General features: G+C 42.4%; 2 protein-coding genes and 2 pseudogenes across 3 annotated transcripts in view; 2 read left to right on the forward strand and 2 right to left on the reverse strand.

The window, feature by feature from the left end:
• The first annotated feature begins 212 nt into the window (after positions 1–212).
• washc4 (WASH complex subunit 4) lies at positions 213–136,678 on the forward strand. Of its 2 annotated transcripts, none has more exons than XM_041203248.1 (33): positions 213–296; positions 3,002–3,141; positions 14,616–14,669; positions 15,450–15,515; positions 15,697–15,742; positions 21,887–21,954; positions 30,779–30,861; positions 31,593–31,635; positions 33,142–33,245; positions 35,945–36,065; positions 36,266–36,389; positions 53,019–53,146; positions 53,233–53,393; positions 61,223–61,349; positions 63,759–63,884; positions 88,022–88,129; positions 88,817–88,963; positions 89,179–89,258; positions 89,343–89,448; positions 90,942–91,058; positions 93,615–93,783; positions 93,897–94,051; positions 94,346–94,420; positions 94,511–94,615; positions 104,436–104,570; positions 105,477–105,585; positions 115,732–115,798; positions 115,884–115,970; positions 116,592–116,739; positions 120,966–121,095; positions 125,463–125,659; positions 131,762–131,861; positions 135,416–136,678. In XM_041203248.1, exons 1-33 carry the CDS (start codon positions 236–238, stop codon positions 135,448–135,450), a joined length of 3,522 nt encoding a protein of 1,173 aa, XP_041059182.1. In that variant the 5' UTR covers positions 213–235; the 3' UTR covers positions 135,451–136,678. The 2 variants fall into 2 exon arrangements, with proteins under 2 accessions (XP_041059182.1, XP_041059183.1); XM_041203249.1 differs by having other exon boundaries at positions 215–296; positions 120,999–121,095.
• Positions 38,387–38,484, reverse strand: LOC121286572 (annotated as a pseudogene).
• On the forward strand, positions 134,460–134,636 carry LOC121286601 (annotated as a pseudogene).
• Positions 136,679–150,616: 13,938 nt separating the features above from the next.
• appl2 (adaptor protein, phosphotyrosine interaction, PH domain and leucine zipper containing 2) overlaps positions 150,617–288,358 on the reverse strand; it is a 719,236-nt gene continuing 581,494 nt past the window's right edge. The window contains exons 2-21 of the mRNA XM_041202616.1: positions 278,929–279,027; positions 269,263–269,322; positions 260,790–260,861; positions 241,620–241,707; positions 238,345–238,386; positions 219,485–219,543; positions 204,449–204,595; positions 192,696–192,778; positions 192,289–192,450; positions 182,476–182,664; positions 174,757–174,799; positions 174,603–174,659; positions 174,413–174,504; positions 173,204–173,356; positions 173,048–173,100; positions 165,929–166,103; positions 157,130–157,166; positions 156,574–156,720; positions 155,909–155,956; positions 150,617–150,877 (exon numbers count right to left, since the gene is read on the reverse strand). Of these exons, the coding sequence (XP_041058550.1) occupies positions 150,755–150,877; positions 155,909–155,956; positions 156,574–156,720; positions 157,130–157,166; positions 165,929–166,103; positions 173,048–173,100; positions 173,204–173,356; positions 174,413–174,504; positions 174,603–174,659; positions 174,757–174,799; positions 182,476–182,664; positions 192,289–192,450; positions 192,696–192,778; positions 204,449–204,595; positions 219,485–219,543; positions 238,345–238,386; positions 241,620–241,707; positions 260,790–260,861; positions 269,263–269,322; positions 278,929–279,027 (1,929 nt within the window). The 3' untranslated portion in view covers positions 150,617–150,754. The remainder of the gene's footprint in view (positions 150,878–155,908; positions 155,957–156,573; positions 156,721–157,129; positions 157,167–165,928; positions 166,104–173,047; positions 173,101–173,203; positions 173,357–174,412; positions 174,505–174,602; positions 174,660–174,756; positions 174,800–182,475; positions 182,665–192,288; positions 192,451–192,695; positions 192,779–204,448; positions 204,596–219,484; positions 219,544–238,344; positions 238,387–241,619; positions 241,708–260,789; positions 260,862–269,262; positions 269,323–278,928; positions 279,028–288,358) is intronic.

Genomic DNA, 288,358 nt, shown 5'->3' on the forward strand with positions numbered 1-288,358 from the left:
GTAATTCTTTTTGTTAACGTCTTAGGTCAGTTCTGATGAAGGGTCATAGACCTGAAACGCTAACTCTGTTTCTTCTCTCTCTACAGATGCTGTCTGACCTGCTGAATATTTCCAGCACTTTGCAAATTGAATTCAGATTTCCATCTTTTCCAAATTGACCTTTCACCCGAAAACTACATCTCCCAGAGAGCATAGTGCCCGCGCGCTTGCGCGGCAAGTGCACGTGATCCCGAAGATGGCGCTGGATCCGCAGTCACCGCACTGGCGGTTTGATCGCTTCGATGACGGCTCCCAGAGTGAGTGAGGTCGGCACCGGCACCAGACCGGGGAGGCCGCGCGTCTTTCGCGAAGTCAAGCCCGGGTTTTGCTGCTCCGCAAGTTCGTTAGGGAAAGAAACTCAATGGCATCAACCACCCCCGCCCCAACTCCCCAGCCCCGGGGAGGGGCGGTGCCTCTCCCATCCTTTCCATCTAATGGACGCGGGTGCCTCTTCCCCCCACCCCACAACCCCCCCCGCCCTCTGATTTGGGGATGCTTCTCCCCCTCCCGCCCTGTGGGGTGGGAAGGGGATGGGGATGGGAGGGCGGCTCTCACACTGTGCTTGGGGGGTCCACAGAGCAGTCCAGTATTCATTTTAACAAATTTTGGTGCAATGTTTTGATTTGCCTTCTAATGTCTGATTAATGATTTGCAAGTACTCTTCCATTGCACAGTGTACTACAGTGGCACTAACCTTAATGCCTTGTTTAGTAGGTAAATCTGTTCAGGTCCTATTGGCATCTATTAGTTAATGGTTGCTTTGACAAAGATTTTGTAACATTAAAGTATAGAGAATTACCCACTTTTGTACATCTTGCTTTATTTAGCACCATATAAGTTTAAAGTGAAACTCTTGAATCTCAATGGACACGTGAATGAAGGTGAGATGTGTAACTGAGACCTTGTGTTAATGATCCACCTGGACCATACAGATTTCCAGGAGAACACTTCATCTGTTCAATATCCCCCCTAAATCGTCATCACCTAATGATTTTAATCATGTGTCCAATTCTGCACAATGAACAATGGCTACAGCATTTCCCTAATGCTGGAATGTAAGCTGTTGAATGTGAATTGTGTATTGATGCCACAGTACAGTGTTAATGAACGGGAGCAGGTGTGTTGCCATTACGCCACAGAAGGAGGTCACTATCAAGTCCTTGCCAGCTCTTTGTTAAACAATTTGGTTAGTCCCGTTACCTTGTTCTGTCCCTATAGCCCTTCAAGTTTATTTCTCTTAGGTGTTTATCCAATTTCCTCTTGAGATCACTGATCAACTCTGCTTCCACCTCCCTCCTAGACATTAAGTTCCAGTCACCTTTATTTCTTGTCCAAAACGTTAAATCCTTGTACAATCAGCTCATGGGAACCGCTTTTCTTTGTATCTCAGTCTGTCATTTTCTTAGACATCCCTGTCAAATCCTCCCCTCAGTCTCTTTTGCTCCAAAGAGAACAAGCCCAGCTTCTACAACAGATGTCTGTGACATCTTTTGATGATCTGCTTCTATCACTGCTTGTTTGTCCCTACAACCACACCACCCCCCTCCACTTCTCTCCCCCCACCCAAACAACCCCCCCCACACACCCCTTAAACCAGCTTATATATCTCCCCTTCCTTGGATTCACCTAGTTCTGTTGAAGGGTCATGAGGACTTGAAACGTCAACTCTTTTTTTCTCCGCCGATGCAGCTAGACCTGCTGAGTTTTTCCACGTAATTCTGTTTTTGTCCCAGCTTCTACAACCTAACCTTGTAGCTAAAATCCCTCATCCCTGGCACCATTCAGGGAAATCTCTGCACCCTCTCAAGGACCCTCACATCCTTCCTAAAGTGTGATGACCAGAGCTGCACACAATACACTAGTTGTGGCCTAACTAGAGTTTTATAACTTCCCTACTTTTGTGTACAATACCTCTATTTATGAAGCCCAAGATCCCATATGCTTTGCTAATTAGTCTCAATATGTCATGTCACTTTCAAAAATCTATACACATGAACCCTTATGTATCTCTATCCCTGTATAATCTATACTACTGTGCCATTAAACCCATATTACTTCTCCCCATCTCTTCTGCCAAGATACACTACCTCTCACTTCACGATATTAAATTCAACCACTTGCCTGCCTATTCTACTAACCTGTGTTCTGTTTCATAGATTAACATTATCCTCATTTTTTTTACCACCCCTCCAAGCTTGGTGGTATTGGCATATTTTACTCTATACCAATATTTAAGTCATATATATGTTCTGCCCTTAAGCCATATTTTAATCCAATTTGATATTGATCCTCCTATTCCATGAGTCTCAATTTCTTGACCAGCCTTTTCTGTCATTAAATCCATATAGACAACATTCTTTCCATTCACTTCATAAACCTTGTTATTTCATCAAAAAATTCAATTCTATTAATCAAGCCTGATCTGCCTTTTACAAATCTGTGATGGCTCTTCTCAATGAACTCAAACCTCTCCAAGTGCCTTTTGATTCTTTTCCCTCATTATTCCCCACCCCAGTGTTAAACTGAGCAGTCCGAAGTTAATCAGAATGACCTTACACCATTTCTTTAGCAGGGATGTCACATCTGCCACTCTGCAATCTTCAGGCTTTTGCCTGATTGTCCTTTGGAGGCTGAATTTTTAAAAATATGTTAAGCGAAGGCTGAACTTGCCTCTGTGAAGCTAAAATGGCAATTGGTATGCAAATCCTGCTGCTTTTCTCTTTAATATTGACAAGCTGGCGATGAAAGGATGAGGTTATCTGTCCACACTCAGTTGGGAAATGTTGTTAGCATGAGAGTTTGCATAGGGCTAAAACATGCAGTTTCCCGAGGGGAGAGGATAGTGAAAGCTTTCTGGCTTTGGTTTGACTTGGAAAGGGTTAATGAGCCCTAGCTGGATTTTTTAAGCTGGGGTATCAAACTACAGGCAGCAAATTACTGTACTCCTTCTGCCTCTATTTAGGAATCCATGCTGAAGTGCAACTAAAGAATTATGGAAGATTTCTTGAAGAGTACACCAACCAGTTGAAAGGAGTTGAAGATGCGTTGGATGACTCTGTTGGGGATGTTTGGGATTTTACTCTGGATCCAATAGCTCTTAAGGTATGTCTTGGGAAACTTTAATTTTAATGGCCTGGATTTTGAGCTGAATAGAGTTTTTGTGAGCTTTTGAGTGTTGACTTGCTATTATTGGAGATGTGAACCAGTGCAGTGCCCTCTACTTGGGATTTGTAGGCACCCCTTCCACAAATATTCATTCCCTCCACCACCGTTGCACAGTGGCAGCAGTGTGTACCATCCGCAAGATACACTGCAGAAACTCGCCAAGTCTCCTTAGGCAGCACTTTCCAAACCCACAGCTGCTACCATCTAGAGGGACAAGGGCAGCAAACACATGGGACAACACCACCTGGAAGCTTTCCTCCATGCCGCTCACCATCCTGACTTGGAAATATATCGCCGTTCCATCACTGCTGCTGGAACAAAATCCTGGATCTCCCTTCCTAACAGCACTTTGGGTGTACCTACACCACAGGGACTGCAGCGGTTCAAGAAGGCAGCTCACCACCAAGGGCAAGTAAGGATGGGCAATAAATGCTGGCCTAGCCAGCGACACCCACATCCCGTAAATGAATTAAAAAGTGAACAGGGCAAGAAACAACAAGGCTTTTCAATCGCTGAAGAATCATCGCTGAGCCCCACAGAATCGCAACCAGGAAGTATAAATTCAATTTAAATAATATACAGAAAGCACAATAAAAATTGGAGCAGAAAGATGGGATTAAAAGAGGGAGCTAAAAGAGACAACGAAAAAGTAAAAAGATATCCAAATTTCCCTTTCATTGCGTGTGCATGGGTGCTGCAAATGCTGTGCAATTTACTTTGTGCTTATGGTGAGTACTGCTCACTGTTGTATTATAATCAATGCAAAATTAAGCTGTTGTTTGTGAACTATTTTCCACACTTAAACATCTTTTTAAAGTTTTCACAGGATGCTTGTTAATTGTACATGATATTAAAAGGTAACGTGCTTGCTACTTGTTTTTCCTTAGATGATTAATCCCTCTCATCAGATTGATGTACACAGTTAGTTCTGTTTTGCATGCTACTGAATTCACAGAGTTTGCTTAACCTTCTCTGCTCTGAGGAGAACAATCTTAGCCTCTTCAGTCTCTTCACATAACTGAAGTCCTGCATTCCTTGTACATTCTAGTTAGTCACCCCTGCACCCCCACAAAGACTTTGACATCCTTCTTAAAGTTTGCCCTGAATTGACTACAATACTCCAGTTGCGTTCTAACCAATGTTCTATGAAGGTTCAGCATAATTTTTTTTGCTTTTGGAATGAAGGATTTCATAAACCCATTTAAGACCCATCTCAGTTTGTCCTGACAAACCTTCAAAGATTAGTATAAGTCCTTAACTCTCTTCAAAACTATTGCCTCTCCTCAGCATCCTCCCCTACAGTGGTGAGACCTGGGCAACACGTGCTAGGGGAGGAGAAAAGGCTGAACAGTTTCTTCCTTCGCTGTTTCAGAAGTGTCCTTGGCATGTTTTGGCACGACAAGGTCACCAATTCAGATGTCCTGAAGTGTGCTAATTCCATCAGTCTACACATTGCTATGCCAACAATGTCTGTGTTGCCTCAGCCATGTTCATTGGATGAAGGTTGTATACCCAAAGACCTTCTGGTGCACATGCAAACAGGGAATCTGGAAGAGCCTTAGTTTTTTTTCAGCCTCTGCTTAATACTGTTCCTTGAAGGCAGAGTTAAAAAAAAAATCAGCCAGAAGTCTGCACCTTGCAGAGTGGCAAATGTGACATCCCTATTGAAGAAATGATGGAAGGTCATTCCGAGTAACTACAGGCTGGTGAGTTTAACATTGGGGTTGGGGAATAATGAGGGAAAAGAACAGGCACTTGGAGAGGTTTGGGTTCATTGAGGAGAGCCAGCTCAGATTTGTAAAAGGCAGATAAGGCTTGATTAATCGAATTGAATTTTTTAATGAAATAACAGGTTTATGAAGGGAATGCAAAGGATGTTGTCTGTATGTATTTAAAGTCAGAAAAGGCTGGTTAACAAAATTGAGACTCATGGGATAGGAGGGTCGGTGTCCGATTGGATTTTTAAAACAAGGCTTAAGAAAACAAAGAGCTGTGGTTAATGGTTATTTTTCAGACTGGAGGATGGAAAGTCATTGGAAGGGGGGAGCGGAAATTGAAAGCTCCTCTGGCGGAGAAGAGGGTCCAGAGTAAGCTGGCCAGCAAATCCTGCATCTTCTCAGCCCTCTGTCTTCTTGCGCAACAAATGCGGTAGAGGCTGCCATGCCATAGTGGGGCTCTGAGACACCAAGCAACACCTAATACAGTTGACCAGCAGGGTGCAAACCATTGTCTTACAAGAGGAAGGCTGCCACAAACTCTCCTCGTTCTTTCTGCCAAAATGCATCACTTCACACTGTTAAATTTCATCTGTCAGATGTCTGTCCATTTCACCAGCCTGTTTCCTCCTGAAGTCTGTTATTATCCTCCTAACTGTTTACAGCATTTGAGTTTCATGTCATCATCAAACTTGTGAATTATGCCCCATATATGCAAGTGTAGGTCATATATCAAAATTGGTAGTGGTCTCAATACCTATTCCTGGGAATGCATACTTACCTCCAGTCTGTTCACTGTTCTTTGCTTTCTGTCCCTTAGCCAATTTCATATCCACAGTGCCACTGCCCTTTTAATCCCATTTAACTAAAAAAGTTGTGCTTTATTTAACACCCTTTGCTCTGAATAATGCTCAAATTACTTTATCAAAAAACTCAATCAAGTTTGTCAAACGCAATTTGACAAATCAGTGCCAGCTTTCACTTATTAACCCATATTTTACTAAGTGGAAATTAATTTTGCCCCGGGTTATTGTCCTAGTGACTTCACCACACCGTCAGGCTGATTGCCTGTACTTGTTGGATTTATCCCTTTTTTAGAATAGGGATGTAAAATTATTATTCTGGCTTGCAAGGTGGCTCACTTCTGCTTGTTAGAAGCTACATATATTTATGTGCAGGGATCTGATCTCTGCAGGCAAAAAGAACATTTCCAGGCATTGTGCCTTTTATGAATTAAACGACTGGTGGGGAGGACAATAGTTCCCAGCGCATCTTTTGGTCCTTAATCATCCTTTTTTTTTTGATTCCTTTTTACTTTTCATATGTTTACAAGAGACTTTTGGATTCTTTTTATGTTGTGTGCTAGTCTCTGCTCAATAAGTGGACAGAATCCACCACACCAGGCAGGCAAGCAAACAAAAAAAGAAGATGCCACCTCTTTGGCAAGCTGGAATATGTGCACAGGATTGACAAACAACTTACAGCTGGTTGATAATGTGTGTAAAACTGCTGTGATCGACATAGAACTTGAATGGCTGAACATTGACTTGGCTCCCATATGAGAGGCAGGCTCGCCGAGACTGGATCAATGAAAGAAAAACATTACACGTTCATCTGGCAAGGAAGAGTTCAGATGAAATGCGTGTAGGCTTCGCTATAAGGAACTCGCTACTCTTGATGATAGAACCACCCATAAATGGTTTGGCACATGTTCTCACCATCTGCCTCTCAACTTAAACATGGCAAGGTAATCAATGCTCCTCCATTACTGAGGAGCCTGACACTGTTATCAGCAGAAACCCTAAGTCAGAACATCTTTGCTGACTGGGGGATTTCAGCTCGAGTGGGCACACACCATGAGGCATGACCCTCCTGCCTCAGATATCATTGTTTGGGAACTATAAATGAGAATGGACGTAGACTACTTGAACTTTGCTGTTGCCATGAGCTTTCAGTAACTAACAACTTTCCAAATAAAGTATGCCACAAGGTGTCCTGGAGACATCCAAAATCAGGACATTGGCACCAGCTGGATTCAGATCATTACCAGATGTGACACTCTGAACAGCATTCTCGACACATGCTACCACAGCACTGACTGATATAGATCACTCCCTGGTATGCACCAGGGTTAGGATGGAACTGTTTTCATTCAAAGCAGAAATGGCATCCTTGTATCATCGTCCACCATTCTGTCCATCCAGATTAAAAACAACAGTTCCTGGAGTCGATTGAACAGGCGCTTTCCAGTATTCCCACACAGTGTGCAGAAGCAAAAAGGAACATACTTTGAGACACCATCCACAACACCATGCACTCAACATTTGGGAAGCCAGAGCTAAATAATGCTGACTGATTTGAAGCTAACCCACAGTGGAGTCTGTCTTTGAAGCCAAGAGGTCACTGTCATCAATTACAAGAAAGTTCAAACAAGAAGACTCTGCATTCTGAGCTGCTCAAAGTGAAGTCCAAAAGACTGCTAGGCAGTGTGCCAATTACTATTGGTTGCAGGTTGCCAGAATATCCAGATGTCCTTCAACACCAGGCATGCTAGGAGCATGTATGATGCAATCAAAAAGGCAAAAGGTCAATCAGCAAAGAAAACAGCTCCATTGAGAACAAAGTTGAAGGAGGTCATCAAGGACTGCAATTACCAGTTGTAGTTAGGGCACTACTTTGAGTTGTACTCCATGGAGAACACTGTCACTGAGGAAGCTCTAGACACTAGAAAGTCTGCCTGTCATGAATATTGTACTCTTAGTGGAGGAGCTTAGTAAAGCTATTGATTCGCATGGACAACACTCCAGGTGTTGATGCCTTGCTGCTTGAACTCAAGTATGGGAAATTGACACTCCTACAGCATCTACTCAAACTTCTCTACCTCTGCTGGTGGGGTAGTGCCCCAGGCTATGTGTGATGCAAACATTGTGCCCCTGTACAAGGACAAGGGGTATGGCAGCGATTGCCGATTGCAACTACCGAGGCATCTCCCTGCTGAGTGTCGGGTATTTGCCCATGTTGCCCTTGGATGAACTGCAGATCCTGGTTGAATACATCCACCCTGAATCCCAGCGTTGTTTCAGAACTGAAATATCTACAGTTGATGTGAACATACATAAAACTTGAGAATTAAGAGCAGGAATAGGTCATTTGGCCCTTTGAGCCTCTCTGCCATTTAATAAGATGATGGCTGATCTGACTATGGCCTCAACTCCATATTCCCACCTACCTGAGGTAATCTTTGACCCCCTTGTTAGTCAAGAATCTATCTATCTCTGCCTTAAGTATATTCAAGGACCCTGCCTCCCCTGCTCTCTGGTGAAGAGAGTTCCAAAGACACTGAGAAAAAATTCTTCCTCACCTCCATCTTAAATAGGAAACCCCTTATTTTTAAACTGTGTCCCCTAGTTCTAGTTTCTTCCACAAGGGGAAACATCCTTTTAGCATCCACTTAAAGTTCTTATATATTTCAGTAAGATTGCCCCTCGATCTTGTGAACTCCAATGGATACAGACCCAGCATGTCCAATCTTTCCTCATAAGATAACCACCCCCATCCTATGTATCAGTCAGGTGAACTTCTGAACTGCTGCTAATGCGTTTATATCCTTTCTTAAGTAAGAAACCAATACTGTACACAGTACTCTAGATGTGGTCTCACGGACGCCCTGTACATCTGTAGCAAAACATCCCTTCTTTTATTCTTCCGTTCTGTTGAAGGGTCATGAGGACTCGAAACGTCAACTTTTTTCTTCTCCGCCGATGCTGCCAGATCTGCTGAGTTTTTCCAGGTAATTCTGTTTTTGTTTTGGATTTCCAGCATCTGCAGTTTTTTGTTTTTATCCCTTCTTTTATATTCCATTCCCTTTGCAAAAAACAACAACATTCCATTTGTCATCCTAAACACTTGTGTCCCTACATGCAGACTTTTTCTGATGCATGTACCAGGGCACCTGGAACCCTCTGTACTGCAGAGTTCTGCAATCCCTCTCCATTTAAATAATATGCTGTTTTTGTGCTCTTCCTACAAAGTGGACAAGTTTACATTTTCCCACATTATCATATTGGCAGATGGAATATAATAGTATGAATTGTAAATAGTTGAGATGCCAGCACGGATCCCTGTGGTAGTCCAATTGTCATATCTTGCCAACCCAGAAAAATCCCATTTATGTCTACCCTTTCCTGTTAGCTAACCAATCCTCTACCCATGCTTAATATGTTACCTGTACACTATGATCTCTTATTTTGCGCAGTAACCTTTGTGGCACATTGTCAAAAGCCTTTTGGAAATCTGTGCAGCACATCCTCAGTGAAGGTGCCACTAGGAGCAGTAATCATAATATGGTTGAATTTCACATTCAGCTTGAGGGGGAGATGAGCGGACCTAAGATTAGTGTATTAAACTTAATTAAGGGCAATTATGAGGGCATGAAGACAGAGCTGGCTAAAGTGAACTGAGAAATTAGGTTAAGGGATAGGTCAATAGAGATGCAGTGGCAGACATTCAAGGAGATATTTCAGAATACTCAGAAAAGATACATTCTAGTGAGAAAGACGGACTAAGGAAAGGAAAACCATCCATGGCTAACTAAGGAAGTTAAAAATAGTATCAAATTGAAAGAAAAAGGATATAATTTTGCAAAGAGTGGCAGGCCAGAAGATTGGACAGAATATGAAGAACAAAGAATGATTAGAAGTTTGATAAGGAGAAAGAAATTACAGTACGAGAGAAAACTAGCTAGAAACATGAAAAGAGACAGTAAGAGTTTTTACAGGTATTTAAAAAATAAAAGAGTAAGTAAACTGAGCGATGGTCCTCCAGACAGTCAGTCTGGGGAAGTAATAATGGAAAATAAGGAAATGGTGGATGAATTGGACAATGTTTTGTGTCTAGCTTCACCGTAGACGATACAAATACCATCCCAGGAATAATTATAAATTAGGTGGTGAGAAGGAGGGAGGCACTTCAAATAATTACAATCAACAGGGAAAAGGTACTGAGAAAATTATGAGAACCATAAGCTGATAAGCCCCCAGGACCTGATGACTTTATCCTAGGGCCTTAAAGGAACTGGCTGCTGAGATGGTAGATGGCATTCGTTTTAAATTTTCTAAAATTCCCTAGATTCTGGAAAGGTCCCACCAGATTGAAAAATAATGAACGCGACTCCTCTATTCAAGAAAGGAAAGAGACACAAAGCAGGAAACTTCAGGCCAGTTAGCTTAACACCTGTAATAGGGAAAATGCTGGAATCTATTATTAAGGAGGTTATAGCAGGGCACTTAGAAAATCTCAATGCAATCAAGCAGAATCAACATGGTTTTGTGAAAGAGCAATCATGTTTGACTAATTTATTGGAGTTCTTTGAGGAAATAACAAATAACAGGGATTTATTTCATCAATAAATCCTGTCTCATTGCACATTACCAGATCTAGTATAGCCTGCTCTCTGGTTGGCTCTGGAAAGTGCTGCTCGAAGAAACTGTCCAGAAATCACTCTGAACTCCTCATCCAGGTTACCTTTGCCTATCTGATTTGTCCAATCTATACGTAGATTAAAATGATCCATGGTTATCACTACTTATCCACAATCTCCAATTATCTCTTGCTTTATACCCTCTCTTGCAGTGTGGTTCCTGTTAGTAGACCTACATACACTCCCACAAGTGACTTCTCACCTTAACTATTTCTCAACTTCTCAGTCTGTGAGCTGCAAGAGAAATGCTAGGAGCACAGGAGACGACAGTATATATTCCTTCAAGCCTGGATATTGTCCAGGTCTTGCTGCACATGGGCAAGGACTGCTGCAGTATCTGAGAAGTCCTAAATGGTGTTTAACCAGCGAAAATCCCCATTTTCGACTTTATGATGGAAGGAAGGTCACTGATGAAGCAGCTGAAGATGGTTGGGCCTAGGACACTACCCTGAGGAACTCCTGCAGTGATGCCCTGGAACTGAGATGATTGACTTCCAACAACCACAACCAATTTCCTTTGTGCTAAGTATGACTCCAAACTGTGGTGTTTTTCCCTGATTCCCATTGACTCCAGTTTTGCTACGTTGACGCTACGCACGGTCAAATGCTACCTTGAGGTCAAGGGCTGACACACTCACCCACCCCTGGAGTTCAGCTCTTTTGTCCATGTTTGAAGCAAGGCTGTAATGAGATCAGGAGCTGAGTGACCCTGGCAGAACCCAAACTGAGTGCCAGTGAGTAGGTTATTGCTAAGCAAGTGCCTCTTGATAGCACTGTTGATGACCCCTTCCATTACTTTACTGATGATGGAGAGTAGACTAATGGGGCGGTAATTGGCCGGGCTAGATTTGTCTTGCTTTTTTGTACAGGATGCATCTGGGCAGTTTTCCACATTGCCGGGTCGATGCCAGTGTTTTATCTGTACTGGAATAGCTTGGCTAGGGGTGTGGCAAGTTCTGGAGCACAAGTCTTCAGTACTATTGCCACAATGTTGTCAGGGCCCATAATCTTTGCTGAATCCTGTACCTTGAGCTGTTTCTTGATATCACGTGGAATTAATTGAATTGGCTGAAGACTGGCATCTGTGACGCTGGGGACCTCTGGAGGAGGCTGATATGGCTCATCCACTCGGCACCTCTGGCTGAAGATTGTTGTGAATGCTTCAGCCTCATCTTTTGCACTGATGTGCTGGGCTTATTTGAGGATGGGGATATTTGTGGAGCCATCTCCTCCAGTGAGTTGTTTGATTGTCCACCATCATTCATGACTGGATGTGGCAGGACTGCAGAGCTTAGATCTGATCTGTTGATTGTGGGATTGCTTAGCTCTGTTTATGCTGTTTATGCTGTTTGGCATGTAAGTAGTCCTGTGTTGTAGCTTCATCAGGTTGTCACCTCATTTTTAGGTGTGCCTGGTGCTGCTCCTGCCATGCCCTCCACTCTTCATTGAACCAGGGTTGATCCCCTGGATTGGTGTTAATGATAGAGTTGGGGAATATGCTGGGCCATGAGGTTACAGATTGTGGTTGAGTGCAATGCTGCTGTTGATAGTCTACAATGCCTCATAGTTGCTAGATCTGTTTGAAATCTATTCCATTTAGTACTGCCACACAATATGATGGAGGGTATCCTCGATGTGAAGACAGCACTGTGCGGTGGTCTCTCCTACCGATAATGTTACAGACAGATGCATTGGTGAGGATGAAGTCATGTATGTTTTTCCCTCTTATTGGTTCCCTCACCACCTGCCGCAGACCCAGTCTAGCAGTTATGTGCTTTAGGAGTTGGTCAGTAGTGGTGCTACCAAGCCACTCTTGGTTATAGACATTGAAGCCCTGTGCCCTTAGCACCTTCAGTGCTTCCTCCAAGTGAAGTTCAACATGGAGGAGTACTGATTCATCAGCTGAGGGGGGGCGTTGCACGTGGTAATCAGCAGGAAGTTTCCTTGCCCATGTTTGATCTGATGCCATGAGACCTCATAGGATCGGAGTCAAAGCTGAGGTCTCCCAGGGCAACTCCCTCCTGACTGTATACCACGCTGCCGTCACTGTGCCGGTGGGACAGGGCATACCCAGCAATGGAGATGGTGGAGTCTGGGACATTGTCTGTCAGGTATGTTTTTGTACCTGACTAGTCTGTGTCCCAATTTTGGCAAAAGCCCCCAGATGTTCGTAAGATGGCCAACATTGTATCCGGTGCCTAGGTCGATTCCATTTAGACTTTTTGGCAGTTTGATACAACTGAGTGGTCATTTCAGAGGGCAGTTAAGTGTCAGCCGCATTGCTGTCACTTTATTTCCTGATTTTTATTGAATTCAAATTCATCATCTGCCATGATGGGATTCAAACCCAGGTCCCAGAGCGTAATGCTGGGTTTCTGAATTACTAGTTGGTGACAACACCACTGTACCGCTGCCTTCCTTTTTGATTACAGTCCACCTGATAGGCCTGGTCTTTTTTCAGCTCACTGAAATTAGTGATCCTCTAGTTGTGCATTTAATCGTTCTTTGCTTTTTCTCATAACAGTCTTAAACTAGCACACTTGCAAAGCACTGGCAGAGGCAAAGAACAGAGCTGGGATAATTGCAACGGTTTTTAAGTAAACGTTATTGATCAACTTGATTTCAGTCTCTTTTTAAGCTTTTTTGTGGTTGAGTTTTATATTATAGTAACATGAAGCTGGGGTTGTTTGAGTCATTTTGGAAGCACTTGACCTGACCTCAAGGTATGAGAGTTTGGAGCATTTTCAGGTATCTATTTGGAAACATGGTACCAAAGTAAGTTTCTAAACCATTGGAGAACTGAGATGATGAATGAGCCAATTGGTTACACCAAAGCAAAGGGACCTGTGCGACTGATGCTTTGTTTATTTGGAATCTAAGCAGCCCTCTCAATTGTTCTGGTTAAAGAAGTCTACTTTCAGCCAGGATTTGCAGCCACTTTTTCAGAGAGCTGATCATGGCATTAAAACTTTTGTTCTAGATAAGCGCAGGAAAGCCTGTGATAATTTGCGTCAGCACTGATTTTGTTTCCTATTGGTTGTATCAGGATAATTACACAACATTGCGATATCACTTGCAGCCTGAGAGAAGATTGTTGGATGTGGAACAGACAGGGCTGCTTTCTTATCTGGAATGCTGACTGTGCTGAAGGTGGGCCAATCTTTGAGCAAAGTGGTGCAATGTGAGATGCCCAAGATTGGTGCATGATGGACCAGCACAGACAGAACGTCAATTAAAAGTTGGTTTGAGATATTTACTTTCAAAGGGAAGTTGTATCCCACGAATGTAATGCTCCACAACCAATGGGTAACGAGGTTGTGACTTGGTGAACTATTAAACGGAACCAGATCATTGTTTAACACATACTTCACGCAGTATGTAAAATGCTAACTATCTACTGCGGTTGCAGCCCCCTCCTAGGTATTTGTTCAGGACCATTCTTCATTGTAAGTGGAGTTGTCAACTGGCTGAAATCCAAAGAAAGCCTGGCAATTAACAATCAAAATTGAATTTGATTTAAAAAAAAGCAAAATAGAAAACTACTATTGGTAAGAGTGACATTGAGACTGTGGGATTGTCATAAAAACTGACTTGGTTCACTAATGACTTATAAGGAAGGAAACCTGTCTTTACTCAGTCTGGATTTTTTGCAACTTCTGTCCAATACCAACATGGTTGACTCTGAACTGTCCCTAGAAATGGCTGGCAAGCCATCCAGACTGTCCTTGTACTGGAGGCACCTTCACCATGCACTGTAATGATAGCCGCCCACTGTCCCCTGTATATATAGATATTGGGTAAAGACATAAGGTAAAGATTCGCTGTGATCTTTGTGACCAACTGCTGTTGGTGTGTTCTTGGAAATAACTGCTACTGGTCCATGGAGCAGTAGGTGACTGGCACCATGTAAGTGTATGCCAACAAGGGAGTTGCTACAAAAATAATAGCTGGAAAAACTCAGCAGGTCTGACAGCATCTGCGGAGACGAATATAGTTAATGTTTCGAGTCCTTATGACTCTTCATCAGAGGGAGTTGCTAACTTGACAGGAAGAGAGAAAGTGACCAGATGGAAAATAGAATGTTAGCATTGTGCAATGTTGAGTATTACAGCATGACCAAATTATCTGTGTCAATTCAGGACCTACATAGAATAAACAAGTTAACCTGTTCTAGTTTTAAAAAAAAACTTTAAAATTGTGTTTCTTTTTTCATTTAGCTTTTGCCGTATGAACAATCCTCATTACTGGAACTTATTAAAACTGAAAACAAAGTGAGTTGACACCAGTCTGTAAACTAGTCAATTTCAGCATTAAATAAGATTACATCAGTTCTATTTCTATACTATCATTAAAGTCTTAAGGATCTATAATAATACACAACTTGTATCTGTCCGCATTTTTGGTGGGTGGAGCTTGGTGCACACGCTATGGTTTCTGGCACTGGCTTGCTGTATGGCCGACGTAGAGGAAAGCTGAAAGGGTGAATGTGGCATGGGGGGAGGGGTGGGGGGGAGAGACACAGCATGAGGTTGGGGGGGCTATAGGGATTTCATGGGAGGGGAATTTAAAAGAAGTACTTTTGCAAGAAGGGTACTGATTTTATAGCAAATGTTTTATGGGTCTCTGCTAGTTTTATATAGTTATGGATTAAAGATTTGACAAGGTAATATTTATAATCTCATTGAGGTATGGCAGTGATTGCTATTGGAGCTTGGAGAGCATCTGTTATAGGCATTCAGCAAGCGTCTAACTAGCTGATGCAACATGCAAACAGATTGAAATTTTTAAGCATGTGGTTATAAATAGCTCAGTTTAGCTCGGCTAATGTGTCATTGAGCAGTACATTTGTGCAAAGGATTTTTGTGAAAAGTTTTGGCAAAACCAAATTTAAGATGTTTTTGTGTTGGATTTTAATGTGCAGATTACAAATTTAAACATTCAGGTATCAAAATGGATTACTTTAAAATATTGAACATGTGGAGTTAGATGCTGCATCTGGATAATGGTCATGATTTGAATGTTTTCACTTCATTAGAAACAATCTTTTGTAGGTCCTGAATAAAGTGATTACGGTTTATGCAGCTCTTTGTTGTGAAGTAAAAAAGTTGAAATATGAGGTAAGCAAACTTATCACTTTTTTGTTTCTTGCAACACAAGGTGGACTCTAGTAACGCAGCATTGTTTAAAATTATTGTAAAATTACCTTGTAATGTTACTGTTTCATGCAGAGATACATTTTCTAGCAAAATCCACTATATTGGATATTTTTAAAGCATATGAATGATTTGTGTCTTTCAGGCTGAAACAACATTTTACAATGGGCTTCTCTTCTATGGAGAAGGAGGTTAGTTATGTCCTTCTACTTGAAATATGTGCATTTACGTCCTCACAGGGAGGGTACAGAATCTACTGCAGGAGGAAAGGAGTGATCAGATGTTGTGGTACACATGATACCACATTTCTGGGTAGGTACTCTGAAGTAGGGCTTCTAAATTGGAAGAGGGCTAACTTCAAAGGATCCAGCCAGGAGTTACCTGGGAGAGAGCAGGCAACTGGAAGGAACACGCTGGAGAGAGAGAAGATATAAGGAGCGAGGCTCGGGCCTGCAACAGTTGCTAGGGAACACTGGGTTCAAAAAAAATCAGTCCCTTTGTACATCAACATTTCCCAATCTATCACCATTTAAACAATATTCTGCCATTCTGTTTTCCTACCAAAGTGGATAATTTCACACTTATCCATGTTATACTGCATCTGCCATGTATTTGTCTCTTCACACAATCTGTCTAAATCGCTTTGAAGCCTCAACACCCTCCTCACTTCTCACATTCCCACCAAGTTTTGTGTTATCAGTAAACTTGGAAATATTACATTTGGTTCCCTCACCAAATTATTGATACATATTGAGAATAGCTCGGGCCTAAGCACTGATCCCTAAGGTACCCCACTAGTCACCATCTACTACTCTGAAAAAGACCCATTTATTCCTATTCTCTGGTTCCTGTCTGCTAACCAATTCTCAATACATTCCAATATATTACCCCCAATTCCATGTGCTTTAATCTTACACACTCACCTCTTATGTGGGACTTTATCAAAAGCTTTCTGAAAATCCAAATACACATCCACTGGTTCTCCCTTATCTATTCTGCTAGTTACATCCTCAAAAAAACTCCAGTAGGTTTGTCAAACATGATTTCCCTTTCATAAGCCCTTGTTGACTTTGTCTAATCCTGTTGGTATTTTCTCAGTGCCTTTTATCACATCCTTTATAATAGACTCTAGCATTTTCCCTACTGCTGATGTTAGGCTAACCGGTCTGTTATTCGCTGTTTTCTCCATCCCTCCTTTTTTACATAGTGGGGTTACATTTGCCACCTGCCAATCTGGTTGGTTGTGGAATCACTTAGCTCTGTCTATCGCTTGTTGCTTATGCTGTTTGGCACACAATTAGTCCTATGTCATAGCTTCACCAGGTTGACACCTCATTTTTAGGCATGTCCTCCTGCACTCTTCATTGAACCAGGGTTGATCCCCTGGCTTGATGGTAACGATAGAGTGGCCGTAAGGTTGCAAATTGCGATTGAGTACAGTTCTACTGCTGCTGATGGCTCACAGTGCCTCATGATTGCCCAGTCTTGAGTTGCTGGGTCTGTTCAAAATCTATCCCATGTAGTACGGTGGTATTGCCACACAACATGATGGAGGGTATCTTCAGTGTGAAGGCGGGACTTTGTCTCCATAGCGACTGTATGGTGGTCACTCCTACCGATACTGTCATGTGCAGATGCATCTGCGGCAGGCAGGTTGGTGAGGATGAGGTCAAATTTTTCCCGCTTGTTGGTTCCCTCACCACCTGCCGCAGAGCCAGTCCAGCAGCTATGCCCTTTAGGACTTGGCCATCTCGGTCTGTGGTGGTACTACCGAACCACTTCTGGCGATGGCCATTGAAGTTCCCCAACCAGAGTACACTCTGTGCCCAGGCCACCCTCAGTGCTCCCTCCAAATGGTGTTCAACATGAGGAGCACTGATTCATCAGATGAGGTGGGGGGGTGCGTGGCACATGGTAATCAGTGGGAGGTCTTCTTGCCCATGTTTGACCTGATGCTATGAGACTTTATGGTGACCAGAGTTAAAGTTGAGAACTCCTAGGGCAACTCCCTCCTGACTGTATACCACTGTGCCACCACTTCTGTTGGGTATGTGTGGATGGTGATGGTGGTGTCTGGGACATTACCTGCAAGGCATGATTTCGTGAGCGTGACTATGTCAGGCTGTTGCTTGACTAGTCTGTGAGACAGCTCTCCCAACTTTGGCACAAGCCCCCAGATGGTAGTGAGGAGGACTTTGCAGGGCCAACAGAGCGGGGTTTGCTGTTGTCTTCCCGGTGCCTAGGTTGATGCCGGATGATTCATCTGGTTTCATTCCTTTCTGGAGACTTTGTAACAGTTTTGATACAACTGAGTGGTTTGCTAGGTAATTTCAGAAGGCATTTTAGAGTCAACCACATTGTTGTGGCTCTGGAGTCACATGTAGGTCGGACCAGGAACGAACAGATTTCGTTCCCTAAAGAACATTAGTGAACTAGAAGGGTTTTTACGATAGTCGGCAATGGTTTCATTGTCACTAATACCAAGACCAGATTTAAGAAAAAAAACATTTCAGCTTTATTAACTGAATTTAAATTCCACCGGCTGCCATTGTGGAATTTGAACCCATGTTCCCCAGAGCATTAGCCTGGGCCTCGGATTAGCCTGGCAACATTACCACTACATCAACCCCTCCCCCTCAGCTGTAAAGCTTATTGGGAGTAATGGAGGCCTATTAATTAAGAAAAGTAAATTAACACGTGATAAATAGGGCAGGGCAAGTGATGTGTTGCAACTGCAGAATGTGGGCACCCCTGGAAACCAGTGTGATCCAGGGCAATAAGTTTCTGCAGCTTGAGGAGCTTCAGCTCAGAGCCATTGAGCCTGAGGCTAAGCTACAGACACTGCAATGTATCAGGAAAGGAAAAAGGTACCTGGACACTTTGTTCTGGGAAGCGGTCACATCCCTTAGGCGAGGCATGATTTGAGGTGGTCAGGGACTGTGAGTGAGGCAAGAATGGGGAACCAGCATGTAGTGATGGAGGAGCCTCAGCCCACGACTTTGTCCAACAGCTATGTGATTGCTACCTATGTAGATGAGAAGGACATTCAAATGGGAGTCGTGAAGAGGAATAGGCTAGTGATAGGAGACAGTATAATCAGAGAGATAGATACTATTCTCTGTAGCTTTGACAGGGAGCTCCGAAGGTTGTGTTGCTTATTCATTGCCAGGGTTAAGGACATCTCGCTGCTGGAGAGGAACTTGGGGAGGCACGGAAGATTCAGTTGTCGTGGTCCTCAAGGGAACCAAGGACATAAGTAGAGCTAGGAATGATGTTCTGCTAAGAGGATTTGAGAAGTTAGGGTCCAAATTAAAATGCAGAATATCCCAAAGGTAATCCTCTCCGGATTGTTTAGTGAATTAAGCACTTGGCTCAGAGAGTGGTGTGGAGAGAAAGAATTTTGATTCCGGGGCGCTGGCATCAGTACTCAGGGAGGGGTGAACTATTCCACTGGCATGGGCTTTACTTGAATTGGCTGGTACCAGTGTCCTGGCCAATTGTATAAGTAGGGCTGCGGACAGGGCTTTAAACTAATGAGGGCAGTGCTGGGGAGGTTCAGGTGAAGGGAGATGTAGAAATCCCAAGACAGAGGTCGAGGCATTGCAACAGTATAGCAATGTGGGTAAAGGCAAACAGAGTGGGACAGGAAGGGAGAGAGAGTTTAACAAAAATTGTGCATCAGCGAATAAGGTCATTGCAGGGAATAGAAGTTAAAAAAATTGAAATTAAATGTCCTTTATCTGAATGCATGAAGCATCTGCAACAAGATAGCTGAACCAGTGATGCAAATAGAGGTAAATGTTTAGATCTAATTGTCTCTACAGAGACATGGTGGCAAAGTGATCAAAGTTGGGAAATAAATATTCCAGAGGACACTATCTCGGAAAGGCAGACCGAATGGCAAATGTGGAAGGGTAGCCCTGATGGTAAAGAATATCATAAGATATCAATGAGGAATGAAAACAAAATGCTAGAAAAACTCAGGCCTGATAGCATCAGTGGAGAGAAAGACAGAGTTAATGTTTTGAGTCCGTATGACTCTCTGCAGTTGCTGTCAGACCTGTTGAGTTTTTCCAGCATTTTTGTTTTTGTTTCAGATATCCAGCATCTGCAGCATTTTGCCTTTATCAATGAGGAATGATCTAGCTTCAGAAGATCATGAAGTAGAATCCGGATGGGTGAAATTTAGGAATAGCAATAGTCAGAAAACAGTGGGAGTAGTTTATGGGCCCCTTAACAGTAGTTACACCATTGGACAGTGCATTAAGCAAGTAATTATTGAAGCTTGTAACAAAGGAAATGTAGTAATTGTGGGGACTGTAATTTCCATGTAGACTTGGACAAGAACATTGGCAAGAATGGTCTAGAAGATGAGTTTGTAGAATGTTTTTGTGACATTTTCTTCAAGCAATACCTTCTGGAACTGCCTAGGGATAAAGCCATGTTAAATCTAGTATTCTGTAATGAAGCAGGGATAATTAATGTCACTGTAAACAATCCAGTAAATGGACAGTAGGAAACATTTAAAGAAACAGTTCAAAGTGTTCAATGAAAACACATTCTATGGAAAAATGAAAACAGCCAGAAAGACCCATCTGTGGCTCATTCAAGAAGTACAATAAAGTCCCACCTTTCATGACTTCGTTGTTCGCATTTTCACTTGCCATGTTTTGCATATCGTACACTCTGCATCACCCATTGCGTGAGCAAGTTCTCTCATCCGTGTTTTCTCTAGACATTCTGTAGTAAGTCCAAAATTTGAGCCCCCATTTAGTACAGTTTGTAAGAACATAAGAAGTAGGTGCAGGAGAAACCATTTGACCCATCAACTGTTCTACCATTCAACAGTTCAATCGTGGCTGATCATCTAGCTCACCTCCATTTTCCTGCTCATTCTGCATAGCCCTTGATTCCCTGAGAGACCCCAAATCTATCAATCTGTCTTGAATATGCTCAACAGAGCAGCACCTACAATTCTCTGGGATCGACGATTCCGAAAAATTCTCAACCCTCTGAGCGAAAAAATATTTGCTTGATTCAGCACTAAATGATCAAACTCCTATTGTGAAACTCTGTTCATGTTCTGGATTCTCTAGCCGGGGAAAAAATCTCTGTGTTTACCCTGTCAAGCCCTTTCAGAATCTTGCATATTTCAATGAGATCACCTCTCATTCTTCCAAACTAAGAGTGCATAAGTCCAATTTACCCAGTATTTCATCAAAGGATCACCCTCTCATCCCAGGAACCAATCTAGTGAACCTTCGCTGTGCCACCTCCAAGGCAAAACAACTTCCTTAATATGGAGATCCAAACTGTGCACAGTGTTCCAGGTGTGGTCTCACCAAAGTCTTTTAACAATTGTCACAAGACCTGCTTATCCTTTACTCCAATACCCTTGTAATAAAGGCCAAGGTACTATTTGTTTGCTGCACCTGCATGTTAACTTTGTGTTTCTTGTATGAATATACACACGCCTCTCTGAACAACAGGTTTCATGTATTAAAAAATATTGCTTTTCTTTTCTAAATACCAAAGTGAATAACCTCACACATCTGTTCTATTCTGTCACCTTGTTCACCCACTTAACCTGTCCATATCTCAACCTACATGCTGAGTCCACCTCAGCATGTATTTCCACCTAGCTTTGTATCATTAGAAAACGTGTTTATAAATGCCCATTGCAACACGTATTACAGTATAATTATGTACATACAGCCCTTTCAAATAATGTTCAGTATATTTTTGATAAATTTCTCTTACGCAAAAATAAAAGACAATTTATCTCTGGAGTGGTATTTTATTACTGTAGTACTCCAGTTAACAAGCTTATCTGAAGAGTAAGTGCTTTCTGCAAAAATCTTTCCTTTTTTTAAATGCCTAAAATTCACCCGCTCTCCTTTTTTCTGTCTCTCTCATTATTCCTTGTCCCTGCCCGTCTGTCTGTTTTTTTTCTCTATTCTAATTCAGATAGCTAGCTGGTGAAGGATAATATCTAGAGCCAAGTATTTATACACTTACAAGCTTTTATTTGCAGAGGCTCAAATTGCATACAGTATTGTGCACCTGTAGATCCATTCAGCACAGTCTCAGCTTGCTCCTGTTTAACAGTTTTGCATGAAACCGGTAAATGGTCATTCCCTGATTGGGAATGGAACCCGGGCCATGGCAGTGAAAGCACTGAATCCTAAACACTAGGCCAGCAGGGAAACCTTGCCCCCGTACATATGAACTTGGGTCATCCCCAATTAACGCTCACCACCTGCATTCAGTTAACTTCTGTCTCTCTCCCTGCCCTACAATCTGGAATGGTCCAGTAATCTTGTTTCCTATTCTAGTTACAGATTCGAGTATTGTGGAAGGAGAGTCTCAGATCCAGATGGGCAGGTTTATTTCTTTTTTACAGGTATGCTTCCTGTTTTTGGTTCACAGTTGTTTGTCAATGCATGTGATAAGGATATGAAAATCCTCGATCTCAATGTGTTTATGAGCTGCTTTAGAGTTCTTTGAGACACCCCTCTTGGGAAGAAAACTTTTTTTGATTTATATTGAAACTGTTTCCATAAGTTTAGCTTTATTATCTTTGCTTGGCTCAAATCTGGGGGAGACAGACCAATATTTGTAGTGCCTTCTGTCATGTTTTTTATCTCTAATTGCTGAGCTGTGTCTAGATCTTAAACTGTTCAAGGTTCTAGTGCTCCTTCAGAAAGTATATTCCTACGATCTGTTCCTGTTTGATCTCAGCCACTTAAATTATTTGTGTATTTTCATTGTACTCGACAAAGTATTTAACCTCCTTTCGCTTTGCTTTCAAAATCTCCATTCTCAGATTGTGGTGAGGTTGTGTTACTCTGGCTCCACTGTGTGGTATAACTTAGCGGAATCCCAGATGTCATTGGTACCTGTGTAACTCAGCCACCTGAAGGATCTGATGAATTGGCCTTGTTCCTGCTTACCTTTTCTGTGCTCAATGTGTGCTTTAGTTATCCTCAAAACAAAACATATCTGCCCCAGGAAGCTGCATTAACACATCCCGAGGAGCTCTGGCTGAACCCTAATTATAGAGTATGATCACCCTATAACTGAACAAAAAACAAAAAAAAACCTGACCCACCAAATTTCCCATCATATTATTGATTCTTATGTATTGGAAAAATTGCAAGTTGTATGTATAATGCTGATTTGGAACTGAGTAGGTTGAGGATTACTCTAATGAGAGGCAGTAAATATGTATTTAAGCTGTTAGGTGACATCTGGTTGTTCTTTGGACTAAAACTGAAAATTGCCATGAATTCAGCATTAAACCTAGAGCTAAATAAAATTAAATTTTATTGAGACAATGACCATTGGTTCTGCATTAACACTGTAGAATGAAGTCTTGTCACAATCCTTGGCCAGACCCCCAAGTTGTCGGTAATATCCAGTTAGGATAACGTTTTGCTTAAAGTAAACAAATGTTTTGAGATTCAAGACACTTACTAAGCGAATAAAACTACAAGGTACCATGGGTTTTGGACAAACAAAAATAAACTTTACTATATAAAGGTAAGAAAGATAAAATAAATTTATAATATTTATCCGATATTCTAACATTCAGGGTTAATATGTAATTAACAAGCAAACTGTGGTCGAATACACAGCACTGCATAGTAAAGAGAGATGTGACTGAGACAGAGTTCATGGATTTCTCAACAACCCACCCAGATGCCAGTAAACAGTGTGTCAAACAATTTCATTGAAACTCTGTCTCACAAAGTCTTAGGATGTGCAAGTGGGTATAGAAGTAGGAGAATTAAGTGATTGAACATGTGGCTGGAAAGTTGGCTTGGAAGGGATGGTATCAGATTTCTGGGGGAGGTGGGACAGAGACAAGTCAGCTTGTCTATACCTGAACAGGACTGGAATGAATATCCTCGCAAGGAAATTTGCTAGTGCTGTTGGGGAGGATGGGGGGGTTGTTAAACTAGGTTGGCAGGGGGCTAGGAACCAGAGAGCAAATTCACAACAGGGAACGGGACATGGAGAATTAGTGAGTGACTCTGAAAAGACAGAAGAAGCACAGGTTAAAAAGCGTACACCACAGGAGTTTGGCAGTGTTAAAAGGTATATATGGAAATGCAAGGAGTATAGCAAATAAAGCCAATAAGCTGAGAACTCAGATAGATGGCAGCACAATATCATTGCTATAACAGAAATTGGGCTTAAAGAGGGGCAAAAATGGCAGCTCAAAATCCCTGGATATAGTTTTCAGACTGGATTGTGGGGTGGGGTGGGTTGGGCAGGAAGCTGGGGGGTGTTATTGGTTAAAGAAACAATTACAGCTGCGAGGAGGGATGATATACTAAACGAAGCATCAAATGAGGCCATATGGGTTGAGCTCAGAAATAAAGGGGTGGCCATACTGCTAGGAGTGTACTACAGACCCCAAATAGTGGAAGGAAGTTAGAAGAGCAAATATGTAGGCAAACCTGAGTGCAAAAAAAATAGGGCAGTAATAGTTGGAGATTTCAACTAGCCTAATATCAATTAGGATACGAACAGAGTGAAGGGCACAGAGGGCACAAAATTCTTGAACTTGTATTCAAGAGAACCCTTTCAGCCAGCACGTAACAAGCCCAACGAAAAGGGGGGGGGGGGGGGGGGTGGAATTCTAGATTTAGCCTTAGGAAATTAAGCTGGGCAAGTGAATGAAGTGGGGGACCATTTTGGAGATAGTGACCTTAGTACAGTTAGATTTATCATTATGGAAAAGAATAAAGATAGAACAGGAGTAAAAGTTCTAAATTGGGAGAAGACAAATTTTAAAAAGCTGAGAGGTGATTTGGCAAAAGTGGACTGGATACAGCTACTAGAAGGGAAAACTATCAAATCAGTGGGAGGTGTTAAAAAGTGAGATTGTACTGGCACTGGTGTAGACAAAGAAAAAAGGGGGGTACTGCCAAATCTAGAGCTGCCTGGAGCACACAAGGTAAGATAAAACAGAAAAAAAAAGGTATGGCAGTTGTCACGACTCACTGGGGACAGTGCGCTGTTATATCAAGCCCCACTGTTCCCCAGGCCGCAACAAATGTGAAAAGTTTGACCAAACCACCAGATTGTCCCAATTCTACCTGACTGGGAATTTAGGTTAACAGAATCCAAGCACCAGGTTTGTAAACTTAATAATAACTTTATTGAACAAACTCATTAACTAGCGGCAAAAGAAAGAAATATGAACTAATTTCTAACGCTATAACTTAAATCCCTATACACACACGTACAAGACACATAATACACAAAAACATTGATTTTAAGGGTGGGATAAAACAGTCCAATAGCACCAATTCCAGAGTCCAGGACTCGATGGGTTGATTTTGATCAATGTCTTCAGAATTCCTTTCAGTTCTTGTTCATGACAAGAGGTGGCCTTCCAGCACTTTCACTTTTTGGCTCACTGGTTGAGCACTTGCCTTTCAATGTCTCTGACAGTGATTTTGCCTTTTGCCCCTTGAGAGAGATTTCCTCAGAGAGAGAGTATGTTATAGAGATATGAGGAAAAGAGATTTTAGATATTTTCTCTTTGCAGGCCAGGCGCTTTATGCTCTGCTCCCTCACAAAACCCTGGTCACCTGGTCAGGAATCAGTTAAAATGCTGTTGTCAGGCAGCTCTCTTAGTTCAGGACTCCTTTCTGGAACCATCCTGTCTTTTATGGCACACCCTGTTCCAGGACTGCAACATTATATATACCTCTCATCCTGTTCCAGTGGACATGTCCTTTAAACTGCAGCCATTGTAATTCTAATCCATAGTCCAACAGAAAATAAAAAGACATGTTCTTTACAACAGTCACAAAAAGCTTAAAAGTGTAAAAAGCCTAGAGGAGCATAGAAAGTACAGGGGTGAAGTGAAAAAGGAAATGAGGAAAGCAAAGAGATGATACGAAAGATTATTGGCAGGTAAACTCAAAGAAAACCCAAAGATGTTTTACCAGTTTATTAAGAGCAAGAGAATTATTAAGGAAAGGGTAGGATCTATCAGAGATGTGCATGGCAACTTGTGTGTTGATGCTGAAGATGTGGACAGGGCTTTTGGGGAGTACTTTGTCTCTGTGAACATTGTATCATTATTTAAGAAGGGTACGAGGGATAAACCAAATAATTATCGGCTGGTCAGTCTGACTTCAGTGGCAGGCAAATTATTGGAATCAATTCTGAGACAAAAGATAAACTGTCACTTAGATTGATCAGGGGTAGTCAGCATGGTTTTGTTAGGGGAAGATCTTGCCTTACTAACCTAATATTTTTTAAGGAAGTAACAAGGAGGATTGATTGAGGGCAATGCAGTGAATGTTGTCTACATGGATGTTTGTAAGGCATTTTACAAGGGCCCACATGGCAGACTGGTCAGAAAGGTGAGATCCCGTAGGATACAGGGGAAGGTGGTGAATTGGATCTATAATTGGCTCAGCAACAGGAATCAAAGGGTAATGGTCAATGGAATGTGTTTGCGATTGGAAAGTGGTTTTCAGTGATTTGGTTGAGTGGGTGGAAAAGTGGCAAATGGAATTCAATCCAGAAAAATGTGAGGTAATGCGTTTGGGGAGGGCAAAAAAGCAAGGAATGCTCAATAAATGGGAGGATATTGAGAGGGGTTGAGGAAGTGAGAGATCTTGGAGTGCATGTTCACAGGTCCCTGAAGGTGGCAGGACAGGTGGATTAGGCGGTAAAGAAGGTGTTTAGGATGCTTTCCTTTATTGAAAAAGGCATAGAATACAAAAGCAGGGATGTAATGCTAGAACTGTATGAAATGCCTGTTAGGGCACAGCTGGAATTGTGTACAGTTCTGCTCACCACATTGCAGGAAGGACATATACGCTCTGGAGAGAGTACAGACGAGATTTACAAGAATGTTGCCAAGGCTGGAAAATTGCAGCGATGAGGAGAGATTGGATAGGCTAGGGTTGTTTTCCTTAGAACAGAGGAGGCAGAGGGATAACCTAATTGTGTACAGAATTATACAAGGCCTAGATAGGGTAGACAGGAAGGACCTGTTTCCCCTAGCTGAGGGGTCAATTACCAGGGGGCATAGATTTAAGGTGATTGGTAGAAGGATTAAAGAGGCTTGAGGAAAAACTTATTCCACCCAGAGGGTGGTGGGTGTCTGGAATTCACCGCCTAAATTGGTGGTTGAGGCTGAAACACTCCACTCATTTAAAAAAGGTACCTGGATCTGCATCTGAAATGCTGTAACCTGCAAGGCTACAGACCAGGGGCTGGAAAGTGGGATTAAAAATGAAGCGGCTAGTTTCTTTTTTTCACTTCTGGCTGATGCAGACACGATGGGCTGAATGGCTTCTTTCCGCGCTGTAACTTCTCTATGGTTTTTGACCTCCTTTGAAGACCTCACCTGGGAATTCTCTTCAGAAGTTGCTCCAATCAGACAGCATCAACAATGGTTCACCTCTCAGTTTGTCTCTCTCCCGAGATTCCATTCCCCTGGATTCCTGAGTATGCATTCAAACACCAACTCACAAGCACAGCATCAGCTCTTTGGCTGTGCCAGGCAGAATGCCACTGCTCAAAGGGACACCTTTGCCCCAAAGGCCGGCAGCACAGAGTCACCAACTTTCGGCTGCCTTCTTGGATCTCCAGAACTCCTTCTGAACCCTTTTCGATTAAAGTCTGCTACCTGCAGCCCTTTTCCTGTTTGGAGCCTGTTTCTCTGTTCCTTTTAACTGAACTGGGACCTCTTCCTGTCCCTGTCTCCTCCCTGGGACACTTGTCTTCCATGGCGCTCTGCTCCTGGTCACTGCTGTTTTTCTTCTTGCATAGGCATGCTGAGCCAAAAGAACATAAAATGCCAGTCTGTGCATGCGCACCCTGCACCCAGTTTGCACATACACAAAAGCTCCAATGTCCGTCGGGAGTTGAAGTTCCCACCCTCAGCCCTCGGAGTTAACATAAGTTTGACTTTCATAACAGTCTAAATAAGCTTCAGTTCATCAAATGGTTTAAAAGTAAAATCAAGGAGTTGGAAGAAAACCTGCCATATGCATCTCACTTTTGAGTTGCTGCAGTGCTGAGAATTAAAGTATAAAAATTAATGTCCATTTTATTGTGTGTGGAAAGCTATGGTAAACAATTAATTGATGTCGTACGTCTAACCATCTTCAGCTGCTTCATCAATGACCTTTCTTCCATCATAAGATCAGAAGTGGGGGTGTTCGCTGATGATTGGACAGTGTTCAGCACCATTTGCGGCTCCGCGCATACTGAAGCAGTCCTTGTCCAAATGCAGCAAGAACTGTACAATACCCAGGCTTGGGCTGCCAAGTGGCAAGTAACGCTCGTACCACATAAGTACCAGGCAATGACCATCTCCAACAAGAGAGATTCTAATCATCGCCCTTTGACGTTAAATGGCATTACCATCACTGAATCCCCCACTGTCAACATCCAGGGGATTACCATTTACCAGAAACTGAACTGGACTAGCCATATAAATACTGTGGCGACAAGAGCAGGTCAGAGGCTAAGAATCCTGCGGTGAGTCACTCAGCACCTGACTCCCCAAAGCCTGTCCACCATCTACAAGGCACAAGTCAGGAGTGTGATGGAATATTCTCTACTTGTCTGGATGACTGCTGCTCCAACAACACTCAAGAAGCTTAACACCATCCAGGACAAAGCAGCCCGTTTGGCACCCCATCCACAAACATTTGCTCTCTTCACCACCGATGCACGGTGGCAGCAGTGTGTACCATCTACAAGGTGCACTGCAGCAACCCAACAAGGCTCCTTATATAGCATCTTCCAAACCCATGACCACTACCATCTAGAAGGACAAGGACAGCAGACACATGGGAACACCACCACCTGGAAGTGTCCCTCCAAACCACTCACCATCCTGATTTCGTGATATATCGTCTTTCCTTCACTGTTACTGGGTCAAAATCCTGCAATTCCCTCCCTAACAGCACATGGACTGCAGCGGTTCAAGAAGGCAGTTCACCACCACCTTAAGGGCAGTTAGGGATGGGCAATAAATGCTGGCCCAGCCAGCAACACCCACATCCCATGAATAAATAAAAAAATGAAGGAACTAATGGAGCCATGTCTTAACATTTCTATTTACTGGTGGAGTTTCAGTGACTGGACTAACACACAAACATTTAGCCATCTGTCTCTACTGTTTCTTTGTATGTGAAATCTCGAATAAGATTTCTGATTGGTTTAATGCAGGCTGGTGTTCCAAATTTTCTGATTTTTCTATGGTTTAAAAAAATGTAACCAATCAGAAAGGTGATTTAAAAGTAAATTCAGCTCTCTGTCAGCTGCCTTCACAGTTTCAGCTTACAGCCCATCAAACAGAAAAATAAATCACTAAATTATAATTTAACTATGCATTATTTACCTGCAAATTCCTGACTGCACTCCTTCAGGCCTCATATGGACATTTCCTATTGACTGGCGAAGGTTTATGTCCCTGCCCTGGACACCTTGCTGCTGATTTGTTCCTTGGTTTGCATTGCCCTGATTTCTGATGATAGCACTTGCCTAACATTCAATGCAGCGGTTCAAGAAGGCAGCTCACCACCACCACCTCATAAGAACTAGGAGCAAGAGTAGGCAATTCAGCCCCTCGAATCTGCCCCGCCATTCAATACAATCATGGCTGATCTCATTTAGGCCTCGACTCCAATTTCCCGCCCTCTCCCCATAAACCTTCAGCCCGTTACTAATTAAAAATCTGTCACCCTCCTCCTCAAATTTATTCAGCGTCCCGGCATCCACTGCACTTTGAGGTAGTGAATTCCACAGATTCATGACCCTTTGAGAAAAGTAATTTCTCCTCATCTCTGATTTAAATCTACCACCCCTTAGCCTAAAACTATGGCCTCTCATTCTAGAATGCCCCACAAGGAAACATCCTCTCCACGTCTACTTTGTCTATCCCCTTTAGCATCTTCTATACCTCAATTAGATCTCCTCTCATCTTCTAAACTCTAGTGAATATAGGCCTACACTGCTCAATCTCTCCTCATAAGACAAGCCCCGCATCTCTGGATCAATCTAGTGAACCTCCCCTGAACCGCCTCCAATGCAACTACATCCTTCCTCAAGTAAGGGGACCAAAACTATGCACAGTACTCCAGGTGCAGTCTCACCAATGCCTTGTACAGTTGCAACAACACTTCCCTATTTTTATACTCTATTCCTTTAGCCATAAATGCCAAAATTCCATTTGCCGCCTTTATTACCTGCTGTACCTTTATACCAGCTTTCAGCTATTCATGCACGAGGACACCCAGATCCCTCTGCACTGATGCATTCTGAAGTTTCTCTCTATTTAAGTAATAAATCACCTTTTTATTCTTCCAACCAAAATGGATAACTTCACACTTATCCACATTAAACTCCATCTGCCAAGTTTTGGTCCATTCACCTAACCTGTCCATATCAAGGCAATTAGGGATGGGCAATAAATGCTGCCCTAGCCAGCAACACCCACATCCCATGAATGAATGAATGAATGAATGAATGAATGATAAAAACTTCCTTGCACACACCCTCCTGTTTACCTCCATTCTTCTGTCTGTGAACAGCAGTGCAAGAGATGTGCTGGAGTTAAGGGGCTTTTATTGAATAAGAGTTCTTACAGGTGTGTGGGTCAGTCATTAGATAATTGGCAAAAGAGCTAGAGGGGGATAGATCTATGCAGTGAGTTATGATGATCTGAATTGCAGGGATGGTGGAGGAGACTTGATTGTCCCTTTCGAAAGGGAATTGGATAAGCACTTAAAAAGGGAAGATTTGCAGGACTATGGTGAAAGAGTAGGAGTGAGAGTAATTAGCTAGCTCTTTCAAAGAGCTGGCACAGGCATGATGGGCTGAATGGAATGTTAAATGATTCTAAATAGCCTCTGCAGCAATTTTTATCACTCACTTGCTTTTTTCAGTTGTAACATTGCTGAGGAGAGTGTGAAGTGTCACTGCACCACCCCACCCCCACCTCCCACCCCAAACAAGCATAAATGCCAATTGAGAGGATAATTGCTGTTGTTTCTTGCACTGGTGAGGTCGCAGCAGGAGGACTCTCCTGGCTTGGGTGCTCTTATATAGGGGGGGGATGTGAGAGCTCAAAGAAGTTGTCAAGAAATGGTCCTCAGATGATCGCTTTCTTGAAATTATCACAAGCTTTGAACAGGAGAGTTGATAGAATGACTGAACGTGATTGTTTCCACTTTTAGGAGTTATCTTGCTTTATCACAAGATGTTACGAAGTGGTGATGAATATTGTTCAACAGCTGGCTTCACTCTACACTAGCAATAAGTAAGTGAACTCTCCATTGTATCTTAGTACACTAGGTAATTGCAATGAGTGAAGAAAGAGTGAAATACTTTATTGTGTTTTAAAAATGTTGCCTGCACTTTGTGATCGAGGTGAGGGATGTTGGTGCTGGTGAATGGAATACTTTTCCACATTAACACCTAAGGTCTCCCTCGAAAGTTCAGGAGTTGCATTCTGCCTCTACAATGTATTTTAATCTCATTTTTTACACACAAATGTTACATTCTATTTCCCACATCAGCCGCCCTGAGGCCTCTGAGCAGAAATATTTGTGCTAGTATCAAATTAGCTACAACTTGTATGCTGTGGATTTAAAAGATTATCAAGAGTTGTATGCTGTGGACTCAAACCAGAAATAACAAGATCAGAATTGCCTTCAACAAATTTAGTGTGTTTCTGTAAATACACAGCACCTGGAAAGAAACAAGGCAGGGGGTAGCATTTCAACAGCAAGTGTTGTATTTCCAGTGTTTGATGTTTGTATTTGATTTTCAGTATCTGCCATTCCTTTTAATTGCACAAATCCTGAAAAATGTTTTTCATAGGATTCTTACAGAAGCAATGAGGACTCTTTCATCCAATGTAGGAATAAGTTAAGTCAGTTATAATCTGCTGCAAATGTCACTTAATTGTGCATAATAGCCTCTTGTGAGAAATTAACTATTTGTCTTAATTTTGAACTTCGGTGTTACCAAAGTTTTTCTTCTCCTTAGAACTGCATCGAAAGTCATAGAAACGACTGGGGTTCATTTCCAGGTGAGGAGTTAAAATAAAAATAGTCTAGATTAGCATTTCCTTTGATTACAGTTTAACAACAACTCATTTTTAAATAAGTCACTTGATTTTTTTTTTATTCATTCATGGGATATGAATGTCATAGGCAAAGCCAGCATTTGTTGGCCATCCCTAATTGCCATTGAGTAGTCAATGGTGAGCGCTTTCTTGAACCGCTGCAGTGTTGGTGCACTGAGTATTGTTAGGAAGGGAGTTCCAGGCTTTGATCCAGAGACAGCGATATCATTCCAAGTCCGGATGGTGTGTGACTTGGCAAGGGAACTTGCAGGCGATGGTGGTCTCTTGTATTTGCTGCCCTTGCCCTTGGAAGAAGTCAGAGGTTTGGAAGGTGCGGTTGAAGGAGGCTTGGCAATTTACTGCAGTCCATCTTGTAGATGATGCACACTGCAATGGTGGTGGACTGAGTGAATGTTTAAGGTGGCATTGGGGTGCTGATCAAGTAGGTTGCTTTGTCCTGGACGGTCTCAAGCCTCTTGAGTGCCGTTGGAGCCACACTCATCCAGGCAAGCAGAGAGAGTATTCCATCCCACTCCTGACTTGTGCCATGTAAATAGTAGACAGGCTTTGGGGAGTTACATGGTGCAATTCCCAGCCTCTGACCTCTTGTAGCCACAGTATTTAAGTGACTCATCCAGTTATGTTTCTGGTCCATGGTAACATCCACCCCACCCCCAGCTGGAGAGGGATTCAATGATGGCAATGTTGTTGAATGTCAAAGGGAGATGGTTAGATTCTCTCGTTGGAGATAGTCATTGTCTGCACTTGTGTGGCCATTCGTTATTTGCTTCTTATCAGCCTAAGCCTGAATATTTTTCTAGTCTTGCTAGAACAACTGCATTAATACCTGAGGAGTTGCAAATGGCACTGTGCAGTCATCAGCAAATGTCCCCACTTATGCTGGAGGAAGGTCACTGATAAAGCAGCTGAAGATGGCTGGGTCTAGCTTACCACCCTGAGGAATGCTAAAATGATGACCTCCAACAGCCACAACAACCTTTGTACTTGGTATGAAACCTACCAATGGAGAGTTTCCCCTTAATTGCTATTAAGTTCAATTTAACTAGGGCTCTTTGATGCTATATTTGGTCAGATGCTGCCTTGATGTCAAGGGCAGTCACTCCCTTCCTCTGGAATTCAGTTCTTTTGTCTGTGTTTGAATCAAGGCGAGATCTGGAGCATAGCCCTGTTGAAGTCCAATTTGGTGAGTAAGTGCCACTTGACAGCGCTGTCAACTATGCCTTCCATCACTTTCCTAATGACTGAGAGTAGACTGATGGGGTGGTAATTGGCTGGTTTGAATTTATCCTGCTTTCTGTGGGCAAGACATTGCTGGGCACTTTTCCATATTGTTGTTTGGAGGCTGGTGTTGTAGTTGTACTGGAACAAGTTGGTTGCCTTCTGTTTGAATGTGGAGATAGTATCTTTGTGCAGTAATGTTGTAATTGTGTATAAATGCATACTTTGCAGACTGTATATGAACACCTAGGAGAGCTGCTGGCAGTTCTCCTCACTTTGGATGAAATAATCGTGAATCATGTTACCTTGAAGGACCACTGGATCATGTACAAAAGGTTAGAATGTGAAGTATAAAATAAGAAGCAAATTATATCACTAACTTAAATCATTTAGTACACAGGCAGATCACGTTTGTCTACTAATTTGCCATGTCTTAATGTTAGGGCATGGTCTGGATCTGATTCAGTGCATGGTTTAATTCTCATCTTGAATAGCCTTTTGAGGAGGGCATGTAGATCAATCTAGAGGTTTCTACACAACCAAAAAATGTGAGAACAGGTCAGCCAGGCCATTTTCTCTAACAGTTAGCTGTCCTGTAGCATGGTGTTGGGCTGTCTTTCCCTTGTCATAGCTGGGACCAGTGTCCTTTCTTAAGCTGCATGGCAGTGTAATGATCCATCGAGTGCCGCACATTTAATTATTAGAGCTGCACACATGCTGCTGGTTAAATTAAGTTTACTGCTACTCTAATCCATGAGCAAAGAACTGGTAGATACCCTCATGACATGAAATTAATATATGAAAGCCGAGGCTGACATGATTACTTAAGTGAAATTAACAGCCAAAATTCATTTGTGTCAGTTCTTGGAGCTCAAAGCTTTCACTCAGCACTTGTCTTTCCTGCTCGCTGCTTCTCCCCCCGACCCCCCACCCTCCTGCTTGCAGTGCCTCTTGCTCACTTCCTTACTTTCACTGTCCCACTCACGAGTCCATAATTATAGCAATGGGTCAGGAGAGGGAAGAGGCGAGAGGAAGAAGCAGCAACAGAGAAGCAGTGAACAAGTGGGAGGGAGAGGCAGTGGCAAATGGAAGGTTCGGGGGAGGGAGGTGGCTAGTCAGGAGGGAGGCAGTGAGCGGGAGGGTCAGGGAGAGAAATGGCAAGTGGATGAGGGTCAGAGACAGAAGTGGTGAGCAGGTGGGGAGGGAGGCCAGGAGGGGCAGTGGGCAGGAGGTAAGTTGAAAGAGTTATTTAGATTTCTTAAATTATTAAGAGTTAGTAAGAGGACTTTTGGGCCAGATAATATCACTGATCTATTCATCCTGTTGCAGCTGGTTTTGTAGAATGATTAAGGGAAGATTGATCCTCAAGCATTCAACATATTAAAAGCACTAGGGCATTTCTAGGGAGTTTAAGAGTTTGAATTCCTAGCCCTGATTTGCCAAAGAACACCACACAGTTTCATGTGTTATTTCATGGCACATTTTAAACTATGCATACTTCCAAATACTGCCTCCCCCAATTCACTTTTGTATGCATTGTGAGAGAGACGGTTTACATTTCAAAACGATGAACCCAGTTTATTACTTCACAATTCATAGATTTTTAATCTAAAAAACTGTAGATGGAATAAATGCCACTATTTCCCCAAAAACAGTCTCACTCCTTTCTGGAATTCTATTCTGTCTTCGCAACCTCTCTTTCTCAGTTCCCAGATGTAGTTTCCCCCTTCAATATTCACTTAATTTACAGGGCAATGTGTCTCTCTGATCTTGACCCTCCAGTTTGCTAGTGTCAACCTCTCCAAATTCAGACACTTTACCTCTGCCTGATTGTTTGCTGATGTGAAGAAATGACTGAGCTATTTTCCTCACTATTCATAAGAGTTTTAAGTAAACACTCAAGCTGAAAAATAAGAGTTGCCTTTTCCACATACCTGTCAATTCAAAAGGCAAGCCTCCTTAGCTATTTCTATTTTGAGCTTGTTAAATTGAAATAGAAGATCCTTGTCTTGAACCAATGCTACCAATTCAACTCACTTTCTATCAAATGACTAAAATACTAGCTACAGTTTGAAAACTAACAAATACCTCTCATGTATGGTTATTGTACTGAACTTAAAACCCAGAGGTGGTAAGTTCAAATGCCACCATGGTAAATTTAAAATTGAATTCAGTAAGCCTGGTAATTTGTAGACTAGCATGTTACCATGTCAAAGGCAGGGGTGGTATTTTTTTCTTCCATACCTATGGCAACTTTAAAAAAAAAAAATGCATATTTTTGTTGTGTCTACTTGTGGCGCACATCCACACATTACCTTGACATTGATGCACGTAACAAAATTCATTCCACATGTAGATGGAAAAGGTTGGAGGGAATGTTTCTAGGGAGAGTTTTATAATATAGGGGAACTGAAGAGGAACATATGATCGGAATTGTTTGATGTAAAAAGACCAAGGTCCATCTATTTTTTGATTTCTATCCTGGCGGTCTTGCTAATGGAGTTATTGACTAATCATATTAATTAATCTCTATCAATTAGTCTACAACAGAGCCAGATATGAGGTAAGGAAACAAACCCCATGAACTGTGGGAACCATAGGTCCAAATTAACTGTTCCTCCCAAGCCATGCTACACTTGCCACATATGTCTCATGTTGCATCTCAAAATATTCTTAGAGGAAGAAAAGTAAAACTGCAGAGTGAATATCTCCATCTCTAAGTAACTCTTCACTTTTGTAACCATTCAACCAATTACTCTTCTGAATAGCTAACTTCTTTAAACTTGTGCTGTTGAGTGTGGTTATAGTACTGTAAAGTGGTGCTGCTGAGCTGTGGCTCCAAGGAAGCAATCAGTGTACAAGCTAACCTAGATAGATATGTTCATTGTTCTTTAGTTTGCATTCCTGAAATTTGTTCGGAATTCAAGACATAGTCATATCTCATAGTCATACTTATTCCTCAGTTGGGCAAGTAGGTTACTTGCAAGGTTTCATATTTGCGAATATTTACAGCTGCGTTTTTGATGATTTTTAGGTTGCTGAAATCGGTCCACCATAATCCATCGAAATTTGGAATTGCTGAGGAAAAGCTGAAACCATTTGAGAAATTGCTGTTGAAGTTGGAGGGTCAGTTGTTGGATGGCATGATTTTTCAGGTCAGGGGATATTTGATTATAATTGATCACCAATACAAAATAATTGAAGTACATTACAAACAAAAATAAATTTGATTAGATGTAAACAAAGTGCAGTATTAGCCCCTAACTTAATATTCTGAAGCAGCTTGTCATAGCTCACATATATGGGATGACATGTTCTCACAATCACTTTGGTATTGAATGTGTTCATTCTGTAGGCCTGTGTTGAACAGCAATTTGATACGAGGAATGAACCAACCTCAGTCTCAAAAAATAGCACGTTTGCAGAAGAGTTTGCCCATAATATTCGCACTATTTTCACCAGTGCAGAATCCAAGCTTGGTAAGATCTTGTTGCACTTCAAAGTATAAGGGCTGGTTTTCTTGAATGTGTAATTGAGCCACCACTCCATCTCTTTCCCTGGCCACTCTGAGGCTGAACCAGACCATTTGTAATCATGGTGTTTGTTTTGACCCTGAACTCACCTTCCAATCTGACATCCTCCACCAGTAAGACCGCCTACTTCCACCTCCAAAACACCACTGGCCTAAACTCAATCCATCTGGTGAAATCCTCAGTCGGTCATTATGGCACAGAAAGAGGTCGTTGAGCCCGTGCTGGCTCTCTGTATAGCAATTTAGTAAGTTGCATTTCCTGTCTGTCCCCATAGCCCTGCATTTATTTCCTTCAAGTGCCCATCCAGTTTCCTTTTGAAATCATTAATCATCTCTGCTTTCACCACCCTCGTAAACAGAGTTCCAGATCATTACCATTGCTGCGTAAAATAAGTTGTTCCTCACAACCCCCTGTATTTCTTGCTCAAAATCTTAAATTTCTGTCCGTTAGCTCTTATAGCATTAGCTGATGGGAATAGTTTCTTTGTCTGCCTATTTAAACCTGTCATAACCTTGTATACCTTGATCACATCTCTCCTCTTCAATTGCCATTGCTCCAACTGCATCTTTTCCAACATAATCTTGTAACTAAATTCATTAGTTCCTGTAACCATTCTGATAAATCTTTTCTGCACACGCTCAAGCACCCTTATGTCCTTCCAAATGTGCGGTGAACAGAACTGGAAACAATTCTCTAGCTGTGGCCTAACCAGGGTTTTTTCTAAAAGATTCAACATAACTGCTTTTGTACTCTATGGATCCCAAAATCCCATATACTTTGCCAACTACTTTCTCAATATGCTCTACCACCTTCAAAGATCTATGCACATGCACACCCAGATCCCTCTGTCTCTGCACACTCTTTAGAACTGTGCAATTAAATTTATATTGTCTTTCCCTTTTCCCTGTGCCAAAATGCATCACCTTTCACTTCTCTATTAAATTCCATCTGCCACTTAGTCACCCATTTTGCCAGCCTATCCATATCCTGTTACAGTTGATTGGTATTATCCACAATGTAGGCCACTCTTCAAAATTTAGCTCATTGACAAGGTTTTAACTTTTATTCTGTATTCCAATATCTTAGTCATTATTTCATTATTGTATCTATACATTTATAAAATATATCGAAAAAATCCCTTGTCGATCAAAAATATGTCCAACTCAGCCGTGAATAAATTCAATCACCCAGCCTCCACTGCTCTCTGGGGAAGAGAATTCCACATATTAATAACCCTCAGAAAAAATATTTCTCCTCACCTCCATCTTAAAAGGGAGATCTCTTATTCTTAAACTGTGTCCCCTAGTTCTGGTCTCCCCCATGAATGGAAGCATCCTCCTGGTAACCACCCTGTCAAGTCCCCTCAGGATCTTATATGTTTCGATAAGATCACCTCTCGTTCTTCTCAACTGCAATGGGGATAGGCTCAAACAGCTCAACCTTTCTTCATAGGAAAAGCCCTTCATCCCAAGAATGAGTTAAGTAAACCTTCTCTGAACTGCTAACACAATTATATCTTTTTTTCAAATAAGGAGACCAAAACTGTACACAATATTCCAAATGTGTTCTCCCCAATGGCCCGTACAGCTGTAGTAAAACTTTCCCACTTTTATATTCCATTGCCTTCCTAATCATTGCTGTACCTGCATACTAACTTTTTGTGTCTCATGTATCAAGACACCCAGCTCCCTCTGTGCCACTGAGTTCTGCAATCTCTCTCTATTTAAATAGTATACTGCTTTTATTTTCTTCCTGCCAAGGTGGACAAGTTCACATTTTCCCACATTATACTCCATCTGCCACATTTTTGCCCACTCAATATCTATCTATGTCTGTTTACAGACTCTACTGTGAAACTGCGGTGGCTAGTTGGTAAGAAAGAAAGAAACCAAGCCTTTAATATTCCAGAGCTTTATTCCAACTGACATAAAACTCCATCTGATCATCACCTGTTTCCTCTCTTTATTTTTTCTTGCGCAGGGGCCATGCTAATCTTCTCTGTATCGTTCCAATTTTAGTATATGTGCTCCCAGTGGTGTGCTTAACCAATGAATCTCTCATTACTAACTTAATCACTTGTTGACTATTGACTATTTCCTATCCTAACAGATTCCCCTTTTTTTCTTAAAATGAAAGTAATCCTTAAGTGGAACAAAGAAATGAAAGTGAAAATGAAATGAAAATTAACCTTCCCTGTTCCTCCTTTTTTAAAAAAAAAGTACAAAAATGTCTCAATCTTTTTTCCTTTCTAGTTCCTCATATCAACAGATTCTCTTTGAGAATCCCCAATAATTTCTTAGAGATTGCACCTCTAAGATTGTTTCAGTCAGACAATTGATGGCTAGTTTCAACCCATTTGAGCTTCGAGATTTCCTTGTTCTCTAACATTTGTTTTAAACTTGCAATATCAATTGGTAATTTTTTCATTAACGCACTTTGTAGAATGCACATTATCACAAAGTGACCTAATGTCAATGCATTCAATAGGTTTTGTACCTGAATCTTTTTTTTTTAGAATTTCTTCCAGTACCTTTGATTCACAAAATGCCACATTTACCACCTCAACAGGAGTGAGTGTTTCTGCTGCCAAAGTATTCTTTACTACCCTCCGTATCTTTTTAGCCTCCCATGCCAAAGGGCAACATTTACCTCTCTTGCCCCATAAGAAATGTTATAAATCCTCCTGTGCTTGAAAACCCATCAGAGGTTTGCATAAGAAGTATCACTAAAAACAATTAGTTTCATGTTCCTAGCGTCACCCAAAGTTGGGAATTTCAGCAATTCTTCATTTTTAACTTTTTCAATGTTTGCCCAAATATTGTCTTCAGCCTTATGATTGTTCTTTATAGTGCTCAATTCTAAAACATCAAAACTGACACCTGGCCTTGTTTGTATCTCCATCCAAATCAGTTGCCTGATTAGACTTCTCAGTTCCTCCACTTCAGTTTTGGAAGCCGCTGTATATTTTTGTGAGGCCCTATCATGACTAACTGCGATGGGATTAACTTACTCCAAATAGGATTGCTGATGAAAAGTGTCTGTGCCTGATTTCCAGCCGGATATATTTAAAGGCCCAAGAGGCCTGACTTCCAATCTTGAACTCTGTTCTAAGCCCACTAATGACACTCTTTTCAAATTCATTACTCCCGCCCGCCCCACAAAAAGTCATCTACATGCATTGTGAAAATGCTGAAAAGTCTCCCCCATCATGCCAACAAAATATTGCCGGATCTGCTTTCAACCGAAAACAGCCCAATATTAGTAAAACAGACCTCACAGAGAAATACCAAACTCTGGAAGCATCATTTAAACAATTTACACATATATTTAACTTCCAGAGTGCCCCATCTGCATTTGGCGCATCCTTTGGAGGGTGGAGAACAACTTCTCTTTGAAGCTGGTTTTCCTGCAAAAAGGCAGCTTTAGTATCAATTGATTTGCTTTCCCAAGAATGTGTTGCTAACCGAGCCAAGAGGATCTTTGAAATTACCTTTCCTGCTGTAGGTGAATCCACTCATATCTTGGTCATCTAATTTTTCTTCAAAACGTCATGCCACAAGTCGGGACTTAGCCTTAAGTCCCATCGGGGAGCACCTTTGCCATGCATATCCAGTGTGATAGGGCTGGCTGTTCCATAAAGGCACCTCTGTGTACACCTTAAATTTTCTCCAGCAGTGTAATTCTTGCTGTTTGGCATCTTTTATTAACTTGTCTTCTAATTTGCTCGAAGCCACTAAGACTTCTCGATCACATGGGCTTCTGCTCCTTGTAGCATTCCTGATCTGTGCCATATTCCTTGATAAATTATGCCTTCTGTTTCGTTCTGGACTGCTACTGTTTGATGATCTCCTAATGTTAACAGATTTTCTTTCAACAGTTCATGACCCCTTCCTAGGGGCATGTTCACCCCCACTACCCAAACTCTCACTGTTTTCTTGCCTTCCATTTCTGCACTTCACGTCCCCAATCCATGGGCCTAACCCCTGCCCCTTACCTCGTACATTTAACCAGTTTTTGTATTTTCCAGTGGCTTTCCCTGCTCTACCTAAAATCTTTGCATCCCTCCATTAACTGGCCCCTTCTGGCAATTATGTAACTCTAGTGCCAGCTTTTGGCAGTTGTCTTCTGGGACAAATCGCCTCACCTTGTTCGTCAAAATTACTATGTCCATCTTCAGACACCCTGTCGATTGCAGCAATCTGGTCCTCACAATTATTCAACGTATGGGTATGAAAAGTACATGGTTCTTCATCACTTTCTGGATGTGCAAGCTTGTAATCTGTGCTAACTAACCTCGATGAGTGTACCCGAATAGTCTGCCTCCCATGCTGTAAAATGACTGTTTTACCATCTTTATCAATAACCTTTCCTGGGCCTTTCCACTCTTCCAGCCCTTCTGTTTTATAATACATCATGTCTCCCTGATTGAAAATTATTTCTGATGGCAGTACATTTTTTCTTAAGTCTTGCCGAACTCTTTCTGAAACTTTGGCATTCAAATTCTTTTTTCAATTAATTTGCGGGATGTGGGATTCACTGGCTGTGCCAGCATTTCTTGCCCATCCCGAGTTGCCTTTGAGAAGGTGGTGGTGAGCTGCCTTGAACCGCTGCAGTCCATGTAGTGTAGGTACACCCACAGTGCTGTTAGGAAGGGAGTTCCAGGATTTTGACCCAGCCACAGTGAAGGAGCGATGATATATTTCCAAGTCAGGATGGTGAGTGACTTGGACTTCCAAAGATGGTGGTGTTCCCATGTATCTACTGCCCTTGTCCTTCCAGATGGTAGCAGTCATGGGTTTGAAAGGTGCTGTCTAATGAACCTTGGTGAATTCCTGCAGTGCATCTTGTACATGGTACACACTGCTGCTACTGTGCCTCGTTGGTGGAGGGAGTGGATGTTTGTGGATATGGTGCCAATCGAGCAGGCTGCTTTGCCCTGGACAGTGTCAAGCTTCTTGTGTGTTGTGGGAGTAGCACTCATCCAGGCAAGTGAGGAGTGTTCCATCACACTCCTGACTTGTGCCTTGTAGATGGTGGATAGACTTTGGGGAGTCAGGAGGTGAGTTACTTTACCTAAGATTCCTAGCCTCTGACCTGCTCTTGTAGCCACAGTGTTTATATGGCTGGTTCAGTTCAGTTTCTGGTCAATGGTAACTCCCAGGATATTGATTGGGGATTCAGTGATGCTCAGAAAAAATGGAGCTAATTGTAGTTCCTTCCTAAACTGGGAGACGATCACTCATAACTGAAGGAATTTTTACCACCAAAAATCAACCTTAATGAACTGTAGCCTCCGACCATCTGCAGTGAATTCTTAACATGCACGACCCATGCTAGGGCACATGTTAATTTATAGCTTGGTCAATCCGCCAAAATTTTACAAAGCACCTCATCTATCGCCGCGTGATTCCTTTCGCACACCCCATTGCTAAAAGGGCTTTATTCGTTACTATTATATTCATATTTTTACACACATCCCTAAACTCATCAATAGCAAATTACCACCCTTTTCTCCCCATTATCAGTGAGGAATTTTGTCAGTGGCCCCAGTCCGGCCCCTATCCACTTTTCCATTACCTTTATCCACAATTATTTTCTTTTCTTTACTATATTTTTGTTGACTGGCTAAACCTAGTTGCCAAATCTGTGAAATGTAAAATCAGAATTTTTCTTCTTTATCCCACACCTTTTAAGTTCATAGCCATGACTTCATTGTAATCCCTTGCTAAGGGTAGACTCACTATGGGCCGCGATAGTGTTCTTCTGTACTTAGATCACATTTATCGTTTATCTGCTCTGTAAGTTTAGTGTACTGTCCATCCCTTATTCCTGCATTATTTAGCATCATTTTTAAACTTTGGGAAGAGGGATGAGCAAACTGCTGATGCAACTTTAACACAATTAATGTTTTTTTCCTCTAAATTCCTATCCCTTGATGCTAATGGCACTTAGGTTTCATTAAAGGAATGCAATAGCGTCCAGGTTGTGTAAATTATAAATCCACAGGTTTTCCAAATACAGGTTTGTCCCAATATAGGCAAAGAATTAGACAAGTTGCAAAAAAATGTTTTGGATTTGGGGAGAGCGGATTTTAGTAAAATAAGGCAGGATCTGGCCAAGGTAGACTGGGAACAGCTGTTTGTGGGGAGATCTACAGAAGAGCATAGGGAACCTTGGTTTTCAAGGGATATTGGTGACCTAGTTAAGAAAAAGAGAGAGGTGTATAGCAGGTATAGGCAACAAGGAACAAATGAGGTACTTGTATAGAAAATGTAAGAAAATACTAAAAAAGGAAATCAGGAAGGCAAAAAGAAGACATGAGATTGCTTTGGCAGATAATGTGAAAGTAAACTCGAAGGGTTTCGACAAGTATATTAAGAGTAAAAGGATGGTAAGGGACATAATTGGTCCCCTTGAAGATCAGAGCGGTCATCTATGTGTGGAGCCTCACGAGATGGGGAAGATCTTAAACAGTTTGCATCAGTATTTACTTAGGAAACTGGCATATTGTATAAGGAAGGAAGGGAAACAAGCAGTAGTGTCATGGAACATATAGAGATTAAAGAGGAGGAGGTGCTCGCTGCCTTGCAGCGAATAAAGGTAGATAAATCCCCCGGGCCTGACATGATATTCCCTCGGACCTTGAGGGAGACTAGTGTAGAAATGTCAGGGGCCCTGGCAGAAATATTTAAAATGTCCTTAGCCACGGGTGAGGTGCCGGAGGATTGGAGGGCAGCTCATGTTGTTCCGTTGTTTAAAAAAGGCTTCAAAAGTAAACCAGGTAATTACAGGCCAGTGAGCCTGATGTCAGTAGTAGGTAAATTATTGGAAGGTGTTCTGAGAGATCGGATATATAATTATTTGGGCAGCCAAGGGCTGATGAAGGATAGTCAGCATGGCTTTGTGCGTGGTAGGTCATGTTTAACGAACTTTGTAGAGTTTTTCGAGGAGGTTACCAAGAAAGTAGATGAAGGAAAGGCTGTGGATGTTGTCTACATGGACTTTAGTAAGAACTTTGACAAGGTACCACATGGGAGGTTAGTTCAGAAGGTTCAGACACTTGGTATCCATGGAGAGGTTGTAAACTGGATTCGAAATTGGCTGTGTGGGAGAAGACAGAGTGGTAGAAGACAGAGAGTGGTAGTGGATGATTGCTTCTCAGACTGGAGGTCTGTGACTAGTGGTGTGCCTCAGGGATCTGTGCTGGGACCATTGTTTGTTGTCTATATCAATGATTTGGATGATAATGTGGTGAATTGGATCAGCAAGTTTGCTGATGACGCTAAGATTGGAGGCGTTGTGGACAGCGAGGAAGGCTTTCAAAGCTTGCAGAGAGATCTGGACCAACTGGAAGAATGGGCCAGAAAATGGCAGCTGGAATTTAATGCTGAAAAGTGTGAGGTGTTGCATTTTGGAAGGACAAACCAACATAGGACACACACAGTAAATGGTAGGGCACTGAAGAGTGCAGAGGAACAAAGGGATCTGGGAATTCAGATACATAATTCCCTGAAAGTGGCATCACAGGTAGACAAGGTTGTAAAGAAAGCTTTTGGCATACTGGCCTTCATAAATCAAAGTATTGAGTATAGGAGTTGGGATGTTATGGTGAGGTTGTATAAGACATTGGTGAGGCCAACGTTGGAGTATTGTGTGCAGTTCTGATTGCCTAACTACAGGAAGGATATCAGTCAGATTGAGAGAGTGCAGAGAAGATTTACTAGGATGTTGCCGGGTCTTAAGGAGTTGAGTTACAGGGAAAGATTAAACAGGTTAGCACTTTATTCCTTGGAGCGTAGAAAAATGAGGGGAGATATGATAGAAGTTTACAAAATTATGAGGGGTATAGACAGAGTAAATGCGAGTAGGCTCTTTCCACTTAGATTAGGAGAGATAAACACGAGAGGACATGGCTTTAGGGTGAAAGGGGAAAGGTTTAGGGAGAACATCAGAGGGAACTTCTTCCCTCAGAGTGGTGAGGGTGTGGAACGAGCTGGTAAATGTGGGCTCACTCTTGAGTTTTAGAATTAAATTGGATAGATAAATGGATGGAAGAGGTGTGGAGGGTTATGGACTAGATGCAGGTCAATGGGACTAGCGGAATAATATTTCGGCACAGACTAGAAGGGCCAAATGGCCTGTTTTCTGTGCTGTAGTGTTCTATGGTTCCAAGAGCAGTGGGGGGCATTCAAAAAGGAAATGGGGAGGGTACAGGCTCAACATATTCCCTCTAGGGTGATAGGAAGGACTAACAAACCCAGAGAACAATGGATGACCAGAGATATTCAGGATACGATGAGAAGGCAAAGAAAAGCTTTTAGCAGGTACAAGGGGAGCAAATCAGTGGAGGCATGAGTGGAGTACAGAAAGTGCAGGGTGGAGCTTAAGAAAGCAATTAGGAGAGCAACAAGGGGATATGAGAAAGGTCTGGTTGGTAAAAGTAGGGAAAATCCCAAGATATTCTATAAGTATATCAATGGGAAGAGGAAGTACCAGGGAAGATGTAGGGCCCATTAGGGCAACCTATGGGTAGAGCCAGAGGACCAGTAAAGTGTTGAACAAATACTTCACATCTGTCTTCACCCAAGAGAATGAGGATGAGGGTATGGAACTCGGGGAGAGAGACAGTGAGGTTCTTAAGCAAATTGATATTGGGAGTGACAAGGTATTGGCAGGCTTAAAAGTGGACAAATCTCCAGGCCTAGATGATTTGTGTCCCAGACTGCTGAGGGAGGCAAGGGAGGAGATCGCAGGGGTTCTGACCCAAACTTTTAATTCCTCTCTGGCCATGGGGGAAGTGCCAGAGGACCGGAGAACAGCTAATGTGGTCCTGCTATTTAAGAAGGGTTGTAGAGATAAACCAGGGGACTACAGACCAGTGAGCCTCACATCAGTGGTAGGGAAACTATTGGAGAAAATTCTGAAGGAGAGAATTTATCTCCACTTGGAGAGGCAAGGTTTGATCGGGGTAGTCAACATAGCTTTGTCAGAGGGAGGTCATGCCTAACAAATTTGATTGAATTTTTTGAGGAGGTCACCAGGTGTGTAGATGAGGGTAGTGCAATTGATGTAGTTTATATGGATTTCAGCAAAGCCTTTGACAAGGTCCCACATGGGAGACTTATAAAGAAGGCAAATGGGTACAGGGTAATTTGACAGGGTGGATTCAAAATTGATGTAGTAGGAGACAGAGGGTGATGACAGAAGGCTGCTTTAGTGACTGGAAGCCAGTGTCCAGTGGTGTACCACAGGGATCAATGCTGGGTCCCCTACTATTTGTCATTTATATAAACGACATAGATGACTATGTGGGGGGTAGGATTAGTAAGTTTGTGTATGACACAAAGATTGGCTGGGTGGTTAACAGTGCGGTTGAGTATCTTGGGCTACAGGAAGATAAAGATGGGATGGTCAAATGGGCAGAGAAGTGGCAGATGTAATTTAACCATGAAAAGTGAGAGCTGACACACTTTGGAAGGAGTAATTTGACAAGCAAGTGTTCAATGAACAGCATGACACTAGGAAGTTCTGAGGAACAAAGGGACCTTGGTGTGTGTGTCCATAGATCTTAGAAGGCAGAGGGGCATGTTAGTGAGGTGGTGAAAAAGGCATATGGGACACTTGCCTTTATCAACCGAGGCATAGATTACAAAAGTAGGGAGGTCATGTTGGAGTTGTATAGACCCTTGGTGAGGCCACAGCTGGAGTACTATGTGCAGTTCTGGTCGCCACATTATAGGAAGGATGTGATTGCACTGGAGGGGGTGCAGAGGAGATTCACCAGGATGTTGCCTGGGATGAAACATTTAAGTTATGAAGAGAGGTTGGATAGACTTGGGTGTGTTTTTGTTGGAGCAGAGAGAACTGAGGGGCAACCTGATTAGGCTGTACAAGATTAAGAGCGGCATGGACAGGTTAGATAGGGAGCAGCTGTTCCCCTTAGTTGAAGGGTCAGTTACGAGGTGACATAAGTTCACGGTGAGGGGTAGGAGGTTTAGAGGGGATGTGAGGAAAAACTTTTTTACCCAGAGGATGGTGATGGTCTGGCATGCACTGCCAGAGAGGGTGGTGGAGGCGGGTTGCCTCACATCATTTTAAAAAGTACCTCGATGAGCACTTCGCATGTCATAACATTCAGTGCCATCGGTAAAGTGGGCCAAGTGCTGGTAAATAGAATTAGGTAGATAGGTCAGGTGTTTCTCACGTGTCGGTGCAGATTTGATGGGCCAAAGGGCCTTTTCCGCACTCAGATTCTGTGAATAGCCTTGTCGTTTTCTGTGTCCAGCCTCATTTGTGCTTTTTTCATCGGTGGCCTAATCAATAGTAATGGTATTTCGATGGACACTAAGTCCGTGCTGATAAAATGATTGACCCTGGCTATCTTAGAGGGAATCGCTGCTCTTCTTAAAGATTTCAGTATGTTATCATCCCTAAATCTGAAACTGGTGGAACTCTCAAATTTCTTAACTTTCTTTATTACTTAAGGAGTCTGGGTAGCATTTTAGCCAGTCTATTCCACAGACTGTAGATGTGGATCCACTGTCTAACACTGTACAATTGAAGGACTCTGCAACCAAGACATTCATCACCGGGCTGAAACTTCTTGTAACTAATACAATGCCCTCTCTTTGGGTGATATTCCATCTCCTGCTGAGTCTTATGTCTCACATTTAATTTTGAACATCTTATACAGTTTAGGACAGTTCATTGCGTAATGGTATTTTGAATCGTACCTAAAACATCAATTGATTGTACCCTGGGCATTTCTGGGATTTATTCTTTTATTGCAAGTCCCAATTCTGTTTGCCTATCATAATTGCCAAAGATGTTTCTGTCTTTTTTTTAGTTACAATTCTCCTTTTGTACTGACATGCGTCCTGTATCTAGATGGTCTCACCACCCCATTAACATTGTAACTTCCATTTTCTGTCTTACTGCCAAATGGCCCATTTGTGGCATGAACACTGCTGGGAAGGAATGTTTTCCAAGGAATTTTTTTTTTTTTTCAGAGCTTCTGACATCTGTCCAGCAATATGTGCCTTTCCGCAAATTTTAATTCCTGTCAAAACAAGAAGTCTGTCCATATTCTTTAGCGCTGTCTAATAACTTAAATGGCAGCACTGATTGGGGAATTTCTGGAATGAATTTTAACAGCCTTGCATGTAGTTTACTGAATTCCATTATGTAATCTTCTATGGAACTATCCTCCAATTTTCTAAATGTCAAAATCTGGCCATGCCTTGTAAGCATAAGTCATCCTTCTGATAAATTTTATCCATAAAATTTAATAATACCTCCAAACCTTTATCCGTGTCCAAATGCTCAGGCTCCAACTTCAAAAATACTTTGCATCTTATTTTGCTCTCATGCAGTAGCGAAAGTTCCAAGGTCATCCCTTGTTTTTTCTTTGGCAAGGATGTGACCTGTGTCCACATGGTTACTTAATTCTTCCATGCTAATAAGGTTGATACTCAGAAAACATCAGTGGGTAATCATATCCCGATGTTACATTTTGATTCAGCCATTTTCAAAGTCCTCCAAAGCACTCTTCTCTTAACGTTAACTTGAGGCTGTGGCATAGTGGTATTGTCACTGGACTAGTATCCCAGAGACCCAGGGTAATGCTCTGAGGACCTGGGTTCGAACCCCACCATGGCAGATCGTGGAATTTGAATCCAATAAAAATTTGGTATTTAAAAAGTCTGATGCCAATTGTCATAAAAATCCAACTGGTTCACTAATGTCCTTTAGGGAAGGAAATCTGTGGTCCTTATCTGTCCTATGTGACTCCAGATCCACAGCAATGCAGTTGACCCCCTGGACAGGGGCAGTAAATGCCAGCCTAGCCAGTGAAGCCCACATCCTACGAACAAACAAATTTAAAAAAAAAAGCCGTTTTTTGCTGATTTACTTAAAAACTGTACCCTGTGAGTGGGAGCAGTTTGTCCCTATTTTGTGTTCTGACCCGTCATGATTTTGAATACCTCTAACAAATCTCCCCTCAGCCTTCTCTTCCTGAAGGAAAACAGTCCTAACTTCTCCAAAGTATCTTCATCACTGAAGCCCCTCATCCCAGGAGCCATTCTCATGAATCTTTTCTGAACTCTCTTGAATGCCTTCACATCTTCCCTAAAGTGGCGCCCAGAACTGGATGCAATATTCCAGCTGAGGCCAACTAGTGTCTTACACTAGTTCATCATAAATTCCTTGCTCTTGTACTCTATGCCCATATTAATAAAATATTGTATGCCTTAGTAATTGCTTTCTCAACTTGTCACCTTCAATGACTTACGCATATACCCAGGTCCCTCTGCTCCAGTACTCCTTTCAGAGTTGTACCCCTCATTCTATATTGTCCTTCCATGTTCTTCCAACCAAAATGAATCACTTTATATTTCTCTGCATTGAACTTCATCTGCTACCTGTCCAGACATTCCACCATGTCTCTTTGAAGTTCTACACTATTTGCCTGTCAGTTCACAATGCTTCCAAGCTTCATATCATCTGCAAATTTTAAAATCATGCTCTGTACATCAAGGCCTAGGTCATTAATATATATCAGGAAAAGCAGGGGTCCCAATACTTGACCTCTGGGGAACTCCACTAAAAGCCTTCCCCCAGTCCAAAAATCATCTATTAAGCAATACTCTCTGATTTCATTCGGCTAATTTTGTTTCCATGTTGTCACTGTCCCTTTTATTTCATCAGTTATAACTTTTCTCACAAGTCTGTTGTGTTAAAGGCCTTTTCGAAGTCCATGCGCACAACGTCAACAACATTAACCTCATCAGCCCCCTCTGTTAACTACAGCACATTGGTTAAACATGATTTTCCATTAAGAAATCCGTGCTGGCTTTCCTTAAGTAACCCGCATTTGTCCATGTGACTATTACTCTTGTCGCGAATATTAGTTTCTAGAAGTTTCCCCACCACCGAAGTTAAACTGACTGGCTGTAGTTGCTGGGCTTATCCTTGCACCCTTTTTTTGAACAAGGGTGTAATGTTTGCAATTCTCCAGTCTACCCCTGGTCATCATCCCTGAGTTTAAGGAAGACTGAAAAATTATGGTCAGTGCCCCTGCAATTTCCACTCTCACTTCCCTCAGTATCCTTGGATGCATCTCATCTGGTCCCAGTGCATTATCAACTTTAAGTACAGATAACCTATTCAATAACACCACCTTAGCAATTTTAAACCCATCTTGTATCTGAATTAGCTCATCTTTCACTCTGTCCTGGGTAGCATCCTCTTCATTGGTAAATACCAATGCAAAGAATTGATATAATACCTCAGCTGTGCCCTCTGCCCCCATGAATCCCCTTTTTGGCCCCTAATCGGCTCTACTCCTCCTTGTCCCACCCTTTTTTACTATTTATATGCCTGTAGAAGACTTTGGGATTCCCTTTTATGTTTGCTGACAGTCTCTTTTTATACCCCCTTTTTGCTTTTTTTTTACCTGTCCTCTGAATCTTCTATATTCAGCTTAGTTTTCAATTGTATTTTCTACCTGACATCTATCGTAAGCACATTTTTTTCTTCTTTATCCTAATTTCTATCTCCTTTGTCATCTAGGGAGCTCTGGATTTATTTGTCCAACCTTTCCCTCCTGAGGGACTATACCTTGACTGGTAGCCCACACTAGTGAATCTCCCCATGAAGACATTGATCCCAGTCCTATTGCCCTGCAACTCACTCCTTTTGAATAGGTACCTCCTTCCCCAGAATTGGTTCCAATGCTTTAGGAACCTGAAGTCTTCCCTCCTGCACCATGCATCAAGACAGGCATTGAACAAGAACAAAGAAAAGTACAGCACAGGAACAGGCCCTTCGGCCCTCCAAGCCTGTGCTGATCATATTGCCTGTCAAACTAAAACATTTTTGCACTTCTGGGGTCCGTATCCCTCTGTTCCCATCCTATTCATGTATTTGTCAAGCTGCCTCTTAAACACCACTATCGTACCTGCTTCCACCACCTCCTCTGGCAGCAGATTCCAGACGCTTACTACCCTCTACGTAAAAAAACTTGCCCCGCACATCTCCTCTAAAGTTTTCTCCTCTCACCTTAAGTCTATGTCCCCTAGTAATTGACTCTTCTATCTTGGGGGAAAAAGCTTCTGACTATCTGTTCTGTCCATGCCACTCATAATTTTGTAAACTTCTATCAAGTCGCCCCTCAATCTCCGTCGCTCTAGTGAGAACAATCCGAGTTTCTCCAATCTCTCCTCATAGCTAATAACCTCCAGACCAGGCAGCATCCTGGTAAACCACCTTTGCACCCTCTTCAAAGCCTCCATATCCTTCTGGTAATGTGGCGACCAGAATTGCACGCAGTATTCCAAATGTGGCCTAACCAAGTTTCTATACAGCTGCAGCTTGACTTCCCAGCTTTTATACTCAATACCTCTGCTGATGAAGGCAAGCATGCCATATGCCTTCCTGACTACCTTATCCGCCTGCATTGCCACTTTCAGTAACCTGTGGACCTGTATACCCGGATCCCTCTGCCCATCAATGCACTTAAGGGTTCTGCCATTTACTGTATAATTCCTGCCTGTATTAGACTTTCCAAAATGCATTACCTCGCATTTGTCCAGATTAAACTCCATCGCCATTTCTCCGCCCAAGTCTCCAACCGATCTATATACCATTGTATCCTTTGACAATCCTCTTCACTATCTGCAACTCCTCCAACCTTAGTGTCGTCTGCAAACTTACTAATTAGCCCAGTTACATTTTCCTCCACATCATTTACATATACTACAAACAGCAAAGGTCCCAGCACTGATCCCTGCGGAACTCCACTAGTCACAGCTCTCCATTCAGAAAAGCACCTTTCCACTGCTACCCTCTGTCTTCTATGACCAAGCCAATTCTGTATCCACCTTGCCAGCTCTGATCCCGTGCGACTTTACCTGCTGTACCAGTCTGCCATGAGGTACCTTGTCAAAGGTCTTACTGAAATCCATGTAGACAACATCCACTGCCCTTCTATCATCGATTGTCTTTGTCACTTCCTTGAAAAACTCGATCAAGTTAGTGAAACACGACCTCCCCTTCAGAAAACCATGCTGCCTCTCACTAATACGACCTTTGCTTCCAAATGGTGGTAAATCCTGTCACGAAGAATCTTCTCCAATAATTTCCCTACCACTGACTTAAGGCTCACTGGCCTGTAATTTCCTGGATTATCCCTGCTACCCTTCTTAAACAATGGAACGACATTGGCCATTCTCCAGTCCTCTGGGACCTCACCTGCAGCCAGTGAGTATACAAAGATTTCTGTCAAGGCCCCAGCAATCTCCTCCCGTGCCTTCCTCAGTACTCTGAGGTAGATCCCATCTGGCCTTGGGGACTTATCCACCTTAATATTCTTCTAGACGCCTAACACCTCTTTTTTGATCTCAACATGATCCAGGCTATCTACACACTCTTCCCTAGACAAATGACTGCTAAGTTCTTCCCTTTGGGGAATACTGATGAGAAGTACTCATTTAGTATCTCTCCCATTTCTTCTGGCTCCACACACAGATTCAGACCTCTGTCCCTATTGATCCGCCCTTTTTTCCTATTTGTGCTCTTGTCAACATATTCCAGGTAAATATTCCATTTACTATGCTGAGCTCGGCCTGCCTGTGGGGTGGCCACCTCCTGGTCATACGATTCCAGAAACTCCCTGATGCAACACAGTGACTCCAGCTGTGTCTCATACATTTAATTCCTAATCATTCTGAAGCCATCTTAGTCAGGCTACCACCTTGCAGCATCTATAAACTTGACAATCCAAAACTCTCCTAAGTCCTGTTCTCCCATCATCCCTGTGCTTGCTGACCTATATTGGTTGCTGGTCAAACAACACCTAAGTTTTAAAATTCCTATCATGTTTTCAACTACCCCCATGGCTTCACTACATCTTATCTCTGAAACCTACCAGATCTCTGTATGCTTCTAGTTTTAGCCTTTTGACAAATCCCAGATTCTAATCATTCTACCAGCTGGCTAGGCCCTAAGCATTCCCTAAACCTCTCCACCTCCCAACCCCTCTATCCTTTAAAATGCTGCTTAAAATATGTCCCTTTGAACATGCTTTTGGTCACCTGTTCTAATATCTCCTCATATAGCTGTATCCTTGATAATGTTCCTTTTGAAGTGTCTTGGGGCATCTTGATACATATGAGGCACTGTTTCATTGTTATTTCTATTTTGGATACCTGAAGTGGATAAATTTAACTTTTTAAAAAACAATCACCTATGCAAATAGTCACAAGTACAGTGGGAAAGATATGGTGCGCCTAAATGTTTATTCCTGTCACTGTGATGTGCAGCCGATTAGTCAAGGTAATTGTATGACATTGCATTAATTGAATCATGTTTTGCTACAGAGCTTAATTGTCATTCTTGGCATGGACCCCTTGTTTCGACTTCCACAATATTGTTTGTTAGAAGAAATTTGTTCAGTTCGAGAATGACATTTAGTGTCTGTTTGGTTTTATGTGTAGCTGAAAGTTCTCCATGGTTTAATCTTGTGACTATTGTACCATTGCTTGATCTTTTTAATTACCCTTCATATTTACACAGGAGAGCCTTCAGAAATTGACCAGAGAGATAAGTACGTCGGAATTTGTGCGCTCTTTGTGTTGCACTTCCAGATTTTCAGAACATTAGATAAAAAGCTGTACAAATCCTTGCTAGATGTTTGCAAGAAGGTGAGTAATCTTGGAATGTTTCACTCAACTTTTTCAACCCAGTAGTTACTTTCTGGGCATTGATTGATGTATTTGGCTTATTGTAGGTACCTGCCATCACACTCACTGCCAATATTATCTGGTTTGCTGATCAGTTCCTGCTACGTAAAATGGCATCAGCTGCCAAGGTTGCAGAAAAAAAGAATCTACAGTCTATTAAAATTCAAAGAGAAACCTTTCTACAACAGAAGTCCCAGACTCTGTCCAAGTAGGTTTCTGTTTGTAGATTTTTGCTACTGTATGTTTGTTTCTGATACTCCACATTGTTGAGAGTGTACTGCGCAGATTCACCAGGATAATACCAAGGGTGGGAAATGTGGTTATGAAAGGAGAACAGGCCTATTTCCACTGCAGCTGAGAGGGCAAGAGATTTAATAAGAGGTTTTAAAATTCTATAAATGGTGCTGAGAGGGCAAGAGATTTAATAAGAGGTTTTAAAATTCTATAAATGGTGCTGAGAGGGCAAGAGATTTAATAAGAGGTTTTAAAATACCATAAATGGTTCTGATGGAATAAATAGGGAAAGCCTATTTCCTCTGGCTGGCAAGATATTGACAAGGGGCTTCCTGTGGAGAAAAATTCTTTAGTATGTGAGACTGATTGTGATTTGCAGATTCCAGATAATGTGTGATTTGCAGATTCCAGATAATGTGTATTTTCTCTATCCCTCCCTCACCCCGCCTACTTCCTAGAAGGCAAAAAATGTAGGTGAGACACAATGTGATTTTGTCTTCTGTGTTTGCTACCAAGTGAATTCTAATCAAAAGTCTCTCAGCACCATGTTGGTTCTTCATTATCCTGTAGCTAATCAAATACAATTTACAACAAAGGCACTTTGAAAATTTGCCAGTTCCAAGAACAAATTACAGAACTCCCCTATTTCTCAAGGCCGAAAGTTGTCTCATTGCACTTTGCACAGCTAGTATTTCTTGCCTGAACTTTGGGGCTTGCTATTTTTAGGCTTTGTTGCAAACATATGAATTAGGAGCAGGCCATTCGGCCCATCCAGGTTGCTCTGCCATTCAGCAAGATCATGGCTGATCTGATTGTGGCCTCAACTCCACGTTTGGCCTATCACTGACTCCCTTGTTAGTCAAGAATCTATCTACCTTTGCCTTAACAATGTTTATTGACCCTGCCATCACCGCTCACTATGGAAGAGTTCCAAAGATTCATGACCCTTAGAGAGCAAAAATTTCTTCTCATCTCCACCTTGAATGGGAAATCCCTTATTTTTAAACTATGTCCCCTAGCTCTAGTCTGTCCCACAAGGGAAAATATCCTTTTAGCATCCACCCTATCAAGTTCCCTGAGGATCCTATACATTTCAATAAGATCACCTCACAATCTTCTAAACTCCAATGAATAATGGCCCAGCCTGTCCAACTTTTGCTTGTAAAATAAACCGCCATCTCATGTATCAATTGAGTGAACCTTCTCTGAACTGCTTCGAATGCAATTATATCCTTTTCTTAAATAAGGAGACCAATACTGTACACAGTACTCCAGATGTAGCCTCAGCAACGCGCTGTACAACTGTAGCAAAACCTCCCTACTTTTATATTCCATTCCCCTTGCGATAAACAACAACATTCCATTTGCCTTCCTAATCACTTGCTCTGTCTGCACACTAACTACTTATGATTCATGTACCAGGACACCCAGATCCCTCTGTGCTGCAGCACCCTGCAATCTCTTTCCATTTAAGTAAGGTTGTGTTTGCTGCCAATGCCATGCATGTGCAACTGTAAGCGCTGCTGTTAATTTTATGGGGGGGATGTGCAGCAGGGCACATGTGCAGCCATCACAACTTGGAACTGCATATATAACTGCCAGCATCAAGTTAGTATCTTCTACTAAAGGGAAGCAATCTCATTATAAAGTTTGCAGTTGCGGCGTCTCTGCAGTTTCTGAATCTCTTACTCCGGATCCTCTCCCCCTTAATCCGGGTCTGTCACTGGGTACAAGCCACAGAGCTGCAAATTGAATTGTGGCCATCACCGGGTGGTCAGAAACCTTCCTCCCACCCGATCCCTAGAAACTGCGAGAAGGCCACACCCGAACTGCCCGGCTGCTGGGGGCCTTAGAAACCAGGTGAATAACTTCAGGATCTGAATAAGATCCAACTGGCACACTGTCTCTCGCAAAGATGTGATTGGCTTCTGTGCAAGCGTGGGCAAGTGTGTATGTGCAGATGGGTATTGGCAGCAAACTTGGCACAGCCATCTTGCGTTGGCAGGAGACAGTGCTTATATAATATTCTCCTTTTCTATTACTCCTGCCAAAGTGAACTAGTTCACACTTTTTTCCCATTAATACTCCATTTGCCAATTTTTTGCCCACTCACTTAACCTATCCATTTCCCTTTACAGACTCCTTATGTCCTCTTCATAACATAGGTAGGAAAGTAAGTTATCAGCAAATTCAGCAACCACACTTTTGGTGCCCCATCCAAATCATTGGTATAAACTGATCCCTGTCGTAGTCCGCTCATCACGTCTTGCCAACCTGAAAAAGACCCATTTATTCCCACTCTCTGCTTTCTGTTAGCTAACCAAACCTCTATCCATGCTGATATGCTATCTCCTACATCATGAGCTCTTATTTTATGTAGCAACCTTTGATGTGGCACCTTGTCAAATGCCTTCCGGAAATCTAAGTGCAGTACAACCACAGGTTCTCCTTTATCCACATTGCATGTTGCTTCCTCAGTGAACTCTAATAAAATAGTCAAACATGATTTCCCTTTCACAAAACTATATTGACTCTGCTAGATTGCATTGAGATGTTCTAAGTGCCCTGCTATAACCTCTAATAATAGATTTCAATTTCCAATGATAAGCTAACTGGCTTTTAGTTTATTGCTTTCTATCTTCCTCCTTTCTTGAATAGAGGAGTCATATTCATTATTTTCCAATCTGATGGAACCTTGCCAGAATCTAGGGAACTTTCGCAAATTAAAACCAATGCATCTATTATCTTAGCAGCCGCTTCTTTACGACTCTAGGATGAAATCCATCAGGACCTGGGGACTTGTCAACTTTTAGTTCTAATAATTTTCTCACTCTTTCCCTGGTGATTGTAATTGTTTTAAGTTCCTCCCTCCCTTTCACCTCCTGATTCACAATTATTTCTGGGATTTTATTTGTATCTTCCAGAGTGGAGACAGATACAAAATATCTGTTTATTTCATCCATCTGTTTATTTCATCCACCATTTCCTTATTTTCCTTATTAATTCCCAATTCTCACTTTCTAGAGGACCAATGCTCAATTTACTCTTTTTTCCTTTTTAAATACCTGTAGGAACTCTTACTTTCTGTTTTTATATTTCTAGCTAGCTTTCTCACGTACTCTAATTTCTCCCTCCTTGTTAATATTTTAGACACTCCTTGCTGTTCTTTATTTTCTTCTGACCTGCTACTCATCTTTGCAGAATTATATGCTTTTATTTCAATTTGCTACTAACTTTAACTTCTTTCGTTAGCCACAAATGGCATGTCTTCCCCTTAGAGACTTTCTTCCTCACTGGAATGTATCTTTACCGAGTATTCTGAAATATTTCCTTAAATATCTGCTACTACATCTGCACTGACCTTAACCTAAATCCCCAGTTCACTTTAGCCAGCTCTGAAACCATGGCCTCATAATTGCCCATATTTAAGTTTAAAACACTGGTCATAGATTCCCTTCTCTCTGCCTCAAACTGAATGTAAAATTCAATCATATTATGATCACTGCTACCTAGCAGCGCCTTTACTTTGAGGTCATTAATTAATCCTGTCTCATTGCACATAACCAGATTTAGGACAGTTATAGCCTGCTCTCTGGCTGTTGCTAAGATGTGCTGTTCTAGGAAACTGTCCCAAAAACACTCTGAACTGAATTTCCAGGCTACCTTTGCCAATCTGATTTGTCCAATCTATTTGTAGGTTAAAATCACCCATGATAATCATCCATGATTATCACCATACCTTTCTCACAAGCCCCAATTATTTCTCCCTGTATGTCCTGTTCAATAGTGTGATTACTGTTAGGGGGCCTATAAACCACTCCCACAGGTGACTTCTTACCTTTTATTATTTCTCATTTTTATGAACTGATTTTACATCTTGATCTTCAAGACTAAAGTCGTCTCTCTCTATTGTACCAATGTAGCCCTTAATAACACAGCTACCTCTCCACCTTTTCCTAACTTCGTTTCCTTCTTAAATGTCATGTACCCTTGAATATTCAGGTCCCATTCTTTATCATCTTGCAGCCATGTCTCTGTAATGGCCATCAGATCATACATATATGTTTCTATTTGTGCTGTCAATTCATTTATTTTGTTATGAATGCTATATGCATTCAGATACAGTCTTTAGTTCTGTCTTTACCTCTAGCCTTATGTGCTAGTGCACTCTCCCTTCCTGCCGTGCTCTGATCATCATTTCCCTTATACCTTGCTCTTTGTCCTGTCTTCTCTACTTAATTTATCACATGTACCCAAACTCAATTCCTTGCCACCACTATTAGTTTAAAGCTTTCTCTACCACCCTAGTTTTACGGCTCATCAGAACGCTGACCCCGGCACAGTCCAACATCCCAGTGGTACAGCTCCATGAATCAAAATCCTTTCTCCTGCACCAATCTTTGAGCCAAACATTTAACTTTCTAATCTGATTTACCCTATGCCAATTTGCTCATGGCGCAGGTAGTAATCCAGAGATTATTATCCTTGAGGTTTTACTTTTTACTTTAGCCTCTATCTGTTCATACTCAGCAGAGCCTCTTTACTAGTTCTGCCTATGTCTTTGGTATCTATGTGCATTATGACGACTGGATGTGATAACAGGACACTTAGAAAATATCAATAGGATTAGACAAAGCCAACATTGATTTATAAAAGGGAAATCACGTTTGACAAACCTACTGGAGTTTTTTGAGGACGTAACTAGCAGAGTAGATAAGGGAGAGCCATTGGATATGGTGTATTTGGATTTTCAGAAAGCTTTTGATAAAGTCCCACACAAGAGGTTAGTGTGTAAAATTAAAGATATGGGATTAGGGATAATATATTGGCATGGATTGAGGATTGGTTAGCAGACTGGAATCAGAGAGTAGGAATAAATGGATCTTTTTCAGAGTGGCAAGAGGTGATTAGTGGGGTATCTTAGGGATCAGTGCTTAGGGTTATAACTCAATGATTTGGATGAGGGAACCAAATGTAGTATTTTCAAGTTTGCTAACAACATGAAACTTGGTGGGCATGTGAGCAATGAAGAGGGTGTTAAGAGGCTTCAAGGCGATTTAGACAGGTTGAGTGTTTGAACAAATACATGGCAGATGCAGTACAATGTGGATAGGTGTGAAGTTATCCACTTTGGTAGGAAAAACAGAATGGCAGGGTATTATTTAAATTGTGATAGATTGGGAAATGTTGATTTACAAAGGGACCTTGGGTGCCTTTGTACACCAATCACTGAAAGCAAGCAGTTAAGAAGGCAAATGGTATGTTGGCCTTCATTGTGAGAGGACTTGAGCACAGGAGCAAGGATGCCTTATTGCAGCTGTACAGGACCTAGGTGAGACCACACCTGGAGTATTGAATGCAGTTTTGCTCTCCTTACCTAAGAGAGGATATGCTGAGGGAGTACAGCGAAGGTTTACCTGACTGATTTCTGAGATGGTAGGATTGTTGTTTGAGGAGAGCTTGGGCCAATCTCAATGAAACATATAAAATTCTGACAGGGATGGACAGACTGGATGCAGGCATGATATTTCCTCTGGCTGGGGGGTCTAGAACAAGGGGCCACAGTCTCAGGATACCGGGTAGAGCATTTAGGACTGAGAAGAGGAGAAAGAGGTGATGAGCCTATGGAATTCTCTACCAAAAAAGGCTGTGGAGGCCAAGTCACTGAATATATTTAAGGAGGAAATAGATTTCTGGACATCTATAGGCGTCAAGGGGAATGAGGAGAGCGGGAGTCTAGCGTTGAGATACAGGAGCAGCCATGAGCATATTGAATGGTGCAGCAGGTTCGAAGGGCTGAATGACCTACTCTTATTTTCGATGTTTCACCCTCCCACTGTAAGTTCCCCTCCGGCCCTCTGACTTTCGCTGTCCTAACAGCAGCTTTCAAGCCTTGTGCAACGAAACAACACTGGTCAACAAAGGAAAAGAGGTAATATAGAATTAAAAGACTGGGCTTATGCAAAGGCAAAGAACAGTCGTCCTCCTGTGGACTGGCATGGAGATAAAGAACAGAAAAGGAGTGCAAAGAAAGTGTTAGGAACTGTAAAAAGGAATATAAGAAAAATCTTGCGTGGGATATCTGGGACAATACTAAAAAGTTTTACAAATATATTGAGATACAGAGAGGTGAAGAGTAATGTGAGCCTCTTAATGGCACAGCTGACATTGCAATTGGAAATCAGAAAATGGCAGCCTTGCTCAATAGTTATGCTGTATGGATCTCCAGCACAAACAATGAGGATAAAGTACCTGAGATACAAGGAAAAGTGAAAATCAATCAAGGGCAGGAGCTAACTGGATTAAATACAAAAACAGTAATAGTAACAGCAAAAATAATATTAAAGATAGACAATTCTTCAGGATCAGTTAGATACAGGGTATTAAAAGCAATCAGTAAGAAAATTGTTGCTGCTTTAAATCATCTTATCAAACATGCTTGATTCAGAATTTTTTAACTTTATTCTTCCATGGGATGTGGAGAAAGGGGTGATCTAATTGACATTTTAGATTATCACAGAGGCTGATAGGGTGGATAGAGAGAAACTATTTCCTCTGAGGGAGGCCAGAACTTAAAATTAGAGCTAGGCTAAACAGGGTGCTGTCAAATAGCACTTCTTTACACAAAAGATAGTAGAAATCTATCCCAAAAAGCTGTTAAGATTGGAGGTCAATAGAAAATGTCAAAACTGAAATTGTTAGATTTTTCTTAGTTAACGATCTTAAGGGATATGGAACCACTACAAATGAATTCAGTAAAGACACAGGTCAGTTGAAGCCTGTGGTAAAATACCCCATATTAACGATTTGGACATGAACGTGGGGGGCACGATTGGGAAATTTGCAAAGATTGGCCGAGTAGTGGATAGTGTGGAGGATAGCCATAATCTCCAAAACGATATAGATGGGTTGGTGGAGTGGGCGGTAAAATGGCAGATGGATTTTAACATAGAGAAATGTGTGGTCATACATTTAGGGAGGTCAAACAGTTACAGGGATTACACAATAAATGGGAATATACTAAGAGGGGTAGATGAAGTGAGAGATCTTGGCGTACAAGTACACAGGCCCCTGAAAGCAGCAGTTCAAGTAGACAAAGTTGTAAAGAAGACATGGAATGCTCTTCTTCATTGGCAGAGGTATAGAATTTAAAAGTAAGGATATAATGTTGGAATTGTATAAAACACTGGTGAGGCCACAACTGGAGTATTGTGTGCAATTCTGGTCACCACATTACAGGAAGGATGTAATAGCTCTGGAGAGAGTGCAGAGGAGGTTTACAAGAATGTTGCCACAGTTAGAAAAGTGTAGCTACGAGGAGAGATTGGATAGGTTGGGGTTATTTTCCTCAGAACAAAGAAGGCTAAGAGCTGACTTGATTGAGGTGTACAAAATTATGAGGGGAATAGGTAGAGTGGACAGGATAAAATTATTTCCCTTGGTGGAGAATTCTAGAACCAGGGGACATAGATTTAAGATAAGCGGCAGAAGGTGTAGGGGGGATGTGAAGAATATTTTTACGCAGAGGGTAGTGGGTGTCTGGAATTTGCTGCCCTAGTTGGTGGCAGAGGCAGCAACTTTAAACTCTTTTTAAAAAGTACCTGGACCTGCACCTAAAGTGCCATAAGCTGCAGGGCTATGGGCTGGGTGCAGGAAGGTGGGATTAGAAAGGGCACCTGGGTGTCCTTGGGCTGGCATGGACAAGATGGGCCGAATGGCCGCCTCCTGTGCTGTAACTTTTCTATGGTTCTTGTAGGTTTAATGTTCACACATTTCTAATTGAAGCAAAACATTATTTTGTAGAGAGGTGCAGTCATATTACTTATTTGTAAGCTCATGGATGATGAAAATGGAATCCATCGTGTCCAAGGTGCAGAATGTGGACAAGTTTGCTGAGGACCTATCCAACAGATGCAGCATTTTTATACAGGTAATAGTTTAAAATCTGACTTCTTTACTGCTCAAGATAAAGGCAGATAATGAATTTTGCTGGTTTAGAAAATAGCTAGGATTTTCAAACTTTTATACATTCTCATAAGTGTTCAGGACCTAGATTTTGTACAAGGATAGAAAGTTGCTGGTAGGTCTCTTAGATCATACCTCACCAAGGCTCCTTTGACAGCACCTTCCAAACCCATGACCACTCCCATCTAGAAGGACAAGGGCAGCAGATATAAAAACAAAAAAACTGCAGATGGTGGAAATCCAAAACAAAAACAGAATTACCTGGAAAAACTCAGCAGGTCTAGCAGCATCGGTGGAGAAGAAAAGAGTTGACGTTTCGAGTCCTCATGACCCGTCAGCAGAACTGATTGAATATTAGAAGAGGGGTGAAATATAAGCTGGTTTAGGGTTTGGCGGGGGGGGCGGTGGTTGTAGGGACAAGCAAACAGTGATAAGATCTGATCACACACACACACACACACACACCCCCCCTCCCCACCTTAAACCAGCTTATATTTCACCCCTCTTCTAATATTCGCTCAGTTCTGCTGAAGGGTCATGAGGACTCGAAACGTCAACTCTCTTCTTCTCCGCTGATGCTGCCAGACCTGCTGAGTTTTTCAAGGGCAGCAGATAGATGGGAATACCACCACCTGCAAGTTCCCCTCTAAGCCACTCACCATCCTGACTTTGGAAATATATTGCTGTTCCTTCACTGTCATTGGGTCAAAATCCTGGAACAACAACTCCTCTTCGCTCTCTTGCTCTCGCGCTCTCTCTCCACTCCCAATAGGTGGTTCAAGAAGGCATCTCACCACCACCACTTTCTCAAGGGCAATTAGGGATGGGGCAATAAATGCTGGCCTAGCCAGTGATGTCCACATCCCATGAACAAATTTAAAAAAAAAAAAATGGCCCAGAGTTTGCTGAAATGATAATTGTGTATTAATGACGCACACCATTTTTAATGTGCAAATTGTCCAGCAACTTATGACAGGGAAGGGATACCCCATAAGTTTCCAGTAGCCGCAAGTTGCTGGGCGATTTATGCTGTTCCACCACTTTTTTTTCTTTCATGGGATATGGAAGTTGCTGGCTAGGTCAGCAATTGTTGCCCATTCTTAATTGAAAATATGGTAATGAATTACTATCTTGAACCACTGCAGTCCATATGGTGTCAATACACTCTCTGCTGTTAGGAAGGCAATTTCAGGATTTTGACCCAGTGACCCTGAAGGAATGGTGATATAGTTCCAAGTCAGGATGGTGAGTGGCTTGGAGGGGAACTTGCAGGTGGAACCTTGGTGAGTTGCTGCAGTGCATTTTATGTATAGTACACACTCTTACCCTTGTGTGTCAGTGATGGAAAGAGTGAATGTTTAGCTTGGTGGATGGGTGCCAATCAAGCGGGCTGCTTTGCCCTGGATGGTGTTGAGCTTGAGTGTTGTGGGAGCTGCACTCATCCAGGCAAGTGGAGAGTGTTCCATCACACTCCTGGCTTGTGTCTTGTAGATGGTGCACAGATTTTTGGGAGTCGGCAGATGAGGTACTCGTCTTGGAATTCCCAGTCTTTGATCTACTCTTGTAGCCATAGTATTTTTACAGCTGATGCAGTTCAGCTTCTGGACAATGAAACCTCAGGAACTTGATAGTGAGAGATTCAGCAATGGTAATACTGTTGAATGTCAAGGGGAGATGATAAGATTCTCTCTTGTTGGAGATGGTCATTGCCTGACTCTTGTCAGCACTGTAGTAATGGCTGCTTGCCCTCAGCCGTCCTGGAAGTTTCATGAAGTTGCTACATTTGCACATCATTGTCCCTCAAACTCAACAAAGGAAATTGTGAATTAACAGCACCGATAATTGATAATTGCCAATCAACTTACCTGGCCCTGGAAGTGAATATTAAAAGGGTGGAGTCACATTCCTTCAGGTGGTGAATTATTAGAGGTTTTAAAAATGTCAAATTTTACATTTTTAATTTTACATTTGTCATTTCCTCTTTTAATCTTTCTTTCCCTGTCTATTTCTGTCCCTGTGCCTGATTTGACGTTGAATTCACCCACACTCAGATCTTTCTCTGTTTATTCTTCAATCCTTAAATCTCAAAGGTTAAGGAAATGTCCAATTAGTCCTGTTATTTACCAAGATTTCAGATGTCTCCTTGTTGTTATTAGTTTGTACTTCTACCAATTTGTAGAGCAAAACATTTTCAGCTAAAGATTGCAGGAAAATGTCGAACTAACTGGGTACATTGAGATGCTCCACTCCAGATTTTGGATCCATTATGCGTATGGATTTGAATTGACATGGTTGGTAATCAAATATAAATGAATGCACTGTGGTATGTTTTGTAGAAGACCAACTCTAATTAAACTTTCTTTTTAATCTTTAGGGTATTCTTTATGCAAACAGCCTCAGTAACATTGTCCGAACCACAATGAATCTGTACATGTCAATGCAAAAACCCATGACCAAGACATCCGTGAAAGCTTTATGCAGACTTGTGGAACTTTTAAAGGTAAGCTGTTGGAAATATGGATCACTTAATAATCCAGTTCATTTATCCATTAGTGTCATGAAAATTGAGTTCAGATTTGATTTTTATTCTGTCATATTAGCAAAAATTGATTTTTAATTTTCTGTATGACGACTGCAGAGCTGATTTTCCAAAGATGACCATTTCTACTGTACGTTACGGATATTTTCCTCCAGATTCTTTTGATATTAGGGCAGACAGTTCATTAATTTCCCACTTGCTGTTTAATTTCCACAAATAAAAAATCTTTATCTACATACTTCACATCTTATAATGGAGCAGCTGATACTGAGGGACAATGGTTAAGAAAAGCAACTTGCATTTATAAAACAAAAATAGAATTACCTGGAAAAACTCAGCAAGTCTGGCAGCATCGGCGGAGAAGAAAAGAGTTGACGTTTCGAGTCCTCATGACCCTTCAACAGAACTGATCTTTCTTTACAAGGAGAGGGAAATATAAGCTGGTTTAAGGTGGGGGGGGGCGGTGGGTGCAAGAAGAGAGAAGGGGGGTGGTTGTTAGGATAGGAGCAGATCATCAAAAGATGTCACAGACAAAAGAACACAGAAGTGTTGAAGTTGGTGATATTATCTAAGCGAATGTGCTAATTAAGAATGGATTATTTCCCTCTCTTGTAAAGAAAGATCAGTTCTGTCGAAGGGTCATGAGGACTCGAAACGTCAACTCTTCTTCTCCGCCGATGCTGCCAGACCTGCTGAGTTTTTCCAGGTAATTCTGTTTTTGTTTTGGATTTCCAGCATCCACAGTTTTTTTGTTTTTATCTTTGCATTTATAAAACACCTGTTTAGTGTGAAAAAATGAACCATTCAGCCTTGTTTCATCTAACTATCTGTCTCTTGGATTCATAGGATTGCACAGGATGTATGGCACAGAAACATGCCATTTGGCCCAGCCAGTCCATGTTGGTGTTAATGCTCCATATGAGCCGCCTCCCACCTTTTCTTACTAAATCTACATCTATTCCCTTCTGCCCCATGTGCTGACCTAGTTTCCCTTTAAATGCATCTGTATCATTCACTTCAACCACTCCCTGTGGCAGCGAGTTCCACATTCTTAGCGTCTTTTAGGTGGAGACGTTTCTTCTGAATTCCCTATTGGATTTTTTGGTGACTGTGATTGACTCTTATATGCCTTCTGAAATAGCCTAGTAAGCCACTCAGGTCAAGGGCAATTATGCTCCTTGAAGAGTGAAATGGCTACACGGCAGGCAGTATCAGCGGGGATGTATTTGCTGCTGACTCAGATAGTGGGAAAGGAAATTCCGCCATCTGAAATAGCCTGGCTATAGCTGTTTTTAGGTATTGGCACCTAGGGCAAACCTCCTGCTCTTCTTCATATAATGGCATGAAGTTTTCACATCCACCTGAGTGGGCAGATAGAAAAGCAACTTGCTTTAATGTCTCATCCAAAAGATGGTACATGCAACCAGCACTGCACAGGAGTGTCAACCCAGATTTGTGTTTCAAGTGTCTGGTGTGTAACTCAAACTCATAACTATCTGACTTAGAGGAATGAGTGCAATTGCTGAGCCAAGGCCAACCTCAAAAGGGCTAGAATAGGCCACTTGGCTAACTTGAAACTAACAATCACATTTGAAAGATGCCTGGGTGTGCACCTGAAGTGCCATTATCTGCAGTTCTATGGACTAAATGTTGGAAATTGGGGTTAGGCTGGACAGCCAGCACACATGCAGTGGGCCAAGTGGCCTCTTTCTGTGTGGTAAACATCCTATGATTCCTATGAAATGCTGGCCTTACCAGCAATGCCCATATCCCATCATAGAATAAAAAAGAGACATACTAGCGAAGCTTTTCATTTTGCACTCATCAGGACAACTACACAAGATAAACCAACAGTAAAGGGAAGAAGAATTTATACTGCATGAGAAGAGTTAACTGCCAAATTTTTGTTTCAAATTCAAACCAGGCAGGTCACTCTGGCCAAGGCATTGCCATAAGGAATGAACCAGGGAATGTCTGTCCTCTAAGCTTTTGTTTAGTTGAAAAGGTGTAAAGCATGGACAGGCTTCTCCTGTTTGCAAAGGACAAGGCCATGTATGTGAGTATATGTGGCTTCTAACATGCATAAGTGAGCCACACTGTGAGACTGATAATTTATAAATTGGTTTTCAGTGTAATTCTTAGGATAATCAGTATTCTTTAGCAGTGTTGTCCAATTGCGGAATTGCATCTAATGTTGGGCACTATGTTTTGAATTTTGAAAGCATCGGCCGGTTCGGTACAATTTGTATTTTGCCTGTCACGAACAGCCGAAAGGATGTGCTGTTTGAAACGATCCGCCAGTCATTGGGATGTATGGCTTATGTACCTGGCATCACACCATCATTGAAATTCATATACCACATTACTCATTTGTGTGGTAGGCCGAATGTCTTTTTGGCTTGACGGCAACACCCTGTTAGTGGAGAATGACACTCATGTTGCCATCGCATAGTAACAGCAGGCAACGGTGAATGGGCAATGGCACCTGTTGCTCAAATATTTGAGACACTTACCTTCCAGGTTAACGTGAGGTTGACTTGGCACTTTTACGCAAAGGGTTGGGGAATTTGCTACTTGCTTCTGAGCAAGTTTTCCACATACACCTTTGTAAAGACCATACAGGATTTGTATATTGATAGCAGTGCTGTGTCCATGTGCTCATTCAGCATTGCTAGCCTATTCGTCAACATACCATTCAGGAAGTCGCAGACATTTTCCCTGTGTCACTATGTGATGGTGATCTAGACAGTGTTCCAGCCCAACTCCTGAGATTTGAGCTCAATGCGGATGACACTTCTATATGGTGCTGAGGGAGCGGAGCACTGTAAGACATGCCATCTTTCGGTCAAGATGTTAAACCAAGGCCCTACCTGCCAATATTGTGGAGCTAAGAGATTTCATGGCACTTTTTAAAGAACAGTATCACTTTTTATTTATTCGTTCACAGGATGTAGCTGTTGCTGCCTAGGCCAGCTTTTATTGCCCATCCCTAATTAGGAGATGGTGGCCCTTGAGAAGATGGTGGTGAGCTGCCTTCATAAATGGCTGAAGTCATGTGGTGTAGGTACATCCACAGTGCTGTTAGGAAGGGAGTTCCAGGTTTTTTATCCAGTGACAATGAAGGAATGGTGATGTACAGTAAAATTTCTGTTATCCGACAGTCTATCAACCAGAATTCTCTATTAACCGGGTTTCTGGGGTCGGGTCTGTCAGATCCTCCGCCTTCCACTGCTCTGCAGCACCATCTCCCCTTGTCGCCACTCACTCAATTCCCATGCTCCTGCAAACCTTGTGAGATGTCAATATCCACATGGTCATCCTGGAGCTTTCTCATTTGATGAAAACATGGAATTCGCCTTGCATCTCAGTTAACCGGTACCCCCCAGTCTGGGAGCATGCCGCAAAACAGAGATATTCTTGTTGTTCCAAGTCAGGATAGTGTGTGGCGTGGAGGGGAACTTCCAGGTGGTGGTGTTCCCATCTGCTTCCCTAGTTCTTCTAGGTGGTAGAGGTTGAGAGTTTGGAAGGTGCTCTTGAAGGAGCCTTGGTGAGTTGCAGCAGTGCATCTTGTTGATGGTACACACTGCTGCTACTTCATGTCATGTTTTCGCTGTATATAATTGTTGCTAATAATAAATTTCAGATACTTGTGTTTGAGTAGAACCCCTGTCATTCTCAATATCTTAATTAGCATGGAGACTGATCCCTTGTGGTCTATATCGAGATCCTCAAAGTAGATGGTGGCAGCAGACTGCAATGTACCACATCAGATGGGGTGCCAGTCAAGTGGTTTGCTTTGCCCTGGATGGTATTGAGCTAAGTGTTGTTGGAGCTGCACTCATCCAGGCAAGTGGAGAGTATTCCATCACGCTTCTGCCTTGTAAATGGTGGATAGGCTTTGGGGAGTCAGGAGGTGAATTACTCATCACACGATTCCTAGCATCTGACCTGTTCTTGTAGCCACAGTGTTTATACAGCTTGTCCAGTTCAGTTTCTGGTCAATGGTAACCCCCAGGATGTTGATAGTGGGGGATTCAGCGATGGTCATGCCATTGAAAGTCAAGTTAAACACTCAAGTTGGAAATGGACATTGCCTGGCACTTGTGTGGCATGAATGTTACTTGCCATTTGTCTGCCCCAGGCTGAATCTTGTGCGGGTCTTACTGCATATGGACATGGACTGCTTCAGTACCTGAGGAGTCGCAAATGGTGCTGAACATTGTGCAATCATCAGCGAACATCCCCACTTCTGACATGATGGAAGGAAGATCATTGATGAAGCAGCTGAAGATGGTTGGGCCTAGAACTGCACCCTAAGGAACTCTTGCAGTGATGTCCTGGGACTGAGATGATTGACCTCCAACAACCACAACCATCTTCCTTTGTGCTAGATATGACTCCAATTAGTGGAGAGGTTTGCCCTTGATTTCCATTGATTTCAGCTTTGCTACAGCTTCTTGATACCACACTTGGTCAAATGCTGCCTTGATGTCAAGGACAGTCCCTCTCACCTCACCTTTGGAGTTCAGCTCTTCTGCCCATGTTTATACCAAGGCTGTAATGAAGTCAGGAGCTGAGTGGCTTTGATGGAACCCAAACTGAGTGTCTGAGCAGGTTTGCTATGTAAGTGTCACTTGATGGCACTGACGCTAATCCCTTACATCACTTTACTGATGATCAAGAGTAGACTGATGTGGTGATAATTGGTTGGTTTGGATTTATCCTGCCTTTTGCAGACAGGATATACCTGTGCCATCTCGCACGTTGGGTAGATGCCATTGTTGTGGCTGTACTGGAACAGCTTGACTATGGGCAAGGCTAGTTCTGCAGCACAAGTCTTCAGTACTATTGCCGGAATGTTGACAGGGCCCAAAGCCTTTGCAGAATCCAGTGCCTGCAGCCGTTTCTTGATATCACATGGAATGACTCAAACTGGATGAAGACCGGCATATGTGATGCTGGGCGCCTCAGGAGGAGGCCAAGATGGATCATCCACTTGGCACTTCTGACTGAAGATTGTTGCAAATGCTTCAGCCTTGTATTTTGCACGGATGTGCTGGGTTTTGGGGATATTTGTGCATCTGCCTGCTCTAGTTAGTTGTTTAATTGTCCAACACCGTTCACCTCCAGTTGTAGGTTCTCTTAGCACTGCTTATCACATGCTGCTTATGCTGTTTGGCTGCAAGTAGCCTTGTGTTGTAGCTACACCAGGTTGATACCTCATTTTTAAGCATGTCTGCTCCTAGCATGCCCTCCGTTCTTCATTGAATCAGGGTTAGTCCTGAGGCTTGATGGTAATTGTAGGGTGGGGAATATGCTGGGTCACGAGGTTGCAGATTGTGGTTGATTACTATTCTGCTGCTGCTGGTGGCCCAGAGCGCCTCATGCATTCCCAGTCTCGAGTTGCTGAATCTGTTCGAAATCTTTTCCATTTAGCACGGTGATAGTGCCACACAACAAATTGGAGGGTATCCTCAATATGAAGACAAGACTTCATCTCCAATGTGTGGTGGTCACTCCAACCAATACTATCAAGGGCAGATGCATCTCCGGCAGGTAGATTGGTGAGGATGAGGTCCAGTAGTTTTAACCCTCTTGATTCCCTCACCAACTGCCAAAGACCCAGAATAGCAGCTATGTCCTTTTGGATTCAGCGAGCTCAGTCAGAAGCAGTTCTACCAAGCCGCTCTTTGATAATGGACATTGAAGCCCCCCATTCAGAGCATCTTCTGTGTGTTTGCCACTCCAGTTGGTATTGAACATGGAGTACTGATTCATCGGTTGGGAGGGGTGGATGGGTGTGGTGTTAGTAGGTAATCAGGAGGTTTCTTTGCCCATGTTAGATGATTTGAGGAGTCATTGTTGAAGACTCCCAGAGCAACTCCCTCCTGATTGTAAATCACTGTGTTGCCAATGAAAACAGCAGAGAGGAGAGGTAGTTGCGAGATTGAAAATGGTGCGAATGGAGAGGCAATCGGGAGGTTGAAAACAGCACGAGAGGAGAAGCAGTCAGGAGTCTGAAAACAGTGCAAGTGGGGAGGCAGTTGGGAGATTGAAATCGGCATGAGTGGGGGAGTAAATTGGGAGATTGCCTTTCCACTCACGCTGTTTTCAGTCAGGAGATTGAAATCGGCGCGAGTGGAGTAAGTTGGGAGATTGAAAACAGTGCGAGTGGAGAAGCAGTCGGGAGTTTGAAATCGGCGCAAGTGGGGAGGCAGTCGGGAGTCTGAAAATGGCACGAGTGGAGAGTAAGTTGGGAGTCTTAAAACAGCACAAGAAAAGAAATAGTGACATCACAGCAAAGAAGCAATTTGGTTGGTGAAGAAGCTAGCTGTTTGGTGAGTATCTAGGTTTATGCTGTTTATAAGATTTAAAATATTATAGACACTACTTTTGTAAGTTGATAGGTTGCTTGGCCGGTAAGAGCTTAAGTGTTATGGATAGTGTGTTAATAGCCAGCATAGGACACAGGAGTTAAAGTAGATCTAAAAATAGAATTAAAACTTTAAAATTCAAATAAACTAATTAAAATAAACACTGAAAACGCATACCTGTGTAGTTAAGAAACGTATAACATTTAACATGCACGGTAAATTGTAGTATACATAGGAATTACTCTAAGAAATTAAATTAACTAAATAACATAAATAACAATAGCAGGACAGGTGTTATGTTGCCACTGTGGAACGTGGGAGATTTTGAATGCCAAGGCAATCCTTGACAAAGACGTCTACGGAAAGTGTATGCAGATAGAGGAATTCTGGATCAGGATTATTGATCTGGAAGCCAAACTGTGGACACTGCACAACATAAGGGAGGGTGAGAAATACCTGGAAATCTTGTTCCAGAATATGGTCGTACCTCTTAGAATAGGGTTATTCATTTTGGTCAGCAGGAGGATGTGACCGTAAGTGAGGCAGATAGAAGGACTGAGCAGAGAGCAGTGGAGGAGCCTCAGACTTTGCAATTGTCAAATAGGCTTGAAGTATTCACAACCTGTGTGGACGTAAGCAAGGTCTGCAAGGTGGACAAGAAGGCTGGTCATGGCACAGGAAGCTGTTTTAAATGAGGAGGAATGTAGTGGTAGTAGGGGACTACCTCAGTGTAGTGAGACACTTCCCTGCAGCAAAGAACGAGACTTCAGAAGGCTGTGTTGCCTGTCCGGTGTCAGGATTTGGGACATCTGCTCAGGGCTGAAGAGGAACTTACACTGGGAGGGGATGATCCAGTCATTGTGGTCCATGTAGGCACCAACGACATAGATAGGACAAGGAAAGAGTTCTACATAGTATGAGGAGCTAAGTACCAAATTAAGATGCCAAACCTCAAAGGTGCAAATTGGCATAGGGCAAATAAGATTAAAGAGATGAATGTGTGGCTCAAAGACTAGTGTGGTAGAAGTGGATTCTGGTTTGTGGTGCACTGGCACCAGTACTGGGGAAAGTGGGGGCTGTACCATTGGGACGGTCTACACCTGAACCATGCTGGGATGAGTGTTCTTGCGAATGGCATAACTAGGGAAGTAGAAAGGTTTTGAAGCTAAATTGTGAGGGCAAGGTATCGAATGTGGGTAGATGTGGTGTATCAAAGAGTAGAGGCAAGGTAAGAGAGGAAGGTATTAATTTGGGAAACAATGAACAGACCCGTGACAGGAATGGACGGAGAGTAAAAGTCTAAGAGTAAACCAATAAATAAGACTAGAGGTTACAAAAATAACAAAAGGATGAAACTTAAGCCTCTTAATCTGAAAGCACAAAGCATTCAAAACAAAACAGATGAATTATTAGTACAAATAGAGAGAAATAAATATGATCTAATAGCCGTTACAGAGACATGGCTACAGGATGGGATAGATTGGGACCTGAACACTGAAGTGTATCAGACCTTTAGGACGGAAATGAAGTTAGGAAAAAGTGGAGGGGTGGCTCTGTTAATTAAAGATGACATTAACACAATAAAGATGGATGGCCTAAGTGCAGGAAACCAGGATATGGAAGCAGTTTAGATAGAGAGGAGGAATGATAATGGCAAGAAGTTGCTTGTGGGAGTAGTATACAGCCTCCTAACAGTAATCACACAAGAGGATGGGATATCAAAGAAGAAATAGTGGGAGCTTGTCAAAGGTACAGTAATTATCATGGGGGATTTTAATCTACATATAGATTGGAACAGCCAAATGGACAGAAATAGCATAGGTGAAGAATTCATAGAATGTTTTCAGGATAATTTATTAGATCAACATGTTTTAGAGCCAACCAGGGAGTAGGTTATACTAGGATAAAAGCAAAAAACTGCAGATGCTGGAAATCCAAAACAAAAACAAAAATACCTGGAAAAACTCAGCAGGTCTGGCAGCATCCGCAGAGAGGAGCACAGTTAACGTTTCAAGTCTGAATGACCCTTCAACAGAACCAAGTAAAAATAGAGAGGTGAAATATAAACTGGTTTAAGGGGGGCAGGGGGACAAGTAGAGCTGGATAGAGGGTCAGTGATAGGTGGAGATTGCCAAAAGATGTCACAGACAAAAGGACAAAGAGGTGTTGAAGGTGGTGATATTATCTAAGGAATGTGCTAATTAAGGGATGTATTTCCATCCATTGTTTTATCTCTACCTTTTAGCCTTTTTTGATTCCTTCACCCCACCCCACCCCCACTAGGGCTATCTGTACCTTGCTTGTCCTGCTTTCTACCCTTAATTAACACATTTCTTAGATAATATCACCACCTTTAACACCACTTTGTCCTTTTGTCTGTGACATCTTTTGGTTATCTCCACCTATCACTGGCCCTCTATCCAGCTCTACTTGTCCCACCACCCCTTAAACCAGTTTATATTTCACCTCTCTTCTATTTTTACTTAATTCTGTTGAAGGGTCATGCAGACTCAAAATGTTAACTGTGCTCCTCTCCACAGATGCTGCCAGACCTGCTGAGTTTTTCCAGGCATTTTTGTTTTTGTAGTAGGCTATACTAGTTCTGGTATTGTGCAATAAGATCAGATTAACTGATGACCTCATAGTGAAGGCACCCCTAGGTAGCAGTGATCATAATGTGATTGAATTTTACATTCAGTTTGAGGGAGAGAAGACTGGGTCTGACACTAGTATTTTAAATTTAAATAAGAGCAATTATGAGGGCATGAAAGCAGAGCTAGGGACAGTGAACTGGCAACTTAGGTTAAGGAATAGGTCAATAGAGATGCAGTGGCAGACATATAAGGAGGTATTCCAGAATAGATACATTCCAGTGTGAGAGAAAAATTCCAAGGGGAGGATCCGCCATCCATGGTTAACTTAAAAAGCTGACTTAAAAAAAAAACATATAATTGTGCAAAGGTGGGTGGCAGGTCAGAAGATTGAACAGAATATAAAAACAGCAAAGAATGACAAAGATTAATAAGGAGGGAAAAATTGGAGTATGGAGAAATGTAATTAGAAATATAAAGACATAGTAAGAGTTTCTATAGATATTTAAAAAAGAAAAATGTTAAAGTGAGCATTGGTTGTATAGAAAGTGAGTCTGGGGAAGCAATAATGGAAAATAAGGAAATGTCATGTGAATAGGTATTTTGCTTTGGTCTTCACTGTAGAGGATATAAGTAATCTCCCAGAAATAGCTGTAACTCTTTCGAGTACAAACCCGTTTCCATCTGTTTCAGATGAAGTTACATTGTTTCATAGTTTGCCATTGTGAGATTTGATCTCTTGATGAAGTTACATTGTTTCATAGTTTACCATTGTGAGATTTGAACTCTTGATCTTAGGGTTACAAACCCAGTACCATAACCACTTGGCTATTTAGGCCAAGCAATAGTTTATTGTAACTCTTTCGAGTACAAACCCGTTTCCATCTGTTCCTATTCAGATGAAGTGACATTGTTTCATAGTTTGCCATTGTGAGATTTGAACTCTTGATAGTTTTGCCATTGTGAGATTTGAACTCTTGATCTCTTGATTTTCTCCTTCCTAATCCATGGCATTTGTAGTAACTCTTTCGAGTACAAACCTGTTTCCATCTGTTTCAGATGAAGTTACATTGTTTCATAGTTTGCCATTGTGAGATTTGAACTCTTGATCTTGGGATTACAAACCCAGTACCATAACCACTTGGCTATTTAGGCCAAGCAGAAATAGCTGTAAATTGAAAGGGAGTGAGGACCTCAAAATTACAATCACCTGGTAAGTGGTACTTAGCAACTCACAGTTCTAACAATTTGCTAAGTCCCTGGGTCCTGATGGACTTCATCCTTGGTTCTTAAAAGAATTGGCTAGTGAGATAGTTAATGCCTTGGTTTTAATTTTCCAAAATTCACTAGATTCCATCAGAAAGGTTCCATTAGATTGGAAAATAGCTAATGTAACTCCTTTATTTAAAAAGGTAGGAAGACGGAAAGCAGGAAATTATAGACCAGTTAGCTTAATATCTGTCTTAGGGAAGATGTTAGAAGCTATTATTAAGGACGTTATAACAGGGCACTTAGATAAATTCAGGGTAACCAGATAGAGTCAACATGGCTTTGTGAAAGGGAAATCACGTTTAAACAATTTATTGGAGTATGTTGAAGAAGTGCAAGGACAGAGCAAGAGTTTCAGCGAGAGCTGGGGATTTAAAAAAATAACCGATGCAAAGACACAGTTAATTAACGTTCTATTGTGTTTATTTAAATTCCAATTTTGGTGCAGTAAATAAAAAATTCGAAGCATGGCAGGTCTGCTCATACCCATTGAGTGCACACCCTGTACCATGTGGGGACTCCAGGAAGCTACTCATGTCCTGGGCAACTACGTGTGCAGAAAGTGCCACCAAATGGAAAAACTTGAGCACCGTATCTTGGAACTCAAGGAGCATCTGGTGTCACTGAGGAGCATTTGCGAGAATGGGATCTACATGGATAGCACGTCGCAGAAGGTGGTCACCCTGCAACCTATGAAAGAGCAGGCAGAGGGGGATTGGGTGGTCGCCAGACAGACAAGAAAGGCAAGGCAAGTGGTGCAGTCAGACCACTGAGAACGTCCCACTTTCTAACAGGTACTCAGTTCTGAGTACCAATGGGGTGGAGGGTTCCTCTGGAAAGAGCAATGAGAATCATGACCAGAGCAGCATGGGTGGCTCAGCTGTGTAGGGAGGGAGGAGGATAAAGAGGAGAGCAATCATGGTACGGGATTCTATGGTTAGGGGAACAGACAGGCACTTCTGTAGTTGCAGATGTGACTCCAGGATGGAATGTTGCTTCCCTGGTGCAAGGGTTTTGGATATCACTGAGTAGCTACGGAGCATTCTGGAGGGGAACGGTGCACAGCCAGAGGTCATGGTTCACGTTGGTACTAATGATATAAGTAGAAAAAGGAATGAGGCTCTGCAAGCTGCGTTCAGAGAGTTAGGGAAGAGATTAGTAAGCAGGATCTCAAAGGCAGTAATCTCCAGATGACTTCCAAGCCCATGTGCTAGTGAGTATGGAAGTAGGAGAATACACCAGATGAATATGTGGCTGGAGAGATGGTGCAGGAGGGAGAGCTTCAGATTTCTGGGGCATTGGGACTGGTTCTGGGGAAGGTGGGATCTGTACTAGCCGGACGGTCTACAGTTGAATAGGACTGGGGCGAACACCTTTGCAGGGAGATTTGCTGGTGGTGTTGGGGAGGGTTTTAACTAGAATGGCAGGGGGAGGGAACCTGGGGGCAGATTCAGGACAAATTCAGAGCAGGGAGCAGGAGACAGAAAATTAGAGAGTGACTCAAAGACAGAAGAAGCAAAGGTTAAAAGGTTTATAGCACAGGACTATGGCAATGTTAAAAGGTATTTATTTAAATGCAAGGAACATAAACAAAGTCGATGAGCTGAGGGCATAGGCACATGGCAGCATGATATCATTACTATAACGGAAACTTGGCTTAAAGAGGGGCAAAAATGGCTGCTCAGCATCCCTGGATATAGTTTTCGGGCAGGATAGAAAAGGTGGGGCTGTAGCATTTTTGGTTGAAGAATCAATTACAATTGTAAGGAGGGATGATATACTAAACGAATCATCAAATGAGGCCAAATGGGTTGAGCTCGGGGATATAAAGGGGGCAGCCGCACTACCAGGAGTGTACTATAGACCTGCAAATAGTGAGAGGAGGATAGAAGAGCAAATATGTAAGCAAATTTCTGAGTGCAGAAACAATAAGGGAATAATAGTTGTGGACTTCAACTACCCTAATATCAACTGGGATACGAATAGTAATAGGTACAGAGGGCTCAAAATTCTTGAACGGCATTCAAGAGAACATTTTTAGCCAGCACGTAACAAGCTCAACGCAAGGGGGTGCAATTCTAGATTTAATCTTAGGAAATGAAGCCTGACAAGTGGATGAAGAAGCAGTGAGTGACCATTTTGGGGATAGTGACCATAATACAGTTAGATTTAATATAAATATGGAAAAGGATAAAGATAGAACAGGAATATGAGCCCTAAATTGAGGAAAGACAAATTTTACAAAGCTGAGAGGTGATTTGGTGAAAGTGGACTGGTTATAGCTACTTGAAGGGAAATCAGTGACAGACCAGTGGGAGGCATTCAACAACGAAATTCTACGGGCACAGTGTATGCATGTCCCCTCAAAGAAAAAGGGCAGTACTGCCAAATATAGAGGCCCTGGTTATCTAGAAGTATACAAGGTAAGATGAAGCGAAAAAAGAAAGCTTATCACAGTGACAAAAAGTTTAATACTGCAGAAAGCCTAGAGAGTGTAGAAAATACAGGAGTGAAGTAAAAAAGATAATTAGGAAAGCAAAGAGCGGATTTGAAAAATATATTGGCAGGTAAAGTCAAAGAAAACCCAAAGATGTTTTACCAGTACATGAAGAGCAAGAGGATAACTAAGGAAAGGGTAGGGCCTATCAGAGGTGTACATGGTAACTTGTGCTCTGAGGCAGATGTGGGCAGGGTTCTCAATGAGCACTTTGTCTCTGTCTTCACTAAGGAGAGGGATGAAGCAGATATCCTAGTTAAAGAGGAGGAGTATGAAACATTAGATACAATAAGCATAGCATTATAATCCTAGCTGAGGTTCCCCTGGACAAGCCTGATCCTAGAGTGGAACCCAGCTTGGAAAAATTCTAACTTTTTAATTTGTTTGCTTAGATACATGGAGAGGGGCTACAGAACAGTCACCAGAGCCAGCTAATGAACTTCTAACAAAAGCATAAAATGTTTATTAAACAAAAGAACTATATTACAATACTACATCACCCACAACAATACCTTTACAGATATATACAGATTTGTAAGGATAACAAATTAAAAATAGCATTCTAATACTCTAATGTTCACAGTAACTACAGTCCATGTAAACCAGTTGGCAACCTGTGGTCGTTTCGAGTCCTCATGACCCTTCGACAGAACATTCAATACAGAATGGTTCCATCATATGGAGATTTTCTTTCACAGAAATTTCCTTTGCTTGTCTCACAAGGCATCACTGACAGATGTGTAAACTCAATAATTAAATCATACCAACAAGGAAATCTCAATTATGAAAAAGAAAATTCCAGTTCCCTCACACTGTCACTCAGTAACCCCTCTCCCTCCAGCACCCTGTGTTACTGACTGTATCTCTACTGGTGTTAATCCAGCTCCCTCACACTGTCACTCAGTGAAACCAAGTGACAGATGCTATGGATTTCCTTAACTCCCCCTGACACATGCCACACTGTGAGCCAACCGGTCTCACTGAACTGTCTTTCACACAAGGGTTTCCAATCTCCATACTCCAAGAACTCGCTTTAGAATCTTCTACCAAACTGACGCTTTCTCTCAGATGCCTTCTGCAAGGATTCACCTCCAGGTTTTTGAACTCTCTTTCCGATATTCTTCCCCCCGGGTCATCACATGCATTCAAGCTATCTTCCACGCTCGCTCTCTCTCACCGACTCAACAGTACACCACTGCGTCACGTGCCCGTAGCAAAGAGTTACAGACCTTCACCTGTCTCTTTGGACCTTCTTGCAAGCTGTTCTGGCTTTAAATCTGCTTTCTGCAGCTTTTGTCTCTTTTTAAATCTGAAACTTGGAGCCTTTCTCTCTGCCCCTCGGTCTTACCTTCACTTAGCAAGACCTTTTCCAGGTTTGAGTCCTTCCTTTGACTAGAAGGTCTGCATGGGACTTTCTCCTGTTCTACTCCCCTGGATTTTTGGGTCTTTTCTATAGCTTGGGGACTGGCTACCTGTCCACTTTGCTACAGTCTCTTCTGGCAGCTTCTTTTAAAACCAACTGAATTCAAACAGCTTCCAAATCAAACTGCTGTTTCTAGTTTCTTGTGTGTGTGTCTGTGGGAGGGACCTGCCCTTATGGACCCCTGTTGCTAGGCAACAACCCAATTTCTCTACTCTTGTTTGTTTAACTTAGCTGCAAAAGTCATAAAGTTCTCATTAGAAATGCAGACACCTTATAAAGTGAAACTAAAACTCAGTTTGTCCTTTTCTTACCACACAGATACAGAAATACAAATCTAGCTTAAACATTAAAGGTAAAATTCATTCCTAATACCCACAAATACAAATATAGCTTAGTTAAACTATCTTTATTTCCTAACAACAGTGAGAGAGGATGTACTGGTGAGACTGGCATCCTTAAAGGTGGATTAGTCACCAGCGCTGGATGGATTGAATCCCAGGTTGTTAAAGGAAGCCAGGGAGGAAATAGCAGATTCTCTGAGGATCATTTTCCAATTCTCACTTGATACTGGTGAGGTATCAGAGGTTTGGTGATGTGTGAACATTATATCATTCTTTTAAAAGGGTACGAGGGATAGACCAAATAATTAAAGGCTGGTCATTCTGAATTCAGTGATGGACAAGTTTTTGGAATCGATTCTGAGAGTCAGGATAAACTATCACTTAGAAAGGCATGGAGTAATCAAGGACAGTCAGCATGGGCTTGTTAGGGGAAGGTCGTGCCTTACTAATTTAATCAAATTCTTTGAGGAAGTAACGAGAAGGATTGATAAGGGTAGTGCAGTGGATGTTGTCTACATAGATTTTAGTAAGATTTGACAAGATCCCACATGGTAGACTGGTCAGAAAGGTGAGATCCCATGGGATACAGGGGGATGTGATGAGTTGGATTGAGGCTCATTGTTGAGTCCCTTGCTGGTTTTTATTCATTTACAGGATTTGGGCATTGCTGGCTAGGCTAGCATTTATTGCCTTTCCTGATGGCCCTTGAGAAGGTGGTGGTGAGATGCCTTTTTGAACTGCTGCAGTCCCAATGCTTCCCACAGTGCTGATTGGGAGGGAGTTCTAGGATTTTGTTGTATATATTAATGATTTGGACTTAATTGTGGGTGGCATGATTGGGAAATTTGCAGATGACACAAAAATTGGCCATGTAGTTGATGGTGAAAAGGGTAACTGTTGTCTCCAGAACATCATCAGTGGTTTGGTTGTGTGGGCAGAATTCAAGTCAGAGAAGTGTGAGGTAATGCATTTGGGGAGGGCAAACAAAGTTAGGGAATACGCAATAAAAGGGAGGATATTGGGAGGGGTAGAGGAAGTAAGAGACCTTGGTGTGATGTCCACAGGTCCCTGAAGGTGGCAGGAGAGGTGGATAAGTTGGTTTTAAAAAAAAACAAATGGAATGCTTTCCTTTATTGGGCAGGGTATAGAATACAAAAGCAGGGATGTAATGATGGAATTGTACAAAACGCTGAAGTTTTGTGTACAGTTCTGGTCACGTTACAGGACATAATTGCTCTGGAGAGAGTGCAGAGGAGATTTACAGGAATGTTGCCAAGGCTTGAAAATTGCAGCTATGAAGAAAGTTTGGATAAGCTGGGGTTGTTTTCCTTGGAGCTGAGTAGGCTGAGGGGTGACCTGTGTGAGGTCATAAGCTTATGAGGGGCCTAGATAGAGGAGACAGGGATGCCCTGTTTCCCTAGCAGAGAGGTCAGTTACTAGGGGACACAGGTTTAAGGTGATTGGTGGAAGAATTAGAGGGGAGATGAGGAAAAACCTCTTCACCCAGAGGGTGATGGGTATTTGGAATTCACTGCCTGGCTAGGTGGGGGAGGCAGAAACCCTCAACTTATTTAAAAGGCATCTGGACCTGCATCTAAATTTCTGTGACCTGCAAGGCTACAGACCAGGTGCTGAAAGGTGGGATTAAAATGGGTAGCTAGTTTTTTTTATTTTTTCTGTTTGGCTGGTGGAGATATGATGAGCTTGAATGGCCTTTTTCTATACTATAATTTTTCTATGGTTCTAAGTAACAGGTGCTGTGGAAAAAGAGGAACCTGTGGATGCACTGTACTTAGATTTTCAGAAGTCATTTGATAAGGTGCCTCATCAAAGGTTACTATGGAAAATAAAAGCTCTTGTAGGGGATAACACATTGACATGGATAGAAGATTGGCTAACCAGCGGGAAACAGGCATAAATGGCCCATTTTCTGGTTGGCAGGATGTGATGAGTGGTATGCCACCGGGATCAGTGCTGGGGCCTCAACTCTTTACAAATTATATAAATGATTTAGATGAAGGGACCCATGGTATAGTTGCTAAATTTGCTGATGAAAGATAGGTAGGAAGTAAGTTGTGAAGAAGACATAAGGAGGCTACAAAAGGATATAGAAAGGTTAGGTGAGTGGGCGAACGTTTGGCGAATGGAGGACAATGTAGGAAAATGTGAGGTTGTCCATTTTGGCAGGACGAATAAAAAAAGGCATATTACCTAGACGATGAGCGATTACAGAGCTCCAAGATGCAGAGGGATCTGGGTGTCCGAGTGCATGAACCTCGAAAGGTTAGTATGCAGATGCTGCAAGCACTGAGCAAAACTAATGGAGTGTTATTGTTTATTGTAAGGGAAATTGAATACAAAAATAGGGAGGTTATGTTTCAGTTATACAGGACATTGGTGAGACTATATCTGGAGTACTGTGTACAGAATTGGTCTCTTTATTTAAGGAAAGATCTGAATCCATTAGAAGCAGTGCAGAGAAGGTTTACTAGATTAATACCTGCATTCGGCAGGTTATCTTATAAGGAAAGGCTGGACAGGCTAGGCTTGTATCAGCTGGCGTTTAGAAGAATAAGAGGTGACTTGATTGACACACAAGATCCTGAAGGGACTTGACAGGGCGGATGTAGAACGGATGTCTCCTCTTGTGGGAGAATCTAGAACTAGGGGTCACTGTTTCAAAATAAGGGGTTGCCCATTAGGACAGAGATGAGGAAATTTTTTTTCTGAGGGTTGAGAGATTTTAGGACTCTCTTCTTCAGAAGGTGGCTGAGGCAGAGCCCTTGAATATCTTTAAGGCAGAGATAGACAGATTCTTGATAAACAAAGGGGTGAAAGATTATTGTGGGTAGGCAAGAATATGAGGTTAAAATTAGATCAGCCATGATCTTATTGAATGTCGGAGCATGCTTGAGGGACTGAGTGGCCTACTCCTAATTTGTATGTACGTATGTTCATACCTAGTAATATTGTTCTGCTGGTAGGATAGGACATAATTAGGGATGGTGGTGCCTGGGGCACTGTCTCCAAGGTATGGTTTGGTGAGCATGACTCTGTTAGCCTGTTGTTTGACTAGTCTGTGGGACAGCTCTACCAGTTGTGGCACAAGGCCCAGATGTTCGTAAGGAGGACTTTGGAGAGTTGACTGGGCTGGGTTTGCCAGTGTTGCTTCTGGTGTTTAGGTTGATGCTGGGTGGTTCATCTGGTTTCATTCCTTTTTGTAAGCTTTGTAGCAGTTTGATACAACTGAGTGGCTTACTGAGCCATTTCAGAGGGCATTTAGGAGCCAATCACATTGCTAGAGTCACATAGGCCAAACATTAATTTTCTTTTACGATAATCAGTATTATTACTGAGTCCAGCTTTTAATTCCAGATTTATTGATTGAACTTAAATTTCACCAGCTCCCACCAGTTGCATAGGTGGGATTTGAACTCAGAGCATTAGCCTTGGCCACTGGATTACTATCCAGTGACATTCCCACTATGCCACCGCCTCCCCCTGGCCTATGTTTGCTTCTTAACAGTGCCTCCTCCTCCTCCCTCAGCTACCATGCCCTAAGAGGGTGTTGGTGACCGTGAACTTCCATTGGATTGCTCCATGATTATGCATGACAAAGTACAGCAGTGGCTTGCCCTTGCCTTCTGCAGTATGGCTGACCAGGAATCTCTCCCACTCTTTACCACCTACCATCAGGCAAATTGGAAGGATTTACAGGCTGATAATCGACCTGTTTGGCCACATTATGAATGCACCTTCGATGGCCCTCAAGTGCTGAAGTAGGTCTTGGAGGTAGAGCTCTGGTCCCAAGGCAGGGACACTAACCACTGCGCCATAACACCACCACCAGGAAGTAAGCAGCACCACCCAAGCAAATTACAGTTTCATTGCTGTTTGTGGAATCTTGTTGTCAAGATTGAATTGGCTGTCATATTTCCCTACTTTACAGCCATGATTGCACTGCCTTCTCTTCCATTCTGACTTAACTGGTTGTAAAACGCTTTGGGATATCCAGAGGTCATGACAGATCCTATATAAGTGTAAGTCTTTCATTCTCCTTTCTTTCCAACCCGTGGTAGTCAGAGCATTTCCTGTGATGGCTTCTCTTCTTTACCACACTCCTATGCAGCTGACACCAATGTCCCCCAAAGATTAATCTGTGCTGATTGTTGCTTTAAGGCCAGCCTCACTGACTAAGGGTCACGTGATCAGAAGAGCCAATCAACACCGAGCATGGGGGAGCTTAAAACCGGTGGAGTTTTCCTAGTCTAGGGAGTGTATTGTAGCCTTGCTGGAGGCCTGCAGCTAATCCAGCAGCTCTGTAAATAAAGTTTGTTGTTCAACTAAAGCCTCTCATTGGTACATTTCTACATCTATCTATGAAGATAAATGATCCTAGCGCTGCCTCTCACCCTACAACTGTGAATATCTCATTTTAAAAAAAGGCAAAAAAATATAGTCACCTGGTTGCCTCTTTGTGAGGGTCGACTCAAATGAGTCCTCCACGGAGGACTGGACTCAATTAATCCAGTGCCTCAGGTTTTATTTCCAGGCCAATGAAATAGGGGAGGAGGCAAAATGCAAAGTAATTCTCTTGAGCATCTGTGGGAGTCAAACATACAGCCTTATTCGCAGACTCGCAGCCCCAAGCGCGCCCGACTCCAAATCGTTCAGTGAGCTCATGGATTTAATGAAGGACCATTTTCAGCCCAAACCATCGGTTAGTTTCTAGCGTGCGTAATGATGCCATTCAGCCTCAATTGCTGGCGGAAGTTGATATAATTTCTAAACGAGCAATGGAGAGCTGGCCATGGAAAGCACTGAAAAAGATTTGCAGGAGCTACTCTGTTTACCAGTTAGGACAGGAACCTGCAGTTGGGTGTGATGCCAAAACTGCAGAAGCAGCCGTGAAGCAGGAATCATTCCCAATCACCCAGAAATCAGTGATCCTGAAGTTGAAATGGGGGTAATACCAATGTGGGGATAATCACACTCCTGAAATGTGTAGATTTAAGGAGGCCGAGTGCTATTACTGCAACAGAATGCAGCAACAAAAGAAGACATTTGACAAAGCAGTGCAGAGTTAAGTCTAGACTGCCAAGTGACCAGCCAGCAAACATGTTTGAAGTACATAATGTGAAAGAGCCTGAAATAACTGATGATGACATTCACACTCTTTTAAGTCTGAAAGCAGTCAAGGTAAACCCCATTACTGTCACACTCCACGTAAACAGGAAGCCTCTCCTTATGGAGGTGGTTACAGGGGCATCAGCCCCAGTGATGGGTGAGTGCACATTTCAGCACCTGAGAGAAGGTACCCAACCCTTGAGCTTGGAGAGAACTTCTGCCCGGTTGAAGCCTGACACGGGAGAAGCCATAAAAGTAAAAGGCACCACCATGGTAATTGTGAGCCAAGGGCAGCAGTCAGCTCAGCTCCCAGTAATAATAATGACCAAACCTTCTGGGCCATGATTGGCTGAAAGAAGTCAGGTTAAATTGGTCTGAGATTTTTCAAGTGCAGGCAGGAGAACTGCTAGAATTGTTAAAAAAACAATGACAGTATCTTTCAACAAACTAGGAAAACTAGGACAACAAATTAGGAAAAATCAAAGGCTTGCAATCCAAGATTTATGATGATCCAGGGGCAACTCCCAATTTTTTAAGGCAAGACCGGTACCACATGCCTTAAGAGAAAAAGTGGATGCTGAGTTAAACAGGTTGGAGGAGCTAGGCATCATACAGCCGGTTCAGTTTTCAGAGTGGGCAGCACCTATCGTCTCCACACTGAAACTGGATAAGACCATCTGCATTTATGGTGGTTATAAGCTAACAGTTAATCGGGCAGCCAAGTTGCATAAATATCCAATTCCAAGAAGCAAAGCTGGCAGGAGGTCAATCCTACACTAAGTTGGATACGAGCCACGCATATCAGCAACTCAAGTTAGATAACACATCCAGGGAGTATTTCACAATAAACGCACAAAGGCCTATCCCAGTATATATGCCTACTTTTGGCATGTCCTTGGCATGTGCAATGTTTCAAAGGATGATGGAGAGTTTGCTACAGGGATTACCACGAAGTGTAGTTTACCTTGACAATGCCCTCGTAAATGGTTTGACAGAGGACTGAGCATTTAACAAACTTAGAGGAGGTATTAAAAAGATTTCTGGAAACTGGAGTGTACTTCAAAAATGAGAAATACCCTTTCTAAGCCGACAAGTTTACCTATTTGGGGCACCGTGAAAAAAAACATTCAGGCGATAAAAGAGGCACCTTCCCCTACAAATATCACCGAATTCAAATTGTTTTTAGGGATGGTAAACCACTACGGGTGATTTTTTATGCAACCTATCGACTGTACTGGCCCCCTTGCACATACTAAAGAAACACCATCAGGAGGCAGCTTTCAACAGAGTAAAACAACCGCTGCACTCCTCAACCTTGTTGGTGCACTTTGACCGTTCTAAAGGATTGAAGTTGACCTGTGACGAGGCGTTGGTGCAGTATCGTCCCATGAAATGAACGATGGCTGTGGGAGATTACATATGGTACGGTTACATATCAAGAACCCTCTGGCAGAGAAAGGTTACTCGCAGATAGAGAAGGGAGGACTGTCAATATCCTTTGGAGTTAAAATATTCTACCAGTACTTATGTGGCAGGCACCTTCCTATCATCTCCAATCATAAACCGCTTTTGGGCCTTTTCAAAGAAGACCAGGCTATCCCGCCGATAGCCTTGGCAAGTATTCAGCAATGAGAAGGAATTCTGTCCGCCTATGAATACACTTTCAAGCACTGACCTGGGATGCACACAGTGAACGCGGACACCCTTAGATGCAAGAAAGCATCTAATGTACTCCTGTATTGTAAGAAATCACCCTTGAATTGAACTTTTTAAACACATTGCCCATCTGTGCAAAGCAGATCAGGGACTGGACCAATTGAGGTCTGCTTCTGTCCAAAGTGAGAGACCAGATACTTATCGGATGGTTAAATGAGTCAGTCTCCAAGGAAATAAAACCATTTTTTACCCGCAAATATGAATTGAGTTGTCAGGATGGATTATACCCTGGGGAGCAAGAGTAGTCGTTCCTGTACCAAGCAGGGAACTGCTCCTAACCAAATTACACAGACCTCATTCTGGTATTTCTAAAATGAAAATGTTCGCCAGGAGTTATGTGTGGCGGCCTGGTATAAATGCAGATATTGAGAAGTTGGTCAAGCACTGTCAACAGTGCCAACTGCAACATAAGTTGCCTGCCGCAGCCCCACTACACCCTTGGGAATGCCCTGGCCGACCATGAGTGCTGATCTTGGGCCCATTCTTAGGCGCAGTGTTTTTGTTCATAATCAACACACACTCAAAATGGATGGAAATTTTTGAGATGAAATCACCAGTGTCGCATGCTACCTTCGAAAGGCTACACCAGTGCTTTTCGACTGATGGATTGCACGAAATCGTTGTATCAGACAGTGGAGCTGTATTTACAAGTGCTGAATTTCAGAACTTCACCAATCTAAATGGCATTAAACACATCTGAACTGCGCTTTACCACCCAGCATCAAATGAACTAGCTGAGAGAGCTGTCCAAACTTTCAAGTCAGGACTAAAATAATTGTCGGGAAGAACCTTGGAAACCAGAATCTCATGCTTCCTTCTGAGCTATGACTGACTCTGCGTGCAACAACAGGAGTTCCACTAGCAGAACCGTTTAGGAAGCGTCATCTCAGGACGAGACTGAGCCTTGTATTTTCAAATTTGCCAAGGAGGATAGAGAAGAACCAAAGTAATCCGAAAACAAGCCACAATTTGCATAGTAGAGCCTGGAAATTTATAGTAGATGAAGCAGTAAATGTAAGAAACTTTGGTAGTGGTCCAAGTCGGATCCCAGGAGTTATTGTCTGAGAGACTGGACCCCTTTCATACCAGGTAGACATGGAAGGCCAGATCGTGTGTAAACACGTGGATCACCTGAGGAGCAGGGAGACGCTTCCAGTCAGTGTTGCCACCAAGGAATATTATCGAACCCATAAGCACCAAAGTACCTGATCGACCAGTCCTAGACATAACTGATGTCTCCATTGGATCAAATAGTGCTGAACTGCCTGTGCCAAAAGAGGTGTCCACTACTGTGGTACCTGTTAGTGTCGACCCTGTAGGAGAGCCTCAAGCTATACAGTTACGCTGCTCTACCCGGAACAGAAAACTCCCTGAATGACTTGATTTGTAATTACTGGACCTGTGTGTATAAGTGTATAATCTGAATTCATGACAAAGTGCCAGTGCGATTATTTCTAAGAATTTTGATATTTTCTATTCCCTGTGAATGAAGTAATTTGTGAAAATGTATGTAAAACAAGGAATTCAAGGAGGAGGGATGTGGTGATTGTTGCTTTAAGGCCTGCCTTACTAAGTAAGGGTCACGTGGTCAGAACAGTCAATTGACACCAGGGAAGTTTAAAAGGGGTGGAGTTTTCCTAGTCTAGGGAGTGTTATAGCCTTGTGAGAGGCCTGCAGATAATCCAGCAACTCTGTAAATAAAATTTGTTGTTCAGCTAAAGAAGCCTCTCGGTAGTACATCTCTACATAATCCATGGCTCTCTCCTCTTCCTCACCTGACTACTGCAGTCCTCATCTTTGGACATGGGGTCAGCTTCCATATGCACCAATTCTCTTGACGTCTGAATCAGATTGCTTGTTGACACCCTGTTGTGAATGAGCCGCAATTTTCTCCAGTTAAACGTTGGGAAAACCAGAGCAATTTTTCTTGGCCCTTGCCAGAAACTCTATCCATGGATTGCAAACCCCTCCCGGCTACTGTCAAGGGTTGAATCAAACTGTTCACAAGTCTGTGTGTTCTGAACTTTTGACCCAATTTCCTCTCAATCACAATAAATACCACCTTCCAGAACATTGCTTGCCTCACCCCCTACTTCAACCCAATCTGCCGCTGAAATTCTTGTTGATTTTTGTCAGCTCCAGATTCAACAAATCCAATGGCCAACCTTCCACTATCTACCTACTGTAAACTTCAGCTCAACCAAAACTCTGCTACCTATATTCAAGTTGCAAACCCATCCCCCATCCTTGTTGACCTACATGTTCCTGATCCCACTGACCATTCTTTTATTTGTCTTGGCCTCACTGGAGCTCCTTCTCAAAACCTTTCCTTGTTTAAAATTCCACTAAACCTCCCCCTGTCAGCTCTCATTATATCTATGCTTTTGGTTTGACATCTATTTTTGTTCTGATTGCCTCTGAAGCGCTTTGGGATGTTTTCAAATGTCAAAGGTGCTGCATAAATGCAAGTTGTGTAAAGTATTCATCAAGAGAGGTGCTTTGGTGATTCTTCTAGTATCTGTTAGAAGTTTGGGAGGTTGCAGTTTATGGTGCACCAAGATCCAGTTGGTTGGGATTGGTAGTACATGATCAGAAAACTTTTCCGTGAAACTGGAATGTTTTATGAAATGCTTTCAAGGTCAATTTGTTTTTTAAGGTAGTACACCATTTCTTTACTAGTTAAAGCATGTAAGATGTTATGTTTTTGAATGGATTTATAACTTAACAGAAATCATTTAGAATTCTCATTTTTTTTTCTAGGCTATTGAACACACTGTCCATAGGAGGACAATGGTTATAGCAGATTCTGTATATCATATTGCTCACACCCTTCAGTATCAGGCCCTTAATTCAATATCTATTGCTAAGGTTTGTACAATCAATTTTCTATATATGCTGTTTGTGTGGGGTTGGTGGTTACTGTTAGTCTGACCATACCTGGAGATCAGCACTATTTCCTGATTTGTATCGGTTTTCTTCGACAGCTCAGGTGACTTAGTAACATCTCATACTTTTTGAATTAAATTGTAGTTTCTATTGGTGCTGATGCGTTAAAAAAACATTTTTGTTAAAATGCTAACTTCTGACCTCTGGGATAGTCATTTGCAAAAACTCAGGGAACCCCTGGGTTCCACTGTAGTTGGAAGGAGGAACTTAAAGGAACCTTCAGTTGTAACTACCCAGCATGGAGCTTTAATTTAAGAACCATGGTGATAGATACACTGGGTAAAACACAATAGCTACAACTTTGTCTTAAGCCTATATTTAAATTGTCCTATAAATAGGATCACTATAACCATTTTAGTGGAAACAAATGATTGCAGCGATGAACTTAACAATGATTCTGTTACGTTTGAGCATTTGGTGTGCATGTTTGGTGTGCATGTGTGTGTATTTGGTGTGGGAACTAATCCCAAATTAAATAGTTTTCCTTATATATTAAAGGGACATTTTGTTGCCTATGCTAGCTTTGTATCAATGTAGTGTTGCAGATTTGGATTTCGGAAATAACAAGATTGATCATTTGGAAAATAGTTGATCATTTTGTTTCTTCAGAAAAGAGTAATATCTGACAAGAAATACAGCGAACGACGCCTGGATGTGCTGTCAGCTCTCGTGTTGGCTGAAAATGCTCTCAATGGACCCAGTACCAAAGAGCGTCGACTAGTAGTTGCACTAGCGTTAAGTGTAGGAACCCAGATGGTAAGCATAATATCTTTTATCTTTATTTCTTAAGATAGATACTTATTTTTCTGTAATGCAAGTATCAAATTACATTCTGAATATTATTACAGTTAAATTGATAAGATACTTCAATAACAAAGTTCTGGCGCACTTGTAACCTTCAAAGTCCTGCTAAGGGTAGATGCTCACTCCTTATCTGACAAGTGCTGTTTTGTTCATTTTGTCTCCTGAAGAAAACTTTTCGAGATGAAGAGTTGCTGGTATTACAAGTAGTGCTGAAGAAGTTGGATCTGATCAGTGAGCTGAGAGAGAGGTGAGTAAAACAGAGAGAAAGCATTCACATTACAAGCCATTCTGGGCCAAGCAGCAAGGTCTAACCTTTTGATCGGTTTTGCAGGATTCAAGTTCTGTGCAACTGCAACTTCTTATACTGGCATCGAACCATTTTCCCCATCTACTTGGATGATGTTTATGACAATGCTGTGGATTCTGCAAGAGTACATGTAAGAGCTACAAATTATATTAATAATTACATAACTGGGCAGCTTGGACTAATGAGAATTGCCAGATTCATATCTGCAGGAGTTTTGTTAGTATGCATACATCATCCCATATACAGATATGTGAGACAGTTATGCATACTAACAAAATGGATATCATCCAGAAGTAAAGCCCATGGCGTAGTAGTGTTAGTGGTAATATTACTGGACTAGTAGCCCAGAGAATAAGAGTTCAAATCTTACCTTCAAATTTGACCTTTTAAAATAACTTTATAATTTAAAAAAAAGAGTATCAGCAACCGTGGCCATCAAACTTCAACAGAGGAAATCTGCTGTTCTCTTTCTGCCTGGCCTGTATGTGTTTTCAGTCTCATGTGAATGTTGTTGACTCTTGACTGCCCTCTGAATTGATCTAGCAAGCCACTCAGTTGTATCAAACTGCAACAAAGAATAAGAAGGCACAAAAACAGCTTGTCAGGACAGCTTGGAATGGGCAATATATGCTGGCCTTGGTGCAATGCCCACTTCCCAAAAATGAATAAATAAAGAAGTGTTGAAAGTTGTATGAATTGTTACATATGGTGCATTTTTAAAAGGGGATGCATATTCCAATAACTTCTCCCGCCTTTTTATAGTATTATGTGCAATCATGTTGAAACACAAGGCACTGTTGCATCAATGTGATCTTATATGGAACTATTCTTAAAGATATTTATACAACCCAAATGTTAAAACAATCCATTTAAAAGCACAAAGTGTTTCAAAACTGGTATCCTCGGTATCGGGTCCATGCTGGTTTCCGGATCCTGCTAGTTTTCAGGTTGGGTGGGTTGGGTTGGGTCAAGGGTTGCTCGGACCATTCGGAATATGAGAAAAGACAGCTGCACAAAGCTGGTAACTAGTCATCATGCCACTGCACCAATGCAGCACCTAGCCCAACAAGTTGTAAGTTACTTTACTCATTTGAGAATAATAATAAAACTCACGCATGGCAGCTTTGAAAAATGTATGGTTTTCGGACATGGGCGGTTTTTGGATAGCCGGATTTAAGACGCTGCACCTGTATTTGTGTAGAAACCTCATAGTATTGATGTAGAGCAGTTGTTCTTTTGACTTTTGCATTAAACTTCTGATCCTAGAAATGATGCACTAGGAGGCGATCATGGGCCTAATCTGATTTAACTCATGAAATTGATTAGCTGGCCTTCTCTCCCACCCTCACCTCTCCCTAAATTGACCTTAAGTTTAAGAAGCTATTTCCTGTATTTTCATAGAATGGTAGACTCCATAAATTAGTATTTCTTAGTCATTTCCTTCAAGATTAAATTGAGTGGAGGCTAATGATTTAAAAATGTGCTTTTTCAATGAAGTAGATTCATCTATCACCAGGATTAGATGTACAACATGTTAGAGAAGTATTTGGGGACACTTGAAAGTATACTTAGCCGTAAAATGTTAATGTTTGTTTTGTTCAGTCTGATATTTTACTTTTTTAGTACATGTTCAGTGCTTTGAGGGATTGCGTTCCACCCATGATGCATGCAAGACATCTAGAATCCACTCGAGTGTTGCTGGAATGCTTTGATAAAGAAATCATGGATGTGCTAAATGAGGTAACTGTTATCAAAGCAGAAACATCATTGTTGTTTGAAGTGTTAAATGGATGTACTTAAAATGAAATACCCTTGTTTAGAATTTTAGCTAATCCAGATTCTTACCTGTATTTAAATACAAAACTCAGGACTTGCCTTAAGAAATTATGAATTGAAGAGCTTTTAAGTTTTTGTCCAATAAAGCTTTAATGCTGTAAAATGACCTTAAGCAGTCTGTGCTCATCTAAGAATGTGACCATCCTCCTATTTTTTAGGAACTTGGATTGAGTTTGAGGTGTCATTGGTGAAGTATAAATGTGTTATTAAGTTATTAAGCTAATCATTCATACACGGAAGGCTAATTAGATTTATACCAGCTCTCCGTAGAGCCATTCCCCCTGTACATCATAGCCCTGCAAGTTTATTTGGGCAAGCGTTTATCCAGTTTCCGTTTTGAAATCATTCATCATCTCTGCTTCCACCACCCTTGTAGGCAATGTGTTCCAGGACATTACCTCTATATAAAAAAAAATAGCTCTTCCTCACATTTGCTCTGCATCTCTTGCCCAAAATCTTAAATTTGTGTCCCGTAGCCCTTGTACCACCAGCCAATGGGAACAGTGTCTCTTTGCTTACCTTATCCAAACCTATCATCATCTTCTACAACTCCATCAATATCCACTGAATCTCCTTTGCTCCAAAGTGAACAACACCAGCTTCTCCAGTCTAACCTTGTAGCTAAAATCCCTCATTGCTGGAACCATTCTGGTGCATCTCCTCCGCCGCTCTCAAGGCCCCTAACTTCTGTCCTAAAGTGTGGTCATCAGAACTGGACACAGTATTCTAGTTGGTGCCTAAGCAGAGCTTTATCAAGCTTCAGTATAACTTGCCTGCTTTTGTATTCCATGTCTCTATCTATGAAGTCCATATGTTTTGGTCTCAGTATGTCCTGCCACCTTTAAGGATCTGTGCACATGAATCCCCAAGCAACCCTGTCCCTGCAGACATTTAGGGCAGCATTTTGCCGTCGGCAAGCAGGGGGCAGGGCCCGCTCGCCGACGTGCAACATGAAGCGGGATGATGTCGGGCGGAACCCCAGACATCATCCCGCTCCATTTAAATTTTCAGGAAGGCAAGGGCACAGCAAAATCAACTGCGCGTCTGCCGACCTGTAATGGCCAATTGAGGCCATTGACAGGATCATTTAAATAATTAAAGGACCTGCCCGTCCAACCTTAAGGTTGGTGGGCAGGCCAGGAGCCCCAGAGGGCAATAGAAAAAACATGAAACCTCATCCACCGGCAGGATGAGGTTTTGTGCAGTGTTCTAAAAAGTTTAATAAAGATTTACTGTAATTTATGAACATGTCCCATCTCATGTGACATTGTCACATGAGGAGGACATGTTAAGGAATTTTTTTTTCTATTTTTAACCTTTTTAAAGGTGTAAGCGACCTTCCTGAGGCAGCACTAATCTCAGGGAGATGTGCAGTCTTTCGTGTGCATGCGTGGAAGACTGCGCACTTGCTTTTGGGGAATCCCCCTCCGCCCGCACAGGAAGCGCATAGCGTGATGCTGGGCGGGCCTTAATTGGCTCGCCCACGTAAAATGGTAGTGGGGCCCGCTTCTCCGGTGGGGATCAGCTCCCCGCTCACTGGAGATTGGGTCGGGCCCACCCGACAGGCAGAAAATTCTGCCCTTAGAATTGTGCTGTTAAAACTGTATTACCTCTCCTTATGCCAAATGCATCACACTTCCCTGTATTAAATTCCATTTGCCACTTGTTTGTCCATTCTGCTAGCCTATCTGTGACCTGCCACAGTCGATTGGTGTCATCCCGCTGCTTGCCACACCTCCAAATTTGGTGGTATTGGCAAAATTTGAAATTTTACTCTGTATTCCAATATCTAAGTCATTTATTGTGTTTTATAGATCTCTCTTAATGTAAAATATGAGCATGCTCCTGCTGAAGATAGGCTGTGATTTTCATGATGGTCAGCTGAAGGAAATGTAGCTTCATTTCCACTCAATTACGTGCTGATATTCCATGACAGTGGGTGGCCCAAGGGCAGACCCATCATGCCTGTCATTGTACTGGAGTTAGAAGGATCTTTTGAGGTGGGTGATAGACAGTTTGAGGTTCTAGTTCTACAATCTAGTTTTATAGTTGAAAAAGCTCTCTAGTAGGGAGGGTTGCAATCTGAAGAAGAGTCATACGGACTCGAAACTTAAACTCTGTATCTCCCTCCTCAGATGCTGCCAGACCTAAGCTCTTCCAGCATTTACTGTTTTTATTTAAGGTTACAATTTCATTTGTTTTTACCTTATTATAGATACCTTTCTTAAAGGAGCTATAATAATGATACTCAGTTTTTGTCTGTCTGAACTATTTTGATTGGTCAGTTTAAGGGCACTTCAAAGGATCTGTGGTAGTGGCTGATGCTGCCTGAATCAAACTCTTCAAGAAAAGCTTTAATCATCAACAGGTTTAGAGACACATAAAACTGTTAAAGAATTTTTGTTTCCTTTATTGCATCCCCCCCCCGGGTCCCTCATTATTTCTTCTCTTCTCCAACAGCACCTTTTGGATAAGCTGTGTAAGGAGATCGAGAAGGACCTGAGACTGTCTGTGCACACACATTTAAAATTGGATGATCGAAATCCGTTCAGGGTTGGCATCAAAGACTTGACGGATTTCTTCTCTATCAAACCAATCCGTTTCTTTAACCGATTCATTGACGTCAAAGGTTAGATTCTGTTCAGACTGCAGCTTGTTCAATGACTGTTCATCAAACATCACATTGTATGGTTGGCAACCGATAACATCAAATTAAAAATAATTTTCACAAATATTTAACAGCATATGTAACTCACTATCTGGACAAGACTTTCTACAACCTGACAACAGTGGCTATTCATGACTGGGCCACCTACAGTGAAATGAGAAACCTAGCAGCCCAGCGCTACAGTCTCTCGATGACCGAAGCACACCTTCCAAGTCAGACCTTGGAACAGGTAAGTGCTGAGCTGTTTCTTAATGTCTGACGTTAGCCAGGACTGCTTTGTAATGGTGAATGGGAATGCATATGGCTCATTGATGTTTGGTACATAGTGACTCCTGGTAATGGTTTGTAGCAGTGCTACTCAAAGGGAATCAAGGTCTAAATTTTTAAATTAGTTCATTATCAGTGATTAATTTTGCATTCTGATAGCTTGATTAAAGCTACGCTATAACTGTTTACCAGTAAATTAATGCTGGTGAAAAGCAATGATATCATTCTTCCTAACATAATATCATATTATTTTCAGGGATTAGATGTTCTTGAAATAATGCGAAACATTCACGTGTTTGTTTCGAGGTATCTCTACAATCTCAATAACCAGGTACATTTTAAGGAATTGATTGCACAGATTTTTGAGATGTATTGTTTAATTGGAGTTAAGTTTGAAATTTTGTTTCATTGCTTGTTACAGATCTTCATAGAACGCACAAGCAACAATAAACATCTGAATACAATCAACATTAGGCATGTTGCAAACTCGATCCGTACACACGGGACAGGCATTATGAACACAACAGTAAGTGTCCTTCATATGTAGTTGGATAATTGTTAAAGACATTTACTAGAAGAACAAGTACAATTTGGTCTTACTGAAGGCTTATATGGGTTCATCATTGCCTTTTGGCTTTTATATTCTACACCTCTGATGATAAAACCTAGAATTCCAGTAGCATTTTATTAGTTTAAGGTGCTGCTTTTAATTTCCTGTAAACCTGTATCTCTAAATGTCCCTGCTCTTCTACAGTACCACGCCTACTTTCACTCGGTACAATTATTGCTGGTATTTTTTTTACTGGAATATATCACCTCACACTAGCTGACACTGCTTTCCATTATTTAACCCATTTTCCAATCTTATTAATTTACCTTTGGGGGTTTTGTTTGACCTTGTATAGCAATAGCTATCCCTCTTATTTGGTATCATCTGGACATGACACCCTCTAGGCTAGGTTCCCAGGGGTCTTTGGGCAGTAGATTACCAGAATGGGTAATTGGGCTGTTAAGTGTTGCTGCTGGTAACGCATGAGAAGTGGTACATTCTATGTCAGCTGCGGTGGCTTGCAGACAGTTCACGTTGTCTGGGCCTTTTTAGTCTCCTCATTCCTCGGAAACACTGCTTCATTGTTGGCTCTGAGCATGATGGCGTTGGGACCAATAAAAATTGCTGGGAAACAGTGTGTCCTGCGAGCAACAGAGAGACTGGGGGAAGGGAGAGGGAGAAGGACCTAAACTGGAGGGAAAGAGAGAGAAAGTGTAAACTTGGGAGCAGGGGAAAAGAGCGAAATGTTAAGTGGGTGAGGTAGAGAGAGAGCAAACCTAATCTTATGGGGATAACAAAAGAACGAGTAAGAAACCCAAACTTGGGGAAGGGTGGGGGAGAAGAGAGAGAGAAAAACACAAAACTGGAAGTGGTGGGGGTGGGGGGGAAACGGGGTGGTGTGGTTTGGGAAGGGGGAAGAGTGAGAGAAGCGTATAAACTAGGAGAGAGAGGGCAAAGGAAAAACATGAATCGGAGTGAAGAAGAGTTCAATCCATTTTGTGATGTGTGCAGTTGTATAATTGTTTTATTCAGGTAGCTTTGGTGCTGGTCCCTGAGGCCTGAGCCTCATCTCACTGATGCCGGTCTTCAGAGTCAGGCTGTGGGTGACACTGAATTGAATTAGGTTTGGTTTTGGTTTTATTATTTTTATAATTTGGCGTGTATTGCAAACAATCAAAATTTTGTACAAAATCTTTAGTTGGAATTTATTTAAGTTTTCATTAAAACGCTGTACTTGGTGCTTATTGCAGCTGATCGCAGGTTGAGTTTTTTGAACATTACTTTTTAACCTTTTTAAATTTATTTGTTCATGGGATGTAGGCATTGCTGGCTAGGCCAGCATTTATTGCCCACCCCTTATTGCTCTTGAGAATGTTGTGGTGAGCCGCCATGTTGAATTGCTGCAGTCCTGTGGTGTAGATACACCCACAGTGCTGTTAGGGAGGGAGTTCCAGGATTTTGACCCTGTGATAGTGAAGGAGCGATGATATAGTTCCAAATCAGGTTGGTGTGTACCTAGGAGGAGAACTTGTAGGTGGTGGTGTTCCTATGCATCTGCTGCACCTTATCCTGCTAGGTGAGCTGGTGGCATAGTGGTAATGTCACTGGACTATTAATCCAGAGACCCAGGCTAATGCTCTGGGGACAACAGAGGGCGCTGGTGAAAAGTGACTGAAGCATTCTGGGAGAAGTCAGCGCAGTCACCACGACTCAGGAGGGAATCGAGGAGAAGGACTCTTGCACTCAACAGGAGGAAGGGCATCTAACAGAGGGCGCTGGTGAAAAGTGACTGAAGCATTCTGGGAGAAGTCAGCGCAGTCACCACGACTCAGGAGGGAATCGAGGAGAAGGACTCTTGCACTCAACATCTGAAAAAGAGCGCGGATCTTGAAGGCAGGTCAGTTGCAAAAGAGCGCAGAGATTGAAAATAAAAGGAGGGGAAGCTGAAGAGGAGCGGTCAGCCTGTGAGCGGCCAGCGTGTGAGTGGCCCAGTGAAGGAGTGGAGCTTTGAGACTTTGGCGAGCAGAGGCTGAGGACGAGCTTGCTCCCAGTGGGGTAGGGCCGGGTAAAGTCCTTTAAGTAAATTAGGAGTAGGTAATGAGGCAGCAGTTGGGGCAGTCGAGTGCTCCGAATGCAGCATGTGGGAAGTCATGGACAGCACAGTTGTCTCTGATGACTACACCTGCAAAAGGTGCATCCAGCTGCAGCTCCTGAGAAGCCGAGTTAGGGAAATGGAGCTGGATGAACTTCGGATCATACAGGAGACAGAGGCAGTAATAGACAGGAGTTTCAGGGAGACAGTCACCCCTAAAAGTCAGGAGGCAGGCAGCTGGGTGAATGTCAGGAAAGGGAAGGGGAATAGACAGAAAGAGCAGAGCACCCCTGTGGCCGTTCCCATCAACAATAAGTATACCGTTTTGGATACTGTTGGTGGGGATGACCTACCAGGGACAAGTTGTAGTGGTCGCATCTCTGGCACCGAGGCTGGACCCTCAGCTCAGAAAGGAGGGAGGGAAAAGAGGAGAGCAGTAGTGATAGGGGATTCGATAGTTAGGGGGACAGATAGGAGTTTCTGTGGGAGAGATCGAGAATCCCGGATGGTCTGTTGCCTCCCTGGTGCCAGGGTCCGCGATACCTCAGATCGAGTTCTCAGTATTCTCAGGAGGGAGGGTGAGCAGCCAGATGTTGTGGTCCATGTAGGGACCAATGACGTGGATAGGAAGGAGGAGGAGGTCCTGCAAAGCGAGTTTAGGGAGTTAGGTGCTAAGTTGAAGGACAGGACCTCCAGGGTTACAATCTCAGGAGTGCTACCCATGCCACATGCTAGTGAGGCTAGAAATAGGAAGATAATACGTGGCTAAGGAGATGGTGCAGGAGGGAGGGCTTCATGGTTTCTTGACAATTGGGCTCTGTTCCAGGGAAGGTGGGACCTGTTCCGACGGGACAGTTTGCACCTGAACTGGAGGGGGACTAATTTCCTTGCGGGTAGGTTTGCTAGTGCTGCTCTGGGGTGTTTAAGCTAGATTTGCAGGGGGAGGGAAACCAGAGTGTTAGAGCAGGTAGTGAGCTGGAGGAGGATAAAGGTCAAGCGAGGAATGCATGTATAGGCAGAAATCAAGGGTCCGTAAGTGATAGAAATGTTCTCAGGTGTATCTATTTCAATGCAAGGAGTATTGTCGGAAAGGCAGATGAGCTTAGGACGAGGATTGGCACGTGGGATTATTGCTATTAGTGAGACTTGGTTGCAGGTGCGGCAGGACTGGCAGCTCAATGTTCCGGGGTTCCGTTGTTTCAGACGTGATAGAGGGGGAGGGATGAAAGGGGGAGGAGTGGCATTACTAGTCAGGGAAAATATCACAGCTGTGCATAAGCAGGACAGCCCAGAGGGCTCGTCTACAGAGGCCATATGGGTGGAGCTGAGGAATGGGAAAGGTGTGACCACACTAACAGGGTTGTATTATAGACCACCCAATAGTCAGAGAGAATTGGAGGAGCAAATCTGTAGAGAGATAGCAGACCGATGTAAGAAACAGAAATAAAAACAAAAATACTGCGGATGCTGGAAATCCAAAACAAAAACAGAATTACCTGGAAAAACTCAGCAGGTCTGGCAGCATCGGCGGAGAAGAAAAGAGTTGACGTTTCGAGTCCTCATGACTCGAAACGTCAACTCTTTTCTTCTCCGCTGATGCTGCCAGACCTGCTGAGTTTTTCCAGGTAATTCTGTTTTTGTTTTGTAAGAAACAGAAAGTTGTGATAGTAAGAGATTTTAACTTTCCACATATTGACTGGGATTCCCATACTGTAAAAGGGCTGGATGGCTTGGAGTTTTGTGTTCAGGAGTCAAATGTGTTCAGGAAAGTTTTCTAAATCAATATTTAGAGGTACCAATGAGAGAGGATGCAGTACTTGATCTCCTATTAGGGAACCAGACAGGTCAGGTGACAGAAGTATGTGTAGGCGAACATTTTGGGTCCAGTGACCACAATGTAATTAGTTTTAAGCTAATTATGGATAAGGATGGGTCTGGTCCTTGAGTTGAGATTCTAACTTGGAGAAAGACAAATTTTGTGTAAATGAGAAAGGAACTAGGAAGAGTGGATTGGCATAAGTTGTTTTCTGGCAAGGATGTGTTCAGTAAGTGGAAGGCATTCAAAGGTGAAATTTTGAGAGTGCAGAGTTTGCATGTTCCTGTCAGGATTAAAGGCAAAGTTAACAGGCGTAGGGAACCTTGGTTTTCAAGGGATATTGGTGATCTGGTTAAGAAGAAGAGAGAGGTGTATAGCAGGTATAGGCAACAAGAAGCAAATGAGGTACTTGTAGCGTATAGAAAATGTAAGAAAATACTAAAAAACGGAAATCAGGAAAGCAAAAAGAAGACGAGGTTGCTTTGGCAGATAATGTGAAGGTAAAACTGAAGGGTTTCTTCAAGTATATTAAGTGTAAAAGGATAGTAAGGGACACAATTGGTCCCCTTGAAGATCAGAGTGGTCGTCTATGTGTGGAGCCTCACGAGATGGGGGAGATCTTAAACAGTTTTTTTGCATCAGTATTTACTCAGGAAACTGGCTTAGTGTATAAGGAAGGAAGGGAAACAAGCAGTAGTTTTATGGAACATATAGAGATTAAAGAGGAGGAGGTGCTTGCTGCCTTACAGCAAATAAAGATAGATAAATCCCCCGGGCCTGACATGATATTCCCTCGGACCTTGAGGGAGACTAGTGTAGAAATTGCAGGGGCCCTGGCAGAAATATTTAAAATGTCCTTAGCCACGGGTGAGGTGCCGGAGGATTGGAGGGTAGCTCATGTTGTTCCGTTGTTTAAAAAAGGCTCCAAAAGTAAACCAGGTAATTACAGGCCAGTGAGCCTGACGTCAGTAGTAGGTAAATTATTGGAAGGTGTTCTGAGAGATCGGATATATAATTATTTGGGCAGCCAAGGGTTGATGAAGGATAGTCAGCATGGCTTTGTGCGTGGTAGGTCGTGTTTAACGAACTTTGTAGAGTTTTTCGAGGAGGTTACCAAGAAAGTAGATGAAGGAAAGGCTGTGGATGTTGTCTGCATGGACTTTAGTAAGGCCTTTGACAAGGTCCCACATGGGAGGTTAGTTCAGAAGGTTCAGACACTTGGTATCCATGGAGAGGTTGTAAACTGGATTCAAAATTGGCTGTGTGGGAGAAGACAGAGAGTGGTAGTGGATGATTGCTTCTCAGACTGGAGGTCTGTGACTAGTGGTGTGCCTCAGGGATCTGTGCTGGGACCATTGTTGTTTGTTGTCTATATCAATGATTTGGATGATAATGTGGTGAATTGGATCAGCAAGTTTGCTGATGACACTAAGATTGGAGGCGTTGTGGACAGTGAGGAAGGCTTTCAAAGCTTGCAGAGAGATCTGGACCAACTGGAAGAATGGGCCAGAAAATGGCAGCTGGAATTTAATGCGGAAAAGTGTGAGGTGTTACATTTTGGAAGGTCAAACCAAGATAGGACATACACAGTAAATGGTAGGGCACTGAAGAGTGCGGAGGAACAAAGGGATCTGGGAGTTCAGATACATAGTTCCCTGAAAGTGGCGCCACAGGTAGACAAGGTTGTAAAGAAAGCTTTTGGCATACTGGCCTTCATAAATCAAAGTATTGAGTATAGGAGTTGGGATGTTTTGGGGAGGTTGTATAAGACATTGGTGAGGCCAACGTTGGAGTATTGTGTGCAGTTCTGATTGCCTAACTACAGGAAGGATATCAGTCAGATTGAGAGAGTGCAGAGAAGATTTACTAGGATGTTGCCGGGTCTTAAGGAGTTGAGTTACAGGGAAAGATTAAACAGGTTAGCACTTTATTCCTTGGAGCGTAGAAGAATGAGGGGAGATATGATAGAAGTTTACAAAATTATGAGGGGTATAGACAGAGTAAGTGCAAGTAGGCTCTTTCCACTTAGATTAGGAGAAATAAACACGAGAGGACATGGCTTTAGGGTGAAAGGGGAAAGGCTTAGGGGGAACATTAGGGGGAACTTTTTCCCTCAGAGAGTGGTGAGTGTGTGGAACGAGCTCACTCTTAAGTTTTAAGAATAAATTGGATAGATACATGGATGGGAGAGATCTGGAGAGTTATGGACTAGGTGCAGGTCAATGGGACTAGCCGAATAATATTCCGGCACAGACTAGAAGGGCTGAATAGCCTGTTTTCTGTGCTGTAGTGTTCTATGGTTCTATGGACACAGGTTCAAATCCCACCATGGTAGTATTTAAGTTCAACTAATTAATTGAAAGCTAGTCTCAGTAATAGTAATTGTCATCAATTGTTGTAAAAACCCACCTGGCTCGAAAATGTCCTTTAGGGAAAGAAATCTGCCACCCTTACCTGGTCTGGCCTATGTGACCCCAGACCCACAGCAATGCAGTTGACTCTTAACTGTCTCTAAAATGGCCTAGCAAGGCACTCAGTTCAAGGGCAATTAGAGCTGGGCAACAAATGTGGGGAGGAGGTTTGTTGAGCAAGTGGGTGTGGGTGGCTGACTGGGGGTTTTAAGATTGCTGGGTTTGTCCTGAAGAAAGTGAAGTCCCACCGTTTTACAGACATGAACTGCTTCAGCACCTGAGGAGCTGTGAATGGTGCTGAACATCCCCCCTTCTGAACTTATGATGGAAGGAAGTCCATTGATGAAGCAGCTGAAGTTGGTTGGGCCTAGGACACTACCCTGAGGAACTCCTACAGTGATGTATTGGGACTGAGTTGATTGACATCCAACAACCACAACCATCTTCCTTTGTGCTAGGTATGACCCCAAGCAGCGGAGAGTTTTCCCTGTGATTCCCATTGACCCCAGTTTTACTAGGGCTCCTTGATGCCACATTCAGTCAAATGCGGCTTTGATGTCAAGGGCAATCACTCTCACCTCATCTCTGGAGTTCAGTTCTTTTGTCCATGTTTGAACCAAGGCTGTAATGAGGTCAGGAGCTGAGTGATCCTGGCAGAACCAAAACTAAGCATCAGTGAGCAGGTTATTGCTGAGTAAGTGTCGCTTGATGGCACTGCTGATGACCCCTTCCATCACTTTGCTAATGATTGAGAGTAGACTGATGGGGCGTAATTAGCTATGCTGAATTTGTCTTGCTTTTTGTGTACAGGGCATACCTGGGCAATTTTCCATCCACTTATAACCTTATCATCCACTTATAATCTTTGGTTGAAGATGGCTTTATCTTTTGTACTGATATGCTAGGCTCCCCAATCATTGAGGACAGAGAAATTTGTGAAGCTGCCTTCTCCAGTTTTTTGTTTAATTGGCTACCACCATTCGTGACTGGATGTAGCAGGAGTGCAGAACTTAGATCTGATCTGTTGGTTGTGGAACGTTTAGCTCTGTCTATCACATGTTGCTGTCTGGCATGCATGAAATCCTGTATTGTAGCTTCATCTCATTTTTATTTATGCCTGGTGCTCCTTTGCACTCTTAATGAACCATCGTTGATCCCTGGCTTAATGGTAATGTAGCGGCGTCATGTAGGGTAAAGGTAGAGTGGAGGATATGCTGGGTCATGAGGTTACAGATTATGGTTGAATGCAATTCTGCTGCTGATGGCCCACAGCGCGTTCACGGATGCCCAGTCTTGAGTTGTTAGATCTGTTCAAAACTATCCCATTTAGCGTGGCAGTATTGCCATATAACATGATGGAGAGTTTCCTCAATGTGAAGACAGGACTTCATCTCCACAAGGACTGTGCAGTGGTCACTCCTGCAAATCCTTTCATGTATCTAAGACAGATACGAGGTCAAGCAGGTTTTTCCGTCTTATTGGTTCCCTCACCACCTGCCACAGACCCAGTCTAGTAGCTATGTCCTTTAGAACTTGGGCAGCTCAGTCTGTGGTGATGTAACCGAGCCACTCTTGGTGATGGACACTGAAATCCCCCCATCCAGAGTACGTTCTGTGCCCTTGCCACCCTCAGTGTTTCCTCCAAGTGATGTTCAACATGGAGGAGCACTGATTGATCAGCTGAGGAAGGAACGATAGATAGCAATTAGTAGGAGGCTTCCTTACTCATGTTTACCTTGATGCTATGAGACTTAATAGGGTCCAGAGTCAATGTTGAGGACTCCCAGGGCGACTCCCTCCTGACTGTATACCACTGTGCTGCCACCTCTGGTGTACTTTGGGTTGACTGGGTTGGGTGCGCCGTTGTTGTTTGAGCTACCTAGGTCAATGTCAGGTGATCCATCCGGTTTCATTCCTGGGTTTCTCCAAACTCTAGTCTCCTGGTTACACCGAACTATAAATGGCTCCCAGAGCTTCTCTGAGCCCCTAACTACTGGTATTGGATCAGTAACCTTTTGCCACCCTCTCAGTCCCCTAGGAAATCTCTGAGCCCTAACTGTCTGGAACTTGCTAACAGCTGTCAGGACTTCTCTGTGAGCTGAAAATCACAAGGTCCAAACTGCATCCAACCCATCTCAATGACAGTGTCATCTTTCAGTGTTCACAATGCTTTTAAACTAATTTAGCTCTAACTCTGAAAGCGAAACATTTCTCTGGACTACACTTCTTTGCAAGGAATGTACACATCACGTCTCAACTAAGTCCAAATGCTGTTTTATGTCTCCATCTCTTCTATGGGAAACCTCCTGAGCTGCCATTTTCTTTGGGGTGTTCTGGGAATCTCTAAAGCCCAGCTATTTGGTCACCCTATAATAACTAAACACTACCTCTCAAATGTTAACATGATCTAGATATTCATCACATGATGTACAGTGGCAGCAGTGTGTACCATTTACAAGATGCACTGCAGCAACTCACTAAGGCTGTCTTGACAGCACTTTCCAAACCCACATCCTCTACCACCTGGAAGGACAAGGGCAGCAGATGCATGGGAACACCACCACCTGGAAGTTCCCTTCCAAATCAGGCAGCAGCCTGACTTAGAAATATAAGTTCCCTCACTGTCACTGGGTCAAAATCCTAGAACTCCCTTTCTACACCACATGGACTGCAGCAGTTCAAGAAGGCAGCTCACCACCACCTTCTCAAGGGCATTTAGAGATGGGCAATAGATGCTGGCCTACTTAGTGACGTCCACACCCAATGCAAGAATAAATAAAAAATGTAGGAAAAGATGGAAGAGATGTTCTAAGATGCGGGAGCTAAGTATTTGGGGGCTGCTTTCAGTCAGAAATGAATGGGTAGATGATGATGGATCCCCCTGCAGTATTTTTCAGATGATGTACATAGTGACTGACTGTAGAGCAGGTACTGAACCTTTATTCAAGATTATGTATTTTATGCCTTGGCTGATGTGTTACATTTACAGTGACTTACTCCCATCATCCTGTTTCTTCATAATCTGCTTATTTTGAAGATGCTGCAAACTGAAATCATTTTTCAATCCTCATTTCCTTTGTTGAGGTGGTGCATATATGCGAGGCTGGCAGGGAGAGTAAGGTGTGTGCGGGGGAGGGACGGGGTGGGGGTGTGCAGGGCGTGGGCATGTGGTCTGCAACACAGGGTGGCACTGTGCTTGGGGTGGCGTGTGTGTGTACCTGGTCAATGGAGGTTGTGGGTTGTATTTGTATTGGGTGCCAGTTGGGTTAGAGTTGGGGTGTGTTGGAAGCTGCTTTGTATGCACCAGACATGATGAAGTTAGCTGTCTGCCACAGAGCTGGATCCAAAGAGAATCTATTTGTCAGTGCACTTTGTTGGTGTCCTAAAGCTTCGCTGAGATGCCTAATTATAATATGAGTAACTTAACATTCAAAGTTTTCAGATTGGTTGCACAAACCCTTGCAATCTTTGTTCCAGGTCAATTTCACCTACCAGTTTCTGAGAAAAAAGTTTTATATATTCAGCCAGTTCATGTATGATGAACACATCAAGTCTCGCCTCATCAAAGACATTCGATCCTTTAAGGAGACAAAGGACCAAAATGATCAAAAGGTATCAGTGGAGCTGCTAAAGTATTGAAGTTCAGTTTATTTTGTGTTCAATGTCCTTTAATCAGTGCTTTGAATGGGAGTGCAATGTGCATTGTGTCTCAACAATACAGTCCCAGGTGATCAGGTTGGGGATCCAAATGGAAAGTGCACCAACATGTTTCATTTGTACTTTCTGACCCTTTACAAGCAAGTTCTCTCCTGTGGGAGGGGGAATAGGTGGGAAGGGGAGAAATGTAGAGCAAAAAAATTGCACAACAGTGTGACCACAGGATGCCAATTTGCAATGTCGATAAGAAAATGGAATTGTGGCATACGATCCCTGAAATCAGTTTAAAAAAAACCTGAAAAATGCCATATAGTTACAAAGTGACTCATTTACTACATTAATATAAAAGCAAAATACTGCGGATGCTGGAAATCTGAAACAAAAACAAAAATAGCTGGAAAAACTCTGCAGGGCTGACAGCATCTGCGGAGAGGAGCACAGTTAACTTTTCGAGTCCGAAACGTTAGCTGTGTTCCTCTCCGCAGATGCTGTCAGACCTGCTGAGTTTTTCAGCTATTTTTGTTTTCGTTCACTACATTGTTGACTTTGCTTTTTGATGATTGTCATAGTCTGGTCAGATGATTTCAAGTGATTGGTGGAAGGATTAGAGGGGAGATGACAATTTTTTTCATCCAGAGGGTGGTGTCTTTTAGAACTCGCTGTCTGAAGTGGGTGGCAGAGGGAGAAATTCCCATCACAAATAAAAAAAAATTGGTAACCTTCAGGGCTATGGACCAAGAGTTAGAGTGTGGGATTAACTTGGATAAGTATTTTTCAGTTGGCAACGACGTGATGAGCTGAATGGCTTCCTTCTGTCCCACAAATCTTTGTTTCAATGAACCAACTTACTCTTGTTTACAGTATCCTTTTGACCGTGCAGACAAGTTTAATCGAGGCATCAGAAAACTTGGGCTAACTCCAGAGGGACAAAGTTACCTTGATCAGTTCAGGCAACTTATTAGCCAGATAGGTAAGTGAACTAAGGCAATCTTCCAATGCACGTAAACAAATACGATTTCAGGGTTCATCTTTTGTTTCTGGATACAAATTGTAATTTTCTGATATTTCTAAAGGATGCTTATTCCATTTTGCTGATGGGAGGATAGACTTGGGTCTGTACCTTTCTCAAGAAAGTTGGAAGTTTTGGGCCTGGTGAAAGGGATGGCAGTTGTCTGTAAGCAATCTGTGGAAATGGAGATCATGCTGAATTTGAAAACTAAAAGTGTTAAGTGGAACAGATGTCAGGGGTTGGGATGGAAAGTGATATTCTTACCATAATCTCATTTGAAGTTAGCTATTTAAGGGGTAGCAGGGCTATCTAAATGACCCCCATGGCGTGGCTAACTCTGCCCTTTTGTGAGCCCCAGGTCCATTTGGCCGGGCTGGTAGTACCTCAAAGGGTCCCATGCTCAAGGTTATGAGTGATAGCCAGCGGTCAATCTGGCGGATTCTACAGTGGTGAAGGTGGAGGAGCTACTGCCTTGCAAGACAACAGCTAGCTAGCGCCAGGTGGCGGGCCCTCTGGGTAAAGGATTTCTGTTCCTTTTGAACTTGAGAAGAAGGCAATGGGAAACCACCCCATGCTCCCCTTTTCCATAGTCAAATGTGGTCAGTATAAATAATTCTTACCAATACCTTGGCACCACTTGTGTCAGCACTGAACTAGTTATGAACATCCATGAACTGTACATGGGCCTGGTATCATCATGCTACTGCGCAACCCTTAAAAAGCTCTAAGAACGAGCAAAAGAAAAGAAAAGCTGACACCAAAAGAATTGCTTGGGTGGAGAGAAGCATGATAAAGGAGCCGTAGTGGCTCAAAAGAAGACAAATGGAGTTTTTCAGACATGTTGTTTGAGCAGAAGGACTGGAGTGCCTAACCTTAACCAGAACTCCAACAACCTGGTTATTTAAATTTTAGAAAACCATGGTCATCTATGTCATCCAACATGGCACTTAAACCATGATGGTCCTGGTCTGGTGTGTGCACCTCAGTACTAAATCTGCTGGTGCATTTACCCACAGTGATCAGGGAGAGAAGAACAGATTCTGAACTTCTCCTTGGTCTTTCAGCTCCCCACCATTTCATTTGGGGCCACCACAATGCTAATTGATCACCCTCCTCCATCTCCTCCTGTCAGGCACCTATTCCTCTTAGAACCCCACTGCGTTTTCATCTCTCGCTACTGCATCCTTCCATACGGTCTTAGGCCTTTCCTGTACTCTGCCTTCCTGGCAGTTCCATCTCTATCACTCACCCCACCACATTTTCTCTCCCTCCCTGCAACAGATGACCTTAACATTTCAAACTCTTCTTGGCTACTTTCATCAGTGCTTCCACAATATTCACCGACTCCCAGATGTGCTGCTCCCTGATTTTGTCCTTTCTCGACCTTCCGTACATCCATCTCAGCATCTGCATCTCATTAGTATCCAATCGCTGTTCCTCTCTTCTCGATGTTGCCAAGTTTCTGCACTATATAAGTCTTGCAGATGTCTTGCAGATTCTTCTTTTAGTTTCAGTAGTACTTTTCTATCACATAACGCTCCACTGTACTACTTCCAATTACTCCAACCAGAGTTAATTCATTGCTTAACTTCCATTCCTGTAACTCCACTTCCTACCACCACTGATCCCAGGAACTTGAAACTATTAACTTTCTCCAAACCTTCACCCATAATCGGTAACCTTCACTCTGATTCTCTTCCCTGGGCTCAAACTGGACAGTCTATAAATTGGGTCTTTGGTTTACTGATCTTAACACCCCTGTCTTCCAGAGCTTTTCCTCAGACCTCCAGGTACTCGGTTATGTTCTCATTCCCATCACATAACTCAATGTCAATGCAACCATCATTGACCATGGCATTTCCCATCTCACTTGCGCAGTTAGAACATCCAGGATAATCAGAAAGAGGAAGGGTCTCTATGCTGATCCTTGGTGTAATCCAACTTTGGCTTCGAAACTCTCACTCTCCCTAATGCTGCTTCTTACACTTGTCTGGCATTCCTTGTCCATGTCCTGTAATAGACATATGTACTTATCAGGGTCCCCATGAATTCTGCCACATCTGCAGACTTTCCCCCTAGGCACCCAATCATAAGCCTTCTCTAGATTGATGAAGACAATTTTTGTGTTACATTGGCCTTCCCTATATTTCTCCATCACTTGTCCCAAATGAAAATGGTATTGGTGATGTTTCTTCTGGGCATGAATCTGAACTGACCTTCATGGATTTCCACTCTTTTTCTCAGTCTCTGGTCCATGACACTCTCCCATATCATGAAGGTATGTGGTAGAAATTTAGCTCCTCAGTAGATTTTGTGATCCTGAATGTGCCTCTTTCCTTGGAAAATTTGTGCCAGAATTTTTTGCCCCATGCCCTTGAGATTCCCTTTCTTGCTATAATGCAATTACGTAGCCTGTTCAAGACTCCATATCCACCTAGACAAAGTTATGATCACCGTGGAGACCAACAAACCAAAAGAACCAAATTTTCCAAATGATCCCAACGAGAAAACCAATGGACAAAATTTAACTTTTTATAATTTCAACGACTGAACCAAAATCAAAATAAATAAATCGAAATGCAGAGTACTGCAGATGTTAGAAATATGAAATAACAGAAAATGCTGGAAATACTTAAGTTATAACAGCATCTGTGGCGAGAAACAAAAGGTAATGTTTCAGGATGTGAACTGGGAAAAGTTTGAAATGTTGTAGGTTTTGAGCAACGATGGGATCCAAGGGAATGCAACAAGTGGGATACAAAATTGGCTCTGTGACAGAAAATAAAGGGTACTTGCTGATGCATGTTTTTATGACTGGAAGGCTGTTTCCAGTAGGGTTCCGCAGGCCCCATGCTTTCTGTGGTACGTTTTAATGATTTGGATGTAAATGTGGGGGAAATGATCAAGAAGTTTGCTGATGACACAAAAATTAGATGCGTGGTAGATAGAGAGGAGGATTGCTATAGACTGCAGGAAGATATCAATTGACTGGTCAGGTGGACAAAAAAGTGGCAAATGGAATTCAATCCAGAGAAGTTTGTGGTGATGAATTTGGGGAGCTCAAACAAGGCAAAGGATTACACAATAAATGGGAGGAAATTGAGTGTGTAGAGGAGTGAATGTCCACAGGTCCCTGGAGGTCGCAAAACAGGTTAGTAAGGTGGTTAAGAAGGCATATGGGATTCTTGCCTTTGTTAGCCAAGGGATAGAATATAAGAGCAAGGAGGTTATGCTGGAATTACATAAAACATGGGTTAGGCCACAACTTGAGTACTGTGTGCAGACGGATGTAATTTCATTAGAGACGGTACAGAGGAGATTTACATTGATGTTGCTAAGTCTGGAAAATCACAGCTATGAGGAAAGATTGGATAGACTGGGATAGTCTGTTGCCAGAAATGGAAATAGAGAAGTCAAGGAATGGAGGAATCAGAGATGGACCATGTGAAACTGAGAGAAGGGTGGAAATTGGAAGCAAATTTGAAGGTTTCCAATTCAGGGTGAGGGCAGGACACTGCACCGATATAGTCATCAATGCACTGGAAAAAGAATTGAGGGAGGAGGGCCCCCAAGCAGGAATGGAATAAGAAATGTTCAACATATCCTACAAAAGGCAGACATAGCTCGGTCTCTTCCCTTCCTTGGTCTCTAATTCTCCATTTCTGGCATTATAAGCCCACTGACTCCTGTACTCATCAACTGTCCCTCGATTCAAGGATGACGCCTACTCAGTGTTGCAAGTTTCTTCCCTGGGCCTTCCTGTACTGAACAAGCTGATTCTCAACCCACAGATCTTTGGACACATGGGGCAGGACGTTCAACAAGGTTGTGGGATCAGGATTTGCTTTTCTCTCTTTCTCTGCCACTGCTGTGCCTCTTCGTCAAAGCATTTGGGCTCAAAGCCTGATGCAGCTTGATGGACAAGTTGTCGCTATTTTGAACATTTGGAAGCAGTTCCTCCCAGTTATTCATGTCAATGCTGCCATGCTTCATGAAGAGCTCAGAGTGACTTGGCAGCATTTTCTTTGTCTTCCCCGAAATACTGGCCACTTGAAAGTTGAGAAAACAGGACCTGGTTTGGGCGATACTTTTCAGCCATCCAGATGCAGTGCCCAGTCCATTATGGTTGGTTTTGCAAGAGTTTTGCCTGAATGTTTGTGGAGCTGGCTTCAAGAAGGACATTTGTTTGATGTTTCCCCCTTAGAATCTACAGGATATGGCAAAGGCATTGCTGATGGAATGTCTCTAGTGCTCTGTGTCGCTGATATACAGTGCAGGTCTCACTGCAGTACCAGAGTGTAGTGATGACAACTGCTCTGCATTATGACCTTTGTTGACTTGCAGAGGTCTTTGCTGTCAAATACTTTTTGCTGTAGCTTGAAGAAGGCTGAGCTGATGCAACTAATCTAGTGTTGGACCTCCTCATTAATAGTGGCCTTTTGAGGGATGTGGCTGCCAAGGTACAGGAAGTGCTCAACATATTCCAGAGTGTCTCCTTCAACAGAAATGGGAGGTGGAATATTTGACTGACCAGGTCTGGGTTTATGAGTTTTGTTTTGGAAACATTCAAGGACAGGCGTAGTCTCTTGTATACACAATTGAAGAGATCAAGAGTGGCTTGCAAATCTTGTGCAGAGTGGGCAGCAACAGTCATCTGCAAACTGTAGATCATGTATGTCTATGATGGTCGGTTAGTTTTGGCATGGAGGTGACTGGAGTTAGAGTTTCCGTCAAGGCAGTACTTAATACACCAGAGGGCAGCTGATCACTGCCACTGTCAGGTAGATTATAAATAGCATGGTGTATGGGGCTATCACAGCCTTGCTTGACACTGGTACAGATTTTGAAGGTGTCTGTTTCAGCTTTCCCATTCAAGATAGTTGCAGTCTTATCCTCATGGAGCAGTTGCAGGATTGTGATCAAGCTTCTTGGATATCCAAATCTCTGGTACACAGACCACAGAGCCTCACGATTTACTGGGTCAAATGCTTTGATCAGGTTGATTAATACAATGAAGATTCCTGGTGGTGTTCTCGACATTTTTCTTGGGTTTGTCTGGCAACAAAGGCCACTGTCAGAGGTTTCTGTAGAAGGTTTGAAGTTGCACTGTCTGTCTAAGAGGATTTCTTCAGCCACATGAAGTAGACGATTCAGGAGAATATGTGTCAGGATTTTCCCTGTTATGGACCAGGCCAGACCAGGTAAGGATGGCAGATTTCCTTCCCTGAAGGACATTAGTGAACCAGGTGGGTTTTTACAACAATTGATAGTTTAATGGTCCCAGGTTTTTCTGTTGAATTTGAATTTCACCAGTTGCCTTGGGATTTGAACCCCTGTCCCCAGAACATTAGCTTGGGTCTCTGAATTACTAGTCCAGTGATATTGCCACTATGCCACCACCTCCTTCAGGAATGTGATGATTATAACTATTTATAAGTCGGGGGAGTTATTTTTCCTCCCAAATCTGTAGCGTGAGAGCATTGAGTCTTGATTGTGAGCAAAAGCCCTTCAGTTGGAATAGCATCTCTGCCGCAGACTTTGCTGTTTTTCATCTGTTTGTTTGCTTGATACAGCTCTCCCGTTGCTGGTTCATCCATGGATTTTAGCACATGCCACTGGGGGAATAGCCTGGAGAGTAGCAGCTGCCACTGTGGATTCATATTTGAGGAGTTGTTGAGAATGTTCTTTCCCTAGTTGAGAGATGGCATTGTCATCATCATCCTGTGAGCAATGGGGATTTTGCCTCTTTGACTTTGATCTATATATGGCCCTGGTAGTTGCAAAAAAAAACTTTGCATGTTGTTATGAGCAATATATGGTTTTAAGATTAATTTATATATACATTTCTGTGTTAAAAAAGGTAAAAAATGGTTTCAGTTTCACTTAGGTTTTGGTTGTGAACCTTGGTGCCTGGAAGTCGGGCTGATGTTAGAGATGGGTTAAAAGGGGTTGAAAGTTCAATGATTCTGGAAACAAAACACAAGTAGAAAAGCTTTGCTGTTGCCTCGCGGCAGTGACCTAGTGACAGACACACAAAAGACAGTAGTTGAGAAAGTGGGGTGGGGGGGGTGGGGGTGGAGGAGGTTCAGAGTTTGTGTTGGAGAGAGAAGACAGGGATTGTAAGCTCTCAGAAGAAAAACTACAAGGCTATTGGGACAATAGTTAACTGAATTATCAGTTATCAGTACTGGGACTCAGTAAATCGATCAGTTCAGTGGAGGTGCTGCTGGAAGACTGGGTTTAGGGAACTCATTTGTTTGCTCTGCAGGTGAAGTCACAGTGAGTTTAGAGTGCTGTTCGTGAGCGAGTTCCAGGATTTTGAGCCAGTGACAGTGAAGGAATAGTGATATATTTCCAAGTCAGGGTGGTGAGTGGTTTGGAGAGGAACTTACAGGTGGTGGTGTCCCTATGTATCTGCTGCCCTTGTCCTTCTAGATGGTAGTGGTCATGGGGTTGGAAGATGCTATCTAAGGAGCCTTGGTGAGTTTCTGCAGTGCATCTTGTAGATGGTACACAATGCTGCCACTGTGCATTGGTGGTAGAGGGAGTGAATGTTTGTGGATGGAGTGCCAATCAAGTGGGCTGCTTTGTCCTGGATGATGTCAAGTTTCATCGAGGCAAGTGTAGAGTATTCCATCACACTCCTGACTTGTGCCTTGTAGATGGTGGACAGGCTTTAGGGAGTCAGGCTTTCATCCTTCTCCTTTGCCCTCCTCCCCTGCTCCTCCCAGAACCACAGTAAGGTTCTTTTTGCCCTCACCTTCCACCCCTCCAGTATGGTTGCTGATCCTCCAACATTGTCTTGGAGTCTCCAGGAATTGAAAATCAATCTCCAGGAGACAGTTGTGTGTGATCCTGGAGAAAAATCAACAGGACATTAAAAACAATTGTGTTTGAACATTTCCCTTACCAGATATAAAAATAGCTGAAAAAAAATCTTTTTGTCAAAGCTTTTCATCTTCCACTCATCAGAACAATTGGCAATTAACTATCAGTCACCATCAGCTGGTTCATTCTCCATGGCAACGCCTCTCCCAATCAGAGTCCGCTTGCCAACCAATCAGCACACTCTTGTTATACAGTATAAATTGTTGTTTCCCCTGACATTGGCATTTTCTTGTGAATTGTCCTGATGAGTGCAAAGTGAAAAGCTTTGACAAACAGGTATTTTTTGAGCAATACTCAAGTTCTGTTCTACCATACAACTAAATAAACAAATATTGAAAATGGGAAATGAAGGCTGTTTGGCCGACAGTCAAGCATTATCCAGTTGGGTAATGAGTCCTTTAGCTTTCCAATAGGAAGGTAGTGCGTCACTAGGATGGATGTGTTGGCCGACTAATGGCTGGAGCGTGGGGGCAAGTCATGAGAAGAAACCTTCGGGAATGCATTTAATCACAGATGACAACCCTACCCACCAGCCTCTGTATTCAGTAGATCATTTTCCATCATTCCTATCATCTCCAGAGAGATGCCCCAACAAATACATTTTCCCTTCCCTTCCCCTTTCAGAAATCTAAAGGGAGCATTCTCTCTGTGATACCCTGGTTCACTCCTCATCACCCCCAACAGATCATTCATTCCATAGCACCTTTCCATGCAAATGCAGGGGATGTAATACCTGCACTTTTATCTCCTCTCTCCTCACAATCCAAGGCCCCAAACACTCCTTCCAGGTGAAGCAGCGATTTACATATAGTTCTTTCAATCCAGTCTATTGTATTCACTACTCACAATTTGATGGTGTCTACAAGAGGAAGACCAAATGCAAATTGGGTGACTGCTTTACATAACACCTCCATTCAGTCCATGAGCATGATCCCGAGTTTCAGGTGGTCTGTCATTTTAATTCTCCACTTTGCTCTCACACTGACATTTCTGTTCTCTGCCTACTGCATAGCTCCAGTGAAAGTCAACATAAGCTTAAGGAGCTTTGATCAGGCACTTTACAGTCTTCAGAGACTAACAATGAGTTAATCAATTTCAGTCTATTATCTCAGTGCCCATTTTGTTTCCTTTTCTTTGCACATTTCAGTTTTGCTTTCAGACAGTAGCGCACCTTTTGTTTTTTTTGCCCCATCTCCATCCCCTTTGGCCCTGAAAGACGAGCTCTATGTCATTCCATCTCTCCTGTCTTCCACCTTATCACAGACCTCCCTTTTGTCCTTGTCCTACCCATCCGTTGCTCAAAACTATAACTTTCCTAATTTTTCCCAGTTCTGATGGAAGTTCACAGACTTGAAGCATTACCTTTTGTTTCTCTCCAAGAGATGTTGCCATTACCTGCTAAGTATTTCCAACATTTTCTCTCTTTATTTCAACACAAATTAAACATGAATTAGCAGGCAAATTGCCCTCAGTGTAAATTATAAATTACATATTAAATAGAAGGTCCAACATAGATTCAGCATACATATCCCTAATTTCAACTACAAACTCCTTCAAAACTCAGAACTTACTCAGATAGAATTCCAGCTCCTTTTCTTTTAGCTACTGATTCTCATCTGACAGCAGTTCCCAACCAACTCAAGTTTCACAGTCTCCACTTTCACCAAAATGGCGCACTTCTGCAGAACCTCTTCTGCTCTCTTCACGACAGTCTTGATGACATGGATCCGCCGCATTCACCTTTATCTGAACTCTCAGTAGCATCCCTGTGCAATGTATGGTTAGTGCAGTGACAGCCCTGTGCCATGTATGGTTACTGCAGTAACATCCCTGTGCCGTGTATGGTTAGTGCAGTAACAGCCCTGTGCTGTTTGTGGTTAGTGCAGTAACAGCCCTGTGCCGTTTGTGGTTAGTGCAGTAACAGCCCTGTGCCGTGTAAGGTTAGTGCAGTAACAGCCCTGTGCCATGTAAGGTTAGTGCAGTAACAGCCCTGTGCCATGTAAGGTTAGTGCAGTAACAGCCCTGTGCCGTGTATGGTTAGTGCAGTAACAGCCCTGTGCCGTGTATGGTTAGTGCAGTAACAGCCCTGTGCCGTGTATGGTTAGTGCAGTAACAGCCCTGTGCCGTGTGTGGTTAGTGCAGCAACAACCCTGTGCCGTGTGTGGTTAGTGCAGCAACAACCCTGTGCCATGTGTGGTTAGTGTAGTAACAGCCCTGTGCCGTGTAAGGTTAGTATTGGTCAGTCAGTTCCTTTAAAATAACTGAAGCAGCAGCAATAACCTTATTTCCCTTTATTCCTACTCCCAGATCCAGCCTTCATGTTCACTTTAACAGCCTGCACTGCACCACTGGGTGGTCTAAGCTTGGATGGCTCTGTGTCTTTCATCTGCTTTCAACCAGTTTAAGTTTCCCTCAAAATCTAAAGGTTCAGTTTCCCTTTCAGTTGAGGTTTGACTGAAAAAATAGAAACTTTGAAACCAGAGACAGTGCACCCAGTAGAACATTTGACAACTCATCTGTTCAGACAGCAACTCGCAAGTGCGCTCCCACTGGTCCCACAATCCACGAACTCCAGGCCCAGCTGGTATCTCCTTGTCGCTCCTTGATTTTCGGTTACCTCTTCTGTCTTTGTTCTTGGATTTTCTTCACTCATAAGCCAGTAAAAGTATTGGCCCCGCTCCTGTTTGATATCCTCTTTCACTAAGGTTAGACCACCTGTATCCTTGATTGTATGCGCATTTTTCACACAAAATAATCCAATATGGAATTCAGGAGAAACTCCTTTACCCAGAGAGTGGTGAGAATGTGGAACTCCCAACTGTGAAGGTCATTGAGGTAAATATTATAGATGCATGTACAGGATAGCTGGGTAAATACATGAGGGAGAAAGGAATAGAAGAATATGTTTGATAGAGTGAATTGAAGTAGAGACTTATGTGGAACATAAATACCAGCATGATGTGATTGGATCAAATGACTTTTATCTATGCTGTACATTCTACTCTGTATATTCTGTGTGCTCTGCAGAGGATTGATTTGCTTAATGGACACAGTTCATGTGTGGAAAAGTAAACTGGTTGTTTAGTTATACCAAAGTGTGTGTGTGTGTTGTGATGAGAATGTAAATTATGGAATATTGTGCCCTTGTTACAAGGAGGGCATATGATGTTTGTATGATGGTGACTGTATTGTTTTCCTACTTAATGGTTTTTCATTTAGGAAACGCAATGGGCTATGTTCGGATGATTCGATCTGGTGGACTACATTGCTGTAGTAATGCAATAAGGTATTGTTTAATTACAAAAGTATATACGCCTGTTCAAAACTGGCATAGCCAACATTGAGCTCACGTTGACTCAATTCTGCTTCAGATTTGTTCCTGACTTGGAAGATATTGTGAACTTTGAGGAGCTTGTGAAAGAAGAGGGACTTTCAGAGGAAACTCAAACAGCTGCCAGGTAACGTTAGCAGAGATTGGCTGCAGTTGAAGTCACATCTTAACCCTAGAGAGGTATTGTCAAACCAAGAAATATCCAGTGTGAAACAAGTTAATCAACATGACACCTTTTCTTTCTTGTTTCTCAATCATCTCAGCTGGAATATTTTGTTTAATTCAGGGCACCAACTTTAAGAAGGATATGGAAGGTTCAGAGACGGTACAGAGAGATTTACTGGAACAGTTCCAGGGATGAGAGGTTACAGTTACATGGATAGACTAGAGAAGCTGGGATTGTTTCTCCTGACAGCAGAGAAGGCTAAGAGGAAATTTGATAAGAGGTGTTTAAAATCATGGAGGGTTTGGATAGAGTAAATAGAAAAACCATTTCCAATGGCAGAGGGGTCACCAACCAGAGAACATCATTAAAGGTGATTAACAAGAAGTGACATGAAGTAAAATTTTATAACTGGACAAAAAAAAAATCAGAACCACTTCCCTACCAGCTTTGCTTCTTAGTTTGTACTAGCCTTGCTCCTTCCTCATGGCACTGAGAAACACTGTTGCCAACCATTTAATAATCAAATAGATGTTGATGTTTGCAGTGAGATTTTATTTTAGCTTTCTGTTTTTTTAATGTTAGACAGCTGGATGCTGTTCTTACTGACCTCACTAGAAACTCTGCCGAGGGGACTGAATACTTCAAGATGCTAGTGGATGTATTTTCTCCTGAATTCCGTAACTCTAAAAATATGCACCTACGTAACTTCTACATCATTGTGCCACCGCTGGTAAGTATACCAGTCTGTTTTGCATTGCCCATTCATTTTCCGATATAATAGTTGATGTCCCTGACGTGAGGAATCATGACTGAGAGTAGATTTCTAGTGAAACAGGATGAGAAGGCTGGGTTCAACAAAAATACATTTCATTAAAAAACAAACACTGAGCCAGAAAGATCCTTTGCTGGTTTACCGGGGAAGCTAAGGATAGGATTAGATTAAAAAAGAGGTTCATAATGTTCCAAAGATTAGTAGTAAGCTTAAGATTGGAATGCTGTAGAAATGGTCAAAGGATGATCAAAAAGTTGATAATAGAGAAAAAAAAATAACGTGAGTAAACTAACCAGGAATATAAAAACTGATTGTGAGGGCTTTACAATATATAAAAAGGAAGAGAGTAGCTAAAGTAAACATTGGTCCCTTAGAGGCAGAGACATGAGATATTATCATGGGGAATGTGGAAATGACAAAGAATTGTCATTTGTGTCTGTCTTCACAGTAGAAGACAGAAATTGCGTATCAGAAATAGAGGGTAACTGAGGAACTAATAAAAATGAGGAAATGAAGTAATTAATATTAATAGAAAACAAGCATTGGAGAAACTTAAGGGACTAAAATCCAACAAATCCCCAGAACCTGTATTCTTATGGCCAGATGGTCTAGATCCTAGGGCTCTAAAAGAGACAGTGGATGCACTGGTTATGATTTTCTAAACTTTGCCAGATTCCAGAATAGTCCCAGCAGATTGGAAGTCAGCAAATGTTCACTATTATTCAAGAAAGGAGGAAGAGAGACTTGAGGCCAGTTAGCCTGACATCAATTGTTGGGAAAGTACTGGAATTTATTGTTACGGAAGTCTTAACAATGTGAAACTTGTAAATGTTGATGTTCTGAAGGACTTGGGTGAACAAGGAACAAAGGAAGTTAGCAACAAACAATTAGGAAGTCAGATGGCCTTTTGCAAGGGGCTTTACAATACAGGAATAAGGAAATTTTGCTACAGTTGTACAGGGTTTTGGTGAGGCCACACCTAAAGCACTGTGTACAGTTTTGGTCTCTATCTAAGGAAGGATATACTTACCTTGGAGGAAGTATAGCGAAGATTCATTGGATAGGTTCCAGGGATGAGAAGGGTGTCCAATGGTAAGAGGCTGAGTAAGTTAGATCTTTCTGGAGTTTAGAAGAATGAGAGGTAATCTCATTTAAACGTTCAAGATTCTGGAGGGGTTTGACAGGCTAGACACTGAGATGTCATTTCCTCTGGCTGTAGAATATAGAAAACGGAGGCACAGTCTCAGGGCAAAGGGCAGATCTTTTAGGACTGAGATGAGATATTTTCTTTAAAGGGTTGTAACTCTCTGAAATTCTCTACCCCAGAAGGTTGTGGATATATTCTATCTTTGAATATATTTAAGGCTGAGACACAGACACATTTGGTTTTTCAGGAAATCAAGTGAAATGGAGTGGGTGGGAAAATGGAATGAATGCAGAAGATCCTTTTATTGGCCTTTATTGCAAAAGGATTTGAGTACAGGAGTAAAGATATCTTTCTGCAATTTATAGAGCCTTGGTGAGATCACACCAGGAGTATTGTGTAAAGTTTTGGTCTCCTTACCTAAGGAAGGATATATTTGTCACAAAGGGAGCGCAACGAAGGTTCATCAGACTAATCCCGGTGATGGCAGGATTGACTTATTTCATTTTATTTTTTCATTGGATGCGAGATTCGCTGGTTAGGCCAGCATTTGTTACCCGTCCCTTACTGCCCTTGAGAAGGTGGTGGTGAACTGCCTTCTTGAACTGTAGCAGCCCATGTAGTGTAGGTACAGTGTAGTGTAGTGCTGCTAGGGAGGGAGTTCTAGGATTTTAACCCAGCAATAATGAAGGAAGTAAGCAGGTTATTGCAAAGCAAGTGCTGCTTGATAGAACTGTTGATGACTCCTTTCATCACTTTACTAATGATCAAGAGTGGACTGATAGGGTGGCGATTGGCCGGGTTGGATTTGTCCTGCTTTTTGTGCCCAGGTCATACCTGGACAATTTTCCACATTGCCAGGTGAATGCCAGTGTTGCACCTGTACTGGAATAGCTTGGCAAGGGGCATGGCAGGTCCTGGAGCATAAGTCTTCAGTAATATTGCTGGAAAATTGTCAAGGCCCGTAGCCTTTGCAGTATCCAGTGCCTTCAGCTCTTGATATCTCGTGGAATGAATGGAATTGGCTGAAGACTGGCATCTGTGATGCTGGGGTCCTCTGGAGGAGGTCGAGATGGATCATGCACTCGGCCCTTCTGGTTGAAGATTGTTGCGAATGCTTCAGCCTTATCTTTTGCACTGATGTGCTGGGCTCCTCCATCATTGAGGATGGGGATATTTGTGGAGCCTCCTCCTCCAGTGAGTTGTTTAATTGTCCACCACCATTCAAGACTGGGTTTGGCAGGACTGCAGAGCTTAGATCTGATCCGTTGGCTGTGGAATCGCTTAGCTCTGTCTAGCACTTGCTGCTTGTGCCGTATGGCATACAAGTAGTCCTGTGTTGTAGCTTCACCAGGTTGGCACCTCATTTTTAATTATGCCTGGTGCTGCTCCTGCCATGCCCTCCTGCACTCTTCATTGAACCAGGGTTGATCCCCTGGCTTGATGGTAATGGTAGAGTAGGGGGTATACTGGGCCATGAGGCTACAGATTGTGTCCGAGTACAACTCTGCTGCTGCTGATGGTCCACAGTGCCTCATGGATGCCCAGTCGAGTTGCTAGTTCAAAATCTATCCCATGTAGCATGGTGGTAGTGTCACACAATACTATAGAGGGTATCTTCAATGTGAAGACGGGACTTGTCTCCACAACGACTATGCGGTGGTCGCTCCTGCTGATACTGTCATGGACAGATGCATCTAAGGCTCATCTGAGGATGAGGTCAAGTCTGTTTTTTCCATCTTGTTGATTCCCTCACCTTGACCCAGTCGAACAACTATGTCCTTTACTGACCGAACTGGCTGAGTCCTAGTGGTGCTACTCTTGGTGATGGACATTGAAGTCCCCCACCTAGAGCATATTCTGTGCCTTTCCACCCTCAGTGCTTCCTCCAAGTGGTGTTCAACATGGAGGAACACTGATTCATCAGCTGAGGGAGGGTGGTTCGTGGTAATCAGCGGGAGGTTTCCTTGCCCATGTTTGACCTGATGCCATGAAACCTCGTGGGGTCTGGAGTCAATGTTGAGAACTCCCAGGGCAACTTCCTCTTGTCACCACTTCTGCTTGGTGTGTCCTGCCAGTGGGACAGGACATGCCCAGGGATGGTGATGGTGGTGTTTGGGACATTATTTGTAAGGCGTGGCTCCATGAGGATGACTATGTCAGGCTGTTGCTTGACTAGTCTGAGAGACAGCTCTCCCAATTTTGGCACAAGACCCCAGATGTTGGTAAGGAGGACTTTGCAGGGTCCATAGGGCTGCTCCATTCGGTTTCGTTTTGGTGGTTTGATATAACTGAATAGCCATTTCAGAGGGCATTTAAGAGTCAACCACACTACAGCGGATCTGGAGTAACGTGCAGGCTGCTCGAGGTGAAGATGGAAGATTTCCTTCCCTAAAGGACATTAGTGGACCAGATGGGTTTTTATGGCAATCTACACTGGTTTAATGGTCATCATTAGACTTCTAATTCCAGATTTTTATTGAATTCAAATTTCACCATCTGCCATGGTGAGATTTGAACCCAGGCCCCAGAGCATTATTCTGGGTCTCTGGATTACCAGTCCAATGACAATATGGCTACGCTACCACCTCCCCAAAATATTTTCAAGGCAGAAGTCAATTAAATTTCTAGATGTTAAAGATATCAAGGGATTTGGGGGATAATTTGGGAAAATTATTTATAGTTAAATAGTAAAGTATGCAGCATTTTGGTAAGAGAAGTAATTGGTTGATGAGTAGGAGTTTCTCTCGTACAAAGAGATGTGAAACTTGAGGCATCACTGTCAACTTGGCAGACAGCCGTAATCACAATCATAGTTACCATTGTAAATGTGGACCTAGGGATTTTTAATGGGCATCGCTGTAAGGAAATCCATGCAGGCAGAAGATTTTTATAACTAAATGGTTTTGAACTTCTTTAATTTCATTTGGGTCATTTGTAGATTTAACTGTATGACAACCAAGCCAAGTTCTGTCTTGTCTAATTGTTGACAATAAATTAGATTTGTGACAGTACATTAATTTCAATTGTGTTTTTTCAGAAATTACTAATAGATGTGGATGGTTCCTTTCAGACACTGAACTTCGTTGACCACTCAATAAGCTGTAAGGAGAAGTTGAATAAGAAAAATAAAGTTGGAGCTGCCTTTACTGATGATGGGTTTGCAATGGGTTAGTCAAAATACATTGCTGTGATATTCCAGGGGTTTTCTGTCCTAACTAAAAGATTGTGCTAATGGTTAATAAAAAATAATGTTAACAAATGAAGAACATCTTGAGCCATGAGCTCGGTCTGAAGTCTGTCAGCATTCTACTGCCTTGCACATCATTGTAGATAAGAGCTGAGCTGGTGGAAAGATGGAAAATTAACTTCCATTTGCCCCTTTAAACATTGGAAATTTATAGTTTTCCAAATAAAATGCTACCTTGGCTTTGATTCTAAACTGAGTGCAGAGCTCCACTGTTACAACGCTGCCAGGGTTAACTCTCAAACTGAGAGTGCACAGATTACAATTCCAGGGATTTGAATGTGACTTGCCTTAGAGCAGATCCTTCAATACAGTAAAAATCCAGCTAAATAAAGTGTGGAAAAAAGATTAACCCTTGTACAGCATTGATATTTTTCCCAATGCACTTGCAAGGAAGAAGCAAATCCAAAATGAATTGCGTGAAGTGAACATGACACAAGTGGTTCTGTCTGGGTTTACTCCTCCCAGTTGATGAAACCAACATGTAGAAGTTGGCTGAAGCAGATTAGTGGTGAACAGTTGTTTTTCAGACTGGAGGCATGAATATAGTGGGGTTCCCCAGAAGTCAGTATGAAGACCACTTGACCTATATTAATGATCTGGACTTTGGTGTGCAGGACACGATCAAAATTTGTAGGTGACACAAAACAGAAACACAGAATCAAAGCTTGGAAGTATTGTGAACTCTGAGGAGTATAGCGATAGACTGCAAGAGGATATATGCTGGTGGCAGATGAAATTTAGTGCGGTGTGAAATGCTCCGTTTTGTTAGAAATAATGAGAGGCAATATAAAATAAAGGGTACAGTTTTAAAGGGAGCTGAGGAACATAGGAGCATATATGCACAAATCTCTGCACGTGGCAGAGCATGCTGTGAAAGTGGTTAAAAAGACATATGGGATTGTGGGCTTTATCAATAGAGGCGTAGCGTGCAAACACGAGGAAGTTATAAAGAACCTTTATAAAACACTGGTTCAGCTACCACTGGAGTATTGTGTCCAATTATGGGCGCTACACTTCAGGAAGGATATGAAGCATCAGAGAGGGTGCAGAACAGATTCACGAGAATGGTTCCAGGGATGAGGGACTTCAGATATGTGGATAGATTGGAGAATCTGGGGCTGTTCTCCTTGGAGAAGAGAAGGTTGAGAGGAGATTGGATAGAGGTATTTAAAATCATGAGAGGTCCAGACACAATAGAGAGAAAATGTTGCCATCGACAGAAGGGTCATAAACTAAATGACATCGATTTAAGGTGATTGGCAAAAGAAGCAATGAGGACATGAGGAAAAACTTTTTTAGGATCTGTAATGCAGTACCTGAATGTGTGGTAGAGGCTGATGCAGTTGAGATTTTCAGAATGGAATTAGACATGAGCTCCTGGTTATTACCACTCACTCCCTAAAAAGTTCTTCCTCATATTTTCTCTGCATCTATTCCCAAAGGCTTAAGTCTATTTACCCTAGTCCTTGTACTTTCAGCTATCGGGAATGGTTCTTCCTTGCCTACCATGTACAAAAACTGTCATAATCTTGTACACCTTGATTAAAATTCCCCTCAATCTCCTATGCCCCATGGCGATCAACCCCAGCTTCTCCTCTGTTCCCACTCAAGGACCCTAACATCCTTTCTGTAGTATGGTGACTAGAACTAGATGCAATACTCCAAGTTAGGGCCTAACCAGAGCTTTATACAGGTTCAGCATAACTTCTAAATGCCACTATTTATGAAGCACAAGATCCCATGTGTTTTGCTAACCACTTTCTCAACATGTCCTGCCATCAAAGATCGATGCACATGCATTGTAGGTCTCTCTGTCCCTGCACACTCTTTAGAAATGTGCCATTAATTCTATATTGCCTCTCCTCATTCCATCTGCCAAAATACGAAATAGCCAATCTGGCATCTACCTGGCAATGTGGAAAATTGCCCAGGTATGTCCTGTACACAAAAAGCAGGACAAATCCAACCTGGCCAGTTACTGCCCCATCAGCCTACTCTCCATCATCAGTAAAGTGATGGAAGGGATCATCAACAGTGCTATTAAGCTTATTGCTTAGCAATAACCTGCTCACTGATGCTTAGTTTGGGTTCCGGCAGGGTCACTCGGTTCCTGACCTCATAACAGGCTTGGTTCAAACATGGACAAAAGAGATGAACTCCAGAGGTGAGGTGAGAGTGACTGCCCTTTACATCAAGGCAGCATTCGACCGAGTGTGGCATCAAGGAGCCCTAGAAAAAGTGGAGTCATTGGGAATCGGGGAATACTCTCTGCTGGTTGGAGTCATACCTAGCACAAAGGAAGATGGTTGTGATTGTTGACAATCAGTCACCTCAGTTCCAGGACATCACTGCAGGAGTTCCTCAGGGTAGTGTCCTAGGCCCAACCATCTTCAGCTGTTTCATCAATCACCTTCCTTCCATCATAAGGTCAAAAGTGGGGATGTTCGCTGATGATTCATGACGACTCAGACACTGAAGCTTTCCACGTCCAAATGCAGCAAGACCTGGACAATATCCAGGTTTGGGCTGACAAGTAACATTCGTGCCCCATAAGTACCAGGCGATGACCATCTCCAACAAGAGAGTATCTAATCATCCCACTTGGCATTCAATGACATTACCATTGCTGAATCCCTTGCTATCAACATCCTAGGGCTTACCATTGACCAGAATATAGATTAGCCATATAAATAGTGTGGCTACAAGAGCAGTTCAGAGGCTGGGAATCTGTAGGGAGCAACTCATCTTTTGACTGCCCAAAGTCTGTCCACCAATTGCAAGGCATGAGTCAGGAGTGTGATGAAATACTCCCCACTTGCCTGAATGAGTGCAGCTCCCACAACACTCAAGAAGCTGGACACCGTCCGGGACAAAGCAGCCTACTTGTTTGGCATCCCATCCACAAACATCCACTCCCTCCACCACCGACACACAGCAGCAGCAGCAGTATGTACCATCTAGGCTTCTCGGACAGCATCTCCCAAACCCATGACTGCTACCATCTAGAAGGACAAGGACAGCAGATTCTTGGGAACACCACCATCTGAAATTCCCCTCCAAGCCACTCACCATCCTGATGGAAATATATTGCCATTCAGCTGGATCAAGATCTTGGAACTCCCTCCCTAACAGCACCATGGGTGTACCTACACCACTTTGTTTGCAGCGGTTCAAGAAGGGAGCTCACCACCACCTTCAGGGGCAATTAGGGTTGGGCAATAAATGCCTAGCCAGCAATACCTGCATCCCATGAGTGAATAATAAAAAAAAAATACATCACCTTACATTTCTCTGTATTGAATTCCATTTGCCACATGTCTATCCATTCTGCTGGCTTGTCTTCGTCATGTTGCAGGCCATTTGTTTCATCCTCACTGTTTGCCACTCAAAGTTCGGTATCATCAACAAATTTTAAAATTCTGCTTTGTGTTCCAAGATCCAAAAGCCAAAAGCCATATATAGCAGAAAAACAGCGACCCTAGCACTGACCGTTTGGGGAAAACCACTGTCTACCATCCTCCAGTCTGAAAAATAGCCATTTGCAGTGTCTCATTGTTTTCTGCCCTTAAGCCAAGTTTTTATCCATTTGGACACTGACTGTCCTATTCCATGAGCCTCAGTTTTGTTAACTAGCACTTTATGTGGTACCTTGTCAAACGCTTTCTTAACATGCATACAGACAACATCCATTGCATTCCCTCCATCAATATTTTCTGTTACTTCATCAGAATTAATTAGTCAAGCACAATCTGCCTTTTACAAATCCATGCTGACTTTCCTTCAAATGACTGTTGATTTTTTTTTAACCTGTTTAATGTTTCTAAAACCTTACCCACTATTGGTGTTAAACTAACTGACCTGGAATTGCTAGGACTCTCCTTACCCCTTTCTTAAATAGGAGTGTAATATTTCTCACTAACTGTATAATCTCTACATGCCAGTGGAAGATTTTTGGGTTCCCTTTTATGTTGACCACCATTCTATTCCCTCCTTACCGGTCTTATTTTGGGCTTTGCCTCCCTCTCAACTTCTTGTATGTGACCCTGGTTCTCACTTGAAGAATTCACCTGACATGCTTCATAAAACCTATTTTTGTTCCATCACATTCTCTGTCTCCCTCATATCTAAGGAGCCCTGGCTTTGGTTCCCCTACCTTTCACCCTTATTGGAATGCACCTAGCCTGAAACACCCGCTTTAAAGATAACTCATTGTCCTGTTACAGTTCTTCCTGTCAGTCATTGCTTCCATTTTATGTTATGTTACTGATGGTTGCTCAATTATTGCAGGTGTTGCCTACATTCTGAAACTGTTGGATCAGTATCAGGAATTTGACTCATTACACTGGTTTCAGTCGGTGAGAGAAAAATATATGAAAGAAAAGAATGCAGTTGTCAAACAGCAAAATGTTCAGTCAACTAATCAAGATGAAAAGCTCATGCAAACAATGAATCTAACCCAGAAAAGGTTGGACATCTATTTACAGGTACAGTACTTTTTCCTGTTGAAGGTAAATAGTCTGATTCCTATCCTGTAACCTCACTCTGACAGTACCCTAACAGCAACACTGAGGTGAAAGTAAAAGTACAGCTTGATTTGGCCATGTAAACAAAACCAAAAAGTTTTAGTGAATGCAGTCTGGCCACCTGCCCGCATGCTACCAGTTAGAATTAATAACAAAGAGAATTTAAAAAAGATTAAGTTCAATTAACTGACACTACAGCATTTTTAGAAATTAGTTAAGCTGTTAAAGAGCATTTATTATAGCTCCTCATCCTCAGGACATTCCAACATGGATTAATTTAACTGTAATATTTATTAGACATTGCAAGACTCACAGCAAATGAATGAATGAACAGTCAGCCTGCTAGTTGAGGGTGGCATGTTGCTTAGCATATGGAGAGAAGCCCCTGCTCTTTAAATAGCGTCATGGAATCCTTCACATCCAATTGGGCAGGCAGACAGGGCCTTGATTTAATGTCTCAGCCAAAACTTGGCACTTGTGCCAGTTTAGCGCTGCCTTGGTGGTGTTTTGAAATGTCGGCCTGGATTATGTGCTTGCATATCTGGTCTGGACTGGACTGGACCTCCTGAAAAGTGCGACGAACTAAACCAAACTTAGCACAGTAGCAGAACAGGTTAAAACTGATTCCTGGATTAATTATAAAGCTGATAAACTTGTAAATGCAGTTCTAGGAATTTGGAATTAGAACTCAGTTGTCTACTGACTGCATTCCATCAGCTTGGATTTTGTTAATTAGGAATGATCTCTTTACTTGTAGCTTTGGGAGTGTTGTAATCTGAGAGGAGGACAGTGTAAAACTTCAAAAGCGCATGGACAAGTTGGTGGAGTTGCACACAAACGGGCGAGAGCACATCTTGAGTAGGGCACAGCCAGAGTGGGTATTGGCAATTTGGTGCAAAGTGGGAATTCGGAGCATAGGGGACGAGGTGCTCTTTGTATTTTTTCCTTGCTATCCAACTTCTTAAATCTTCAGAGTGTGGGTCTTTCCCTGCTGCAGTAATAGAGGCTACAAGGGAAGAATCACTGGTAAGTAGTGGGTAAGGTATTTACTACTTTAATCGCTTATAGTTTAAGATCTTTTTGTGGTTTATAGTTTGTATATTCTATAGTAACAAGGATCAGGAAAGAAGGGCCCTAGAGTAATTGACTTAAAAGGTTTAGTTTAAAGGGATAAGTCATGGCAGGAACACTCAAAGCCATGGTGTGCTCCATGTGGGAAGCCAGGGACATTTCCAGTGCCCGGGACCAGCGTGTGTGCAGGAAGTGTGTTCAGCTGCAGCTCCTGAGCTGGATTTTCAGAGCTGGAACGGCGGCTGGGGCCACTGTGGAGCATCCGCAAGCCTGAGAGCACCGTGGATAGCACATTTAGAGAGGTGGTCACACCGAAGATGAAGGGACTTGAGGAAGGGAGGGAATGGGTGACCACCAGGCAGTCCAAGAGAAACAGGCAGGTGGGGTCCAGCTCGCAAATCGGTATTCCATTTTGGAGGCTGATGAAGGGTGCTGGTTCTTCCAGGGAGTGTGGACAGAGCCAAGCTTCTGGCACCACAAGCAGCCTGTCTGTACAGGAAGGGAGGAAGAGCAATAGTAATAGGAGATTCTGTAGTCAGGTGAACAGATAGGTGCTTCCTTGGCCATCAACGTGACTCCAGGATGGTATGTTGCCTCACTGCTGCCAGGGCCCGGGACGTCACTGAACGGCTGCAGGGCATCCTGAATGGGGAGGGTGATAAGACAGAGGTCATGGTACATGTTGGTACCAGTGACATAGGTAGAAAGAGGGATGAGGTCTTGCATCAAGAATTCAGCGAGTTAGGCAGTAGACCAAAAAGCAAGACTTCTCGGGTTGTAATCTCTGGATTACTCCCAGTGCCACGTGCTAGCAAGCTCAGAAATAGGAGAATAGCACAGATGAATACATGGCTTAAGAGTTGGTCCAGGAGGGAGAGTTTTAGATTCCTGGATCACTGGGACCGTTTCTGGGGAAGGTGGGACCTCTACAAGCGGGACGGTCTACATCTGACCCAGAGCGGGACTAACGTCCTTGCGGGCGGGTTTGCTAGTGCTGTTGGGAGGAGTTTAAACTAATTTGGCAGGGGGAGGGGACACAGAATGTTAGCAGAATAGGGACACATTATAACACGGTAAAGCAATCAAGTCAGAGGGAGTACAGCTGCATTAAGCTCCAAGGGAGTAAAGCAACGCTGGATGGCCTCCACTTTAATGGCAGGAGTATTACAGGTAAAACGGATGAGTTAAGGGTGAGGATTGACACGTGGAATTGTGATATAGTAGCCGTCACTGAGAAATGGTTGAGGGAAGGGTAGGATTGGCAGCTCAACATTCCAGGATATAGAATCTTCAGGCAAGAGACGGGAGGGGGTAAAAGAGGAGGAGGTGTTGCATTATTTGTTAAGGAGTCAGTTACTGCAGTAAGGAGAGATGATATCTTGGAGGGGGCATCGAATGAAGCTTTGTGGGTAGAGCTTAGGAATAAAAAAGGGGCAGCCACATTGTTAGTTGTTTATTATAGACCCCCAGATAGTCAGCAGGAAATTGAGGAGCAAATATGTGCACAATTTGTGGAGGTGTGTAAAAACAATAACAATATTAGGTGAATTCAGCTTTCCTGACAATATATTGAGGGTCCAACAAGGGACGGCGCAGTGCTGGACCTAATTCTGGGGAATGAAGCCGGACAAGTGGCTGAGGTGGTGGGGGGCGAGCGTTTTAGCAATAGTGACCACAACATGGCACAGTTTAAGTTTGTTATGGACAAAGAAATCGACAACTTGCAAAAAATGTTTTGGACTGGGGGAGAGTGGATTTTAGTAAAATAAGGCAGGATCTGGCCAAGGTAGACTGGGAACAGTTACTCGTGGGGAAATCTACAGAGGAGCAGTGGGGGGTGTTCAAAAAGAAAATGGGGAGGGTACAGGCTCAACATGTTCCCTCTAGGGTGATAGGAAGGAGTAATAAGCCCAAAGAACCATGGATGACCAGAGATATTCAGATTACGATGAGAATGAAAAGAGATGTACAAGGGAAGCAAATAGCGGAGGCATTAGTGGAGTACATAAAGTGCAGGGTGGAGCTTAAGAAAGCAATTCGGAGAGCAAAGAGGGGATATGAGAAAGCTCTGACTGGTAAAAGTAGGGAAAATCCCAGATATTCTATAAGTATATCAATGGGAAGAGGATAACCAGGGAAAGAGTAAGGGACCAAGTGGTCAATCTATGGGTGGAGCCAGAGGACATCGCTAGAGTGTTGAATGAATACTTCACCCAAGAGAATGAGGATGAAGTTATGGAACTCGGGGAGAGAGACTGCGACGTTCTTAAGCAAACTGATATAGGGAGTGACAAGGTATTGGAGGTGTTGGCAGGCTTAAAATTGGACAGATCTCCAAGTCCAAATGATTTGTGTCCCAGACTGCTGAGGGAGGCAAGGGAGGAGATTGCAGGGGCTCTGACCCAAATTTTTAATTCCTCACTGGCCACGGGCTAGGTGCCAGAGGACTGGAGAACAGCTAATGTGGTTCCGCTATTTACGGAGGATTGTAGAGATAAGCCAGGGAACTACAGGCCAGTGAGTCTCATGTCAGTGGTAGGGAAACTATTGGAGAAAATTCTGAAGGAGAGAATCTGTCTGCACTTGGAGAGGTAAGGTTTGATCAGGGATAGTCAGCATGGCTTTGTCAGAGGAAAGTCATGCCTATCAAATTTGATTGGATTTTTTGAGGAGGTGACCAGGTGTGTAGATAAGGGTAGTGCAGTTGACGTAGTTTAAATGGATTTCAGCAAAGCCTTTGACAAGGTCCCACATGGGAGACTTGTAAAGAAGGCAAATGCACATGGGATACAGGGTAATTTGACAGGGTGGATTCAAAATTGATGTAGTAGGAGACAGAGGGTGATTACAGAAGGCTGCTTTAGTGACTGGAAGCCAGTGTCCAGTGGTGTACCACAGGGATCTGTGCTCGGTCCCCTAATAGTTGTCATTTATATACACGACGTAGATGACTATGTGGGGGGTAGGATTAGTAAATTTGCGGATGACACAAAGATTGGCTGGGTGGTTAACAGTGAGGTTGAGTGTCTTGGGCGACAGGAAGATATAGATGGGATGGTCAAATGGGCAGATAGGTGGTAGATGGAATTTAACCCTGTAAAGTGTGAGGTGATACATTTTGGAAGGAGTAATTCGACAAGGAAGTATTCAATGAACGGCATGACACTAGGAAGTTCTGAGGAACAAAGGGACCCTGGCGTGTGTATCCATAGATCTTTGAAGGCAGAGGGGCACGTTAGTGGGGTGGTGATAAAGGCGTATGGGACACTTGCCTTTATCAATCATAGATTACAAAAGTAGGGAGGTCATGTTGGAGTTGTATAGAACCCTAGTGAGGCCACAGCTGAAGTACTGTGTGCAGTTCTGGTCGCCACATTATAGGAAGGATGTGATTGCACTGGAGAGGGTGCAGAGGAGATTCACCAGGATAAAAGCAAAATACCGCAGATGCTGGAAATCTAGAACAAAAACAAAAGTACCTGGAAAAACTCAGCAGGTCTGACAGCATCTGCAGAGAGGAATACAGTTAACGTTTCAAGTCTGAATGACTCTTCATCAGAACTAAGGAAAAATAGAAAAGAGATGAAATATAAGCTGGTTTAAGGGGCAGTGGGACAGGTAGAGCTGCATAAAGGGCCAGTGATAGGTGGAGATTGCCAAAAGATGTCATAGACAAAAGGACAAAGAGGTGTTGATGGTGGTGATATTAGCTAAGAAATGCGCTAATGGGGACATTTAGGGTGGAAAACAGGACAAGCAAGGCACTGATAGCCCTAGTGGGGGTGGGGTGGCGGGGAATCGAAATAGGCTAGTTTTAGCCTATCTGTCCCTTGCTCGTCCTGCTTTTCACCCTTAATGTCCCCTTTAGCACATTTCTTAGCTAATATCACCACCATCAACACCTCTTTGTCCTTTTGTCTATGACATCTTTTGGCAATCTCCACCTATCACTGGCCCTCTATCCAGCTCTACCTGTCCCACCCCCCCTTAAACCAGCTTATATTTCATCTCTTTTCTATTTTGCCTTAGTTCTGATGAAGAGTCATTCGGACTCGAAACGTTAACTGTATTCACTAGGATGTTGCCTGGGATGAAACATTTAAGTTATGAAGAGAGGTTGGATAGAGTTGGGTTGTTTTCGTTGGAGCAGAGAAGACTGAGGGGCTACCAGATCGAGATGTACAAGATTGAGGGGCATGGACAGGATGGATAGGGAACATCTGTTCCCCTTAGTTGAAGGGTCAGTCATGAGGGGGCATAAGTTCAAGGTGAGGGGCAGGTGGCTTAGGGGGGATGTGAGGAAAAACCTTTTTACCCAGAGGGTGGTGACAGTCTGGAATGCACTGCCTGGGAGGGTGGTGGAGGCGGGTTGCCTCACATTGTTTAAAAAGTACTTGGATGAGCACTTGGCTCGTCATAACATTCAAGGTTATGGGCCAAGTGCTGGTAAATGGGATTAGGTAGGTAGTTCGCGTGTTTCTCACTCGATGAGCTGAAGGGCCTCTTCTGCACTGTGATTCTGTGAGTGGTTCGGGTCTGGAATGAACTGCCTGGGGGTGTGGTGGAGGCAGGTTCAATCGAGGCATTCAAGAGGGCATTAGATGATTGTTTGAATACAAACAATGTGCAGGGGTACGGGGAAAAGGCCGGGTAATGCCACTAGGTCATCGTGCTCATTGGAGAGCCAGTGCAGACACGATAGGCCGAATGGCCTCCTTCTGTGCCATTGAGATTCTGTGATCTTCTAAATATTTCCTAAAGATGCAGGCTCCAAAGAAAATTTTACATATGTGAGTCTATTAAGGCAGGAAATTCCATTAAATCTTTGCTCTATGGATGAGGAAAGTATGACTTTTTTTGGGAAGAGTTTTATTAGGAGTTAAATACAGTTGGAAGAAAACCTGTTGATGGATACAATCTGCTCTTGTGGAGCAGCCTGACCAGTTCATGTGGCTGGTTTGTATGACTCTGTACTGGTTTCTTTCTATTCAGGAGTTTGAGCTGCTCTATTTTTCACTGAGCAGTGCCAGGATTTTCTTCCGAGGAGATCAGTCTGCAGCTGAAGAAAGTCAGGAGAGAAAGGAGAGGGACGGCAAGTATTGTGTGTGGAAGTATTTGTGGATAATGACTCATCAGAAACCAGATATACGTTGTGCTGAGATATGTAACTGCTGCATCCTTACAGCAATGCAGTGTAATACTGTCAGCTGGGTGATTATCACAGCACTTGGGAATATTATTTTTGTGATAATACAATTTAAACAAAATCGGAGCCCTAGCGTTGTGGGAAAATAAAAATAGCCCAGATGTTCTAATGAAAACAGCAGTGAATGATGAGCATTTTTTATTGTGTTGGAATCCACGATGCTCACACCTCCTCTGGGCAATTCTCGTCCTCTGCAATGGCCAGGCCACCCCACCCCACCTGGACCCCCAACGATGCAGAAATCCCCCACCCCCACTGGGCAATGCACATATCCCAAGCCCCCCAGGCAGCCCATACAGCTGATGATGCAGAAATCCCACCCACCGCCGCCCCCCCAATATTCCTTCTGGTGACCCCAGTCCAGCAGATGCTGGTGCAGAGTTAGCCTTATTGGGGCTGGGGATGAGCAGGGGCAGGGGAGGGTCAGTGGGATGATGATGAATGATGTCAGTGGGTGGGTGGGGGTGCAGGGGATGATGAATGATGTCAGTGGGTGGTTAGGGGATCGGGGGGTGATGAATGATGTCAGTGGGTGGGGGGGGTGGGGGTGGGGATGAGATGTGTTGGGGTTGGGAGAGATGGGGGTGGGGGGGGTCAGTTGGGGCGGGGTGCAGAGGAAGGGAGTCGGGGGTTGGGTGGGGGGGTGGGGAGTGCGGATGACGGGTGCCAGGAAAGTGAGCATTGTTGGTGGTGCAATGAGGGGGTGGAAGTAAGCAGTGTTAGGTTTGGGAAGGAAACCTAACAAATACAGATCCACTTCAGAACACTGAAAAACAGTGAGCTGAAGATACATCTAAAGAGCCTGTCCTCAGCTCATGATGAGAAAGGGGGAGTCTGGCTTTTCTGCAGTTACACTTCTGCCACAAGGCCTCCTGACTCAAAGGGAAGGAATTTGGCTTCTTACTTTTGACATTCGCTTAATTGGAAGTCACTATCGAGCATGGTCACTTGACATTAAAACATTTCTTAAAAGTAAAATATTGCGGATGCTGGAAATCTGAAGTAAAAACAGAGAATGCTGGTAAAACTCAGGTCTGGCAGCATCTGTGGAGAGAGAAACAGTTAACGTTTCAAGTCCATATGACTCGAGCTGAAGAAGCTCTTCAGAAGAAGAGTCTTACAGACTCGAAATGTCAGTGTCTGCTGAATTTTACCAGCATTTTCTGTTTTTATTTAAAACATTTCTTCCTGTTTATACATGATAGATATTATTTGTAATTGTAATAGATAGCTCAGTAAGACCAGGAGAGCAATTAATTAGGAGGATCAGTTGTATTCAAAGATGTATTTTAGGACAGACTGTTCAGAGAAATGTTTGACACGGTGACCCTCAAGTAAGTTCAAACTTTGAAATGCCACTGAAGTATTTATTCTGTCATAAAAGCAAAATACTGTTGATGCTGGAATCTGGAACAAAAACAAAAATACCTGGAATAACTCAGCAGGTCTGACAGATGAAGGGTCATACGGACCCGAGACGTCAACTGTATCCCTCTCCGCAGATGCTGTCAGACCTGCTGAGTTTCTCCAGGCATTTTTGTTTTTGTTCCCTTATTAATTCTGCCTCTTTCTTGGACTGTGGGTCAGTGAAAAATCCTCAAATTAATTCCTCTGTTTAGAATTGATTGGTTTCAAATGGATGGGGCTGAAACTTTGACACACTTTATTGTAGTCTTGGCTTGTTTCTTTACTTCATTGTGGCAAATTTTGTTCATACTTTAAGCTCCTACAATATACACTGATTGCTCAGATTCCTCACAATCCTTTCATGAACTGTTCTTGATTCACATACTTCAATAGAGACTGCAGAGGGAATGGTTGAAAAGTGATAACTCAGGACTCAACTGATTCTCAGTTGGAATGCAAGGGTGGGGTGGGGGAAGTAACCAGAGTCTGTGGTCTGGTGAGGCTGTGGGGGGCAGAGTTAGTGGTTTCAGCCAGAGTTGAAGGTAGGTGGTTCCAGATTCTCTGTTTAGGTTTGGTGGGTGGCATCTAAAGCCAGTGTCTGGTTTCAGCAACAGGTGTGGGGGGGAAGCTAGGGTTTCAGATGCAAAAAGTGTTTTTTGAAACTTAGAGCTTGAGGGTGAAACTGGCTATTAGCTGATATTGTTAACTGTTTCCTCAGATAATGACCACCTCCCCTTTAAATTGGCTGTCATCACCTCTTTCTCAACAAAGCAACCCTTGACCCTATCATCCTTGCAAGCTACCACCCTAACTCTAATCTCCCTTTCCTCTCAAGTTCTTGAGTGTGTTCTCATCTCCCAAATTGTGCCCACTTTCCCTGGAACTCCATATTTGACTTCTTCCAATTAAGTTTCTGCCCTGTCACAGCATTGGAACAGCTCTTAAAGTCACAAATGACATACTCAGTGACTTTGACAAAGGTAAACTATTTGTCCCCTCAACCTGTCTGTAGCCCTTGACACAGTTGACCATGCCATCCTTCTCCAATGCCTCTCCACTGATGTCCTGCTGGATGGGATTGCACTTGGCTGTTTGGCTAAGATCTGTCCTTATCAGTTTAATATCTGATATGTCCCCTATCTGGGGGCCAAATATTAAATTGATTTTTGAGACCAGAGATGGGACAGGGGCTTGCTCCTTCCATTCCACGCATCAGCCTGGCATTGCAGTGCTTCCAAGAATGGTGCAGTTTCCCCTCCTCGGGGTGAAAGGGAAAAATTAAAAAAAGAGAAAAGAGCAACCGACCATGTATTTGCACTATCATGATGATCACCTATTTTCATCCATGTAAGGTTACCTGGTTCTGCCCTGTCCCACCTCATTTGCCAAAATCTCCTCATGCATGTTTTACTGTCTCCAGATTCAAATATTCTATTGCTTTCCTGGCTGGCTTTCCATCTTCAACTCCCCATGAACTTCAGGTCATCCAAAACTGTTGCTTGTCTTTGTCCAAAATAGCTCCCAAGTTTGAACAGATATGCCACACATTCAGATATGTACTGAGTGGATTAAAGGGTAGGAAATCTCAGTAAAGAGGTATTCTGTATTTAAAATAAAGTTAGCATTTACAAAAATGGTGTAATGTCCTAGGCTCTAAGCCTAAAGTTCTCCGCCTCCTTCCTCCATAAAGATACAGCTTAAAACTTAGCTCTTTGGCCAAGCTTTTGGTCATCTGCCATTTGTGGCTGTGTCAGTTTTTGGATGTTTTAGAATTTTAAGGTGCTAAATAAATGGAAGCTGTTATTTTCCCCACTTTTGTGACCTCTCCTGCTCAGCTGAGATTACAACTATTACTAACAATGAAAGGGCACTGTAAAGAAGGATGGAATGTGTTCAGATGACACATACTGTTTATTTTCTAGTTCAGTATAGCATGGGGTGTAAGTAATTTTAATGCCACTCGGTGACAATATTGGGTTGGAATAATTGTTTTTCTGTTCCTGAAAAAGCCTGTAATATTTTTCTTTCTCTAGATGAAGGGGCCAAATCGAACAATGATGAGTCATGAAACAATCTGCCGTCAGACGAGTATGAAATGGTGTCATGGTGCCATATTTCTCTCTGCATTTTCTCATTCCCTTTCTCACTCCTTTTTCTCATATACTGTTTTCTTTATGGCTATTTTGTAGCTCCTTATACTTTTATGTGGCTTGTTTTTGTGCTTGAAACTTTGTGTTATTGTATATTTTGCACTGTTGGACTTCCAGTCACAGAACTTGAATCTGCTCAATAATATCCTAGCTAGTTTCTGTTGCTTGGTTTGTACAGTGTGAAGAACTTCAGTTAGGGTGGAGAAGAGAAGTTAGCAGATTCCGTGTTAATTCAGAACATGTTTCTGATTCTTTTCCATTATGGTTTTCCTTTTGACAAGTCTTAATTTATTCAGTCTCAGCCAAGCTTTGGCTTATGCAACAGAAAACCAGGGTCCAAATTTAACTGAATGGAATTGCGCCCATGTAATGAAACTGGGATGTCAAAGCTCTAATTGTCATTGCTTTGACTAGGAGTGTGCTTTGCGTAACAAAGGAAGCAAATGCTCCAAATTATAAGGTGATTTTAGGACAGAGTATTTTAAAAATAGAACAACTATAATTACTGCAGTCCTTAACACAGCTGGGGAACTAGGGATCAGGGCTACATACAGGATGATTAGAACTGAGCTCCCTCTCTCCATTGGACAGGGGATCAGGGCTACAGGATTATTATAAAGCTTTCAGTATTTAAAACCTGGTCATGTGTGGGCTTTATATTAATTTCTGAGGTTTTTGTTTGTGCTGTGCTGCCCCAATGTTTCAGTCTTACCTCCACAGGCACCTAATCAGTTTCTTTCAAGCTGTTGTTCTCATGATGTTACAGCCTGCCGCACTTCAATACAGAAGTGAAATTGTTTCTGTAAATGGACCTAATTCTACAAAATAATATAAAATTGTACAAATTTACATATTTTAGAAATATCTAAAACTTGCTAAAAGGATGTCTCATTTGAATAAATCATAGCTCATTTAAAGAACAGGAGTGTTTGGTAAAGTTTCTCTCTAAGTTGCACTTAAGTACTTGACGACCTGCTGTATGTAGATTTTTAATTGCAAGCTATCTGGTATAAAATGTAACTTTGTGATGTTTGCCAGTTTATAAGCACTAAGTTTGTAATACTCAGGAATATTGGACCAACAAAACAGTTTGTTCAGTTTCAAAATGCTTATTTCAAAATAATTAAAGAGCATCAAAATGCAAAACTAATTTTAATTGTATGAATCTTTCAGCATATACACCTTTTCTGTGACCCATCATTATATATTAAATGTACTGATATAAAAGCAAATGGCATGTTCAGGTTTTGTGTGTGAATATGGCTGCCCTAGAGAGATTGAGTAGACTGGAATTTAGAAAAATGAAAGATGATCAAATTGAAATGTGTAAAATTTTTAAGACTTAGAACTTTGGATCAGCCATTTAGGATTGAGATGAGATATCAAAAAGATTGCGAATCTTTGGAATTCTCCACTCGAGATGTTCAGTCATTGAGTATATTCAAGACTGCTTCCAGAATCTGTTATCTTTTTTTCATGATCTACGACTTGTGGAAAAGATTTGGAAAAAACTAGATGTACATCATTCAAATTTGGCTTCAGACTCCTGGACATCAAAAAGACATTTCTGCTCTGGACTTCACCGATCACCAATACCCAATATCTTTGTCTTGCTAATTTTTTTGCTACATTTAAGTTATCTTGGGTCAGTCTACTGCCCTTCCCTTATCACTGCAATGATTGGGAGACTTCAGTCTCCTGCTGAGCCTGTGTCTGTCTCCTGGACTGACTGGTTTTCAGCTGCAGCCTGTTCCTGGCCACAGGTTACATGCATTCATGTTTATGATCCTGCACAGAATGTGCTAATGCTTCACAGTAGAGCCTGGCTCCAATCATCTTGCCATTGGACCATGTGGTGGTTGGTGTGCAACGACCAGTACATGTTAAAAATAATCTCACAGAGGCAGCTTTCATTTGTCAAAATAAGGTTTGGGACTCAGAACGTTATAGACAACCCCAATAGTGACAGACCTGAGCGCTGCACGGCCATCGTAAATCAGGAACTCGGGCACTTCAGCAATGACATTGCTACCCTAAGTGAGACACCGTGCAGGAGAAGGCCAACTGAAGGAACAAGGCAGCGGTTACACCTTTTCCTGGAAGGACTTTCCAGAAGAGGAATGATGCCTTCATGGGGTGGGCTTCAACTATGAGCTTGCCTGGAGCCTCAGTGATTTCTTCCCATGGGGTAAGCAAGTGCCTAACCTAAGAAGCAATCAATATGCCAATGCCTACACTTGAGGCAACAGGTGAGACCAAGGAAGGATTCTATGCTGACCTTGAACAATCCCTAGCCTGTGTCCCAGCAGGCAACAATCTGATCGTCCTTAGAGGTTTCAACCTCAGTTTGGAAGGATGTGAATCTCTAAGACAAGGAAGGAATAGGAAAAGCAAACTTCATCGAATCCTCCTCCTGACAAAATATCTAGAACATAGCCTAGTGACAAACCAACACACTGTTCTGACAGCGAGGTGAGCACGACCACATGGCAACATCCACGGTCCAAACACTGGCACTTGACTGACTACATTGTTGTTCGAGCAAGGGACCACAAAGATGTTCACATCACCTGCACCATGACAGGTACCGATAACTGCTGGACCTATCACCGCCTTATCTGACCTACCATCTCCATCAGCCTGCACCCCAAACAGCGGGGGCAACTGAGCAAGGAAATCAACATTGAAGGCCTCAAAGATCCCACCAAGGTGACCCTTCTCAGTCAGCGTCTCACTGCCAATCTCTGAATCTCCAGCCACCAGCAGCTACAGTATGTCTGGAGTGCCTGGTTGACTCAAGTCCACCACAACAAACACTTACAAAGAGGTCCCTGGTTTTTCTACCAGGAAACATTGTGATTGATGAAAACCAAGCGATATAGGACTTGATTTGAGTGGAAGACTGGAAACTTCACACTATGAGAAAAGCAGCAGTCCTACAGGTAGTTGTACAGTAGAAAACCTGCAATATAAAGAGCAAATGGTGGATAGAAAGACTGCGGGAGATTCAATAACTCGGGGCAGAATCTTCGGGTTGGTAAAATGACTGCGTGTCATTCAGATATTCAATTTGGCGGGAGTGCACTGAAGTCGGCTGCACACCCGCTGAACTGTCAAAGGCCTATTAAGGTCATTTAAATTACAATTGAACTAATTAACTGAGCTGCCCGTCCAACCTTAAGGTTGGTGGGCAGGCAAAGAGCCCAGGCGGCCTTTGCATTTATCATCAAACCTCATCCACGGGCGGGATTATGTTTTGTGAAGGTTTTAAAACATTAATAGAAATTTTTAATAAAAGTCAGACATATCCCAGCTTATATGACACTGTCACATGAGGAGGGGACATGTCTTTAAATTTTTTTTTCCTTTATTAAAATTTTTAAAAATCAAAGTAATCGCCCTGAGGCAACTCTGTGTCTCGGAGATTTCTGCGCTCTTTTGCAGAAGTGCACAGGCCCTGACACATCCTACTCCCCCCCGCCACCCGCACAGGGAGCGCTCAGCAACAATACATTCCTGGAATGGCGGCACAACCTCATATTTTTCACTTGGGAAGAGACGTGCATACCAGGAGATCTCAGGGATGCTGTGATTGTGACTATGATCAAGAAGGGACACAAGTCTGATAGCAGTAACTAAGAGGAGTCTCCCTGCTCTCTGCCACAGGGAAGATCACTGTAAGATGCCTCCCAGTGGCTGAAGAACTCCTTCCAGAGTCACTGGTTTTTGTCCATCAAGAGGTGCCACAGGCATGATCTTCACTGTGTGGCAAATGCAGGAAAAGTCCAAGGAACAGCACCTTTTGTGAGGTCATTGCACTAACCCTCATCTCCATTTTCTCTGTTGCAATACTGTAACACCTCCAGAAAATTACCCATCAGCGTGGAGATAATTTACAGAACAGACAAGAAACTGTTCAACCATCTTGACAAAGGCAGACATTGGAAACGATGGATTTCACTATTTATGTGCTGATGCCCAACTGAGCATAAGGGTATTTGAGGACCAAGCTCTCATACCTGAGACTAACATCATGGTTTATCAGGCAGCAGTGATCCCAATGCTCCTATACACTTGAGACTTGGACAGCCTACAGCAGGCACTGACGTACCACCAGCGGTGCCTTTGCAAGATATCCTGCAAATTTGGTAGCAAGAAAAGCGGTCCAACAGCAGCCAAGCTAACATCAAGGTGCTAATCATGCAAAAACCAGCTCCGCTGGGCAGGACATGTTGTTCACCAGACTCCTTAAGTAACTGCTCTACTCTGAACTTGGTTGAGGCTGGAGTCTGCCAGGAAGAGTGTGGAAAATGCTTTAGGGATGTCCTCAAAGCATCCCTGAAGAGGTCAAACATCCCTGCCGACTTATGCGAACCCTGGCTTGTGATTGACCAAAATGCAGATTTATTCAGGAAGGTAGCAAGCACAATGGGAGACTTCGTCAGAAACATGGAGAGGCAAAGTCAAGGCATTGAAGACAGTGCACGTACTTCCAAACAGCTCATCTACCTGATCCTTCAAGCACCACCTTCCCAGCATGTGGCATTGCACTTATCAGCCATCTCAGAACCTATTGAACTGGAGTGGACGTAAGCCATCCTCGATCTCTATGTGGGACAGCCCAGGTGTGCTACATTGCTGTGGGGATAGATTGCAGGGAGGGGTTTTTTGGTTTATGTGAGAGATTTTTCACTGAAACAGGCAGCTGGAGCCTGGACGTAGCCCTGAGAAGCAGAGAGAGAAATCTGCCAGGAGTTGTAAAGGACTGTCAGAAACCAGTGGTATTTTCTAATTTTGGAATCACTGAGCAAGAAAGCAGAGAGGCCCGTGCTGAAGTGTCCATAAGTGTGAGTGAGGTGCTTAAGGTCACCTAATCTGATACTGGTGGAAGGACCCCAAAAAAATCTCACCTTGGAGAACAGCAGGAACACAGTGAATTCCTGAATACAGTGGCACACCTTTGTTTAGCCCCAGGACAAATGTGGGAACCCTCGAGATGCTGTATAGGGGTACTTTTAGGTGGAAATAAAAGTAGAACAGGGAGTAAAGAATAAGCATTTACAAAATATGGTGTTAATTACATACCTTTTTTGAAATCTTGCACAGTGAAGGTTTTTTTGTTTAAAATGTTAAATTTTGTAGCATTATTCTTTCAGTTGACTGGGAGTTTGCATTTCATTTATAAATGTAATGGGTCTGCCTTTCGATCATAACTGTCACAAATGTGTAGTTGTGATATTATAGATTTTTGTTTTTAGCCGTTACCGGGCTGGTGACGATGAGTGTAATCTCGAGCTTGCCCAAGCAGGAGGTTGAACTTTTGTTAGGAAATGACCTCACAGGCTGGAAGGTGTTATCTCATGAAAGTTAAAAACAGTCCAGCAGCAGGAATCTTTAAAGTTGCTGACAGCTGAAAAGATGGTGGTGATGCAGCCCATAAAGGTTCAAATGACTTGAGTCATTACACAGGGGCCAAGGAAATGCACAAGCAGGTCAGTAAGGGAGACGCTCTGAAGAGCCTGAGGGAAATCACTCTGGTATTAAAAGGGCTGAAGCCAAGCTAAATGAGTTAAAAAGCAGAAAACGGATCTACTGAATTTCCAAATCAAAATGTCCCATAGAAAGGATTGAAATTGGAGTCACCCAAAGGGTTAATAATAGTTAACCCTGAAGTACATAGCTCTGACTTTGCTGAAACAGCACAGAAGTTAACCACGCGGAATCACAGAATGCAGCCACAGAAATGGAAGTTACTGAATGCAGCTGAAAGCATAACTTTGATCAAATAATTTGAATTAAGGGGCAGACTTAAGATATTAGAGATAAGGGCAAAAACTCAAAACAGATGCTGTTGACCTAGGCTCGAAAAGAATTAAATAAGATCTGATTTGAGTGGAAAGAGGAAAAATAGATATTTATAAGTTCAAAGAATAGACCAAACAATATCATGCCTTGAACTTAATATCTTAATGGCATTCTCGTAACAGCAAAAAGGGACTTTGATCAAAGAAGGGATGAGTTACTGGCACAGAAAGAGGCCATTGCTAACTTATCATAAAAAAGGGAATTTAAAGTGTGTTATGGACAGGAGAGGGCAAACTGATCTTCTTTATCCTCTACAAACAAAAACAAAATTACCTGGAAAAACTCAGCAGGTCTGGCAGCATCGGCGGAGAAGAAAAGAGTTGACGTTTCGAGTCCTCATGACCCTTCTTTATCCTCTCCTTGTTCTGAAGCAGAGGTGTTTTTTTAAATGATTTTCAAAATAGAGTGTGGTGTTTTTCCACAAATCCTCAATTTGTGTGGTCTAATTTTATAAGTAGCACACAGCAACCATCTTGTTGGGTTCAGGAGAAAGTCCATTTTAAAAATATCAAAAAATGAATAAAGTCTGATGTACACAGTTTGATTTTCTTTCATGTTTTATTGACACAAGTGTTTTAAGTTTAGTAATTGAACAGGACACACTTCCAGGTAAAGAAGTAACACATGATTTAACTACATATTTAACTGGGCCAAACTTTGTAGAGTTTAACAGCAAAAACACTACAAATAGAATCCACTACAGTTCATAAGTTAAAATCAGTACAAACTGTCATAAAGATCTCATCCTCACCAACCTGCCTACTGCAGATGCATCTGTCCATGACAGTATCGGTGGGAGTGACTGCCCACCACTGCCAGACGAAGTTCTGCCTTCACATTGAGGAAACCCTCCATAGTGTATGGCGCTACCACCATGCTAAATGTGATAGATTTTGAATAGATCTAGCAATTTAAGACTGGGCATCCATGAGCAGAATTGTACTCGGACACAACCTGTAACCTCATGGCCCGGCATATCCCCCACTTTACCATTACCATCAAGCCAGGGGATCCACACTGGTTCAATGAAAGGTGCAGGAGGGCATGGCAGGAGCAGCACCAGGCATATCTAAAATGAGGTGGCAACCTGGTAAAGCTATAAAACAGGACTACTTGTGTGCCAAATATCATAAGCAGCAAATGATAGACAGCGCTAAGCGATCCCACAACCAACGGATCAGATCTAAGCTCTGCAGTCCTGCCACATCCAGTTGCAAATGGTGGTGGACAATTAAACAACTCACTGGAGGAGATGGCTCCACAAATATCTCCATCCTCAATCATGGAGGAGCCCAGCACAGCAGTGCAAAAGACAAAGCATTCGCAACAATCTTCAGCCAGAAGTGCCAAGTGGATGATCCATCTCAGCCTCCTCCGGAGATCCCCAGCATCACAGGTGTCAGTCTTCAGCCAATTCAATTCACTCCACATGATATCAAGAAATAGCTGAAGGCACTGAATACTGCAAAGGCTATGGGCCCTGGCAACATTCCGGCAATAGTACTGAAGACTTGTGCTCCAGAACTTACCACGCCCCCTTAGCCAAGCTGTTCCAGTACAGCTACAACACAGGCATCTACCCAGCTATGTGGAAAATTGCCCAGGTATCTGCTTACTGATACCCAGTTTGGGTTCCGCCAGAGCCACTCAGCTCATTACAGCCTTGGTTCAAACATGGACAAAAGAGATGAAATACCAAGATGAGGTGAGAGTGACTGCCTTTGACATTAAGACAGCATTTAACCCAGTGTGGCATCAAGGAGCCCTAGTAAAACTGCAGTTAATGGGAATCGGGGAAAACTCCACTGGTTGGAGACACAAAGGAAGATGGTTGTGGTCGTTGGAGGTCAGTCATCTCAGCTCCAGGACATCATTGCATGAGTCCCTCAGGGTAGTGTCCTAGGCCCAACCATCTTCATCAATGACTTTCCATCATAAGGTCAAAAGTGGGGATGTTCGCTGATGATTGCACAATGTTCAGGACCATTCACAACTCCTCAGATACTGAAGCAGTTCATGTCCAAATGCAGCAAGACCTGGACAATATCCAGGCTTGGGCTGAAAAATGGCAAATAACATTCATACCACACAAGTGGCATGCAATGACCATCTCCAATAAGAGAGAACCCAACCATCGCCTCTTGATGTTCAATGGCATTACCATCACTGAATCCCCCACTAACAACCAACCTGGGGTTACCATTGACCAGAAACTGAACTAGACTAGCCATATAAATACTGTGGCTACAAGAGCAGGTCAGAGGCTAGGAATCGTGCGATGAGTAACTCACCTCCTAACACCCCAGCCTGTCCACCATGTACAAGGCACAAGTCAGGAATACTCCTCACCTGCCTGGATGAGTGCAGTTCCTTCAACACTGAAGAAGCTCCAGAATAAAGCAGTCTGCTTGATTGGCAGCACATCCACAAACATTCACTCCCTCCACCACCGACGTACAGCAGCAGCAGTGTGTACCATTTACAAGATGCACTGCAGGAACTCACCAAGGCTTGTTCGCACTTTCCAAACCAATGGCCACTACCATCTAGAAGGACAAGGGCAGCAGATAGATGGGAAAACCACCACCTCGAAGTTCCCCTCCAAGTTACTCACCATCCTGACTTGGAAATATATCGCTGTTCCTTCACTGTCACTGGGTCAAAATCCTGGAACTCCCTCCCTAACAGCACTGTGGATGTACCTACACCATATGGACTGCAGAGGTTCAAGAAGGAAGCTCACCACCACCTTCTCAAGGGCAACTAGGGAAGGGCAATAAATGCTGGCCCAGCCAACGAAGCCCACATCCTGTGAATGAATAAAAAAAAATGGAGAAGGTAGAAATCTCACCACATAAAACACAGTTGGAAAATATCAGGAGAGGAAGAATGCAATAGGAAACTGTCTTGCATCAGCCATTTGAGTGAAAAAGGTTCATTTATATTTTGTTTCCACAATATAATGCTAAAAGATATATATATATATTTCCATTTTTTTCCAAGGGGGAGATTTGTCATGAACATATATTAATTATACATTTCTGTTTAAAAAAAAATATTCCTTTTAAATGGACACAAGAAGCCTTAAAGATGGCTGCCAGTCACCTGACCTTTTACAACTGCAATGTGGTCATGCTTCTAGAAAGGCTCAAAGTGGATTGCAAGTAGATATACAGAAATGTATAATTAACAACTATATGTTCATGACAAATCTCCCCTCTTGGAAAAAATGGAAAAATATATAATTTTTTTAGAATTATATTGTGGAAACAAAACATAAAGAAATGAAGATATTTGAAATTCAAGGTGCGTTCTCACAAAGGTAAACTGAAACTCATTGTCAATGTCTTCCCTGGATATGTGAATAGCTCTTTGCTATCTCACCGAACCTGGGAGAATGGGAATCATTCAAGTTAATGGCTGAAACATTTAAATTGTTAATTACCTTGGCCATAAAGACAACGGATGGAACTATGCCCCCTACCCTCCAAGATGGGCTAACTCAATACCTAATATGGAAGCATGATTCGGCAGCTTGGGTTAGCAGCCATTGTGTTTTTGAATTGTGCAATGAAGGCTGTAAAAAGCCATTTTGTGTGGGAGTGTGGAAGACAATAGCAGCACACAGCTGAAACACCCATGAACCACGTGAGAGCAGGGAGGAAATCACCCCTGGTCTGTTTGAGAAACCAGGAAATCTTCCAGTGTCAGTACTCAAGGTCTCCCAGTAAGAAAGGCGCTTCCACTGTCTCCCATGATCTCATCTACCTATCGAGTCCATCTACGAAGGAAAATTCTGACTCAACTTCACAAGCCATCACAGCTGCTAAACTGAACGTCAAGTTTAAACCCCTTCACTTTGGGGAGAACAGGCCCACAACGATATCTTCAGAGACTGATTTGAAATTTCAACTTTATTTTTCTCCTGTATCTGTATTTTACTTAATGACTCTATCACTTTTACTTAAACATATTTCAGCAGTAGTTTTGCAATAAGCTACCTTTATCTTGTTTAAGAATAAAGCTTGACTGCTTATTTTTAAATTAAATCACTTGGAGATTAAAAGGGGGCTACACACACACATATATACACACATTTGAGAAATCACTTTGAGGAAACGCCTTTTACATGGTCATATCAGTACCAAAGGAAGAATTCAAGTGCCACAATTTTGTTGCAATAAAGTGTTTAATGTTTTATGGTATCCACAAACAGCAAATAACCAGAATATGTAGAACTTAGTTCCCTCCTTTTATAACATGCAACAGCAGTAGCTCAGGCCCCTTTAGCCTCACATCAAACTCCCAAATAGATTTATAAAAATAAAAAGCACATAGCATTTTTTTGGTAACCATTCATAACCACTAGTACCATTACTTGTAAATAGAACATACTGTGTGACTATATATCATTACTGCAACTCCTTGGTTAACCATCAAATTAAGATTTACAAATTCCAGTTACAATTTTTAATGCCAGTTAATTTCAATTTTAGTGTTAGCTGCAGAGAGGGGTTGATAATTAAAGCCTCTGCTGTGTCTGCAGTCCTATTTTATTTTTTGCTGGGAAAAATTTTGATTTTAAAAACAAATGATTTGAATACTGGCAAAGGTCTCAGACGGTGTAACCCAGAGATATAATGAACTAAACCAGGTAACAAATAATCAAGGACATCTTGTTGCCTTCATCCGATGAACAGAGTGTGGCGGCTCAAGAGATTTCACAAACTTTAATCCCACTCCTGACCTCAGGGATAGAATCTGAATAGAAAATTAATGTAACTGGAGAATGGTAAGTCTCCTACTCATTGGAGTGTATTATAAACATGTAATGGATCCTCAAAAGTAGGTAGTAATGCTCATTAAATCTTTTTATAGATCTTGTGAACAAGCACTGATGAAAATGTGGTCCTTATCGTAGCGGCAGCTGCTGTATGTGTGTATATTAACATAAAGAATGAACTTGCATTTATTTGGTGCCTTTCAATGCATCAGGATATCCCAAAGCACTTTACAGCCAATGAAATACTTTTGAAGTGTAGTCACCATTGGAGTGCGGCAGTCAGTGTCTCACAAACAGCAATGTGATAAGCAACAAAATGGTGATAAGGGGATAAATATTGGTCAAGACACCAGAAAAAAAAACCCCGGTATTGGAATAGTGTTACAGGGTTTGTTACATTTACCTGAGTCGGGGCTCAGTTTAACAGCACATCTGCAAGATGGCACCTTAGACAGTGCAGGATGCCCATGGTACTGCATTGAAGTGTCAACCTAGATTACATGCTCAAGTCTGTGGATGGGACTTGAAACCAGGACCTGGCTCAGATGAGAGTGTGGTACCAACTGGTGATTTTATAATTTCAGGAAAGATACTCCGCATGAAAGACTTTCAATTCTCCATTGGCGATTAAATGTGTGATGAAAGGAGACAGAGATGTGTGAAGAAATCTCACCAAAATCTCATTAGCTAGTAGTCTAGAATAAAGTAATGAGGAATTATAGTACTACAACTTGCTTTATGATAACATCTTTTATAGTGAAGTGTCTGTATCACAGACAGAATTTGACATAGAGCCACGTGATGAGATATTGGGACCCATGAAAGATCACTTTTAGGGAGGGTGTTGGAAAAGCTTCAGCACAGTCACTAATGGGGAAGTGAATGAAATTGAGGATGCTAGAATTGGAGGAGTGCAACATTCTCAAGAGGGTTTTTGGACTAGAGGTAGAGTGATAGTGAGGGGGCAAGGCCATGAATGGAATGAAAACCAGGTGAGAATTCTAAAATTGAGATTGAGATAAATAATAAAAATGAAATGTAATTAAAAAATAATGGCACTAAAAGAATAGAAAAGTGAACAAACCCTGATGTGATGCACCTCGAGATAGAGGGCAATTAAGGAGAATACAGTGGCACTAACCAAAAATTCCCAGTAGAATTGTGAATTGCACCAAAGACAGTCTGAGAAAAGGGGGAGAAGCCAAGAAAGCAAAGGTCAGTTAATCTTGATTTGTGGGTAACCTTTAATTTGATCCTGTATTATGGATTCAGAGTGTATAAAGAATGGAGATCATGGATAGTTTGAGCTTTTTAAGGAACATGTGTGAGGGCAAAAACAATATAAGAGTTGGTGTACCTATGGATTTTCAAGTGGTTGATTTGTTGGTATTAGAGGGACAAAGAGAAATGGTTATATTAGGGAAAGGCAGTGTGTGTGTAGTGGGAAGCCCCAAGGATCTTCACTCAGACTTCTCATTCACTTCCTACAAATGCTTCACATGTGTAGGGAAAAAAGGCCTTCTTTTATTATTACACGTTATAGTAAAATGGATAGATGCAGTTCAATGCAGAAAATGAGAAGGAATACATTTTAGGAAAAAGGGGGATATCTCCCAGTGAATTGGTGAGAACAGCAGGGGAAATTTGAGGAACTTTTTCTGAGTTTTTTGAAGATGGAATATTGACTATAATTGTGTGTTGAGGCAGATATTGTAATATTTATAAGGGAACTGGATAGATATTAGAAAGGTTTAGGCAGTTCAATCCATAGAAAGGGTATGGGTACAATGGGCTGTATTTTGTGATGTAATTTCTGAGATTCTATGAACTTTATTTCTTGCATGGATTAGTTTCCTTCCATCTTTTGATGGATGAACTCCACTTGGGTGGAATGCCAAAGTGTCACTGCTTTGTTTCAGAACCAGCTGCCTCAGTGGAGTCTGCTCCACTGTGAAGAAACTTTGTGAATTTTCACTTCTGAGGTGCACAGCCTGCTAAGATAAGGATGGTAACTTTCCCTGCTAGTGGGATTCTGATCCTGTAGTCCTGGTATTAAGCAAACTGGTATTTGGGAATTGATCCATGCCACAGGAGCTAGAACCAGCAGTCAAACACTAGGTGGGCTAAGCTACACAGATACCTAGATCTGGATCAACTGCCTTACCAGCAAGAATCGAGACCCTATTCAATTTACAGCAGGCCTTACATCAAACAGCCTAGAGGTCTCCTATGGTGGAATGAATCGTAATAAGGAAACGGCAATCTACAGACTGGTTTTCTGTTGTCTTTCCTCTCAAAGCCCTTGGTGGTGCAGCCTTTACGCCACATTCTAACTCTATTTATCCTGGAGTATCTCTAATTTTTAAAATTTGTTTTTGGGTTTTGAGCGCTCCTGGCGAGGCTAGCATTTATTGCCCATCCCTAAATGTCCTTGAGAAGATGGTGGTAAGCCCCCTTCTTGGACCACTGCTGTCTATCTGGTAAATTGTAGCTGAAGGAAATCTATATAACTATTGATGCTGTATATGGATGTATAAGGACGAGAAGTAGTTTCTTGGTGAAACTAAATTCATGCTTTTCCATTGTTTTAGCAAAATAATGAGGAAATAGGACGGAGTGAGGGGAGGGATGATGTTGTCTTCTAGTTATCTGTAACAGTAATAGGAAGAAGCAAGGTAGATGTGAGAGTAACTTTCCATCTCAGAAAGAACTTGCCATTATTTAAAATTCAGGAATATGTTTAACAAATGATATCCATGTGGTAATCCAGTAACAAAGAACAAAAGAACAAATAAAAATACAGCACAGGAACAGGCCCTTTGGCCCTCCAAGCCTGCGCCGATCATATTGACGGTCAAACTAAAACATTTTGCACTTCCGGGGTCCGTATCCCTCTATTCCATCTTATTCATGTATTTGTCAAGCTGTCTCTTAAACACCACTATCGTACCTGCTTCCACCACCACCTCTGGCAGCAAATTCCAGACACTCACCACCCTCTGCGTAAAAAACTTGCCCCGCACATCTCCTCTAAAGTTTTCTCCTCTCACCTTAAATCTACGTCCCCGAGTAATTGACTCTTCCACCCTGGGAAAAAGCTTCTATCTACTCTGTCCATGCCACTCATAATTTTGTAATCTTCTATCAAGTCGCCCCTCAATCTCCGTCGCTTTAGTGAGAACAATCCGAGTTTCTCCAACCTCTCCTCATAACTAATAACCTCCAGACCAGGCAGCATCCTGGTAAACCTCCTCTGCACCCTCTCCAATGCCTCCATAACCTTCTGGTAATGTGGCGACCAGAATTGCATGCAATATTCCAAGTATAGCCTAACTACAGCTTCAGCATGACTTCCCAGCTTTTATACTCAATACCCCTGCCGATGAAGGCAAGCATGCCATATGCCTTCCTGACTACTTTATCCACCTACGTTGTCACTTTCAGTGACCTGTGGACCTGTACACCGGATCCCTCTGCCCGTCGATGCACTTAAGGGTTCTGCCACTTACTGTGTAATTCCTACCTGTATTAGACCTTCCAATATGCATTACCTCGCATTTGTCTGGATTAAACTCTATCTGCTATTTCTCTGCCCAAGTCTCCAACCGATCTATATCCCATTGTATCCTTTGACAATCCTCTTCACTAACTGCAACTCCTCCAACCTTAGTGAACAAAAGAACAAAGCAAAGTACAGCACAGGAACAGGCCCTTCGGCCCTCCAAGCCTGCGCCCGTCAACTAAAACATTTTGTACTTCCGTATCCCTCTATTCCCATATTATTCATTTATTTGTCAAGCTGTCTCTTAAACACCACTATCGTACCTGCTTCCAGCACCTCCTCTGGCAGCGAATTCCAGACACTCTCTACTCTCTACGTCTGTTCACTAACATGTTCAAATGTAGACTGAATATGTTAATACTACAAGGCAGCTTCCAGCTTTACCATGGACATGCTTCGTCTCCACCACATCAGCACCTCTCCCCACACAGAATTTCAGGAAGGCGAAATGCGATTTGGTAGCACTGTGACAATACTTAAAGGCATAATTCAGCTAATTAAACTACTACAACAGCACTAACCTCATGTGCCTGTTTTGCAACCTTTGCAGTACATTTACTTCATTTCATACATTAGTTGTAAAGCACTTTGGGACACCCTAAAGGTCATGAAAGGTGCTAATTTTTAATCTTTCCTTTAATAAAAAGCAGTGGAATTCCTCAAAGCATTGTCTTGTGAAGAAGCGTCTATAGGCACTTTGATAGGTTTAGTGTATGTCAGTTTCAAATTAAGTTATTAATAAATCAGCTCCAGAGTGATTGATGGCTTTATGCTCATTAGTTTGATTGTGTGAACCAGTCCTGAATTACTAGTATAATAATGAGTACTGATTCTTCATTCCCCGATATAAAGATATCCTTCATCCTACACAAAATTCACCCATAGCTTCATTGGTTTAATACTCAACAAAGAATACATTTACATAATGAAGAGACCGAACTGGAAATCAAAGAAATTGTTGAAGATTGCAAATGTTTTTGCTGTGACTGCTCCAATACTCAAAAAGCAGATTCTACGCTTCTGATTCTAAACTCTCTTCAGCTTCCTCTTTGTCTGTCTGTTGCCTTAGTAAAAAGAACTTGCCATCAGCACTGAGTTTTATTGACTTCATGAGTACGGCTAAAGCTTCTGGGTCCTGAAACACAGAATTCCTCGGGTAATTAAATGGACTCTTTTCTTCAAATACAGTTTGTAATCCTGTTTGATCCTAACTCGTCAACTTATAACTTTGTAGCTGTTCTACTGGCGTACTGCAGTTCAGTCATCATACAGTCATGTACACTGCTTGTCTATTCTGGATGATGATTCAAGCTGCACTGGCTGTTCAGCTTCAGGACAAATTTCTCCAACAGTGGAAAGGTAATGTTATTCTAACATTTAAAAGAAGATAGAACAAGTCCATGGAGCTATAGACTAGTTAGCTTAATGTCAGTGATAAGAAAGATAATAGAATTTTTACTCAAAAAACGTAAAAGAAAAACATCTAGAAATTAGTAATGAGTAATCAACACAGATTCCAAAGGGAAAGGTCATGCTTGACCAATCTTGACCAAGTTTACATTATCCTTATCCAGTCTTTCTGTTACTTCTTCAAAGAATTTAATAAGGATTATGTAGTATATGTAATATCTTTGGATTTTCAAAAGTGCTTGGATAAGATTCCCCATTGTAGACTAATGACTAAAGTTAAGAGCATGTGGAGTCAGGGATAAGTAGCAGAATGGATATAGCGATCAAGCGGGTCTAGATTGACAAGTGTGGGACATGGTGTTCCATAAGGATTGGTGCCGGCATCACTGTTATTCACCATTTACATAAATAATTTGGACTCAGGAATTGAAAGTACAATTTCAAATTTTGTGGATGACACCAAACTGGAGGGTGTAGTTCATGCTGAGAAACATTGTGACAAAATATAAGATGTTAATAAACATACAGAAAGGATGGGCTAATGGTAAATAGATTTGACTGTAGTTAAGTATGAAATGTTGCATTTTGGTAGGAGTAAGGCAGCCAGATACTGCTTGGTGTCCAAGTTGGGTAGAAGAGGAAAGGAATCTGGGGGCACAGATACACAAATCATTAAAACATGATAAGCCGATATAATGTAAACAAATCATGGGTTCATTTCTAGACAGGCAGAATTGAAAAGCAGGGAAGTTATGTGAAACATCTATGGAACCTTAGTTAGCTAATCCTCTATCCTTGGTCTAACCATTAGAAAACAGTGAGTCAGCATAAATGGGTCATTTTCAGGGTGGCAAACTGTAACTAATGAAGTGCCTCAGGAATCAGTGCTGGGCCTCAACTATTTATGATTTACATCAATGACTTGGATGAAGGGACCGACTGTACTGCAGCAAAATTTACTGACGATACAAATGTAGGTAAGAAAGTAAGTTGTGAGGAGGATACAAAGAGCCTGCAAAGGGATATAGATAGATTAAGTGAATGGGTAACAGTCTGGCAGATGGAGTATAATGTGGGAAAATGTGAGGTTGTCCACTTTGGCAGGATGGATAGAAAAGCAGAATATTATTCAAATCAACAGAGACTGCAGAATGCTGGTACAGAGGGATCTGGCTTGTCTTTGTACATGAACTGCAAAAGTTAGCATGCAAGTGCAGCAAGTAATTATGAAGACAACTGGAATGTTGGCCTTTATTGCAAGGGGGATGGAGTAAAAAAAAAGGGGAAGTCTTGCTACAAATGTACAAGTTCTTGTTGAGACCACACCTAAAGTACTGTGTACAGTTTTGATTTCCTTGCTAAAGGAGGGATGCACTTGCATTGGAAGCAGTTCAAAAAGGTTTATGATTCCTGGGATGAAGGATTTTCTTAGGTTGAGCAAGGTGGGCTCATTGGCATTTAGAAGAATGAAAGGTGATCTTATTGAAACATAAGATTCTGAGGAGCCTTGACAGGGTGGATACTGAGAAGATGTTTCTCGTGGGGAAATCTAGAACTTGGGGGCACAATTTAAAAATAAAGGGTCTTCCATTTAAGATCATAAGAAATAGGAGCAGGAGCAGGAGTAGGCCATTCGGCCCCTCAAGCCTGCCTGCTATTCAATAAGATCATGGCTGATCTGCCCCAAGCCTCAACTCCTCTTTCGTGCCAGCTCCTCATAGCCCTCAACTCCCCAATATTTCAAAAATCTATCTACTTCCTCTTTAAATACTTTCAGTGATCTATAGCCTCCTGGGGTAGAGAATTCCAGACATTCACTACCCTCTGAGGGAAGTTCCTTCGCCTCTCAGTTTTGAATGAGTGTCTCCTTATTCTGTAACTATGTCCCCTAGTTCAAGATTCCCACACTAGTGGAAACACCTTCTCAACATCTACCCTGTCAAGCCCCCTCAGAATCTCGTACATTTCAATAAGATCACCCCTCATTCTTCTAAACTCCAATGAACCTGTTTAACCGTTCTTGATACCCAGGAAACAGCCTAGTGAAACTCTTTTGAACTACCTCCAATGCCAGTATATCCTTTTTAAATACGGGGACCAAAACTGTATACAGTACTCCAGGAGTGGCCTCACCAACACCCTGTACAGTTGTAACAAGACTTCCCTATTTAAACTCCTATCCCCTAGCAACACAGGCCAACATTCCATTTGCCTTCTTAATTACTTACTGCACCTGCATGCTAACTTTTTGTGTTTCATGCACAAGAACACCCAGATCTTTCTGTGCTACACTTTTTAGGAGCCTCTCTCCATTTAAATAATAGCCTGCCTTTTGATTCTTCCTACCAAAGTGCATGACCTCACACTTTCCTACATTAAGCTCCACCTGCCAAGTTTTTATCCACTCACGCAACCTATCTGTACCCCCTTGCAGACTCCTTATGTCCTCATCACAACATGCCCCCCCACCTATTTTTGTACTGTCAGCAAATTTGGATACATTACATTCTGATCCCTCCTCCAAGTCATTAATATAGATAGTATATAATTTAGGCCCTAGGACTGATCCTTGTGCCACTCCACTAGTTACATCTTTCCAACCTGAAAAAGGCCCATTAATCCCGATTCTCTATCTTGTGTGTGTTAACCAATCCTCAATCCATGCTAATACATTATCCCCAATACCTTGAGCTCCTATCTTGAGGAATAACCTTTTATGTGGCACCTTATCGAATGCCTTCTGGAAATCCAAATGCACTACATCTACCGGTTCCCCCTTATCAACTCTGCTTGTTTAAGACAGAGATGAGGAGGAATTTCTTCTCTCAGAGGATTCTCTTCCAAACAGCAGTGGAGGCTGCTCATTGAATATATTCAAGGCTGAGTTAAATGGATTTTTAATTTACAACGGATTCGAGAGATGGGACGAGGCAACAAAGTGGAGTTAAGGCTACAGTCAGATCAACCATGATCTTACTGAATGGTGCAGCAGGCTCAATGGGTCAAATGGCTTCTTCCTACTCTTATTTCTTATGATCTTGTGGCTAGACTGGGAATGCTATGTACAATTTGGATCTTCAAATTACAAATATAGAGGCACTGAAGGTGGTGTAAGAAAGACTTATGGGGATGATATCAAAACTTAGTGGTTATAACTCTAAGGAGGGACTGAACAGGTTGGGGGCCTTTTCTCTAGAAGAGGCTGAGGGATGACCTAACACAAGTCTTTAAATCAATGAAAGGGTTTGATTAGATAGATGTACAGATGTTTTCACTTATGCAGGAATCTAAAACCATAATTATAAGGTAATGAATGCAAGTGTAGGGATGTTATGCTTCAGTTATACAGGGCATTGGTGAAACCACATCTGCAGTATTGTGTACAGTATTGGTCACCTTATATAAGGAAGGATGTAAATGCATTGGAAGCAGTTCAGAGGAGATTTACTAGATTAATACTTGTAATGGGCGGGGTTAGAACCAGAGAAAAGTTACAGCACAGGAAGAGGTCATTCAGCCCTTTGTGTCTGCACCAACCAAGAAAGAAAAAATAAAAAACTAGCCGCCCATTCTAATCCCACCTTCCAGCACCTGGTCCGTAGCCTTGCAGGTTACAGCACTTCAGGTGCAGATCCAGGTGCCTTTTAAACAAGTTCAGGGTTTCTGCCCCCACCACCAAACCAGGCAGCAAATTCCAAACACCCACCACCCTCTGGGTGAAGAAGTTTTTCCTCATGTCCCCTCTAATCTTCTTATTGTTAAATGAGGAAAGGTTGGACAGACTAGGCTTGTATCTGCTGGAGTTTAGAAGAGTAAGAGGTGACTTGATTGAAACATATAAGGTTGTGAGGGGTCTTGACAGGGTGTATTTGGAGAGGATGTTTCCTCTTGTGGGAGAATCTAGAACTAGGGGCCACTGTTTAAAAATAAAGCGGTCGCCCAGTTAAGATAGAGATGAGGAAAAATGATTTCTCTGAGGGTTGTGAATCTTTGGAACTTTCTTCCTCAAAGTGTGATGGAAGCAGAGTCTTTGAATGTTTTTAAGGCAAAGCAAGATAGATTTTTGATAAACAAGGGGGTGAAAGGTTATCAGGGGTAGGCAGCAATGTGGAGTTGAGGTTAAAATCCGATCAGCCATGATCTTACTGGATGGCTCAAAGAGCTGATCCTGATTGCAGCTATTCCTGCTCCTAATTTGTATGTTTGTATTCACTGAAATCCAATAAGGAATTCAAAAGAAACTTCTTTACCCAAAAGATGGTTAGAATATTGAGCTAGCTACCACATAATTGAGGAGAATAACACACATGTTTTTTTAAGGGGAAGGCAGATAAGTAGGAGAGAGAGAGAGAGAGAAACGAACATAAGGTTATGCTGATAAGGTTAAATGAAGTAGGGTGGGAGAAGGCTCGTGTGGAGCTTAAACACCAGCATAGACCAGTTGAGTTGAATGGGCATTTCTGTGTTGTACATGCCATATCATTAGTGTGCTATCTGAAGTACGTCTACTGTTGTTGTAATTACTTCTAACAATTTTTTACTTCAAATCAGTTACTTGTTTGGTATGTGACAGTAACATATCAATTAGCTAGGAATGATTCAAAAAATGAACTGCAACCATTGCCTAAAAGGGATCATACTGGCAGCAGAGAGTGTAAACCTGTTCTTTAAATGTCTCCTAGCTCCTAAATTATAGACCTAAATACTGCCTAAAACATGCATTCTTTCAGTTATTAAAACCAGTTTTAATGCTCACCCTTTCTGCCTGATTAATCTTTCTTCCAAGATCAATAATAGAACATATCTGCAAAACAAGAGAAGAGAGACACAATAATGTCTAGTATTTAATAAATTAGTCGCAAGAGTGGTGAACTACAAATAAAACACAACCAAAACAGGTCTTTTGCCACCTGTACACAGCACTGAAATGAAACGGCCCAGATGAACTCTTTTGAATACTCAACATCTTTTGGAACCTGCACATTTGTTAACAGCCAAGAATAATTTTCTTTACAAAAGGAAGTAAAGGTCAGGAAACACACACACACAAGGCATGAAGCTGGTTACCATGATTTGGGAAGGGGTTTATCTGCTGCTTATGATAAATAGGATTAACAACTGGGACAGTGTTATCATGTTTGTTCACTGCTGCTGCCTCGCCCACTGTAACCAGGGCAGTGTCAACATGTCTGCCCCACACTGATTTGCCCTATACTGATTCTCTCCACCCACCCTATTCCACTTCTATTCCAACTTTCACAGGCTATATATAGATCAAACACCAGCTTTATCTCCATGCTGAATGAAGAAGATGACAGAATCAAAAGAGATTGAAACCGTGTACTAACAGACTAAACGAAGTGAGCGACATAGGTTCTGTGCTTCATTACATGGTATAACTCTATAGACAGACTGACTTACCTTTACTCCATCATCATTTGTTTCAAAAATGCAGCAGTTCAGTAAAGCTTTGTGCTGAGAGAGAGAATCAGGAGCTCGTGCCACAAACCCAATTAACCTCTTGTTATCTTGATGAGTAGCATACAGTGTCACATCACTAAGGGCAAACTGGAAAACATGTAACTATGAAATACCAATATTACATATCATCATCACTACAGCTTTGTAATGTTACCTTTTTCCAACCCTGCGTATAGCTGTTATTTCTTATGCGAACATGCAATAGTTAAACCAGATTTATTTTGATAAACATGTCCACACAACAAAGTCCTAACGGTAGAAAACAGTGTTTCACATCAGAACAGAGGGGCTAGCGTGCAGGTGTATTCATTCAGAAGTGGGGGGGGCGGGATCCTTTATTTGAAGAATACATGAAGCAGTTCCATGTATAAAGATTAATGATTCAAAATCCATTTTGAAGCAAAGATTAATGCAGGAATATTCAATAGCAGTTGAAGAAACATTAGAGAGAACGCTTCTACAGAAAGTAAATCGGTAAAAGGATATTGTTACTCACACTTGTTTTTGTAATTTGCGTTTGTGGATCAACGAATCTGCAATCAAATATAATTATTTATCTACCGTCAGTAAACTGTAGTTGACATTTCCAGTCATTATCCCTATTGCTTTTAACCTTAATTTTGTACACGAATATCTTGAGGATAAATTAAATACCCACCTTAAAAATGCATGTTCCCAATTCAAACTGTGCTTGCTATACAATTTCACACTTGCTCATTCTATACATACATTATTTTTAAAATGTTATATTTGAAGAAAAATAAGTAAAAATCATATAAGAATGTTAAAACTATATTACTATCTAGCATGTAGTACTTAATTGTTGTCCACAAGTGCCTTCCAGTAACACAGTCCGTATTTCTAATATCTTCATTAAAATTTTTATTTGAAGCCCTCAGCCTGCTCCAAGAGCTGGGTTGGATTTAATATTTTTTGCCAGGAGTAGGTTAATATAGGCTGTGTCCCTGGGCCAGCTGAATAATATAATTGGGCTGGAGGTGTTAGAAGATCAGTCTGGGTGGTGTAATGGGGAAATTGGGATAATGCAATGGGCCAGTATATTGGGAAGTGCTTGATATGTTTGCCTGGAATGGTAACTATCAATTGAAGGCCGATTCTACAATTTGAGCATGTGCAGAATGTATAATTTAAATGCTACTGATGCTTCTTAGGAAACTAGGTAAATGATCAAATGCAATATGTTCAGGTACTTATTATATCTATTTGGTTGTATTGCAAAAAATTATTAATTCTCTGTAAACTTCAGAAATTAAGCTGAGACACCCAGAACATTTTCCTTATCTTAATGAGCATATTTTAAAAGTTGCCTTTAATAAGCATGAGCATTGTTGAAAAAGAACCTTTCAAATTACAGAATTTAAGGTTTAATTTAATCCTTGTCCTACTTACATATGCACAAGACAACAAGTGCTATAGAGCCTATAACATAATAAAATGTCCCAAGGCATATGTACATCAGAGAACAAAATATGACACCGAGCCACATGAGGAAATAACCAAAAAACTTGGTCAAAGAGTTAGGTTTAAAGGAGTGTCTTAAAGGAGGCAAATGAGGTAGAGAGGCAGAGAGATTTAGGGAAGGAATTTAGAAGCTTTAGGGAGGAGACCACGAAAAGCACCATAGTGGATCAATTAATAATGGAGTGATTAAAATCGGGGTTACTCAACAGGCTAGAATTTTAAAAAGTGCAGATATCTTGGAAGGCTGAGAGGTTGGAGAAGAGTGATAGAATGGCACAGAAGGAGGCCATTCAGCCCACCGAGTCCATACTGGCTCTCTGTAGACCTATCCAGCCAGTCGCATTCCCACGCTCTATCCCCATGGCCCTGCAAGTTTATTTCCTTCAAGTGCCCATCATCAGCAAATTTTGGAAATTTACTCTTATGCCAATATCCAAAATATATATCAAGAAAGTAGTGATCCTAGCACTAACCCTTGGGGAACGTCACTGTCTACCATCCTCCAGTTTAAAAATTAACCATTTATCACGGCTCACCATTTTGTGTCCTTGAGCCAAATTTTAATCCAAGCTGACACTGATCCTCCTATTCCATGAGCCTTAATTTTGTTGACTAGCCTTGTCAAATGCTTTCTTAAAATCCACATAGACACCATTTCCTTTAACAACCATCTCTGTTACTTCATCAAAAATTTCAATGAAATTTATGATCTCCATAAAGACTGATAACTTTTTAAGAGATGAAATGAGGAGCCCAGCACATCAGCTGCATTTGCAACAATCTTCAGCCAGAAGTGCCAAGTGGATGCGACAGCCAGAGCTAAGTGATCACACAACCAACAGATCAGATCTAAGCTCTGCAGTCCTGCCACATCCAGTCCAACACCTCTTTGTTCTTTTGTCTGTGACATCTTTTGGTTATCTCCACCTATCACTGGCTCTACTTGTCCCGCCCCCCCTTAAACCAGCTTATATTTCACCTCTCTTCTATTTTTACTTAGTTCTTTTGAAGGGCCATTCGGAGTTGAAACATTAACTGTGTTCCTCTCCGTAGATGCTGCCAGACTTGCTGAGTTTTTCCAGGTATTTTTGTTTTTGCTTTGGATTTCCAGCATCCGCAGTTTTTTGCTTTTATCTTAGTGCAAAAAATGAGGCTGAAGCATTTGCAACAATCTTCAGCCTGGAGTGCGGAGTGGATGACTGGCCTTGACATCTCAGCCTCCTCCGGAGGTCCACAGCATTACAGATACCAGTCTTCAGCCATTTGATTCACTCCATGTGGTACCAAAAAACAGTTGAAGGCACTGGATAGTGCAAAGGCTATGGGCCCTGACAATATTCTGGCAATAGTACCAAAGACATGTGCTCCATGACTTGCCACACCCCTAGCCAAGCTGTTCTAGTATAGCTACAACACTAGCATCTACCCGGCTATGTGGAAAATCACCCAGGTATGTCCTGTATACAAAAAGCAGAGCAAATCCAACCTGGCCAATTTGGCCCCATCAGTCTCCTCTTGATCACCAGTAAAGTGATGAAAACAATCATCAACAGTGCTATCAACCGGCACTTGCTTAGCAATAACCTGCTCACTGATGCTCAGTTTGGATTCTGCCAGGGTCACTCAGCTTCTGACCTCAATACAGCCTTAACTCAAACATGGACAAAAGAGCTGAACTCCCGAGGTGAGGTGAGCGTGACTGGCCTTGACATCAAGACAGCATTTGACCGAGTGTGGCATCAAGGAGCCCTAGCAAAACTGGAGTCAATGGGTATCAGGGGGAAAACTCTCCACTGGTTGGAGTCATACTTAGTCATACAAAGGTAGATGCTGTGGTTGTTGGAGGTCAATCATCTCAGTTCCGCGACATCATTGCAGGAGTTCCTCAGGGTAGTGTCCTAGGCCCAACCATCTTCAGTTGCTTCATCAATGGCCTTCCTTCCATCATAAGGTCAGAAGTGGGAATGTTCGATGATGATTGCACAATGTTCAGCACCATTCATGACTCCATAGTTACTGAAGCAATCCATGTCAAAATGCAGCAAGACCTGGTCAATATCCAGGCTTGGGCTGACAAGTGGCAAGTAACATTCGCATCACAGAAGTGCCAGGCAGTGACCATCTCCAACAAGAGAGAATCTAACCATCGCCCCTTGCCATTCGATGGCATTATCATCGCTGAATCCCCCACTATCAACATCTTGAGGGTTACCATTGACCAGAAACTGAACTGGACTAGCCATATAAATACTGCAGCTACAAGAATGGGTCAGAGGCTAGGAATCCTGCGTCGAGTAACTCACTTCCTGACTCCTCAAAACCTGTCCACCATCTACAAGGCACAAGTCAGGAGTGTGATGGTGAGTACCTTGCCTTGGTGAGTGACTTGCCTTGGTGAGTGCAGCTTCAAAGCATTCAAGAAGCTTGACGCCATCCAGGAAAAAGCAGTCCACTTGATTGGCACCACATTCACAAACATTCACTCCCTCCACCACCAACACACAGTGGTAGCAGTGTGTACCATCTACATAATACACTGCAGGAATTCACCAAGGCTCCTGAGACAGCACCTTCCAAACCCACGACCACAAACATCTAGAAGAACACAGACAGCAGACACATGGGAACGCCACCACCTGGAAGTTCCCTTCCAAGCTATTCACTATCCTGACTTGGAAATATATCTCCGTTCCTTCACAGTCACTGGGTAAAAATCCTGGAACTCCCTCCCTTATAGCACTGTGGGTGTACCCAAACCACATGGACTGCAGCAGTTCAAGAAAGTAGCTCACTGCCACCTTCTCAAGGGCAGTTAGGGATGGGCAATAAACGTTAGCCTAGCCAGCGATGTCCACATCCCATGAATGAATTTTAAAAATTTCCCAGCAACCAACGGAAAGAGCCGAGGGCAAGATTTCACGTTTTAAGACTTTCACCGTAACAAAGCAAAATTACCATAGATAAAACATTAATTAACAGGCAACTAATACATTGAACTAATGGTACTTTCGCAATAACTAACTGTTACGATCAGGTGACGAAGGGTTGAATGGCTCCCTTCTTTTACCTCATTTAACTGCAATAGGTATTTTTCTGAAAAAGATATACTCACCAATTCAGTGAACAGTTAACTGATTACGCATTGTGATTAAAAAGAAACAGGCAGGTTTTCTTGAGTTTTAACAAAGAGGTTAATTTTATTATACTTAAACTGATCTAAGTAAGTGAAATATAAACTTTTGCACACACACGCACATATAGATCACAGAGTGGGAAGGTCAGATTAGTCAATTTGAGCTGAGAACCAGAAGAAGTTTACAGTCCATGGGGGTTGGTGACTCGGCTGACTTTAAGCTGAATTTGGTGGTCTTGCGACTTTCCGTTGGTGGACCTGTGTTTCTGATTTAAGGATGTGGATGGCTAATTGGCTGTTCTCCTGGAGACAGTTGTGAGGGGTTGGTTTCCTTCAAGAAGTCTCTGTCTGCAGCATAGACGTCATCCCTGGGTCGTCACAGTCAGAAAACTGTATTCAAAGCTACAAAGCTCTCGCAGAGAGGAGGAGGAAAGAGGGATCCCACTTAGGTCTTCTCTTGTCAGCATCTCAGCTCTTATGGCATAGAAAGTAAACCGCAACTCAGATTCAAAGATGGGTCATGATTGCTGTAACTTGTAACTTAATCAGCTCATGTCTGGGAATCCTCTCTCTCTCAGTCAGTGTTCCATTGTTCAATTGATTGGGTTTAACACACTCCCATTGTAACTTGATAAGCTCATGTTTGGGAACCCCCTGCTGAATACCTCAGGTACTGATGACTTGCTAACAGGGACAGAACATAGGGCTCACTCATATTCTCCTGAGACCATTGTCCTTGATAGGTCTTTGCAGATGACCTGTTTCCATCTCAGTAGATTGCTAAGTGGAAACAGCGGTGCAAATCGGATAGCCATCTTTGTTGCATGCTCAAGTCATACTTTTTAAAAAGTCTTTTTTTAAAAGTTCCATTCGGTTTTCCAGCCAGTGGATTAAAAATCATTATTTGGCATAAAGCAGGTTTGTGTGACACTAACACACCTGAAGCATGTCTTACAAAACACTTTTACACAATACAAATACCCAAAGGACAGGACCATGTGTGACTTTAGTAAGTGCTGTCCAATCATGGAATCACATCTAATGTTGGACACTACGTTTTGAGTTTTGCAAGCATGAGCTGGTTGGGTACAGTCAGTACTTTGCCTGTGGCGAACAACCGAAGGGACGTGCTGTATGATATGACTTGCCAGACTTTGGCACATACATCCTACATACCTGCATACCTACACACCACACTGACACTGAAATCCATATACATTGCTCATTTGTGTGTCAGGCAGAACTTCTTTTTGGCTTGATGGCAGAATCCTGTTAGGGGAGAACACTACTCCTGTTGCTACTGCATAGTAACAGTGTGAAACAGCTAGCTTCACCTGTTGCCCAAATTTTTGAAACACTTTCCCCTTCCAGAGTAATCTGATTGGGCGCTTCTTAAAGACCGAAAATGACAGCCTTAGACCTATTCATGAGTTTGTGTGATATACAGCGAGCAATATCTGATCAAGGTAGCCATTATCTCACAGAATGGCTTTGACACACTCCATTTCAGCTACAAGTTTACACAGAGGGTAGTGTTAGAACAAAGGCGGCTAAGAGGTGACTTGATGGAGGTGTACAAAATTATGAGGGGAATAGATAGAGTGGACAGGATAAAATTGTTTCCCTTGGTGGAGAATTCTAGAACCAGGGGGCATAGATTCAAGATAAGTGGAAGGTATAGGGGGGACATGAGGAAGAACTTTTTTATGCAGAGGGTAGTGGGTGTCTGGAATTCGCTGCGCAAGTTGGTGGTAGAGGCAGAAACTCTAAACTCTTTTAAAAAGTACCTGGATCTGCACCTTAAGTACTGTAAGCTGCAGGGCTTTGGGCTAGGTGCAGGAAGGTGGGATTAGAAAGGGCACTGGGTGTCCTCAGGCTGGCATGGACAAGATGGGCCGAATGGCTTCCTTCTGTGCTGTAACTTTTCTATGGTTCTATATGAGCAAATGTTTTAGACCTTATTTATGAGGTTGCTGATAAGGCCGGTCTTATATGAGAGTGACTGCTTTTGACATCACTTTGACCAAATGTGGCAACAAGGAGCAGTAGCAAAACTGGAGTCAATGGGAATCAGGGTGAAAACTCTCCGCTGGTTGGAGTCATACCTAGCACAAAAAAAGATGGTTGTGGTTGTTGGAGATCAATCATCTCAGCTCCAGGACATAACTGCAAGAGTTCCTCAGGGTAGTGTCCTAGGCCCAACCATCTTCAGCTGTTTCATCAATGACCTTCCCTCCATCATGAGGTCAGAACTGGAGATGATAGTTGATGGTTGCACAATGCTCAGCATCATTTGCAATTCCTCAAATACAGTCCGTGTCCACATCCAACAAGACCTAGACAACTTGGGCAGGTACCTGGCAAGTAACATTCGCACCACATAAGTGCCAGGCAATGACCATCTCCAACAAGAAAGAATATAAGCAGCTCCTGAAAACATTGCCCTAAGGATGAGAATATGTTCTAGTTCTGGCACCAAGTCTATATGGTCACTAAGTGCATAGCAAAAATAGTGTAGACGTTCAATTGTGAAGCTGAGGTAGTGTCCTTGCTTTGGGTTCAAATCCTGGCAGGTCTTGTTGGCCACAGGAGGACTGTCCATGACGTGGTCCAACTGACTGACAATCAGCCCGGGAATCCTTTCACCCCTTCCAACTATCCCCCAAAGGGGAAAAAAGTCTGAAGATATGCTTAAAAAAATGGTGAAGCTGATTTCTCTCAACAAGTATTTTGCCAGTAAACAGAATTATCAGATTACGGAGTGCATAGAAATAGACAGAGTTAGTCAAAAAAAACACAATCTCTATTATCAGCTGTGGCTCAGTCAGTAGAACTCTCATCCCCGAGTCAGTAACTTTAGGACTCAGGTCCTACTCCAGAGGCTTGGGCACAAAGATCAAGTAACACACACATACACAGATTATTAGACACAGGTAAAGGCCATTTGGCCCAACTGGGCCATGCTGGTGTTTACGTTCCACTCGAGTCTCCTCCCATCTTTCCTAATCTGAATCAATCATCGTAACCCTCTATTCCCTTCTCTCTCACAGACTTGTCTAGTTTACCCTTAAATACATTCTATACTATTCATTTCAACCACTCCCTGTGAAAGCGAGTTCCACATTCTCACCACTCCCTGGGTAAAGAAGTTTCTTCTGATTCCGTATTGGATTTCTTAGTCATATATTGATGGTCTCTAGTTATGCCCTTCCTCACAAGAGGAAGCATTCTCTCTAGTATCCACTTGGTCAAAACCTTTCAGAATTTTAAAACTCTCGAATAGATCACCTATCAACCATTTCTCAAGAGAAAGGAAACCCATTTCCGTCAATGCTTTGCGGCATTGAGGGAATGCTTTAAGTGGGGAATGCTGTTTTTCAGATGAGACTTTAAACTGGCCCTCTCAGGCAGTATTTCGAAGAGTAGGGGTGTTATCCCGTGTCCTGGCCAATATTTATTGCTCAAATCACCATCTCAATAACAGATTATCCAGTCATTGCTGTTGATGGGAGTTTGATTTGTGCTGAGTTACCTACATTACAACAGTATTTAGAGTTCAGAAGTACTTAATTGGCTGTGAAGCTGTTTGGGACAGCCTGAGATTGTAAAAGGCGCTATATAAATGCAAGTCTTCTTTTTGCCCCCTTGGCATTCAACAGCATTTCCATAACTGAATCCCACACCATCAGTATCATGGGGATCACCACTGACCAGAAACTGAACTGGACTAGTCATATAAATATTGTGGCTACAAGAGCAGGTCAGAGCCTAGGAACCTTATGGAGAGTAGCTCACCTCCTGATTTCTCAAAGCCTGTCCACCATCTACAAGGCACAAGTCAGGGGTGTGATGGAATAGTCCTCACTTGTCTGGATGAGTGCAGCTCCAACAGCACTCAAGAAGCTTGACACCATTCAGGACAAAGCAGCCCACTTGATTGGCACCCCATCCACCACCTTCAACATCCACTCCCTCCACCACTGACACATGCCAGGGCTTCTCCTGAGCCCTCTCCACTTAAGGTCTGCCAACTGCACCTTTTTCTGCCTGGAGCCTGTTTTTTAACTTCTCTTTCTTAACTGGGACCTCTCCCTGACCCCTCTCCCTGTCTCCTATCTGGGACTCTTAAATATTGCTTCCTGCTCCCAGTCACAAGGCTGGGGTTTTCGCACCGTTTCTTGTTTTGTCTCCTTTTATGCAGGCGCACTGTTACCAGGATGGGCTGCCGGATTGTGCACATGCCACCCGCTCCTGTCAAGTCCCTGAGTTAACAGCCCCCGTTCTATGAAAAGGTAAATTGGATCTCATCACAGTCTCCATTTTCTTGTTTCTTTCACAACTGTACAATGTTAAGAAACACATACAGTAAACATTAAAAGTCCTAATACTAAAAGTGAAAGCATGTTTCATTGTAACTACCCTGGTTGTTAGTGTATAAGTCGACCTTTGAAGCCTTAAAAAATCCCTCCAACAATGGGGGTTGACTTATACGTTGCTATTTACAATACCTTTCTTTATCTTTAAAAGCAAAGCCAAACCTAGTGTTTTATTGAACTTTGCACATATTGCAGTCTGATAGAAAATATGCAAACTAAAATTCTAAAACAAGCCCTGGATTGAGAGAAAAATGAAGTCTGTAATTAAAAGTTTTATAACAGAAGCAGTTGAACTCCTATTTACCTCAGTTCCCGGGAGCTGACAACCATCTGAAACTCCGTCATACGGAAGACATTATGGATTGCTCGTGCAGCCAAAACCTGTCTCATCGTCTCATAGATTAACTCATCATTCTGGTCGGTTATCACTTCTATGGAACCTAAAAACCTGACTGTAAACACTTGGTGCAAAAGCAAATCTGTAAAAAAAAAGTTGAATGTTAAATATGTTAGAATGTTGGTGCTATAAAGCTTAATTACAATCTAATTCCACAATATCTGTGCATCCTTGCATCTAGAGGGAAATCTAAATCAGCGGCTTCAAAGTTATGATTGTAATTATATTGTGAAATATAACACCCAGCAAAACCTTAGAAAGAATGATTTACCATTTTGAGTACAGGTCCCTCAGAGAATGTCATTCAATGATCTATTCCTATGATTCGCTGTCCCAGAAGACCGCAAAACAGTGTCACTGCGCTTGTTGGTTCAGTCAGTAAAGTAGCAGAATAGCCTACCAAATCCAACCTGCAGACTCTCCAATTGCCAGCAGTAGATCTTCCAACCAGAAAAATTTTCATCTAATTCTAGATGAGGCACCTCCTAGTTTACCCTTGGGTACTACGTTTCTTTTACTTCATTCATGCGATATGGGCATCACTGGTTAGGCCAGCATTTATTGACCATCTTTAGTTGCCCTTGAGAAGGTGGTGGTGAGCTGCCTTCTTGAACTGCTGCAGTCCATGTGGTGTAGGTACACCCACAGTGCTGTTAGGGAGGGAGTTCCAGGATTTTGACCCAGTGACAGTGAAGGAACGGCAATGTATTTCCAAGTCAGGATGGCGTATGGCTTGGAGGGGAACTCCCAGGTGGCGGTGTTCCCAACTATCTGCTGCCCTTGTCCTTCTAGATGGTAGCAATTGTGGGTTTGGAAGGTGCTGTCTAAGGAGCCTTGGTGAGCTCCTGCAGTGCATTTTGTAGATGGTACACACTGCTGCCACTGTGTATCGGTGGTGGAGGGAGTGAACGTTTGTAGATGGGATGCCAATCAAGCAGGCTGCTTTGTCCTGGAAGGTGCCGAGCTTCTTGAGTGTTGTTGGAGCTGCACTCATCCAGGCAAGTGGAGAGTATCCTATCACACTCCTGATTTGTGTCCTGTAGATGGTGGATGGCTTTGGGGAGTCAGGAGGTGAGTTACTCATCGCATGATTCCTAGCCTCTGGCCCACTCTTATAGTCACAGTATTTATATGGCTGGTCCAGTTCAGTTTCTGGTCAATGGTAATCCCCAGGATGTTGATAGTGGGGGATTCAGCGATGGTAATGTCATTTAATGTCAAGGAGCGATGGTTAGATTCTCTCTTGTTGGAGATGATGCTGAACATTGTAAAATCATCAGCAAAATGCCCACTTCTGACCTTATGTTGGAAGGAAGGTCAATGATGAAGCAGCTGAAGATGGTTAGGTCTAGGACACTACACAACTGAGATGACTGCCCTCCAACAGCCACAACCATCTTCCTTTGTGCTAGGTATGACTCCAACCAGCGGAGAGTTTTCCCCCTGATTCCCATTGACTCCAGTTTTGCCAAGGCTCCCTGATGCCACACTCGGTCAAATGCTGCCTTGATGTCAAGAGCAGTCATTCTCACCTCACCATAAACAGTATAGAAACAGGCCAATCAGCCCAACCAGTCCATGCCGGTGATTATGCTCCACTTGAGCCTACTTCCATTCTTCCTCATCTAAATCTATTATAACCATCTTTGTAACCAGCCCTTCTAACATTCTTTGGTAGCTTCTCCCTAAATGCATCTATACTATTAGCTTCATACATTCCCTGCAGGCAGTCAGGAGAATAAAATGGCAGGAAAGCTATTTCTTTTCTCGAGTAGAGGACTTGCAGATTACCAGTGGATAGGAAAATATCAGACATAGAAAAGCCTTGAAAAAGGGATGTGGTCCTGAGAGAAGAGGACCCAGGCATATCAAGTCTTGTTAAAAGTATATAGGTGCAGATAAGGGTTAATTAATGGGATACGGGGCCATGTCAGGATCAGTTAAAGGGATATAGGGCCAATCAAGGTTAGTCAAAGGGATACAGGGCTGGAATCAGGGTTAGCCAAAGGGATAAAGGGTTACATCAGTGCTTTATAAAGGGATGTAGGGCCATATCAGTGTTAATTATAGGAGCATAGAACCATATCTGGCCATGTTAAAGGGACCAGGCTATTTCAGTCTTAGTTTAAAAAAAAGAGCAACTTGCAGTCGCTTGGTCGTACACAACCTGAATTTTGCTGAAAAAAGAGACACGTTGCTGAAGCTTTGCGTCCTGCACTCACCAGAACAAATGCAAGAAAGCTAAATTTCAAATCATCACAACAATTTATGCTAAAGGAGAAAAGGGTGCTGATTGGTTGGCAAGTCAACATTGATTGGCCAAGGCATTGCCATGGAGAAAGCAATGGGCAACTACAGGCTCCCCAAGCTCCCAAGTAATACAAAAAAGGGGTAAGGCTTGAACATATTCATTTTGTTTCCAAAGGATGGGTCCCTGTATAATCAACCTTGTAATGTGGCTCATTTACGCTTGCTAAAAGTGACATGCTTTCATACGCAAGGACACCTTGAATCACCAAGGCTCCTACAGCAGTACCTTCCAAACAAGAGATCTTTGCCACCAAGAAGAGCAAAGGCAGCAGATCAATGGGAACACCACCACCTGCAAGTTCCCTCCAAGCTACACACCATATATATATGGAAATATATTGCCGTTCCTTCACTGTCGCTGGGTCAAAATCTTGGAACACCCTCCCCAACAGCACTGTGGGTATACCTACACCACATGGACTGAAGCGTTTAAAGAATGTGGCTCACCACCACCTTCTCAAGGGTAATTAGGGATCGGCTATGAATACTGGCCTAGCCAGCAATTCCCACATCATGTGAAAGAATAAAAATTAATTAAACTATGGGAAAAATCCCAAATTGCTTTTTGTGCTCTGCGATTCTCCTCTTGCATTAGATGATGAAAGAGTGGAGAGTGAGAAAGTGAAGTGCAAATACTAACAGTGGGTTTGGATGTGATACTTGCATCAGAAAATGATCATATACCGGAAAAAGACCCTCTGAAGGGAGATCTTGCAGCAGTAGTTCCGACAGATACGAAAGTGACTAGATTAGACAATGAAATAAGGGCCACAGAATAGTTTGGAGCAGAAGTCCTCATAATCAGGAAGTTTTGGTAGCTGCCAATAAATTTGGGGATAAACTAATAGAAGCCAGGAAAGGGGAATTAGATAGTTGGAGGGAACTTGGAGACTATTCTGAGATACTAGGTATGGGGCAACCAGCTTTGTCACATAGGTGGATTTGTACTGAGAAAGTCCTTGCAGATGGGACTGATGAGGCTAAAGAAGCTGGTAGCTTGGGGTTTTGAAGAGTGACACAGATGTTACAGTGGATTTGCCCACAGATGGAAAAGTAATCTATAAAATGTTTTTGGCTCTTCTGACCACATATTCACTGGGGGGGGGAGGGGGATGTGGGGGAGGAGGGGTGGCAGGTGGGATGTTCAATCAATCAACGTAAAAGGCCCATTTCTGCAGGACGACACTTTTCAGAGAGATGTGTTTCTGAAACCTCCCAAAGACACAGCAGATGCTGAAGGAAAATTAGGAAAATAAACAAATTTATCCACAGCCTGAATGATGCTCCCAGCGTGGGTATTTTTCAATGGGATCTGTTTTGCTGAAAATAGACTGTGTTCAACTAGAAGCAGATCCAATAATCTTTATTGGTATAATAAAGGAAAACTTTCAGGCATCTTCATGATGCATGTTCATGATTTCTTATAGGGCAGCACTGCATAATGTTAGAAAGGGGCTACTAAAGATTAAAGCAGAATTTATAATTGGGAGTCAGGCTTGTGGGTATTTAAATTTATTGGTTTAGATATTAAGTAGAGTAGGTCTGGAATTACTTTAAATCAGCAATCCTATTTAGCACATTACTCCCAACCTGGTTAATTGTGCTAGGTCCTCACATAAGGGTGATGTTATACCTTAAGAAGAGACAGAGCAATTGCAAAGCTTGACTGGTCAGTTGAACTGATTGTGCACTCAGACTAGGCAAGATGCTAGTTTTGATGTATTGAAATTAAAGTACTGTGCTGAAACACTAAAATAGATGAGGTTTAAATGCAAATAGAACATTAAAAAAAGGTCTAGAGAAATGCTGAAATACTTAAGAAATACTTAAGTTCCCATACTTAGGTGACCCAAAGAACATAAAGCTAGCCATTTTTAGCAATGCTTCACATGCTGACCTCCTGATGGATATTACTTGGATATGTGCTTGAAGTGTAGTAACCTACAGGGCTATAGACCAAGTGCCAGAAGGTGGAATAAAACTGGTTGTTTCAGTATTTCTTATGGGTGAAAATGTGAAATGCTGTCCTTTAGGTTCAGATGCGAAGAAAATAAAACAGGTTATTACAACTACTTGAGCTGCTGAAACACTGGCTCTTCTGGATGCAGTGGATATGGGATTCTGTTGGTCAAATATTTTAAATGAGATTCTGTACAAGGAACATACTGAAGATTGTATAACAACAGAACATTACGTAAATAATCGGTCGTTATAGGATAATGTACATTCTAGAAAACTGTGAAGAAGTTTGATCAACATAAAATGAAAACAGAAAATGCTCAGCAAGTCAGGCAGCATCTGTGGAGAGAGAAACAGAGTTGATGTGGACCTGAAACATTAACGGTTTATCTCTCCACAGAGTTCCCTGACCTGCTGAGATTTTTAGCATTTTCTTATCTTTATTTCAGATTTCCTGCGTCTGCAGTTTTTTTTGGTATTACGGACTGACCTCGTCAGCTGGAAACAAATGTTAGAGAAAGGGGAATCTCTAAAATTAATTGGCTGGATTCAAGTCATCAACTATTTTACAAAAGAAATGCTTATACAAAGAAATTGTTAAGGGTCTTAAGAGGAGAGGTGTCTCGCAATATAACACTTTGAACAGAATATGGACATTTTGATTTAATTTCTTTGAAATTCTGGTTGCACATATTAACTCTAATTTTCATTGAAAGAAAGAGAATCTACTAATTGCATATTCATTGTGTTTATTTGTATGCAGGTGGTAGGCATTAACTGAGCATTCATTCGAGACCCTACAAATAGGCACAGGCTCAAATATGGTTATTGAGTTCAGAGGTGTAAGCTTGTAATGTGCAACTCTGTAAATAAATATAGACATAAATGTGTGTAAAGATAGGCTCCAGTTCTATCCTTTCTGGAAAAGAACACATCTGATTGAAAGAGCAATGTCTGGAGTTTACAGAAATTGTTTGACGTGCAGTGGCATACTCTAAACTCAAAAATTCAATGTTTAACTGTCACATGAAACGGACAAACAAACATTTATGGCATAGAAGGCCAATTGGCCCATCATGTCCATGCTGTCCAAAAAGGAGTTATCCAGTTTTATTCCACCTTCCGGCACTTGGTCTATAGCCCTGTAGGTTACTACACTTCAAGCACATATCCAAGTGTTTTTTTTTTTAAACACAGCGAAGGTTTCTGCTTATTGAATTCCTGGTCCCACCATCCTTTGGGTAAAAAAAATGACTCCTCAATTCCCTTCTAATCCTTCTACCAATTACACTGAATCCATTCCCCAGTTTTTTTTTTACACCTCTGTTAACAGAATAGCTGGCTCCTACCCATCCTATCTGGGTGCATCATAATTTTATACACCTCAGATAAATCTCTCCTCACCTACTCTGTTCCAAAGTAAATCGCCCCAGCTTATCCAATCATTCTTCATAGCTAAAATTTTCCATTCCTAGCAACATCTTCTTAAATCTCCTCTGCACTTTCCCTTGCTGTAATGTGATGACCAAAACCATATGTGGCATGCTCCCTAAAGTTTAACTAATGATCTATGCAGTTCTAGCATAACCTTATTGTCCTATGTCTATGCTTCAGCTAATAAAGGAAAGTGTCCCGTGTGGCTTATCTACCTGTCCTACTATTTTCAGGACTCTGGACATGTACTCCAAGGTCTCAGATTCCTACTATTTGTGGTTGGTCCTCCCCTGATGCATTACCTCACACCTCTCCAGACTGAAGTCCATTTGCCATTTTTCTGCCCACCTAACCTGCAGTTCCTGCAGTTTACAGCTTTCTTCCTCAATTTCAACCATATGGTCAATTTTCCTATCACTTGCAAACTTCTTAAATGTGACCCCCTAGATTTAAGTGTACGTCATTGACATATACCATGAACGGCAAGGGAATTAGTACTGAGCCCTCCAAAATCCCAGAAAAACACCTATCGACCATTACCATATACTTCCTGTTGTTGTGCCAATATTGAATCCATCTAGCCACTTTTCCTTGGATCTCAGGACTTTTAATTTTCTGATCAGTTTGCCATATCGTGGGCAATTATCAGAAAAAATTTTAAGTAGTAGATTCTCATTTAGAGAAGCCAACATGGATAAAGGAAGATCTTACCTGAGTAACTTGATGGAATATTTTGAGTAGGTTAGTCCGCTAAGACTTTCCTTTAGCAAATCCATGTGCTAACCTCTCTAAATGAGAATCTACCACTCAGAATTTTTTCCAATAAATTACCTGCTGCTGAGGTAACGATGACTGGTTCATAGTTACTCAGACTATCCCTTCCATCCTCTTTAAACAATGGTACAATATTAACAGTCCTCCAAGCTCTCTGGAACTATGCCTGTGGCAAAAGAGGATTGGAAAATGACAGTCAGAGCCTCCACTGTTCCCTCCCTGCTTCTCTTCGTAGCGTGGGATGCATTTCACCTGGACCTGGAGGTTTCTCCACTTTCAAGGATGCCAAACACCTTAATATTTCCTTTCTCACTATGCTAATCCCATCTTATCCCTCCTCAACTTGTCTTTTGTGAAAACAGATGCAAAGTATTCATTAAGATGCCTACATCTTGCACCACCACACCAACTTACCTTTTTTGATTGCTAATCGGTCCTGCTCTTTCCTTCATTATCCTCTTGCTCTTTATATATTTTAAAAGCCCTTTTGTAGAATTATTTTCTGATACAAACAAATAACAGTACCCTTTCATCTAAAAGATTTCTTACCCTCTGAAGTGGCAGCTTTGTCATGGGCTGATTCTCCAAATGGGTTTGTGCGCCTGAAAGATAATTAACTAATTAAAATACACAGATAACATTTCTCAAGATTCAGAAGCTGGCTTGAATTTATTTTTCTACTTTGAAAATTTTGAATACACAAACCTGCTGACAGACTTGTTCTGATCGAAGACTTCACTTATTGTACACAGGTCAAACTGAATCGGAGTTCCAGGGATTACTAGTGGATCTACAGATTCTGGGGCATCCGTCAAACATTTCTCACTGCTCGCAGCTTCAGTACACTCACTCTCAGCTCTGTAATGCACACAAAACAACAACAAACAATCAGCAGAAAACAACACTTCACTTGGCACAGGAGATCACAATAATCTTTTCTGTCCCTGAAACTCAGGACAGCAATTGGCATTCTCAGGAATGTTCAGCAAAGGTTGTTAGGAGCAGCAGGTAGCATGTCACCAATGTTAGTGTTGGCGGGGAGAGAAGCTCCTGGTCATTCTGCAGTGGCAGTGGCTGGAAACATGAATTTTTAAGTACAAAAGTTACAATTTGGAATAACCAACGAATATTCGAATAAAATGCTACAGTTTGGGTCAGTTAATAGCAATATTATTTCAGACTCAGTGTGTCTGTTTGACTGGGTTTAACCTGCAGCGGAAGAGTTCAGCAAGTGGTGCCATAGCTCAATAGAGCTACATCAGACACAGCAAGTGCAGGAGTGATCTGTTCCTTTGAAGGGTCTTTCAAATGGGCTAAAAATTGATTCTATCCAGTAAGAATTATATGTATTTATATATTATATATATCCACGCCTGGTGGGGAGCCATGTTTGAAGGCAACATGCATCAGAAACAGGACTATTACACCATTGCTTCAATTCAACCCACTCACCTTATAAACACATGATTCTAGATTAACGAAAATATAAGAATATACTTAATTTAAATAAATGTATGCAATTTGGTGAGAAATTGATTTTTCATGACCTTAAATGTACTATAGAGAATCTTTAATAACACTAGAGTGTACCAGGTATAACAATTTTTGATCATAAGGCAGCAGAAATAAGGTGTAAGGTTCTCTGTTTACAACCAGGTGTGGCTCTTCTAATCTCTGCCACGCAAGTTGTTTCAGGGAAGTGGCTGCTAACGGCAATTTTTAAAACTCCTCACTGTAGTTTGTGGAATCTTGCTGTGCACAAAACATCTTAATCGCACAGAACTGCACCGGCCAATTAATTCTATACTATAATATGGATGTGGAGTTTTGAATGAGCCAGAGTGTATCCGTAGATGGTTGTGCATCATCATTGTCAGTTACCTCTGAACTAATTCATTTCACTTCACTTCTTACCTCTGAGGACGAAAACTTTCATGTTTTTTCTGAAATGTGGACATAGGTGTCACTGCTTCCACTGCTGTCTGGTTCAGCCTGATTGCAATTGCCTAGCACAGAAGAGCAACAGTATGTTAATACATTAACTTTAAATACAGACATTTAAGGCAAAATATTGCAACATCAATACAACAATAACAGAAGTTACCTCAGGGTTGTCAGTGAGATAGATCTGCCTGGAAATATTATTAATGGTGCAAATCCACTAAGGAAGTAGTAAACAGAAACAGAAAAATTATGACGATTTTTAATTAAATCAATGTAAAGCAAAAAAAATTCCAGAATCTAATTTAACATGATACCTCTTCATACTCCTGTTTGCCTTCTGCTTGAAGGATAATGCTCCTAGAAAAAAAAAACATTAATATATGAAAAGCTGTGCTGCAGTTAAGCCTATTACTGAACAGTCCAAAGGTCCCCATGAGCTTCATGTACACCTCTGCTTCTTTTTGGTTATAATAAAGCGGCGACTGTGTAAAGAGCGGGAACACAGAATGCAGCAGCATAAAGGGCAGGAACACAGAACAGGGCAGCATAAAGTGCGGAAACACAGAACGGGAGCAGCGTAAAGGGCGGGGAACATAGAATGGGGGGCAGTGTAAAGAAAGGGAACACAGAATGGAGGCAGTGTAAAGGGCAGGAACACAGAATGGGGGCAGCGTAAAGAGTGGGAACACAGAACTGGTGCAGTGCAAATGGCAGGAACGCAGAACGGCGGCAACGTAAAGAGCGGAAACACAGAATGGTGGCAGCGTAAAGAGCGAGAACACAGAATGGGAGCAGCGTAAAGAGCGGGAACACAGAATGGGAGCAGCGTAAAGGGCGGGAATACAGAATGGGGCAGCGTAAAGAACAGGGACACAGAACAGGGCAGCATAAAGAACGGGAACACAGGACGGAGCAGCGTAAAGAACAGGAACACAAAACGGGGCAGTGTAAAGAGCAGGAATACAGAACAGGGCAGCGTAAAGAACAGGGACACAGAACAGGGCAGCGTAAAGAATAGGAATACAGAACGGGGCAGTGTAAAGAACAGGAACACAGAACAGGGCAGTGTAAAGAACGGGAACACAGGACGGAGCAGCGTAAAGAACAGGAACACAGGACGGAGCAGCGTAAAGAGCAGGAATACAGGACGGAGCAGCGTAAAGAGCAGGAATACAGAACGGGGGCAGCGTAAAGAACAGGGACACAGAACAGGGCAGTGTAAAGAGTAGGAATACAGAACGGGGCAGTGTAAAGAGCGGGAACACAGAGCAGAGGCAACGTAAAGAACAGGAACACAGAATGGGGCAGCGTAAAGAGCGGGAATTCACAAGGCTGTGAGAACCAAGAGGTAATACTAGAGAAGGATACCAAGGTACAAAGAATACTAGAAGAGACAGACAGTACTAGAGTAGGAAACAGTGTGTTATTAGGTGGGCTCAGCATAAAAGGGAAATTAAAAAGTCAAAGTTAGGGTTACAGTGATAAATAAGATTGGTGAGTTGTAGACGCAGGTAGCCACATGAAAATATGATGTTGCGGTGGTAACAGAGGCCTGGCTCAAAGAAGGGCAGGACTTAATTGTTAAGTATCCCTGGATATAAAGTATTCAGGAAAGATAGGAAGGAAAGGAAAGGAAAGGGGCAGGAGTGGCAGTATTGTTTAATGAGAATATTGCAATGCTAGAGAAAGAAAGAACGTCCCAAAGAAGTCAGGGACAGAATCTATTTGGCTAGAGCTAAGAAGCAAAAAAGTTAAATCACATTGTTTGGTCTAGTCTATAGGTCACCAATTATTGGGAAAGATGGAGAGGAACAAATTTGCAAGAAAATTGTAGAAAAGTGCAATAATTGTAGAGTAGTTATCATGGGGCACTTTAACTATCCAAATAAAGATAGCAGTATTGCCAAGGGAAGAGAGGGGGAAGAATTCCCAGAGTATGCTCAGGAAAATTTTCTACAGCAGTATGTTTTCAGTTCAATGAGAAATGAGGCACTGTTGGACCTGCTGCTTGAGAATGAAGTAGATCAAGTGTCAGTAGGAGAACATTTTAGGGGACAGTCATCACTGTATCGTAAGGTTCAGGTTGGCTGTGGAAAAAGACAAGGAGTAATCCAGAGGAAGAATAACAACCAATGGGGGGGAAGCCGACTTCAATGGATCTGGCCCAGATAAACTTGAATCAAAGATGAGTCGGCAAAAGTATGGATTGCCTTTAAAGAAGAGATAGTTCAAGTACAGTCAAGGTATATTCCCATGTAGGGGAAGGATAGGGCAAACAAATCCAGAGCTCCCTGGATAATGAAGGAGATACAAATTAAGATAAAACAGAAAAAGTGTGCTTACGATAAATGTTTAATAAGGTGGACAATACAATTGAGAACCAGGCCAAATACAGATGGTTCAGAGAATTGGAAAAGCAAATAAGAGCAGCAAAGGGAGTGGCAGCTAACATGAAAGAGAATCTAAAAGTTTTCTATCAGCATATAAATAGAAGAAGTGTGTCAACAGGAGGAGTGGTGCCAGTTAGGGATCAAAAAGGGGATTTGCACATGAAAGCAGGGGACATGGCTGAGGTATTAAATTAATACCGGCATCTGTCTTTATCAAAGAAGATGCTGCCGAGGTCCTAGTGAAAGAGGCGGTCGTTCAAGCAATTGAAGGGTTTAAAATTAATAAGGAAAAGGTATTGGGTAGGTTGTCTACACTTGATTGGTGAGTTGATAAGGCACCAGGGCCAGATTAAATGCATCCAAAGATACTGAAAGAAGTGAGAGAGGAAAGTGAAGACACTGACCATAATTTTCAAATCTTCCTTAGACTCAGGGGTGGCCCCAGAGAACTGGAGAATTGCAAACATTATACCCTTGTTCGAGAAAGGGTGTAAAGATAGGCCCAGCAACTACAAGTTTAACCTTGGTGGTGGGAAAGTTTTTAGAAATTACAATTTGGGACAAGAACAGTCACTTGGGCAAATGAAGGAAAGCCAGCAAGGATTTAAGGTAAAATTAGGTTTAACTAACTTGCTTGGGTTTTTTGATGAGGTAACAGAGAGTTGATGAGGTGCACATGGACTTCCAAAAGGTATGTGATACATAACAGTCTTGTGAACAAAGTTATAGCTCATGGAATAAAAGGGGCAATAGCAACATGGATACAAGATTGTCTGAGTGACAGGAAACGAAGCAGCGAATGGTCATTTTTCAAACAGGAGGAAAATTTATATTGGAATTCCCCTCCTCTTCTTGATATTATATTAATACTAAGATCTTGTGCACAAGAGCGCACAATTTCAAAATCTGAGAATGATATGAACTTGGAAGTATTGGGAACCATGAGGAAGATAGTGTAGAGCTTCAAAAGGACATAGACAAGTTGGTAGAAAAGGCAGACAAGTGGCAGATGAAATTTAGTGCAGAGAAGTGTAAAGTGGTTCATTTTGATTAGAAGAATGCAGAGAGACAATCTAAAATAAAGGGGGTGCAGGAGCTGAGGGACCTGGGTATATATGAGCATTGAAAGTGGCAGGACAGTATCGTGGGCTTTATCAATATGGTCACAGAGTACAAAGGCAAGGGGGTTATATTAAACCTGTATAACATACTGGTTCAGCCTCAGCAGAAGTACTGAGTCCAGTTCTGGACACCACACTTTAGGAACAACGTGAAGGCATTAGAGAGGCTGCAGAAAAGATTCACGAGAATGGTTCCAGGGATAAAGAACTTCAGCCACGTAGTTAGATTGGAAAAGTTGGGACTGTTTTCCTTGGAGAAGAGAAGGTTGAGAGGAGATTTAATAGGTGTTCAAAATCATGAGGGGTCTGGACAGAGTAGATAAGGAGGAACTATTGCCATTGGTGAAGGATCAAGAATGAGGGCACAGGTTTAAGGTAATTGCCAAACGAAGCAATGAGGAAAACCTTTTTTCTGAAATGCACAGCCTGAGAGGTAAAGGCAAGTTTAATTGAAGCTTTCAAAACAGAATTGGATCATTATCTGAAAAGGAAAAAATGTAGGGTTACAGACAAAAGGCAAGAAAGTGAACTGTTCCTTCAGAGGGCCACTCAATAGGCCTAATGGCCTTCTTCTCTGCTGTAACCATTTTATGACTCTTTATTTAATTTAATTCATTTACTCAAGTCTTTATTCAACAATTTTTAATATATCAAGTAGTTTAACTAGTTAAACTATAAATTTAATACAGTACTTATAATTGCACCATACTAATTTTGAACCGTAAAACTCACCAACCAATCATCCACCTGCTCACCTAAGTAAAGGCTCTAAGTTTCAGCTCTCAGGTCTTGCTTTGTCTCACTCTCCCTCTTGGACAACTATTTGTTCTGTATAAGACCAGAGCACCACCTCTTCCCTCGCAGCACCAAATTCCCTCACTCACCAAATCCCCCAAGTTAAGTAAGGACTATGCCAAAGCAGTACTCCATTGAGCTTAATTTCATGCTCCTTTGTGCATAAGCAGAAACCTTCTGCATTTATACTAGCAAAATTCCAAAGACCTGAATCAGCCTCTAATGACTAGGTAACCAGTTCTAACGAGCTACCTAATTAAAAACTTTGCACTGCCTCTACCCAGCATTTATTTACCAAAAGATCAAAAGAGACAAGGTTGATGTTAAATGCAAAACTTGAACTGATTTTATAAAAAGGCCAACCCTTAAAATTCTCCCACTCACCAAATTCCCCGAGTTAAGTGAAAACAGAAAATGCTAGAAAAACTCCTCAGGTCTGGCATACGGACTCAAAACGTTACCTCTGTTTCTCTCTCCACAGATGCTACCGGACCTGTAGGTTTATTCCAGCATCTTCATTTTATCCCGAGTTAAGTAGTCTGTTGAAATAGTACTCAGTTGAACTTCATACTACTTACTGGGGTGTGTGCCCAAATAAGCGTTATTTATATAAATGATCGGAGTATATGGAATAAATTGAATGAAATGCAGATGTGTATGCAGCCTGGAGGCTACAAATTATTGAGGCATGGCTGCAAGATGGTCAGGACTGGGAACTAAATATAGCAGTTATTAGGTCAACAGGGAGAATAGGAAAGTGGTAGAAGGGGAGGAGTAGCATTACTGATTAAGGATGAAATTACTCAAACATAAGTAAGGTAAGCAGGCAGTGGAGATTCCATGGGTTGACGTAAGAAATAAAACTGGAATTAAGGCAACAACTGTGAAGTGATAGATTGTATCAAAGCAGAGATTAGACAACATATAGCAATGGTAGAGTCATTTTAATGAGAGATTTTATCTTTTATATAGATTGGGATAAGCAGATTTGGTCATGTCAGAAAGGGTAGGAATTTCTTGAACGTGTCCTGGATTGTTTCCTGCAACAATATTTCCTGGAAACAAGGGTGCATGCCATATTAGATTTAGTAAGGAGCAAAGAGCCAGATTTAATTAGCTGCCTAACAGCGTATGAACATTTATCTAAATGCAATCATAATATGATCAAGTTTAAAATTGTACTCGAAAGGGACATCACAGCTATTAGGATTCTAGTTTAGGTAAGGCAAACTTCAAGGGGATTACATAGAGACTGTTCAAAGTTAACTGGGCATAACTGTTAATGATGATGATTAATGGGAGGTCTCCAAAAAAAATCTTGGCTTTCGAAAGGGAAAATGATAAACACCCAAAGGGAACAAATTTGCAGGGCTACAGAGAAAAGGTGGGGCTTTTAAAAAGTTATTTCATGGGATGTCAGCATTGCTGGCAAGGTCAGCATTTATTATCCATTCCCAACTGCCCTTGAGAAGTCAGTGGCGCACTGCCTGCTTGAACGACTGCAATCTATCCAGTGTAGGTACATCCACAGTGCTGTTAGGAAGGGAGTTCCAGTTTTTTGACCCAGTGACAATAAAGGGACAGAGATAATTCCAAGTCAGAATGGTGTGAGACTTGGAGGGGAACTTGCAGATGATGGTGGCATTCCCATGTGTCTGCTGCCCTTGTCTTATGAGGTGGTAGAGGTTGTGGGTTTGGAAGGTGTTGTTGAAGGAGACTTGATGAGTTGCTGCAGTGTATTTTGTAGGTGTGTTACACTGTGCACCAGTGGTGGAGGGAGTGAATGTTTAAGATGATGGATGAGATGCCAATCAAGCAGAATTGCTATTGCGGAGAGTCAGCCTAGATTGGAAAATTGCACATGTCACTCAACTGTTTAAGGAAGGTGAAGAGAGAAACCAGGAAATTGTAGAGCAGTTAGCCTAATAACTTTGTCAGAAAATTACTATAGTCTATAATTAAGGACAAGGTGACAGAACACCTTTAAAGTTTTCAGCTGATCAGAGAGAGCCAGCATGGATTTGTAAAGGTCATTCCTGGTAAACCTGACAAAAGTAGTGGACAGGGGAATAATTATGAATGTTAGTTATATGGATTTCCAGAAGGCTCATAAGAGACTGTTAGCTAAAGATGAAGCTCATGGAATTGAAGGCAAATTGTTGACCTGGTTAGGAAACTAGCTGAGCAACAAGAAACAGAAAGTAAGGGTAACGGGCATATATTCTAATTGGCAAGGATATGGGTTAGAGTCTCGACTATTCACCGTATTTATTAATGACTTAGATGATGGGACAGCGAGCCACATATTCATGTTTGCCGATGACACAAAGTTAGGTGGTTAGGCACTGGCCTGTTCCTGATCCTATGTTAACAAAATTTGACATGAGCCACATAAGGAATGAAGGAGCATCTTAAAGGAGAAGAAAGAGATAGAGAGATGGAGAAATTCGGTGGGGTCCTTAGCAGGTGTAGACATGGTGGCCAATGGTGGAGCAAAAAAAAAGGGGATGAGTAAGAAGCCCTAGAACTGGAAGAGGTTAGAGATAAGGAGGAGCAAGATGAGGGAAAGATTTGAAAACCAGCATGGGAATTTTAAAATCAAGATGCTATTGGCTAAGGAGGCAATGTAAGTCAGCCAGCACAGCAGTGATGGGTGAATGGAGCTTGAAGCAGTTGGGATAAAGGTCTCTGACTTTTGGATGGACTCAAATTTTAAAAGGGTACAGGTGGGATGCTGGCCAGGAGACCACTGGGATAGTTAAAAGCAAAATGCTGGAAATTTGAAATCAGAACAGAAAATGTTTGAAATATTCAGCAGGTCAGACAGCACCTGCGGAGAGAGAAACGGTGTTAACATTTCAGGTTAATGTAATTAGAACTGTAAAGATTTAGAGTTTAACAGGTTTTAAGCAGGGGAACAGGGAAAGGGGAGATACAACAAAAGGGAAGGTCTGTGATAGGGTGGAAGACGGGAAAGATTAAATAACTAAAGGAATGATGGTATATGAAAAAAGATGATGATGGGGCAGCTAAAGAAACAAAAGATGGGTCTAGAAGAGATGTAAATGGGATTAGAGACTATGATCTGAAATTGTTAAGCTCAATGTTGAGTTTGGAAGGCTATAAAGTGCCTAATGGAATGATGAGCTATTTCTTGAGTTTAAATTGAGTTTCATTGGAAAGGTGCAGGAAATCAAGGCCAGAGAGGTCAGAGTGGGAGTGAGCCGGAGAATTAAAATTTTGGAATTTTAAGCATGGAATTGGCTGGACAGGAAGCCAGCAGAGCATGGGTTTGGCTGAAAAGGAAAGCTACTGCTGGTCATTGTTGTCTGAAGAAAACTAATAGTGAAAGCTTGGGAATTCCTGTGCATGTGATTGAAGTTTTGAGCAGAAGCTGCATGCAACATCAATGTTTCCTCAATATAAAAACTGGGGAAAGAAGCAGGCAAACAATGCAGGGTTAAGGACAGGTAGCACATGTCTAGCAGGTTCTTGGCATGACAATTTGGGAGAAAAAAAGGATGCCAATCATTGAAGAATGAAGGACATTCAAGTTAGCAGCTGAACATCACAACTTTGCTCCTGTCAGAAGACTACCCACAAGTATAGATAGTGTCATGGGAGCAAAACTGGAAGAATGTTAAAGCAATAAAAATGACAAATGAGCAGAAGGCATAGAAATGACTGAAAAATGCTGTATAGGCAACAAGATGCAGTTGTTACATACATTTTTCCTGAAGGTGAAGTGATCTGGAAACAGTATCTTCTGTCCTCACAATCCACTGCCATAACCGAACAATTATCCAGGTCCATGATCAGTCCTCCAGCTACTGCCCCTCGTGGCTGACACATTAAGTTACCTCCTTGAGTAAAGAAATACAACCTTTCCCAGGATGTAGACACCAGGCCTGTTTTACTAATGGAAAAAAGGGCAGAGATGCAGTTATACCAGAGTTACAATAACTGAGTCAACACTTAAAATTAATAGAAAGAGAAAGAGAAAAAGACAGTTAACGTTTCTAGTTGATTGTATTTTGTCAGAACTGAAAGATGTTAGGGATGTGACAGTTTGTCAACAAGTAAAAAGGAGGGGAAAGGGAGTGACGGGGGGAACAAAAGGGATGATTTCTGATAGTGTGGAAGGCAGGGGTGATTCAATGACAAAAGGGATGATGGTGGAAGGCAAAAGATGTTGCACCAGTGTAGTCACTCAAGGATAGCCTTCTATCCTATCACATTTAGAATAGGCAAAGTAAACCCTAGGGATCATTTAAATGCTATAATGAGGGAATTTTATACAGACAGATGAACAATGATGGATCAAATAACTATCCTCATTGCTAACCATCTTGCAACTGCCATGGCTCAGAGACAAACCAGACAGAGTGCATGCCTCAGCAGAGCTGCAGTGACATTCTGGGTGCATCATTTGGTCAAGGAATGACTCACTTTTGTCAAATTTGAAGAGATGTGATCATTTTAATAACCACAGAGAGTTGTATTCATGGTGGATTGCCCTGTACAATCTCCCTATTGCCTCCAGTTATTCTCAGGGGTCACAGATCCATTATGGTACAGAAGGAGGCCATTAAGTTCATCAAGTCCGTGCTGGCTTCCTGTACAGCAATCCAGTCAGTCCCATTCACCCCCTCTATCCGGTAGCCCTGCAAATTTATTTCCCTCAAAAGCTCATCTAATTTCCTTTTGAAATCACTCACTGCCTCTGTGTCCATCACCCTCTTAGGCATCGAGCTCCAGGTCATTACCATTTGTGGCATTAAAAGGTTCTTCCTCACATCCCTCCTGTACATCTTGCCCAAAATCTTAAATCACTGTTCCTTCGTCCTTGTACCATCAGTAATGGAAACAACTTTACTTTGTCTACCTTACGTCAATCTGTCATTCTCTTGTACATCTCTATCAAATCTCTCCTTAACTTCCCTTACTCCAAGGAACAACAGTTCTCCAACTTAACCTTGTAGCCAAATTCCTCATCCCTTGAACTATTCTGGTAAATTTCCTCTGCATGCTCTCAAAGGCCCTCACATTCTTCCTAAAGTGGTGGCCGGAATTGGCCTAACCAGAGCTTTCTTGGTTCAACACTCAATCAGCACTTCGGTACTCAATATCTATACAAGATCCAAATGCCTAGCTAACTACTTTCTCACTATGTTCTGTAACCTTCAAAGAACCATGCATAGGAATCCCCAAGTCCCTCTGTCCCTACATATGCTTTAGAACTGTGCTATTAGGTCTATATTGCCTCTCCCTATCCCTTCTGCCAAAATGCATCACCTGCGGTTCTCTATTAAATTCCATCTGCCACGTGTCCATTCTGCTGGCCTATGTCTTGTTGCAGTTGATTAATACCATCTTCACGTCTGCCACACCTCCAAGGGTGTATGATCCCCAAATTGTGAAATTCTACTCGATATTTCAATATCCAATCATTTAAATATAGCAAAAAAGCAGTAGTCCTAGCACTGACCCTTGGGGAACATCACTTTCTCTCACTCTTCATTATGAAAAATAATCATTAACACAAAAGGTTATTTATGAGAATTCTGTGGAGTCTGAGTTTCCAGTGCGCCCTCTCTATTCATACAAATACAAATGAAATGCTATTCACTATGTAAATTGTGCAGTATTTAATGTGCTCCCATTATTTTGACTCCAGTTGAAACTAAGGGCAAATAATTACTGATCTCAGTGGGAATCTATGGAGGTGGTGCCTCCACAATCTTGAAATCAGACCCCAATAATTCCTGCAAAATATTTTAAACCCAACACTGAACACCTTACACCTGATTGAGAATGAGATTGGTCAGAGATAAAATGCTTGAAGCAACCTATTCACTCAGCCTTCTCACCACATTAACAGGCATGCTCTGACCAGCCAGCTTGGCCCATATGCTGGGCAAGCAAAGGTCTCATTCTAGCACAAAAGTCTGGGTCTGATGATGCCATTCTGATCCTGAAAATTTTGCACCTTGTCAACTGTAATGGGCACCAGAGCAGTGGGGCCAAAGGAGCGGCAAGTATGAGCGAGGGTGGAAGGAACAACGAGCCCAGAGGGATGTAGAGTACATTTATTTTTCATGTTTTCCTTGTGGGCAGAGAGCAGGATGTTAACAAGGACCCCAGACCTCCCCCCACGTGCCGCCCCTGACTATCATCACTTGCCACTTTCCCACCATCTACCTTACTGCCAAAACTGTTCCAGCAAGTTCCCAGCCAAGGCTTCAACTGGCATCCAGCTGCCAGGCTGACAGTGTGCACACAGGGGTCCTCCTGGAGTTGGGTACGGTATATTTAAACCAGTTCGGTCTAGACTTGCCACTTCCCTGCCTAGATTGGGCCTTTTAGTCCTGATTAAGAAAAATTCTAAAGGGAAGACCTGCCATCCATGGTTAACTAAATAAGTAAAGGGAACCATTAAACTTAAGTAAAAAGCATATAACTGCGCAAAGATGAGTGGCAGGTCAGACGATTGGTCAGAATATAAAGAACGACAGAGAATGACTATTAGGTTAATCAGGAGAAAGAAATTAGAGTATGAGAGGAATCTAGCTAGAAATGTAAAAACAGATAGCAGGAGTTTCTACAGGTATTTAAAAAGGAAAAGAGTAAGTAAAGTGAATGTTGGTCCTCGAGAGAGTGACAGAGGGGAGTTAATAGTAGATAATAAGGAAACGGTGGGTGAAATGAACAAATATTTTGCTTCTTCTTCACTATAGAGGATACAAAAAACATGCCAGTAATAGCAGTCAATCAGGAGGTGGAGAGGAGAGAGGAACTTGGTGAATTTACAATCACTAGGGAAGCAGTACTGAGTAAACTGATGGAGCTGCAGGCTGACAAGTCTCTGGGGCCTGATGGACTTCATCCTAGGGTCTTAAAAGAGGTGGCTAATGAGGTAGTAGATGCGTTGGTGTTAATTTTCCAAAATTCCCTAGATTCTGGAAAGGTTCCATCAGGCTGGAAAGTAGTAAATATAAACCCTCTATTCAAGAAGGGAGGGAGCAGAAAAGAGGAAACTATAGGCTAGTTAGCTTCATGTCTGTCATGGGGAAGGTGTTAGAATCAATCATTGAGGAGGTCATAGCTGGGTACATAGAGAAACTCAAAGTAATCGAGAAGTGTCAGCATGGTTTTGTGAAAGGGAAATCATGCTTAACCAATTTATTGGAGTTCTTTGAAGGAGTAACATGGGAGCCTGTAGATGTACTGTACTTGGATTTCCAGAAGGCACTTGATATAAGGCACCACATCAAAGGTTATTGTGGAAAATAAAAGCTCATGGTGTAGGGGGTAACACATTAGCCTGGATAGATGATTAATTGGCTGGCAGAAAACAGAGAGTGTGCATAAATGGGTCTTCTTCTGATTGGCAGGATGCGAAAAGTGAAGTCCCACAAGGGTCTGTGCTGGGGCCTCAACTTGTTACAATTTTCATCAATGACTTAGATGAGGGGAGCAAAGGCACAGTAGCTAAATTTGCAGATGACACAAAGATAAGTAGCAAAGTATGTTGTGAAGAATCACAGAATCACACAGTGCAGAAGAGGCCCTTCGGCCCATCGAGTCTGCACCGACACATGAGAAACACCTGACCTACCTACTTAATCCCATTTACCAGCACTTGGCCCATAGCCTTGAATGTTATGACGTGCCAAGTGCTCATCCAGGTACTTTTTAAAGGATGTGAAGCAACCCGCCTCCACCACCCTCCCAGGCAGCGCATTCCAGACCGTCACCACCCTCTGAGTAAAAAAGTTTTTCCTCACATTCCCACTAAACTTCCTGCCTCTCACCTCGAACTTATATCCCCTTGTGACTGGCCCTTCAACTAAGGGGAACAGCTGCTCCCCATGCCCCTCATAATCTTGTACACTTCGATCAGGTCGCCTCTCAGTCTTCTCTGCTCCAATGAAAACAACCAAATCGATCCAACCTCTCTTCATAACTTAAAACCCAGGCAACATCCTGGTGAATCTCCTCTGCATTCCTCCAGTGCAATCACATCCTTCCTATATTGTGGCAACCAGGACTGCACACAGTACTCCAGCTGCGGCCTCACCAAGGTTCTATACAACTCCAACATGACCTCCCAACTTTTGTGAAGAAGAAATAAGGAGGTTGCAGATGGAAATAAATAGGTTAAGTGAGTGGGCAAAAATCAGGCAGATAGAGTATAATGTAGGAAAATGTGAAGTTGTTCATGTTGGCAGGAAGAATAAAAAAGCAGAGTATTACTTAAACGGAGATAATTTGCAGAATTCCGAGGGGCAGAGAGATCTAGGTATTCTCGTGCATGAGTCACAGTTAGTATGCAGGTAGAGCAAGTAATTAAGAAGGTTAATGGAATGCTTTTCTTTATTACGAGAGAAATCGAACATAAAAGTAAGGATGTTATGCTTCAGTTATACAGGGCATTGGTGAGACCACATCCTGAATATTGTGCACAATTTTGGTCTCCATATTTAAGGAAGGATGTAAATACATTGGAGGCAGTTCAAAGGAGGTTTACTAGATTGATACGTGGAATGAGTGGGTTGTCTTATGAGAAAAGGTTAGACAAACTGGGCTTGTTTCCACTGGAGTTTAGAAGAGTGAGGGGTGACTTGATTGAAGTATGAAAGATCCTGAATGGCCTTGACAAGGTAGATGTGGAAAGGATGTTTCCTCTTGTGGGTGAGTCCAGAACTAGGAAGCACCTTTTTAAAATTAGAGTGCATCCTTTTAGGACAGAGGTGAGGAGGAATTTTTTTCTCTCAGAGGGTTGTGTGACTTTGGAACTCTCTGCCTCAGAAGGCAGTGGAGTGGGGTGGAGTCACAGTGGCACATCGGTGAGGCTGAGAGCTACATGGATAGCACATTCAGAAAGGTGGTTACACTGCAGCTTAAATGCCAGGAGACAGAGGTGGAATGGGTGACCACTAGGCAGTCCAAGAAAAGTGGGCAGGTAGTGCAGGAGTCCTCTGGGGTCCCGCTCACAAATCGGATTTCCGTTTTGGAAGCTGGTCCTTCAGAGGAGTGCAGTCAGAGCCAAGTTTGTGGCATCATGAGCGACTCGGCAGTACAGGAGGGGTGGGAAGAAGAAAGAAAGAGCAATAGTGATAGGGGATTCATTGGTTAAAGGAACAGGCAGGTATTTCTATGGCTGTAGACATGGCTCCAGGATAGTATGTTGCCTCCCTAGTGCCAGGGCCAAGGATGTCACAGATCAAATGCAGGACATTCTTGTGGGAGAAGGTGAACAGCCAGAGGTCGTGGCCCACATTGGTACGAATGACTTAGGTAGGAAGCGGGGTGTGGTCCTGCAATCAGAACTTAGGGAGCTAGATAGAAAATCAGCAAGCAGAACCTCAAATATACTAACCTCTGGATTACTCCCAGTGCCACGTGCCAGTGAGTACAGAAATAGGAGGATAAGGCAGGTGAATGCATGGCTGGAAAGATGGTGCAGGAGGGAGGGCTTTAGATTCCTGGGACAGGCTCTGGGGGAAATAGCACCTGCACAAGCCGGATGGGTTGCATTTGAACAGAGCTGGGACTGAGCTCCTTGCGAGATGTTTTGCTAGTGCTGTTGGGAGGGCTTTAAACTAACTCAGCAGGGGTATGGGAACCAAGAGAGAACATTAGAGAGGAATACCAGGGTGCACAAAATATTGGGAGGAACAGACAGCACTAGTACAGAGAGTAGTAAGTCAGTAGGTAAAGTCAGAGTGAGGAAGAAAGTAACAAAATCTAAATCAGGGTTACTCTTCGTGTATGTGAATGCATGGAGTATAGTAAATAAGATTGGGGAGTTACAGGCATAGATTGCTATGTGGAAATATGATACTGTGGTGATAACAAAGACCTGGCTCAAGGAAGGGCAGAACTGGGGTTAAATAGTCCCGGGTACAAGGTGTCCAGAAAAGATAGAAAAGGAAGGAAAGGAGGAGGGGTGGCTGTATTGGTTAAGAAGAGCATTGCAGTGCTGGAGGAAGAGGATGTCCCAGAGGGTTCAAGGACAGAATCCATTTGGCTGGAGCTAAGGAACAAAAAGGGTGCAATTACATTGCTTGGTGTGGTCTACAGACCGCCAACCATTGAGAAGGACGTAGAAGAACAAATCTTCAGGAAAATTACAGAGAGATGCAGGCATTATAGAGTAGTTATAATGGCAGACTTTCATTACCCAAATGTAGCCTGGTAAAGGGCAGAGAGGAGTAAGAGTTCCTGGATTGTGTTCAGGAAAATTTTCTACAGCAGTATGTGTCCAATCCAACAAGAAAAGACCTGGTCCTTGGAAATGAGATGGGCCAAGTAGATCAAGTGTCAGTGAGTGGACATTTAGGAGACAGTGATCATTGTACGCTTTAGGATGGTGATAGAAAAGAATGATAGACAATCCAGAGTAAAAATAATCAACAGGACAAGAGCCGACTTTGATGGGGCAAGAACAGAGCTGGGCCAGGTAGACTGCAATGAAAGATTGGCAGGAGAAACTGTAGCTGAACAATGGGCTACCTTCAAAAAAGAATTGGCTCGGGCACAGCCAAGATATATTCCATCGAAAGGGGAAAGTAGGGCAAACAAATCCAGAGGTCCCTGGGTGAAAAAGAAGATTGAAATTAAGATAAAGAAGAAAAAGTGTGCTTATGACAGGTGTCAGGTAGAAAATACATTTGAGAACCAAGAGGAAAACAGAAGGTTCAGAGGGGAGGTGAAAAAGCATATTAGAGAAGCGAAGAGGGATTATGAGACAATGTTGGCAGCCAATATAAAGGGGAATCCCAAAGTCTTCTATGGGCATAAAAATAGTAAAGCGGTGGTAAAAGGAGGAGTAGGGTTGATTAGGGACCTAAAAGGGAATTTACACTTGGACAAAGGGGCCATGGCTGAGGCATTAAAAATGAATACTTTGCATTCATCTTTACCAAGGAGGTAGATGCTACCGAGGCCATGGTGACAGATGAGGAAACTCTGTTACATGCAGTGTTCAAAATTGATGAGGAGAAAGTGTTGGATAGATTGTCAGTACTTAAAGTTGACAAGGCACCGGGACCAGACGAGATACATCCAAGGATATTGAAGGAAGTGAGAGTAGAAATTGAAAGGGCACTGGCCATAATTTCTCAGTCTTCGCTAGACTCAGGAGTGGTGCCAGAGGACTGGAGAGTTGCAAACATTACATCCTCGTTCAAAAAAGCTTGTAAGGATAAGCCCAGCAATTACAGACCAGTCAGTTTAACTTCAATGGTGGGCAAGATTCTCAAAACAATTATTCAGGATAGAATTAGTAGTCACATGGAGAAATATAGGTTGATAAGGAAGAGTCAGCATGGATTTCTAAAGGGGAAATTGTGTTTAACTAACTTGCTGGAGTTTTTTGAAGAGTTAACAGAAAAGGTTGATGAGTACTATTAATGTGGTGTACATGGGCTTTCAAAACCAATTTGATACAGTGCCACACAACAGACTTGTGAGAAAAGTTATTGCTCATGGAATAAAAGGAACAGTAGCAGTGTGGATACAAAATTGGCTGAGTAATAGGAAACAGAGGATAATGGTCAATGGGTATTTTTCGAGCTGGAGGAAGGTTTGTAATGGCGTTCCTCAGGGGTTGGTTTTGGGACCCTTGCTTTTCCTGATATATATTAATGATCTAGATCTTGGTGTGCAGGGGACGATTTCAAAGTTTGCAGATGATACGAAGCTTGGGAATGTTATAAACTGTGAGTAGGACAGTGTAGAACTTCAAAAGGACAGACAAGTTGGTGGATTGGGTAGATAGGTGTGTTCAATGCGGAGAAGTGTCAGGAAATGCATTTTGGTAGGAAGAACATGGACAGACAATATAAAATAAGGGGTGAAATTTTGAAGGGGGTGCAGGAGCAGAAAGATCTGGGTGTATATGTACATAGATCATTGAGGTTGGCAGGACAGGTGGAGAGAGCAGTTAATAAAGCATATACTATCCTGGGCTTTATTAATAGGGGCATAGAGTATAAGACCAGGGAGGTTATGCTGAATTTATGTAAGACGCTCATTAGACCATCGCTGAAGTATTGTGTACAGTCTGGGTGCCACATTATGGAAAGGATGTGAACACATTGGAGAGAGTGCAGAAGAGGTTTACAAGCATGTTCCAAGGATAAGAAACTTCCACTATGAGGATAGATTGGAGAAGTTGGGACTGTTCTCATTGGAGAGAAGAAGGCTAACAGGAGATTTGATAGCGATGTTCAAAATCAAGACAAAGTATAGGGAGAATCTGTTCCCACTCATAAAAGGATCAAGAATGAGAGGGCACAGATTTAAAGAGATTTGCAATAGAAGGAAATGTGATGTGAGAAAAAACATTTTCACACGAGTGGGTTCGCGTCTGGAATGCACTACCTAGAAGTGTGGTGGAGCAGGTTCAATCGAGGCGTTAAAGAGGACATTAGATGATTATTTGAATAGAAAAAATGTGCAGGGGTACGGGGTAAAGGAGGAGCAATGGTACAAGGGCATAATGCTCATTTGGAGAGCTGATGCAGACACAATGGGCCAAATGGCCTCCTTCTGTGCTGTTAAAATTCTGAGATTCTGTGATTGTTAGGCTAGGGAATCAAAGGTTATTGGAGGTAGATGGGAATGTGGAATTTGAAACACAAACAGATCAGCCATGATCTTATTGAATGGCGGAGCAGGCTCGAGGGGCCAAATGACCTAATTCTGCTCCTATTTCGTATGTTTGTATGTATGTTCGTCGAGGAGCTAAACATCAGCTATCATAACACTAGCTACTGCCAGCTCAATGGCTGCTCTTCTCTGATATTACAGGGCACCAGGCTAAGAACCCAACACATCCATTAGCCTCAATATGTGGCTCAATGTCACTTCTAGCTATCCAATGCATCTGTGTCGCAGTCCTCCATGTGGCTCCTGGTTGACCTCATATAAACATTGTTGCTGTCAGTGGTCTGTTAGTCAGACAGCACTAATCTTTACTGCAGCAACTCACCAAGGCTCCTCTGCCAGCACCTTCCAAACCCAGGACCTCTACCATTTCAAAGAACAAAGACAGCAGGTGCATGGGAATGCCACCACCTGCAAGCCACACACCATCCTGACTTGGAAATATATCTCCATTCCTTTACTGGGTTAAAATCCTGGAATTCCATTCCTAACAGAACTGTGGGGGTACATGGGCTACAATGGCTCAAGGTGGTGGTGGGGCAATTCAGGATGGGCGACAAATGCTGGCCCAGCAAGTGGTGCCCACATCCAGTAAGAGAATAAATTTAAAAATATCTGGCTTTTTGTGGGAAATAGACCACTTATGTACACAGTGGAAGTCTGGAATTGTTTTCCCTGCTCCCCAATGGTATTTGCCAATTAATTCACTTGCTCTCCCAATGGGAGGTGGGAGCTGCATGATCAGAAAAAAACATGGATAGGAAGGTAAACCGAGCAGAGGATGGGCACTCTAGCTAATTATGATACACATGTGCACATAAATGCATGCATGTCCCAGTCTAAACAGAAAATGTAATGCCCTTACTTTCGAATATTCAGGTAGCCAGCTTTCTGAAGGAGGTTCCTGTTAGCTGGTCTGGTTGCAGTAGTGTTGTTATCGGGAATATAGATGGATTCATTGACTAACAGCAGTTCCTGTTGGGCCAATCTCATACTTTCAGCCTCAGTGTCCAGTTGCCCTTGGATACTGTATTAGATAACATACAACACACACAGTTAGTGCAGGGAACAGTTTCAACAGGAGGCACTGTATATCTGACTAAGGATTCCCCTTTAATAAATGAAAGACAACTTTTTTCACATTCAACAGACTCGAGACATTTGTTGAATGTCTCCTCTTTTAAAAACTATTAAACCACAGGGATAAACCCCTGGAATCAGGAAAGTAAGAAGTATTAAACATGATATTGTGTTGGAAAGAATGTCTATAACCTTTGAACCATGGCTGCAACTGAAGATAAAAATTCTTCCAGTTTCTTAGAAAACATCTCCACTCCCATCTTGAAAAAGTTGATCTGTAATACACAAGATGAGAGAAGTGCATTCTCAAGTTACAAATGTTCTGTGGTTTCAAGACTGGGACAACATAGCTGTTACATATTCTCTGGTTACATACACTTCTGCAATCCATACATATTAAACAAGCTTATGTATGAACATATAGAGGAAAGTCTCAATGATTTTACCACATTCGAGAGAGGTGTTGTCCAAGTTCTGATCTTTACATTGGTGAGTACTGCAGAGGCTTGGAGACCACAAACATCATTTAGTTGCTTATTAATTTCTAGCTGCTGAAACTAACACATCCAGCTGTTCTAATTTAAGATTTAAATGCTGAGAACAGTTCTTTCCAAACTTTCAGAACCACAAAATTCAAACAAACCAGGGAAAATAGGCTGATTTACTCTGGCTGTGAGTCATATAATGAGTCAGATAAATATATGATATAGATAAATCTAATATATTATTACTTTTGTACATTTTGGTGAAATCCAGACAAATAAATCTGGAATAAAAAGATAGTATCAATAATGGTGACCATGTAACTATTGGACTGAAGTAAAAACCCATTTGATTCTTTGAAGATGGGACAAGTAAAGTGGATAATGGGGATCCTGTAGATGTCGTATATCTGGACTTCCAGAAGGCCTTTGATAAGGTGCTGCGCAAAATATTAATACACAAGATAAGATCACATGAAGTTAGGGGTAATATAATAGCTTGGATAAAGGATTGGCTAACCAACAGAAAGCAGAGAGTCAGGACAAATGGGTCTTTTTCTGGATGGCAAGCTGTAACTAGCGGGGTGCCGCAGGGTTCGGTCCTTGGGCCCCAACTATTTACAATCTATATTAATGACTTGGATTCAGGGATAGAAGGTATGATAGCTAAATTTGCAGAGGACACCAAAATAGGTAGGAAAGTAAGCTGAAATTAAGAAATAAGAAATTTACAAATGGATATGTGCAGGTTAGGTGACTGGGCCAAAATTTGGCAGATGGAGTTTAACGTGGATAAGTGTGATGTTATCCATTTTGGTTGGAAATGGAGAGAAACTTCAGAATGCTTCAGTGCAGAGGTTTCTGGGTGTCCTCGTGCATGAATCGCTGAAAGCTAGTATGCAGGTACAGCATGTAATGAGTAAAAGCAAATGGAATTTTGGCATTTATTGTTAAAGGAACAGAGTATAAAAATAGGGAAGTGTTGTTACAAGAGTACAAGGCATTGGTGAGACTGCACCTGGAGTACTGTGACAGTTTTGGTCCCCTTATTTGAGGAAGGATGTAGTTGCATTGGAGGCAGTTCAGAGAAGGTTCACTAGATTGATTCCAGAGAAATGGGACTTGTCTTATGAGGAGAGATTGAGCAGTTCAGGCCTGTACTTGCTAGAGTTTAGAAGGATGAGAGGAGATCTAATTGAGGTATATAAGATGCCAAAGGGGATAGACAAAGTAAACGTGGAAGGGATGTTTCCCCTTGTGGGGCATTCTAGAGCAAGAGGCCATGGTTTTAGGCTGAGGGGTGGTAGATTTAAATCAGAGATGAGGAGCAATTACTTTTCTCAAAGGATCGTGAATCTGTGGAATTCACTACCTCAGAGTGCAGTGGATGCCGGGACGCTGAATAAATTTAAGGAGGAGATAGACAGATTTTTAATTAGTAATGGGTTGAAAGGTTATGGGGAAAGGGCGGGAAATTAGATTTGAGGCCAAAATGAGATCAGCCATGATCGTATTGAATGGCGAGGCAGGCTCAAGGGGCTGGATTGCCTACTCCTGCTCCTAGTTCTTATGATTCACTGGTGTCTTTTAGGGAGGGAATTTTGCCATCCTTACCCAGTCTAAACTATATGTGACTCCAGATCAAAAGCAATGTGAATGACTCTACTGAAAAGACCTAGCAAGCCACTGAGACAGGATAAATAGTGAGAAACTATTCCCACTTCAGAGTGCATCAAGAACTAGATGGAACAGATTCAAAATAATTGACAAAAGAAGTATGAGTGTTGAGAGGAAAAAATTTTACCTCTACCTCTATCAAGTCTCCTCTCAGCCTTCTGCCTTTTCCCCAAGGAAAATAATCCCAACTTCTCCAGTCTATCCTCATAGCTACAGTTCTTCATTCCTGGAATCATTTTTGTAATTTCTTCTGCGCTCTCTCTAATGCCTTCACATCCTTCCTCAAGTATGGCACGCAAAACTGGACAAAGTACTCAAGATGAGGCTTAAGTAGTGTCTTATATAAGTTAAACATGATCTCCTTACTCTTGTACTCATTGCCTCTATTAATAAAGCTTAAGATGCTTTATTAACTGCTCTCCCAACATGCCCTGCCATCTTCAATGACTCATGTACATATACACCAAGGTCCCTCTGTTCCTGCACCTCCTTTAGAGTTTCTCCCTTTATTTTACACTGTCTTTCCACATTCTTCCTGCCAAAACGAATCACTCACATTTCTCTGCGTTGAACTTCATCTGCCACTTGTCTGCCCAATCCACCAACATACCTATATTCTTTTGAAGTTCAAGACTATCCTCATCACATCAAAAATTGTTTGTATCATCTGTAAATTTTGAAATCATGCCCTGCACACCACAGTCTAGGTCATTAATCATATGTCAGGAAGAACAAGGGTCCCAACATTGACCCCTGGGGCACACCACTATAGATCTTCCTCCAATCTGAAAAACATCCATTAACCACTACTCTTTGTTTGTCACTCAGCCAATTTCTTATCCAAGTGCTTACTCTCCCTTTTATTCCATGAGCTAGAATTTTGCTCAAGTCTGTTGTATGGCACTGCATTAAATGCCTTTTGAAAATCCATATGCATCACATCAACTGCATTGCCCTTTTCAACCTTCTTTATTATCTCCACAAAAAACTCAGCAAGTTAGTTAAACCCGATTTTCCCTTACTGAATCCATGCTGACTTTCCTTAATTATCCTGCACTTGTCTAAGTGACTACTGATTTTGTCCCAAACTATAGTTTCCAGAAGCTTCCCTGCCACTCAGGTCAAACTGACTGGACTGTAGTTGCCAGCTTTACCCTTGCACCCCTTTTTGAACAAGAGTGTAACATTCGCAGTTCTCCAGACCATGTTGAGAGGTTAAGTAAATTGGGTTTATATTCTCTGGAGTTTAGAAAAATGAGAGACGATCTCATTGAAACCTATAAGATTCAAAAGGGGTTTATAGGGTAGACACTGAGAAATTGTTTCTGCCAGTTGGGGATTCTAAAACATGGGGGCACAGTCTCAGGATAAGGGATCAATCATTTAGGACTAAGGTGAGAAATTTCTTCACTCAAAGCTTTGTGGAGCTTTGTGAACCTTTGGCATTCTCTACCCCAGAGGGATGTGGATGCTCTATTGCTGAATAAATTTAAGGCCGGGAGAGACAGATTTTTAGTCTCGGGGATTAAGAGATCTGTGGAGCGGGCGGGAAAATGGAATTGAAGCCAAGATCAGCCATAATTGTAATGAAAGGTGCAGCAGGCTCAATCAGCCATATGGTCCACTCCTGCTTCTATTTCTTATGATGTTATGTACACCCAGTGTCACAGGCCAGCGAAAGTACAAATAGGAAGATATGGAGCATCAGTGTGGTTTAAGGCCTGGTGCAAAAGGGAAAGCTACAGATCCTTGGGGCATTAGAACCAATTCTAGGGCAGGACACACCATTCAAAATGGACTTCAAAAGTACTAGACAAATGTCTTCACGAGGAGGTCCACTAGTGTGCTTGGGGAGGGTTTAAAATAAATTGGCAGGGGGGTGGACACCAGGGGCAGAATTTTGCCCTTGTTGGGCCGACTCGGCAGGGGCAAGCAGGAGCGGTCAGGAAGCCAACCACCACCCACGACTGGGCCACAACTGCGATTTCACGCTGACGGGCCTATTAAGGCCTGCCCATTGTGAAATGCGTGCTCCAGTGCTCAGCGCTGCCTGTGTGAGTAGGAGGAGGGAGAGTGCACAAGTTCAAGCAAGTGCACAGGAAAAGCTCCCTGAGGCATAGAGGTGCCTCATGGAACTTAAGATTTAAAAATTAAAAATGAAGAATTTTAAAATGTTAAAAAATGTCTCCTCATAAGCAGGAAAATGTTATTAATGAAATGTTAAAATTTTTATTTAATTTGTAATTGCTGTTAGAAACCTTATTCCACGCATGGATGAGGTTTCCCAAAAAATCCAAAAGCTCTTTGGCCTTTTCGCCTGCCTGCCAACCATAAGGTTGGTCGGGCAGCGAAAAATTTAATTCAGTTGGTACTTTAATGGCCTTAATAGGCCTGTTAATTGTCAGTGGGAGCCACTGCTGACTCCTGTGAGCAACCAACCAAAATATCGCGCAAGTGCACGATGACGTTGGGACACTCGCCTGATGTCAGTGCGCATCATTTTATCCTCGTTTGGGTCTGGCGTGCACCCACCCATCGAGTGAAAAATTCTCACCCAGCAATACTGGTATAAAAGAGGAATAAGGCGCATAAAGGAGTGAATATTAAATAATACTAGAGAAGGAAATAGTAGTAGATTAGAAAGACAAGACTAAGGAGGATTATGCAGGATCCAATGATAAATTGAGAATGCATGTATGTAAATGCACAAAGTATGGTGAATAATGTTGGTGAGGTACAAGAACAAATAGCCATATGGGAACATGGTGTCGTGGCGATAATGGAAATATGGCATAAAATGGTGAAGTCTGAAGGCTTAATATTCAAGAATACAAAATGTACACAAAAATAGGGAAGGAGAAACAGGACCTGGAATGACAATAAGGATTTGGGAAGACTTTGCAGGGTTGGAAAGAGGGGATGTCCTCGAGGGGTCAGGGACAGAATCTATTTGGTTAAAGTTGATAAGCGATAAGGGTATGATCACACTACTGGAAGTATTTTATAGGCCTCCAAATAGTGAGAGAAAGATAGAGGGAAATCACAGATGTGCAAAAACTATAAACTGGTGATATTGGGGGGCTTTTATCCCAATCTATATTTGGGTAATTATGTTAGATCAAAGGATGAGGAGGAAAAATTTCAGAAATATGTTCAGGAGATTTTCATTGAACAGTATGTTCTCAGTCCAACTAGGAAGGAGGCATTTCTGAATCTGGTGCTGGGAATGAGGTGGACCAAGTGTCTGTGGGAGAACACTTGGGTAAGGGTGACCTTAGATTAGAAATGGAAAAGAGCAAGGAACAATCTAAAGTAGGAACTCTAAATCGGAAGAGGGTTAACTTCAATGGGATGTGAGCGAATCTAGCCAGGGTAAAATCGAACCATAGACAGACAAGAAAATGTTAATGGAACAATGGGTGATCTTTAAGGAGGAGATGTAGAGGCTAGGTACATTCCAATAAGGTGAAAAGTAAGGAAAACCAAGTCAGGGCTCTTGAATGATGAGGGAGATAGAGAATATGATGAAAAAAGAAAATGATGCATATCAGTTGGATTTTTCAAGCGAGAACCAGGCCAAATACAATAAGTTGACAGGGGAAGTGAAGAGGAAAATGTAAGACTGGCAGAGAGAGAATAGGGGAATAGAATAACAGTTAATATAAAAGGAACCCCAAAATTTTCTACCAGCATGTAAATAGTTAGCAGGTCATAAGAAGCAGAATGGGGTCTATTAGGGTCAGAGGGTGATATATGCATGAAGGCACAGAGCAAAGCTAGAATACTTCATGAGTACTTTGCATCTGTGTTTACTAAGCAAGAGGATGCTGTTAAAATATCAGTAGAAGTGGAGATAGTAAAAGTAATGGATGGGGTGAGAACTGATAGGCAGGATGTACTGGAAAGGTTGGCTATGTGTAGAGTCGATAAGTCATTGGTCTGGATGGCATACATCCCAGGTTGCTGAAGGAAGTGGGAGTGGAGATAGTGGAAGGGCGCATCATAATCTTCCAATCTTCCCTAGATACAGGGAATTGGATATAAAAGTAGGAATATTTTCTACAATTGTACAGGGCATTAGTGAGGCCATGTCCAAAGTACTGTGTACAGTTTTAGTCTCCTTATTTAAGAAAAGATAAAAATGCGTTAGAAGCAGTTCAGAAAAGGTTTACTCAACTGACGCCTGGGTTGGGGGGGGTATTTTCTCATGAAGAAAGATTAGACAGACTGGGCCTGTATCCACTGGGGTTTAGAAGAATGGGAGGTGGTCTTATTGAAACATATAAAGACCTTGAGAGAACTTGACAGGGTGAATGCTGAAAGGGTGTTTCCCCTTGTGGGAGAGAATAGAACAAGGGGACACAGGTTTAAAAAAGGGTCAAGGCAAAATACTGCGGATGCTGGAAATCTGAAACAAAAACAAAAAGTGCTGGAAAAACTCAGCAGGTCTGACAGCATCTGTGGAGAGAAAGACAGAGTTAACATTTCAAGTCCGTATGGCTTCAGAACTAATGAGAAGTAAAAATGTGGTGAAATATATACTGTTTAAGGGGGGTGGGACAGGTGAAGCTGGATAGAAGGCCAGTAGAAGGCTGTATAGTCTCCCAACCTCAAACCTCTCTCTATAGTCTTCCAACCATGAGCCTCTCTATAGTCTCCCAACCTCGAGCCTCTTTCTATAGTCTCCCACCTTGACCCTCTCTCTATAGTCTCCCAACGTCGGACAGCCCGCTTCTACCTCCTCCTCAAAATCTAAAAACAGGACTGTCCCAATAGATCGATCATGTCAGCCTGTTCCTGCTCCACCGAACTCAGTTCTTCCTAGCTTGACTCCATTCTCTTTCCCCTTGTCCAGTCTCTTCCTACCTAAATCTGTGATTCCCCTGGTCCCTTACATCATATCAACAACTTCCAGTTCCCTGGCCTCAACTGCCTCCTCTTCACTATGGACGTCCAATCCTTCTACACCTACATCCCCCACCAGGATGGTCTGAGGGCTCTCTGCTTCTTCCTTTATCAGAGGCCCGAACAATCCCCATCCACCATCACTCTCCTCCGTCTGGCTGAACTTGTTCTTTCACTGAGCAATTTCACCTTAAACTCGTCTCACTTCCTCCAAATAAAAGGTGTGGCTACGGGTACCTGCATGGGCCTCAGTTATGCCTGACTCTTTATGGGGTATGTGGACATTCCTTGTTCCAGTCCTACTCAGGCCCCCTCCCACAACTCTTTCTCCAGTACATCGATGGCTATTTTGGTGCCACTTCATGCTCTCGTCTGGACCTGGAAAATTTTTATTAATTTTGCTTCCAATTGCCACCCCTCCATCACTTTCACATAGTCTATCACTGACACTTCCCTTCCTTGACCTCTCTGTCTCAATTTCTGGTGATAGACTGTCCACCAATATTCAATACGAGCCCACTGACTCCCACAGCTACCTCGGCTACAGGTCCTCACACCCTGCTTCCTGTAAGGGCGCCATCCCATTCTCTCAGTTCCTTCGCCTCCATCGATGATGCAATTTTCCAAAACAGTGCTTCTGACGTCTCTTCCTTCTTCATTAACCGAGGTTTCCCACCCACGGTGGTTGACATTGTCCGACCCATCTCCATGCCTCTGCCCTCACACCTTCTTCTCCCTCCCAGAAACACGATAGAGTCCTCCTTGTCCTTACTTTTCACCCCGCCAGCCTCCGCATTCAAAGGATCATCCTCCACCATTTCTGCCAACTCCAGCATGATGCTGCCACCAAACACATCTTCCTTTCACCAACCTTGTCGACATTACCTAAGGACCGTTCCCTCCGGGACACCCTAGTGCACTCCTCCATCACCCCCAACACCTCAACCCCCCTTCCACGGCGCCTTCCCATGCAACTGCAGAGGGTGCAACACCTGCCCATTTACTTCCCCCCTCCTCACCGTCCAAGGGCCAAAACACTCCTTTCAAAGCACTTCACTTGCACTTCCCTCAATTTGGTCTACTGCATTCGCTGCTCCCAATGCGGTTTCCTCTACATTGGAGAGACCAAACACAGGTTGGGTGACGCTTTGCAGAACACCTTCGGTCTGTCCGCAAGCATGACCCAGACCTTCCTGTCGCTTGCCATTTCAACACCCCATCCTGCTCTCATGCCCACATGTCCGTCCTTGGCCTGCTGCAATGTTCCAGTGAAGCCTCAACACAAACTGGAGGAACAGCACCTCATCTTCAGATTAGGCACTTTACACCCTTCCTGACTTAACATTGAGTTCAACAACTTCAGACCATGGACTCTCTCCTCCATCCTCACCCATTTTTGATCCTCTTCTTTCAAATATTTATTTTTTAAATTTTTATATATATTTTGTTCTCACCTATTACTACTTTAAAATTTTATTTCTATTTTTATTCATTGCTCTATCCCCACCTTTTAGCCTATTTTGATCTTTTTTCCCCACACCGTCCCCTCCCCCTACCCCCACCCCATCCCCACTAGGGCCATCTGTCACTTGCTCATTCTGCTTTCTACTCTGAATGTCACCATCAGCATCTCCTTTAGCCAGTATCACCACCATCAATAACCTTTTGTTTATGACATCTTTCGCAATCTCTCCTTTGCCTCCACCTATCACTGGCCTTCTATCCAGCTTCACCTGTCCCACCCCCCTTAAACAGTATATATTTCACCATATTTTTACTTCTCTTTAGTTCTGAATAAGTCATACGGACTCGAAATGTTAACTCTGTCTTTCTCTCCACAGATGCTGTCAGACCTGCTGATTTTTTCCAGCACTTTTTGTTTTTGTTTAAAAAGGGTCACCAACTTAAAATGGAGATAAGAAGAATTTTTTTCTCTCTGAGGGTTGGGAAACTTAGGAACTCTTCCCCAGAGAGCAGTGCAGGCAGGGTCAGTGAATATTTTTAAGCCAATGGTAGATAAATTCTTGACTAATGTTACGACCAGTCCCCAGGCGAGGTCCCCCAATTTGTTAACTTCCCGAACGGGACCCCAATTTTGTTTTGCTCCTGGTGGTGGAATGAGCTGGCTCCCCTTCTTTATTCAACCCTCTCAGTTGGTTGCAACAAGACTGATTTAAAAGGGATCCCTTCCCCCCGTGGATATCTTTACCCAGTCCTAATGTATTTATGTTTTAGAAGGTGACAATTAAACAAGGCTTTCTCAAGTCAAAGAAAGAGTAAGTTTACTAGTTACTAAAAATGAGAAAATAAATTATAAAAACATAACACACATATACACACAGATCAGAAATGAGGAATTGAGTCCAAATAAAAGTTTATATATATGAATCAGTCTTTGGCTTGTCCACGAGGTGTAGATGGCAAATTGCTGCAGCCACTAAGTTGGATGGTTCTGGTAGAGCTGACTTTGGCAGGTTAGCAGTTGGTTTGGAGACACTTGGGGTTGCAGGTTGGCTGAAGAAGCTGTCCATTTTCCTTTTTGTTTGTGGCTTTGCTGACTTGCCTCCAGCAACAGAGAGAGGGAGAGAGCCTTTGCCTGCAAACTGCTAAGGGATGCCTAGTTGATCATCATCTCCTGTGGCTCTCACAGCACACACTACACACCAGAACTAGAACACACACATCAGATCTGCAGCTAGCTTTTGACCCCATTTCCTTGTGTATTCCAGGAAGGAAAAAACAAACATGTCTTTCACCCAGAGTCCGTTTTCTTTCAACTCAGATCATATCCACATTCTGAGATACAACTCAACAGGATATGGTTCCTGCTGGGATATGGAAATCAGTCTCCATGTCTCCGCAATCACAGGAGACTGGAGTTCAGTCTTTTGCATTTCATCTCTTCCTTTCAAGTGTCTCTGTCTGAAGTAGGGCTTCAATACCTTTTTAGGCACAACATTCTCCCTGGACTAGTCGGTCAAGTATAATCCACATAAGAATTTTCCAGAAAGTAGTTAACTTACATTCTTAGCCATCTTTTGTTTGGCATCTTTTCTTGAATGCCTTTTTAAAAAACACACGTTTTCCTTAAAAGTTCAAAATGCCTTAAGTAATTTGGGGCTGTAATCCATTGTTGTGACACTAATAAGGGAGTCAAAGATTATCAAGGTTAAGTGAAACGTGGAGCTGAGGCGACAATCAGATTAGCCATGATCTTACGGAATAGCAGAGCAGGCTTGAGAGGCCGAATGGCCTATTCCTGCTCCTAATTTATATGTTTGTAGGTACCAGATGTTTGGACAGTTGCAAATGTGACACTCTTATTCAAGAATGAGTCTGAGGACATTCCCAGTAACTGCAGGCTGGTCACTTTAATGTCAGTGGTGGAAAGGTTTTAGAAACAATGATCGGGGAAAAAAAACACAACAGGCATTTGGAGAAGTTTGAATTAATGGATATCAGCATGGATTTGCAAAAGGCAGATCATGCTTAACTAATCTAATTGAATTTCTTTAGGACATAATGGAGAAGGTTGATGATACAAATGCAGTGTATGTTCTTTATGAGGATTTTAAGAAAGCATTTGACAAAGTACTACATAAAGAGCTGTTAACAAAATTGAGGCTCAGGGAATAGGAGGGTGAGTGTCCAATGGAATAAAAAAAATTAGGTGAAGGACAGAAAATAGCGCGTCATAGTAAATGATCACTTTTCCAGACCAGAGGATGGTGGTCAGTGGTGCTCCCCAAGGATCAGTGCTAGAATCACTGCTTCTGTGATTTTTATAAATGACTTGAAAACTGGAATATAGAGTAAAATTTCAAAAGTTGCCAATGATACCAAACTTGAAAGTGTGGTAAGTAATGACGATGATGCAAATAGGCTGTAACAGGATATAGTTCTGAAAAGTGTGCAAGGACAGAGGGATCTGGGGATGTATTCTTGAAGGTGGTAGGATATAGAGTGGTCAGTAAAGCATACAGGATCTTGGCCTTCATAAATAGAAGTATCGAGTACAAAAGCAGGGAAGTCATGCTGAGTATTTATAAAAACTCTGGTTCGTCCAGTTCCGATCACATTTGAGGAGGATTTAAGGGTCCTTGAGAGGGTGCAGAGTAGATTTTCCAGAATGCTTCCAGGGATGAGGAACTTTAGTTTCAAAGTTAGGTTGGAGATGCTGGGGTTGTTCTCCTTAGAGTGAAGGAGGTTGAGAGGAGATTTAACAGAGGTGTAAAGATTATTACAGGTTTGGATAAGGTAGACAAAGAAAAGCTGTTCCTGTGACAAGAACTAGCAGACAGATTTAAGGTTTTGAGCAAAAGATGCAGGACATGTGAGGAAGAACTTTTGATGCAGCAAATGGTAACGACCTGGAACTTGCTGCCTACGAGGGTGCTGGAAATGGAGTAAATGAAAGATTTCAAAAGGAAACTGGACGAGCACTTGAGGGAAATAAACTTGCAGGGCTATATGGATAGAGCGGGGGATTGGGAGTGATTGGACTACTCTCCAGAGTGTTGCCTGGATGGGCCGAAGGTTCCTCATGTGCAATCATGACTCTATGTTCTAGCTCATTATTTTTCTGTCTCTAAAGGTCTCAGGAGACAGGAATTTTGGATGTCTCATCAAATATAGTAGTTGGTGGTGGGTTTATCACAGCATGGGTAGTAAATTCTGATACTCTGCACCTCAGCTTCACAGCAAGGCCAGATACTTTATGATTTAATTTTAGGTTCAGAAAACATAAGGTTCAAAATTCAAAGCTCAAATCAGAATCCACTTCTGGAACATCCAAATTATAAGCAAGGTTTGATTGCTGATTCCTACCGTCTATGCGGACCCAGCAGGTATTCCACATGTCAAGCTGACAGATTCACTAACCTGACCCTGTGTAAAGCCAAGCAATGGATCCAGCATTGCCACCCGCTTCCTGTACTGTAGTGCGTTTAAGGCACAAAAGTATTGCAAGGAAGACTGATGCTGTCTTTTTCTTGCAGTAGCTACTTCTGCAACTGCTTCTGCCTTCAACTGAAAAACACAAGCAGATGTGAATGAGTTGGGTTTGCTTAGAAGTGTTTTCTTGCAAGTATAAATGGTAAAACATAAATTACCTACCATGTAAGACTTATCTTTAAATAATCACACAGATACTGTTGGTTTTCCAGGGTAAGAGAAGGAATGATAAATCTGTTCCTTAAATGACATTCCCCCTTTACATTATAACAACAGGATAATCTATCACCATATAAACTAAAAGGAGTAGGTTGCAAGAGAAAACCTAAAAAAGAAACTTAACCTAAACCATTAAAAAATTAGATTAATTATTTGTAAATATAATGAAAGTATTTAATTCAATTGACATACTTATATATTAAGACAATGAATTCTGTTTAATATAATTTTATATAGTAAACAATCGTATGCTTTCATTAGTTTTAACGGGCACACTAAATGCAAAAGAAGCTTAACACATCACATCATAGCCATTACCAAACCAGACTTTACAAGGCCACTGTCCTTACCACCCTGCTGTATGGAGCAGAATCTTAGGTCTGCCACAGGCTCCACACCAAAGCTCTGGAATACTTCCAAAGACACAAATAAGGTCTTATATTTTGGCTCATCGTTTATACTCTGTAACAACAAGGAGCAGTGAAGAAGGACCCCAGAGTAATTAATATTATTTGATATGAAGTATCTTCCAAAAGGTTTAATTTAAGTTAAATGGGTAAGTCATGGCAGGAGAGCTCAAAGCCATGGTGTGCTCCTCCTGCTCTATGTGGGAAGCCGGGAACATTTCCAGTGCCCGGGGCCAGCATGTGTGTGGGAAATGTCTCTAGCTGCAGCTCCTGGAGGCACGGGTTTCAGAGCTGGAGGGGCAGCTGGGGACACTGTGGAGCATCTGCTAGGTGCAGAGTATCATGGATAGCACGTATAGAGAGGTGATCACACCACAGGTTAAGAGTCCACAGGCAGGAAAGGATTGGGTGGCCAGCAGGCAGGGCAAGAGGATTAGGCAAGTAGTACAGGAATCTCCTGTGGCTTTTCCCCTGCAAAATAGATATACTGCTTTGGATATTGTTGAAGGGAATGGCCTCTCGGGGGAAAGCAGCAATAGCCAAATTCGTTGCACCATGGATGGCTCAGCTGCATAGTGGAGGAGTAAAAAGTGTGGGAATGCAATAGTTATAGGGGATTAAACTGTAAGGGGAATAAATAAGCTTTTCTGTGGCTGCAAACGAGTCTCCAGGATGGTATGTTGCTAGGGTCAAGGATGTCTCAGAGCGGCTACAGGACATTCTGAAGAGGGAGGGCGAACAGCCAGTGGTCGTGGTACACATTGGTACAAGTGACAAAGGTAAAAAAAAGGGATGAGGTCCTAAAAGCAGAATATAGGGAGTTAGGAAGTAAGTTGAAAAGTAGGACCTCAAAGGTAGTGATCTCAGGATTACTACCAGTGCCACATGTTAGTCAATAGAAATAGCAGGATATATCGGATGAATGCGTGGTTGAAGAGATGGTGTGAGGGGGAGGGTTTCAGATTCCTAGGACATTGGGACTGGTTCTGGGGGAGATGGGACCAGCACAACCTGGGTGGGTTACACCTGGGTAGGACTGGGACTGATGTCCCAGGGGGAATATTTGCTAGAGTGGTTGGGGAGGGTTTAAACTAAAATGGCAGGAGGGTGGGAACCTATGCAAGGAGTCAGAGGAGGGGGAATCAAGGACAAGAACAAAAGACAGGTAGGGGAATAAGAAAAGTGACAGGCAGAGAAATCAAGGGCAAGGATCAAACAGGGCCTCAGTGAAAAATAGTGGGAATGTAATGTTAAAAAGACAAGCCTTAAGGCTTTGTGTCTTAATGTGAGGAGCATTCACAATAAAGTGGATGAATTAACCACGCAAATAGATGTAAACAGCAATGATATAGTCGGGATTAGGGAGACATGGCTGCAGGGTGACCAGGGATAGGAAGTGAACATCCAGGGGTATTCAGTATTTAGGAAGGGCAGACAAAAAGGAAAAGGCGGTGGACTTGCATTGCTGGTTAAATAGGAAATTAGCGCAATAGTGAGGAAAGGTATTAGCTCCGACAATGTGGAATCCGTATGGGTAGAACTGAGAAACACAAAGGGACAAAAAACATTAATGGGGGTTGTATATAGACCTCCAAACTGTAGTGGTGATGTTGGGAATGGCATTAAACAGGAATTTAGAGACGCATGCAATAAAGGAACATCTGTAATTATGGGTGACTTTAACCTGCATATAAATTGGGCAAATCAAATTAGTAACAATGCCGTCGAGGAGGAATTCCAGGAGTGTATACGGGATGGTTTTCTGGACCAATAAGTTGAGGAACCAACTAGAGAACAGGCCTAAAATAAAAACAAAAAACTGCGGATGCTGGAAATCCAAAACAAAAACAGAATTACCTGGAAAAACTCAGCAGGTCTGGCAGCATCGGTGGAGAAGAAAAGAGTTGACGTTTCGAGTCCTCATGACCCTTCAACAGAACTGGACATACTAGACTGGGTATTGTGTAATGAGAAAGGAATAATTGGCAATCTAATTGTGCGAGGCCCCTTGGGGATGGGCAACCATAATATGATAGAATTCTTCATCAAGATGGAGAGTGACATAGTTGATTCTGAGACTAGGGTCCTGAATCTTATTAAAAGAAACTACGATGGTATGATGCGCGAGTTGACTATGATGGATTGGGAAACGTTACTTAATGGGATGACGGTGGAGAGGCAATGGCAAACATTCAAAGAGTGCATGGATGAACTGCAACAATTGTTTATTTCTGTCTGGCGTAAAAGTAAAACAGTGAAGGTGGCCAACCCATGGCTTACAAGGGAAATTAGAGATAGTATTAGATCCAAGAAAGAGGCATACAAATTGGCCAGAAAAAATAACAGACCTGAGGACTGGGAGCAGCTTAGAATTCAGCAAAGGAGGACCAAGGGATTGATTAAGAAGGGGAAAAACAGAGCACGAGAATAAGCTTGCGGGGAACATAAAAACTGACTATAAAAGTTTCTATAGGCATGTAAAGAGAAAAAGAGCGGTGAAGACAAATGTAGGTCCCTTACAGTCAGAAACAGGGAAGAAATGGCTGACCAACTAAGTACATACTTTGGTTCTGTCTTCCCAAAGGAGGACACAAATAACATACCAAAAATATTGTCTCACAGGGTTTAGTGAGAGGGAGGAACAGAAAGAAATCAGTATTAGTAGGGAAATGGTGTTGGGGAAATTGATGGGATTGAAGGCTGATAAATCCCCTAGGCCTGACAATCCACACCCCAGAATACTTAAGGGAGTGCCCCTAGAAATAGTGGATGCATTGGTGGTCATCTTCCGAGATTCTATAGACTCTGGAACAGTTCCTACAGTTGGAGGGTAGCTGATGTAACGTCACTATTTAAAAAGGGAGGTAGAGAGAAAACAGGGAATTATAGGCCAGTCAGCCTGACACTGGTAGTAGGGAGAATTCTGGAGTCCATTATAAAAGATTTAATAGCTGAGCACTTGGAAAACAGTGGCAGAATTGGGCAGAGTCAGCATGGATTTATAAAAGGGAAATCATGCTTGACAAATCTGCTGGAATCTTTCGAGGATGTAACTAATGAAGTTGATGAGGGGGAACCAGTGGATATGGTTTATTTGGACTTTCAGAAGGCTTTCGACAAAGTCCCACATAAGAGATTAGCATTAAGATAAGAAATTAAAGTGCATGGGATTGGGGGTAAGGTATTGAGATGGATAGAAAATTGGTTGGCAGACAGGAAACAAAGAATAAGAATAAACGGGTCTTTTTCCGAATGGCAGGCAGTGACCAGTGACTGGAACTCCAGCTATTCACAACATATATTAATGATTTAGATGAAAGAACTAAATGTAATATCTCCAAATTTGCAGATGACACAAAGCCGGGTGGGAGGGTGAGCTGTGAGGAGGATGCAGAGATGCTTCAGTGTGATTTGGACAAGCTGAGTGAGTGGGCAAATGCATGGCAGATGCGGTTAATGTGAGGTTATCCACTTTGGTAGCCAAAACAGGTAGGCAGATTATTATCTGAGTGGCTATAAATTGAGAGAAAGGAATGTGCAATGAGACCTGGGTGTCCTCGTACACCAGTCACTGAAGGTAAGCATGCAGGTGCAGCAGGCGGTAATGGTATGTTGGCCTTCATAGTAAGAGGATTCGAGTACAGGACCAGGGGTGTCTTGCTGCAATTATACAGGGCCTTGGTGAGACCACATCTGGAATATTGTGTGCAGTTTTGGTCTCCTTACCTGAGGAAGGAGGTTCTTGCTATAGAGGGACTGCAGTGAAGGTTTACCAGATTGATTCCTGGGATGGTGGGACTGACAAAAGAGGAGAGATTGAGTAGGCTAGGTTTGTATTCGCTGGAGTTCAGAAGAATGAGGGGGGATCACATAGAAACCTATAAAATTCTAACAGGACTAGACAGGGTAGATGCAGGAAGGATGTTCCCAATGGTGGAGGAGTCCAGAACCAGGGGTCACAGTCTGAGGATACAGGGTAGACCATTTAGGACTGAGATGAGGAGAAATTTCTTCACCCAGAGAGTGGTGAGCCTGTGGCATTCGCTACCACAGAAAGTAGTTGAGGCCAAAACATTGTATGTTTTCAAGAAGGAGTTAGATATAGCTCTTGGGTCGAAAGGGATCAAAGGCTGGGATTGGACCTCAGGTATAGAAACGTAGAAAAATAGGAGCAGGAGTAGGCTATTGAGGTGGATGATCAACCATGATCATAATGAAGGACAGGGCAGGCTCGAAGCGCCGAATAGCCTACTCCTGCACCTTTTTTTCTATGTTTCTATACCTGAGGTCCATCATGAGAATTTGATGGAAGGGGAGAAAAAACATCACAAGCAATGAGGTTCTCCATTGTGCTGGGTTCAACAATATGGATACCACCCTCCAGAAAATTCAGCCATGTTTTCTGCAAGGATGATGATAGAATCCCCAAGCCAATCTTCTACAGGAAAATGTCCCAGGGCAAATGGCATCAAGGTGGTCAGAACAAATGATATAATCACACCCTAAAAAACAGCCTTACAAACTTCTGTATGGCAGAGCACCTCTCTCAGGCAAAATACTGTTGCCAACCGGTCCACATAGAGGCAAACACAAATTTAGTTCAGCATGTTTTAAGGGCCATCTAGGCCAACCATGCAACTTCCAACGTGCCCAGGTGGTGCAGCTGCAAAAGTTCTCTCAGGCACCAATGATGACAAAATGAACTGCCAGTTCTATGGATATCCATGCCAATGCTGCATTGGACCTGTCAGTCATGAGAGGACCCAGAAAAATCAATGAAATCACAAACAGCTCAGACGTAGTCAAACAACAAGGAGTCAACCACAAAGATGATGATCATTGCCAGGGTAGTTAACGTCAAGGTAGACCTCCTCTTAAATTGCAACAATTATTTTTGTTGAAAATGTTGGTCTTACGAATGCTAAACAGATCATTAAATTTCAATGAGCCATAATTTGCTGTCAAGATAACAGGGAAGTTAATGGTGCTTGATATTATTTATGTATTTCAGATAACTGGCAGGTGCAAGGAATAATAGCACCCTCTTGTGGCCATTTGTGTATGCGTGCATATAAAACAAAACCAGAATAAACCACTTCAGTTGGGTACTTGAAATCCATGCGGGACAATGTCTCTTTTCATCCTGCAAAGATATCAGTCCGCTGATGAGAATAGGATTAAGGATCCTCTAGCCCGACAAACTTTGGTTGGAGAAGCTTGCAGCACCAGCAGAGAAACTATGAGGCTTTTTTCTTGATGAGAAATAGGTTTAAAATTCCATTCTTAGGGAAAAGGCTGTTTGTACATGTGGGTAGACTGGCCTTCAAAGATGCCTGCATCAACAGGTATTATTCAATGACTGACAGAGTACAGCCATGGCTGAGCGTCTTTTGGGGTGTATGTGGAGCAGCCAGAGATGCTTATCACTGCTAATGATATTCTCAATAATCCTGATAATTCAGCTATTAATGACACAGTAGAGGAAAGGAAAAGGGCAATCTTTCCAACAGAAGCAGGCCCAGAAGTGTTTGAAACACTCAAGATTTTGCTCACACCAGTTAAACCAAAATACATGCCGCCATCAGACATTGTGTTTAAGCTTGAGCTGCACTACAATCCCAAACCATTGAAGATTGCAAAAAAATATCAGTTGGAACAAGGAATCAGTTGCCCAATGAGGAATTGGAGACATAATCATTGCTTTGAAAAAACAATCCACTCATTGTAACTTGGGAATTTCAAGAGACCATTGCAGAACAAATTTGTGTGTGATTTGAAAAGTAAGTGCATTCGCAGTAAGTCGCTGATATTGCCAAAGTTAATTTCTGACATAGTTTGCCAAACAGCATTGTCCATGGACGTGGCGGAATGTGATTCGAGAGAAGTTAAGAGTTAACAACTGCCAGTTGTCTGTTGAATAAATAAGCTGCAGCTGAGTAAGCAGAAGGACCCAATGGTGGCACCTAGTAGTAAGGTCAGGGATCCCTTATCCATAAATCCAAAAACCGAACACATACAAAAACCACATTTTATTTGAACCCCATCCACCTACAGCACTGGAGGTCTGTGGTCTGAGTCGGCGTGAATCTCGGTGACTGCACCCGACCTTTAGCATGGGAAATTTAGTCGCTTGTATGCACTGTTTACCTTGTGAACCCTGTCCAACAAGCAAAATCGCAGATGTCAACATGGGTGCCACAGGTACCCTGTATCTATTATGCAGTGGTACATCTTACTTTTCTAGCCGTTTTATTTACTTTAGACTAAAACTACCAAGGCTTCGGCCATTGTAATGTAAGTAGTTCGAGGCTTTTATGCGGTATCCAAAAACGGAAATGATCTGAAATCTGAAACGCAAATGGCCCTGAGAGTTTAGGATAAAGGATTATCAACCTGTACCAGTGGTATTACAAAGTCCTATTACTGATGCAGTTACTTCACAATTGTGCACAGAGCATACAGCTGCAAGAAGAAAGGTCATCTTGCTGAGGTACATTGGAAGAAACAGAGGAAATGCTGGCTGGAGCCAACAGCAGTCACTGCATGTGGTTGTCTCATAGCAAAAAGTCAATGAGGTGTCAGTTGAGATCCATACGTTCTGAAACACATGGATATCCAGTGGAAATTCGCAGGACATCACAGTCCAAGTGGTTTTGGATGGAGTTCCGGTAAACATGGAGGTTGACATGGGTGCATCAGTTAGCCTGATTCCTGAGTTGCTGTATCATGAAAAGTTGAGAGCATCAATTGGAGAAATCATACATAAAATTACAAAGTTATGGAGGAGAGAAAATTCCCATAACGGGAAGTGTGTCAGTTCCAGTCACATACAAGGACCAATGTGCAAAGTTGCCCATTATTGAGACGGGTGAAAAACCAGCCCTGTTAAGAAGAAACTGGTTAGCAGCACTTAAATTAAATTGGAACAAGCTTTTCTGTTTTGAAGCAAAATTCACATCAAAAATGACTTGAATCGCCAAGTACCCGCAGGTGTTTAGTGAAACTAGCAAACCAATTCAAGGATACAAGACTAAGTATGGGTTCAGAGGAATGCCAGTTTATTATAGGCCACATCCAGTACCCTTTGCTCTAAGTGAGAAAGTTGGGCAAGAACTGTAAAGACTTGAGATTGAAAGCATTATCTGTAAGTTAGAACAGAATAATTGGGCTTCTCCCATAGCAGTAGTACCAAAGTCAGATGTAGTGTATGAATATATGGGGATTATAAGGTGACTGTAAATCAGCTCCTGGAGCGTAATCCCCCTAATACTTTGACAAACGTGGAGGATGTTGTCAGGAGGCCAGGTTTTTTCAAAGTTAGATCTGACAAATGCCTATCTGAAACTTGAGTTAGATGATGAGTCTAGGTCATAGTTGACTGTTAATACACACATGGGTCTGTTTCAGTTTCATAGGCTGCCATTTGGTGTTTCTTCAGCCCCTGAAATTTTCCAAGGGGCAATGAACCAAATTTTGCAAGGAACTCAGGGAATAGTGCTATTTGGATGACATCCTTATTTCAGCTCCAAACAGGCAGAGCCATGCTGGCAGACTGAGAAAGGTGCTCCAAAGTTTGGAAAAGCATGGAGTTTGGGCAAAGTCACACAAATGTGAAAGGTTATTTAGGTTGCAGGGTAGACAATGATGGATTACATCCTACCAAGAGTAGGGTAATAAAAAATGTGGCACACCCTCAGAATATCTGAGCTCAGATCTATTTTTGGGCCTGGTGAATTATTTCAGTAAATTCATATGAAATTTGGCAACCTTACTGCATCTAATCAATGAACTCTTGAGGAAGGGTGTTCCATGGAATTGGACAAAGGAGTGTGTAGAAATAAACTGGTGGATGGTACAATGCTTGTGCATTACGATGTATCCAAAAAAGATTTAGCTAGCATGTGATGCCTCTCCATATGGAGTCAGTGCTGTGATCTCTCATGTATTGGATAATTGTGAGGAGAGACCAACTGCACTTGCCTCAGGTACCCTCAGTGCCAGTGAGCACAGACAGGACATGAAGCATTGTTTTTGATTTTCGGAGTCAGAAAATTTAATAAACACTTGTATGTCATAGTTTCATGACTGAAACTGATCATAAGCCAATAATGGCTACTTTGAATCCAAAGTCTCTGGTATCAACTTTAGCTGCAGCTCAAATGCAGAGATGGGTTTTGATTTTGTCTGTGTACCAGTGTGACATTAAATCCAGACAACTGGAAGATCACATGCCAATGCAATGTCTAAATGACCATCCCCATCTGAAGCAGAGCCTAATAGGGAAGATGTCTTTTTCCTTTCATATGTAGATGAGTTGTCAGTCACAGCAGATGACATTAGGAGAACAACTCATCTGTAACCCTGTATTGGCAAGGGTACACAACTAAGTCGCAAATGGATGACAAACACAGATACTGGATTTAGAAATCAAGCCGTTTTTTATGCTAAGAATGAGCTGTCCGTTGCTAAAGGTTGTATTGTATAGGGCGGCAGAGATGTAATTCCTGCAAGGTTACAGATTACAGTTGCTACGTCATCTTTATAATCAACACTTAGGGAGCTTAACAAAGAGTCTAGCTGAAAGCTATCTTTGGTGGCCAAAGATAGTTAAGGGCATAGAAGACAAAGTGAAGCAGTGTAGAACATGTCAAGCAGTCAAAAAGCTGCCACACTTGGATTTTGCAGAATTTGAAGGGCACTAGCTATTCTTTGTGGTAGATAGCCATTGAAAGCAAGTTGAGGGGTTTCCAATGAATCAACTAACAACTAGTAAAACTCTCGATATTTTGCATAGTTGTTTGCTGCTCATGGATTCCCAGAGGAAATTGTGTACGACAAAGTACCTCAGATTTGTACAGAACAGTCTGCAAAATTCAGGAAAATAAACATAAAAGTTCAATTATACCATCCTGCTTCAAATTATTTTATTCATTCACGGGATGTGGGTGTCACTGGCTAGGCCAGCATTTATTGCCCATCTCTAGTTGCCCTTGAGAAGGTGGTGGTGAGCTGCCTTCTTGAACCATTGTAGTCCATGAGGTGCAGGTACACCCACAGTGCTGTTAGGGAGGGAGTTCCAGGATTTTGACCCAGCGACAGTGAAGGAACGGCGATATATTTCCAAGTCAGGATGGTGAGTGACTTGGAGCAGCAGCTTGCACAGTACAAATTGTTAAGTGTGCTCATGGTAAACAAACTGGAAGAAATGTCAGTTGCTGAATCACAAACTGGCAATTTTTTTTTTGTTTATCGTAACACACCTCACACTACTACCAGCTAAATTCTTTCTTAAAGACAGCAGAGAACAAAGTTTTCATTTCTGAAACCACATTTAGCCCTGTCAGTAGAAAAAAATAAGCCAGGCAGAAAATGAGTCATGATAGGGGTAGAGTGAGAGATACAAGTCTGAAGCTGAACCAGAAGGTTAAGATGAAAGATCATCTTAAGTGGTTGAAGTGGCTACCAAAAGAGTCTTGAAAATATGTGGTTCTCGCACAAATTTGGTCAAGATGTTTGGGAATAGAAAGGTTAGGTTTGTGCGTATAGATCATGATTTACCTCCAGGGGTTCATGAATAACGAGGGAGTTGGAAAGAATCAAGTTAATCTGATGAATTGGATACTTGAGATGCAAGTAGCGTACCAATACAAAAACAGAATTACCTGGAAAAACTCAGCAGGTCTGGCAGCATCGGCGGAGAAGAAAAGAGTTGACATTTCGAGTCCTCATGACCCTTCGACAGAACTTGAGTTCGAGTCCAAGAAAGAGTTGAAATATAAGCTGGTTTAAGGTGTGTGTGTGTGTGGGGCGGAGGGGGGGGGGGGGGGGGGGGGGGAGAGAGAGAGAGAGAGAGAGAGAAGTGGAGGGGGTTGGTGTGGTTGTAGGGACAAACAAGCAGTGATAGAAGCAGATCATCAAAAGATGTCACCAACATGTTTGTCCCTACAACCACACCAACCCCCTCCACTTCTCTCTCTCTCTCTCTCCGCCCCCCCCAAACACCTTAAACCAGCTTATATTTCAACTCTTTCTTGGACTCGAACTCAAGTTCTGTCGAAGGGTCATGAGGACTCGAAACGTCAACTCTTTTCTTCTCCGCCGATGCTGCCAGACCTGCTGAGTTTTTCCAGGTAATTCTGTTTTTGTTTTGGATTTCCAGCATCCGCAGTTTTTTTGTTTTTATCTCTAGTGTACCAATAGTTACTACAACATAAGTTGTGTCTGAAACCAGTTCAGATCCAAGTTGGAGGCAGGGAGATATGTCTGATGAAGCAGAAAATTCAATTGAAGGTCAAGGGCAAGATCAGTTTGTTGGAGAAAACTTCTCAGGCTCAGGCCAAAAAGGGTTGAGGTCCTTCCCCAAGTTCTTAAAATTTGGGTCTAGAAAGGAGGTATCCTCTTAGAAATAGGAAACCAGTGGTCAAGTTGGATTTGTAACTAAATAGGAAAACAAGAAATGTATACAAGTTGTATGGAATTTGAACATTTTGTAACTTTTTCATGGAGGGATGAATGTAACAGCACCCTCTTATGGCCATTTATGGTGTAAGAAACCAAAACTGGAATAAACTAGTTAAGTTAGGTACTTGAATTCCATGTGATACACAGTCCCTTTTTGTTCTGCAAAGATTGAACTCAAATGTCCAAAAGTTGCTGTCTGAGATATGCCATTTCACTGTTAGCCTCAGATAAATGCATCTCTCTGTCTTGCTCACCACTGAAATGCATTGAATGGTGTGAAGCAGCCGTGCTTACAAAATACAGATGAAGTGAACTCACCACAAAATGTATGTACTTTTAATGATCTGCTAAATGTTGATTACTGCCAGTCAACCTGTCTGCTATGGAAAATTAACTATTACAATTTTAGTGTCTCGTTCTTTCAGCTTTTAATTGTTATAATTAATTGGAGGCTATTTAGAGTAATTGTTGGAGATTTTAAAAAGGTAAAATTATTGATTTTATTGATATTAACTTTTCTTTCTGTACCTGATTTGGCACTAAATCCACCCTCCTTCTCAGTCATTGTGCTGTTATATCCTAAACCTCAAATCTCATGATTTGCTTGTCCCATTCATTCAGACCCAAGACGCCTTGTTACTCTCACTGCAGCAGTTCAGATCCCACTTCCCCAACTTGTCAAGCAAAAACTTTAAACATCTGTTTGTGCTAACGCAAATCTAACAAATGCCAAATACTTTTACATACCCCACCTCAGTAAATTAATGCCCAATGTGTGCAGTAAAAGAGATGAAAATTAGCCTTACATTTCTGCTGTGAGATCAGCCAACCCAGGCCTGGGGTAGGGATGGTGCCTGGCCTTCCAGATCAGCCCTTCAATGACTTAATGAATGCAGCCACCCAGAAGCTCCAACACACACACTTAACTCAACAACTTAAAAATCAGCACCATTACAAAATGTTTCTTGCTCGCTACAGCAACAGAGTGAAATGAATGATGCAGATAAACAATGGAATACAGAAGTTTTACAGCAAGTAAAGAGGAAGCTGCAGTCCATAGATTTATATTCTTCGGGGGGGCAGGAACTCCTCATTCAACTTATTCAGGAAAATAAATTAACCACTGCATCATTTTAAAAACAAATTCAGTCAATCATAGAATCCAATTGTTTCAGTTATTAAGTAAATCAAGTCTGTTCTTGAATTCATCAAACCATTTTCAGTTGCAAAGATATTTCACATTGCTCCTTATCATAGTGTAGTTGACAACTTGTCCTGAATGTATCTGCAGTCCCTTAGCAGGGACTTCCACACAGTCACTCTGCTCAAGTCCCATCCATTTTCAGCTTGTTGACTTGAGCACTCTGAATTATGTTTTAGATATTTTTGATGACAAGGGAAATCACACCAGAAATAAAAATTTCTGCTGCTGATTCAAGGTAAAAATCTTAGAAGCAGAATTCAGCAGCACAGAAATCCATTCGGTCCATTACACCAGCTCACTGACAGAGCTGCTGCTAAGCTTCTCCATATTTTTCCATTTCCCTTTCAAAAGCTGTTCTGGGCTGTTACTTCCAGTGTGCCATTTCATGTCTTATAAAACCACTGCCTAACTCATCATTCTTGTTTGACAAATTTGCTAGAGTTCTTAAGCATATAACAAGCAGAGTTAATAAAGAAGTGGTAGATGTAGTGTATTTGGATTTCCAGAAGGTATTCGATAAGGTGCCACATAAAAATTATTGCACAAGATAGGAGCTCACGGTATTGGAAGTAATGTATTAGCATGGATTGAGGATTGGTTAACACACAGAAGATAGAGAGTTGGGATTAGTGGATCTTTTTCAGGTTGGAAAGATGTAACTAGTGGAATGCCACAAGGATTAGTCCTGGGGCCTCAATTATTTACTACCTAAATTAGTGAGCTGGTGGAGGGGGCAGAATGTAATGTATCCAAATTTGCTGACAATATAAAAATAGGTGGGCGGCCATGTTATGATGAGGACATAAGGAATCTGTAAGGGGATTATAGATAGGTTGGGTGGAATTTTCCGAGCATGCTGGTGGTGTGCGCAGAAAATATGGTGTGACCTGCTTCATGACAGTGTGAAGGCAGGTCGTGATCGTCCACTCAGCCCGCTGATGTCAGGCCGTGTTTCCCGCCATCAGTCGGTGGGGAGCTAATTGAGTGACGGCCCTGTGGATGTGTGAGTTGAGAGTGATGAGAAGAGTGACTTACCCTAGTGGAACAAAGGAGATCCATCCATCCTTTTGCAGCTGGGTGGCTGTCCTCCTCTACAGGGTGTTTGCACTGACCACTGCCTCCCAAGCTGGGTTGGTGACTTTGCTGCCCATCCTGGGCCAGAGCGGGGGTAGACCACAGCCCAGCAGGTCTCTACAGCATTCAACAGTCGCTCAAGGGACCCGTCGTTGAAGCGGGGGGCTGCAGTCTTTTTCCTTTGCTGGCCATGTCTCCCGGGCAGCGGTGGTGAGCTGGTAGCGATGAGTGCTGTGCTGGCGGCTGCCTTTTAAATAAGGCGGCTGGTGTGATGCAACAGCGGGGTGATGGCGGCCAGGCGAATGAGAGCCGTCCATTATGGAAACGGCATGTTTTGCGGGAGTGAATAAATAATAAGCTGAGCTCGGGACGATACGGCAAAAAAACCCGCAATTTTTGTCGGTGGGTAGGACTCCATTTTACCCGCCTGCTACTGCACTTAGTGCAGTTCTGGGAAAATTCCGCCCATTTATCCGAGTGGATAAAAACTTGGCAGATGGAGTTTAATGTCGGAAACTGTGAAGTCATGCACTTTGGTAGGAAGAATCAAAAGGCAGGCTATTATTTAAATGGAGAGAGGCTCCTAAAAAGTGCAGCACAGAGGGATCTGGGTGTTCTTGTGCATGAAACACAAAAAGTTAGCATGCAGGTGCAGCAAGTAATTAAGAAGGCAAATGGAATTTTGGCCTGTATTGCTGGGGGGTTGGAGTTTAAAAATAGGGAAGTCTTGTTACAACTGTACAGGGTGTTGATGAGGCCACTCCTGGAGTAATGTGTACACTTTTGGTTCCCATATTTAAGAAAGGATATACTGGCATTGGGGGCAGTTCAAAAGAGATTCACTAGGCTGATTCCTGGGATGAAGGAGTTGACTTATCAAGAACAGTTAAACAGGTTAGGCCTTTATTCATTAGAATTTAGAAGAATGAGGGGTGATCTTATTGAAACGTATGAGATTTTGAGGGGGCTTGACAGGATAGATGTTGAGAAGATGTTTCCACCAGTGGGGGAATCTCAAACTAGGGGACACAGTTACAGAATAAGGGGGCACTCATTTAAAACTGAGATGTGAAGGAATTTCTTCTCTCAGAGGGTAGTGAATGTTTGGAATTCTCTACCCCAGAGAGTTGTGGAGGCTAGATCATTGAAAATAATTAAAGGGGAGGTAGATAGATTTTTGTAATATTGGGGAGTTAAGGAGCTATGAGGAGCTGGCATGAAAGAGAGTTGATGCCTGGGGCAGATCAGCCATGATCTAATTGAATGCCAAAAATGATGAAGCAACTGAAACCAGGGATGCACAAGAGGCCAGAATTAGAAGAGTGCAGATAGTCAGAGGATTCTGGGGCTGGAGATTAAAGGTATGGAGGGGCAAGGCTGTAAAAGGATTTGTCACTGTACCGAAAGGTCACACATGTCATCCTATGTGACTGTGACAAAGGTAAAGTATCCCTCCTATCTTTGAGGATCTGTCTGTAGCCTTTTACATGGATAACTGTACCATCCATTGACTACAACACAACATGTGGATGGATCCTGCCCTTTTAACATCATTGCAGGAGTTGAATTTCACTCCATGATGTGCAAAACACTCTGTACCTTTTCATTTTCTCTTCTCTTGGGTAGCTTGCTGTATTTTGCCATTGCTGCATCATGTTCTACAGGAAAGAAATACCAGCTTTTTACTTCAGGCATTGAATTATTCAAAAAAAACCAAACATTTTGAGGATGGAATTTTAGGTTTCACCTAAATAATCAGTTAGTGAGATTTACTTTGAATTCTTACACAAGAAGCTACTTAAATGTTACAATAGTAGCAAACACAGATGAAGCTGGAAACACATAGAAGGTCATTCCGAATCTGAGAGGAGAATGTTTCAGAGCCAATATTTCAGGCTTCATAACCCAAATTTGCAATGCTGAAAGCCTGTTCTCTCCACAGATGCTGACTAACCCACTATTTTCAGCATTTTCTGATTTTAGATTTCCAGCATTTGTGGAAATTACCCTTTTCTTTATGAATGTTACTACTTCTAGGCTTCCCCAGGTTATGGAATATCCACTGCTGCCATTCTTCCTTCTTTTGCTAATATTTTGTAAGGCGAGAATGAAAACCGATTGAAGTTCAACAAACTAGCACCAACGGCAGGAAGTGAGCGTGGTGCTCAGAGGTGCCTGTTGAATGATGTAATTCGAGCAGGATTGCTCAGCTCTGAGCATAATAAATACTTTAGGAGCTCTGTGAAGGAACCATTGAATTTAATTTCTGCTACCCTCACTTTGGAACAACTGCACATGCATTGAGTTGAGGGGTACAATAAAAAAGGATGCTGAGGCAAAGGTGATATGAGGCAGGGGACCAAAATCTTGATCAAAGAGCTGAGTTTTCAGGAGCTCTTAAAGTAATGGCAGAGGTGGGGAAGTTTGGGGGCAGAATGGGTTCAATTCCAGAGCTCAGGCTCTAGACCAAAAGCACAGCTACCAATGATCAGGTAATGACTCAAACATTTACATACTAGTTCAGTACAGGGCTTTTCAAATATAGAAAGATAAAAAGGTGCGAATCCTGTATACTTTTGGGTTCTTCTTGAATGAACTCTCCAAAATGGCTATTTCTGGTACCTCCATTTGTTTTACCCTCGAAGTATGAAATGCCAGTTGAACAAAAAGATAAAACATAGTATTTTCAGATTCTCCCAGAAAGAAACTAGAATTAAATATAAATTTTGGCACTTAATTCTTCAAATACAATTGTGTTGACCTTAAGATGAAAAACAACTTCCAATTGTGAAATTGCCCAATACTGATATTTAGTTAGTTATAATTGTCTTGTTATTCAGATGCATCCAGCATTCGTGCCTTTAAAACAGTGAGCTGGGTTTAATCCTAATACTTTGACTTCTAATCAGACAGTTTTCAGTTCACGCCCTACGGAAGAGACAAGAGCCCATAATCTGGGCTGACACTCCTGTGCGGTACGAGTGAGTGCTGCACTGTCAGAGATGCCAATTCTCAGATGAGATGTTAAACCAAGGCCTTATTTGTCTGCTCAGGTGATCATGCAAGATCTCACAGATCGATGTGAAGGGGGGCAGGAAATTCTCCTGGTGCCTTGGCTATCATTTCTTCCACGTCTAACACCACCAAAGGCAAAGCCTAGCCAGTGACACCCAATCCCACAAAAGAATAATAATAAAAAAGGATCACATTGCTGTTCTGTGAACCAACTCTGTGCAAACTGTCTGCTTACATCACATAAGTATCAATGTCAAAAGTAATTAATTTGCTGTGAAGAACTTTGGGAGGTTGTGTGGACATGGAAAGCAATAAATAAATGCAAGTTGGTTTGTTTCCATATTACACTTTTTGTACAGTTACGCTGCTAACCTTAAAAGCTGGATTTACCTTCATCCAGAGAAAGCATTTTATACAAAATCAGTGGTAAATGAGGTCGTTATTCTGAGGGTTACTGAAATAACAATACTGGCAGCCTTTCTCAGCATTTTATCAATGTTAATTATTGAATAGCATAGCTACAATGTAAAATTTTACAAAACATATAGACTACTTGGAGAAGAAAATTACTCTTAACATGTACAGTAGTAAAATTCAATGCTGATCCTGCCATGTTCACCCTTATCCCTGTAAATGGAGCATGCAGTTTGAGAAGCACAAGGAATCATTCAACACATTCTCTGTTTAATTACACATTTATTTTACAAAAGACACCTCAGATAGCACCATGTATATTCTGGATTTCCAGAACTGGAGTAAAGCACATGACAAGGATGGGTAGTTAACAGAATTCCTACTTACAAAATGTTGTAACAAACTGATACTGAAAAAAATGTTATATCCCTTCATGTGCAGAATCCTTGACCCTTGGCACAGGCAAATTATGTTGTTGCCAGTTCTGTACACTTGGATGTGCATACACATGGTTTCCTCAAATCCAGGTAAACTTTAAAAAAGGTATCTCCTACTACGCAGGAAGCATCTCCAGAAACATTACTTTAAAAATACTTCTGTGTAAGAGTAGGAGTTTAGATACCAAACACCTTCCCTGGCATTGCTTAATTTTTACAGGTACTGAAGCATGTTCGTTCAAAGGTTCTGCAATTCTAAGGTGGGGGTTATCAACCCTCGACACAAATTCAGCTTCAATGTCTTTGCACTTTGGTGTTGAGACCCTGTCTCTGATCACCGATATCTCTTTAAGGCAATCAAGACAATCCATCAAAAGAATATTCATATTACCCCCTCCACTAAAATCATAGAAAATTACAGCACATAAAAAAAGCCATTTGACCCATGGCACAGGTGCTGGAGTTTACTTTTGACCCATCTATTATAATAGAATAGTTATAGCACAGGAGGACAACACTTGGCCCACAGTATCTATGCCGGCTCTCTGAACAAACAACTTATCTACTTATCTACCTCCCACATCTTCCCCCAGGCCTGTTTTTCTTTTTAGTAAATGATCCAATTCCCTCTTAAGTCCTTGACTGATCCTGCCTCCACCTCACTCTCAGGCAGAGTATTCCAGATCTTAACCACTCACTGTCTAAAAAAGATCTTTCTCGTGTTGCTGCTGCTTCTTTCGCCAATTATCTTAAATCTGGGCCTTCTGGTTCTCAATCCATCTGCCAATGGGAACAGATTCTCCCTATCTACTCTGTCTAGACCCCTTGTGATTTGAACACCTCTATCAAATCTCCTCAATTATCTCTTCTCCAAAAATACCATCAGCGTTTCCAATCTATCCACGTAACTGAAGTTCCTCATTCCTGGATCAATTCTTGTGAATCGTTACTGCGTCCTCTTTAATACATTCACATCCTACCTAAAGCATGGTGCCCAGAACTGGAAACAACACTCAAGGCCAAACCAGTGCTTTGTGCAGATTTATCATAACTTCCTTGCTTTTGTACTCTATGTTCCTATTTATAAATGCTTTATTAAAGTGCTTTATCAACCTGTCCTGTCACCTTCAGTGATCTGTGCACAAATACCCCCAGGTCTTTCTGCTCTTGCATCCCCTTTAGAATTGTACCCTTTATTTTATATTGTCTCTCTGTGTTCTTTCTACCAAAATGTATCAGCTCACACTTCTCTGCATTAAATTTCACCTGTTACTTGTTCACCCATTCCACCAATCTATGGTCTCTTTAAGTTTACCATTATCATCCTTACAGTTCACAATACTTCCAGGTTTTGTGTGCTCTGCAAATTTTAAAATTGTGCCTTGTACACCCAAGTCTAGGTCATTAACATACATCAAGAAAAGCAGGGTTTCTAACACCAACCCCATGGGGAAGTATATACCTTCCTCCAGTCTGAAGAACAACCATTCACCACTATTTTGTATCCAAGTTGCTACTGTCCCTTTTATTCCATGAGCTAACTTTGCTTACAAGCCTGTTATGTAGCAGCGCATCAGCTGCATTACCCTCATCAATGTTGTGTTACCACATCAAAAAACTTAAATTAAACATGTTTTGCCCTTAACCAATTTGTGCTGGCTTTCCTTAATCAATCAACATTTGTCATAGAGTGTTAATTTTGTCCCAAATTATAATTTCTAAAAGTTTTCTCACCACCAAGGTTGAACTGACTGCTTTTTGCTGGGCTTATCCTTGCACTTTTTTTTGAACAATAGCATTTGTAATTCTCAATCTTCTGGCACCACAGCTCTATTTTCTTGCACCCTCCCTGTAAAATTCAACATTTTCTTGGTTTTCAAGAAGGATGAACCATGCTCCCCTTTGAGTGAGATGGATGCTGGAATTTTAACACAATCTTTTATCAGCTCCCCAAAAGCATGTTGATCATATGAAAGGTTTATGAGCTTGTGCACTGAGCCCGAGGTTTGGCTTTCATCTTATGCTATAGTTAAAGCTGCAATCTGAGTACAGCTCCAGAACAGAACACAACTAATGCAAGGTGGAACACCCAATAAATTATACCAGTATCTGCCCCTGTTTTACAGCTGGGACAGCAAAGAAATGCATGCTCCTGGTAAATTACAAATAGAGAAATTTACATTGACTGCATCACTACTCATTTGTAGTATATGTAAATGATTTGGAGGAAAATGTAACTGTAAATGCAAATGTAAGTTTGCAGACGACACTAAGGTTGGAGGAGCTGCAGACAGTGAAGAGGATTGTCAAAGGATACAACGGGATATAGATCGGTTGGAGACTTGGGCGGAGAAATGGCGGATGGAGTTTAATCTGGACAAATGCGAGGTAATGCATTTTGGAAGGTCTAATACAGGTAGGAATTATACAGTAAACGGCAGAACCCTTAAGTGCTTCGATGGGCAGAGGGATCTGGATATACAGGTCCACAGGTTACTGAAAGTGGCAATGCAGGTGGATAAGCTAGTCAGGAAGGAATATGGCATGCTTGCCTTCATTGGCAGGGGTATTGAGTATAAAAGCTGGGAAGTCATGCTGCAGCTGTATAGAACCTTGGTTAGACCACATTTGGAATATTGCGTGCAATTCTGGTCGCCACATTACCAGAAGGATATGGAGGCATTGGAGAGGGTGCAGATGAGGTTTACCAGGATGCTGCCTGGTCTGGAGGTTATTAGCTATGAGGAGAGGTTGGAGAAACTCAAATTGTTCTCACTAGAGCGACGGAGATTGAGGGGCAACTTGAAAGAAGTTTACAAAATTACGTGTGGCATGGACAGAGAATATAGTCAGAAGCTATTTCCCAGGGTGGAAGAGTCAATTACTAGGGGACATAGATTTAAGGTGAGAGGAGAAGACTTTAGAGGAAATGTGTGGGGCAAGTTTTTTTACGCAGAGGGTAGTGAGTGTCTGGAATTCACTGCCAGAGGAGGTAGTGGAAGCAGGTACAACAGTGGTGTTTAAGAGGCAGCTTGATAAATACATGAATAGGATGGGAATAGAGGGAAACAGACCCCGGATGTGCAAAATGCTTTAGTTTGACAGGCAATATGAAGGGCCTGTTCCTGTGCTGTACTTTTCTTTGTTCTTTGTATCACATAAATGTCGTGTACGAAAATGTCTATTAACTTAAGGTAGTGTACAGCTGGGAGGAAGGTTAAATACATTGCTAAAGGTGGTTAGATAAAGGAAACACTTCCAACAAAGTAGTTTAGGAAATGAAACTAGAAGTATTTCTTTCACATGCTCATGGCATTTCCCCACCTGTGCTGACCCAGTATCCTGGGCTGTCTTGGCATTGCTTAAGTGCTGCGGTTCATTCTAGATGCATGAATGCATCGCAGAGCTCACAGTACCAATCTGGAGGATACAGTTCATACTTGTTGCATAATGTTGCACTCTCAGCTGGTGTTACTGTTTTCTGGTCCCCCATTTTCCTTAAACCACATTACTACAGAAATAACATTCGTAAACAAACTGAAAGGTGATGAGGGTCCCATTTAAAAATATATATAACCTGGAAGTCTTGGCATGCAAGTGGTACTCTGCACAAATGCCCTTTCTCAGCCAGCTTTTCAGGCTAAATGGAATAAGCACATTTTTACAGAGGTATTACCAATACAATGGATTTTTTTACAACACAGACTGTTTACATTGTTTGTAGACATTGTGCACTTTAAACAAACAAGGCTCAACAAGAGATTTTAAATAAGATATTTCATCATAAATCATTTCTGCCAAAACAGCATGAAGATACTTGCCCTATTTGAGAAAGCAGTGCAGCAATCCCTGTGGCTGAAAGCCTACCAATAAGCTTTGTAATATAGTGACACAGCATGTATCTCATTGCAGCATTGTTACTGAAATTCTACAGCAGTTTTTACTAAAACCACTAGATTCATTAACATACCTTTTGCATTCACTGTTCATGGCCCTAGAACGTATTTGAACATTTCAAAGAAAATCACAGTTTACCACATTTAGACACATACAACTGACAAGTATGGGATCTTTGGCACATTCCTATCCAAACATCTATTGAAGAGACCAGTGCTCCAGGGACACACTTCTAGTGAGCTCAGAATCAGAATCACACCAAATCACAATCCAGAAGAGGCCCTTCAGCCCATCAAGTCTGCACCGACACATGAGAGACACCTGACCTATGTACCTAATCCCATTTACCAGCACTTGGCCCACAGCCTTGAATGTTATGACATGCCCAAGTGCTCATCCAGATACTTTTTAAAGGATGTGAGGCAACCTGCCTCCACCACCCTCCCAGGCAGCGCATTCCAGACCGTCACCACCCTCTGGGTAAAAAAGTTTTTCCTCACATCCCCGCTAAACCTCCTGCTCCTCACCTTGAACTTATGCCCCCTTGTGACTGACCCTTCAACAAAGGGGAGCAGCTGCTCCCTATCCACCCTGTCTATGCCCCTCATAATCTTGTACACCTCGATCAGGTTGCCCCTCAGTCTTCTCTGCTCCAATGAAAACAACCCAAATCAATCCACCCTCTCTTCATACCTTCATCCCAGGCAACATCCTGGTGAATCTCCTCTGCACCCCCTCTAGCGCAATCACATCCTTCCTATAATGTGGCGACCAGAACTGCACAGAGTACTCCAGCTGTGGCCTCATTGAGGTTCTATACAACTTCAACATGGCCACCCTACTTTTGTTATCTATGCCTTGATTGATAAAGGCAAGTGTCCCATATGTCTTTTTCACCACTCCACTAACATGCCCCTCTGCCTTCAGAGATCTATGGACACTCACACCAAGATCCCTTTGTTCTTCAGAACTTCCTAGTGTCATGCCGTTCATTGAGTATTTCCTTGTCAAATTAGAAGTAGTAGTGTTGACCCGAAAGACAATAATTTACTGCACAACTCCACTTCTCAGTCTAATAGCTAAAGGGAATGTCTGAGATTCTCGAGATTGAAACAATCTTGCTTTTGATCAATAAAATATGGTTGACATCATTATTGTCCAGGTTAAGCTGGCACACTGAAAAGCTGAAGAACACTGTTTAAGCAATATAGATTTCAGAAAATCCCTTTCTCACAGTTACCAAATAAAATCATTGAATGGTTATAACACAGGAGGTAGCCATTCAGCCTTTCCTGCTTCTGGTGGCTCTCTGCAAAAGCAATTCAGCAAGTCCGATTCCTGTGATATTTCTGCATTGTCCATCAATAATTTCTCTCTTCAGGTACTTATCCAACTCAATTCTGAAAGCCTTGACTGTATCTGCCTCTACCACACTCTCAGGCAGTGTATCCAGATCCTAACTACTCGCTACGTAAAAAAGCTTTTCATGTCGCCATTGGTTCACCTTAAATTGGTGTTCCTCTGGTTCTCAACCCTTCTGACAATGGGAAAAGTATCTACCTACTCTGTCTAGACTCATGATTTTCTCCTCTCAATTTTCTCTTTTGTAAGAAAAGATCCAGGTTCTCCAATCCATCCATGTAACCCAACTCCTTTATCCCTGGAATCACTCTTGCAAACCTTTTCTGCACCATCTATAGACTTCATATTCTTCCTAAACCGCAATACCCATAATTGGATACAACATTCCAGTTGAGACCGAACTAGTGTTTTATTCAGGTTCCTCACAACTTCTTTGCTTTTGTACTCTATGCCTCTATCTATAAAGTCCGTTTGCCTTTTAAACCGTTTTCTCAACCTGCTCTGCCAGTTGCAATGATTTGAGTACATTTACCTCTAGAAACATAAAAACATGATAACAGGAGCAGGAGTAGGTCATTCAGCCCTTGAAGCCTGCTCCGCCATTCAATATGATCATGGCTGATCCTCTATCTCAACGCCATACATCCGCTCTCTCCTCACACCTCTTGACACCTTTAGAATCTAGAAATCTATTTCCTTCTTAAATATATTCAGTGACTTGGCCTCCACAGCCTTCTGAGGTAGAGAATTCCACAGGTTCACCACCATCTGAGTAAAGAAATTTCTCTTCATTTAAGTCCTGAATTACCTACCCCATATCCTCAGACTGTGACCCCTTGTTCTAGATCCCCACACCCCCCCACCGCAGCCAAGGGAAACATCATCCTTGCATCCAGTCTGTCCAGCCCTGTCAGAATCTTATACGTTTCAATGAGATCCTCTCGTTCTTTTAAACTCCAGTGAATACAGGCCTAGTCGGCCCAATCTCTCCTTATATGACAATCCTGCCATCCCAGGAATCAGTGTGGTGAACCTTCGCTGCACTCCCTCTATGGCAAGTATGTCCTTTCTGAGGTAAGGAGATCAAAACAGCACACATACTCCAGGTGTGGTTTCACCATGGCCCTGTACAGCTGCATTGAAGGCCATCATACCATTTGCCTTCCCAACTGCCCACCTGCTTGCTTGCTTTCAGTGACTGGTGGACAAGGACACCCAGGTCCCTTTGTACATCAACATTTCCCAATCTATCACCATTTAAATAATACGCTGCCATTCTGTCTATCCTACCAAAGTGGATAAACTCACACTTATCCACATTATACTGCATCTGCCATGTATTTGCCCATTCACTCAACTTGTCTAAATCATCTTGAAGCCTCTTTATATCTTCCTCACCATTCACATTCCCACCTAGTTTTGTGTCTCCAGCAAACTTGGAAATGGTACATTTGGTCCCTCATCTAAATCATTGATAAAATAGTGAATAGCTGGGGCCTCATGCACTGATCCCTGCGGTAACCCACTAGTCGCCGCTTGCACTCAGAAAAAGATCCATTTATTCCTACTCTGTCTCCTGTCTATCAACCAATTCTCAATCCATACCAATATATTACCCCCCGATCCCACGTGCTTTAATTTTGCACACTAACCTCTTATGTGGAACTTTATGAAAAGCTTTCTAAAAATCCAAATACGTCAAATCCACTAGTTCTCCTATATCTATTCTACTAGTTTTATCCTCAAAAAACTCCAGCAGGTTTGTCAAACATGATTCCCCTTTCATAAATCCATGTTGACCGTCTAATTGGTATTTTTTAAGCCTCCTGTTGTCACATCCTTTTTATAGACTCTGGTATTTTCCCTACTACTGACGTTAGGCTAACCGTTATGTAATTTCCTGTTTTCTCCCTTCCTCCTTTTTTAAACAGTGGGTTTACATTTGCCACCCTCCAATTTGCCAGGCCTGTTCCAGAATCTACAGAATTTTGCAAGATGACAACCAACGCATCAATTATTTCCATGGCCACCTCCTTTAGTACGTTGGTATGTAGATTATCAGATCCAGGGGATTTACCGGCTTTCAGTCCCACTAATTTCTCCAGCACTATTTATTTGCAAATGCTAATTTCTTTCAATTCCTCCTGCTCACTAGGCCCTTGGTTCCCTAGCATTTCTGGGAAGTTGTTTGTGTCTTCTTCCATGAACTAAAGTAGTTGCTTAATTGCTCTGCCATTTCCTTGGTCTCTATTATAAATTTTCCTGTTTAGGACTGTAAGGGATCTACATTTGTCTTCACTAATCTTTTTCCTTTTACATACTACAGAAACTTTTACAGTCTGCTTTTATGTTCCTTACACGTTTACTCTCATTCTCTTTTATTTCTCCTCTTAATCAATCTCTTGGTCCTCCTTTGCTGAATTCTAAATTGCTCCCAATCCTCAGGCTTGCTACTTTTTCTGGCAATTTTATATGACTCTTCTTTGGATCTAATACTATCCTTAGTTAGCCATGATTGGGCCACTCTTCCTGTCATGTTTTTGCGCCAGAAAGGGATGTATAACTGTTGCGATGCAGCATTTGCTCCCTGAATATTAGCCATTGCCTACCCACTCGTCATGCCTTTTAATGAAGTCCCCCAATCTAGCATAGCCCAACTGACTCCTCATACCTCCTTAGTTTCATTTGTTTATATTTAAGACCCTTGTTTCAAATCATACGGCTTCACTAATTAAGAATTCTATCATATTGTGATCACTCTTCCCTCAAGGACCCTGCACAAGATTATTAATTAATCCCTTCTCATTGCACAATACAAAATCTAGGATAGCCTGTTTCCTAGTTAGTTCCTCGATGTACTGGTCCAAAAAAAACTTGTCTGCACTCCAGGAATTCATCGGCCACAGTATTATTGCTAATTTGGTTTACCCAGTCTATATGCCGATTAAAGTCACTCATGATTACTGGAGCACCCTTATTAAGTGCATCTCTAATTTCCTATTTAATGCCATCCCCTACCTTACCACTGCTGATAAGAGGCCTAAAGACAACTCCCTCTAATGTTTTCTGCCCCTTGTTGCTCCTTAGCTCTAACTTGACTGAGTCTACATCTAGATTTTCTGAGCCAATATCCTCTCTCACTATTGCACTGATTTCACCCTTAACTAACAATACCACCCCTCCTCCTTTTTGCCTGTCCTTCCTGGGTATCGAATACCCTTGGATATTCAGTTCCCAATCTTGGTCACCCTGCTGCCATGCCTCCGTAATTACAATCATATCATACCCATTCACATCTATCTGCACTGTTAATTTGTCTACCTTATGTGAATGCTCCATGCATTCAGATACAGTGCCTTTAGATTTGTCTTTTTAACATTTTTACACATCTTTTTTGTCATATGGCCCTTTTTGCTGCTAGCCCTTGTTTCCTCTGCCTTCCACTTCTGAGTTCTACTTTTCTGTCCTTCGTTTCTATCTTTGTTTCCCTCTCTTGTGTCTCCCTGCTCAGGTCCCCATCCCCTAGGTCTCTCTGTTGCAGAACTCCCTTTAGAATTGTATCCTGTGATGAGCCAAGTGCTGGGAAAAGCACAATGTCCCTTTCAAACCAAAGTGGGCCGCAGAATATTCTGGAACAGGGGTAACTGGTTTCCTTATTATGACATCATTAGGTTCCAAGAAATGCCCATGTAACCTGAGGGATTGCCACTGGGATGAACAGCTAAGAAGCAAAGAGTAAATGAGAAAGCTAATTTCAGGGTGATTGGGTCAGTTTGTGTTAGACCATAAGACATAGGAGCAGAAATTAGGCCATTCGGCCCATCAAGTCTGCTCTGCCATTCAATCATGGTTGATAAGTTTCTCAACCCCATTCTCCCGCCTTCTCCCCATAACCTTTGATCCGCTTACCAATCAAGAACCTATCTATCTCGGTCTTAAATACACTCAATGACCTGGCCTTCACAGCCTTCTGTGGCAATGAATTCCATAGATTCACCACTCTCTGGCTAAAGAAGTTTATCCTCATCTCTGTTCTAAAAGGTCTTCCCTTTACTCTGAGGCTGTGCCCTCGGGTCCTAATCTCTCCTACTAATGGAAACATCTTCCCCACGTCTACTCTATCCAGGCCTTTCAGTATTCTGTAAGTTTCAATCAGATCCCCCCTCATCCTTCTAAACTCCATCGAGTATAGACCCAGAGTCCTCAAACATTCCTCATATGTTAAGCCTTTCATTCCTGGGATCATTCTCGTGAACCTCCTCTGGACCCTCTCCAGGGCCAGCACATCCTTCCTGAGATATGGGGCCCAAAATTGCTCACAATATTCTAAATGTGGTCTGACCAGAGTCTTATAAAGCCTCAGCAGCACATCCCTGTTTTTATATTCTAGTTCTCTCGAACTAAATGCCAACATTGCAGTTGCCTTCCTAACTACCGACTCAACCTGCAAGTTAACCTTAAGAGAATCCTGGACTAGGATTCCCAAGTCCCTTTGCACTCCAGACTTCTGAATTCTCTCCCCATTTAGAAAATAGTCTATGCCTCTATTCTTCCTAACAAAGTGCATGACCTCACACTTCCCCATGTTGTATTCCATCTGCCACTTCTTTGCCCATTCTCCTAACCTGTCCAAATCCTTCTGCAGCCTCCCCGCCCCCTCAATACTACCTGTCCCTCCACCTATCTTTGTATCATCTGAAAACTTAGCCAGGATGCCCTCAGTTCCTTCATCTAGATCATTAATGTATAAAGTGAAAAGTTGTGGTCCCAACACTGACCCCTGCAGAACTCCACTAGTCACCAGCCACCATCCTGAGAAGGACCCCCTTATCCCTACTCTCTGCCTCCTGCCAGACAGCCAATCTTCTATCTATGCTAGTACCTTGCCTTTAACACCATGGGCTCTTATCTTACTGAGCAGCCTCCTGTGCGGGACTTTGTCAAAGGCCTTCTGGAAGTCCAAGTAGATAACATCCATTGGCTCTCCTTTGGCTAACCTACTTGTTACCTCCTCAAAGAATTCTAACACATTTGTCAGGCATGATCTCCCCTTGATGAAACCATGCTGACTTTGCCCGATTTTACCATGCACTTCCAAGTATTCTGAAATCTCATTCTTAATAATGGACTCTAAAATCTTACCAACGACTGAGGTCAGGCTAATCGGCCTGTAATTTCCCGTTTTTTGCCTCACTTCTTTCTTAAACAGGGGGGTTACATTAGCGATTTTCCAGTCCTCTGGGACCCTCCCTGACTCGAGTGATTCCTGAAAGATCACACTAACGCCTCCACTACCTCTTCAGCTATCTCCTTCAGAACTCTGAGGTGTAATCCATCTGGTCCAGGTGATTTATCCACCTTCAGACCTTTCAGTTTTCCTAGCACCTTCTCCTTGGTAATGGCCACCATATTCACCTCTGCCCCCCACCGACTCTCTTGAACTTTGGGGATGTCACTTGTGTCTTCCACTGTGAAAACTGACGCAAAGTACCTATTCAGTTCCTCCGTCATTTCTTTGTCCCCACTACTTCTCCAGCGTCATTTTCCAGCAGCCCAATGTCCAGTTTTGCCTCTCTCTAACCCTTTATATATCTAAAAAAAACTCTTGCAATCTCCTTTTATATTACTGGCTAGTTTACCCTCATATTTAATCTTCTCCCTCCTTATTTCTTTTTTAGTTGTCCTCTGTTGGTCTTTGTAGACTTCCCAATCCCTGCTCTTCGCTGCATTGTATGCTTTCTCTTTAGCTTTTATGCTGTCCCTGACTTCCCTTGTCAGCCTTGTCCTCCCTTTAGTATGCTTCTTCTTCCTAAGGATGAATTTTTGCTGTGTCTCCCAAATTACTCCCAGAAACTCCTGCCATTGCTGTTCCACTGTCTTTTTTGCTAGGCTCATCTCCCAGTTAATTCTGGCCAGCTTCTCCCTCATGCCTCTGTAGTTGCCTTTATTCCAACTGTAATACCGTGACATCTGATTCCAGCTTTTTCCTCTCAAATTGCAGGGTAAATTCTATCATATTATGGTCACTTCCTCCTAAGGGTTCCTTCACCTTAAGCTCCCTTATCAAATCTGCCTCATTACACATCACTAAATCTAGAATTGCCTGTTCCCTAGTGGGCTCCACCACAAGCTGCTCCAAAAAGCCATCTCGTAGACATTCCACAAATTCCTTTTCTTGGGATCCACTACCAACCTGATTTTCCCAGTCTACCTGCATATTGAAATCCCCCATGATCACTGTAACCTTGCCTTTCTTACACGCCCTTTTCTATCTCCTGGTGTATCTTGTGCCCCACATCCGGACTACTGTTCAGAGGCCTGTACATAACTCCCATTATGGTTTTTTTACCTTTGCGGTTCCTCAACTCTACCCACACAGATTCTACATCATCTGACCCTACATCATTTCTTGCTATCAATTTAATTTCATTTCTTACTAACAAAGCAACCCCACCCCCTCTGCCAACCTGCCTATCTTTTCGATAGGATGTATATCCTTGGATATTTAGCTCCCAATCCCGATCCCCTTGCAACCATGTCTCCGTAATGCCCACCACATCATACCTGCCAATTTCAATCTGCGCCACAAGCTCATTTACCTTATTTCGTATACTGTGTGCATTCAGATACAACACCTTCAGTCCTGTATTTCCCGTCCCCTTTCTCATTGTCGTCTCTTTATCTGATGTGCTTGAAGTTAGATTCCTAGCCCTTTCCAAACACTCTGTCCTATTTTGTGTTCTGGAGACTTTAATAGCCTCTCCTGGGCTCTCCTTTCTTTTCAATTTTTTCATAATTTTCCATGAACTTGAATCCACCCCCACACATGCTAACCTGCTGCTTTGTTTCCCATTAGTCATATTTCTTGGAGTTTTACCCTTCCCTCCCCCCCCCACTTTCTAGTTTAAAGTCTTGTTGACCACCCTATTTACCCTTTTCGCTAGAACATTGGTCCCAGATCGGTTCAGGTGGAGACCGCCCGAACAGTACAGATCCCTCCTGTCCAATACTGATGCCAGTGCCCCACGAAATGGAATCCCTATTTCCCGCACCACTCCTTTAGCCACGTGTTTACTTCCCTTATTCTCGCGTCCCTATGCCAATTTGCACGTGGCTTGGATAGTAATCTGGAGATTACTTGAGGACCTGTTCTTTAATTTAGATCCTAGTTCCTGAAAATCCCCAAACAGATCATTTTTCCTAGTCTTACCTATGTTATTTGTCCCAACCTGGACCACAAGAAGTGGATTCTCCTCCTCCCTCTCCAATATCCTTCCAAGCCGGTCAGAGATGTCCCTCACCCTGGCACCGGGCAGGCAACATACCATGCAGGACTCTCGATCCTGCTTACAAAGGAAGCTATCAATTCCCCTAATTATAGAATCCCCTACAACTACCACTTGTCTTTTTGCTCCCCCCTCTTGAATGGCCTCCTGTGCCACGGTGCCGTGGTCAGCTGGCTCATCCTCCCTACAGCCCTCTTCCTCATCCACACAGGGAACAAGTACCTCATACCTGTTGGACAAGTTCAAGAGCTGAGGCTCCTCTGTTCCTGAACACAGGATCCCTCTACCTGCCTCACTTGCAGTCACACCCTGCTGACCCTGACCACTGACTGGACTTGAGGTACTTAATCTACCGGGTGTGACCGCCTCCTGATACAAAGCATCCAGGTAACTCTCCCCCTCCCAGACGTGCCGCAGCGTCCAGAGCTTAGACTCCAGCTCATCAATTCTGAGCCGGAGTTCCTCCAGCAACCAACACTTGCTACAGATGTGATCACTGCAGCTTGCAATGGGATCTGCCAGCCCCCACGTCATACAGCTACAGCACATCGCCTGCCCAGCCATCTCTACTTAGATAATTAATTTATTAATTAGCTTTGCAGTGTTTTTTTTTTCAAATTTGGTGTAGATTTCCTACCAACCAATCAGGTCACAGCTTTCCTGTGATGTCACTTTTTCAGTTTTTGGCTTCAGTTACTCTGTGCCCTGAGGTCACCGCTCCGGTGCTCCTCCCTCCGAGTCTGCTCCCTAGAGACAAGGCCGCAAAACCCTGAGGTAAGCTAGGTTTATACTCACTGTTTCGATGCTCTTCCCTCCGAGTCTGCTCCCAGGATTTACTCACCAATCAGTGGCTTTTTCTTTAAAATCCACTTTCCGAAGAGTGTCCCTCAAAGGTCTGGTGCAATCCTGAAGGCACTGCCTCTTCCTCTTTTTTTTTTAGGTTTGAGGACGAGGGAGGGATGGAAACACTACAGCAATGTAATGTTTGGGGCTATTCCGTTCTTTGACAGTGGGTCCTCCTTGATTCCCTCCTGATTCGTGGTGACTGTGATGACTTCTCCCAGAATGCTTCAGTCACTTCTCACCACGCCCTCTGTTAGATGCCCTTCCTCCTGTTGAGTGCAAGAGTCCTTCTCCTCGATTCCCTCCTGAGTCGTGGTGACTACGATGACTTCTCCCAGAATGCTTCAGTCACTTCTCATCAGCGCCCTCTGTTGGATCCGTGTTTTCCGTTTGGCAGTTCAGAACACATTGAGAATTTGTGTAAAGAAGCAACAAGCAAGGTTCTCTCCGAATGGAACAGTTTTCTGCTTGCCTGTCTTTGAACAGATCCTGGTGTTGAAGCAGGTCTGAGAATAGAGCAGAGACTGTTACTGTGTGTTATGCAGTGGGAACGAGCTGAATTGAGGAAGGGCAAGGGGTTGCGGATTGCTCATTGCTTCTGTTTCAGTGTTGCCAGAGTCCACCAGACTATTTAAAAGGGTTGGAGAAGTCTCTGGGGATTCTGTGCCATCAGGTTTGTTGCAAGCCAAGTGAGGGTTGATAGACGTGCATCTTGTCGGTGTTGACTGTGTCAGGTGAAATATGGCTGTTGGTGAATGAGAGTCAAGAGCCAAACCATTCAAGTGGGAAATGAGAGATTCTTCATAGAGGTCGAGTTGGAAAGACTGAGAGATTGCATGTGGTCCCACATTTGTCCAGGAAGTAATGCGAGTGCTTGTAACTACATGGGGCGTATCTTTATTACACTGCATACATAAAGTGAAATTTACCATTTTATTTGAAAATTTTTTCACCTGTTAATTAGCGTTTGAATTATGTTGATTTTAGTTGGTTTGTTACTATAAAGTTACTTAAAAAGTGAAATCTTGCTTAATGGTTTCCTTTCCATTGATTTGTGGGGATTCCTTTCTTTTTAAAAAGTTATCAATCTCTACAGGGGTTGTAACAAACTGGGGGATTATCCAAGATCACAAAATGCTGAGATGGGTAGACTAGAATTTTCCAGAATTTAAACAAACATTTACTTTTGATGGATTCATTAGTAATCAATGTGGCTATCTTTAATATTCAGATCTTTTTGGAGAGAATGCATTTATCCCTTGGTATCTTGGAACAGTTAACCAAGGTTAATTTGAAGTCTGTGACTGAGGAATTAAGGGTCGACTTGAAATCAGAGCTAGGAAAGCAGAGATTGTTGAAGTAGTGGAAGAATTCTGATACAATCAAACCAAACATCTGCTCTGTTCATTAGTTACCAACTTGTCAAAGGCAACCTCTAACAGGTGTTTGTCCCCAATTTATATATTTAAGTAGCCTAACAAAGTTAGTTAAGACCCCAATACCTGTGCAGATTGGATACAGACAATTCCACTAAATTGTTCTGCCTTTTACACCTGAATAACAGGCACAACTGATTCCAATTTATAACACTTAGTATTGTTACTTTTAAATATATGTACATGGATATCAGAAATAATTGAACCATGTTAGCAAATTAAGATCCAAATTAAGTATGTAATTTATGTCAGAATTCTATTCTATTAGAAGATCAAAGACTTACAAAGTCAATTTACTTGACAATAATAACCTGGTAAAAGATTTCTGATGCAGGGTACTGTGCTCAGGTGATACTGAAGCTACTGATTAAAATCTGATGGCTCGTACAGCTTTTATATGCAGGCAATATTTTTCATGAATCTACATCAGCTCCTGTTCCATAAAAGCCTTATGTGTGAAATTATCCATGTTTAAATCCCTCCATAATCTCACACCCTTCCTATCTCTAAACTCTTTCAGCTCTACAAGCTCCACTCCTTTCAAACTCAACTTCTCACTCGTTCCAGGCTATGTTCGCAACCATCCCTCCCCCTCCATCTCTCCCAATACAGATCTTGATGGCTGAAGAGAAGGCCTCGATCTTACACAAAAACCTTGTTGAAACACCATAAACTTCTAATCATAGCATAGAAACTTGTTTTTTGATCAACGAACACTTTCAGAGAGGGAGTGATTTCCCCCGGGTCAGTACTAAACATCAGAGAAAGGACAGATAATGCACAAAGCTCACTCTACGTTATTCCACAGTTAACTGGATTAGTGCAATTTTTTAAATATGCTATAACCTCATACTCAAACAATTCAGAACATGAATTTATGTCATGAACTCTGCACTTGTAGGAACTGGATTGAACCAGATAAAATGTCACATACATAGGAACCTTCAGAGCCATAAGGAGATTCAATTCCATGTTTGAGAGACGGATTACAGTACAAGTACCAAAGTTGCATGGACAATAAGGAACATTACATCAGCCAGTCCTGAACGTGCTCGTGGACATTTCAAATGGCAATCATTCATCATCAGAAGGTAGTTTGAATTCATCTTAGACTGACAATGAAAATCTTTGCTTCCTGTTGGTTGTAAAGGGTTCTACATAATAGGGTTTCACATAAAATTTTAAGGGGAGATGATGGAGCAGTGGTAATATCACTGAACTAGTAAATTAGAGGCCCAGGTTAATGCCTTGGGAACACAGGTTCCCACTAACCTGGAACACTGGTTCCAGCCACTAAGGTAGCTGGAATTTAAATTTAGTTAATTAATAAATTCAATAAATTAATTAAAAAATCTAGAACTGAAAGCAGTTTCAGTAATGGTGACCATGAAACTACCAATGATTGTTGTAAAAACCCATCTGGTTCACTAATGTCTTTTAGGGAAGGAAATCCACCATCCTTACTTGGTCTGGCCTACATGTGACTCCAGACCCACAGAAATGTGGTTGACTCTGAACTTCACTCAAATGGCCTAGCAAGCCACTTTAGTTCAAGGGCAATCAGGGATGGGTAACAAATGCTGGCCCATTTCCCATGGAAGAATTAAAAAATGTGGTAATGTCAGTCATTAGTCATTAAAACTTGGCAAGTCAAATGGTATGACTTTATAGTATGATGATTGTGAAAGACCCATTTCCAAAAAGAAACCATGGCTGAATATGCAAATAACTAAAAATTAACAAAACTAGAAATGAAAAAATATACATACCATTACTAGCAAGAAGAAACAAATCTTTTAAAGTGCTTACTTCTGAAAATAATAAAAATAGTAATGTTCAGTATAGGATATTTAAAATTAACTGAAATAAATACGGTCAGAAACAGCTATTAAATAAAAAAATCAACATTAAGTCATTGGCTGACACAAATGCATTAACCAGCTATACGTTTTTGTCCTGATTTTATACAATCAATAAAATAGGCCCCTTACAGAACTTTGTACAAATATAAAAGCAACTTTGTACAAATTATCATCACAATGGATTCTACAAAACAGTTATATTGTAAAATTTACCTTTAACGCAAAGTTAAGAATTCCGGATAAATGCCTCAGCTTGGAGACATGTCCATGTGATCCGGCTGCCATGGGGGAGCAACTCAAACAGAAACCCATTGGAGTGTTGTAAGTTTTAATCTTTAAACACCTCTTCACAGTATCTCTCAAAAAAAAACTGCTGTTTAAGGTGTGAAGACAAAGAAGCTACTACTGCAGGAAACCACATCATTTGTTTTACGCTACAGATCAAGCAGTATGCTTTTTTACATTTGTTATTTGTGGGCATCGCTGGCTAGGTCAGCATTTATTGCCCATCCCTAATTGCCCTTGAGAAAGCGACAGTTAGCTGCCTTCTTGAACTGTTGCAGTCCATGTGGTGTAGGTACACCCTCAATGCTGTTAGGCAGGAACGTCCAAGATTTTGACCCAGTGACAGTAAAGGAATGGTGATATTGTTCCAAATCAGGATGGTGTGGGATTTGGAAAGGAACCTGCAGGTGGTGGTGTTCCCATGTGTCTGCTTCCCTGTCCTTCGAAGTGGTAGAGGTCATGGATTTGGAAGGTGCTGCCAAAGGAGCCCTGGTGAGTTGTTGCAGTGTGTCCTCTATATAGTGCACATTGCTGCTACTGTGCATCAGTGATGGAGGGAGTGAATGCTTAAGGTAATGGATGGGGTGCCGCTTAAGTGGGCTACTTTGTTGGATGGTGTCAAGCTTGACTGTTTTTGGAGCTGCACTGATCTAGGCAAGTGGGGAGTATTCCATCACACTCCTGACTTGGGCCTTGTAGATGGTGGACGGGCTTTGGTGAATCAGGTGGTGAGCTACTCACCGCAGAATTCCCAGCCTCTGACCTGCTCTTGTAGCCACAGTATTTATATGATCAGATTCTAGACAATGGTAGCCCCCAGGGTGTTGATAACTGTTGAGAGTTTGGATTCTGTTCAGAAGAAAGGGAACAGAACAAACGAGACTATTAAAGATTTAGGAAACAGTGCATCCCAAGGTATGCCTCGCTGGTGACAATCAGATTCAGAAAATTTGGGAGGGGGAGTGGAACGATTGTCGAAGGACACGAGGTTTCGACCTGGAGAGGCGGGGAGAAGTGATCCTGCTCATGGTGCTGGGAGTGACTATGGGATGGTGCCTGTAATATTACATTTCTGCCAGAAACACGGAGTATGGTGAAAAGGTTTTGTAAGACATATTTGTTGTCTTAGTACAAGGAAAGTACCTTTCCTTTAGTTTGATATATTAGTGACCTATTAAATAAAGTTTGATCTATATTTAATTTAGTTGGATTATTAAAAAGCCTTAAAATGTGAAATCTTGCCCTTTGGTTCTTTTAGTCGGTCAGTCAGAAATTCTCTGTTTTAAGTTGGTAGTCTCTAAAGGGATTGTAACTAAATACATGACAATTAATCGCAACAGGTGCAATTCTAAGGGAATGGAAATGTAAACGAAAAAGAGGAACTGTCAAATTAGTGGTTAAAGATAACTGTTCTAGGCTTTTTTCCTAATTATGTAAACTTTGTCTCACTGAAATAAATAATATCCATTTTAACTACATTCCACTTTCCATTTGTTGTGAAGTGTTGATCACACGCCAAAAGGTGATAGTTTTGAAAAAGTCCAATCACGTGAAGTGGCTAAGTTTACATCACAGAGTATCATTTATCTAGGATGCTTTCATGAGCTGCTTTTTTTCAGCTCTGTATATCAGTTGCTCACATGGTACATTGTGCACTGTAAACATTTATTATGTAGACATTTCTGCTTTGTTTTACATGTTGTGTCTCATATTGCACAATGCCCTAAATCTCATCCAGTAACATACATGGGCATGACAAACGTTAGCAGAGTGAAACAGGGTATAATGCTGTGCAGGCCTGATAATACAAAATCTTTTTTTATTTGTACACAAACAAAATTCAAATTGTGCAGTTATTCCAGCTGAACAATGTAATAGGAGCAAAACAATTTTTGCATTACTCAGTAATTTGAATTAATCAACTTCAAATTAATGATAGGCTGCACTTGATTGTTTTTGCAATGTGTGTGACTCAATTAGCAAACAAAAGCCAAGGTTTTAGTATTATAATTGCTACAGTCATAACAGCATTATATCTTAGGAATGTCACTTGGTTTGTTCATAATGTGATTAAATGTCTTTTAATATACAATTATGATGAATTTCCTATTAGCTGTCTTGAACTGGTCATCATTGCACTGAAGGTCAGTGTGTTCTAAGAGTAAACCAGACAGCCTGTGCACTAAGAGGGAAATACATTTGCAAGTTACATGAGTAAAGCATGACTCTTGCAACCACCTTGGAGCCATTTATCTGAAACACTGTACAGTTGGATTAGTAAACTTTCCAAGTGGGTTATTCACTGGATTTTCAAAAAGCACTGAAACATTCTTATAAGTGGTCTATGATATGCTGTTAATTTTAATTACTGCTAATGAAATCACATTCTTAAGAAACTCAGGTTTCCCATTCTGGTTCTACTCAATTTCATCAGCAGGTCACAAACGCAAAAGAACAGGGGCTTTTCCATCCACAGAACACATCTTGTAAACTTTTATTGTGCTATATGAAGGCCATTGGAACAAAAAACCTAAAGCTGGCAGTAAATGGAACAGGCAACAGCCCATACTGAATTTTCAGGCCTTAACACATTATACCATGGGATACAAGTGCATTAATCCTGACTGAAGTCATAAAGCAAAGAATTGTGCTAAATGTTTGTTTTCTAGTATTCCATGGGAAATTTTAAGGCCCTGGTCTATTAAGTTTCAACAAATAAACCTGTCCTGAAATGGTTGACAGTTATTTGACAGGTAAACAAAGCTCCTGGCAGTAATTGCGCAGCCAAATTTTTTTCAGTGACAAATGCTGTCATGTCAAGCAATGCAAGGTACTAAATATTATGCATTCCCAAGGTGAATCCAATAGTCCAAGAAATAGCTAATGTTCAACATTACCTGTGAGATCCCTTTCCCTGAATTGTATCATTGGGAATATCATTGTGTCAGCGACCTGTTTAGCTAGTTCTGTATGAAGAGAATTTAGCTATGAAAAAATAAGTGATTTTATTAGTTACATTCATTGTTATTCAATAAGTCAAATTACATAACTTACACATTTTATAAAATAAGGTGTTTATAACTTGCTAATCTCTCTATTGCATCCCTTGTACAAATTACCTTTTACATTGGACTCACGAGTTTCTGCAAACTCAGCTGATTGAAGAATTGAGGTCAACCAGATCACTTATTCCATGCTTTTCATACTTTGCACTTTCAAATGCAGATGAATCAAGCAAAATTCACAAACTGCACATCAATGGGATTGGAAGATGGAACGGAATGGAATCAGAACACCAGGTATTGGCACATCAGCTATTTATTCCAGTACAACTCGGGAATAAAAAAATAGAATGATAAATTATGTAGCCACAATTTGAAGCTCTGGTTATGCAGATGTTTGTGCGCATAGCTTGTTACAATTGGGCAGTGATTTGCTATTGATCAAAGCAGAGGCCACTTTGAGGGACCCTGTGTTGAAGCTGTGGGAGAGGAAAGAAAAACAAAAACTGCCAATTAGACTGCATCAACAAACCTCAAATTCACTTGTGCTCAGGGTGAACAACTGTTGAGAAAAAATAAGGAACACTTGGACAATGCATGAAAGAGAGGGGGAAGAGAGATGTGGGAGTGAGGGGTGGGGAGAGCATGGTACCTGGTTGAGAGATGTGGAAATGGGGAAAAGAGGACAGATATGGGAGCTGGGGGGTCAATGTGGAGGAGTGGGTGTTTTCAGAGCACCAAGAACTGCACACGCTCAGAGGAAAATAATGAGGCAAAGGCAAGAAGTGACTTTTAGCAATCTCCTAAATCACTGCCCTGGAAAGACGGGACAAAGGGTATACCAGGAGAGGTATTATGGGTCATGGGGCAAACAGGAAAAATAAGGGACAATCCTGTGAAATGTGCCTGCATCTGCCTCTCTCATATCAAAAACTCAGAAGAGAAACACCCTCATAGGCTATGACCCAGCATAGATATCAATTTTGTTTTAGTTCACAATCAAGCAACATGTTAGGCGAAGTATACAGGAATGATACTCATGTAAAGGAGATTGCTTTAAGATATTACCTAAGATAAACAACATGGAACATTATCAAGGTAAGAAATACAGGATACTAGTTCCAAGGTAAAGGAATACAGAATATTACTTCAGGATAAAAGAACGCAGGGATATTATTTCAGGATAAAGGAATGCAGAATATTACTTCAAGATAAGGTCATACAGTATGGTCAAAGGAGACAAATTTAAATCAAGTAATATTACACAGGTAATGGAAAGAAAAAGGATCAAAAATGCAATAAACATTTAGAATAATCTATCAAGTATGTGATACGGTCAAACACATTAAACCATCTAAAAGACAGCTGAGTTGGAGTGTCCAAGGATTTGGGACTCTTTGGTCTGACTGGTCTTTTCTTGCCTTTTGACTTTTTCTTGTGCTCTTACACTACAGGCAGATTCTGACAGTATAAATGAGCAATGAAATCAGAAACCCAACTTTTGATCGAGTAAATAAGGAGAAATTAGTTCCAGCAAGATGGTCAGTAAACCAGAGAACACAAATTTAAAGTGATTTGCAAAAGAAACAGAGGTGACAGGAGGAAACACTTTTCTGCATATCAAGTTGTTCTCATCTACAATGCACACTGCCTGAAAGGTTGGGGGAAACAGATTCAATCATAATTTTCAAAAGAGAATTGGATAAATACTTGGAGGGAAAACCTTTATGGGGTAAGAAGAGGGTAGCAGGGCTAGTTTGATAGCTCTTTCAAAGAGCCAGTACAACCATAGTGAACTGGATGGCCTCATTCTGTCTTGTAAAATTCCAAGATTCTATGGGCAGAATTTTTCACTTGGCGGGCAGGCGCCTGACCCGCTTGACCATGAAATGACACACGTTCATGTTGATCGAGCGTGCCGATGCCAACGTGCAGTTGCACGATAGTTTGGTAGGTGGGCAAGCACCGGAGTCAGCAGCCTACCCGCCAACAATTAAAAGGCCTGTTAAGGCCATTAAATAATCAATTAACTTAAAATTTTCACTGCCCGTCCAACCTAACGGCGGGCAGGCAAAAAGGTCAAGCGGCCTTTGCGTTTTTTTGGAAACCTCATCCACGGGCAGGGTGAGGTTTCCAAAAGCAAATAAAAACAAAATAAAAGTTTAACAATTGAATTAATAACATGTCCCTGCTCATATGACAGTCGCATGAGGGGACATGTTTTATTACATTTTTATTTTCTTTATTAAAATTGTTTCAAGCGCTCACTTGGGCGCATGCGCGAAGTTCACACTTGGCCCGCCCGCCTTCCTCCTCCACCCACATAGGCAGTGCTGCCACAAACGTTTCACGCTGGGTGGGCCTTAATTGGCCCACCAGCGTGAAATCGCCTTCCGGCCCCGATCGCAGGTGGTGGTCAGCCTCCCGAACAGCACCCCCGCCAAGGGCAAAATTCTGCCTATGAATAATGCTTCTATCTCCACAGTGGCTTTTGGCACATTCAAGTCATTTAGCTATGATTCTGATTGAAAATGTATCATGAGGGAAAAGTCTGCATTTCATCTATATCAGATATAATCCTACATCAATGACACTATGCAGTATCTTCTTATCTGGGCTAACTTTCTAGTAGGACAACCATAGGATTATGTAACATTTGCTTCCCTGGAACAGAAATCCCCAAATGCTAAAATCAGATTAAAACTGTAATAAATATACCTGCCCTTACCAAATAAAATGAGTCTTTCGTAACAAAAATTTAAATTCCTTTTTATATATATAATAAACAGCAACAGCGAAGAAAAATTTAAACCATTAGGTGGGCCAAGGAAATTACCAGACAATGGGATATCAAAATGGAAGCATTTTTAATTTCAATGATCGCTAAATCTGTGTCATGCCAGGTACATAAATCTGAAGAATCCAATTCCCATTAAATTGGTCTAGGGTGCATCTATTTTAATAACAGCTTGTGAGCAATAAGAACTTTGTTGTCTTCTATTTCATTCCCGTGCATGTTCCTGAGTGGAAACAGAAAGCTACAGAAAATGTTACCGCTCCTTCCATCTACAGCACCCTTTTACACAAAGTATCAGTGGAACAGTTCTTCCTGTCACTTCTCCACACAAAATCATTGCTTTTACATATTTTAATATGAATGATAACTAAAGAACAATGTTTTTACAAAGAAAATATATTTAAAAACATACAATCCTGTCCTCAGCTTATCCAGTGCTTCAAGAGAGTACCATTAGCATGTCCAAGCCCAGGGTTTATACTTCTTCAGAAGAAGTATTATTAATACAAACTTGCTCACTGCTCCCCTTTTTTGGCTTCCTCCAATGTTCACAATGCCACAAAGCTCCAGTACTGTCCATCCCTTGAATTTAGAGTTTAGCTTATGGGATCACTTTTCACAGAATTTACAGCAGTGCGATACCTCTGGCAATGTGTCCTTAAACTTCTGGAAAGTGCTCACGTGATCAACTGATTACAGATCAACTGATCTCAGAACCCACAGGTTCTGTTCTACACATATCTGTGTAGAACAGAACCTGCAGTTGAGGGAAGCAGAGAAGGCATTTCTTGCAAGGTCAGAAGTGACCAAAAAGGTCAGAAAGCAGGTACAGCTGGTAATAAGGGAGGCAAATGGAATTTTGGCATTTATTGCTAAAGGAACAGAGTATAAAAATAGGGAAGTATTGTTGCAACTGTACAAGGCATTGGTGAGACCACACCTGGAGTACTGTGCACAATTTTGGTCCCCTTACTTAAGGAAGGATATAGTTGCATTGAAGGGGATTCAGAGGAAACCCGCTAGATTGATTCCAGAGATTCGGGGCTTGTCTTATGAGGAGATCTAATTGAGGTATATAAGAAGCTAAAGGGGACAGACAAAGTAGACATGGAGCAAATGTTTCCCCTTGTGGGGCATTCTAGAATGAGAGGCCATAGTTTTAGGCTAAGGGGTGGTAGATTTAAATCAGAGGTGAGGAGGAATTACTTTTCTCAAAGGATCGTGAATCTCCGGAATTCACTACCTCAGAGTGCAGTGGATGCCAGGATGCTGAATAAATTTAAGGAGGAGATAGACAGATTTTTAATTAGTAACAGGTTGAAAGGTTATGGGGGAGAGGGTGGGAAATTGGAGTTGAAGCCAAAATGAGATCAGCCATGATCGTATTGAATGGTGGAGCAGGCTCAAGGGGCTGAATTGCCTAACCCTGCTCCTAGTTCTTACGTTATGTTCTTATGAAAGCTGAAGACAGGGACAGTAACGACTGCGGATTGGACAAGGCCACTGCTATGGCTTCAGTTTTGCCAGAGCCAACCAGACCATTTAAAAGGATTGGAGAAAGGGGTCTCTGGAAGCTTCTGTGCCATGACAACTGTTGTGAACATGGCTGAAGAAGTTCCACAGGGGCATGCGTTGTTTGGGTGTTAACCATTAAAGGGAACTTCAGATAGAATACGGCTGCAGCAAAAGTGACTCGAGGGCCAAATCCATTAAGTGGGAAGTAAGGGATCCTATGCACTGAAAGCTGAGTTGTGAAGACTGAGATTGCACATGGTGCCACATTTGTGCGGGAAGTGCTTGTAAGGCATATTTTTGTTGTACCGAATATTTTGTGAAATTTACCTTTTAATTGAAATACCATTTACTTGTTGATGTTTGAATGATGTTTACTTTAGTTGGTTTGTTACAGTAAGCATTTCTAAAAGTGAAATCTTGTCCATTGGTTTTCTTTTCATTGGCATCATGAGGATTTCAGTCTTTTAAAAAGTTATTTGTCTATACGAGAATCTTAACAACAAAAACAGTCGTGTGGCCCAACTAGTCTACATCAATGCTTATACACCACACGGGCCTTCTCCTACCCAAATTGCTTGTTCCTACCTCAGAGTCTGGAGAGTGAGGAGAGCCATGGGAATGTCCCGTGGACTTAAACAGAAGTTCAGCAAAGAGTTGGGAGAACGAGGAAAATCACAGGAATGCCTCAAGGATTTAAATAGAAGCGCAGTAGAGCGAGATGAACATCACAGCAGGAAAAAAATTTGCAAAGTGACATCACATCTCAAGGAGGGCTGATGAGGGTAAACATTTCCGTTAGCCTGTCTATAACTTCAACTAGGTCAAGAGGTTGGTTTAAAAACTAAAATTAAAAACTAAAAAAATGAGCTAAGTTGAATCAGAGAGCTGAGAGATAAGGGAGCATGAACATTAGGGAGGCAAGTTAAACATCTAAAATGGTGTCCGCACAAGGGAAGGAGTTGAATGGCGCGTAGCTCATCCATAAGATTTGTGCCTGATCTGGACAAAAATTAAGTTTATTTCTGGTAAGATTAGATAGTAGGCTAATAAAGGCATGGCAGGAGATCTCAGCTACATTGAATGCACATCCTGTGCAATGTGGGAACTACAGGACACTTGTGTTCTGGACAATCACATGTACAAGAAGTATCGCTGGCTCAAGGTTGACCAGGAGCTTGACCAGCAGCTGCAGTCACAGCAGTGCATTCATAGGACTGAATGTTACATGGCTAGCACAATTCTGAAGGTGGTCACCCCACATCTTAAGCGTGTGTAGACGGAGAAGGAATGGGTAACCACCAGACAGTCAAGGAGGGCCAGGCAGGTAATGCAGAAGTCCCATGAGTGCATCTCACTCCCTAACATTCAATTTTGAATAATGGTCAGAATGATGGTTCCTCTGGGGAGCACAACCAGGGCCAAGTTCATGGCACCATCGGCGATTCAGTTGTATGGTGGGGGAGGAGGATGATCAGAAAAGCAATAGTGATTGGAGATTCTATAATTCAGGGAGCAGGCATGCATTTCTGTGGCCATAGATGTGACTCTAGGATGGTATGTTGCCAGGTCAAGGATATCATTGAGCAGCTGCAGAACATTCTGAGGGGAAGGGTGAACAGCAAAAAGTCACGGTCCATATCAGTACCAATTACACAGATAGAAAGGGAAGATCTCTGGAAGCTAGGAAAGAAATTAAAAAGTATGACTTCAAAGGTAGTAGCCTCTGGGTTATTTCTGGTGCCACATGATCTTGGGTACAGAAATAGAATGCATGGCTAGAGAGATGGCGCAGGAGGGAAAGCTTTAAATTCAAGGAGGAGATAGGGAGGCTTCAGAACAAATATGTTCCCAGAAAGAAAAAGGGTACAACTTTCAAATCTAGAGCCCCCAGATGTCAAGAGCAGACAGAGTAGGATAAGGCAAAAAAAGGAAATTTATGTCAGATACCGAGAGCTCAGTGCAGTAGAAAGCTGAGAGGGGTTCAGAAAGTGCAGGGATGAAATTAAGAAAGGTAACTAGTAAAGCAATGAGAGGACACAAAAACATATTGGCAAATACAGTCAAGGAAAACACAAATTGTTTTCAAATTCATGAACCCACAAGAAGGTAACAGAAGAAAGAGTAGGGCCGATTAGAGAACAAAAAAGCAATTTGCGGATAGAGGGAAAAGCAATGGGCATTGCTCTTAATGAATACTTTGTATCTGCCTTCTCAAAAGAGGGGGATGATGCAGATATTGTAGTTAAGGAGGAGGAGCATGAAATATTGAATGGGATAAGCAGTAATAAGGGTTTCAGCATCTTTGAAACTGGATAAATCACCAGGCCTAGATGAATTGTATCCCACGTTGCTAAGAAAAACATGGGAGAAAATTGCAGAGGCTCTGACCATCATTGAGTGTGCTTGATGTAAAAAGCAAAGGGAAGATACCAAAGGACTGTCATTTGGGCAGAAAAATGTTAAATAAATTTCAATGAGAAGCACGAGGTAATGCAATTGGGGATGGCAAACAATGCAAGGGAATACACAATAAATAGTAGGATAGTGTAGAGAAACAGAAGAACCTTGGAGTGCATATTCACAGATCCTTGAAGACAACAGGACAGGTAGATAAGGTGGTTAAGAAGGGATGCTTTTGTTTCTTAGCTGAGGCAATACAAGAGCAGGGAGGTTATGCCAGGACTCTATAAAACATTAGTTAGGCCACATACAGTTCTTGTCACATTATAGAAGGATGCGAATGCACTGGAAAAGATAGAGATGATTTACCAATTATTGCTAGAAATGGAGAATTTTAGCTATGAGGAAAGGTTAGATCAAATGGTTTAAAAGCAAAGAACTGCGGATGCTGGAAATCCACGACAAAAACAGAAATACCTGGAAAAACTCAGCAGGTCTGGTAGCATTGGCGGAGAAGAGCAGAGTTGGCGTTTCAAGTCCTCATAACCCTTCAACAGAACTAAGTAAAAATAGGAAAGGGGTGAAATATAAGCTGGTTTAAGTGGGGGGCCGGGGGTGGCGGGGGGGCTTGTTGGGACAGGAAGCCAGCAATAGGTGGAGATAACCAAAAGATTTCACAGACAAAAGGACAAAGAGATGAAGGTGGTGATATTATCTAAGGAATGTGTTAATTAAGGGTAGAAAGCGGAACAAACAAGGTACAGATAGCTCTAGTGGTGGTGGGGTGGGGTGAAGGAATACTAAAAAGGCTAAAAGGTAGAGATAAAACAATGGGTGGAAATACGTTTATAAAATAATGGAAATAGGTCGGAAAAGAAAAATCTATATAAATTATTGGGAAAAAACAAAAAGGAGAGGGAAGAAACGGAAAGGGGGTGGGGATGGAGGAGAGAGTTCATGATCTAAAATTGTTGAACTCAATATTCAGTCCGGAAGACTGTAAAGTGCCTTGTCGGAAGATGAGGTACTGTACCTACAGTTTGCATTGAGCTTCACTGGAACAATGCAGCAAGCCAAAGACAGACATGTGGGCATGAGAGCAGGGTGGAGTGTTCAAATGGCAAGCGACAGGGAGGTCTGGGTAATGCTTGCAGACAGATCAAAGGTGTTCTGCAAAGCAGTCACCCAGTCTGCGTTTGGTCTCTCCAATGTAGAGGAAACCACATTGGGAGCAACGAATGCAGTAGACTAAATTGAGGGAAGTGCAAGTGAAATGCTGCTCCACTTGAAAGGAGTGTTTGGGCCCTTGGATGGTGAGGAGAGTGGAAGTGAAGGGGCAGGTGTTGCATCTCCTGCAGTTGCATGAGAAGGTGCCGTGGGAGGGGGTTGAGGAGTAGGGGGTGATGGAGAAGTGGACCACGGTGTCACGGAGGGAACGATCCCTACAGAATGCCGCTGGGGGGGTGAAGGGAAGATGTGTTTGGTGGTGGCATCATGCTGGAGTTGGCGGAAATGGCGGAGGATGATCCTTTGAATGCGGAGGCTAGTGGGGTGATAAGTGAGGACAAGGGGGACCCTATCATGTTTCTGGGAGGGAGGAGAAGGCGTGAGGGCGGATGCGCGGGAGATGGGCCAGACACGGCTGAGGGCCCTGTCAACCACCGTGCGTGGAAAACCTCGGTTAAGGAAGAAGGAGGACATGTTCAAGGGCCCAAACAATCCTTTCAAGTGAAGCAGCATTTCACTTGCACTTCCCTCAACTTAGTCTACTGCATTCGTTGCTCCCAATGCGGTTTCCTCTGCAGTGGAGAGACCAAATGCAGACTGGGTTACCGCTTTGCAGAACACCTTCGGTCTGTCTGCAAGCATTACCCAGACCTCCCTGTCGCTTGCCATTTCAACACTCCACCCTGCTCTCGTGCCCACATGTCTGTCTTTGGCTTGCTGCATTGTTCCAGTGAAGCTCAATGCAAACTGGAGGAACAGCACCTCATCTTCCGACTAGGCTCCTTACAGCCTTCCGGACTGAATACTGAGTTCAACAATTTTAGATAATGAACTCTCTCCTCCATCCCCACCTCCTTTCCATTTCTTCCCCCTCCTTTTTGTTTTTTCCCAATAACTTATATAGATTTTTCTTTTCCCACCTATTTCCATTATTTTTAAATGTATTTCCACCCATTGTTTTATCTCTATCTTTTAGCCTTTTTAGTATTGCTTCACCCTACCCACTCCCACTAGAGCTATCTGTACCTTGTTTGTCCTGCTTTTGACCCTTAATTAGCACATTCCTTTAGATAATATCACCACTTTCAACACCTCTTTGTCCTTTTGTCTGTGACATCTTTTGGTTATCTCCCCCTATGACTGACTTCTTGTCCCAACAACACCCCGCCCCACCCTTTAAACCATCTTATATTTCACCCCTTTCCTATTTTTACTTAGTTCTGTTGAAGGGTCATGAGGACTCAAAACATCAACTGTGCTCTTCTCCGCCGATGCTGCCAGACCTGCTGAGTTTTTCCAGGTATTTCTGTTTCTGTTTTTGTTTTAGATCAAATGGGGTTCATTTCTTTGGAACAGAGGAGGCGGAGGGGAGATTTAATTGAGATGTACAAAATTATAAGGGGCCAAAATTGAGTTGATAAGAAGGACCTTGGAACTCGCTGCTTGAACAAGAGTGGTAAAAGCAGAAGCCCTCATCACTTGGACATGCTGTTGAGGTGCTGTAACCCACAGAGCTATGGACTATGAGGTGGAAAGTGGGATTAGGGAGGATAACTCTTTCTTGGAGGGCAAAGCCAAACGGCCTTCTACGGAGCCATAAATTTTTTATGTTTCTATCCTGCCCTAAATAATTACTATTTTAATTAAATTAATACCATACTATTTTCCCTCATGTATGCATCAAGCCATCTCTTAAATACTTCAATGCTGTCTGCTTCAACCCCTCCAAGTGGCAGAGAGTTCCATGTTTGTACCACCGTGTAAAGAGCTCCCTCCCACCAAAACTCTCTATTTGATGTGTTAGTGATCATCCCGCAGTAATGCCCCTTGTTCTGGTATCCCCAAAAGTTGAAGCCTCTTCATATTCCGGGGAATGGTAGCTGGAACGCATGTGTTACTAAACTCATAATCCAGTGGCTTGGACTAATAATCTGAAGATATGAGTTCAAATTCTACCATGGCATCTGGATAATTTAAATGTATTTAAATTAATTAAATCAATCTGAAATTGACCGAGGAGCTACTGGATTGTTGTAAAACCCTGTTGGAAATCTGCTGTCCTTATTCGTGACTCCAGATCAACAGTAATATGGCAGACTCTGCCTTCAGAAATGGCCTAGCAAGCCATTCAATTGTTTCCAAGAAGGTAGTTCACCACCACTTTTCAAGGGCAATTAGAAATGGACAATAAATATTGGCCTTGCCAGTGTTACCCATACTCTGAATGAAGAAAGGAAAACAAATATTAAATCCATCCTTTTGAATCCTTCTATAACTCTATCATTGATTATATTTCAGAGATGACAGCAAAGACTTATGATGATTATGTTGAATTACTTCACTTACAGCTTCTCATGAGTGACCTCCGTGCTGCAGTTTCCCACATTTTTTCAAAATTCTCTCAAATAATTACCAAAAATCAGGAATACAATATATAAAGGAAAACTTAAGTAGAACCAATATCAGGTCAGTGAAATCAACAACCAAATTGTAGATATGGACACAATATGAATCAATAGTCAAATATAAAATGCAGCTTATGTTGTAAATATTTTTTGCAAAATTCCAATTCTTGATGCGACATATTTTATATTCGCAGCAGAGATTAGCAACAGAAAAGTATACTTGCTTGATAAATAATTTGATCTGGAATATAAATGTCATTTTTATCCAAAATAAACACAACTTTGAAACAGCAACTGCCAACGCTGCATTTTTTACCCATCTCTAGTTACCCTGATAAATGAATGACTTGCGAAACCACTCCAGTGGGCAACAATAATAAAAACAAAAAAACTGCGGATGCTGGAAATCCAAAACAAAAACAGAATTACCTGGAAAAACTCAGCAGGTCTGGCAGCATCGGCGGAGAAGAAAAGAGTTGACGTTTCGAGTCCTCATGACCCTTCGACAGAACTTGAGTTCGAGTCCAAGAAAGAGTTGAAATATAAGCTGGTTTAAGGTGTGTGTGTGGGGGGCGGAGAGATAGAGAGAAAGAGAGGTGGAGGGGGGTGGGTGGTGTGGTTGTAGGGACAAACAAGCAGTGATAGAAGCAGATCATCAAAAGATGTCAACGACAATAGTACAATAGAACACATAGGTGTTAAAGTTAAAGTTGGTGATATTATCTAAACGAATGTGCTAATTAAGAATGGATGGTAGGGCACTCAAGGTATAGCTCTAGTGGAGGTTTTTTTTTATATAATGGAAATAGGTGGGAAAAGGAAAATCTTTATAATTTATTGGAAAAAAAAGGAAGGGGGAAACAGAAAGGGGGTGGGGATGGGGGAGGGAGCTCACGACCTAAAGTTGTTGAATTCAATATTCAGTCCGGAAGGCTGTAAAGTCCCTAGTCGGAAGATGAGGTGTTGTTCCTCCAGTTTGCGTTGGGCTTCACTGGAACAATGCAGCAAGCCAAGGACAGACATGTGGGCAAGAGAGCAGGGTGGAGTGTTAAAATGGCAAGCGACAGGGAGGTTTGGGTCATTCTTGCGGACAGACCGCAGGTGTTCTGCAAAGCGGTCGCCCAGTTTACGTTTGGTCTCTCCAATGTAGAGGAGACCACATTGGGAGCAACGAATGCAGTAGACTAAGTTGGGGGAAATGCAAGTGAAATGCTGCTTCACTTGAAAGGAGTGTTTGGGTCCTTGGACGGTGAGGAGAGAGGAAGTGAAGGGGCAGGTGTTGCATCTTTTGCGTGGGCATGGGGTTGTGCCATAGGAGGGGGTTAAGGAGTAGGGGGTGATGGAGGAGTGGACCAGGGTGTCCCGGAGGGAGCGATCCCTACGGAATGCCGATAAGGGGGGTGAAGGGAAGATGTGTTTGGTGGTGGCATCATGCTGGAGTTGGCGGAAATGGCGGAAGATGATCCTTTGAATGCGGAGGCTGGTGGGGTGATAAGTGAGGACAAGGGGGACCCTATCATGTTTCTGGGAGGGAGGAGAAGGCGTGAGGGCGGATGCGCGGGAGATGGGCCGGACACGGTTGAGGGCCCTGTCAACGACCGTGGGTGGAAAACCTCGGTTAAGGAAGAAGGAGGACATGTCAGAGGAACTGTTTTTGAATGTAGCATCATCGGAATAGATGCGACGAAGGCGAAGGAACTGAGAGAATGGGATGGAGTCCTTACAGGAAGCGGGGTGTGAGGAGCTGTAGTCGAGATAGCTGTGGGAGTCGGTGGGTTTGTAATGGATATTGGTGGACAGTCTATCACCAGAGATTGAGACAGAGAGGTCAAGGAAGGGAAGGGAAGTGTCAGAGATGGACCACGTGAAAATGATGGAGGGGTGGAGATTGGAAGCAAAATTAATAAATTTTTCCAAGTCCCAACGAGAGCATGAAGCAGCACCGAAGTAATCATCGATGTACCGGAGAAAGAGTTGTGGAAGGGGGCCGGAGTAGGATTGCAACAAGGAATGTTCCACATACCCCATAAAGAGACAGGCATAGCTGGGGCCCATGCGGGTACCCATAGCCACACCTTTTATTTGGAGGAAGTGAGAGGAGTTGAAGGAGAAATTGTTCAGCGTGAGAACAAGTTCAGCCAGACGGAGGAGAGTAGTGGTGGATGGGGATTGTTCGGGCCTCTGTTCGAGGAAGAAGCTAAGGGCCCTCAGACCATCCTGGTGGGGGATGGAAGTGTAGAGGGATTGGACGTCCATGGTGAAGAGGAAGCGGTTGGGGCCAGGGAACTGGAAATTGTTGATGTGACGTAACCCCATGCCCACGCAAAAGATGCAACATTTTGCATAATTTTGCTTCCAATCTCCACCCCTCCATCATTTTCACGTGGTCCATCTCTACACTTCCCTTCCCTTCCTTGACCTCTCTGTCTCAATCTCTGGTGATAGACTGTCCACCAATATCCATTACAAACCCACCGACTCCCACAGCTATCTCGACTACAGCTCCTCACGCCCCGCTTCCTGTAAGGACTCCATCCCATTCTCTCCAGTTCCTTCGCCTTCATCGCATCTGTTCCGATGATGCTACATTCAAAAACAGTTCCTCTGACATGTCCTCCTTCTTCCTTAACCGAGGTTTTCCACCCACGGTCGTTGACAGGGCCCTCAACCGTGTCCGGCCCATCTCCCGCGCATCCGCCCTCACGCCTTCTCCTCCCTCCCAGAAACATGATAGGTCCCCCTTGTCCTCACTTATCACCCCACCAGCCTCCGCATTCAAAGGATCATCCTCCGCCATTTCCGCCAACTCCAGCATGATGCCACCACCAAACACATCTTCCCTTCACCCCCCTTATCGGTATTCTGTAGGGATCGCTCCCTCCGGGACACCCTGGTCCACTCCTCCATCACCCCCTACTCCTCAACCCCCTCCTATGGCACAACCCCATGCCCACGCAAAAGATGCGACACCTGCCCCTTCACTTCCTCTCTCCTCACCGTCCAAGGACCCAAACACTCCTTTCAAGTGAAGCAGCATTTCACTTGCATATCCCCCAACTTAGTCTACTGCATTCGTTGCTCCCAACGTGGCCTCCTCTACATTGGAGAGACCAAACGTAAACTGGGAGACCGCTTTGCAGAACACCTGCGGTCTGTCCGCAAGAATGACCCAAACCTCCCTGTCGCTTGCCATTTTAACACTCCACCCTGCTCTCTTGCCCACATGTCTGGCCTTGGCTTGCTGCATTGTTCCAGTGAAGCCCAACGCAAACTGGAGGAACAACACCTCATCTTCCGACTAGGGACTTTACAGCCTTCCAGACTGAATATTGACTGTCGTGAGCTCCCTCCCCCATCCCCACCCCCTTTCTGTTTCCCCCTTCCTTTTTTTTTCCAATAAATTATAAAGATTTTCCTTTTCCCACCTATTTCCATTATATAAAAAAAAACCTCCACTAGAGCTATACCTTGAGTGCCCTACCATCCATTCTTAATTAGCGCATTCGTTTAGATAATATCACCAACTAAACTTTAACACCTATGTGTTCTATTGTACTATTGTCGTTGACATCTTTTGATGATCTGCTTCTATCACTGCTTGTTTGTCCCTACACCACACCCCACCCCCTCCACCTCTCTCTCTCTCTCTCTATCTCTCCGCCCCCCACACACACACCTTAAACCAGCTTATATTTCAACTCTTTCTTGGACTCGAACTCAAGTTCTGTCGAAGGGTCATGAGGACTCGAAACGTCAACTCTTTTCTTCTCCGCCAATGCTGCCAGACCTGCTGAGTTTTTCCAGGTAATTCTGTTTTTGTTTTGGATTTCCAGCATCCGCAGTTTTTTTGTTTTTATTTCTGTGTTTAATTGACTGCCACTGCTCTTCAAGAAATGCCTACCTCCTTGAAGAAGTTCTGTTCCTCTCTGCGACAAGATTTCCGTATCTCTCTGTTGTCTTGCTCACCTTCCTTGCTTTCCATTTCCCTCCTAGTGTTTGACAAGGTGTTTACTAAAACCCGCTTTCACAGCCATATCTCCTTTCTCAGTGACTGTCTCCGTCTCCGACTTACCCCACGTGGATTTCAACTGCAATTCCACCCCTCACGTTTCGAACCCACCCAGGATTACAGGTATCTCCGGGACATAAAACGTTTCTCGGACTGCTGTTCCCGTCACATTCTGAAATCCACACTCAGTGCCATGCGCCGCCATATTAACACACTCGACCTCTCCCTCCAGCAGCACCGCCGTACCCTTTTTCAAAGCTGCGCGTGCCCCCAGTTTCATTTTATCCTTCGGCTCATCCGACACCTCAACAAGAAACTTTTTCTCTTTCTCTCAAGTGCTAAGGAACGCAAGCTCCAACAACTCATCGACACCAACACACATCTAGGACCCTCCACCCCTGCCTGTCCCTCCGTCCCCACCCTTTCTTCCAATCCCAACCCCAGCCGTGTATTCACTATACCCCCTGACCTTCCCCTCTCCGATGCTGAACGTTCAGTGCTCAGCAAAGGACTTAGTTTCATACCCTTACGCCCTCACCTCAATGAATTTCGGGCACGGCATGATACTGAACTCTTCTTCCGCCGTCTTCGTCTCCAGGCTCACTTCTTTGGGCAGGAGTCCTCTCCCCGTTCAACTGATCCTTTTACCCATCTCCAATATTCTCCCTCCACCTGGACCCCTCCCTCTGGATTCTTACCTTCTCTCGATCTTTTCATTGAGAACTGTCGGTGCGACATTAGTCGTCTCAATTTCTCTGCTCCCCTCACCCATTCTAACCTGTCTCTCTCTGAAGTTACTGCACTCCATTCTCTCAGGTCCAACCCTGACATTGTCATCAAACCCGCTGACAAAGGTGGTGCTGTTGTTGTCTGGCGCACTGACCTCTACCTCGCGGAGGCTGAGCGTCAACTCGCAGACACTTCCTCCTACCTCTCCCTGGACCATGACCCCACCACTGAACATCAAGCCATTGTTTCCAGGACTGTCACTGACCTCATCTCCTCTGGGGATCTCCCTCCCACAGCTTCCAACCTGATAGTCGCCCAACCTCGGACGGCCCGCTTCTATCTCCTACCCAAAATCCACAAACAGAACTGCCCCGGTAGACCGATCGTCTCAGCTTGCTCCTGCCCCACAGAACTCATTTCTCGTTATCTTGACTCCCTTCTCTCTCCCCTTGTCCAGTCCCTTCCCACCTACATCCGTGATTCCTCTGACACCTTATGTCACATCAACAATTTCCAGTTCCCTGGCCCCAACCGCTTCCTCTTCACCATGGACGTCCAATCCCTCTACACTTCCATCCCCCACCAGGATGGTCTGAGGGCCCTTAGCTTCTTCCTCGAACAGAGGCCCGAACAATCCCCATCCACCACTACTCTCCTCTGTCTGGCTGAACTTGTTCTCACACTGAATAATTTCTCCTTCAACTCCTCTCACTTCCTCCAAATAAAAGGTGTGGCTATGGGCACCCGCATGGGCCCCAGCTATGCCTGTCTCTTTATGGGGTATGTGGAACATTCCTTGTTGCAATCCTACTCCGGCCCCCTTCCACAACTCTTTCTCCGGTACATCGATGATTACTTCGGTGCTGCTTCATGCTCTCGTTGGGACTTGGAAAAATTTATTAATTTTGCTTCCAATCTCCACCCCTCCATCATTTTCACGTGGTCCATCTCTGACACTTCCCTTCCCTTCCTTGACCTCTCTGTCTCAATCTCTGGTGATAGACTGTCCACCAATATCCATTACAAACCCAACGACTCCCACAGCTATCTCGACTACAGCTCCTCACACCCCGCTTCCTGTAAGGACTCCATCCCATTCTCTCCAGTTCCTTCGCCTTCATCGCATCTGTTCCGATGATGCTACATTCAAAAACAGTTCCTCTGACATGTCCTCCTTCTTCCTTAACCGAGGTTTTCCACCCACGGTCGTTGACAGGGCCCTCAACCGTGTCCGGCCCATCTCCCGCGCATCCGCCCTCACGCCTTCTCCTCCCTCCCAGAAACATGATAGGGTCCCCCTTGTCCTCACTTATCACCCCACCAGCCTCCGCATTCAAAGGATCATCCTCCGCCATTTCCGCCAACTCCAGCATGATGCCACCACCAAACACATCTTCCCTTCACCCCCCCTTATCGGTATTCTGTAGGGATCGCTCCCTCCGGGACACCCTGGTCCACTCCTCCATCACCCCCTACTCCTCAACCCCCTCCTATGGCACCACCCCATGCCCACGCAAAAGATGCAACACCTGCCCCTTCACTTCCTCTCTCCTCACCGTCCAAGGACCCAAACACTCCTTTCAAGTGAAGCAGCATTTCACTTGCATTTCCCCCAACTTAGTCTACTGCATTCGTTGCTCCCAATGTGGTCTCCTCTACATTGGAGAGACCAAACGTAAACTGGGCGACCGCTTTGCAGAACACCTGCGGTCTGTCCGCAAGAATGACCCAAACCTCCCTGTCGCTTGCCATTTTAACACTCCACCCTGCTCTCTTGCCCACATGTCTGTCCTTGGCTTGCTGCATTGTTCCAGTGAAGCCCAACGCAAACTGGAGGAACAACACCTCATCTTCCGACTAGGGACTTTACAGCCTTCCGGACTGAATATTGAATTCAACAACTTTAGGTCGTGAGCTCCCTCCCCCATCCCCACCCCCTTTCTGTTTCCCCCTTCCTTTTTTTTCCAATAAATTATAAAGATTTTCCTTTTCCCACCTATTTCCATTATATAAAAAAAAACCTCCACTAGAGCTATACCTTGAGTGCCCTACCATCCATTCTTAATTAGCACATTCGTTTAGATAATATCACCAACTTTAACTTTAACACTTATGTGTTCTATTGTACTATTGTCGTTGACATCTTTTGATGATCTGCTTCTATCACTGCTTGTTTGTCCCTACAACCACACCACCCACCCCCCTCCACCTCTCTTTCTCTCTATCTCTCCGCCCCCCACACACACACCTTAAACCAGCTTATATTTCAACTCTTTCTTGGACTCGAACTCAAGTTCTGTCGAAGGGTCATGAGGACTCGAAACGTCAACTCTTTTCTTCTCCGCCGATGCTGCCAGACCTGCTGAGTTTTTCCAGGTAATTCTGTTTTTGTGCCAGTGGGCAACAATGTGTGTAGACAGGAATAAGATAAATGCTGGCCAGAACAAAAACAAAAATACCTGGAAAAACACAGCAGCATCTGCGGAGAGGGACACAGTTAACGTTTCGAGTCCGTATGACTCTTCATCAGAACTAAGGAAAAATAGAAAAGAAGTGAAATATAAGCTGGTTTAAGGGGGTTGGGACAGGTAGAGCTGGATAGAGGGCCAGTGATAGGTGGAGATTGCCAAAAGATGTCATAGACAAAAGGAGAAAAAGGTGATGACGGTGGTGATATTAGCTAAGAAATGTGCTAATGAGGACATTAAGGGTAGAAAGCAGGACGAGCAAGGGACAGATAGCCCTAGTGGGGGTGGGGTGGGGGGGGGGAAATCGAAATAGGCTAAAAGGTAGAGATAAAACAATGGATGGAAATACATTTAAAAATAATGGAAATAGGTGGGAAAAGAAAAATCTATATAAATTATTGGAAAAAGGGGGATGGGAAAGGGGCTGGGGATGGCGAGAGAGTTCATGAAATAAAGTTGCTGAACTCAATATTCAGTCTGAAAGGCTGTAAAGTACCTAGTCGGAAGATGAGGTGCTATTCCTCCAGTTTGCATTGAGCTTCACTGGAACATTGCAGCAGGCCAAGGATGGACATGTGGGCATGAGAGCAGGGTGGAGTGTTGAAATGGCAAGCAACAGGGAGGTCTGGGTCATGCTTGCGGACAGATCGAAGGTGTTCAGCAAAGTGGTCACCCAGTCTGCGTTTGGTCTCTCCAAAATAGAGGAAACCGCATTGGGAGCAGCGAATGCAGTAGACTAAATTGAGGGAAGTGCAAGTGAAATGCTGCTTCACTTGAAAGGAGTGTTTGGGCCCTTGGACGGTGGGGAGGGGGGGGAAGTAAAGGGGCAGGTGTTGCACCTTCTGCGGTTGCATGAGAAGGTGCAGTGGGAGGGGGTTGAGGTGTAGGACGTGATGGAGGAGTGGACCAGGGTGTCCCGGAGGGAACGATCCTTGTGGAATGCCGCCGCTGGCAGAGGGTGGGGGGAGGGTGGGGGGGGGGGGTGAAGGAAAGGTCTGTTTGGTGGTGGCATCATGCTGGATTTGGCGGAAATGGCGAAGGATGATCCTTTGAATGCGGAGGCTGGTGGGGTGATAAGTAAGGACAAAGGGGACCCTATTATGGTTCAGGGAGGGAGAGGAAGGTGTGAGGGCGGATGCGCGGGAGATGGGCCGGACACGGTTGAGAGCCCTGTCAACCACCATGGGTGGAAAACCTCGGTTAAGGAAGAAGGAAGACATGTCAGAGTTTTTCCAGGTATTTTTGTTTTTGTTCTAGATTTCCGGGATCTGCAGTATTTTGCTTTTATCTAAATGCTGGCCAGATATGGGTGGCGGGTTCCCTTCCCTGTAGGTCACTAATCAAACAGTTGGATTTCTAACCATAATCTGGCAGCATTCATTACAGGATTAATTTAAATCAATTTCACATCTTGCCAATGGGAAATTTGAATTCCACAATTCTGAGTTGTTAGGTCAAGTATCAGATCCATTTAATTAATGTACTCAACAGGTTATATAATTTCCAAAGTATTACCTCATTTACAACCCTGGCAAAACGCTGGAGGGTAGAAATCACTTCATCATCTCCTTTGCTCAAGGCGAAATTCTAAAAGTAACAAAGGATTTCAGGTTTAGATACAGAACTATTTGAATGATTTTGTTTTTGAGATTTCTGCTTTTTTACTTTGCTAAAGACATCAACAGCTGGAGTCCAATTCCAGGTGTGCCAGATGTCTTCCAGTACCTTGTTCAATTCGCCATTCAACACTAGTACAGTTAACAGAGATAATTTTTTTCTTCTGTCTAATTTTAATGAAAAAGTAGGCAGGGATATAAGGAATTGTTCCTCACTGGGTACTTTCACCGATATATTCATTTAAGTAGTGAAAACAGTCTTGTCAGCGGGCTGTGAGCATGATTCCTGGCCTTACCTGAACATGTATGTCTAGTTATATGTGGGTGTCAGGAACAATCAGGAAAGGGAATGACATGCCTCTCCCTAACCCAGTGTCAATGAAGTCAACTGTGGCCTTTTTACTGCTGGCCCACTGACTCAGCACCAGTAATCAAACCTCTGGCCTCTGTAGGGCTCTGTGACATGCTGTTTTTACTAAGTGAACCAACAAGTTGCGTTTACTCAGGCAATCGAATTAGGGCATGGAATAAAAATTATTAATATCTTTAAATTTCTTTCTCTGGAATTTTGGTGTAATGTAGGCTGCAAGGGGTCTTGCAGCTGAACAATTAAATATTTTCATATTAGAAACCAATGGTGTAATCCAAAACAATTAACTTTAATATTGTAATAGCACCCCTTTGTGGCCATTTGTGTATGTATGTATATAAACCAAAAACCTCAATAAACTAGTTTAGTTGGGTGCTTGAACTCCATGTGCATGCAGTATCTTTTTGTCCTGCACAGTCTGGTGATGAGGATAGGATTACAGATTCTCCAGCCAAACAAATTTAGTTGGAAAAGTTTCCAGCAAACCAGCAGAGAAGCTGAGGTTTTTTTTCCTGCGAAATAGGTTTAAAAATCCGTTCTTACAGGAAAGGCTGTTTGTAAGCATTGGTGGACTGGCCTTTGAAGATGGCTGCATCTCCAGGTGGGCAACTGGGATCGTCACCCAGTGTCTTTCGGTTCACATGTAGAGCTGCTAGTAGTATCCTCAAAGATCCTGATAATCCAACTGTTTATCAGGCAGTGGAGGAAAAGAAAACAACCATTTTTTTTTTGACAGAGCAGGCTCACGAGCGTTGGGAACGCTCAAGAATTTGTTTGCATCTCCTAAGGCATATGACATGGTGCTGTCAGATGTCAGATATCTTGTGTAAGCTTGAACAACATTACAATCCCAACGTTAAGGATTACAAAAAGCTATCGGTTTGGAACAATGAATCAGTTGCCTAGTGAGGACATTGGAGTGTTTGCTGCGGCTTTGAAAAACCTGTGCATTCATTGCGATTTGGGAGAATTTCAAGAGAGCGCGTTGCAGGACAGATTTGTGTGTGGTTTAAAAAGTGAATGGATTTGCAGTAAGTTGCTGACATTGCCAAAGTAACACTTCGACAAAGCTTCCCAAACAGCATTGTACATTGACATGGCAGCACATGACTTGAGAGGAGTAAACAGTGCCAGTCTTCTGCTGAAGTAAATAAGCTGCAGCTGAGTAAGCAGAAGGCCCCAATGGTGGCAATTAGTAGTAGCTGTGGTATGACCAGTGTTTGGGCCAATATTGGGCACAGAATTATCCATCTGTGAAGGCAGAGGGCTACAGCTGCAAGAAGAAAGGCATCTTGCTGAGGTACATTGGAAGAAGGTAAACAGAGGAAATGCCGGCTGGAGCAAACAGCAGTCACTGCATGTGGTTGCCTCACAACAAAAGGTCAATGAGGGGTCAGTTGAGATCCATACGTTCCAAAGCACATGGATGTCCATTGGAAATTTGCAGGACATCACAGTCCAAGTAGTTTTGGATGGAGCTCCGGTAAACATGGAGGATGACATGGGTGCATCAGATAGCCTGATTCCTGAGTCGCTTATCATTAAAGTTGAGACAGCATCAACTGGAGAAATCACACATAGAATTACAAAGTTATGGAGGAGAGAAAATTCCCATAATGGGAAGTGTGTCAGTTCCAGTCACTTACAAGGACCAATGTGCAAAGTTGCCCATTTTTGAGGAGGGTGAAAAACCACCCCTGTTAAGAAGAAAACAAAAAACAAAAAACTGCGGATGCTGGAAATCCAAAACAAAAACAGAATTACCTGGAAAAACTCAGCAGGTCTGGCAGCATCGGCGGAGAAGAAAAGAGTTGACGTTTCGAGTCCTCATGACCCTTCGACAGAACTAGGCGAATCCCAGGAAGGGGTGAAATATAAACTGGTTTAAATCTTTTATGCTCCCCCCACCCCCACTAGAGCTATACCTTGAGTGCCCTACCATCCATTCTTAATTAGCACATTCGTTTAGATAATATCACCAACTTCGACACCTATGTTTTCTTCTGTTCTGCTGTCTGTGACATCTTTTGATGATCTGCTTCTATCACTGCTTTTGCCCACAACCACACCACCCCCTCCACTTCTCTCCACCCACCTTCTCTACTCCCCCCCACCCTTAAACCAGCTTATATTTCACCCCTTCCTGGGATTCGCCTAGTTCTGTCGAAGGGTCATGAGGACTCGAAATGTCAACTCTTTTCTTCTCCGCCGATGCTGCCAGACCTGCTGAGTTTTTCCAGGTAATTATGTTTTTGTCCTGTTAAGAAGAAACTGGTTAGCAGCACTCAAAACTGGAACAAGCTTTTCTGTTTTGAAGCAAAATTCACATCAAAAATGACTTGGGTCGCCAAGTACACACAGGTGTTTAGTGAAACTGGCAAACCAATTCAATGATACAAGACTAAGTATGGGTTCAGAGGAATGCAAGACCAGTTTATTATAGGCCACTGGACCCTTTGCTCTAAGTGAGAAAGTTGGGCAAGAACTGTAAAGACTTGAGACTGAGAATTCTTTGAGGAAGTGACAAAAAGGGTTGATGAAGGTAGTGCAGTGGATGTTGTGTATATGGATTTTAGCAAGGCATTTGACAAGGTCCCACATGGCAGATTGGTCAGGAAAGTAAAAGCCCATGGGATTCAGGATAATATGGCAAACAGGATAAAAGGTTGGCTTTGTAACAGGAAACAAAGAGTAATGGTCAATGGATGCCCTTGCAAATGGAAAGTTGTCTCAAGTGGTGTTCCCCAGGGCTCCGTGTTGGGATCCTTGCTGTTTGTGTTATATATTAACGATTTGGACGTGAATGTGGGGGGCACGATTGGGAAATTTGCAGATGACACAAAGATTGGCCGAGTATTGGATAGCCATAATTTCCAAAACGATATAGATGGGTTGGTGGAGGGGGCAGTAAAGTGGCAGATGGATTTTAACATAGAGAAGGGTGAGGTCATACAGTTAGGGAGGTCAAACAGTTACAGGGATTACAAAATGAATGGGAATATACTAAGAGGGGTAGATGAAGTGAGAGATCTTGGTGTGCAAGTAGACAGGTCCCTGAAGGCAGCAGTTCAAGTAGACAACGTTGTAAAGAAGGCATATGGAATGCTCTCCTTCTTTGGCAGAGGTACAGAATATAAAAGTAAGGATATAATGTTGGAATTGTATAAAACATTGGTGAGTCCACAACTGGAATATTGTGTACAGTTCTGGTCACCACATTACAGGAAGGACATAATAGCTCTGGAGAGAGTGCAGAGGAGGTTTACAAGAATGTGCCAAGGTTAGAAAAGTGTAGCTATGAGGAGAGATTGGATAGGTTGGGGTTATTTTCCTCAGAACAAAGGCTGAGAGGTGACTTGATTGAGGTGTACAAAATTATGAGGGGAATAGATAGAGTGGACAGGATAAAATTGTTTCCCTTGGTGGAGAATTCTAGAACCAGGGGACATAGATTCAAGATAAGTAGCAGAAGGTATAGGGGGGACATGAGGAAGAATATTTTTACGTAGAGGGTAGTGGGTGTCTGGAATTTGCTGCCCAAGTTGGTGGTAGAGGCAGAAACTCTAAACTCTTTTAAAAAGTACCTGGATTTGTACCTTAAGTGCTGTAAGCTGCAGGGCTATGGGTGCAGGAAGGTGGGATTAGAAAGGGCACCTGGGTGTCCTTGGGCTGGCATGGACAAGATGGGCTGAATGGCTTCCTTCTGTGCTGTTAACTTTTCTATGGTCCTGTGAGAACATTATCTCTAAGTTAGAGCAGAATAATTGGGCTTCTCCCAAAGCGGTAGTACCAAAGTCAGATGTAGTGTAAGAATATGTGGGGATTATAAAGTGACTGTAAATCAGCTCCTGGAGCGTAATCCACCTAATACTTCGACAAATGTAGAGGATGTTGTCAGGAGGCCAGATTTTTTCAAAGTTAGATCTGACAAACGCCTATCTGAAACTTGAGTTAGATGATGAGTCTAGGTCATACTTGACTATTAATACACACATGGGTCTGTTTCAGTTTCATAGGCTGCCATTTGGTGTTTCTTCAGCCCCTGGAATTTTCCAAGGGGCAATGAACCAAATTTGCAAGGAACTCGGGGAATAGTGCGCTATTTGGATGACATCCTTATTTCAGCTCCAAACAGGCAGAGCCATGCTGGCAGGCTGAAAAGGATGTTCCAAAGTTTGGAAAAGCATGGAGTTCGGGCAAAGGCACACAAATGTGAAAGGTTATTTAGGTTGCAGGGTAGACAATGATGGGTTGCATCCTACCAAAAGTAGGGTAATAAAAAATGGGCCACACCCTCAGAATATCTGAGCTCAGATCTTTTTTTCTTCAGTAAATTCATATGAAATTTGGCAACCTTATTGCAACTAATCAATGAACTCTTGAGGAAGAGTGTTCCATGGAATTGGACAAAGGAGTGTGACAAAACATTCAAGTTGTGTAGAAATAAACTGGTGGATGGTACAATGCTTGTGCATTACGATGTATCCAAAAAAGATTCAACTAGCATGTGATGCCTCTCCATATGGAGTCAGTGCTGTGATCTCTCATGTGTTGGATAATTGTGAGGAGAGACAACTGCACTTGCCTCATGTACCCTCAGTGCCAGTGAGCACAGACAGGACATGATGCATTGTTTTTGATTTTCGGGGTCAGAAAATTTCATACATACTTGTAAACTCATAGTTTCATGATTGAAACCAATCATAAACCATTAATGGCTACTTTGAATCCAAAGTATCCAGTATCAATTTTAGCTGCAGCTCGAATGCAGAGATGGGCTTTGATTTTGTTTATTTATCAGTACTACATTAAGTACAGACAATTTGAAGATCATTGTAATGCCAATGCAATAGGATAATAGCTATTCATTGTGAAAGATAGTCATTCAAGGTGGTTTGAGTGGTTTCCAATGAATTGAACAACAACTGGCAAAACTCTCGATATCTTGCGTTGCTTGTTTGTTGCTTGTGGGTTTACAGAGAAAATTCTGTCAGACAACAAACCTCAGTTTTGTACAGAAGAGTTTGTAAAATTTGTGAGAATGAATGAGGTAAAACACACTTGTGGTCCACCATATCATTCTGCTTCAGATGAAGCAGCAAAATACAAATTGTTAAGCGGTTCTTGTTAAACAAACGCTAGATGCAAACTGGGAGAAACGTCAGTTGTCATTGAATCATAAACTGACAAACTTTTAATTTATTTATCATAACACACCTCACACTACTACCAGCAGAACATCAGCTGAACTCTTTCTTAAAGACAGCCTAGAACAAAATTTTCATTGCTGAAACCATATTTAGCCCTGTCAGTAGAAGAAAAACAATCCAGGTAGAAAGAGAGTCATGATAGGGGTAGAGTGAGAGAAACAAGTCTGAAGCTGAACCAGAAGGTTAAGATGAAAGATCATCATAAGTGGTTGAAGTGGCTACCAGAAGAGTCGTGAAAATATATGGTCCTCGCACATATTTGGTCAAGATGTTTGGTAGAGGAAAAGTTAGGTCTGTACATATAGATCATGCAGAAAATTCAATTGAAAGTCAAGGGCAAAATCAGCCTTTGTTGGAGAAAACATTTCACAGAATCACACAGTGCAGAAGAGGCCCTTCGGCCCATCAAGTCTGCACCGACACGTGAGAAATAGGCCAGATTGGGTCACAGTTCTTCCCCAGCCTCTGAAAGTTTGAGCCAAGAAAGAAGGTTTTCACTTAGGAACAGGAAACCAGTGGTGAAGATAGATTTGAAATAAATGAAAAAACAAGAAATGTATAAAAATTGTTTGGAATTTGAACATTGTGTAACTTTTTCATTGAGGGGGTTGAGGGGGTGTATTAGCATCTTTTGTGGCCATTTGTGTATGTATGCATATAAGTCAAAAACCAAAATAAACCAGTTAGGTTTAACATGAACTTCATTTGCACGCACCAGTCTCTTTTTGTCCTGCAAAATATCACAAATATTAACTCCAATATCAAACATAAATTTTAAGATGCATTTATATTAAAACATTTGCATATCAGGAGTTTTTAATGTAAAGATTGGCAAGAATATATTACATTATAATGTCTGGAGAGGCTCTAAAAGTGCACACTTGGTGTAGACTCCTGAAGGCTGAAATTGAGATCCTGTGTGTTCAAATGCAAATAAAGTAAAAAGTTTGATATACATCAATGGTAAAATTGTAAAATCAGTTATTTGTCATTCTTCTGTAGACAGTGAAAGTAATATGTCAACCGTAGCCCTGTGGCAGCACACCTGCATGAGTCAGAAGGTCATATATTCAATCCCTACTCCACAGAGCATATAATCCATGCTAATACTTTGATGAAGTACTGAGAGAGCACTGCACTGTCTGATGAGACATTATTGTGTCTTCGTCTGTCCTCTCAGATTGCGTACAAGATTCCATAGCACTATTCAAAGAGTTGGGGAGTTCTCCTTGTTGTCCTGGCTAATATTTTTCCTACAACCTACATCAGAAATTGATTATAGCTGGTTATTTATTTCCTTGAGGGACCCATCTTGTGTGCAAATTGGCAGCCACATGTGTCTAAACAACTGTCACTAGATAGCAATTCATTGTATGTGAAGATGGAATTAGGATCCATGCGCCTTTTCTTTTAAATGAATGGAGCAATCTCTACCTATAGTGTAGTTAATCTGACATGGTCAAAAGACAGTAATATGGATGCATCTCCCAATATCTCCACTTCTTTCTCTTCTGTACCAAGCAGCGTGAGACAATCCATTTTTTCCCCACTGTTTTACATCCAACAGATAGTTGCTTCAATAACAAAGGCATTTTATGTGTGCAGCTTGTAGTCTGACTCAGTCCATTACCAAGAGCACCAACCAGTTAAGGTGGAAGGTGGCAGAGGTGTGGGGGTGGAATGACACTTGACTCCCAACAGATGAGTACCCAGCTAGATGTCAACCAATGTTCAGAGGCTGAAACTCTCATCTTTGCTCCACTGTCACAAGGTTCAGAATAATGCAGACTATTTTACAGTCTGAATACTTATTCACAGGATGAACCCATAGAAGTGTAGAGCCTCAGTGAACCCGATATCTCTCACTCACTGACTGTAATGAAAATTGACAGCTGAGAAATAACTTGGTACATTCAGGAACCACAAAAGGATTCTTGAACTGAGATTTCAGCAATAGAAACCACTCATAGGGCAGGTCGATCACCCAAAGGGTCACCAACCAGGTGGACTGGGCCACCCACAAGACTGGCCATGTCATCTTATACCTTTAAGTGGTTACCTTAAAACACCAATATTTCAGGTTTTGTACTTCACATGGTAATGTTTAAAAGCCTAGTTAACTTAATCACAGTTTAAGATTGGAGAAAATGCATTTGGTTAAATATCAGTTGACTATACACTGGAATAATAATAGTAAAATTTGATGGCAGTGATCAATTTGACCAGTGGTCCATAAGCTTCTATTTGTGAGCATCAGCATACTAGGTCTACAAAAGTGTCATTGAATGAAGGGAATTTGTTGTTTGAAAGAGAAATATTAAAATGTGCGGAGACTGAGCAGAGAAGTGGCATTAAACTGGGTTGTTTGTGCTGCTGCACATTCACTGACACCCAAAACTGATGGCTAATCAGCTGTTCAGCCCATCATCTCCAATGTGTTGTTATTGCTGCCCAGCACTTCAAACAGGTAAGTGGTACCTTGCTCAGTGTCAGCTGGGAGAATAATCTCAATAGGCAGAGGGGCAGAGTCACTGTTAACATGTTAGTGAATGCAGCACTCCAAAGAGCCATCCTCATCATCCTTTCCAGTTAACCAGGTAGCAATCTCTTAATGGGATTACCCATTCATACATAGATCAAGATTATTACTTTCAACTCCTAGGTTTTTAAACTGAGTTTCTCTGCCCTTACACTGAACCATCACAGTGAACCTTTATCTGGCACAACTCAAGCTGCTTTAGAAAGTAACCATGAAATAAATATTAGAATAAAAATCTCCACCATGTTCTCACCTGTTTCTCATATGCAAGAAGCTGTTTGGACAGCTGCTGTGTTGCGATACTCATTTCATTCTGCAAAAACAAAAAGCTAAAATGAGAAACTTTCTGCAGAGTAAAGCATTTGTGTAAAGACAATACAATGATATATCAGGTGATTTGCAAAGTGCCTCAGTACCCCATAACCTACAGCCATCAAGCATATTGGTGCAGAAGGCAACCCCCATCAAAGTGTCAGAAACAGGAATGCATCCATCAATAAGATTAAAGCATCAGTAAGAGGTCCCTAAGATTGTGCATTAATTGTAATTGGTCAATACATTACAATTGACATTACAGGTGTGTGTTGGTCTTCATTATTCTATGAATATAACGTAACTCTACATAAGAAATTGCATCATCCTTCAGGGAAAACTCGGGGGTACTGTTCTTTTACAAGTTTTACATTGTTGGCATCAGGTACTCGTTGCCTCAAAGCAAATTGCACTCTCTTGTTCCTGCCAAGCAGAAAATCCCAAGTCACATGTACTTCACTGAGAGGAATCCTGGATTAAAATGGACAGATATTCTCATGGCATCAATACACAATTGCAGCAGGAAAAATATAATTTATCCTTAATTTTCTCATTCTTCTGGGGGAGAGTGAACAGCCAGGGGTCATGGTCCACATTGGTACCAATGACTTAGGTAGGAAGGGGGATGTGGTCCTGCAATCAGAATTTAGGGAGCCAGTTAGAAAATTAGCAAGCAGGACCTCAAAAGTAGTAACCTCCTGACTGCTCCCATGCCACATGCAATTGAGTACAAAAATAGGAGGATAAGGCAGATGAATGCGTGTCAGGGACACTGGGACTGGCTCTGGGGGAGATGGCACTTGAAAAAGCAGAACAGGTTGCACCTGAACAGAGCTGGAGCTGAGTTCTTTGCGAGATGTTTTGCTAGGGCCGTTGGGGCGGCTTTAAATTAACTCGGTAGAGGTGTGGGAACCAGGGGAGAATTTTAGAGAGTAATACCAGGGTGCACAAAATACTGGGAGAGACAGATAGCAGGAATGCATCCATCAATAAGATTAAAGCATCAGTAAGAGTTCCCTAAGATTGTGCATTAATTGTAATCGGTCAATACATTACAATTGACATCACAGGTGTGTGTTGGTCTTCATTATTCTATGAATATAACGTAACTCCACATAAGAAATTGCATCATCCTTCAGGGAAAACTCGGGGGTACTGTTCTTTTACAAGTTACTAGAGAATAGTAAGTTAATAGGTGGGGTTGGAGTAAGGGAGAAAGTAATTGAAGACTAAATCAGGGTTATACTGCATTCATGTGAATGCACAAAGTATAGTAAATTAAATTGGTGAGTCACAGGCGCAAGTTGCCATGTAGAATTATGATGTTGTGGCGATAACAGAGACTTGGCTCAAGGAAGGGCAGGACTGGGTGTTAAATATTCCTGGATACAAGGTGTTCAAAAAAGGTAGGAAAGGAAGAAGGGGAGGAGGGGTGGTGGTATTGGTTAAGGAGAGTATTGCAGTGCTGGAGAAACAGGATGTTCCAGGGGGTTCAAGGACAGAATCAATTCGGCTAGAACTAAGGAACAAAAAGGGTGCAATCACATTGCTCTGTGTACTCTCTAGACCACACATTAGTAGGATGTAGTGGAACAAATCTGCAGGGAAATTACAGAGAGATGCAAATTATAACTAGAGTAGTTATAATGGGGGATTTTAATTACCTGTAGACTGGGATAGTGTGAGTGTAAAGGGCAGGGATGGGTATGCATTCTTAGATTGTGTTCAGGAGAATTTTCTACAGCAAGAACCTAGGCCTGGTTCTTGGAAATTAGATGGGCCAAGTGGATCAAGTGTCAGTGGGGGAACACTTAGGAGACAATGATCACTGAATCATAAGGTTTAAGATGATGATAGAAAAAAACAATGGACAATCAAGAGTAAGAATAATTAACTGGGGGAGAGCCGACCTCATTGGGCAAGAATGGAGCTGGGCCAGATAGCTTGGAACCAAAGGTTGGCAGGAAAAACTGTAACTGACCAATGCGCTACCTTCAAAAAATAATCAGGCACAGTCAAAGTATATTACCTCAAAAGGGAAGGGTAGGGCAAACAAATCCAGAGCTCCCAGGTTGAAAAAGGAGATAGAAATTAAGATAAAGAAGAAAAAGTGTGCTTATGACAGGTGTCAGGCAGAAAATACAATTCAGAATCAGGCTGAATACTGAATGTTCAGAAGGGAGGTGAAGAAGCAAATAAGAGAGTGAAGAGGGATTATGAGAAAAGACTGGCAGCCAACATAAAGGGGAATTACAAAGTCTTCTATAAGCACATTAATAGTAAAACAGTGGTAAAAGGGGATTTGCACATGGAGGCAGAGGGCATGGCTGTGGTGTTAAATGAATACTTTGCACCTGTCTTTACCAAGGAAGCAGATGCTACCCCAGGCCATGGTGACAGAGGAGACAACTCTGTCACTAGAAGGGTTCAAAATTGATAAGGAGGTGGTCTTGGATAAACAGTAGGTACTTGAAGTTGATAAAGCATCGGGACCGTATAAGATACACAATAGAAGGAAGTGAGAGTGGAAATTGCAGGGGCACTGGCCATAATCTTTCAGTCTTCCCAAGGCACAGGGGAGGGGCCAGAGAACTTGAGCCCTTGTTCAGAAAAGGTTGTAAGGATAAACCCAGCAATTACAGAATCAGTCAGTTTAACTTCAGTGGTGGGGAAGCCTCTAGAAACAATTATTTGGGATAGAATTACAAGTCACATGGAAAATTGTGGGTGGATTAAGAAGAGACAGCATGGGTTTCTTAAGGGAAGATCATGTTTAACTTGGAGTTTTTTGAGAAGGTAACATAGAGGATTGATGAGGGTAATGATGTTGAGGTGGTGTATATGGATTTCCAAAAGGTACTTGATACAGTGCCATACAACAGACTTGAGAGAAAAGTTATAGCTCATGGAATGAAAGGGACAACAGCAAGGTGGACACAAAATTGGCAGAGCAATAGGAAACAGAGGGTAATGGTTAATGGATAATTTTCAGGCTGGAGGAAGGTTTGTAGTGGCCTTCCCCAGGGGTCAGTATTGGGACCTTTGCTTTTCCTGATATATATTAATGATCTAGATCTTGGTGTGCAGGGTACAATTTCAAAGTTTGCAGATGATACAAAACTTGGAAGCACTATGGGCAGATAGGTGGCAGATGAAGTTAAATACGGAGAAGTGTGAGGTGATACATTTTGGTTGGAAAAACATGGAGAGACAGTACAAAATAAAGGGGTCAACTCAAAAGGGTATGCGGGAGCATAGGGACCTGGGTGTATATGTGCACAGATCATTAAAAGTGGCAGGACAGATGGACAGAGAAGTTAAAGCATACGGTATCCTAGGCTTTATTAATAGGGCATAGAGTACAAGAGCAAATAGCTCACGCTGAACTTGTAAAAGACACTAGTTAGACCTCAGCTGGAGTATTGTGTACAGTTCTGGGCAGGATGTGAACGCATTACAGGGAGTGCAGAAGAGGCTTACAAGAATGGTTCCAGGGATGAGCAGCTTCAGCTATGAGGATAGATTGGAGAGGTTGGGTCTGTTCTCCTTCTAGAGAAGGCTAAGAGGAAATTTTATAGAGGTGTTCAAAATCATGAAGGGGCTGGACAGAGTAGGTAGGAAGAAAGTATTCCCACTCGGAAAAGGATCAAAAACGAGAGGGCACAGATTTAATGAGATTTGGAAAAGAAGCAAATGCAATATAAGAAAAAACTCTCATACAGCAAGCGGTTTGGGTGTGGAATGCACTGCCTGGAAGTGTGGTGGAGGCAGGTTCAATCAAAGCATTCAAGAGGACAGTAGACGATTATTTGAATAGAAACAACGTACAGGGTTACAGGGAAAAGGCAGGCGAATGGCACCAAGTCATAATGCTCGTTCGGAGAGCCACTGTAGACACAATGGGCCGAATGGTCTCCTTCTGCACCATAACAACTGTGTGATTCTGAATTGAAAAGGTTGGAAATCACTTGTTTAGCATTTTTATATTAATTCAAATTATTGGATAGTTTGATTTTTTTGTCTTTTTAGAATGTAAGAAATAGTAGCAGGAGTAGGCAACTCCTGCTCCATTATTCAGTAAGATCTCGTCTAATCTGATTGTGGACTTAATTCCATGTTCCTTTCTGCCCTACATAACCCTGGACTCCCTTATAGATCAAAAATCTGTCTAACCCAGCCTTGAATATGAACCAGCCTCCACTGCTGACTGGGGAAGAGAATTCCAAAGATTAATGATCCTTTGAGAGAAGAAATTCCTCCTCTTTTGTCTTAAATGGGAAACCCCCTATTTTTAAACTATGTCCTCCAGTTCTAGATTCCCCATGAAGGGAAGCATCCTCTCTGTATCCATTGTCAAGCCCCCTTGAAATTTTATGTGTTTCAATAAAATCACCTCTCTTTCTTCTAAACTCCAATGAGTATAGGCCAATTTGCTCAACCTTTCCTGGTAAGATAACCCCTCAGCCTAGTGAACCTTCTCTGAACTGCTTCCAATGAAAATATATCCCTCCTTAAGTCAGGCAACCAAAACTGTTCACAGTACTCAAGGTGTGGTCTCATCAATGCCCTGTACAGTTGGACAAAGATTTCCCTACTTTTATACTCCATCCCCCTTGCAATAAAGGCCAACATTCCATTTGCCTCCCTAGTTACATGCTTTACTTGCATGATGATTTTTTGTGATTCCTGTACAAGGACATTCAGATCCCTCCGTATCACAGCATTCTGCAGTCTCTCTCTATTTAAATAATATTCTGTTTTTCTATTCTTCCTGCCAAAGTAGACAAACTCACACTTTCCCACATTACACTTCATCTGCCAAACTCACTTAACGTATCTACATACCTTTGCAGACCTTTATATCCACTTCACAACTTGCTTTCCTACCTATCTTTGCATTGTCAGCAAATTTGGCGACAGAACAGTTAACCCAAGTTATTATTGGAAATCGTAAATAGTTGAGGCTGCAGCACTGATCTCTGTGGCGCTCCACTAGTTACGGGTTTGCCATTCTGAAAATGATCCATTTATCACCACACTATGTTTCCTGTTAGTTAGCCAGTCTCCTATCCATGCTTATATAGCACCCTCAACACCACAACCTTGTATGGCATTCATGACCTTTCATGCGGTGCTTTATTGAATGCCTTTTGGAAATCCAAATACTCTACATCTACTGGTTCCCCTTTATCCATCCTGTGTTGCATCCTCAAAGAATTCTAATAATTTTGTCAAACATCATTTCCCTTTCATAAAACCATGTTGACTCTGCCTGATAGTATAATGATTTTACAAATCAGGAGAGAGATCGGACGATGAAGAGCTTTTAACCGGAGCTGATTGGGATTAAAAGGCAGCAAGGCCTGAGCCCCCCAGCTCGCCGACCAGGAAATCCTGGCCCAGGGGATTTGTTAACCTTAAGCATTCCCATTACTTTATCTCTAGCTATCATGATTGTTTGAAGTTCTTCCCTCCCTTTTGCCTCTTGATTTTCTACTATTCTTGGGATGCTTTTTGTGTCTTTCACTGTGAAGACAGATACAAATTACTTTTTCAAAGTCTCTGCCATTTCCTTGTTTCCCATTATTAATTCCCCAGTCTCTCACTATAAGAGACTATAAGGGAATTTGCTCCGGTTACAATAAAACAGCAATGATCTTTGTACATTTCATTTTATGTGCTTTTATTTGATCCTTTTATTGTGACCATCTCTGTCTGAAAGACAATGTTAATGGTTAAACAAAATCTCATGGAACTCACATTCTGTCTGAGTACAGTTAAAACATACTTACCACAAACTTAAGGAGTTTTCTAGTAACCTCGCATTCTTCCACTGCACAAGATCACACATATAAAAACATACTGTGGAAACTGAGAAGACCCGGATTCTGATGTGATGAGCTTGACAAACTATATCACTTGAACTGAAAATGGTCATGGCTCTCACGAAAGGGCAATGACCTGTGAAAGCACAGAAGCTAGTGCTAAGATGGCTTAAGTGAAAACCTCCATATACTGAATAAGAGATCATAAAACATCGGTTCCAAGACCCCCGCGCTGTTGTGCAGTTAAGTTACGTTTTGCTATATGTCAACATCATGAAGGTAAAACACAGGACTACATTAAAGGGGGGAGCGCCATGCTGCAGAGAGAGCCAAGTGATTTTCAGCCATAAGTACCAGGTGAATAATCCTTCATAGCCTCCTCCTCAGGTCTCCACCACCTCAGAGGTCAGTCTTCAGCCAATTCAATTCACTCCAAATAATATCAATAAAATCAAAAGTTCACAGGATACAGCAAAGACAATGAGCCCCAATAACATCCTGGCTGAAGTGCTGAGGACTTATGCTCCAGAATGAACTGTGCCCCTAGCCAAGCTGTTTCAGTATAATTACAACACTATCATCTACCCAAAAATGTGGAAAATCCAAAAGTGGAAAACTCCCCAGGTACACCTTGTCCATAAAATGCAGGTCAATCTTAATTCAGCCAATTACCGCCTATCAGCCTGCTCTCAATCATTAGTAAACTGATTGATGTTGTTGTTGACAGTGCTATCATGTGGCACTTACTCATCAATAACCTACTCATTGGTCTTCAGTTTGAATTCCACCTGGAGCTCACATTTCCAGACCTTAATAAAGTATTGCTCCAAACATGGACACAGAACTGAGTTCCAGAGATGAGACAAGACTGACTGTCCTTAACAAGGCAGTGTTTGACTGAATGCTGCATCAAGTGTAAAATTAAAGTCAATGGGAATAGAGGGAAAGTTCTCCATTTGTTGGAGTAAAACCTAACCCAAGGGAAGATTGGTTGTGGTTGTTGGTGGCTAATCATCTCAGCCCCAGGACATTGCTTACAGGAGTACCGTACTCAAAAGAGTTACAGGAGTACCGTGTCTGAGGCCCAACCATCTTCAGATGCTTCAATAATCTTCCCTCCATCATAAGATTAGAAGTGGGAATGTTCGCTGATTACACAGTATTCAGTACCACTCACAGCTCCTTAGATAATGAACCAGTTCGTGCCCACATGCAGCAAAACCTGGGCAACATTCAGGGTTTGGGCTGATAAAGGGTAAATAACATTCACGCCACACGTGACAGGTAATGGCCACCCCACAATCAGAGAGACTTAACCATCGTGCTTGGCTCTCAGCATCAGTACCATGGCTGAAAGCCCAACTTCAACATGGTAAGGGTTACCATTGATTAGAAACTTAATTGGACTAGTCATATAAATATTGGCTATAACAGCAGGTCAAAGGCTGGGAACTCTGTAGCATGTAACTCACCTCCTGACTCCCCAAGAGCCTGTTCACTATCTACAAGGCACAAGTCAGGATGCTAATTGTATATTAATTATGTTTAATTGTACGCAGGTAGTGGGCATTAACTGGAGATTCACTTGTGCCCTATAATTAGACACAGACTGAACTATGGTTGTTGGATTAGGTGATGTATGTTTGTAATGTGTATTTCTATAAATAATTGCTTATAAAGATAGTCTGTAAAGGTTGGCTCCAATTCTATCCTTCATCTGGCTTTCTGGAATATAACACAGGAACGTAATGGGATATTCTCCACTCACCTGGATGAGTACAGCTCCAACAACAATGAAGAAGCTAAACACCATCCAGCCCACTTCATTGGCAACCCACCCATCACTTTAAACTTTCATTCCACCACTGGTGTACCATAGCTGTATCTTACAAACATGTGACCTCGGCTGCCTAGAAGGGCAACTAGTAGCCATATGGGATACCACCACTTGCAAGTACTTCTCCAAGTCATCCTCCATTCACAACTCCTTAGATAATGAACCAGTTCATGCCCACATGCAGCAAAACACGGACAACATTCAGTGTTTGGCCTGATAAGGGGTAAGTAACATTTACGCCACACATGAGGGTAATGGCCGCCCCACAATCAGAGAGAATTAACCATTGTGCTTGGCTCTCAGCATCAGTACCAGGGCTGAAACCCCAACTTCAACATGGTAGGGGATACCATTGATTAGAAACTTAATTGGACTAGTCATATAAATATTGGCTACAATAGCAGGCTGGGAACTCTGTAGCAAGTAACTCACCTCCTGACTCCCAAGAGCCCTGACTTTGGAAATATATGCCGTTCTTTCTTCGCCTGATCAAAATCCTGCATCTCACTACCTAACCACACTGTGGGAGAACCTTCACCAAACGGACTGCAGCAGTTTGAGAAATAGGCTCCTAACCACCTTGTCAAAGGCAATTAGGTAATAATTATATAAAATCTTGCCTTGCCAATGGTGCTCACATGTCAAGAATAAGTTAAAATAAAACACTGAGTGACTTTGAAGAGATTCTTAAAGAATCACATTACTGAGCTCTGCACAAACAGTTTTGGAAACTGCATGATCACCCGGGAAAAGGGTGTTGGTAACTAAAATAGGTGTGATATTTTGTATAAGTTTTGACACTGGGTGCCGAATAAACTAAAAGCCAAGGTTAAGGTGACCATATGCTGTCATTGGAACACTTGGCAAATGTCCAAAGGCAAGGTGCTCATATCTAATTAGAACTTTGGTTGTTATTATGGCAATATTAAAGTTTCTTTAAAAGACTTCTGAGAGGCAAAAAAGTGGTACTAAGTTGGAAAAATGCACAGCTGGCTTAGTGTAGACAAGAGCACACAACTTCTCAAGGGCCTTTAGGACTGGCAATAAATGCTGGCCTAACCACAAGACCCACATCCCATGAATGAGTAAAAAAATGGGGAGAATAGAGCTCCATAGTGAGGCTTTATACACAGGAACAGTGAAAGAGCAACTCATTTAAACTTGGCAAGGAAAGGATCCAGGTGCCCAGAGGTGACAGGACATGTTAAATCTGTATATCTGAAGCTGAACAAATGAGGATTAAAATGGACAGATGTGAGATTAAAATTGAAGAATTGGGTTTTAAAATATTTAGAAGAGGGATGGAAAACGAAGTCTCGGGAAATGTATTATCATAAGAAAGGAAGCACTTTGGAAGGTGATCTGAACAATACCATTAATTAAGCAACAGTATAGGTTCAAATCAATTTGAACTAAAATCTGTTAGCATGGGAGGAAAATAGCAATTACCAGTGTTAAACATTCAAATGAGAAAAGGTCAGAAGATAAAATTATTGAAGGAAAGATAAATTTGGGGGAGGCTCTTTCCACTTTGGCCTACAAATTTCTCCTTTCAAGTTTATTTCCAATTCCAATACATACTCTGAATTATAGCAATGTGCATCTAAGTCAGATGAAGAGGTTCCTGAACTTCCAGTCTTATTGAGAATGTATAAATGTCTATCCTCATTCTTTGTCCTTTATTTAGCTCTGGTTGGCAGTATATGGTCGACAGTTAAAGGGAGTGGCTGGATGAGGCTTAACTCTCATATTTGCTGTATGCTTCACAATAAGTTAATCTATTTTTGGAGAAAGGTCATACATTGCAATCGCACTTCCTCCGCCTAATTAGAATGCAAAGTAGCTGAGTCATGAAAGATGAGAGATATGGAGTTCTAGATTATAGACTCAAAATTCTTACTCATTGATATAAATCAACAAAAAAAAGTCACCAAGATGGACCTACCTGAGCACCATACACCCTTTGCATGGCCTGCAACAGCTGGTTTGTATATTCAGTTAGCGTGCCTGCATCTTCCTCAAATACACTCAGCAGGGAACGTGTCTAAAACAAGACAGACAACACATTTTAACCTCTTACAAATGCACAAAGGACAGATTTATCAGCTTTTGTAACATCTGAAATTAACAAAACTTTCCCAAATGTGCTCACTCTTTAAGGAGAATCAGTTCTGTATTAACGTCCAACTTTTAATCCAATACCCAGCCTACAGTAATTATACCTCACTGCCCCACAAGCAATTGCATAACAGACAATGGCCTGACAGTACAAGATCCTGGACTGCAGGCATTATCCTGCCACTGTGCACAATCCTGAACTACAGAAGCCGTCTGATTACAGTAGATCCTCTACTACAGGACACCGTCCTGTTGTAATACAAGGTCCTGTACTAAAGAGATGATCCTGTCACAGAACAAGCAAAAATAATATATCGGTATCAAGCTCTCCAAACGACAGGGGGAAGAAAACACCTTAAAGCAGTAGCATTGGCTACTGTAATCAAATAGGTAGCACAAAAGCCAGTTGACAGAATACTGCCAGATAGAGTACTTGCTTAACTTGAATTTGGTGAGTGAGAGAATTCAGCACAGGGAGGGAAGGCAATGCTGTTTTGGTCTTTTGCAGAAGGAGGAGTGATTCAAGAAGAAGGGCATGACACAGCAAGATTAAGTCCGGAGGTATTAGCTGGGTAAGGAGGTAGGTCATTGGTTGGCGAGTTTTAATGTTTTTTTTCTCTAAAACTGGGGCAGTAGTTTAAACTAGCACACAGGAGGCAAGAACGGTAATAAATCTAAAGCTTAGCTAGTTAAACTACTTGATATAACTACAAATAATCTTTGAGTGATGTTTCTAAATTTGATTTATTAGATAAAACCTAATTACTTAAATAAAATATGGCAACACAGGTGATGTGTTACAGCTGCAGGATATGGGTTCTGCTGAAATCCACATCATCAGTAAGTTTATGTAAATCAAGGAGCTTTGGCTCTGAGTCGATGAGCTCGAGTCCAAACTTCGAACACTGCGATATAGGGGAGGCTGTGACATACTAGTTTTGTCATTGGACTGGTAATCCAGAGACCCAGGATAATGCTCTGGGGACCTGGGTTCACAACCCGCCATGGCAGATTTGAATTCAATAAATATCTGGAATTAAAACTCTAATGATGACCATGAAACCATTGCCGACTGACATAAAAGCCCATCTGGTTCACTAGTGCCCTTTAGGGAAGGAAATCTGCTGTCCTTTCCTGGTCTGGCATACAGTTGACTCCAAATCACAGCAATGTGGTTGACTCTTTAAAAAAATCCTCTGAACATAGGCAATTAGGGATGGGCAATAAATGCTGGCCTAGCCAGTGAAGCCCAGTGACACCCACATCCCATGAACAAATAAAAAAACATCGAGGGGAGGGGGATGTTACCTGGACACTTTGTTCCAGGAGGCAGTCACACCCCTTAGGCTAGGTAATTTATAGGTGGTACGTTGGCAAGGACAGGAGAGTGTGACTGCCATTGAGGCAGTTATGGGGATCCAGAACGTGCACTGGAGGAGCCTCAATCCTTGCACTTGTCCAACAGGTTTGAGGCTCTTGCAACATTTATGGATAAGAGCAGGGACTGCAGGGAGGATGAGGGAACTGACCAATGATGCAGGAGATCCTTCAAGTGGGGGAGCAAAAAGGAATGTAGTAGGAGTTGGGGGCAGTATAATTGGGGGATAGGCACTGTTCTCTGCAGCCAAGAGAGTGAGTCACAAAGGCTGTGTTGCCTGCATAGCGCCAGGGTTATGGACACCTTGTGGCACACCCGCCTTCCCAAATATTGCTATGGTGCGTGGTGACGTTGGGTTGCTCGCCCAATGTCACCGCATGTCATTTTATGCGGGCCTGCCCCTGCACGCCAATGGGAAAATTCTGGCCCAAGATATAGCATCACTATTGGTAGATATAAGAAATAGCAAGGGAAGGAAGTCACTGGGGGGAGTAATTTATAGCCCCTCTAACAATAACTACACTGAGTATATATTAAGAAATAATGGGGGCTTGTAAGAAAGGGGCTTGAATAATTGTCGGCGGTTTTAATCTTTATACAGATTGGCCGAATGAAGTTGGCAAAGGGAGCCTAGAGGATGAGTTCATAAAAATATTGTCTGAATACATTCTAAGAACAATACGTTCTTCAACCAAGCAGGGGTCATGCGGTGTTAGACCTGGTGATATGTGATGGGACAGGATTAATTAATGATCTCATAGTAAAGGATTCTCTAGGCAAGAGTGATATATTATTATATTAGCACAGATAAAGGATCAGCTAACTAATAGGAAAGAGAGAGTTGGCATAAATGGGTCATTTTCAGGATCAAACTGTAACTAGTGGACTGCCACAGTGCTCAGTGCTGGAGCTTCAATTATTTACTATTAATACCTTGCATAAGGGGACCAAGTGTATTGTAGCCAAATTTGATGATACAAAGATAGGCAGGAAAGCAAGTTGTGACGAGGACACAAAGAACCTGGAAAGGGATATTGATAGGTTAAGTGAGTGGGCAAAAAATTGGCAGTTGGAGTATAATGTGGGAAAGTGTGAGGTTTTCCACTTTGGCAGGAAGAATGGAAAAGCAGAATATTATTGAAATGGAGAGCTTGCAGAACTCTATGGTGCAGATGGATCTGGATGTTCTGGTACATAAATCACAAAAGTCAGTAAACGGGTATAGCAAGTGATTAGGAATGTGAATGTTACCTTTATTGCAAGAGGGATGGAATATAAGAGTCTTGCTACAAATGTACAAGGCATTGCTGAGACCACACCTAGAGTACCAAGTACAGTTTTGGTCTCCTTATTTAAGGGATATATTTTCATTGGTAGCAGTTCAGAGAAGGTTCACCAGGTTGATTCCTGGGATGAAGGGGTTGCCTTATAAGGAAAGGTTGAACGGGTTGGGCCTATACTCGTTGGAGTTAAGAAAAATGAGAAGTGATCTTATTGAAACATATGAGATTCTGAGGGGGCTTGACAGGGTAGATGCTGAGAAGATGTTTCCCCTCTTGAATGAATCTAGAACTAGGGCGCACAGTTTCAATAATAAGGGGTCTCCGATTTAAGACAGAGCTGAAGAGGAATTTCTTCTCTGAGAGGGTCATTAGTCTTTGGAATTCTCTTTCCCAGAGAGTAGCAGAGGCTGGGTCATTGAATATGTTCAACACTGATCGATAATCAAGACAAGAGTTCGGGTGGTGGGGGGGGGGGGGGCAGGAAAGTGGAGTTAAGACCACAATCAATTTAGCCATGATCTTATTTAATAGCAGAGCAGGTTCGAGGAGCCAAATGGCTTATGCCTGCATCTATTTCTCATGTCTTTATGTTCAATAGAGAAGTGTAAAATTCATGAATTTGACAGGTTTATGATAAAGATGCGACAAAGCATCAGGTAATTTATACTTTTAGTATGATTCACTTTGGAAAAAAATAAACACAGCTGTCAGCTTCTGTCATTTTAGCAGCTAATAAAGGTCTAGGTAAAGAAGAGGAAGACTGGTGAAGGTAGATTTACAAAATGTTTGAAACAATCCTTTAAATCATGATCCTTTTTAGAAACAGATATTCCCCTTGCTGCACAATACAAGAATGCTTCTAAACTGTCACCTTTAATTCTTTTATCATTGAAGGTGTAAGCATGAGGCTGCCAAGCGGCTCCCAAAGTAACCCAGAAATGAATAAATTAAAACTTTAAAAATGGAAAATGTTAAAACTGAAACCAAATCGAAGTACCACTGACAGAAAATAGGACCAATGCAGTGTAAATATTAATAACTATTACAAGTCAATAAGAACACTGAAATCTCAAGCAATAATTTGCATCGACTTGGAACAGGATCCAATGACAGGTTTGGTGAAAGGCTGAGCTGAGGGTTCATCAAGGTGGATTTATCAGCTTATAGCTTAAACCACAGACATTCAAACCAGTGTCCATGAACATCTCGGAGGATCATCTGGATTCTTCCCAAAGCTACAAGCAAAATCCAGGGCCAGAGAGCAATCCAACCATTACATTCAGCAGCTATTAAAATAAGATATTGTTCCAGGTCTTAAATTCAGGAAGGCTTTACCCCACCACTGCCCAGCTATTATATCAACCTTTTGTGGGAATCTTGGTCCCTGCTCTCCCTCCCTGTTGCAGATTTTTGCAGGGTGAGAATGGGGAATCGTAGAAAACATGGAACACTGGTCTGAAGCATTTCCCAATACAGTAAACCTTAAACAAAAGATGGCCAAAAGTGCTGGGTCACGTTGCAGAGGTGCTTTCTGTAAAACATATCCCAAACATCTGTGGTTTGTGAAGCTCAGCTACATGTGGTATCATCAATAACTCCAGAAATTCAAGGCATTTTACAGAGCTAACTGTTTAAACTCCTCACTGATGAAGTTGTTCTTTGGTAAAACTGTTTGATGAGCATGTTTTCCCCATATTTTAAAAAGTATACTTTTTAACATTGCATCTACTAGTGCACAGCAAGGGGACACAATCTTGATCAAAATTATACATGTTAAGAATCACATCATATCTGTAAGGTAACTTGAACCAAATTCCAGTGGCTTAAATGCTGTGATATTGTTATATTACAAAAAATGCAATATTTTATGAACTTGTCTATTCCTACTCCCATCATTTAATATTAGTCATTTAATCAGAAGTCTGATTTTCTACTGCGATTGGTCTGGGCTAAAGTTCTGGGAATGATGTCCATCTGCATGTCCTGAGCTCCCCAGGGGTACAGATCATCATCTGAAGGACACACGTACCGAACAGGGTCTGCATCAGATGGTAAGGCCTCATTCTCCCCAACCTGTCTCCCCGATGAATCACATCCATTTATGTCATCTCCAGTCTCCATCATGCCAAGTGGGACAAACTAAAGATAGACTTAATAACCCAAAACTAGAAGTCCATGAAGCACTTTGTAGATCTGTACACCATCACAATCTGGAACCTCATGGACTAGGTACATTCCTCACCGTTTAATCAGCATCAAGCAGGAGACTAACCCTGGTTTATTGCCAAAGCAGCAATAATCCAATAAAGCTATTAGTAGTTACTTGAATGCTAAACACCAATAGGAGTAGACTGCAGGCAATCAATTTATCAGAACAAATAGCGTAGCTAATTGTGGGCAGAGAACCACCTGCAATGGCTTCTCTGCTCCCATATCATTACCTCTGTTGTTCCCCAGGGATCTATCCTCGACCCCTTCTAGTTCTCATCAAAATCATTTGAAGGCACACCATCAGTTCCAGCATGTATGCTGACAACACCCAGCTCTATCTCACTACCACCCCCTCTCTCGATGGCTCCACTGCCTCCACTTTGCTAAGTTGCTTCTCCAACATCACCTGAAGACTACAATTGGTCCACAGAGACTGACTAATGTCCCATAGCAGCAGTCTGTTCTGAGCCAGACAATTCCGATGTTGTCAAAACTCAGGTTGTTGCCTTTCAAATTAATGAAAGTTAATGAGAACAAAATAGGAGCAGATGTAGGCCATTCGGCTCCTTGAGCCTGCTCTACCATTCAGTAAGACCATGGCTGATCTGTTTGTGTTTCAAATTCCACATTCCCATCTACCTCCAATAACCTGTGATTCCCTTGTCTAACAAGAATCTAGCTACCTCTGCCTTAAAAATATTCAATGACCCCCTACCTCCACTGCCTTCTGAGGCAGAAAGAACCAAAGTTGCACAATCCTCAGAAAAGATTTCTCATCTCTGTCCTATAAGGACTTCCCCTAACTTCCCCTAGTTCTGTACTCACCCACAAGAGGAAACATCCTTTCCATGTCCACCCTTTTAATACCGTTCAGGATCTTACATATTTCAATCAAGTCACCCCTCACTCTTCTAAACTTCATTAGGAACAAGCCCTGATTGTCTAACCTTTCCTCAAAGCTCATGCACATTCAATCGTATAGTATTATGACACAAATACATTAACCAGTGTAGAATAGTCATGGAATATGGTTTTCTTCCACTGAAAATTATTCAGAGAACTTCAAATCATACATTTAAGGCCACAAATTGGAAAGAGTGCTGTATAAATGCAAGTCTTTCTTTAAAAGTGAAACTAACTCAATATTTAGGTGATGGAACCTTTCCATTGGTCAACAGTAAAGTAAAATGTCACAAAGTCATCTTTGACGATTTCAGTATTGAACAGTTTATACACAGTTGGTAGCAGGTTTTGCTAAGGAACACAAGCTCCAACAACTCATTGACACCAACGCCCATCAAGGACACTCCATCCCGTCTTCCAATCCCAGCCCTGGCCATGTAATCACCATATCCCCTGACCTTCCCCTCTCTGATGCTAAACGTTCAGTGCTCAGCAAAAGACTCAGTTTCATACCCTCATGCCCTCACTTGAATGAATTCCAGGCTCGACACGATGCTGAGCTTTTCTTTTGCCGCCTTTGTCTCCGTGCTCACTTCTTTGGGCAGGAGTCCTCTCTCCGTTCAAACAGATCCTTTCACCTGCCTCCAGTATTCTCCCTCCACCTGGACCCTTCTTACCTGCTCTTGATCTTTTCATTGAGAACTGTCGGCGTGACATCAGCCGTCTCAATTACTCTGCTCCTCTCACCCAATCTAATCTGTCTCCTTCTGAACTTGCTGCACTCCGTTCTCTCAGGTCCAAACCTGATTTTGTTATCAAACCTGCTGACAAGGGTTGTGCTGTTGTTGTCTGGCGCACTGACCTCTACCTCGCAGAGGTTGAGCACCAACTCGCAGACACTTCCTCCCATCTCCCCCACCACCGGACATCAAGCCATTGTTTCCAGGACTGTCACTGACCTCATCTCCTCTGGAGATCTTCCACAGCTTTCATAGTCTCCCAACCTCGGACAGCCCGCTTCTACCTCCTCCCCAAAATCCACAAACAGGACTGTCCCGGCAGACCGATTGAGTCAGTATGTTCCTGCCCCATGGGACTCATTTCTTCCTACCTTGATTCCATTCTCTCTCCCCTTGTCAGTCTCTTCCCATCTACATCCGTAATTCCTCTGATGCCTTACATCATATCAACAATTTCCAGTTCCCTGGCCCCAACCGCTTCCTCTTCACCATGGACGTCCAATCCCTCTACACCTCCATCCCCCATCAGGATGATCTGAGGGCACTCCGCTTCTTCCTTGAACAGAAGCCCGAACAATCCCCATCCATCATCACTCTCCTCCGTCTGGCTGAACTTGTTCTCTCACTGAACAATTTCTCCTTAAATTCATTTCACTTCCTCCAAATAAACGGTGTGGCTATGAGTACCCGCATGGGCCCCAGTTATGCCTGTCTCTTTATGGGGTATGTGGAACATTCCATGTTCCAGTCCTACTCAGGCCCCCTTCCACAACCCTTTCTCCAGTACATCAATGATTGTTTTGGTGCCGCTTCATGCTCTCGTCTGCACCTGGAAAAATTTATTAATTTTGCTTCCAATTTCCACCCCTCCATCATTTTCACATAGTCCATCACTGACACTTCCTTGACCTCAGTCTCAATTTCTGGTGATAGACTGTCTGCCAATATTCATAACAAGCCCATTGACTCCCACAGCTACCTCATCCACAACTCCTCACACCCTGCTTCCTGAAAGGACTCCATCCCATTCTCTCAGTTCCTTCGCTTCCATCGCATCTGTTCTGATGATGCCACTTTCCAAAACAGTGCTTCTGACATCTCTTCCTACTTTCTTAACCAAGGTTTCCCACCCACGGTGGTTGACAGAGCCCTCAACTGTGTCCAACCCATCTCCCACGCATCCGCCGTCACACCTTCCTCTCCCTCCCAGAACCAAGATAGGGTCCCCCTTGTCCTCACTTTTTACCCGCCAGCCTCCGCATTCAAAGGATCATCCACCGCCATTTCTGTCAACTCCAGCATCATGCCACCACCAAACACATCTTCCCTTCACCCCTCCTGTCAGCATTCTGTAGGGACCGTTCCCTCTGGGACACCTTGGTCCACTCCTCCATCACCCCCTACATCTCAACACCCACCATAAGACCATAAGACATAGGAGCAGAAATTAGGCCATTCGGCCCATCGAGTCTGCTTACCCCCTTACCAATCAAGAACCTAAATATCTCGGTCTTAAATACACTCAATGACCTGGCCTCCACAGCCTTCTGTGGCAATGAATTCCATAGATTCACCATGCTCTGGCTAAAGAAGTTTATCCTCATCTCTGTTCTAAAAGGTCTTCCCTTTACTCTGAGGCTGTGTTCTCGCTCTCGGGTCCTGGTCTCTCCTACTAATGGAAACATCTTCCCCACATCCACTCTATCCAGGCTTTATTCTGTAAGTTTCAATCAGATCCCCTCTCATCCTTCTAAACTCCATCGAGTATGGACCCAGAGTCCTCAAACGTTCCTCATATGTTAAGCCTTTTATTCCTGGGATCATTCTCATGAACCTCCTCTGGACCCTCTTCAGGGGATGCACATCCTGCCTGTGATACGGGGCCTAAAATTGCTCACAATATTCTAAATGTGGTCTGACCAGAGTCTTATAAAGCCTCAGCTGCACATCCCTACTTTTATATTTTAGTCCTCTTGAAATATTGCATTTGTCTTCCTAACTACCGACTCAACCTGCAAGTTAACCTTAAGAGAATCCTGGACTAGGATTCCCAAGTCCCTTTGCACTCCAGACTTCTGAATTCTCTCCCCATTTAGAAAATAGTCTATGCCTCTATTCTTCCTAACAAAGTGCATGACCTCACACTTCCCCATGTTGTATTCCATCTGCCACTTCTTTGCCCATTCTCCTAACCTGTCCAAATCCTTCTGCAGCCTCCCCAATACTACCTGTCCCTCCACCTTTCTTTGTATCATCTACAAGCTTAGCCAGGATGCCCTCAGTTCTGTCATCTAGATCATTAATGTATAAAGTGAAAAGTTGTGATCCCAACACTGACCCCTGCAGAACTCCACTAGTCACCGGCCACCATCCTGAGAAAGACCCCCTTATCCCCACTCTCTACCTCCTGCCAGACAGCCAATCTTCTATCCATGCTAGTACCTTGCCTCCAACACCATGGGCTCTTATCTTACTGAGCAGCCTCCTGTGCGGGACCTTGTCAAAGGCCTTCTAGAAGTCCAAGTAGATAACATCCATTGGCTCCCCTTTGTCTAACCTACTCATTACCTCCTCAAAGAATTCTAACACATTTGTCAGGCATGACCTCCCCTTGATGAAACCATGCTGACTTTGCCCGATTTTACCATGCACTTCCAAGTATTCTGAAATCTCATCCTTAATAATGGACTCTAAAATCTTACCAACGACTGAGGTCAGGCTAATCGGCCTGTAATTTCCCAT

The sequence above is a fragment of the Carcharodon carcharias genome, chromosome 13, assembly GCF_017639515.1.
Source record: "Carcharodon carcharias isolate sCarCar2 chromosome 13, sCarCar2.pri, whole genome shotgun sequence".
NCBI classification, from domain to species: domain Eukaryota; kingdom Metazoa; phylum Chordata; class Chondrichthyes; order Lamniformes; family Lamnidae; genus Carcharodon; species Carcharodon carcharias.

Bases quoted from the DNA above. Each gene is read 5' to 3' on its own strand.
- washc4 (XM_041203248.1), top strand. From the start codon at position 236: ATGGCGCTGGATCCGCAGTCACCGCACTGGCGGTTTGATCGCTTCGAT. The intron at 53,394-61,222 runs GTAGGTTTCTGT...ATTATTTTGTAG, and splicing joins AAGTCCCAGACTCTGTCCAA to AGAGGTGCAGTCATATTACT. The intron at 93,784-93,896 runs GTTAGATTCTGT...AATATTTAACAG, and splicing joins CCGATTCATTGACGTCAAAG to CATATGTAACTCACTATCTG.